The 288,358-nt window shown below is 40.2% G+C and overlaps 1 protein-coding gene and 1 pseudogene across 1 annotated transcript; one reads left to right on the top strand and one right to left on the bottom strand.

Moving 5' to 3' along the window:
* Window positions 1-80,824: 80,824 nt before the first annotated feature.
* On the bottom strand, window positions 80,825-273,403 carry LOC149208639 (B3 domain-containing protein Os07g0679700-like). The gene is made up of 12 exons (XM_089396140.1): window positions 273,027-273,403; window positions 265,945-266,026; window positions 265,553-265,654; window positions 177,023-177,906; window positions 176,812-176,908; window positions 137,338-137,512; window positions 134,940-135,016; window positions 134,280-134,708; window positions 133,448-133,497; window positions 93,407-93,520; window positions 82,539-82,606; window positions 80,825-82,325 (listed from the first exon to the last, which is right to left on the bottom strand). Exons 1-12 carry the CDS (start codon window positions 273,155-273,157, stop codon window positions 81,457-81,459), a joined length of 3,078 nt encoding a protein of 1,025 aa, XP_089252266.1. The 5' UTR covers window positions 273,158-273,403; the 3' UTR covers window positions 80,825-81,456.
* LOC149208640 (C-type lectin receptor-like tyrosine-protein kinase At1g52310 pseudogene) lies at window positions 209,180-210,148 on the top strand (annotated as a pseudogene).
* Window positions 273,404-288,358: the final 14,955 nt, after the last annotated feature.

Here is a 288,358-nt window from a genome sequence, read left to right as displayed (position 1 = left end):
TTTGAGACATGAATCATCTTTCTTCCATTGATGGTCTTCCATAAATCAACCCTCCTAGTGGTGTTTAAGAGCATTGTGTGATGGGAAATTATCATAAGGAGTTATTTATTAAGAATAGATCAAGGTATGCTTCCAAGCACCTTGAATTGATCCAGAGTGGCATTTGTGGCCTTTTTATTGCTCAAAATAGCAGGGGGCCTAAAAGGGACTCCTATGTTGAAATTTCTAAGTTTACTTAGTTTAGAAACCCTTCATGCACTTTTTCTGATTTATTCATACCTACTTGTTATTTTTCCTTTAACAAGTTATTTACAACGTAAATACTAAAAATAAACACCAATGCATGTTCAACATATTACAGATCAGCAACTAAAAGAAACAAGAACAAACACACCACATGACACCATTATTTTTGGACCAATGTCCCCAGAAAAACCCAATGCAGGAAAACCGATGCAGCTATCTGAGGGTTTTCTTATTAAGCAATATCAGAGTACAATCTGGGTGCCAAAACTAGCCTACCTAATAGAGAATTTCCTTAGCATCTATACCTCACAGTTTGAGAGAAATCTCCTAGCTGAAACCCTGGAAAATTCTTTAGGCAGATCCTCAGCACAAAACTGCTCTGCAACCCCAGCATCTGCCCAATCTGGACTGCATCAACCTCTCCTAGCCCAATGCTGGCCCTACATCAGCCTTCCTTGGCCTGCGTCAGCCCCAGGAGGCCCTGCGTCAGCTCTGGAGGCCTTTGCGTCAGCTGCGCTAGCCCCTATGGTGCTCTGCGCAGTAATTGGCTACCTTTGCGTGGCCTTGCGTGAGCCCTTGCTGGCTCTGCGTCACCCTCCTTGGTTGTTGTGCTGCTCTACCAGCACAATATTTACCTTCTTTTTTTCTCTGTACTTAATGCCCCTCAGCTGCTCTCCCGATCATTGATTCTATCTCTCTTAGCAAACCCCGCTCTAGAGAATAGAATGACTGATCTCTTTGGTGTACTTCGCCAAGTGACCCTCAAGCCTCCTCTTATACTGTTCCTGTTGATATCTCAATGGCCGAGATTAAGTCCCTAATCAACGGCTAATATTATATCTGGCTTGATCCATGTCTTTTGGACCATTCTAACACAATTTTATATTAATCCACATTAATATTTTAATTTCCCTAAGTTTAGACTTAGGGACTCCATTAAAAATATTAATTATTTTAATATCTCTTGAACTGTTTAGAATCTGCCCAAACCCTTTCTGGGTATTGGAGATCTCATGCACCCCAACCTCTCCACCAAATTTCGTGGCTAGAGCACATCTGATGCTACCGCAAATCAAAACTCCCTCTTAGCGAGGAGTGTGCTCTAGTAATACTCCTCACTGAGTATCACCCTGATTATCCGGCATCGGTCCCTGTGATGATGCTAGGCCTTCCTTCCCAACATCCTCTGCACTACTGCCTCCTATACTATTGCCCATGGTTCTTCCACTGCCACTGCTGCATCTGTACGACAGCTCCTTCTACATCCGTGTTGCTGTTGGTCCTTTCTCCCAGCACTGCATCCGCACTGCACCTCCTATCATCATGTTACATCATGCCACCCACTGCTACACTACAACTCAGTTACTGAGAAGTAAGTATCTGATCTCCCAACTGACCTCCCTATTGAGCTAGAGACACCCACTTATGCTGAAGCTCCCTCTGCCACTGACAAGTGCTCCCTCTCTGACCTCTGCGTTGTTGCAACAACTCTCCTACATCTTGCACCATTGCACACCTCTCTGTGCCATCCCGCACTGGTGCAACACTCCTGTGCCTCTCACACTGTTGCAGCCTGCTAGCTTCACGCCTCGGGACTCCTGCACTATAGCTCTCTCTGTCGCTCCATCCTCATCTGTCTCTACCCACCCAGCCAGTCTTGTTACTCCTCGTCGGGGCTCCCGTAGCAAGGTCTAATCCAAGACATTGGGTACCTCAATGATCTTGCCCCTCATTGCCTGTAGTCCACCTGACTACAGCTCAATTTCTCCCCACTTCCGCTCAAGTGGTGTGTGTGCACTCATGGCACAGTCATCGTCTGTCAAAACTTCCTTCTCTACCCGTGTTGGTGCTCCCTTAGTCTCGGATGACTCTCCCTTAATTTTCTTCCTTGGAAACTGGATCGCATAATGACCCAGCTCCCCACAGTGGAAGCACTTGATCTTGGAGAGATCTTTCTTCTTCTGCTTCTCCTGCTTTCCCTCATATGCTAGGGCCACATCCTCCTCCCCCTCCTTGACCTTGATCCATTTGTTGTTGCTACATGTCTTCAACTTTCGTCTGATCTCTTCCTGGCGAAGAGCTTCCCACATCTCGTCCCAAGGTAGGAGAGTCCCTCTGCCCAGGATACTCTGGACAAACACTTCCCAATCTTCTGAGACAGCATTCAGGGTTGTCCTCACCATAAGCTCCTGATTCGGTGTCGCTCATATAGCAGTCAACTAGTCTCATATCTCATTCAGTCCTCCGAGGAAGGTGTCAATCGATTGACCCTTCTTCATCTGATATGACCTCATCTAGTTCTCGAGCATCATTCTTCTTTGCACATAATTATGTTGGTACAGGTTCTTGAGAGACTCTCACATCTCAACTGTCATTTCCTTCTCGGCTATATGTGGTACCACATGATCCTTGACCCCGTCAAAGATAATGCACTTCGCCCTCGCCATCGCGTCTTCGTACCTATCATTATCATTGGGGTTGAATAGGACAACTACTACCTTTAAGGTGAAGTTCTTGACATGGTTCTTGTCAAGCACTGATAAGATTTTGGCCTTCCAGACTGTGAAGTTCGATGCTCTGTCCAATCTATCCTGGTGTCTTACCCCATGTAGTGCCATGACGCTCCTCTACTTCCTTCCTGGATGTTCTCTATTCGACTCTTTTGAGTCTCTACTTCCCGTCTGGAAGTTCTCTTCTGGACTCCCTCTGAGTCTTGATTTCCCTCTTGGAAATCCTCTGCCGCTTGTCGAGATGCCCCCTACTCTAATCATCTTGTGCAACTGCACTGCTGATCTGGATTCCTCAGCTAGAAACCCTCGGTAACAACTCCTCTGACCCTACTCTGTCAGGTACTGTTCTAACTACAGTACCTCACCAGCTCCACTCTGCAATATTCCTACAGCCTTCTAGACCCCAACATCAGCCTCTATGTGAACTGCGTCAGCCCCTCTCTGCCTCATGCTAGCTCTGTGTCACCCCGGATGGGTCTGCGTCAGCCCTGGGATGCCCTGTGTCAGCCCTCTATCCCTCTGCGTCAACAAAACTGGCCTCTTTGAGGCTTTGTGCAGTTCCCGGCTTCTTCTTTGTGTCTCTGGCTGGCTCTGCGTCACACTTCCTTGGCTTCTGTGCTGCTAGAAACAACTTCAGTCACCTTAGGACAATTGTTTTCTGCTGCTATTGCTCCGCTCGGCTGATGTCTTTTAGTCCTCCTATGATATAAAACCTCACTCTCATACCATGTTGAAGTTTCTAAGTTTACTTAGTTTAGAAACCCTTCATGCACTTTTTCTGATTTATTCCTACCTACTTGTTATTTTTCCTTTAACAAGTTATTTACAAAGTAAATACTGAAAATAAACACCATTGCATGATCAACATATTACAGATCAGCAACTAAAAGAAACAAGAACAAACACACCACATGACACCATTATTTTTGGACCAACGTCCCCAGAAAAACCTAATGCGGGAAAAATGGTGCAGCTATCTGAGGGTTTTCTTATTAAGCAATATCAAAGTACAATATGGGTGCCAAAACTGGCCTACCCAACAGATAATTTCCTTAGCATCTATACCTCATAGTTTGATAGAAATCTCCTAGCTGAAACCCCGGAAAATTCTTTCGGCAATTCCTCAACATAAAACTGCTTTGCAACCCCAGCGTCTGCACAATCAGGACCACGTCAGCCTCTCCTAGCCTAGCACTGGTCCTACATTAGCCTTCCTTGGCCTGCGTCAGCCCCAGGAGGCCCTGCGTCATCTTTAGGAACCTCTGCGTCAGCTACGTTGGCCCCTCTGGAGCTCTGCGCAACAATTGGCTGCCTCTGCGTGGCCCTACATGAGCCCTTGCTAGCTCTGCGTCACCCTCCTTGACTGTTGCACAGCTCTCCCGGCACAATATTTGCCTTCTCTGTTTCTCTATACTCAATGCCCCTCAACTGCTCTCCCGATCACTGATTCTATCTCTCTTAGCAAACCCCGCTCTAGAGAATAGAATGACTAATCACTCTGTTGTACTTCTCCAAGTGACCCTCAAGCCTCCTCTTATACTTTTCCTATTGACATCTCAACGGCCGAGATTAAGTCCCTAATCAACGGTAAGATTAGATCTGGCTTGATCCATGTCTTTTGGACCATTCTAACACAGCTTTATATTAATCCACATTAATATTTTAATTTCCCTAAGTTTAGACTTAGGGACTCCATTAAAAATATTAATTATTTTAATATCTCCTGAACTATTTAGAATCTGCCCAACCCCTTTCTGGGTATTGGAAATCTCATGTGCCCCAGCCTCTCCACCAAATTTCGTGGCTAGAGCACATCCGATGCTACCACAAATCAACATGAGATTATATTATGGAATTATCATCTATGTCATATCAATTATATGTCTTTGAGACATGAATCATCTTTATTCCATTTATGGTCTTCCATAAATCAACCCTCCTAGTGGTGTTTAAGAGCATTGTGTGATGGGAAATTATCATAAGGAGTTATTTATTAAGAATAAATCAAGGTATGCTTCCAAGCACCTTGAATTGATCCAGAATGACATTTGTGGCCTTGTTATTGCTCAAAATAGCAGGGGGCCTAAAAGGGACTCCTAAAGGGACAATTTCTAGATCAAGGGCAAGAATGGAGACTTAGCACACTGTCACCTCAGCTAAGTCACCCTACTCTTTACGAACTTTCACCGATGGGAGGAGACCCGATGCATGGAAAGTCACTTGTGAAGGATGAATCAACAAATGGATGTGAAGTGACCTTAATGATCCTTTTCCTAGGAGGAGGTTAAGAATGGAGCTTTCTTACTCTTCAAGCAAGGTACTAGGCTTTCTAGGAGAAGAAAGTGAGGATTCAAGGGTTAGGTTTAAGGAATATGCCTTGTAAAGGAGTTTCCCAATCCCTAAAATCCTTTTTGAACTTGGTTTCCCAAGTGTTTCTTGAAGAATTAAGTTTTCAAAGGTATGGAACCACATGGGACCAAGTGGACCCAGCCTCGGTTAAGGGGATGGATTTTAGCAACCAATGATAATCTTAACCCAAACAAGGAAGGGGAAAGGATCTAAACAAAAGTGTTCACTTAGAGGTGTCAAATTGATCCTATGAGGTACTAGCCTAGGGAACACCAAGGCAAAGTTTGATCTCAGAGCTAGGGCTTGGGGTATCTCACAATCCCACCATCGAAATTTCTTCAACTTTGGAGGAGACCTTGAGGATACACCAGTGTAGTAGAGGCTAGGAGATTGAACTTTTTCTATGGATACTTTATCAGGAAAGTGATGCCCTATGTGGCCCAGTGTGGCTAGACCTAGAAAAGAGGGGAAAAGGTGAAGAAAAATGTTTTAAGGTGATCAACTTATGGTGGATCATTGTTGAATTCCTCTTGGGGATATGGAGTCAGGAATAATTATGAAGAGGGATCTTGTCTCTAGCTCAAGGAGACTCTAAGGGAAACTTCGTCCAATGTATGGGCCATGTAATTTTGAATGAAATTTCCTAGGCATAATTCTATCAACAAATTCTTCTTGATAAGCCATCACCTTTTGCAAGTCGAAGTATAAAAGTTGTAAGGTTGCTTCCCTTTGCCCTAGAAGGCTAGCAAGGTAGTCTTAAGGCCTCCTTGACTAAGAAACAACATCCTCATTCATATTTATCATAGACTCCATTCTCTCAAGACTAAGGCACTAATCTACCAAGAGGTGGTCACCCAAAAATGAACTCCTTTCACCTTTTTCTAGGTCTAGCCAAGTTGGGTCACCTAGGGCATCATTTTCTCGACAAAGTAGCCCTCAAAAAAGTTTGATCTCTTGTTTTTCCACAACCTTGGTGTCTAGGATAGAATCTTAAATCTCTTACGCTACCAAACCAAGAATCACAATGAAAATACTTTGCACAACGAAATATAAACAACAGTAAATGAAACATGCACAGAATATAGAAAACTTTTTACAATTTTATACAATAACCCATCTTCGTTATATTAATCAAACTGAATAATACAATAGTCTAGGGCTCCCGTACCGGGGATAATTTCCCTCATACATCCACTAGTACAGGAATACAAAATTGGGGCTTGGTGTCAATCCATCGACAACTAATCTACCCCCAACAAGATACTCTAACCATTGGACTGATGTAATCGACTCTCTCAGCTCCTCTCAGTCGTACATTGTACCTGCCCGGTCCTTTGGCTCCCAATCTACATCACTACCTCTATAATAGATCCAAGTACATCTGACCACTAAACCTCGTCTATCCAATCTTCTTACTAGTTGTGCCTTAGTCCATCAGGGCACAGCACATCGAGACTCCTGTTGAGTTTTTCACAACTCCACTTGTGAACAACTCTCAATCTTCCCACTACTTCTCCTCAGCTACTCAGGGAGTTGTTGACAGTGTTGGAAATTCGTCAACCAAGGGGATCTCCCCTATATGAAGTCCCAAATATACCTCACATCGTTTGGTGTAGGAGTCCCATCTAGTATAAATGTCTGGTTTCCAAATCCTTAAAGATTTTCTTTAGATCTAGCTGTCAGCACAGGAGAGTGATGCAATGGTATCTTCAAAAAACAAGGTGAGTGTGCCTGGTGAGTGTGCAGCGCAACTATGTCTAGGTTCTCTTACTATAAAAGGGGGGAGAAAAGTGAGAGGTAATTGTACCACCCAGGAAGAGACACACATGACCAGAAGGACCTGTCTAGCATCCAAAGGAATAGTCCACAACGGACGCAACAATCATTACAACTAACGAACAAGGGAAGGTTTGTCTAACATTCAGTGGAATAGTCCACGTCGGATGTGACTTTCGTTATAAACAATAATTAAAAAAGATATTTCTAGTATCTTGCGAAATAGTCCACAAGTATGGGACAACAATAACAACCATTACAACACATTCTGAACAAGATAAGCACTAAAATAACTATAATAGTTCAACTATCTTAGTACATGTGAAAGAAAACATAAAATACAAACGTCCACAGAATAGTTTTACAAACATTCATAATTCATGCATGAAGAATGTGTTGGCCTTAAAAGGTTTTTTTATTAAGAAAAAGTTCCAAGACACATATTTTGCATTGTACATCACTAGTCCCAGTAGTGGGACATTAGAGCCACTCCTTACTCCTCAAAGAACTAGTTGGTCTCTCTAATGCCTTATGGGAGGAGCCAAGGTCCTTTTCTCATACAATGAGGGGGTATATATAACCAAGGGTGATTCCTTCCCCTTGTGACTCTTTGACTAACCTGATGACTGTTCAACTTCCTATGACTTTTCAACTTACATGACTCTTCATATTCTTGTGTGTCCATTAGACTTTCACTTTACAATACATTTGATTTACAATATACATGGCCCACAATAGTTATGTGGCACATGAAAACTCAAGACATGACTTGACATGAAACTACTGACATAGACTCTCTTGAAGATATGGAAATGCCAAGTCGCTATTGTTGTTGAGTGCTAGATCTATTCTTGGATATGCTTTCTCTTCTCCTCCACATAGCTTGATAATGTGGGGTCTTTAATGATCTCCAGTCTTGGAAGGTGGTTGCAAACTTGTGTCCCTTTGCTTGCTCTTGGTAGGTCCACTCATCTGTTCAGCTACAATGGAGTCTTTCGGCATGCTTCCCTCCTTCTTATCCTTCTTCATCATCTCACCATGACTGGATAGTATACATGTTCCTGCAATTCACTCATGATGAGACAAATCCGAAAACTCCCTACGCTAAGACGATGCATTATTATCCATGAATTGAGCTTGGGACAAGTCACATGATGGGAGGCAGGGCTCAGTGACTATGCATTTCACAGTTCCAGTTTTAGGGAGAGAGCTTGGTCACTGAGACTGCACAGAGCGTATCTTAGGCTTGATTGAGGACCTTTTGAGCATAGTCTTCACTAGGGAGAAAATTGCACAATGGCCACTAGGAGTTAGGATTGCATAGTTCAGGTAGAAAATGGTTGATGCGGGATGAGACCTTGGTAGACATATCTACGCAGTTCAGAGGCAAGGAGGGTTGGTCAACAGAGAGGCCTGTAGGACCAATTTGCACAGTTCTTGAGGGAAGTGAACTCCCATTGAGGGAGGGTCAATAGAAGACACATATGCATAGTTTTGGAGGAAAAGGGAGGTTGGGCTCTCTGTGAATTATGGGGTTCTAGAAGGAAAGGGAAAATATTGAGGGCTGAAAGTGTGAAGTGCGTAGTTCAAGGCAAACTGGGAGGCACAACTGCGCAATTCTGGGGGTCAAGGAAGGCTGCTGGACTCAGGAATTACACAGAGAAACAACCCTGGATAACATTGATTGATCACTGCGCAGTTCCAAGCAGCAAGGTCGCATCAATGAGGGCTAAGACTATGCAGTTCCCAGCTCAGACAAGGCCCGGTGAAGTCGAGTTACCCGGTTGGGAATATTTTATTAAAATGGTTGTGCGAGAGGGAGATTAACTCATGATGAACTTGAAATGTGATCACACACTTATCATACTTCGACGGCATGACGACATAGACCATCAGAATGAAAAACAAGGTGTTACCCTCTGAGTGACTATCTCAAGACAAGAAGCGGCAAGTGTGACACTTATGATAGACTGTAGGACGATCGTGACGACACTTGTGCAACGGTGTTCAAGACCTTGTGTATAAGTGCGACATATGTTTACATGGTTAGGAAAACTCATATAAATAGATGTCAACCTTCAAAACCACCATAGAAGGCTCGCAAACATGTCATAACAATTAAAGATTCCAAAAGATGACAGTTGATCCAACAATCGAAAGGGAGAAAAATACTTAGAGAAAACACATGGAATGACTTTCAATGTTTTTTACCATACATGTCATTGAAGATATAATGATACGACAATGATAAGGTGTCATTCATACTACACTAAGAGGTGTATTTCAACTTCATGAGATGTGTTTTTTTTTCCATACCTACCCTCCAAAGGGTTGTGAATCAAATGTAGTCTTCATGCAGTCCTTACATCTGATCTTCTATCCTACCCCAAGGTATCTTGGAATTTTTATTTGATTATTATCTTTTCTCCTCATCTCCTTAAGTATCATATAGCATGTCCTCCTTCCTCATCTCCTTATTAATCATCTTTCAATAGCCTAGTAGAATTCATGTATCTGTAATCCACTCATAACAAGACGACATCAGTCTGATAAACCCCTAGTCTAAGATGTTGCATGATAATCCACTGACTGAGATGGAACTGGTATTAGGTTAGGGGGGAGAAGGCTCAGTGATTGGGTTGGACTGAGGGATAAGACTACACAGTGCCCACTAAGGGAAAAATTTGCGCAGTGCCCACTGAGGGAAAAAATTTCACAGTTCAAGCAGGTAGTGGTTGTTTCGGGATGAGGCCCTGGAGGACAAATCTGCGCAGTTTTCAGAGGCAAGGGGGATTGGGCAGAAAAGAGGCCTAGAGGACAAATATACGTAGTTCTTGAGGGCAATGAGCTCTGGCTGAGGGAAGGTCATTGGAGGCAGCCTCTGCACAGTTTTGGATACCAAGGGATGTTGGTCTTTCTGCGCATTGCGTAGTTCCACTAGGCAGGGAAAAAGCTTGAAGGTTGCCGATGCGAAGTGCGCAATTTAGGAAGCCTGGATGAGGCTAGGTAGCTAGGAATCCTCCGAAATTTGTCTAAGTGTGGGATCAGTGGAATTGATCTGAACAGTGATAGAACTTGACTATGACCACTCACTTGGACACTTAGTGATTCAACATAGATCATCCAGAACATATGTAAACATACTTCGCTTATTGCAACAACCTTTGTAGTAGCTTACGATAAGTGCGACTTCAACGATAGAATTTGTGAGGATAATGAAGAAACTTGTGTAATAGTGTGTGAAAATTTGGAAATGAGTGTGAAACATGTATATATGATGGGAACAATTCATTTTCACAAATATTTCCCCTTGAAGCAAACCAAAACTTCCCTTTGCATGACAAGTGATAACTCCCATGCTCAAAGATGACCCTTGCTATATAAAGATAAAAGCGTGGACGACTCTTGAGATCGAAGAAGGGAGATTGAAATCATCAGCTTAACAATAAGTGCCTAAGGAAATACCGATCACAAGATCTGCAGTAGGCTCCAAAATTTGAGTGTAGGCCAAAATTTTGGAGACTGTTGCAGCCACTACAACACTTGACGACATACTAGTAGTATCCAACTTCTCTTTTTTGGTTAACTCCTTCCATGCAGGGACTTGGTTATTTAGGAAGTATTGATTCATCGTGCATTATACGTTGGCCTTCTCACTTACCCCATGAACAGACATCATACCCTCTATACCTTCTTAGTCGAACACAACATAATATTCAACATAATCACAATGTTTAGAGTTAGGAAAGGTAGTGTAGCTTGCGAGCTTAATGTTTTCAGAGTATGATTTTTCATCTCTGGTGTTGCTCCACTGCCAGCAAGCCTGGACAATACCCCGGCAGAGTCATGCAAGAACACAAAAATTGCTCCGCTGCCAGCAAGCCTGGAGAGTACCCAGTGGAGTTGCTTGCTTCGCCTCTCGATGCAGGAAGTATTTCTCTTCTTTCACCTTATTTATTTTTTTAAAGAGAATTGTGCATTGGCACTTATTTGGGGTGGAAGAGGGATCCTGACTTATTGATAACATAAGAGGTTGTTCATTTAGAGAAGCATATATAGAACTCTGATTTAGGCTTGCTCATTTAGATTTTTCCCCTTCTCCATTTCTACTAGTTGGATATGCTTGAGAACACCAAAGTAGAAAAGCCAAGTATAGGCATGATGTTTATGGACTAGAGATGGGTTCAAGGTTGGACCAAAACTCTCCTTACATATGGATTTTATTTTCCATCAGAACTACATCGGCCAAAAGATGTAACCAACACAAGGAAGACATATACATGGCTAACCAAATGTTGAAGTGTCACAATGTTAGGATATTCCGACACATAGGAAATAGTTAAAGTATAACTTGGTCTAGTGTAGATTTAGGTAAAGTGTGTTTCTTTACTATGTACTTTTATAACTTACAATCTGACGGTCATGATATGTTCTAGACATGAAGTGATCTGACAGTTCATTCTATCCTTTGTATTACCGACACTTGATCCGTGGCTTAACACCCGATTGGTCCATGATCTCTATTTAAAGAAAATGGAGGGTAATTTGTAGGGTGACCGTTCATGAGAGAAGCTTATGTAAATTTTATTTCTTTTATTAATAAATTGCCTGAAGTGGCCACGTTGGCTCAGGTCGTGGAATGTTTCCCTCTTTGAGGGTTTTAACTACGTCAAGAATACTGGTGTACTGATCTGTGATCTGTTTGTGAGTAGTGTCCTTTGGTGTTCTGTCTGAGGAACTTACCCTGCAAATTCCTACATGGTATCAGATCTATTTGAGGGCCGCATGCGGATGGTGATCCAAATCAGAAGCTGGTACAACTGCATCTGACTGTCGTTTCCTAGATCTATTGTTTCTGACTGCTTTCGAACCGAGAGGATTGCTCTATTGTGTTAGTAGCATCTGTTCCAATGAGGAACCCCTTTCGTTTCACGCGAAAAGGTTTCTGGTAGCGCTAGCTATGTCATTTTTAAGATCTGGAGGTATACAGTCTTTATTTGCAGTTTTAGTTATTTATATATCTGTTTATTTCGGTTGATTTGTCTCTCTGTTTTTTATTACCGGATCTATACCTTACATTTATGCGTATGCTCTTTGCCCCATGACTCTGTGCGATCTGGGAAAATCAGAAACATTGAGGAAAATATTTAGTTTCTGGCAAAAGTTGACTTCAAGCCATAAGGTTTGGTTTTTTTTGTATGTCCGTGTTGGGTTGTGTGGTTTTTTGTTTTGTAGGAAAAAAGAGATTTTTCAAGTAAGCACGCACCCCAAAGCTTCAGTGACTAAGAAAAAAAAAGCCCCTTCCTCTTTTCCAAAAATTACTAACCTTTTAAACTATCTCACTATTAGGACTCCGAATTGACCACTTTTGACCTTGTATTTTTGCTATAATATTACCCTCTTCAGTCCATAAGTTGAAGCTTTTGATTATATAATGACCTAATCATTCCAAGGTATGAAGAAACTCTCCTCATTACTGTATGTTTAATCATTCATTACATATTCATGTTATCTTTATAATTAATCTTTTGAAAAGTTAACTAAGTTGCTAAGTAACCGTCGAACTGTCTAAAGTCTGCAAAAATTATAGTTCGTAGTTGCTGTAACACCAGAAACAGCAACTACGCAGTTGCTGCAACACTGGCAACAGCAACTATCTAAAGCAGGGAAAACGTTATTTTGCAACAACTGGAATACCGGAAATGACAAACAACAACTATCAGAAGATCGGCAGAGTTCCATGCTGATACAGCACGATCAGCAACTGTCCAGAAAGGGTAAAACACAGTCACAGTTGCCGAAACACCAGGAACAGCATGAGTTTACTAAATTAGCAACAATGGTGAAGCGGCAAAGGTGGCTGGCAGATAGTACGAGGATTCCAAGAAGACGGTTGAGGATTGTTTACCAGCTGTGTAACAGTAAGAGACCCATGAAAGAATACACCGTCACATTGTTGTAATGGCATCCTGTAACAAGGATGGATTTCTTATTTTTGACAAAAAGGTTAAACTGAATGAACCATGACGGTCTATTGTAATAGATGTCTCCTCTATAAAGAGGAGACATCTACATTAGAAGGGGTGGGGAGAAAAACCAGTTGTAAGGGAAATTTTGAAAAACAAAAGCAAGTCTGAATCTTCATTGTAACTGGACATTTTGGCAGATGAATAAAAAGTTGTTCTGAACATCTAATCCAGCGTCTGTTTTCTGGGGAATCTTGTGAGAGGGACAGGGCCCACCTTCTTCACAAGATTCACCCATTTATTTTCTGTTAGTGTGTGAATGTGTTTGAATTCTGTAGTATTATCTCTTTTGATGATACTCTGTTTGGATTCTGTAGCACTACCTCTGATAATTTCCTTTTGCTGATACTCTGTTTTGTTAACACTTCACTGGTGATTAGAAATTGTAGTATGTGTTGGCAATTTGGTTACAAGGGAAGGTGCTGAACATCCTTACCCTGAGGATAGGGTCCTGATCCTCTGCTAACAGAGCAGCCATTACTTTTCTTTGCAGATTTGTATTCTTAGTTAACTGCTTTCATTTCATCTCTGCAATATATTTTAATTACTATAACATAGAGTAAGGAGTTGACAGAAGATATAATTGTGTATACTACAGCTTTTAATGCTTTTAGAATTAAGTACATACAATACGAGGTCACCTTTGAAATAAAAGGACTTTCCCGGGTTGACAAATTAATGTGGTACTCTGACTGTTTAATCAATAAACAATTCAAGTAGCCAACATTTTGGCGTCGTTGCCGGGGAAGGCGACTAGAGATTTTAAAAGCATTAATGATTTCTTTTTAAGAATAACAGGTGCATGAGAGGATGCAGGAAACCTAATCTCACAGGCGGCAAAGGCGGGGGAGGAAGAAAGACCTTCATTGACGAAATTATTTCAAAGGCTGAGACATCACAGAGGACGAGTTCCCGGAGACCTCAGATCCAGTATTCCTCACAAACAGATCGACAGACGGAGGAAGTACTAGGACCTGAAAGGAAGTTGGAAGTACCAGAGCACACTAAGGAACCGGTAGAAGAACCTGAAGAGACAGAAGATACTGAAGATAGAGCAAGTGATTCAGGAAAAAGACCAATGGAGGATAACAGAGCAGAAGGAAGGGGGGAAAACTCACTCTCTACCCTGGAGTTCCCTATTGGGGAGCTCCCGAGAGGGGCAACCCCTATGAAGAACATTCCACTTTCAGCATTACCCAACTTTCATGGGTTATCCTCTGAAGACCTGGATGAATTCCTCTTTGAATTTGATATACTATGTAGGAGTTAAGATTATGTGAGCCCTAATCAGAAACTAAAACTGTTTCCAGCAACACTGAAAGGGAATGCGTTAAGGTGGTTTATGAGCTTAGGAGCTCAGGAAATCACTACCTGGGATCAGATGAAAGAAAGTTTTCTGGCCAAATATCAGGATTACTGCCGAACAAGAGAAAGGAAGGAAGAGTTGTTTAAAATGGTTCAGAAGGAGGACGAGAATCCGGAGGACTTTGTGGAAAGACTGCAGTATAATCTGCAGCGGTCTGACCACCCTACCATGAGTAAAGATATTCTGAAAACAATACTGTTGAAAGGGGTACGAGATGACTGCTTGGACATGTTGAATATGCTTGGAAAAGGGGACATTTCCCAGGAACCATTTGATGAAATTATCAACCTTTGTATGAGATGTTCAAGAGGAGCAGTAAGCAGACCAAAAACCAGGGACAACGTATATTCAAGAGTCCAGAAGTCAGCAAGTGGAGGAGCAACAAGGGCTGAAATAGGTAATTTGTTGGAAGAATTTAAAACTGAAATGTTAAGCTCTTTTGCTTCACAAATTGATGCTCTGCAGGTAAAAAAGAAACAGGCAGAAGCAGAAGCTGCCCTAGCTATTTTTTGTTCTAAATGCAGAGAAAAACACCCACTCAGGGAATGCCCACTAGATAAGGTACCAGTCTGCACGATCTGTGAAAAGGACCGTGAGACCCAGCAATGCCCCTCTCTGCCAGGAATAAAAGCAGCACTGCAGTCAACTGAAGAAGAAGCTGAAGCAATGTATCTGATGACACAGAGGAGGCAATGGCCACAAAGACAAGGTATGAATTCTAACACAGCATTTAGTCGTTGGAATAATCATTCTCCTTTTCAAACGAATTACCCACCCATGAACCAAATGCAGTACCCACCCTCTAATACGATGAATTTTTTACCCATGCAACAACCAAGTATTCCTTTTCCTGATCCTACCATGTGGAATCCTTGGGCTCCCCAACAATTGTATTTTAATCAATAGAATCCGAACTGGGCAGCCCAGCAGATACCATTTCCTCAGCATCAACAATCTCTTTCCTTACCATCCAACACTCCTCCGAATAACCAAGCAATTAGACCATAGCTGCCTGTGCAGCCTAACCCCAACCCAAATAATAATAAAGCTCTGCAAGTAATTGATGTTCAAAATCAGCCTGTCTCCCCTATGCAATGTAACGATATCCATCTCCATTCAGGGAGAATTGTTGAACCCATCATTGATGACATTACTGACTCTGATAAAGAAGAAGTTGGAAAAGAAAAACCAGCTAACAATAATGCTGAAACAGTTGAATCAGCATCTAACAACAATGCTCAAACAGCAGATCTGCGATTCCCTGAACATCTAGCTCTCACCAAAACGCTTGAGCAACCTGCTTTTAACCTTTTAGGCGAACTGCAGAATTTATATGTTAAAATTTCATTGTTGCAAGCGCTAAGAGATGTTCCCATTTATGCTAGGATTGTTAGAGATATCTGTATAAAAAAACCTGGAAGAAAAGCTAAGGACCCCCTCACAGTTCATGTGATGGGAGAACTGACTACTTTAATGACAGAAAAAGATCCTCCTGTGAAATATGGTGACCCTGGTCACCCTACAGTAACAGTTCAGGTTGGAAAAACCTTTGTCTCTAAAGTTCTAGTAGATTTGGGTGCTGCAATAAACATTATGACGCTTGAAACAGCACAATTACTGCAGTTAAAAAACTTCATTAGGGAAACTCCAACCATTTTAGAGCTAGCTGATCGCTCTACAATTAAACCTGAGGGAGTCATTGAAGACCTAATAATTTCTGTAGAATCCTGGAATTACCCAGCTGACTTTGTGGTGTTACAAACTAAAACAAAGTTGGGGGGTCATCCACTGATTCTAGGAAGACCTTGGTTAGCTACAGCAGATGCTTTTATCAGCTGTAGATCAGGATCAATGACCATCTCTAATGGGCAGGAAACCAAACAGCTTACCCTTTATCCTCATGCTACACCCATGATTAATAATGACAATTCTGTATGGGTAGATTATGAGGATGAAGAAACCCAACCTATCTTGACTATCGGACAAGCTTTAACTTTCAAAAATTCTACCGAAGATGAATTAATCAGTAGCTTCATTTCTGAACCTTCTTCGGTCAGCCCAGAAATGTATAATCACTTCACTACAATCTTGGAATCTGAATCTCAGCAGAACCTGAAAACTAAAAATTTATCTCAGAAAATAGTAGACAGCTCCTCCAAAAGTACAACAATAGAAATTGAGCCTGGCAAAACATTAAATATAAATCCTAACTTAACTGATAATGAAAAACAGCAGTTAATAAAGTTACTCTGGGAGAATAAAGAAGCATTTGCATGGGATTATACAGACATGAAGGAGATTTCTCCTGAGCTATGTACCCACCGCATTTATATTAAAGAAGGATCCCGCCCTGTCTGTCAACCCCAGCGTTGGATGAATCCCAATTTAAGGGAAATTGTGAAGGAAAAACTTCAAAAACTGTTGAATGCAAGATTTATATATCCTATATCTGACAGTGAGTGGGTTTCCCCACTTGTAATTGTACCCAAGAAAAGTGGCAAATGGAGAGTATGTGTGGATCACAGAGCCTTAAATAAAGCCACCCAGAAAGACCATTTCCCTTTACCATTTATTGATCAGGTATTAGATAATTTGGCAAGTAAGAAATTCTTTTCATTTTTGGACGGATTTAGTGGATACAATCAGATTAAGATTGCACCCCAAGACCAGGACAAGACCACGTTTACTAGCCCATGGGGGACCTTTGCTTACAGGGTTCTTCCATTCGAGCTATGTAATGCTCCAGCAACATTTCAAAGAGCAGTGATAGGGATTTTTTCTGATATGCTAAATGACTCCTTAGAAATATTTATGGATGACTTTACTCCTTATGGAGTGACTTTTGAGGATGCACTGCAGAACCTTGAAAAAGTACTTAAGCGATGTATAGAAGCACACCTTGCCTTAAGCACTGAAAAATGTCATATGATGATGAATCAAGGCATTGTATTGGGTCACTTCATCTCATTCCTAGGAATTCAAGTCGATCCAGCCAAAATACAGGTAATTCAGACCCTCCCTATCCCCAAAACACAAACTGATGTAAGAAGATTTTTAGGACATGCTGGATACTATAGAAGATTTATCAAGAATTTTTCCAAAATAGCTTCTCCTCTATTTGTGTTATTAACAAAAAATACTGAATTTAAGTGGACTGATGATTGTGAAAAAGCATTTAATGAACTTAAACATCAGTTGTCTACAACTCCCATTTTGAGAGGACCTGATTGGACACTACCCTTTCATATATCCTCTGATGCCTCAAATACTGCAATTGGAGTTGTCTTGGGCCTAAAAGAAAATAGTCTTCCCTATGCTATTTATTTTATCAGTAAGAATATGACACTAGCTGAACTGAATTATACAGTCACTGAGAAGGAATTCTTAGCAGTCATTTATGCTATCAATAAGTTTCGACATTATATTACTGGCTATATTACTTTTGTGCATACTGATCACTCGGCCATTAAATATCTAATGAATAAATCAGTTACAAATGCTCGAGTTACCAGATGGTTATTATTATTACAAGAATTTGACATCACAATTGTAGACAGGCCAGGAAAAGAAAATGTAGTTGCTGATTTCCTTTCTCGATTAAAAACTGATGAAAACATTCCAGTAGATGATTCTTTTCCTGATGAATATTTATTTGCAGTATCTGCTCACTCACCTTGGTATGCAGACATTGCCAACTATTTAGTTGCAGGAAAATTACCATCGCACCTATCACACAGGGAAAAAAGAAAGATCATTCAGCAAAGTGCTAGGTACAGCTGGATAAGCGGGTGTCTCTTCCACACAGGACTCGATCAAGAAATCTGGAGATGCATTGGTGAAGATGAAATTTATGATGTGTTAAAAGCTTGTCACAATGGCCCTTGTGGAGGGCATTTTGCAGATAAAAGAACAGCACACAAGGTACTCAGAATGGGTTATTATTGGCCCTCACTCTTCAAAGATGCAAAGAAATATGTGAAGGCCTATGATAGCTGTCAAGGAATGGGCCAGCCTAATCACAGGGATGAAATGCCACTCAAACCCCAGGTAATTCTCGAACCTTTTGAGAGATGGGCATTAGATTTTATAGGTCCCATTAATCCCCCATCCAATCAAAAAGTGTACATACTAGTGTGCACAGATTATATGACTAAATGGGTAGAAGCTAAGGCACTCCTTAAAGCTAATGAAGAATCAGTACTAACATTTTTATTTGAAGAGATCTTTGTTAGGTTTGGATTGCCTAGAGAACTAGTCACGGATGGAGGACCTCCTTTCAACTCTCATGGCTTCAAGGATACACTTTAGAAATATCATATTAAGCACAAAATGACTACACCTTATCACCCCCAGGAAAATGGGCAAGTAGAAAGCACCAATAAAGTCATAGAAGCCATCTTGACAAAAACAATAAAGGAGAATAGAAGGGACTGGTTTCAAAGGTTGCCTGAGGCATTATGGGCCTATAGAACTACTTGGAGGAATACTACGGGCTTTTCACCCTATGAATTAGTCTTTGGAAAAAATGTTGTTTTCCCTGTAGAGTTTGAAATCAAAACTTTAAGAACTGCTTTAGTTGTTAACCTTGACTTGACTGATGCACAGACAGCCAGGTTGCAGCAGCTTCAAGAATTGGACGAGAAGAGACTGGATGCCATCCATAAAGCAACCATGATCCAACAACAAAGAAGTAGGTGGCATGACAGAACCATCAAGCAAAAGCAGTTCCAGAAGGTAACTGGGCTCTACTCTATGACTCCCGTTTTGAGAATTTCCAAGGTAAGTTAAGAACAAGGTGGTTAGGGCCGTATGAAGTAGATGTTGTTTTTCCAAATGGGGCAGTCAGACTTTTAACGATTGATGATAGCAGAACTCCACTACTAGTGAATGGGTATCGACTTTGTTTGTATCAGCGGCCTGTTTCTAAAGAAGATTTTAAAACTACTTGCATGGAAGATATACACTATGCTTTCTTGGGGGAACTTGCTGTCCCTCAAAGCACTTAAATTTCTGTAAATGGTCCATGAAAGCCGCTACCTGCTCTTTGAAGTAAGGGTCACTGAACGCCCCCCACCATTTGAACGAATGAAACGAGAGAGATAGATTTTCAAAGCCTCACCTGCTCGCTCTTGGAAGGGTAACTTAAATACCCAATTTGAACGAATGAAACACTGCACGAATAGATATATTAAAAGCCTCACGTGCTCGCTGTTGGTGGAAGGGTTACTTTTCGCCCCACCAATAGAAGAACGCACTTCACCCTGAATCTGTACCTTACCGAGGGAACCACCTATAGGTCCTTCATGTATGGACCGAGGCCACTCTTATGCCCTCATAAAGCACATGGAAAAGGATAAACTCCCATGAATCTCCGCTCGTAGCAATGCTAGCTGCTTAAACTCGATCTGGTGGATCTGCATCTGACACTGCTTAAACTACTGCTGAAACGACAGAATCTACTGAGTCAACTGGTTCAAGGTCAAATGGATTTGTATATAGGACTGTAAATGGATCCCCCGTTCGTTGCCAAGAACGGATCAACAAGATCAATAGCTTAATTTGCCTCTGTTGCTCGTGGTGGATCGACTACTACTATGATAGAGACTGGAAAAACAACTGAGCCGACGGATTTGGGACTGAGCCAGATGATGCTAGCGCTGGGGGCAATTTTAGATTAGATATTCTTTTCAACTAATAATCCCTGCCAAAGGGTTGCCATATTACAATTCATTATTTAGCATATCTTAGTTTTGAAAAATGGCTGAGAACAAAAACTTCACTTTGTGGACTTGGGAACGTTTTTTTGGACCATAAATCAGTCTTTCATCATTCCCCGTTGCTGCAACACCAACTCTTGTTGCTACAACACCACTTCCTATGGTTGCAACCCATTCCCCGTTGCTGAAACACCAACTCCCGTTGCTGCAACACCAACTCCCATTGCTGCAACACCACTTTCTGATGTCGTAATACATTTTTCAAGTATTTCTCTCATTTATACTAAAAAAGCACCAGTTTCTCCACTTCAGTCCCCAAGAAATGAATTATTATTTGCATAAAATATACCATTTCCTACCAAAAGAACCAGCCATACACTATGATGATTACAATCCTCCACTATTACTTCCCGTCAGTAATAAAAACCACCGGTATTCTCACACTTTTAGACCCGCTTTAATCATTATTAATCCAACAAAAGACCAGACAAGACTTTTCGACGCAGCAACTAAAAAGGTAAAATATAAAGGTATGAATGATTATGTATGGATATTAAATAATAGTTAATGTGGAGACGTTGATAGGACTACCGAATAATCATACTTCCAGTCATATCACTTAGTCGTAGCTTTTGGGGGGGGATTACCAAAGCGCTGTCATAATTCTATAGCATGCCAACTGCCGCCGCCCTTAACTCTCCCGGTAATATGTAAAAGTCACCTCATCGTGTCATGTTACCATTTGCAATGGTTTACTCTGGACTGAACTCGGAAACTCGGCTCTGTATTGAGAATTCTCACTGAAACAACAGCTATGGGAGGAAATCTCATCACATACGAACCTGGCACAACAGCACTTCTTGAGCTCTATCTCGAAGCCTACCATATCTGCCCTGCAGGAAGAAATTGAATTTCTAAAATCCAAAATTCAGGATTATCAGGAGGAAATAATAAGGGTCAAAGAAGCTTATCAAAATGAGAGCAACCTGCACATTTTAGCACAGGTAGCATCTGCAGTGGAGAGAAGTAAAGAGAGTGAGTATATGTGCGCCGAGTGTGGTGAGCTCTACACTCAAGCAGGATACAAGATAGTTGCAGTACTAGTGACTAGAGTCATTCCAGAACCTTCTGCTGTTGTAGTTGAAATGAAAGAACCTACTGTTACACAAATGGCAGAAGCAAAAACAGAACCACCACAACCCTTTGCTGATATAGAACAACCTGCTGCAACACAAGAACTAGCAGGCTCTCCAAAAACTGTGCAGGGGGAAACAGAGCAACCTGCTGCAACACAAGAACCAGCAGGCTCTCCAAAAACAGTGCAGGTGGAAACAGAGCAGCCTGTTGTAACACAAGAACCAGCAGGATCTCCAAAAAGTGTAAAGAAAGAAGAAGAAGAACTTGCTATAACACAAGAACCATCAGGCTCCCCAAAAATTACAGAAAAAGAAAAAGAAGAAGCATTGGTTGTTACAAAGGAATCAGCAGGAAATGGAGAAGAAGACATAAAATCACCCCGACATACCCTAACTGTTATGGATCAAGAAGAAGAAGCATTGGCTGTTACACAGGAATCAGCAGAAAATGGAGAAGAAGACATCGAACCACCCCAGCCTACTCCAATTATCACAGAACAGAAAATTCTTGTTGATGCCTTTACACAAACTAAATCTCCCTCTGTCAGTGATGCATGCATAGAGACCGCTAGTTTTTAGGAATTAAAGGGAATATGGTGGAAAGAATATGAGCTGTCACAAGGGAAAGCATTCCAACAGCAAAAGGGAATCTGGTTCAATTATGCATATAAGAATTGGGAAGCACTTGAGCAGTCTAGAGCTCAGTACAAAGAAATTAAGGAACTAAAAGCCAGACTGTCCCAGATCTTTGATTTGGTTCAAAGAATACTTGCTACAAGAAAACCTTCCTTCAACTATGTAGCATTTTTGAGGGAACGAATAACATTCTTACAGATAAAGGCAGTTAGAGATGGCAGACCTCATCAAGTGATTACATCAAAACAATTTATTGAAACCATTGCAGAAGCACCCAAGAATGATCAGAATTTGTTGTGTGAGCTTTATCTCCACAACGAAGCTATGTCTAAAGACAGAAAAATGAATATACTCCCTCTTGTTGGCGACATACAACTCAGAGCTTTCATTTCCTTTCTAGCCAACCAACTCACTTGGAAAAACGCTTTCATCTCAGCACAACACAATGAACAGAACTGCCTCCTTTGGATTAGGGCTGAACCCCAAAATGCAGCTACTTTCATTGCACAGCACCAAAGAATGTTAAGTGAACCTGGAATGACTGATCACATTAGGCAACTACAAGTAGTGGTCTTGCGAGATTGCCAACACTATGTGAAAACAAAGGCACCTTTGGCTATTAAAGCCAACAACCTATTCTGGGAAAACTGTCCCAAGAAAAGACAGGAGTATCATCCCTACAATCCTCCTAATCTACAGGCAGCAATTTCAAGGATACCTTACTATGTTAGATGTATGGAACAATGTGCTGAGAAATGGATTGGCTACAGATTTAAATTTCCCCTCTTATGGTTATTTGGTCAGCAATACAAGGGTCAGTTTGGATCATCCAAAAAGGAAGAGGTGGCAGCATGGAGGCAACTAGAGAGTGTCTATGGGTTCAGAGACAGGTTTGATAACACTTTCCATAGCTACTGTATTAGTAATTTACACTGTTCATCCCAGTACTCCGACTCAGATTCAGAGTAAGCATTGCATGAGGACATGCAACCCTTTCAGTTGGGGGGGATGTTAGGACTCTGAATTGACCACTTTTGACCTTGTATTTTTGATATAATATTACCCTCTTCAGTCCATAAGTTGAAGCTTTTGATTATATAATGACCTAATCATTCCAAGGTATGAAGCAACTCTCCTCATTACTATATGTTTAATCATTCATTACATATTCATGTTATCTTTATAATTAATCTTTGGAAAAGTTAAATAAGTTGCTAAGTAATCGTCGAACTGTCTAAAGTCTGCAGAAATTATAGTTCGTAGTTGATGTAACACCAGAAACAACAACTACGCAGTTGCTGCAACACCGGCAACAGCAACTATCTAAAGCAGGGAAAACGTTATTTTGCAACAACTGGAATACCGGAAATGACAAACAACAACTATCAGAAGATCGGCAGAGTTCCATGCTGATACAGCATGATCAGCAACTGTCCAGAAAGGGTAAAACACAGTCACAGTTGCCGAAACACCAGGAACAGCATGAGTTTACTAAATCAGCAACAATGGTGAAGCGGCAAAGGTGGCTGGCAAATAGTACGAGGATTCCAAAAAGACAGTTGAGGATTATTTACCAGCTGTGTAACAGTAAGAGACCCAGGAAAGAATACACCATCACATTGTTGTAACGGCATCCTGTAACAAGGATGGATTTCTTATTTTTGACAAAAAGGTTAAACTGAATGAACCATGACGGTCTATTGTAATAGATGTCTCCTCTATAAAGAGGAGACATCTACATTAGAAGGGGGGGGAGAAAAACCAGTTGTAAGGGAAATTTTGAAAAACAAAAGCAAGTCTGAATCTTCATTGTAACTGGACATTTTGGCAGATGAATAAAAAGTTGTTCTGAACATCTAATCCAGTGTCTGTGTTCTGAGGAATCTTGTGAGAGGGACAGGGCCCACCTTCTTCACAAGATTCACCCATTTATTTTCTGTTAGTGTGTGAGTGTGTTTGAATTCTGTAGCATTATCTCTTTTGCTGATACTCTGTTTGGATTCTGTAGCACTACCTCTGATAATTTCCTTTTGTTGATACTCTGTTTTGTTAACACTTCACCGATGATTAGAAATTGCAGTATGTGTTGGCAATTTGGTTACAGGGGCAGGTGCTGAACATCCTTACCCTGAGGATAGGGTCCTGATCCTCTACTAACAGAGCAGCCATTACTTTTCTTTGCAGATTTGTATTCTTAGTTAACTGCTTTCATTTCATCTTTGCAATATATTTTAATTACTATAACATAGAGTAAGGAGTTGACAGAAGATAGAATTGTGTATACTACAGCTTTTAATGCTTTTAGAATTAAGTACATACAGTACGAGGTCACCTTTGAAATAAAAGGACTTTCCCGGGTTGACAAATTAATGTGGTACTCTGACTGTTTAATCAATAAACAATTCAAGTAGCCAACACTCACTTGGTCCAAAGCTACTTTATGAGAATAGAGGTCTTGAGTTCAAGTCTTTCTTTTTGTTGAGTTACTTTTTCAAAAAGCACATGTAGCTTATGTTTTAAAGTTACTTTATGTAAAATTGTTCTCACCCATTATAAAAAGTGAGTCACTTATAATTCTAAAGTCTCTTTATCTTTTATTTAAGTTACAATTTAGTGGGTAGCTCATAAAGTACCATTGTAAAAGTGACTTTCACTTATTTCTAAAAGTGTGTCACACAATTTGTTTTTAAAGTGAGCTAATTAGATTAAGTTTCAAAGGGGGGGGGGTGGCATTTAAATATAACATTGTCATTCACTTCGGCATATTCACCCACTTCGTCGGCATCTTCAACAACTTTTCTTGAAAAAGCCATAACTTCTTCATCCAGAAGCCATTTTCAGAGCCATTTCTTTTTCAATCTGCCTAATTTTTCGATATGTTTCCATTAGAACACTTAGTTTCAACATCTATAGCCTCAGTTTGTGTTAAAATGGAAAGTCCATGCCAAGTTATTCTTGACATCACCAACTACTTCCAATGGTGGTCCTACATTGTGGATTTACTTAGAAGTAAATGTCTTTACAGAATAGCCTCAGGCTAAGAAACTAAGCCTAAAGATGAAGATAAGGCAGCCAAATGGGAAATAGGCAAGATCAAGCATGTGGGTTAATAGGGATGTCTATTTCTCTAGACCTTAGATTCCATATCGCAGAACTTGATACCCCTAATTAAGAAATGAAATAGCTCACTAAAGTTTTTGGAATTAAAAATGAAATTAGAACCCATCAACTTGAAAATGAGTTGTTTATGTTGGACCCCAATAATTTTTTTTCCATTGACGATTTTTTGTCCAAGTTCAAGACCCTTAGACTTCTCTTGGAAGGTGTTAAGGTTAAGAAAGAAGATGGTAGCCTTATCTATTCCATTCTTACTAAGTTGGGACCAGCCTACTCTGTGTTTGTTTCCACTTTCCATTCTACTAGAGAAGCCTTTATTTCTCAAGGACAAGACTACAAGTCCCCCTCTTTTGATGTCTTTTGTGATTCTTTAATAAGAGAAAAAGAAAAACTCTTACATCTTGGTCTTCTTAATCTTGGAAACTCTTCTAAGAAAGCCGTAGCCACCCAGCATCAACCAAATTCAAGGAATCCTAAGAAGCATTATCCTAAAAAGGATGGTCCTAAACCAAACAAGGGTCCTAAGCAATTATAGTCTCAAAATGAAAAATCATTTCAACAAAATGATAAGGCAAATAAAAGCAAACGAAAGAAGACTGATAGACATTGCAAATTTTTCAATCAAGATGGCCACTTCGAATCCAAATGCTTTAAGAAGATGGAAGCCTTGGAAGCAGCAATGAAGAAGCATAAAATCCATTTGGAGAACTCTTCAACTTCAACTTCAACTTCATCTTCAGGAATAGCACTTTTTGCCTGTGGTTGTCAAGCATCTCGGTCTGGTTATGCACTAAATGTATCTTCTTCTTCTCATTCTCATGAGTGGATCATTGATTATGGAGCTTCTTATCACATGGCCAAAAACAAAGCCATGTTTTCTTCTTTAAATGATTGTAACACCAAAAATATATATGTTGGTGATGATAGATCTCTTAGTGTTGTAGGGACTGGAACTATTCATCTAGACAATGGTCAATTTAATGATGTATTATGTGTTCCAACATTATCTTGCAACCTTCTATCTGTATATCAAATAACTCATTCAGGTGAAGGTAAAATCGTTGAATTTTCACCTCATGATTTCGTAATTAAGGACTTGAGAGATCCTAGACAGATTTTAGCTATTGGCATTGCTGATGATTCCACAAGGTTGTATAAGTATAACAACTTTGGGTCATCAACTCTTCCCTCAGTATTTGTTGCTCATACTGATGAAGTGAGCAAACTTTGGCATGAGCAATTTGGTCACTTAAACTATCTCTCCCTTCAAAATCTATGTAAAGAAAATATGGTGACAGGTCTTCCTATGGTATCTTGCAGAGATGGTGTTTGTTTTGAATGTGTACTCGGAAAACATCATTGGGATAGTTTTGAAAAACATGCCTCTTGGCACGCCTCAACCCTCTTACAGCTTGTGCATAGTGATTTATGTGGTTCACTTCCAGTTCTTCCATTCTCTCGCTACAAGTATTTCTTAATTTTCATTGATGATTTCTCCAGACGCACTTGGGTATACTTCTTAAAACTCAAGAGTGAAGTATTTAACATGTTCTTTGCCTTTAAGGCCTTTGTTGAGAAAAAATCTAGACATCAAATTCTTAAGCTAAGATCTGATAATGGCGAAGAATATGTTAACAACAAATTCATCATCTTCTACACTTAGCATGGAATTCAAATGCAACATACTGTTCCATATACTCCACAACAAAATGGTGTAGCTGAAAGGAAGAATCACACCTTAAGGGAAATGGCTAATTGTATGATTCAATCTAAAGGACTTAGTCTTAATTTTTGGGCAGAAGCAATTAACTCTGCAAATTACATAGTAAATCGCACTCCTACTAAGGTTTTAATGAATATCTCTCCAAAAGAAGTATGGAGCTCAATTAAAAAAGATGTAAGTCACTTTCATGTTTTTGGAAGTGAAGCATGGGCCCATATTCCAGATGAGAAACATAAAGCTTTAGAACCTAAGAGTGAAAAATGTATTTTTCTTGGATATTCTGAAGATGTCAAAGGATATATACTTATTCCACTTAAGTCCAAAAATGTTATCATTAGAAGAGATGTAAAGTTTTCTGAAAATATATCAGCCTACGAGCCTAGTTTGGCGAATGTGCCACCTTTCTCTCTCCCTTCTACTTCTGAAAATATTTCTTCTTCAAATGATGACAGCGAGGATGACAATCCTCCCCCACCTTCTCAGGATCCTCCTTCAGCTACTCATCTTCCAAAATGGGTCCATGCTACTCAGGATGCAGCAGGTGCTCTTGCAGGTGATCCTACAAATCAATGACGTACACATTCTCAGTTCGATAGAGCCTCTTCTTTACTGGCTCAAGCTTCAACAAATTATGATCTTGACACCTTTGCAGAAGCTTCAGGCCATCTAGATTGGGACGTAGTTATGAATGAAGAATATCGTTCATTATTGGAAAATGACACATGGGATATTGTTCCTCTTCCAAAGGGAGGATGTTGACCTAGATTGTCATTGATGTCAATAAGGCAATATTCTGGATGAGTAAACAATGATGTGAGGCCAAGGAGAAGTAGAGCAGATCCGTGAAGAAACAAGAGAAAGAAGACATGAGGAGAAACTAGAGGAAATCCAAGACAGTCAAGCCATTGGAGAGCATATTAGAAGTCATAGGAGCTATTAGAGCAGAGCTATCAAAGCAAAGAAGAGGTATTGGAGTGGTATCGGAAGCCGCAGGAAAGCCAAGTAAGTGTAAGAGCGGGAGAATGAGGAGGAGCCATATCAGGAGTATCGCATGTAATATATGCCAAAGAATTTAATAGAGTAGCCAAAAGAGTAGAGGAGGAGCCAAAAGAGTGGAGGAGTATATAATATCGGCAGAAATCAAGAAGACATATGAAGAGTGAATGCACATGGTTATATTCCAAAAGGTGGGTATGTAATAGTGGCAGTGGTTTTCGAGCAGACGCTAGGAAGTAAGTGGTATTTAGAGGAGAGCGCCTGATTCCATTAACCGAGCGACACGTAGCATGAGGGTGGAGAGAGAAAACCGCTTTATCGAACGGGTATTCTGCGTGCTATTTGTCCACCCAAAATCTCTGATAGCCAATGGATCTAGCGCAAGTTAATCTACAGTGGAGAATGAGCCTGATAAAGTTAAGCATTGATAAACGCACCAAGGCTATGGAAAAGCGGAAAATGCAAGTTCATGTGTGTTTGTGTATATTCCCATTATACGAGGGTTATAATAGAATTAAAGGGGATAAAGGGTTATGGGTTAATTCCGCATTAACCAAAGTTAAGAACGGAGGAGGAGATATATATATATATATATATATATATATATATATATATATATATATATATATATATATATATATATATATATATATATATGTGATACAATACACATGCCTGAGGATTCCATTGTAATACACTTTAAAGTTACATCACATCCGCCATATCGCAAGCCTCTTTAAATCCTTGCCACATTAAAATGTCGATTGCGATACGTATGCAGACCCGCTGCAACGTTATAACATGCCCTATTGTAATATCGCGTCCGTCACAATATCACAAGCCTTGTTAAAGTTTTGCCACATTGAAATCCACCGATTGCGATATAATTGCGGACCCGACTACACCATTATAGCATGGCTTAATCAAATGTCACATCCGCGGTAATCGCAATGTACAAAGGAATGTCAATCTGAGGATTGCGATAAGGGTATGGACCCGACGGACATATTAATAACTATTTAATACCATATCGCATTCGCTCCATCGGCAGTTTGGAATCGGCTATGTTATGTGCGAACCTCCGGAAGCGGCGATTGCGATAAAAGGATGACGTGGCATGTGGGACCTCTATATGGCTATAGTCTCTCTTAAATGGTTTCCATGAACAATTAATGTATATTGTATGAATATTAAAAACGGCCTCTTTGATATTTTTTAATATGCAACACTATTGTAATTCGACTTCCTTTATTTTCTTACAGTTTTCCAGTAACCCTAAACTTTCCTTGTTCTCTATTTTATATTCCTGGTACCCCTAACCTTTCGCTTCCTTTCTTTGCTAGCTCTTCAGGTTCCTCAACGCTCGCTTGATCTTTCAGCTTCCTCTGCGCTCACTCTTTGGCTTCCTCTATCTCTTCAAATCCATCAATACACACAGGACGCGTTAATGTGGAAGAGAGGCCGAGGCCCTTTTTAATATTCATAAGGAGTCTTTTCATTATTTGGTCTTAATTTATTTCGATTCAGGGTATAAACAGTTGTCCCGACTGCTTCTCTCCAGAATTTTGGTTGTAAGTCAGCTGTTATTAACATTGTTCTAGCCATTTCTTGAACTGTTCAGTTTCTTCTTTCAACTACCCCATTTTTCTTGGGTGTTTTGGAAGTGGAGAGTTCTCTTTTAATTCCATGTATTTTACAGAATTCATTAAATTCTTTTGATGTGAATTCTCCCCCTCTATCTGTTCTGAGGCACTTAATCTTTCAATCCTTTTCATTTTCTACAAAAGCTTTAAGATTCTTAAAACACTCAAATTCTTTGGATTTATATTTTATAAATATATCCACATCATTCTAGTATAGTCATCAACAAATAAAGCAAAGTACCTTTCTCCTTGGAGTGTCTGAGTTCTAGTTGGTCCACATAAATCAGCATGGATGATCTCCAAAGGCTTTGATGTAGAAAACTCCTCGGTCTTGTGGCTGGTTCTAGTTTGCTTTCCATGTTGACATGGACCACATATTCCTTGATTCAGTTTGAATAACTTTGGAATGTCTCGTACTGCTTTAATCTTGCTGATATTGATCAAGTTATCGAAGCTTGTATGTCCAAGTCACTTGTGCCACAACCAACTTTCATCTGTTTGACTTAAGTATCATTTGTCTTTTTGAATCTTGTTCAGAATGTAGATGTTTTCTAGTGTTCTAACCCCTTTCGCCACAAGTTCCCCTGAGGAAGAGTTCCTTATTTCACAGTCTTTGGTGCTAAAGAAAACATTATGTCCTTCATCACAGATTTGGCTAACACTCAGGAGGTTGTGTTTGAGCCTGTTTACTAGCAAAGCATTTTGAGCTTTTCCTTTTCCATTAATAAGAGTAACAGTTCCTTTTCCAGCAATTTTGGCAGATCCACTTCCAAAGGATACATTTCCTTCCTTTTCGTTCAATGAGACAAACTTCCTTTTGTCCCCTATCATGTGTCATTCTTATGAGCCATGCAATGTCTAGCTCGATGACCAAAATTTTGGAGAGAAGCAATCGGGACAGTTGTCTATACCCTGAATCGAACTCAATTAAGACCAAATAATGAAAAGACTCCTTATGAATTATGGAAAGGAAGACCTACTTCAGTAAAATATTTCAAGATTTTTGGAAGCAAGTATTTCATAAAAATCAATGAAGGCTCGCCAGGAAAGTTTGATTCTTGAGTTGACGAAGGGATCTTGCTTGGATATTCTACATGGAGCAAAGCCTACAAGTGCTACAATAACCGACTACAGAAAATAGTGGAAAGCATTGATGTGAATATTTATGAAGACCTTCCAGAGAAAGAAATTGAAGAACATGAAGTTGATCCTCTCATTGAAGAAGAAGAACCTAAAGAAGAAGGAAAAAATCAAGAAATACCCAAGGAAAAAGAACCATCTCAAACTCCTTCAAAGATGAAACTTCTCCAAAATTATCACCCGGAAGAGCAGATTATTGGCAATATAGATGAAGGGATGCAAACATGAAGAAGGATGACAAATACACCAAAGAAAAATGGTATTTCTCTTCTATCCATGATAGAACTAGAAACATTTACTCGAACAAGTAAGGATCCTCATTGGGTAAAAGCCATGGAAGAAGAAATGTCTCAAATTGAGAAGAATGAGACATGGGAGCTGGTACCTTGTCCAAATGACAAAAACATAATAGGAACCAAGTGGGTGTTTAAGAACAAAATGAATGAAGATGGACAAATCATCAGAAACAAGGCAAGGCTTGTTTGTAAAGGCTATTCACAAATTGAAGGAATTGACTTTGAAGAAAAATTGCACTAGTAGCTCGTGTGGAAGCTATCAAGATGTTCTTGGCATTTGCTTGCTCAAAAGGATTCAAAATCTATCAAATGGACGTAAAATCAGCATTTCTGAATGGGGAACTCAAGGAAGAAGTCTACATGGAGCATGTAGGTTTTAACCCCATACAGAAATTACCTACATATGAATTCTATAACACAGAAAAATAAACAATACGAGAGCATAACACATAAAACACATAGACACAGAGATTTTCCCACTGGATCCCAAAACCGGGACTACCAGCTTGATTTTTCATTATATTCCTTTCAATGTTACAATACATATTTATACATGCCGAAGCATCCAAAACCATGGACCGAAAACCATCGCGTTCAATACCATGGACCAAAAAACCATTGCGTCCAAAAAAACATGTGCGAAAATCGTGCACAAAACCATAGGTGGGTCCGCCCAACCTAACATAGGGTCCAAAACCAAAATTTTCCGGGGCGCTGCCCCAGACCCCATAAAGTGGGGTTACGAGTGCCCTTCAAACCCCATGTTAACTACGTGCGAAGAATATAACACAACCCAACAGAGCAACCAGAAGGGTTTAATCTAACAGAAGGAAAAGACTTTGTTTGTAAGTTGAAAAAGGCATTATATGGATTGAAACAAGCTCCTAAAGCTTGGTACGCAATATTGGATCACTATCTACAACAACAAGGCTTCAAGAAGGGGGTGGCAGGAAGTAATCTATACATAAAGACAGATGAGGATAAGTTACTAGTCACACTTGTTTATGTTGATGATCTGATTTTTGCTAGTAATAATGATGAGATGAGCCATGAGTTTTCTCAAAATATGTCAAAAGAGTTCAAGATGTCAATGATAGGAGAGTTATCTCACCTCCTTGGACTACTAGTATCTCAAACCATGGTAGGCATGTTTATATCTCAAGCCAAATATCTTAAAGACATGCTTAAAAGATATGGAATGGAAGACTGTGCACCCATGAGCACACCTATGACCACAAGTTGCAAATTGAGCAAAAATGATGACTCCCCTCTGGTAGATGCAACTCATTACAGGTCAATAATTGGAGCCCTTTTGTACTTAACTGCTATGAGACCCAACATTATGCAAGCAGTAGGAATGGTGGGAAGATTTCAATCAACTCCTAAAAAATTCCATTTGTTGGCTGTGAAAAGAATTCTCAGATACCTGAAAGGAACTCCTGATTTCGGTCTCTAGTACCCGAAGAGATCAACTCTTACTTTGACTGCATACACCGATGTTGATTGGGCCGGAAGTGTTGATGATCGAAAAAGTACTAGTGGAAATGCATTCTTCATGGGAGACTGTTTAGTATCTTGGCTCAGCAAAAAACAGACATCCATATCACTATCTACAGCTGAAGTTGAGTATATAGCTATTGCAGATTGTTGTACTCAAATACTATGGATGAAGGAAGCTCTAAAAGATGTCAACATAGGTACAAATCAACCAACTACCAGTGATGCACTCAAAGACCAAACATATACCAATCAAGTATCATTTCCTTCATGAACAAGTCGTTGAACAAAACATCATCTTGGAATATATCAATACTAAGGAGCAGATAGCTAATATTTTCACAAAACCTCTTCCTCGAGAAGCATTTGAACATCTTCATCAAAATATGGGAGTTATCACTTTAGCATCATTTAAGTTGATTCATAAAGATGTTGCGAGACAGGGGAAGCAGTTCGATAGGGGGAGTCCCTGAGCACTCTGTTTCCATTGATGTCAAAGGGGGAGAGAAGAAGAATATTGCCATCAATAACAAAGGGGGAGATTGTTGACCTAGATTGTCATTGATGTCAATATGGCAATATTCTGGATGAGTAAACAATGATGTGAGACCAAGCAGAAGTAGAGCAGACCCATGAAGTAACAGGAGCAAGAAGCCATGAGGAGAAACCAGAGGAAAGCCAAGACAGTCAAGCCATTGGAGAGCATATCGGAAGTCATAGGAGCTATCAGAGCAGAGCTATCAAAGTAGAGAAGAGGTATTGGAGTGGTATCGGAAGCCACGGGAAATCCAAGTAAGTGTAAGAGCGAGAGAATGAGGAGGAGCCATATCAGGAGTATCGCATGTAATATATGCCAAAGAAGTTAACAGAGGAGCCAAAAGAGCGGAGGAGGAGCCAAAAGAGTGGAGGAGTATATAATATCGGCAGAAATCAAGAAGACGGATGAAGAGTGAATGCACGTGGTTATATTCCAAAAGGTGGGTTTGTAATAGTGGCAGTGGTTTTCAGGCGGACGCTAGGCGATAAGTGGTATTTAGAGGAGAGCGCCCGATTCCATTAACCGAGCGACACGTAGCACGAGGGTGGAGAGAGAAAACCGCTTTATCGGGCAGGTATTCTCCATGCTATTTGTCCACCCGAAATCTCTGATAACCATTGGATCTAGCGCGAGTTAATCTACAGTGGAGAATGAGCCTGATAAAGGTAAGCATCGATAAATGCGCCAAGGCTATGGAAAAGCAGAAAATGCAAGTTCCCGTGTGTTTGTGTATATTCCCATTATACGAGGGTTATAATAGAATTAAAGGGGATAAAGGGTTATGGGTTAAGTCTGCATTAACCAAAGTTAAGAACGGAGGAGTATATATATTATATAGATGCGATACAATACATGGGCCCGAGGATTCCATTGTAATGCACTTTAAAGTTACATCGCATCTGCCATATCGCAAGCCTCTTTAAAGCCTTGCCACATTAAAATGTCTATTGCGATACGTATGCAGACCCGCTGCAACGTTATAACATGCCCTATTGTAATATCGCGTCCATCGTAATATCGCAAGCCTTTTTAAAGTTTTGCCACATTGAAATCCGTCGATTGCGATATAGTTGCGGACCCGACTACACCATTATAGCATGGCTTAATCAAATGTCACATCCGCAGCAATCGTAATGTACAAAGGAATGTCAATCTGGGGATTGCAATAAGGGTATGGACCCAACGGACTTATTAATAACTGTTTAATACCATATCGCATCCACTCCATCGACAGTTGGGAATAGGTTATGTTATGTGTGAACCTTCGAAAGTGACGATTGCGATAAAAGGATGGCGTGGCATGTGGGACCTCTATATGGCTATAGTCTCTCTTATATGGTTTCCGTGAACAATTAATGTATATTGTATGAATATTAAAAAGGACCTCTCTGATATTTTTTAATATGCAACACTATTGTAATTCAGCCTCTCTTCCACATTAACATGTCATGTGTGTATTTATGGATTTGAAGAGACAGAGGAAGCCGAAGAGTGAGCGGAGAGGAAGCTGAAAGATCAAGTGAGCATTGAGGAAGCCGAAGAGCCAGCGGAAAAAGGAATCCAAAGGTCAGGGTATCAAGAATATAAAACAGAGAACAAGGAAAGTTTAGGGTTATTGGAAAACTGTAAGAAACTAAAGGAAGTTGAAGCTCTGGCAGAAATGGAAGGAACAAGAGGACAGAAGTAAGTCATAGGCCCAGCAAGGTTGGGAGCAGAGAATTACAACCAAACAGATCCAGACAGTTTATAGTAGAGGGTTGGAGCCCTTGAGGTTGGTGCCTCAAAACTGAAAGGATTGGTGTCCTCAGAGTTGGTGCTCCTAAATTCAAGGTTGGTGCCTTGACAAGACAGAGTTGGTGCTCTGGAGGTTGGAGCCTCACAAAGAGTCCAAGTTGGTGCTTGGAAACTGGTGTAGGGTAAACCCGCACATACCCACAGTATGCATTTATCAATAATGCATCCACAACTGTCCCAGGTATTTAACTCTACAATGGAGTTAAATATTTAGACCATAAATGGTCAAGGCCCCTTTATCAGTCGTTCCTTTGTATCGAAACCAATCACCCCACCGAAACTTTCCTCTTGGGATTATATGAACCCTCAAACCTTGTATAAGACTTCGACTAAAGTCTTTCCTCCTTTTCCTTCTATCAAGAATTAGAACCCTTCACAACCTTCAATTGGTGCTTTTTATTCCTTTCGTAATCCTTACACAAAGGATTAACACACAATACGCCTTTTCCTCCTTTTTAGGGGTTCTACATAGAACCCAAGGCTAAAACCTCATCGCAATCTCTATCACCAATCTTCCTCAGTCTTACCACATATGTGGTACATCACCCCTCCAAACCGATATATGACTATCGGAATCATAAAACACTTCTTAAGTCTTAAACCACCCAGCACAACACTTTACACAATACAAAGGAATTGCATTAACCTTCTGCCCGAATCATATAATAAGCGGACTTCAAATTTTATACATCGGCACTTATAATTGTCGTCGGTTCCATAACTTATCGCTCCACCACGCTTCCGTTGCGACCTCTGCCTTCTCCGAACGCCGATTCCCGATTTCTGAACCTCTGATCGCCGATTAGCGCTTAATCACTATCGGCGTATCGGTGTCCCTTTATACTGGCCCTTGAATACTCCAAACCGCCAATATGCGATTTAAATCGTGACCGTTGATCTGGCCACGATCCAATGGTTCATGATTAATTGTTGCTCGCCCCTCGCAAATCTCCAAGGCTTGTTCTGATCACTTAAGAAGGGATTCGGCCGCTGCGATTTGATCTCAGCCATTGATCTATGAGATCTAACGGCTGCTGTGTATCCCTTTACACTTCTCTACACTTACTTAGAAATTCTCCGCCATTTCCAATGGTTACTGTGGTTTCTGGGTTTTCACAAGGTTCTGGCTTTCCATTCTTCTACTGCTCAAGTCATTCTCGTTTGAGCTTAACTCTTAAGCGCATCCTTGCTACACCATTCCTCCAGATCTTCCTTTGTCTCTTTACTTGGATTCGAAATCCATTGTGATTCCTCTGAATCACTCCTCTTTCTATGTGTTCTGCAGAACTCTGTCTATAACCTCCTGTCACAGAGCCTACGAATTCACATACAAGCAACACTTAAAACACGCATTCAATTCTTTGACACAATTAGGAATAACTCTGAATATATATTAATGTAAAAGCAAAGATTACATCCAAGACTCCTCGTCTCGCATAGGCATGATTTCTACTATTCATGGTCTCCTCCTATTGAACGCGTAGGTTCACTATTTATAAGAACACATTGGATTGGAACACTAAAGGATCAGATCACTCCTATAACAAAAGCCCTAAAGTTCTCTGCATGCATACATATGTGGCAGATAAGTCTCCTTGAGACTTTATCCATTCCATCTTTTCCTCTGTTTTAAAACAAAAAAGCCTTCTTATCAGCTTCCCATTTAATGCCTAAAAGCTCTCTCTTGTTCCTAGAATCATGGAACTGTTTAAGAGTTGGATTTGAATTCTACCACTCATGTTCTCATTTATTTATTTTGAGAGCATTTACATATTCTCCCACTATCTAATTAAATCACTTAAAAGCCTAAATATTACATTAACTTGAGACTTAGGAAAACTATTTCCTAAAATGCATGACCCCCTATGTCTACTATTTACAACGATTTTCCTTAGGTTGAATGCTCCTGCATCAGCGACTGATTGAAATTATATATATATATATATATATATATATATATATATATATATATATATATATATATATATATATATATATATAGATATAGATATATATTGTACTTGATTTATCGCAAAGATCACATTAATAAAAGCATCTATTCCTGTTATCTATTTCTGTGTTCCAAATATAAATGTTTTTAACTAATAAAATTAATAATTGAAAAAGAAATATTGATTCACCCCCCCTCTCAGTATTTCCAACCGAGGAAAACTTGTTAAATGTAAATGGGTTTACAGAACCAAGTTTGGACCAGAGGGAAAAGTTGATAAACATAAAATTCATCTTGTTGCTAAGGGCTTTTCACAAGTTGAAGGTATTGACTATAATGAAAACTTCTCCCTTGTTGCCAAAATTAACTCTATACGCCTCGTTCTTTCCCTTACTGCCTCTTTCAAATGGGAAGTCCATCAGATGGATGTTAAATATGTCTTCTTGCATGGGGACTTGCATGAAGAAATCTATATGGAACAACCTCCTGGCTTTATAAAAACAGACTCTAGCCTTGTATGTTGGCTTAAGAAATCCCTTTATAGTCTCAAGCAAGCCCCTCGGGCTTGGTATACCAAAATGGATAGCTTTCTTTTAGATATTGGCTTTTCTAGGTGTCATTCTAATATTATAGTATACACCAAGAAAGTGGGCAAGTCCCTTATCATTCTTGTTCTTTATGTTGATGATCTTATCCTTACTGGTAGTGATCCCAACCTTATAAACCATGTGAAGTCCAGCCTTAAAAAGAACTTTGAAATGATAGACTTAGGACACTTGCATTATTTTCTTGGTCTTCAAGTCTTGCAATCTAAGGAAGGTATTTCCCTTTCCCAATCCAAGTATGCCTGTGATATTCTACTCCAATTTCACATGGAAGACTGTAAGCCAGCCCCTTCTCCCTTTCAGCCTAGAGTCAAAATTTCAGTCACTTGTACTTCCCCTAAAGTTGATGCTATCTTATACCGTCAACTTGTAGGAAAACTTTTGTATCTGACCCATACTCGTCCTGACCTTTCCTTTGTTGTTGGCCTTATTGCTCGGTTTATGCAAAACCCACATGAAAGTCATTAGAAAGCAGCTAAAAGAATACTTCGTTATGTTCAAGGTACATTTCAGTTTGGGATTCATTACAATGCAGAAGCATCTCCTCTATTGGTTGGTTTCACTGATTCTGATTGGGCTAGTGACCCTGATGATCAGAATTCTACTGCATGTTATGTGATCACTCTTGGATTTGGACCTATTACACGGGCTTGCAAGAAACAAAGTGCCATTTCTCTTTCTTTAGTAGAAGCAGAGTATCATGGCGTCGTAGGAGTTTGTAAGAAATCCTTGTGGCTTCATCAGATCATGTCAGGGTTTGGCTTTCAACAGCAGCATCCGACTACACTTTGGTGTGATAATCAAAGTTCCATTCAACTATGCAAAGATCTAGTCCAACATCAGCACAAAAAACACATTAAACTACACATGCACTTCATTAGAAAGCTCATTCATGACCATGTTCTTGAAGTGCAATATTGTTCAACCGATCTTCAAGTTACAGACATCTGTACAAAAGCTCTCACAGAGGCGAAATTTACTAAACTTCGATTTATGGTTGGAGTTCAGGAAGTTGTCACTAAGGGGGGATAGGCTCTAATGCCTCCTTCCTTCTCCTATTGTTTCATATTTGTACATCCTTCAATCCTATCCTAAGTTGTTCTTAAGGGGGGATGTTAGGATATTCCGACACATAGGAAATAGTTAAGCATAACTTGGTCTAGTGCAGAGTTCGGTAAAGTGTGTTTCTTTACTATGTACTTTTGTAACTTACAATCCGACGGTCACAATATGTTCTAGACATGAAGTGATTTGACGGTTCATTCTCTCCTCTGTATTGCCGACACTTGATATGTGGCTTAACACCCAATTGGTCCATGATCTCTATTTAAAGAACATGGCGGGTCATTTTTAGGGTGACCGTTCATGAGAGAAGCTTATGTAAATTTTATTTCTTTTATTAATAAATTTCCTAAAGTGGTCGCATTGGATTAAGCTGTGGACTTTTTCCCTCTTTGATGGTTTTAATCACATCAAGAATACTGGTGTATTGATCTGTGATCTGTTTTTGAGCAATGTCCTTTGGTGTTCTGTCTAAGGAACTTACCCTGCAAATTCCTACACACAAGACTCTTTATAGTTCGACCACACACATACAATGAAGCCAAATAGGTCCAGGCACAACACTTATTCGCATAATGAAAACAAAAGGAAAAACTCAACAAGAAAGAAAGCAAGACAAAAGAAAGAAAACACAAAACCAGGAAACAAAACCATAAGACAAGAGAACAAAATCGTTAACGCAAAACATGGTGTAGAACCAAAATAAGAAAATGAGGACATACTACAAGGAACGAGTGCAGAATGGGTGCAAGAGAGGGAAAGCTAGGATGTAGCTAATCCTACTCCTAACCTAACAGCTAAAAGGTTGGGTCACATGTAATGAAATTTCCATTGAAGCCAGCATAACTGTTCCCGACCTACATCCCTAGAGGTACATGTTGAAGGAAATGTAACTAGGTTCGGTCTTCATAAATGTACTTTTTATATTTGTATTTATTCAAGAAAAGAAATTTTATTTTATAATATATGTCAATAAGTTTTTTGCTCATTGAAATAGGTCTAGCACTATTTAAAGTGTTATAGGTGAGTCAAATAGTCAAAAGAATAGGTTGAAGACCTTAAGGACATGTTGTCAAAAATAATACCTCCAAGCAAAGTCAAGTCTCCTCCTATGATAAGGCACTATCAAGAAGCTCCTTCAAGCATGCAATACCACCAAAAGAACCATCCGAAGTGCACTCTTTAAGTCGACCTGCAAACAATTTACTAGTCGGTCTAAATACTCCAATACAACGCATTCATTCAGATCTGAAATTTGAAAAGGAAAGGAAGAAAAGTGGAACAATGGAAGCCGGAGAAAAGGGTCTACAAGGGAAATGAAGTAAGAAGGAAGAAAAATGAAGGTAGGGAACTATTTCTAGGGCTATAAATAGTGACATGTGAGAGGAGAAGAAGGAGAAATCTGCAGATATGACAACATGGACGAACAATCATACAAGCTCCATTGTTTGGGTTAAGATCATAGGCGTAAAGAGCCTCCCACTCTAGCTAGAAAGCAAGGAAGGATAGAGAAGTAAATAGGGCTGATCTGAAGCTTATTATAGTCACATGTGCGAGTTAAGTAGGGCTAACTATGCTCACCACAACAGCACTATCACAGCCACATATATCTCATTGTTTAGGGTTCAAACTAGGCCTACATGGCCTATCTCTCAAGTGTGGAAGAAGGGTATACAAGCAAAGAAAGGAAGACAAGTCTAACATAGTTTTGTGAGGAGAACCACTCACATGTGCAAAGAATAAGGGTTGCATTGTTGCTGCCCTAAGTCCACAACAGTTTCCAGAAGAAGTGTTGAAGGGAGGAAGACAAAGTGCTGCAAGAGGAAGTGATCTTGAAAAGACTTGACTTGTGCTTGGAGGATCTTCTAGTTAAGGGTCTAGAGTTTGGCATTGATCAATAGAAGCTTCAATAAGAGAAAATTCACTAAAGGGTTTTCTAGAGAAGAGAGGTTTTGGCCTTGGAAGAGAGCCAACATCTTGTGTTCTTGTTTTCATGTTTTGGTAGTAGTTTGATGAAGTACACACATATGCACTAATAAGAAGAAGAAGAAGAAGAAGCTAATAAGGAAAAAAAAACTACATTGTTATCAAGTAACGAAGAATCACACTACACTACTTTTCCCTAGATTCTTCAACATGGTTTCAGAGCTAAGGTGACACATCAAGGAAAGGGCAACTCAAGAACACTCATCAAGGAGAAGCATCTACGAAGTCGAAGCATCATCCTAGAAGTCTCAATCACTTCAAGGACAAGAAGGGTATACAATCCATCATTCATCAAGGAGGTCTACAAAGCTATAAGAAGAGCCCTACATAAATGCACCTACAAATAAGAGAAGATTGAAGCAGGACCTACATCAAGCTACAAGTCATCAATGTTGTTGGGAAAAGTATCCAATACGGAATGACCCTATCCCACTCTAAGGGTGATAGTACCTCAGCAACAATCAAAGCAAAGCTATTTGAGATTACTTCTTTATGAGATGTAAGAGAGAGGAGAAAGAGATCCACTAACCGTTATCTTCCGCTAATGATTGATCCAATCTTCCCTCTTTGTTGCTTGCTCCCTGCTCCTTGCTCTTTCACTGGCCCAGCTACACCAAGATCCTGCAAAATAACAAGAGAGGGAAACTACAAGAAGCATACATTCATAATTGATTCAAGGATTAGAATAAATAAAATATACAAGTATCAAAAAGCCATTGAGACACATGCATATAGAAGAACCTCAAATGCTTTATTAATGGAAGAAGTAAAGTTCTGAGAGTGTTACAACCATAAGAGGCCCAATCCAGCAACACCTCCCAGCAGAAAGAAATCTCCTCTTCACCTCCTTCAAGCAAATCACCCAATAGTTCTATACTCAAACCAACAGCACTTCCTTACATTCACAAGATTCCAGCCTCATTAGACCTCATGAGAGAGCTCAATATATAGGAGTTTTGGAGAAAGGATGAGTCAGCTTGAGCTTGGCATGAAGCTGACTAGTCTCCTCTCCCACTTCAGTTATTCTTCAGTTCTTGAGTCCACTTGGAGTTTCTTGCTTCCACTTGGAGATCTAGATCCTCTTACTCATCACAAGGCGAATTCCTTGATCCAAGTGTCATTTTGGAAGCTTCCTGGGCATTTGACACCTTGCAGAATGACTGTGCCACTTGGCCAATCTCGCCCAGCGCAGGTAGCCTTCATTAGAGTTGACATTTAGCGCAGGTACAGAGTGGAGCAGTTGACATTCAGCGCAGATGCTCAGTGGAGCAGTTGACATGATCCAGAATTAGCTTGTTTTTGAGTGTTTTCAGGTGGAGAACTGATATTTAGTGCTGTGTTTTGCTGACCTTGTTCCTCTAGGGGTAGGAACAACATGTTTAGGGACTTTGGATCCCTTAGATTATGGACATTTCATGCTTCATGCTGTAAGGCACAAAAATGTCTATAACAGTTGCCCCCTAAAGTATGAGGTCGTTTATCGGGTGAAATGCTTTATCAGGAGGATCCGAAGTTCATTCAATCGTTGAGAGGTGACCTGTAATAAAATACAATACAACACATTATTTTTCATTCTGCTTTCATGATCTAGCTGAGGCGGGCATTCCCATGCTCAGCTTTATAAATTCATTTTGGTACATAGAACAGACGATCGTCTGATGGTAGACTGATAATTCTCTGCTGAAATTATCATCCTTTGAGTAGGATGATCATCTGCTGCAATGATGTACATGTCAAATGTCTTTATATTTCCTGAATATATATCGCAGCCCGGATGGATGAAACTAGATCCGGGGTCTTCAAACTCATTCGATCTTCACTCTAAGTACAAGTCGATCCATGTGAGAATTGCGCTGAAGTCGAACATGGAAAGACATCGCTTGATTACCGGTCAATAATGTAAACCGTTAACAAGCGCGAGAGGAATCACCGATAATGATAATGACCCTCAAGGTACTGCAGTACAATTCACGTGGTGTGAATAAAGGACTTGGCGTCGAACACCACGCAAAATCTTTCGGTCGAAGGTCATTGATGTATACCTGTCGCCGGAAGTGAGAAACTTGCCATTGAGGCATGCAAGCTTCAAAATACTGAGGGGGGTGTTCCTAGATCAACTTCTTGGATAATGAGCTGAAGTCGACAAGAAGCGATCCGTCAAAGGAGGGCCTTAATGAATCCCACATCAGTGACACGGAACAGAGCTAATGATTTTAGTGGAGGTGAAAACAATCTGTGAAATATGATTCAGGGTGGCGATCACGGGCGGATGAAGGATAATGTATGGCAGTGGATGGGACACGGTTGACTCTTTCTGAACAACATCTCTTGAACATATAACGACACTGATGCGATGGATCGGTAGCATTACCCCAAATGTGGATGGTTTGGCGAAGACCATGGTGATGAGACCGGTGAATGAAACAACCCAACCCGATGTGATACGGAGGAAAAGTGTCATGTTCAAGAGCGACTTGCTACCATTAAAGCTTTGAGGTTCTCCCAATTTTTCCCCAGTCATTTCTGACCAGTACCTCTTTATTTTTGTCAAGCTTGAGGAGGATAACATATGCTTGTTCTATAACCCGCCCTTCGGGCAAGCCCATCGCTATGTTTTAACGAGCCTAGCGATAGGGAAACTCGTTCTCGTCTAAAGACAAGTTTGTCGCTATTTAATCATTTTAACGAGTCTAACGACAAGGAAAACTCGGTCCTTTTCATTTTTAGAGAGTCTGAAAAGGTACAGAAAGTTAACTCCAAAATTCCTTTTTCGTCATCTAATCCCTTAAGTCCGAAAAAGTATAAAACAATACAGAAGGGATGAGTTTTCGATAACTTTAACGAGCCGAATAAAACAAGCGCTCGACCTTTTTGTGCAATAATCCCTCAGGTCCAAAAAGATTAAAATCTAGAGGAGGGATAGCTATTTCGGTCGTTTAACGAGCTGGAAGGCCAAAACTCGGCAATCTTTTCATATTTTACGAGTCAGTTGAAAAGAGCTTAAAGAAGACTCGTCTTTTGAGGAACGAGTGATGAACAGGGATAGCAGCTGATTCCAGGTACAGGTTGGAATTTTCCAATCACGGCAGTGTCACAAGGATGGCTAGGTGAAATCACTCTTCGCAGTTGTTCCTCAAAATGGGTAAATAATCATATGGAGATGAACGATCGGCCAAATGAAAGTGGAGGTGGCAGGTGCAAAACACGACCAAGGCTTTTATGGTTGATCAGGTTACATACTTAATGGTTATTTACCGGGATGGGTTCATTTTTTAACGAGCTTGAATGCGCCAAAACACTGCTCAATCTCATGTTTATTTTTTAACGAGCATGAACTATGTGCTAAAACTGCTCGGTGATAATTTTGCATGCCCCCAGCATAACAACGCAAATCGAGGTGCATGCCCCCCAAGCTTCATTGCATTCAACTTGGTGGTTGGAATGAAGGTTTACCTTTGAGACTTGGAGTTGGGGCTTGTTTCATTTTTTAATGAGGTTGACACAAGATAGGAACTATCCTTGGCTCTTCATTTTTTAACGAGGTTGACATGAGATAGGAACTATCCTCGAAGTCCAAATCCATCAGACATAGAAGGTTTCATATTCCATTGTGGCCACTTCCGCCAGATTACTTGGAGGCGGTAGGGAAAAAGTACCCATTAAGGCAAGGTCTTTTAGGAGACCTACTCCGATATTTTGGAGCGAATGATTCCTTCCATGGATCATTGGAATGCTTCCTGTAACTTGTGAACTGTTGGGGAGAAAAGTTTGTTGGTCGACGATTGTAATTCCTCCTTGGAAGGGAAATGCAATCTTCCTGAAGTAGGTCGACACAACCGCGGCCATGGCATAGATCCAGGGCCTTCCCAGTAGGATGTTGTAATCGAGGTTTCCATCAATTACTTCAATATCAATTCCTACTATTTTGCCCCCCAGTTCAACTTGCAAGTTACTTAAAATACCGTATGGAGTGTATGATCGTCCATCAAATGCTTTTAACGTCGTTGAAGATTTCGACAAGGGTGGTGAGCCTAAATCTTTCCAGCAACTCATCGACATAAGACATGTAGATGCCCCCTCATCAATAATTGTTCGATGAACAGTTTTGTTGAGGGCTTTCACTTGAATAAGGAAAGCTAGTTGAGCTGGTAACTGAGGGTCATATCCTTTATGATCAAAGGTGACAAGATTGGAATCCATTGGGCCAATCCCACCTATTGCTGATAATAAAGCTTGCTCTTGGGAGGGGCAATTTTGTGGTACCTCAAGTGTCGACATAGTGGACGGCGATTGGGCCAGGTCCTCTACTATATTATAATTCTGTGCTCCTTTGGCACGAGGATTAAATGTCAATTTGTGTACTACTCCCTTTGGCGACTTTATCATTGGCTCAGGAACGATGGGTGGCACAACTTCGGTCAAAGTTGTTGTTGAACTACTAGGTCGTTCATTAACCTTGTTGTTCGACAGCTTTGGATTCCCGTAATCTTTATTCCTTGTCAAAGCATCATTCTGTTGCTTTGAGGTAGACAACATAAGCACTTGGGATCGGGAAGCATTTTGATTAGCAACCAGATTTTGACCTGGATTAGGAAACGGATCAGTCAATACTGCTGGGGTTTTTGAACTCTTAAAGAGTTTCTTAACTTCAGCTATATGTGGACAATCTTTCGTCCAATGATCCTCATCGCATATATGACACCCTGCTGGGGGTTTCCTTTTTCTCCCTTTCTTTTTCTTCTTGCCCCCTGGTTGCTTCAGTTGTTTGCCCTTGTCGGTCGACATGGCATTTACTTCTGAGGCAAGAAGTTCTTCATTTGCATTTTGACTATAAATTTTGTGCTTGCCAATCACGCCATCGCCAGCGTGAGAGTCATTGTTTGATTTAGGAGGAGGAGGAATTGAGAATTCCGGTCTAGGGGCGTCAGGTATTTTGTCGTAGAGCGTGCCGGACTGAGTATAGACCAAGTCCAGATATTGCGCACGAGCGATAACCTGCTCTTCCGTTACGACCCCCCCCCCCCTTTGCCACATCTTCCGTGATGGCAGGAAGTAATGACTTGATAAAACATTCAGCTAATAGCTGATCGGGAACGTACGTTTTTACCATCCTACGATGACGTCGCCACTCATGTATATGATCAGATATGTGGGTGGCAGTCATCTGTTTGAAGTTGGTAAGGAGTTCTGTTCCCGTTTCATACCTTATCGGTAATTGAAAATGGGTTAAAAAGGTTGTGGCTAAGGTACTGAAGTTGTCGAACGAAGCTCTAGGCAATTCAATGTACCATTTTGCCGCTGGACCCGTTAACGTCCTCTGAAAGAGGCGAAGTCTTATCGAATCATCATTCAGGGTGTTCGATGAACACCATAGATGGAATTTCATCACATGATTCGACGGATCTTCACCCGGATTTCCATTAAATTTAGGAATATCTGACGGAAGTTTATGCGGAATCGCTGGCCACCAAGGGGCATAAGCAATTGGATCATTCATCAGCCGGTTTAGATCTGGTAATTCTAGAGTTGCTACAAAGGGCAACTGTTGGTTCAGGTTAGGCAAAGCATATCCAGGATAAGATGGTATCGCCTGAGCAATGGGTCTTTGCAGACCAGCATAATGCTGGCAACTTTGACAAGGTTGATGGGCATAACCATTATAGTATGGTTGCCCATTACTTACAAAGACTTGTTGCTCAGGTCCTTGATATGATTGCTGGAATGGCAGTTGTTGAGATTGATCCAGCTCTGGTTGTTGGACCATTTGCTGTTGACCAATACTAGATGATTGACCAGGATGAGGAGTCACAGTACTTGTTTGAGCCTGAGTCGCTCCAGATAAGGAGGCACTAACCTGAGATTGTGATTGGGTCGTCGGGACAAGAGGCTGTTGTATTGCAACCTGAGAAACTTGGGGTTGACATACAACAGGTGGAGCTTGTACTTGCGACGCATTCACTATAGCAGGTATGGTGGGAATATTCGACACAGGGTGTACTGGTTGTATTGAATATACAACCCCTGGTTGTTGAGGCAATATTGGTACCCAACCGCTGGATGTAATTCCAGTTTGACCTTAACTTTGTTGTAAACTCCCATATGGTTGTTCTCTGGGAGGGAACAATGAAAGAGCATACTGCCCTCCATATGGTGGAAATCCAGTACTTAAAGGGTAAATTGGCCTTTGAAGACACATTGGATCAATTTGTTGAGTTTCAACATAAGAAATACCAGATGATAATCCGGATGAAGAAATAGGAACTAACCATGTCGTTGTCCCTGATTGGACTCCGGCTTGTTGTTGACAATTTGCCGGGACAGATGGTATACCAGCGAACATCGTTGGAGTAGCAGTAGGAGGCTCTGCTGCTGCTGTGTCGGACGACACAGTCCTAGATGTCGACGGTTGTTCAGACATATCTAGTCTATCCAAAAGATTTCTTAGCGATTCTACAAGAACTTACGATGCCAAAAGACTAACTTCGAAGATCAACGAGGGAATGATGATGATTATCCCGTTTAAAATAAATTGTTAACGATGCTTTAGACACAACTTGCTTTTTCACTTTTTAAGAGTCAAGAAAAAGCTAAAGATGACTCTAGTCTCCTTCGATGTTTTAACGAGCCCGAAGTGACAAATGCTCGGATGGACTTTTTTAGTTATAGAGTTTGAAAAAGGCCAAAAGAAACTGCTCTGGAGATCTAGGCAGAGGGTGTGCCAAACCTTTCGCAAAACCACAGAATACATTTTACGGTACGGGTGGTCGATCTTCGTGAATGCTGTGTTCACTGCATTGCGATCAGTAGGGCGGCCGACACGGCTTCCTATGGATAAAAGATATATGCCTATAGGGGTCTCCCAATATATACGCGACGGTACGTGGGAGCACAAGTCCGTATTAGTGCCACCGACTCTCAGGAGGAATCACCCACCTTCGTCGAGATCGACAGTCACTACGTTTAACGACGCCGGAACACGTCTCTAGCTTAGACCTCTATGTGTTTGCGTTATGTTTCAAAGCGTTGTTATGTAAATTCAATTTATTTTAAGGTTGATCTTGTTTAGCAGTTTGCCTTTATGGATCACCAAGAGATGTATAGTAACACTCCTAAATGCAGTCTAAGATGATAAGCAAGCTTTTCAATCTTTCAACTTTGAAAATCTTAACTACTGAGGGAAAAGAAAGAAATCATCTTTTCACACAGATCATAGAGCACACACTAATGCACTTTTTCCCTAAATCAACAAGCAAACTTGTATGCAAAATGAAAAATGCAGGTACTTCTTTTCTCTTTCTTAATGTTTGTGCGACACAAAAAGAAAGCTATTGTATAATTTCGAATTCAATTTCAAGTGAAAGCAAACAAGCTTGTCCAAAATCGAAAGACACCTTAAGATTTACTTGTTTCGACACTAGAAATATATAAATTCAAACCAAATGACGAAAGCAAAAGCTCAATCAGCTATGAACAGCAAACAAACTAACTCTTAAGATCAAAACGACACTTTATCACAGGTCTAGATCTAAGAGGCCACAGCAAGACTAGTTCACTTTCGTTATGGGAAACTGCAAATGATATAAGAAATACACAAAGAACAAATACAGTTTCTTTATACAACCAAGGCGGAATAGTGGCAAGGAAAGTTGGTTTCAGATAGGCACATTGACTGGTAACAGGCAGCAAAAACAAGAGTGAAAACAGGGCAAGAAACAGCAGGAAACCCCAGTAGCACAAGGCAAGACTGGTTCAGCGCAGGTGGTACACAGGCAGTTTGACCTTCAGCGCAGGTAGCCCCTTCGGGAACTGCGCTGAAATGCAGACAGCCTTCACACAGCCTGCACTGAAGAACGAAACTTTCGTTTCTCTTGGTTTCTGGGTCACAGATTGCTCAAAAATTCACAGTTTTTGGTCAAATCAGAAGCTATCAGTCAAGCACACACTAAGGGATGACAAGGAGGATGAAAAGCTATCACTAAGAGCTTATTAGAGTCCTTGTGGATCAGCTCTTCAAATCATAAACTTGCCCAGAAACTGAGCTAGAGTAGCTGCCCTCTACTTTGCATTTGAAAGATTCAAATGCAGTTCGATTCGGTACTCCCTGTGTTTATGAAATGAATAGCAAAAACACAAACAACCAACAAGATACGATCCCCAGTGGAGTCGCCAATTTGTTGTTGGGAAAAGTATCCAATACGGAATGACCCTATCCCACTCTAAGGGTGATAGTACCTCAGCAACAATCAAAGCAAAGCTATTCGAGATTACTTCTTTATGAGACGTAAGAGAGAGGAGAAAGAGATCCACTAACCGTTATCTTCCGCTAATGATTGATCCAATCTTCCCTCTTTGCTGCTTGCTCCCTGCTCCTTGCTCTTTCACTGGCCCAGCTACACCAAGATCCTGCAAAATAACAAGAGAGGGAAACTACAAGAAGCATACATTCATAATTGATTCAAGGATTAGAATAAATCAAATATGCAAGTATCAAAAAGCCATTGAGACACATGCATATAGAAGAACCTCAAATGCTTTATTAATGGAAGAAGTAAAGTTCTGAGAGTGTTACAACCATAAGAGGCCCAATCCAGCAACACCTCCCAGCAGAAAGAAATCTCCTCTTCACCTCCTTCAAGCAAATCAACCAATAGTTCTATACTCAAACCAACAGCACTTCCTTACATTCACAAGATTCCAGCCTCATTAGACCTCATGAGAGAGCTCTATATATAGGAGTTTTGGAGAAAGGATGAGTCAGCTTGAGCTTGGCATGAAGCTGACTAGTGTCCTCTCCCACTTCAGTTATTCTTCAGTTCTTGAGTCCACTTGGAGTTTCTTGCTTCCACTTGGAGATCTAGATCCTCTTACTCATCACAAGGCGAATTCCTTTATCCAAGTGTCATTTTGGAAGCTTCCTGGGCATTTGACACCTTGCAGAATGACTGTGCCACTTGGCCAATCTCGCCCAGCGCAGGTAGCCTTCATTAGAGTTGACATTCAGCGTAGGTACAGAGTGGAGCAGTTGACATTCAGCGCAGATGCTCAGTGGAGCAGTTGACATGATCCAGAATTAGCTTGTTTTTGAGTGTTTTCAGGTGGAGAACTGATATTTAGTGCTGTGGTTTGCTGACCTTGTTCCTCTAGGGGTAGGAACAACATGTTTAGGGACTTTGGATCCCTTAGATTATGGACATTTCATGCTTCATGCTGTAAGGCACAAAAATGTCTATAACAATCAAGCAAATCTCATCATCTAGAAAGTCCACTTGAAGAAGGCAACTTGAATAATACCAAGATCCTAGGAAGGCAAGCCATCAAGTCTTCAAGGAGGAAGAAAATCCATCACATCTCAAAATTTATCAAGTAAGTACATGTCCCCTTCTGAATATACATCAATGTCATTTTGCAAAGAAAGCAATAAATTGGTAGGGACCAATAACTTTCCTGCATGGAACAAGAGGATTGATCTACTTCTCAAAGAGAATGAACTTCTAGAACATGTCAAAGGGAATATCATTGTTCCTGCTAAGGAAAACACTCAATCCTTATCCAATTACAATAAGGATGAGACAAGAGCTCAAAGGATTCTGATAGAATCAATCAAATCTCTCTCATTCCCTATGTCTCAAAATTTGAGACATCGAAAGAAATTTATGATAAGCTAGTAGAGATATTCTCGGTATCCATAATCGGAGAACTAATATCTCTAAGGAATGAATTACACAAGATTAAGATAACAAAGGAAGGAATAGCTCCCTACTTCATGAAAATATTCGAAATGAGAGTCAACTTCAAGAGCTTGGGGAAGTCATGTTTGATAGAGAAATGACAATTGTAGTACTCAATGTTATACTTGAGGAGTGGGGAAACTTCACCTCAAGCATATATGCCAAGAAGGAAGCAACCACTCTCAGTGAAATGTGGTCTCTATGTAGAACAAAGGAAACTATACTTAAGGCAAAGGAAGATGTGGGATCAAAGGAGCAAGCTTTTGCTACCATGGCCAAGAGAAAGGGTAAATTTGGCAAGTTTGGTCCACGGAGAACTAACAACAAAAACATGTCCAAAATCCAATGTTTTGGATGTCAAGAATATGGACCCTACAAAAGGAATTTTCCTAAGCTTAAGAAGGACATCAACAACAAAATAAAGAGGGAAGAAGCTCAAATAACTCAAGAGGTGAAATAAGAAGGAAAGAAGCAAAAGAAGGAAGATCCTCCAGATCTCTACTATGACTAGGTCAAACTCTTTACTTCTAGACTTATTTCAAAGTTTTGAGTATGATAGGAGCATGTAGGAATAGATTGAAATTTCATGGCTAGAAATATCCTCTAGAACCTAGAATCATGATGTACATAGAGTTCTAGATACTCATGAATATGTAGCATTTATGATAAGAACAATAATGCATGACTAGAAATGTCTTCTAGAATATAGGAGCATGGCAGATATAGCTCAAGATATTCATGTAGGAGAAGCATACCTAGTGTAGGACCTCATCCATGATGAAAGGAAAATTGATCATGATTAAGAATCTTAGTAGACCTCAATCATCAAAAAGAAAAGAAACATTTGCAAGGCAAGGATCTTTAAGATCCTATGATGGAATCTTCAAAAGAAGGTTCATGGACCAAATCAGATGTCTCATTTGGAATCCCATTCATGGGATTCAAGAAAAGGATGATATGCAGGCAAGCTAAGATGAAACAATAAGAGCTACACCAAGGACAACCAAATGAAGCTAAGATGATCAAAGGAGAATCAAGATGAGGTATGTATACATCAAAGGTTTAGTCATGTTATCATTTGTATATTATTAAGTCATGGGAATAGTTCTACAACATGATCAAGTATGAAAGAATCTCTTTCACCATAGACATGCTCGAAGGCATGCACTACATTCAATGAAGGTCAACAAAAGAACATGGTCACATAAGGAACATAAGATTGCTAACTAAGAAGAAAGAAGAAATGCTGACAAGTCCAGAAAGCAAGCAATGAAGGAATTCTCTCACAAAAAAAAAACATTAAATGGTTGACCTATCTATCTGAGAAGAAGCAAATGAAGAAAGAGATCAAGAATTTGAAGAACACCATGGTCACTGAGAATCACTATCTGACAAAATGTTTTGAAGATGTCTCCCGAAAGAAGGCAGGACAACTCTGACAAACAAAGAAAAGACCCTTGACACCTATAAAGGCCTTGGAGATATGAAAGATGAAGATAATTGATTCTACTCTACAAATATGTCGTGATGAATAAGCCATCCATCAAAAGAAAAAGAAATGTTGAAGCAATATCAGGATGAAGTCATAATGGGCTACTAGGTCAAAGCATGTAAACAAGCAAGTACAACGAAGCATCTATGAGAAGAATATTCTGAAGCATAGAACAAAGGACAAAGGAGTAGCCAAGATGACAAGAAAACCTGATGTATGACAAGAAAGCCACTTTCCACGAAGGAAGCAATGACATGACAAACTAGGAAGGAAAGTGATTGATTGATAGTGCCCTACCTAGAAGAAGTTTGAACAAAGATTTCATGACATCAAGAAAGGAAGGATATCAAGCAGCTGAAGGACCCACGAAGAAAAAGATGATGATGAAAGAAAGATTCCCCAGTTAAGAGGGAGCTCTGACAGGTCCTTGATCAAGAGGGTGTTTTGAATCACCCCTAATTACAAAGGAGTGACAATTATGTTTTTCTATTTCATGGGTCATGCACTAGACTAGGACAAACAGCCGTAAGTCTAGATAAAGGCCATGAAAGGAAATGTAGACACAAGATAGACACTACATTCTTGTCTTCAATTGGGAAGAAAGAATGGGAGGATTGGGTAATCATCTGGCATATGATACTCTTCGAGGATGTGTAGGGCATCCAAGACAAGAGTAGGCAAGAGGACCGATATTCTTTGAGGGTTGGGAACCAAGATAAGAATATTCCTAGAAGGTCACACTCAATGAACACCCGGGTGGGTATGTACCTTGAGAGATAATGATGAAGGTGTCTACAAATCATTGGTCTTGCCAACATTGCAGGTCATGATCTCATGATGAGATGGAGATTTTAGTCAAGGCCTTGCACTATGACAATGTTCATGGATATGATTCTATAACAAATGGATTGCAAATTCGGTTTCTCTTATGTGAATTCTTCAAGATTGATAATAACCAAACACCTTGGAATATTGTATGAATAACTCCCTAGTTAAGAGGGAGTGTTGAATGAAATGTAACTAGGTTCGGTCTTCATAAATGTACTTTTGATATTTGTATTTATTCAAGAAAAGAAATATTATTTTATAATATATGTCAATGAGTTTCTTGCTCATTGAAATAGGTCTAGCACTATTTAAAGTGTTATAGGTGAGTCAAATAGTCAAAAGAATAGGTTGAATACCTTAAGGACATGTTACAAAGTCAAAAAGAATACCTCCAAGCAAAGTCAAGTCTCCTCCTATGATAAGGCACCATTAAGAAGCTCCTTTAAGCATGCAATACCACCAAAAGAACCATCTGAAGTCCACTCTTCAAGTCGGTCTGCAAATAGTTAACTAGTCGGCCTTCTAGTCTGCCTAAATGGAGGGACAATCCTCTATTTATAGAGGTTGTCCACTCTCATACAACGCATTCATTCAACTCTAAAATCTGCAAAGGAAAGGAGGAGAAGTGGAACAAGGGAAGACGAAGAAAAGTGTCTACAAAAGCAGTGAAGTAAGAAGGAAAAATAACGAATGTAGGGTACGGTTTCTAGGGATATAAACAGTCACACGTGCGAGGAGAACAAGGAGAAATATGCAGATATGACAGCAGGGACAAACAGTCATACAAACTCCATTGTTTGGGTTAAGATCATATGCCTAAATATCCTCCCACTCTAACGAGAAAGCAAAGAACGATAGCGAAGTAAATAGGGTTGATCTAAAAATTATTATAGTCACACATGCGAGTGAATGAGGGCTAACTGCGGTCACCACAGCAACACTATCACAACCACATATATCTCATTGTTTAGGGTTCAAACTAGGCCTACAAGGCCTATCTCACAAGCGTGGAAGAAGGGTATGCAAGCGAAGAAAGGAAGACAATTCTAACACAGTTTTGTGAGGAGAACCACTCACACGTGCGAAGAATTAGGGTTTCATTACCACTGCCCTAAGTCTGCAATAGTTGCTGGAAGAAGTGCTGAAGGGAGGAAGACAAAGTGTTGCAAGAAGAAGTGATCTTGAAAAGACTTGACTTGTGCTTGGAGGATCATCTAGCTAAGGGTCTATGGTTTGGCATTGATAAATAGAAGCTTCAATAAGAGAAAATTCACTAAAGGGTTTTCCTCTCAAGAGAAGAGAGGTTTTGGCCCTGGCAGAGAGTCAACATATTGTGTTCTTGTTTTCAAGTTTTGGTAGCAATTTGATGAATTACACACATATGCACTAATAATAAGAAGAAGAAGAATAAGCTAATAAGGAAAAATAAAAATACTCCACAAATTGTTATCAAGTAACAAAGAATCACACTACACTACTTTGCCCTAGATTCTTCAACAATACGAACAATGAAAACGGATATAAATCACTAACGGAAAAGATAAAAACTTGAATAACTTGCACAAGAAGAGGAAGGTCTTGCATGTGGACAGAAAGGTGTGTCACAACCAATACTTTCATCCAATCCACATGCTTACCTTTTCGATGAATACCATTTTCAACAAACCTGGGAAGCTTCTTGCGGATGTGTCTTCATCTACACCGAGCTCCTTAGAAAGCGTGAGAAAATATTGAACCTTGTTGTTTGCTACAAAGCTTTCCAAGTAATATTTTTCCATCCCTTCAAAGAATGGATCGTAAAATTCATGATGGCCCTCTTGAAACCGAAATCTTGAAAAAGGTGATTTTTCAGTTAGAGAAACGGATCACAATGGAAATCTTGTGATGGAAAATATATCTGATCATACATAGTAGTCATGCCAAGATAGTGAGGACCTGCCATAACCATCAGCGAAGGTTGAAATGCCTCGCCTTCTTAACAAAACTATGAAGAGAGAGATGTTGAAAAATGAACAAGGGGTGTGAAACAACTGTCATTGGATGTGCTTATGGGAAAATGATAAGTTGAATGATAGTCACCCAAGACAGAGAAATGATCAAATGAGCTAATTGAAGCATCTGACTCCCGTTTTGCAATAAACGAAGAAAAATCAATTTGAACAATCTCGTGAATTCTTTGAACAATCGAACCAAGTTTCTTGTGAACCAAACATGACAGACCACCTTCCTGCAACTGGTGACAAATTGTACAAGCATTGTATTCATCAAAAGAGTTTAAAAAGGATGCTGGCACCACAAATGCATGAGACTAGTTGTGACATGGTGAATGAAGAAGGACTTGATTTGTGTGAAAACTTGTCGATTCATTATAACTCAGGAGGATTTTTGGTGTGATAATGACATATTTGCAACATCAAATTCAAAAGAAGACTAAGGCGCTGACCAGTAAGGGATAAATTCGATAAGCCTCATTCTTTCAGGCAAAGATAGTCCTCGACATGATCAACTTCGAAATTCCATGACTTTAAGAGAGATGCACATTCCCAACCCGAGTTTGATGCGGGAGACTTGCATGAAGATGAACAAACTGTAATAGATTTTGGAATTCGGTCAAAAGTAAAATCTTGAAAAATTGATAGGTCACACACGAAATACCAAACATTTTTCACAAGGAAATTTACATCGAGTGAAACCATGCAGAGAGACGGATTGTGTGAGAGAAACCAGATCTGACTTAGTTTGGGGGGCTTACTATAGTCCCAATATCTTGACATAAAAATCAATGGAAGTTGAAGTGCCTTGACTCCCTGGAAGGTCTCGGAACTTCCCATGATTGTAGAATCACATTTTGAAGCTTGAACCAGATCATGCATGGCTTTAGGATAACTGCTATTGTTGATTTTAGTAATACCACTTCTCATTTGATAGCAGCCATCTATGTCACATATTTTACCAGAATTCTCAATTGGAGAGGCTCTTCTGATCGCAAATGAATCGATGACATCGCATGAGAAAGTTGATTTGAAGAGTTGTCTTCATGCAGGACAGGAGATGACGAGGGATGGGAAGGGTACTTTATGATTTGACTATTTTCAATTTCATCATGGACAACCTCACTTCCTTGTGTCAATTGAGGAGATAACTCATCGGATGAACAAACTGAAGAGCATGGAGTATCTTCGTCACAAGTAGATGCATTGTAAACAGTAGGACACAAGGGATAGTGGGGTGAAGAGGAAGTTTCAATATGACAAACTTAATGCGATATGAATCCGGAAAATGATTTACACAAATATGAAGATCGCAGAAAATTGAAATCCGAGATTTGACTATTTTCAATTTCATCATGGACAACCTCACTTCCTTGTGTCAATTGAGGAGATAACTCATTGGATGAAAAAACTGAAGAGCATGGAGTATCTTCGTCACAAGTAGATGCATTTTGAACAATAGGACACAAGGGATAGTGAGGTGAAGAGGAAGTTTCGATATGAACATCTTCTTTGACCAAACCAGATTCTAGATCTAAATTAAAATATTCATGAGAAACTGAAAGATCATATGATGTGCTTGGGCATTCATCACAACATATGGAAATAGAGTCATCATCATTGGAATGATTACTGCCCAAGGCTGGGGGTTGATTGAAATAATTGATTGCATTGGATTCTCTACTGGGATTAGAAGATTGAGAATCATTCAAGAATGGAAACACAATATCTTGACATGGAACATTTTGAAAAAGAGAGGAAAGATCGAAAGCGTCCTCACCTTTCTTCTCCTCTACCTGTGTAACGTGACTACTTTGAACCTACTTGCAATTTGGGCCAGCGGCTTAAGAATCAAGATAATGTGAAGAACTAGCTGGTGGAGTAGATTGATCAAGTGGGTCATGCTAAAAAGAGTCAGAATATGTAGATGATAGAGGATAACATAAATATGGATTAACTTTGAGACTAGATTTGTGAATGGTGACAACATATTGCAGAATGGAGGAGTGAGTCTTCATTGTAGGCTTCATGAGCCATTTTGAAATTTCATCCATTGAAGTTAAAGAAGAATGAGAAGATGGACTAGAGATTTGATTCACAGATTTACCGATTTTACAATCACCGCAAGGAGGCACCCTCATCGAGACCGGAAAAGGAGGAGGACAAAGAACAAAAGGGGTAGTAAGCTCTGCCTCTAAAATTTAAGGTGCCTCATGATTTGCAAGAGTTGGAGACGAAGACAAATCAAGTGGTTCAGCCTCATAGTATGAAGAGACATGAACCAAGCGCTCAAACTCTTGTTTCAAGAAATCCAAGTTCAAATGTTTTCAATAATTTCGTAACAGAGGTGAAGGAACCGATCATAAAAATCCTCAATTGATTCACCGGGCTTCATCCTTAAATGGTTTATTCTTCCACAAACATCTCGGTAGTTATACTTAACAAAGGCTTTACGGAGCATCTTGGCAAGTTGATCGAATGAGTGGATAGAAGAAATGGGTAATGTATGACACCATTGATTACATGACCTTCAAATGTGAGGGTCAATAATATAGCCATGACATCTTTGGAGCATATTCTGTGAGAAAAAGAAAGAAAGACAACTTGAAACAGATGTTCTTGAAAAGTTGATTCATCCTCCCCATCGAACTTGAATTTGGACAGGTTATGAATAACTTCTATAGGGATGCTACAATTAAGCTCTTTAGAAAAGCATCTCGGGATTATGATTTGGGAAAGAGCCATTTTAACTAAGAGATTCATACCAGACTCAACGGACACAACCTATTGTCTAGCCCTCCGTTTAACACCATTTTGTGGACGGTGCTGGAAATCCGTCAACCAAGGGGATCTCCCTGATATTAAGTCCCAATTAGACCTCACACCGTTTGGTGTGGGAGTCCCATCCAGTATAAAGGCTCGGTTTCCAAATCCTTGAAGATTTTCCTTGGCTTTAGTTGTTAGCACAAGAGATTGATGCAATTATATCTTTGAAAAGCAAGGTGATTGTGCCTGGTGAGTGTGCAGTGCAACGTGTCTAGGTTCTCTTACTGCAAAAGGGGGGATAAAAGTGAGTCTCTAAGTGAGAGGTAATAGTACCATCCAGGAAGATACACACATGAACTAAAAGGACTTGTCTAGCATGCAATAGAATAGTCCACAGCGGACGCGACAGTTGTTACAATTAACAAATAAGGGAAGGTTCGTGTAACATGCAGCAGAATAGTCCACGATGGATGTGACGGTTGTTTTAACCAATAAGTAAAGAAATATTTTTCTAGTATCCTTTGAAATAGTCCACAAGGATGGGACAACAATAACAACCATTACAGCGCATTCTCAACAAGATAAACACTAAAACAAAATAAATAGTTCAACTATATTAGTACATGTGAAAGAAAACATGAAATACAAATGTCCACATAATAGTCTTACAAACATTTATAAGTCATGCATGAAGAACATGATGGCCTTAAAAGGCTTCTGTTATTAAGAAAAATTTCCAAGACACATATTTACATTGTACGACACTAGCCCCAGTAGTGGGACATTGGAGCCACTCCTTGCTCCTCAAAGAACTAGTTGATCTCTCTAATGCCTTGCGGAAGCAACCAAGGTGAAAAAGTCCTTTTCTCATACAATGAGGGGGTATATATAACCAAGGGTGATGCCTTCCTCTTGTGACTCTTTGACTACCCTCATGACTCTTTGACTACCCTCTACACTAATATCTCTATCAACGAGGCCATTGAAGTCGTCGAGCGCATTACGGATCCTGATATGGCTAATTTAGTTGGTACATGTCTCACCTCCACTTTATTTTCTTTCAATGGGGAATTCTATGAGAAAACTTACAGTGTTGCCATGGGTTCTCCCCTCTCCCCTATGGTAGTTAATCTATTCATGGAGGATTTTGAATCTAAGACCTTAGCTTCTTCTCGTCTTTTACCTAAGATGTGGAAGAGGTTTGTGTATGACACTTGTGCCATCTGGTGTCATGGTAAAGAAGAGTTGGAACTTTTTTTCCTTCATCTTAACAATCAATCTAGTTCCATAATGTTTACCATGGAATTTGAAAGTAATGGTAGTCTGCTCTTCCTTGACGTTCTCCTCTCAAGGAATGATGATGCCTCTTTTCTCATCGATTTTTTTGTAAGAAAACTCACATGGATCAATATCTTCATGCGTATTCTCATCATTTCCCTCCTCAAAAGCTTGGTGTTCTCAACACCTTAGCAATTAGAGCTTTAAGAGTGTCTGATGGCATCCATCTCAATGAAGAGAAAGCACATCTCCTAAGTGTTTTCATTAATAATGGGTATAATATACGCCAATGTACTAAAGCTTTCCTCAAAGCTAAAAAAATTCCTAGGGCTAAGAAAGAAACCAAGGATCAATTTTCAGGTGTTCATATCACTTTTATCCAAGAGACCACTGAAAATATTGCAAGGATCTTGTTGAAAAGTAACTATATGTGGTCTTCAATAATGTACTTGAGTCATTATGTAATGTACTTGTCAAAGGAATAAATAAAATAATTTTTATTATTATTGTGACTTATTAAAGCATGGGTTTCATGCTTGGGTCACTATGTTTTAGGTCAAAGTCCCCATTGAGGACTTCTAAGATTTATTTTGAGTCTATAGAATTATTGTACATTTAAAGAGGCCCTTCTTAAGATTTTGAATCATGTAAATCAGTTAAGTATTGAGTCAAATATGAATTATGGAACCTACACACCCTGTTGGCCTAAGAGAAGATCAAGTCAAACTAAGGACACATTCAACCCCACAAGAAGCCTATAAGAGGAAGGACAATGAATTTATTTGGTGTATCACTTCTCATTCTCTCTCTTCTGGGTAGAAGTGCGAAAATATGTTTGTCAGGCAGAAGTGTGAAGTAGGAAGCTGGTAAAGTCTCTTACCGGGAAGATGAAGTGAATGTGAGTTTGGGGGAGTCTAAGGAGTCAAGGAAAATCGAAATTTTTGTGGTGGTATCTCTCTGTTTCGTGCTCTGGATTGGGAGAAGCAAGTCTCCCAAATTGGACTATTGTCGAAAGCTGTGAGTTGCCGCAAGTTGATGCATAGCCAAAGTTGCTAAAAATATATCAATCTTCTGGAGGTTGACTTGGTGTGGAGGGAAGGTCTGGTCAAGGTCTAGGGTGAAGAGTCTGAAAGAATACTATTGACTGGAAGAATTATTTTGACTGGGTTTTCCCCTCGAGGGGGGCTTTTCCTTGCCATGTGCCTACATCTTGTGTTCATTGTTTTATGTGTTGTTGCTTTGTGTAATTTCTTGATAAAATAAAGAAAGAAGATATAAATAATATTACTAACAAGTAATATCACAAGTAATTATCAAGATAGAGAAAATCTTTATTGCCTTTCTGATTTTCCAACATGGTATCATAGATTTGGTGAAGAAAGAAGAAAACTGCAGATCCATTTAGAGGCACTATCTCAGGGAAGGAATCTATTATATTCAAGGAAGATGTCTTAACTCTATCAAGGGCGAGAACAAGTTTGAAGGAGCATCTAACTTCAAATCTTGGAAGAATAGGATTGACCTAATCCTCAAGAATAAGAAGGTATTAGATATGGTTAAAGGAAATGTAAAGAAGCCTACGAAAGAAGTGAGTGATGTTGACAAAGTGAAATTTATGGATCTAGAATTGGTGGCTATGACTTTGATGGTAGAAGGGATAAAAGACCATCTTGTCCCTTTCATCGCTGACATCAATCATGTTGAGGAGATGTATGAAGCCTTGTTGAAGCTCTTCACTATTAAGGGCATTGGTCAAGTAGAATTTTTAAGAATGAGTTGAGGAATACAAAGATGACAAAAGAAGATATTGTGGAAACCTTTTTTGTGAAGATAGCTAGACTGAGGGATCATCTCTTGGCCATTAATGAGATTATTCCAGAAAAAGATAAGTATATCATGTCTTTTTAGTTTTGGGTTCATGTACTCATTTAGTTTTGATTATATTAAATACTAATCAACTTTCTCCCTCTGTTGTCTTGATTAGGGAAAACATCCACAAGAAGGAGGATCTCTCAAGACAAGGTTAGTCAAGAAACAAAGGTATGCTTTGAATTCAGTGATTGAAAATATTATTCTTTTGATGATCTATTACTAACATTGTTATGACTAGAAGTATTGAATCATAGTGATTCTTGTTTTGGTGATTCATCTCTTGATAAATCTACCCACAGCACACTTATCTGTAAAAACCCTAAATAGGTTATGGAAAACCATAACTGAAGGCTATGTTGTTGTGAATGTCTGAAACCCTAAACTAATTAGGGATATTATGAAATGCTAATTGGAGTCTTTATTTATGATTTCATGTTTGGGATTTTGGTATGATCGGGAAATCCAAACTTGTTAGGATGGAATGATAAGATCTAAAATACTAGAACCTTTGAAGTTTTGGTAATGTAGGGTTCGTTATGTTTCCACATTGGAACCCTAGCTCATTGGGGTTTGGTGGAATGTGTGTTCTACATTGGAACCCTATCTCATTGGGGTTTGGTGGAATGTGTGTTCTACATTGGAACCCTAGCTCATTAGGGTTTGGTGGAATGTGTGAGAAAGGCCCTTATATTGTCTTAGAATTGATTTATTTGGTATGTGTGTGTTGTCTGATCAAACCCTAGTGTAATCAAAATGATTATGTGTCTAACTCTTATTTGATATTGTTGTGAAGTTGGGTTTAACTAACACATGATATGAAATCTAAGCATATAGAGATATGTCCTTTTGGTTGAATCCCTAGCTTGGTCTAGGTCAAATGTATTAATGTTATTGCACATATGATATGCTTATGTATGGTTATGAATTCCTAGATATGTGTGGTGACCTAGTCAATGATGGTCATGAGTCTTAGGATTTAATGAAGTCCTTGTCTGAAATTCTAGGATGTTGATGCTTGGAAATCTAGGGTGTTATAGTTAAACCCTAGTGAAGTTAAAATTTGTTTAGTATGTAACAATCTGAAATATTTAGATGATAGTAGAAAAAATCAAAATCTAGGGTTTGGCAGTTAAACCTAGTAATGACATTGTCTAGTGTGAAATATAACAATCTGAGATGTATGCATGTAATGATTGTTGAGATTGGAAATCTAAGGTTTTGGAATTAAACCTTAGTCAAAGTAGAAATCTCTGATGAATGTTGACTATATGATAATTTGAGATTTGTGAAGAAATTGTTGAAATTTGAATTTTTGGTTGAGTATGATGATTGCTCAGAAATCTAGGGTTTGCAAATAACCTTAGTAGTAGTTGGTCATGTTAGTGATTGATTGATGGTTGATTAAAAAACTAGGGGCTTGGAACTAACCCTAGTGGAAGATGGTCAGGTTGATGACTAAGTTGTGATCGATTGTGATTGATTTGCTTGCATGAAATCTAGGATTTATATGAATCCCTAGTGAGAAATCTAACATAAGTATTTTGAAAGGTTGTTAGATGCTTTGAAGATCTATATTTGTTTTGAATTTTCTCTAGGGTTTGTTATATGTTGTACTAAGGTATGTTATACCTTTGGAAGACACGGTTGAAACCCTAGATGGAATTAATGATCTTATTAAGAAGTCTAAGGTGTATAAAGTCCCTAGAAAGATGTTGAAGAGTATATGTATCTTGTTTATAATTAAGTTTGGGTATCTTATATGAATAAAATTTAAATGCTTCCATGTTTTCGACATGGATAACATCATGCTTCTATAGTTTTGGTTGTACTTGTTATTTAAGTTGTGCAGGTACACAATCTTAAACTTGGTGAAGATGCTCGATGTGACAAGCAAGCTATGTAGGTACAAAATCTTCAACTTGGTGAAGATGCTCAATGTGACAATCAAGTTATGCACGTACACAATCTTCAACTTGGTGAAGATGCTTGATGTGACAGTCAAGTTGTGCAAGTACACAATCTTCAACTTGGTGAAGATGCGATGACCATGATGGGGATGATGATAACTCTGATGACATGGTTGGAAGCCACGAAAGATTCTCCGATGTCTAAAATAAGAATTTGATCTCCCGGAGGAAGCATGAATATAAGAAGATCTCCCTAAGATTAAGAGGGAGTTCGGATAAAGAGGTTCTTCTTGGTTGAGAAGGAGTGATAGATATGGTTCTCTGCTTCATATGTCATGCACTAGACTAGGACTAATAGTCGTAAGTCTAAGTGAAGGCCATGAGCAGGAAAAGGAAATTGGAGAATGCATTTTTTAGTGCTATTGAAAGAAGGAAAGAAGGATCTGATTGAAGAATATGTTGTTGCATTTGAAGTAGGAAGGAAAACATATGATCAAGGAATCTTCTATCAAAGATTCGGTTGATAGTCCTACTATGAAAATATGAGAAGCAACATTTGTTGTCTGTAAGTCCCTGGAAATTTGTATTTGATTCTGTACATGTGAAAGAATGGGGTTGTGTTTGTACAGATGAATCTCTCGAAGGAAAGCATGCTAGTTACTAATCAGTTTGATTGGGAGAAATTGGTTATTCTTGATCTGCTGGATCAAGGGGTATTGAGGCTTTGTGAGTGAAGCATTGCCTGAAGAGGCATATCGCTAAAACTTTGTGTTGATGTCTGAGTCCCTGAAGTTGGAAAGGTGTTGTTGATTATTGAGCTCTGTTTTGGTTACACACCTGGATTTTGGGTTGGTGGTTAGCAAGTAAGCCTGATGGTACCTAGAGGGATTGAAAGCTTGAGTCCACCTTAGTCTCACCTAGATAGATTTCCCCAATCAGAAATCTAGTCCATGGCATTGTCGTGCCTAAATTTTTGAGTGACTGGTTGGATACATTTCCTTGGTCAAGAGTCTAGTCCATGGCATTACGGTGCCTAAATTGTTGAGTGACTGGTTGGATAGATTACCTTGGTCAGGAATCTATTCCATGGCATTGTGGTGCCTAAAGTTATTCATGGTTCATATAGTTTGAGATCTTCCATTGTATATATGTACATTATTAATACCTCCCTAGTTAAGAGGGGATGTTGGAAAAATAACTATGTTCGATCTTCAATAATGTACTTGAGTCATTATGTAATGTACTTGTCAAAAGAATAAAGAAAAGAATTTTTATTATTATTGTGACTTATTAAAGCATGGGTTTCATGCTTGGGTCACTATGTTTTAGGTCAAATTCCCCATTGAGGACTTCTAGGATTTATTCTAAGTCTATAGAATTATTGTACATTTAAAGAAACCCTTCTTGGGCTTTTGAATCATGTAAATCAGTTAAGTATTGAGTCAAATATGAATTATGGAACCTCCACACCATGTCGGCCTAAGAACCCTTTCGACCCCACAAGAAGCCTATAAAAGGAAGGGCAATGAATTCATTTGGTGTATCACTTCTCATTCTCTCTCTTCTAGGTAGAAGTGCGAAAATCTGTTTGTCAGGCAGAAGTGCGAATAGGAAGTTGGTAAAGTTTGTTGTCGAGAAGCCGGAGTGAATGTGAGTTTTGGGGAGTCTAAGGAGTCAAAGGAAAATCGAAATTTTGGTGGTGGTCTCTCTTTGTTTTGTGCTCTGGATTGGGAGAATGAACTCTCCCAAGTTGGACTGCTGCCGGAAGCCATGAACTGCGGCAAGTTACTGCATAGTCGAAGTTACTGGAAAGAGATAAATCTTTTGGAGGCTAACTTGGTGTGGAGGGAAGCTCTGGTCAAGGTCTAGGGTGAAGTGTCTCACAGAATGCTATTGAGAAGAATTACTTTGACTGGGTTTTCCCCTCGAGGGGGGGTTTTCCCTAGCATGCGCCTACATCTTGTGTTCATTGTTTTATGTGTTGGTGCTTTGTGTAATTTCTTGATGAACTAAAGAAAGAAGATATAAAGACTCTTAATAACAAGTAACATCACAAGTAATTATCAAGTTCGAGAAAATATTTACTGCCTTTCTGATTTTCCAACAGATCCTAAGCAAGCATAAGGTGCCTTTCACCTTTAGACCTTTAAATACCATCCGGAGCTCCCTTAGATGTGTCAAAGACACAGTGGACCCCAAGAATACAAAGGGTGTGTATGTTATCTCATTCTCATGTGGGACTCCCTACATTGGTGAGACTGGTCGCTCATTAACCAAAGGATTCATGAGCATACTGCTGACATCAAGCACGGTAGGACCCGCTCCTCTTATTTGGAAAAGCATGCAGATAAATCTAAGCATCACATCTGCATTGAGGAGGCCCAAGTCATTCCTAGGGTTAGTCATTTCCATCATTGTAATGAGGGAGGCGCTATAAATCGAAAAGAGGCCCAATAATTTGAATCGAAACGATCGCTGCAATATTACTAGAAGTTGGGTCCCTGTCCTGTCCTCCTAGTTTCATTAGTTTCTTTCTGAATTATTTTGTTTGCAAGTATTGGTGTCCTTTCTCATTAGATGTTATATTCTTGATATTTCTTGTCTTCTTAAGTGTTTTATCATCTTGTTCGTTCCTTTCTCCTTTTAGTACTTTGTGTATTCCCTGTTTAATGGGCCTCAACCCCATATTTTATGGTTGACCATGATTCATTTATCCCTCTTATTTTGATTTCTTTCCGTGAATTTAATTATATTTATTCGACTTATGAATATTTTTATTTTATTTTCATTAATTATTATTTTTATTTTTATTTATTTATTTTCCATTAATTATTTTTATTTTTATTTATTAAATGATCTTGACTTAATTATTTACTAATTAGGTTCTTGACTCCTTTTTACATTTTTTGACTTCGCTCCTTGTTTAGAGTTTGACTCTGATTGTTTTTAGTTATATATTTTTTGATTATTAACTATTAATAGAATTTATTTAATAATATTTTATTTTAATAAATTAATATCATAAATTAAATATTATTTTTCCATAACTAGTCGTTTAATATAGTCGTTACATGATATTAGAGTCTCTACATTGCTCTCCATTTAAGCCTTGGCCACGATCTGCCTCTTCATATGGTCCTGATGATGAACCACACTGGTGGGTTCGAAACGCGCCGGCAAAAATTCCACTATGTGATTTCTACCGAAAGACTTCTCAATTTCTATGACTTTTCAACTTACATGACTCTTCATATTCTTTTGTGTCCATTGGAATTTCACTTTGCAATACATTTGATTTACAATATACATGGCCCAAAATAGTGATGTGGCAAATGAAAAATCATGACATGACTTGACACGACATTGCCGACATAAACTGTCTTGATTATATGGTAATGTCAAGTCGCTATTTTTGCTGAGTGTTAGATGTCTTCTTGGATATGCTTTCTCTTCTCCTCTGCATAGTTTGATGATGATGCTCTTCGGTCTTGCAAGGTGGTTGCAAACTTGTGTCCCTTTGCTTACTCTAGGTAGGTCCACTTGTTCGTTCAACTACAAATGAGTCTTTAGGCATGCTTTCCTCCTTCATCTCCTTCTTCATCATCTCGCCATGACTTGATACTGTACATGTTCTTGCAATTCACTCATGACGAGACAACATCAATCTGAAAACTCCCTACTCTTTTATACAGTGCATTATTATCCATGAATTGAGCCTCGGACAAGTCCCAGGCTGGGAAGCAAGGCTCAGTGACTGCACATTGCACAGTACCAGTTGGCATGGAGAGAGTTTGGTCACTGAGACTGTGTAGAGCGCAGCTCAGGCTTGACTGAGGAACTTTTGAGCACAGTCCTCACTGGGGAGAAAAATTGTGTAGTGGCCAATGGGAGTTAGGATTGCACAGTTTAAGCAGACAGTGACTGATGTGAGATGAGACCCTGGAAGACATATCTGTGCATTTTCCAGAGGCAAGGAGGATTGGGCAGTAGAGAGGCATGAAGAACCAATTTGCTAGTTCTTGATGACAATGAGCTCTGACTAAGGGAGGGTCACTAGAGGACACATTTGCGCAATTCTGGAGGCCAAGGGATGTTGGGCTCTCTACACATTGTGGGGTTCCAGCAGGCAAAGGAAAATCTTGAGGGTTGAAAGTCTGAAGTGTGCAGTTCAAGGCAGACCGAGAGGCACAATTGTGTAGTTCTGGGGGTTAATGAAGGTTGTTGGACTCAACAATTGCGCAGAGAAACAATCTTGGAGGACAGTGATTGTGCACTATGCAATTCCAAGAAGAAGGTCACATCAATGACGGTTGATACTGCACATTGCATAGCTCAAACAAGGCTCAGTGAAGCTAAGTTACCCAGTCGGGAAGATTTTTCGAAAATGGCTAAGTGCAGGAGGGAGATTGACTCGTGATAAACTTGAAATGTGATCACCCACTTAGCATACTTCAACGACACGACAACATAGACCATTAGAACAACAAACAAAGTGTTACCATCTGAGTGACTGTCTCAGGAAAAGAAGCGGCAAGTGCGACACTTATGATAGACTTTAGGATGACCGTGACGAAACTTGTGCAATGGTGTTCAAGACCTTGTGTATGAGTGCAACGGATGTTTACATGGTTAGGACAACTCATATACACAGAGATCGACCTTTGAAACCACCATATAAGGCTCACAAACATGTCATAACAGTCAAACATGCCAAGAGACGACAGTTGATCCAACAAGCGAAAGGGAGAAAAACACTTAGAGAAAACACATGGAATGACTTTCAGTGTTTGTGACCATACATGTCATTGAAGACATAATGATATGACAATGATAAGTTGTCATTCATGCTACACTAAGAGGTGTATTTCAACTTCATGAGATGTGCTTTGTTTTCTATACCTACCCTCCAAAGGGTTGTGAATCAGATGGAGTCTTCATGCGATCCTAACCTCTGATCTTCTATCATACCCCAGGGTTCCTTGTACTTCTTATTTGATGATTATCTTTTCTCCTTGGCTCCTTAAGTATCATCTAGCATGTCCTCCTTCTTCATCTCCTTCTTAATCATCTTTCCATAGCCTAGTAGAATTCATGTATCTATAATCCACTCATGACAAGACAACATCAATCTGATAAACCCCTAGTCTAAGATGTTGCATGATAATCCATTGACTGAGATGGAACTGGTATTAGTTTAGGGGGGAGAAGGCTCAGTGACTAGGCTGGACTGAGGGATAAGATTGCACAGTGCCCACTGAGGGAAAAATTTGTGCATTTCCCACTAAAGGACAGAATTGTGCAGTTCAAGCAGGGAGGAAAAATATGCGCAATTTTTAGAGGCAAGGGGGACTGGGCAGCAAAGAGGCCTGGAGGACAAATCTGCGCAATTCTTGAGGGCGGTGAGCTTCAGCTGAGGGAAGGGCACTGGAGGTAGCCTTTGCGCAATTTTGGATGCCAAGGGTTGTTGGGATTTTTACGCATTGCGCAGTTCCCGCAGACAAAGAAAAATCTTGAGGGTTGCATATGTGAAGTGCGTAGTTTAGGACGCCTGGATGAGGCAAGGTTGCTAGGAATCCTCCATAATATTGCTAAGTGTGGGATTAGTGGAACCAATGTGAACGGTGATAGAACTTGACTATGACCACACACTTGGACACTTAGTGATTCAACATAGATCATCTAGAACATATGAAAACATACTTCGCTTATTGCAACAACCTTTGTAGTAGCTTACGACAAGTGCGACTTTGACGATAGAATTTGTGAGGATAATGAAGAAACTTGTGTAATAGTGCGTGAAACTTTGGAAATGAGTGTGAAACATGTATATGATGGGAACAATTAATTTTCACAAATATTTCCCCTTGAAGCAAACCAAAACTTCCCTTTGCATGACAAGTGATAACTCCCATGCCCGAAGATGACCCTTGCTATATAAAGATAAAAGCGTGGACAACTCTTGAGATCGAAGAAGGGATATTGAAATCATCAGCGTAACAATAAGTGACTAAGGAATGATCAATCACAGAATCCACAGTAGGCTCCAAAATTTGAGTGTAGGCAAAAATTTTGGAGCGTGTTGTAGCCGCTACAACAGGAGTTCAGCCCACTATGGTCTTCCTACGTTGCTCCGATGAAGACCAACATAGGGCACAGAGGGTTGCCACCTATAACTGCAAGATGTCCATCTCCCACAATGAACACGGACTAGGAGGACTTCCCATCATCTTCTTTAGAAGTCCTTCTCCACACACAAATCTAGGGCTACACAAATTTCTCCTGGTTGATTAGACCCATGAGCTTAACAACTGCCACTCTAGCAACCACCTGAGTCCATGAAGATGGTGCACATCAGGCTCCAACTTGGACACTCTCACATTGTCCTCTAATAAACCATAAATGGCCAATCCATGTCCACACTTGGTCCACTCTCACACTACCCCCCAACAGAGCACGAATGACCATTGTTGTTGTAGCATCTGCGCCTGGTTAAGGCATCCAACCACCTAGGAAACCCTTCCTCCTGGCTGCTAACATACTTCCAAACGATCCTCTCCTAGGACACCATCCACTAGCATCAATTCAACCTTAACACATCAATACAATACATAACGATCCTTGGTCAACTTCTGTGTCACCCTGGTGCAGTCTGCTGCATACTCAACCCTCACTCGTGTTGCCTGCATCGATGTTCCTGCACTCATGTGTTCCTTCACTTGTGTGTTCCTGCACTCGTGCGTTTATGCACCCGCATTATTACACCTGCGCCTCCCTGCCCTTGCGCATTCCTGCACTCACGCGTTCTACACTCGTGTGTTCCCGCACTTGTGCGCTCCTACACTTGTGTGTTCTTGCACTTGCATTCTTGCACTCGAGCATTCCTACACTCGTGCTGCCCGCACTTGAGTTGTCTGCACTCGAGTTGCCTTTCTTGATGTGTAGACTACGAAAGATGCTTCTTAGATGTGTTAAATGACTCTCCTCCACCTTATATTTATACACAATACAAGGGCTCCATCAAATCACATGTATGGGATTGACAACTTGTCACAAGGTCTCTAAACACCTAGTCGACCTTGAACAAACCCACGCATTAACTTCAAAAATTAATGTCTCAAGTTTTAGACCTCGGATTTGAGTGATTTTTTATGCTCTTGGTTGCTGTCAAGATCCTCTCTCACCTCAAATCATCACGTCCAAAACCCCTCATGGATTCACACCCACAAGCTTGGGTGCAAAGCCCACATGCTTGGGTTCAACACCCACAAGCCACACTTATGTGCCAATTCCTCCACAACCCACAAGCCTTGGGTTTGGAGTACCTCCCAAGCTACAAATCTCAAAACTCCCACTTAGCGAGGGAGGTACTTCCAACACTAGGAAGTCTACATCAATACCGGTGACACTAGCCCATCTGGCGTCCACCACTGCAACATAGTATGTAGAATGAACCCTGCAATCTCGGTAGTGCCTCTGCCTCATCACATCTGAACCTAAAGAGCTCGAACCTCCATAAATATGCTCCCTCTTAGGCTAGACTCCCTCTGAGCCTACACGATCTCCATTGGCTCAGTCCTGCAAGCACTCATCCTCCTGGATCAAATACCACTCGTGCAAATCCCTCCAATCTCAGATATGCAACATCATGATCCAATGAATACTCTAGCATGCCAATATGTAGTCCATCACATGAAGCCATCTCGATCATGTTGATCTCGTCCATGCTAAAGAAACCCTCGAGTTGTCCCAACCATCCATGATAAGTCAGGGAAGTCCACAATCAGCAACTTGTACTACAAGAAACTGTTGTTCACCAGGCTTATCACCAATCCACCAGAACTCCCATCCAATCTCGTTGCCAAACCAGTCAAGACCATATCTCCATGTCTTCAGTTGAACACTCTGCTCCATGATCTAAACACCCACAACTCCCTCAGAATTTCTTCGTTGTGCACACTCTGATTCACTATCCCTCAAAGTAGCTTAGACATGCTCTGATACCATGTTGTTTTCCCACGACCTTGGTGTATGGGATAGAATCTTAAATCTCTGACGCTACCAAACCAAGAATCACAATGATACTAATTTGCAAAACAGAATATAAAAAACAATAAATCACATAGGCAGAGAATATAGACAACTTTTTACAATTTTGTACAATAACTCATGTTCGTTATATTAATCAAACTGAATAATACAACAGTCTAGAGCTCTTGTACCAGGGATAATGGCCCTCATACATCCATTAGTACAAGAATACAAAACTAGGGCTTGGTTTCAATCCATCGACAACCAATCTACCCTCAAAAATATACTATGACGATCTGGCTGATGTAGTTAACTCTCTTAGCTCCTCTCGGTCGTACCCTGTACCTGCCCGGTCCTTCAGCTCCTGATCTGTAGCATTGCCTCTATCAATGATCCAAGTCCATCTCACCACTAAACCTCAGCTATCCAATCTGCTTACTAGTTGTGCCTTAGTCCATCAAGGGCACAACACATCGATACTCATGTCAAGCTGTGCACAGCTCCATTTGTAAACAACTCTCAATCTTCCCATTCTTGCTCCTCATCTACTTAGGGAGTTCAGCTCACTATGGTCTTCATGCACTACTCCAATGAAGACCAACATAGGGAACGGAGGGCTGCCACCTATCACTGCAAGATTTCCATGTCCCACAATGAACATGAGCTAGGACTTCCCATCATCTGTTGTAGAAGTCATTCTCCACACACAAGTCTAGGGCTACAAAAAGTACTCTTGGTTGATCAAACCCATGAGCTCAACAACTGCCACTCTAGAAACCACCTAAGTCCATGAAGATGGTGCACACCGAGCTCCAACCTGGACATTATCACATTGTCCTCCAACAAAGCATAAATTCCCAATCCATGTCCACACTTGGTCCACTCTCACGCTTCCCTCCAATAGACCATGAGTGACCAATGTTGTTGTAGCATCTGCTCTTGGTTAGGGCATCCAACCACCTAGGAAACCCTTCCTCTTGACTGCTAACAAACTTCCAAACTATCCTCTCCTAGGACACCATCCACTAGCATCAATTCAACCTTAACACATCAATACAATACATAACGATCCTTGGTCAGCTTCTGTGTCACCCTGGTGCAGTCTGATGCATGCTCAACCCTCACTCGTGTTGCTTGCACTGGTGTTCCTGAACTCGCACGTTCATGCACTCGCGTGTTCATGCAATCACGTGTTCCCGCACTTGTGTGTTCATGCGCTCACGTGTTCTTGCACTCACATTCTTACACTCGTGCATTTCTGCGCCCGTGTGTTCCTGCATGTTGATTTGGGGTAGCATCGGATGTGCTCTAGACATGAAAATTGGTGGAGAGACTAAAGCACATGGGATCTCCAAGACCCAGAAATGGTTTGGGCAGATTCTACCCGGTTTAGGAGATATTAAAATAATTAATATTTTTAATGGAGTTCCTAAGTCTAAACTTGGGAAAAATAAAATATTAATGGGTATTAATATAAAATTGGGTTAGAAGGTTCAAAAAAACATGGATCAAGCCAAACCTAATCTTAGTCGTTGATTAAAGATGTAATCTCAGTCGTTGAAGGACCAACAGGGAAAATATAAGAGGAGGCTTGAGGGTTAGTTGGAGAGGACACCAGAGTGATCAGTCATTCAATTTTCTAGAGCGAGGTTTGCTAAGAAAAGTTGAACCAGTGATCATTTGTAGCGAGGGGAAATGAGTACGAGAGGGAGAGGAAAAGATAATGTCGAGAGACCAACGCAGGAGAAGAGAGAGGTAGACATTGAGCCAGAGGGAACATGCAGAGCCCAACAGAGACAGCGCAGAGGCCAGAAGGGCCTAGGTCATCCACACAGAGGCTGCAGGAGTGATGAAGAGGGCCGTAGAGGCTGCGCAGTGCCTTAGAGGGCTGATGCAGAAGGTTTCGAGCTGACACTAAGGCCAAGTGCGATGATGCTAAGGCCAAGTGGGATGACGCTGAGCTTCATTTGTGCTGGAGAGGGTTTCGTGGGGCAGATTTTCTGAGTATCTGCTTCCAAATACAGAGGTATTACTGCCAGATTATTTTCTCTGTCGGGTGAGCCATTTTGGCACCCGGTTGTACTTAACGATAGACTACATAATAAAATAACCCTCAGAATTGATGCACCAGTTTTCCCAAGTTGGGTTTTTCCAAGGACGAGTTGGCCAAAAATAATGGTGTCACTTGTGTGTTTGCTATTTCTTTCAGCTGTTGATCTGTAGATGGTTGAGAATGTATTGTGTTTATTTCAATATTTATATGTTTAAATAACTTGTTCGTAATTAACAAGTAGGAGAAATAAACCAGAGAATACAGATAAAATTTCTAATGGGTAATACTTAGAAATTTCAACATGGTATCAGAGCGTGGTTGCAAATCACAAGAGAGCTGAAGGCACCAGTTGAAGCAGAGCATTTGCAGCAGAAACAGTTGTCTCGAGTGACAGAAGTTGTTCCTAGCATAAAGCAGTGGAGAAGGGTTGAAGAAGAGGGATTGCGTCATCAGTTTCGTCCAAAGAGAGGTCAACGGAGAGACTGAGGAGGGAAGAAAAAGGCTTACCAAAAGCCACGGAGAGACCAGGAGGGTTGACCCAGTTGGCTTGGGGAGCATTTAAGCCAGTGTCGGGATTGCGCAGAGTCTAGAGGCTCAGTCCTTCGGTTGCTGGGGCTTAGGAAGCTGTGTGCAGTTTGCGAGCAGTGAAGTTGGTGGTGTGTTGTTGTTGTCGATACAAAACAGTACCTAACGGGGCAAAATCAAGGTAGAGGGAGTCGCTATCGAGGCGGATTTCTAGCCAAGGAATCTGGATCAGTGTTGCAGGTGCATAGGATATTAGAGAGGTGTGATTCAACAATTAGCAAGAGGATTTCTAGGAGGGAAATTGAGACTCAGAGGGAATCTAGCAGAGAGAACTTCCAAAGGGAAGTAGAGACTCAGAGGAGTCGAAAGGAAGAGCAGAGAGATGGCCATGAATGGAATGAGGGATCAGGACAGGCTAGAGGGGCCGTCCAACATTGTGGTCTAGAAGGCCAAGATCCTGTCCATTCTAGATAGACATTGCATCAACGCCTTCGCCTTGAGAAGAGTGGTTATCCCAGTTGACCCGGCTGATAATGAGAAGTACGAGGAGGCAATGGCCAAGGCGAAATGCATCATCCTTGATGGGGTCAAGGATCATGTGGTCCAACATATTGCCGAGAAGGATACGGAAAAGGAAATGTGGGACACCTTGAAGACGTACCATCATACTTCCGTGCAGAGGAACATGTTACTTGAGAATCAGATGCGATCATACCAGATGCAGAAGGGGGAGGAGATAGATCACTTCCTCGGTAGATTGAAGGAGATCCGGGATCAACTGACTTCCATAAGAGCCACGCCAGATCAGGAGTTGATGGTAAGGACCGCTCTAAACGCAGTCTCTGAGGAGTGGAAGACATTCATCCAGAGCATTTTAGGCAGGGTGAATCTTCCAGATTGGGAAGAATTGTGGGCGGCTCTTCGCCAAGAAGAGATCAGACGGTTGAGCAAGACGAGTAGCAGCAAATGAGTCTGGATCAAGAAGGAAGAGGAAGAGGATGCAGCTTTGGCATCTGCGGGGAAGCAAGAAAAGAGGAAGAAAAATGACCTCTCCAAGGTTAAGTGCTTCGACTATGGGGAACTCGGTCATTATGCGAACCAGTGTCCGAGGAAGAAGACTAAGGGAGAGGCGTCTGACTCCAAGGCAGCGCCAACGAAGGCGGAAAAGGAGGTAGAAGAGGATGGAGATTGTACCATGAGTGCTCATGTACCTCTAGAGAAGAGGTGGGGAGACATCGAGTTGTAGTCAGGAGGACTATAGGCGATGAGGGATAGGATCCTTGAGGTACCCAATCTCTTGGATTATACCTTTCTACGGGAGCCCCGAGGAGAGAGTAGCAGGACTGGCGGATGTCGGTAGAAATGGATGCGGATGAAACGGCAAAGAGTGCTACAGTGCAGTAGTCTCAGACAACACAGAGCTACTAGTCCGCAACAGTGCGATATGCACAGAGGAGGGTGCAACAGTGCAGGATGGCACATAGAGGTTTGCAGCAATGTGAGAGGCAGGGAGTTGTTGCAGCAGCGCAAAGGCAGTGGAGGGAGCACTTAATAGCGAAAGAGAAAGCTTCAGCATCGGGAGTGTTTCTAGCCTGACAAGGATGTCAATAGTTGGGTGGATCAGTTACTTACTTCTCAGTAACTGAGTTGCAGTGCAATAGCAGTTAGCAGTAGCACGATGCAGCATGATGAGAGGGGGTTGCAGTGCAGATGCAGTGTTGGGAGAAAGGACCAGCAACAGCACGAATGTAGAGGGAGTTGTCATACGGATGTAGCAGTGGCAGAGCCATGGGCAATGGTACAGGATGCAGCGGTGCAAAGGATGTTGTGCAGGGAGGCCTAGCATCAGCACAGGTGTCGGTGTCGTATAATAATAGTGATGCTCAATGTGGAGTATTACTAGAGCACAATCCTCGCTAAAAGGGAGTGTTGATTTTGGGTAGCATCGGATGTGCTCTAGCCATGAAAATTGGTGGAGAGGCTAAAGCACATGAGATCTCTAAGACCCAGAAATGGTTTTGGTAGATTCTACCCAGTTTAGGAGATATTAAAATAATTAATATTTTTAATGGAGTTCCTAAGTCTAAACTTAGGAATAATAAAATATTAATGGGTACTAATATAAAACTGGGTTAGAAGGTTCCAAACGACATGGATCAAGACAAATCTAATCTTAGTCGTTGATTAGAGATGTAATCTCAGCCATTGAAGGACCAATAGGAAAAGTATAAGAGGAGGCTTCAGGGTCAGTTAGAGAGGACACTAGAGTGATCAGTGATTCAATTTTCTAGAGCGGGGTTTGCTAAGAAAAGTCGAATCAGTGATCAATTGCAGCGAGGGGCAGTGAGTACGAGATAGAGAGGCAGAGATGGTTCCGAAAGACCAGCGCAAAAGCAGAGAGAGGTAGGCATTGAACCAGAGGGAACACGTAGAGCCCAACAGAGACAGCGCAGAGGCCAAAAGGACCTACGTCATCCACGCAGAGGCTACAGGAGTGACACAGAGGGCCGTAGAGGCTTTGTAGTGCCTCAGAGGGCTGACACAGAAGGTTATGGGCTAACGCTGAGGCCAAGTGGGCTGACACTGAGCTTCAGTTGTGCTGGAGAGGGTTTCGTGGGAAGATTTTCTGAATATCTGCTTCCAAATACGGAGGTATTACTGCGAGATTATTTTCTCTGTCGAGTGAGCCATTTTGGCACCCGGTTGTACTCAAAGATAGACTGCATAATAAAATAACCCTCAGAATTGATGCACCAGTTTTCCCAAGTTGGGTTTTTCCGGGGATGAGTTGTCCAAAAATAACGATGTCACTTATGTGTTTGCTATTTCTTTCAGTTGTTGATATGTAGATAGTTGAGATTGTATTGTGTTTATTTCAATATTTATATGTTTAAATAACTTGTTCATAATTAACAAGTAGGAGTAATAAACCAGAGAATATAGATAAAATTTCTAACGGGTAATACTTAGAAATTTCAACACTGCACTCGCGTGTTCCTACACTTGTGATGCCCATACTCGAGTTGCCTTTCTTGATGTGTAGACTATGAAAGATGCTTCTTGGATGTGTGAAATGACTCCTCCACCTTGTATTTGTACACAATACAAGGGCTCCATCAAATCACCTATGTGGGATTGGAAACTTGTCAAAAGGTCTCTAAACGCCCAGCTGACCTTAAACAAAACCACACATTAACTTCAAAAATTCATATATCAAGTTCTATACCTCGGATTGAGTGATTTTTGATGCTCTCGGTTGCTCTCGAAATCCTCTATCACCTCAAATCATCACATGTCCAAAACCCCTCATAGATTCACACCCACAAGCTCGGGTGCAAAGCCCACATGTTAGGGTTCCACACCCAAAAGCCACACTTGTGTGCCAACTCCTCCACAACCCACAAGCCTAGGGTTTGGAGTACCTCCCAAGGTACAAATCTCAACACGATCTCCTAGCCTCTCCTACGTTGGTGTGTCCTCAAGGCCTCCTCCAATTTTGAAGCCATTCTAACGATGGAGTTGTGAGAAAAGCCAAGGCCTAGCTCAGAGATCAAACTTTGCCCTAGTATCCTCAAGGCTAGTGCCTCATAGGATCAATTCAACACCTTTAAGTGAAAATTATCTCTATGATCCTTTCTCCCTCCTTGTCTGGATTAAGAACATCATTGGTTGCTAAATCCTTGCTTCTTGACCTAGGTTAGTTCCACCTGGTCCCGTGTGGTCCCACTCCTTTGAAAAGACAATTCTTCTAGAACCATCTAGGATACCAATTTCAATAAGGATTTTAGGGATTGGGAAACTCTTTCATAGGTCATATTCCATAAACCTTGCCCTCAAATCTTCACATCCTTCTCCTACAAGATATTGTACCTTGCTTAGAAAGCAAGCAAGCTCCATTCTTGACCCTCTTCTGGAAAGGGATTATTTGGGTCACATTGTATCCACTTGTCGATTTATCCTTCATTTGTGACTACATATATATATTGGGTCTCCTCCCATCGGTGAAAGTCTGTAAATATTAGGGAGCCTTAGCTGAGGTGACAGTGGGCTAAGTCTCCATTTGTTGCCCTTGGTCTAGCATTCGACCCTTTAGGAATCCCCTTTAGGTCCCCTACTAATTTGAGCGGTAACAGGCCCTATGGCCACCACTTCTCTTAGGGACGCTAAGTACTTCTCACCTTTAATAATGACTTACTGATTTCTTTGGATCTACACAATTGAATCCAAGGATGAGATGTTTGGTGAATTCCAAGAATTCAAGTCTCTTCTAGAATATCAATGCAATAAGAAGAGTGTCTTTGAACTAATGTGGGAGTTGAATATGTTAGTAATGCTTTCAAGGGTTTCTTCTTTCTCTTTTTTTTGACAACTCTCTTTCCTATGCTCAATGAAATGGAGTGGTTTGGGCTAAGGGAATTATGGAAATGTCTTCTTGTATGCTTCATTCTCATAATATGAAATTGTTGTTTTTGCGCTAAGGTCAATGTTTGAATACAGATCATCAATCACACACCCACCCCTGCAACCACCAATGTGACTCCTTATGAATGGTTGCATAGGTAGAAGCTCTCTATCAGACACTATTAGAGCTATTCCATGAACACATGGTTCCACCTCTTACCAAGTGACTAGACATCATGATGCAAACTTCAATGAACCTCTTTGTCATGGTCCACCAAGACCTCTTCTATCACTTCTTCCCATTGTTGGTTCTCCAGGTGTATCCATGGATAATGCCTCTTCTTCTCTTGATGAGTTACTTGATAATAATTCTCAGTTAGTTGTAGCAGGCCATTTCCATCTTATTTGATCCATCCATATGCACTTCCAAGTTTTTTATCTACCGTTACTAGGCAATGTACTAAAACTAACATAACGACTTCATCCTCTAGTTCTCCTCCCTAGGATGCTTCTTCCAACCTTCGATCATTATATGTGGTCATCATTACCAACAACGCTTTACCAGATGTGCAACCCATTGTCTCTTCTTTGCATGGTGATGAAACCTTTATGCGGATGCACAAATGTTTGATGATGATGATGATAATGATCCTTCTACTACAGTGTTTACATCCCAACCTAAATGGGTTGTTACCACTTTTATAGATGTTGCCAATGTACTCATCATTCAAAGTCACCTCCATCTCAAGCTCTTAGTTTACCTAATACCCTTACTTCTAGCAAATGTCAATTTGTTCCACTAAAGACACCTTGAAATATAAGCAATGCTAATAAAGATCTTTAAGGCTCTCTCTAATTGTGGTATGGCTTTTGATGACCACTAGACCAGCATTAATGGGGGGCTATTGTGATGATCTATGGGATGCATATTGTGCTGATTTGTGGATGTAATGCCTTCGATATGGCCCCTTGTTCAACATAAGTTGGGGTGTTGACATTGTGGTTAATCTTTACTTGAGACAGCATGCCAACTTATTGGTTTAATGTACTGATGGAGGATAGTTGGTCCCTTTGACCAATATAATCTAAGATGAAAATGGAAGGAAGGCAAACCCATCTAAAAGTCTGATTTGTGTGCAATTGAGGTTATCAAAAGACCCCTCTTCTATGGAATGCACAAATAAGGCATAGAATCAAGTAGAGAGAAAAAGGAAAAGAAGGAAATCAAGCTTATATTAGAGTATATACCTCTGACAAAAAAAAAAAAATCACAATTATTAAAGAATTATCATCTCCTTCATAAAAATCTGATCACAATGAATATTATAAATCAACAAACTCAAATTGTGGAAAGAAGGATCATAAGAGGGGATTTTTTAATAGGCAATATAACTAGTTAGCTTGCTGTCTGGCAGCTCTACTTTAGTGTGATCAATGCTAGTAATCAAGTACCAATAACAAATGTTCTTGAAATTGTGCTCTGCCATTTAGATTATGTGGAATATATGTACATGGCAAGTGCTTGGCTTTACGAAGATGTACTAGAAAAGTGTTCACCGTTAGAGTTACAAAGTTGTCTCTATAATAATGGTACCAACTTTAGAAATGATACGGAATTTTAAATACACTGTTCTTTTTTGGTTGACACAAGATGTGCTTCATAAACATTTTTAGGAGAGCTTTTGATCAATAAAAGAACTCATTTTAACTTTAAAAATAAAAAAGTTTAGTGAAAATCATTTTTTTCACATAAACATTGAAAATAGCTTGGAGTTCAAAATGTGTTTCAAATAAATAAATTATGATTTTCTCGCTCTCATGAGTTTTTTTGTGCGCGGTACAGCTTGAAGGACCTTACTTGAAACTTGTATTTCTTGGACATGCTCTTTCTTTTAAGAGTATTTTTGTTGTTCAAATTATTGGCATAATAACGCATATTGTGTTATTCTATTGCACTCTGCATATTATATTGCATGTCTCAATCTACATCCATCCATTTATGCATTTGCATATCTCAGTATTGTCACTAGTATTAGAAATAAAGGAACATTCAATAAATATTATAAAAATTCTGTGAAGTGTTCTCAATCAGCAAAGTTGTTTTAGAGCCCATCATTTTGAAGGTCCATTTCTCAACGATAAAAGGATATTTTGATCTAATTATATTCAAACTAAATTTTGTTTGTGTAGAAAAGGATTTCATTTATAAAATGCTTCTAAGTCAACACTCTTTTGAATAGTCCTAAAACTAATTTGGAAGCAATATTGTCAGTCTTGCACATGGGAGTTGTTTTTTAAAGAGCAATTAACATTTATCAAAATCCAAAGCCTTCCAATTGGGGTTCCTTCTCTCCGTGTCCTTGTTAATTAGACCACTAGAAGCCATGTCCTTGCTAATATATTACTGACCTCCTTCCACTGCAGAGAATCATGTTCCAATCAACATGTCCTTGCTGATACTATTACTGACCTCCTCCCACATCACGCAGTCATGTTCAAATCGACTGGGGCTGTCAGGTTACATGTTTTATCATAGATGCCCAACACATCACTGCAATGAGTAGCATTTATCGCTTGTCTTGGATACATTTCTATCTTATATTATTTAAAACTAAACAAGCAATCAGAAGAGCTTTACCACAATCATATAGGACAGGCCCTGCACCTGCACCAGAGGTAGTTTGTGTACAGGGATGTGCCAATTCGTACCAACAAACCTTTGTTTGTGTATTTTATTGACCAGAGGCACTTTTGGTGACTGGAAATGCCTCCAATCATAGTCATCCTAGCTACGGGTGTTTCCTGACAATGTATGGAGTTCTTGCGAATCAGGAGGCCTTTCCAATATTAGGAAACACAACCACCTCTCGGCAAATTGTGTTTAAATGAAGAAAATGCATGCACTAACTAGTAATCGAGGTGGAACCAAAATGAGAAACCTTTCTCTGATTGTCCATTAAAACCTCTGCTTCACTGGACACGAACCATGATAAGGCTATAGTTCAAATACCCTGTAGATATGATCTTATATTTCTATGATGAACCATATATGGGAAATTTGGGTTGAGAGGAATTTCTTGATAAAGTTGTTTCTTGCAAATTCGTAATTGCATCACATATTGTTATACTCAAATATTTTGTTATGCAGGGATTTTCATAAAACACACCATAACACATTTAAATTAATATGATGAGAACAATTTTAATCATGTTCAACAAATGGCCACAACAGTAGGTCAATGAGACTCTTTATAACCAGTGTAAGTGCATCGGGAGGGTGCAAAAACAACTCCTAACCCTAATCTACAAAAAGCGAAACTACCAGAATTTTGGAGTTCAAAATTTTGGTAACTTGTTTTATGATAGAAGTCACATAACAAGCTTCAATATTTTTTTAGTTATGTCGACTCTTTACATCTGCAACCAAAAGACTTTTAGTACGCTGGGTCCACACATGCAATCTGAATTCTTAGGCTTGCTGCCAAAGAGATTCATAGGTCTCCTTACAAAACCAAGAATCAAGAATACTAACAAAGTATTGCTATAGATTTGTCATGTCTTGCCAAAAAGAAAAGTGGAAAACACGGGTCTAAAACAAAAAAATGTTTAAATATGAGAACAATTCTTCAAATAGACAATTCAAGCCTATGTTTCTCTCTTCTGGAATGCACCAGTGACCATCAATATCACTTGCAAAAGGCACGAACCAGAAATCAAATCTTTGTATTATAAATTTTTAAACAAAACTAATACTTCCTCAAGTCTATACAAACATTTTGTCCTCTGAAATCATAGCCTGCTTTGGTAGTCAACGTCCATCTTGGTGAAGGATGACGAAACCAATATCACCAATCAATCTCACAATATTCTATTGATTCATTTTACAGCTAGAAGCTAGCAGACCAATATGTGACAAAATGCAGCAAATCCCACAAATCCAATCAAATGCTTTTTTAATGACATCAGCAGGGCATGTAAAGCAAACTTGGTATATTGCCCCAAAATATCTCACAATACATATCTTTTAAAATACATGGCAGCAAAAGAATATTTACTATACACTAGATCACTGGAACAAATGGATGCTTGCCACCAATTTATTGGCAACAAACACCGAAGATTCTTACAAGCATCAATACCTTAGAGCCCATTCAATGTTGAGAAACAAATGAAAACTTTAATCTCAGCATGCTGAGAAACCTCTGAACAGACAATACCTCAGGTGCATTTCCTTTTCCAGCTTTCTCATGAACCTTAACACAGGTTCTGTATATAGTGACTTTGCAACAATTCTCTCTGTTGTTAAGCCTGGACAATATAACTACCAGTTGAATTGAAATTCATTATAAAGAAGCTCCTTTGTTGAACTCTGGAGGGGACATAAAATAGAAACTTTGATGCCTAAACACAATGAAATTGCCTGTGTGTGGATAAGAAGGTTGAGGGGATGAAACAGTGCACCATCTGTTAAGCTCACCTAAATGGAGACTGATGTACCATCACTTTTAACCCTCTTTGGTGTCAACAACTGTTCTTCCTGGATTTCTTCCTGATTTTGAGCATTGGGTGGAGTGCAACTTTGCTCATCCATTCTTTGTTCACTTGCATTTATTTCAAAACCTACAGCAGGCATGCTTGCACGCTGAGGGTTTACTAAGCTTGCAAGTCCCTTCTGTTTAAGATACATCTCAAGAGGTAAACTAGCATCTTGCAAAAGTCTCATCATGCTCATGCGACCAACCCCATGTGGTGGTTCATCTTCACGCTCTGGATGACTATTCAAATCAATCTGGCCTTTGCCAGGTGTGCTCTTTTCTATGCTTACAACAGATCCTTTATGAGAAGCTGCTAGAATCAGATCTGATGAAGAGTTAACTCCATCTCCAGGAAAATTATTGACCCTTGTCAATGCTTCCCTGAAAACTGTAGCTGATTTTTCTTGCCTTGAACCAGTCTCAGGGTGTGAGAGCATGTCAGATGGCCAGTTTGATCCACTGTTGACCTCTACCTCTTCTTTCACCCATGTCCGTTTTTTCTTTGCATTTTCAGCTTCTCGTTCAGATTGACGCTTCTTACGACGCATCATAAGTGTTTTAAATCTCCGCTTAACTGTCATACAAACATTGCAAGTACAAGTGGGCTTATGTTTTGGCCCCTTTCCACTAGGAGGTTGAATACAAACAATACATGTACAACCAGGTCTGTGTCGAGGATGTTTTGTGGTTGCAGCAGCTAAAGGTGGTGCAGTATCATTTTCTCCAAGTGCTGCAACATTGGCTAAAGTATCCAGTCCTGATGAAGCCTCCAAGACCTTCTGCCCCTCGGCAGTTTCTGGTTTTCTAGACCCTGCATAATAGTTAACAAAACCCCAGTAAAACTCAAAGGATTTACAGTTCCTTTCAAATATAAGTTGAAATATATATTTTTTCAGAATATCAAGAAACTCGTGATAGTATAAATTCCTCAACATACAGATTCACTCTAGGCAAACTATTCTTGAACTGTTTTACAACACATTAAAGAGAACAATCTCACATATAATGTTAGTAAAATAATTACCGGTGGTAAATTGGAAAAGCTTTTCAAGTTCTTCCGAGCTCACTTCTTGTGGTGCAGAACAAAAAGCCCTGCAAAAAGGAGGACCATGCCAAAGAGATTACTCACAGCATTATTATAATAATTCACTTCATGGGCATTTCAACTGTGCTGCAAAATTTCATAGGTAGAAAAATTTGGTGCAGGTAAAGATAATTTTGGAAAGGTCATATATAATCACATTTCACACATCTTTGGAATATAGCCGCATTCCTGGAGTTCAGAATTGATGACAATCCTTGAAACATGAATCGAAATATGTGATGACTTCTTCATGATTGTAATTGCTAATGAAATCAAACAGAACTCTCGAAGCCATATGCTTTGTCCATTGTCCTCTCCTATAGGTAGCAGTAACAAATATAACCAACAGACAACAGAAAATATACTTAGATGATGCAGTAAGATGGGGAGGAAGAGCACCCACTTCCTGATGTTTGGCTGTTGTGACCACTCAATTGAGTAATGATTGTTTCCAGCTCCAAATATCAGTGTTGTTAAAATCGTGATATTATCGCTTTATCGCGATTTTTTCCCGAAGCCGATGTTATCGCGAGTAATACTCACGTTAAATCATGATTTTTCCCCAATTTATCGCCGAGGGTCGGGGCAGCGCGGTTTTATAAGGGATGCTAAATGTTCGAAATGCAATTTTTTTTGAAAGAAAAATATAACTTTTGAGTGGGGCAGCTTAATGATCAAGTCTAGGCCCTAGTATTGATATGCTATTCATGGTAATGTTGAATTCTTCATTTTCATCCTTAAATTTTTAACATTACCATGAAATGACTCAGGATGTTTGAGAGTGGTTCCAGCCTCATTGGATTTCATATGGAGAAAGTAGAATTTTAGATTTCATTCAAAATCCAGCAGACTTATCAGTTTTTCAGGATTTCAGGATTGGGAGATTGTAATGTTTCCAGGTGACACCACCTGCCTGGGCTACCCCTGCCACCAGTAGAGGACGTGGTCTACCTCCTATAGCTCCTACTTCTAGTTCTTCAGCTTCTAGAGCACAGCAGACTCCACTACCAACTCCACTAGCACCAGCATCTACATCTAGAGGGAAAGGGAACGTTGTGGCATTTTCTCGCAAGAGGGGCAGAGGAAATCAATAGGATTAGACTTTAGTTATTTTCTTCATTTTATTGTATATGACATTATGACATGATGAGATACATTATTATATTTTTTGTTGATATTTTGAGGCTGAGTTGGGACTCAGGAGTCAGGACTTACTATTCAGGACATGATTCAATGTTATGTGTGATTTTAGCACTAGAAATGATATTAAACATCTTATATATTAGTTCTTTTATCATATTTATGTGTCAATGTATTTATTTTATGTTGTAGATGGTTTAGATATTGAAAAAAATGAATATTTTTGTACCAAACGATTTTTTCCCGATAATTACGATTTTTCCTGATTTTTCCCTCGCACCGATATTATCCCAATAACGATTAATGCAACATTGCCAAATATTATGTGAAAAGAAAACGTAGACCCTAAAATAGATACGTTTTATTTAGTGGGTAATAGCATGAAAGTTTGTATTTCATTTATACTATACACAAATTTCAATATTTCATATTTTGAGCAGCTTGAAAATAACTAAAATCCTCTCATAAGTAGTTAGCCCCACCCATTTGAAAATGTATCAGGAATCTATCAGAGGTAGTGGTATGGCGGAGCTTTTCAATGCAGGTCTTACAAGCATATCTCTAAAGGTGTTAAAAAGGGGCTTGGTATGAGGTTATCACCCTATTACTCTCCTTAATGTCTCCTACAAATTCCCAGCCAAGAGGATTAGATTGTCAGTTGCCAAAATAATCCCAAAGGGACTGGATTTATGGAAGACAGATTTATCCTTGATAAGGTGATAACTTACTGATAGGGTCTCAAGTCGACACGGAGGTCTGGCCAAAGGCTCTTTTCTTGAAATTTGTTTTCGATAAGGCTTATGACAAGATTGAATGAGGTTCCATCCTTACCAGGTTGGATCAGTTGGGGTTTGGCTCCTATCACAGATCAATAGAGAGTCCGAAGTGATAGGGAGAGGCCAATTTGCCAGAGAGAGGCTGAATTGTTGGAGGAAGAGCGAATTTGCCAGGTGATCAATCTGCAAGAGAAAAGTCAAGTTTGCCAAAGAGATAGATTTTCCAGTGGAGGGTAAATTATTCTACTAGTGAGTGTGAGTTGCCAATGGAGGCCGAGTTATTCCCCAGACCGCATATGTAGGTTGATTTTGGGTCGAACTGGAGGACAGAATCGATTCAGAGGAGCCAAATAGCTTCCAAGAGCTCGAAGTTGCTTGCAGAAGTGAAGGAAATAATTTTCCGGTGCTTTGCTAATTTATGGCAAGCAGTTTATCTATTATTTCAATTGTATATTTGTTGAAGATTAATAAAATCCTCTTCTGCAGAACTGGTTTTCCTCACATTGGGGTTCTTCCAAAGACAATTTGTTCAAAAATATTGGCGTCCATTTTATTTGGTGAAATTTGTAGTTGCATTTTTATTCAATATTTGTAATAAATTATTTATTATAACAAATAATCTAAAAGATAGGTACGTAGTTACTTATTTAACTGCAATAGAATTTTCACACGGTTGTCCTTTCAACAGATATAGATCGTTCTCCTTACTCTCAATTACTCGCCTCTTGTTGGGATCAGCTCCTTTCGACCAATTACTATTTGGTGAAATTTGCAGTTGCATTTTTATTCAGTATTTGTAATAAATTATTCATTTTAACAAATAATCTAAAAGATAGGTACGTAGTTACTTATTTAACTGCAATAGAATTTTCACACGGTTGTCCTTTCAACAAATATAGATTGTTCTCCTTACTCTCAATTACTCGCCTCTTGTTGGGATCAGCTCCTTTCGACCAATTACTAACCTGTAGTCCTCTGCTCTCCATGGCCGAAACCGATATGAGATTCTTTTCCAAACCCGATACAAACATCACTTGATTCACCTCCATGATACGCCTTGAATCCATCTGAAACTCAATGCTACCGATTCCCTCTATTGCATACTTGTTGTTGTCTCTAATCTCCACATGTAGGTCTCTAGGCTCTTTGGCCATGTTTGTGAAAATGTCTCGAGATCCTGTCATGTGACATGATGTTCCACTGTCCACAAACCACACCCTGCTCGTAATGGTGCTAGAAAGGCATGACACCAAGGCAAAGATCTTATCGAACTTCTCAGCCAACTCATCCATCTATGTTGTGGTTGTCACATATGTCTTTCCCTTGCCCTCCCTCCTATTTGCACATTGTTTGACAAGGTAACCAAACTTACAACATGAAAAGCATTTTACTTTGCTCATGTCCTCCCTTTTACCTTGTGAAGATCCTCCTCCACTCGTGTTCTACTTGGACTTTCCCTTTCCCATTTTCGCTTGTTCAGCAAGAGCAAGTTCTTCTTCCCCAACACTGCTCCTTCGTTGTCCACCAGTCAATGAATTCTCCCAGGTCTCCTTCTAAATGAAGTCATCCCACAACAGGCCCCAATCAGTAACTTGTTTCCTAGTAAGGATCCCCTCCACACAGTTGTTTTAATGCTTAGCACATCCTTTCAAAGTTATTTTCACAAGCTTTGAATCATTCACTACCTCCCCAACAATTGATAACTCATCACAAGCCTGTTGAATCCTGGTAAAGTAAGATGTTACAGTCTTTGATCTATTCATCCTAATGTTTCTGAATTCAGGCTTTTGTGATCCATAATGAATTAAAAAAAGTCTTTCGGTAGAAATCACATAAGATAAATTTTTGGTCGACGTGTTTCGGGAGAAATCCAAATCTCAGCCTCCTAGAAATACTCCCGATATCACCCTGCACTCTTCCTCTTTCTCCTCAAACTAGATGAGCCTCTCGCTCTAGAGAAAATCACTCTCTCCCACTTTGAAAAAGTTGCTTTCTCAAAATGCAGTAGCTGCCTGTTGCCTCTTGTGTCTTTAACTCTTCCTTATACTTCTCTTTATAATCTTAATTAAGCCAAATCACTGAAACACGTAGGCCAAAAAATTATCATATGTGATTTCCACCGGAAGACTTTTCTTAATTCATCCTAATGTTGTTTAATTTTTCTCGCAGCACCATCTTCCTATTTTCATCCATGCTATGATAAAGACTGATTAGGGCTACCTACATCTGTCGTGTTGTGTCCTTCCGTGTTATGTGAGGAATTATACGATCCCTCACACCATCCAAGATTATACCCCTTTCTTTCACATCCTTAAGGTTGTGCTCAACTGCTTGGACAGGATCAAAAGTAACCTAGGTAGTCTGTGTTTGCAAAATCCCACAAACCATTCATTTTCAGAACAATAGTGATCTGCTTCCCCTATGGACTAAAATTAATGGCCCCATCCAACTTGTCTTTATATCTCAAACTACTCAGTGATGCCATTTCACAAATCAACCTTGGCCACAAAAGCCCAACTGCAAAATAAAAAAAATTGTTGTTGTAAAAAGGAAAATAACTTGCTGCTATATGTGAAAATTCCAACTACTGAAGGAAGCAACAAATCTGAATCTAATTCACCTACTTGATTTTAATTACATTCATCAAGTTATTCTTCTGAATACTGAAGCAAATTACTTTTGCAACCTACACTTACAAATATTTGATCTCATGAAACAAAAAACAGAGCAAACAACAAAATACATAGGACACACTTATTTTTGGACACAATAGTCCGTGGAAAAACCCAATGCAGGAAAACCGGTGCAACAGTTCTGAGTGTTTATTATTATGCAGGAGAAATATCTGAATACAAATCTAGGATTCTCATCTAGCAATCCTTTACAGAGAAAATACTGGCGGAAAATCTAAATGAGTTTTACCTCACTTCACCCGACATAATTTCGGCTAATCCGACACAAGACTGGCTAACCCCGGCTATTTCTGCGTCAACTTTCTTGGTTATTCTAGCAATTCCCGACAGTTCCATCTTCTTCCCTCTACGTCGGCTTTCCCGGCAGTTCTAGCTTTTGCCCTCTGCGTCGGCTTTCTCGGCTGTTCTGGCAGTTCCGACTATTCCCGGCTTCTACCCTCTGCGTCAGCTTTTCCAGCTATTCCAGCGATTCCCAGCAGTTCCGGATTCTGCGTGACAGACAATTTTTCTACTTTGTTGGCTCTCTCCGCCTCTTTGTCTGTATTCTCCGGAAAGTCCTTCTCCCAGATTCTCACTGCCCCTCTGCTGCAGAATGATCACTTAATTCGAAATCCTTAGCAAACCCTACCCTAGGAATCGAATTCTTGATCAATTCGTTCTCTCCGTGTGTATTTCCAAATGAACCCCTAGCCTCCATGTTATACTTTTCCTGTTGAGTGTTCAACGGTCGAGATTAAGTCTCTAATCAACAGCTAAGATTAAAACATGACTTGATCCACCTTCTAGATCATTCTCACCCATATTTTGATTAATACCCATTAATATTTTAATTTCCCTAAGTTTAGACTTAGGAACCCCATTAAAAATATTAATTATTTTAATAAAATACAATCCGGGTGGAATTTCACCAAACAGTTTCTAGGTTCTTTAGAACTCATGTGCCTTAGCCTCTCCACCAATTTTCAAGGCTAGAGCACTTCCGATGCTACCAAAAACTAACACTCCCTCTTAGCGAGGAAAGTGCTCTAGCAACAATGTCCACCTGCATGCTGCTCTATTTCTGAAGCATCTCCTTTCTGCACTGTTGCCTCCACCAACACAGTGTTGTTGCTGCTACTGTACTGCTGTCCATGACACTGCCACTGCCACTACTATATCTGTACTACAGCTCCCTCTCAAACGTTGCATCTTCTATGCTACTAGCACTGCCACTGCTAACACTACATCCGTACTGCAACTCAGTTGCTGAGAGAAGCAACTAAAAAACATCCAAAATTAGCTGAACTTAACTGTGTTCAGCATAATACAATGAATGTTGGAATCTGATTGTTGCTGACTCTCTAAATCCTCTGCGTTGCTGCTAACTCCTGCACTGCTGCCATTGCTTTGCGCTGATCAGTCTCTAGTCCCAAGCTACTGCATCTGTCCTCGAAACACTCCACTGCATCATCTGACACTAAGTCCATCTCGCTGCTGCTGAATCTTGGGCTCCCGGAGCAAGGAATTGATCCAAGAGGTGGACTCCTCAGTGATCCTGCCCACATGTAGTCCTCCCGACTACAGCTCAATATCGCCCCATCTACCTCCTGGAGATGCGTGGGCACATTTGGCAAACTCATCCTCGTCGATCTTTGCTGACGCAGCCTTAGGATCATGTTTCTCATCCTTGTCCTTTTTCTTCAAGGGACATTGGGATGCATAGTGGCCCATCTCGCCACAACTGGAACATTTCAACTTCGAGATGTCCTTTCACTTCAGCTTTTGTTGTCCCTTCGATGCTAGAGTTGCGTTCTCCTCCTCCTCCTTCGTCTTTGAGCCACTCCCACTACTGCCACTGAGGCTGACCTTCACTAGGTCCCTCCTTAACTCCTCCTGTTGAAGCGACGTCCACATCTCCTCCCATGAAGGTAGTTTTTCTCTGCCCAATATGTTTTGGAGGAAACCTTGCCATTCATCCGAGACTCCATTTGAGGAATAGACCACACTACAGCAAGTTGGTCTCTAGTTTCCTAAAGACGTTGAAGATAGAGGTTCACCCCTTCTCTTTTCTGCATCAAGGTCTGCTGCAACTTCTTCTCTAAGTACATCTTTCATTGTTCGGAAGAGCCTTCATACAGAGACGACAAGGCTTCCCACATCTCCCAGGCTATATTCTTGCCCTACAAGTGTGAGACCACACGATCTCGAACTCCATCGAGAATGAGCCTCTTTGCCTTCCCCTGCTCGGCCTCGTAATTCTTCCTTTGATCGTTGTCAGCAGGAACAGCGATAGTACTCTTGACGTAGGCCTTGAGATCATATTCTTCCAGAACAGCTAAGATTCTGGTGTTCCATATGACATTATCGGAAGCACCTTCCAACCTGTCCTGGTCTCTGAGCCCATGCAATGCCATCTCACCCAACTATTGAACTGAATCCTCTAGTCACTGCTTAGCACTGCTCAATTCTCAGCGAGAAATTCGAACTTTCTAGCGGAAAGTTCTCTAAGGAGAAAAATTCCCTTTCTACATGTCTTCGTTCTTTTCCACTAGATTTTTGCCCTGGTAGAAACTTCGCCCTTCAAGCACTGCGTTGAGACTCGGCGTCACTCCCCTCTACCTCTGCAAACTCAAGCATTGGAAATCGTACCTCTCTGTCGACTCTCTCAGAGAGAGATTTCCTCATAATCTCTACTTTCCCCGACAAGGACTGCGCAATCCCTTCAAGGGGATTCGAATTGTTGCCAAGTGCAGCTTTTGGCCTCTCTGCTCAGCACTGGATCTTCTCTTCCTGTTTCAAAATCAATGCTCTGATACCATGTGAAAATTTCAACTACTGAAGGAACCCCTACTGCAGCAAATCTGAATCTACTTCACCTACTTGATTTTAATTACATTCATCAAGTTATTCTTCTGAATACTGAAGAAAATTACTTATGCAGCCTACACTTATTAAATATTTGATCTCATGAAACAGAAAACAGAGCAAAGAACAAGATACATAGGACACACTTATTTTTGGACAAAATAGTCCCCGGAAAAACCCAATGCAAGAAAACCGATGCAGCAGTTCTGAGGGTTTATTATTATGCAGGAGAAATATTTGAATACAAATCTAGGATGCTCATTTAGCAATCATTAACAAAGAAAATACTAGCGGAAAGTCTGAGTGAGTTTTACCTCACTTCACCCGGCAAAATTCCGGTTGATCTGGCACAAGATTGGCTAACCCCAGCTATTTCTGCATCACCTCTTCTACACTCTGCATCACCTTTCCCGATTGTTCCCGACAGTTTCAGCTTCTGCCCTCTACGTCATCTTTCCAGACTATTCCAGTAGTTCCGGTTGTTCTGGGTTGTTCCGGCAATTCCCAACAATTCCGGTTGTTCCCGACAGTTCCCGCTTCTGCCCTCCGCATCAACTTTCCCGGCAATTCCAGATTCTGCGTGACAGGCAACTTTTCTGCTCTGCTGGCTCTCTCTGCCTCTCTGTCTGTATTCTCCGGAAAGTCCTTCTCCCGGATTCTCACTGCCCCTCTGCTACAGAATGATCACTTAATTCGAAATCCTTAGCAAACCCTACCCTAGGAATCGAATTCTTGATCAATTCATTCTCTCCGTGTGTATTTCCAAATGAACCCCAAGCCTCCATTTTATACTTTTCCTGTTGAGTCTTCAACAGCCGAGATTAAGTCTCTAATCAACGGCTAAGAATGACTTGATCTGTCTTCTAGATCATTCTCACCCATATTTTGATTAATACCCATTAATATTTTAATTTCCCTAAGTTTAGACTTAGGAACCCCATTAAAAATATTAATTATTTTAATAAAATACAATTCGGGTGGAATTTCACCAAACGGTTTCTGGGTTCTTTAGAACTCATGTGCCTTAGCTTGATCAATTTGTTTTCTCTGTGTGTATTTCCAAATGAACTCCAAGCCTCCATTTTATACTTTTCCTGTTAAGTCTTCAACAGCCAAGTTTACGTCTCTAATAAACGGCTAGGATTAAAACATGACTTGATCTGCCTTCTAGATCATTCTCACCCATATTTTGATTAATACACATTGATATTTTAAATTCCATAAGTTTAGACTTAGGAACCCCATTAAAAATATTAATTATTTTAATAAAATACAATTCGGGTGGAATTTCACCAAACAGTTTCTAGGTTCTTTAGAACTCATGTGCCTTAGCGTCTCCACCAATTTTCAAAGCTAGAGCACTTTCGATGCTACCAAAAACTAACACTATAAAACCCTTGCGATATCAGATCTCTCTCTCAAAGTTTTTTAGAGCTTTAACACCATGTTAAATTTCTAATACCAGGCCATATTTATTTTCGCTCAACAATTATTTATTCCCAAAAATTTAATTTATTAAACAAATAATTTCCAAATTATTAAAAAAATAAAATCACTGGTATTTGAACTTCCATAAATTAATATGCAGCATAATAATAAAAACAGAGATACCAATCACATCACAACAACAAATTTACACCCATAACAATTCTTCTTCATTCAATAATTTCAAGAAAATCTGAGTTTTGACCCATAGAGAAAAATACACAAAAAATGCAATGATTGGAACCTGTAACTCAACCCCATTGGAAATAATTCAGCCCAAGGAATTTTTCCCCTCTAGAAATCAGCCCCTGACGAAATTCAGCCTAGACAATTCAACGCACCTCTCACCAGCAATTCGGCCCTAGATAAATCGGCCTCTCCAACAGCCTCCTTCATGCTTCAGCAATTCAGCCTCCCTCAATCTCCAAATCTCAGCCTCCTAGAAATACTCCCGATATCACCCTGCACTCTTCCTCTCTCTCCTCAATCTAGATGAGCCTCTCGCTCTAGAGAAAATCACTCTCTCCCACACTGAAAAAATTGCTCTCTCAAAATGCAGTAGCTGCCTCTTGCCTCTTGTGTCTTTAACTCTCCCTTATACTTCTCTTTATAATCTTAATTAAGCCAAATCACTGACCCTAATCTCCTAACTGATTGACAGTTGAAATTAGATCTCCTCTCACTTGAGATCAACGGCTGAGATCATATCTAAGTCACTTAAATAATTTTATTATTTATCCTTAGTACTTTGGCTTAATAGTGCACAATAATTAATTGACTTTGATTATTGTACATTTCCTAAGCTAGATTTAGGAAAGAAATCATAAATCACTTACTACGCCAAGCAAGCACCTAAAGAGGCAATTTATTAACCATCTCCTATACGCTAAGACACCAAACTCATGTAGAAGACCTTCTAAAGCTACCACAAGCTTCAACATCGATTACCCTTGCTGTTGGGAATCACGATTGTCGTTAAACCAAAACTCACAGGTGTTAGTCAACGATGGCATCACCAGAGATAAGGATCCACGAGAGGCGGTTAGTCCATGTCGCGAAACACACGGGAAGCGTTGGTTTATCCAATGTCCAACAATCTCCCCCCCAATGCGTGTCGGGTGTGTATCGAACTCATGACCTATGCTCTGATACCACTTGTTGGGAATCACGATTGAAGTTAGACCAAAACCTGCAGGTGGTTAGTCAACGATCGCATTGCCAAAGATAAGGATCCACGAGAGGTGGTTAGTCTATGTAGTGAAACACACAGGGAGCGTTGGTTTATTCAATGTCCAACACCTGCCAATGCTGAACTTTGCAACATTGGTCAATACCAAGAGTTCATAAAGTTCATGTTTCAAACACTGCTGCACACTTAGTGGCAGTGATAAAATGGTTTGGCATGTCTTTTAGAGATGCCCATCTGCGAAGACTTTTTGGGCATGGTTTTGAGCTGAACTTAACTGGTTTTTACTTGCACACTTTCTTGGAAAGGTCCTATCCTTAGGGACACTCAGATAATCAGCGATAGCTGCAAAGTTTTATGGCATACAATTTATCTGTCCACTATTAGCTTTCTGTGGAAGTAACAGTGTAAAGCTATTTTTCATGAGGAATCGTGATTTAGCTTTTTGTCAAAGTCAAATTCAGTTTTTTCCCTATAGACAATGAATCCTTTTTTATCAGGGCAGAAGCTCATATGCTAGAATTTCTGGCTTTTTTAGGATGTACTTTCTTCTAATTTTTTTGTTAAATAGCTGTAATTACCTTTCCTCCATGATGCAACTCTTTGATTCATGAAGTGACATAAATTGTACCTTATCAGAGAAAAGAATAAAAAGGAATGGACAAAGAAATCAATAGAACTCACCTCCTGGGGTCCCACATATTATCAGCACAGTTCCACCTTGGGGGCAGAAATGCCTCCATGGGCAATCTACGCCAACTGCTGCACTCATCACACTGTGCCCACTGATGTTTTTCTCTGATAGATGAAATAAGCACATATCAGTTAGAGACAAAAACTTTCAATGCACCAGTAACGGAAATCATTAGGCATAATACTCTGTTAGGTTTATACAAAAACCACTTAATAGAAATATCTTATAGGGTAACATGAAGAAATAAGATGGTACAATCTTGAATAATAACTGGCTCTATCTATATAGATATGCTATCCATCCTTCCTGTAATTTCCAATGCATGAGCATAGTTATTGCCAGATTCGTGAATAACAGAAGTTGTCCTAGTATATACACACCCAAATTAGATCGGGTAATACACAAAAAAAAGGATGTAACCCAGATATGAAATTTTTTCTCAAAATCCCATAGTTAACAGATTTTGAAGATGTGGACACACATGCAGCTGCAGTACCTTTGCAATTGAGTTTCCTGGGTGCAGGAGTGGCAGTGTATTAACCAAAGAATGAAATCATAGATAATATAATTAAAAGGGGTTCAAGTTGAGTTACCCAGTTGCTGGTGTTGCACAGTATTAAACAAAGAAAAAAATCATAGATAATAAAATTATTGGGGAATGTAAACGTTGGGAGACAGTCTGAATGGATGAACTGACTGGGACTATAAACAGACATAAGATGATACAATTTCACATCCAACCTGATAAATCTCCTATGACTGCTAACAGGATTAATCAAACAATAAAATCATAGATATTAGAAATATGAGGATAGATTAACCTATTAAACTTGAACAATATCTGAACATTCTAGTCCTTAAAATTTTATATTCAATGACATAAATCTACCATGATTATTCATAGGATTGGTATGTGCCTACTGCCACTGTGGGATGGATACCGTGTCTGTCTTGGGTATCTTGTGTTCAAGCACCCCATAAGTCTGGGTGAAACAATTTTGTAACACTAAAATCCAAACGAAAGAGAGATCATCTGATCATTCAAACAAGTCTGAATTTAGAGATGAAACTCTCGAGTGAAACCACCCTATGCAACTTTTCATGGCTTCGCAGCAAGTTAATTCAAGAGAAGTTGTTCAGTTCGAGTGTAACAATCCTTAAAATATTATAACCCTTTTCATGTAAAAAGACTCAAACATACAAGTCAAAGAAAAAAGGTTCCCTATTTCTAGACTCTTCAAAGTGGTGAGAACTGCATACTGACTTTATGATAAAATTACAAGGTGGTCTCAGAAGTTAGTTGCATATTTATGCTGAAATAATCTACACCTGCCAGGAAAAAGAATAGTAATAGTATCCTTCTCAATGACTCCCCAATGTGTATTAAAAAATTGAACTGTTTTTCTGTATTGATGGTAATTCCGTTAATCTTCATACAGCCACACGTGCAAAGGAAGGAAGCCTCTCTATGGTCATAACAGCAGCAGTACATCAGTCCAATACTTATCACTGTTTGGGCTAGAAATTAAGGTCTATAAGGCCTCCCTCTAAGAGCGAAGAAGAGACCCTCACAAACGAAGGAAGAAGGAATAAGGCCGAGGAGAAGAGGACTGTTTCTAGGGCTAGAAACAGTCACACGTGCAGAAAAGAAGAGGACAAGTCTGCAGTTGGTAAACAGTCCATGACATATCATTGTTTGGGTGAGAAATCAAGTCTACAAGGACTCCCAAGCCTAGTGAAGGAGCCTATCTCTCTAGCGAAGGTGGAAGGACCCTAATTCACTAAGGGTACCTTCCACACATAAGAAAACTAAGGCAGCAAAACTGCAGTATAATGATTACACCCATACATCAAGAAGGATCTCACTTAAGAAGTCTACTTGAGCAAGGGATAGAAGAGGAACACCTCATCTAGAAGGCTCACTCAAGGAAGGTCTATCTCTAGACAAGAATCAAAGGAGGACGAAGTGCCGGAAGGAGGAAGCCTATGTGCCGGGGAACAAAGTGCAGAAAGGAGGAGAGGACTTGACTTGTGCTTGGAGGATATTCTAGTCAAGGGTCTAGGGTTTGGCATTGATCAATAGAAGCTTCAATAAGAGAAATTCACTCAAGGGTTTTCCTCTCAAGAGAAGAGAGGTTTTGGCCCTGGTAGAGAGCCAACATCTTGTGTTCTTGTTTTTATGTTTTGGTAGCAGTTTGATGAAGTACACACACATGCACTAATAAGAATAAGACGAAGAATAAGCTCACAAGTAAAAGTAAAAATACTTCACAAATTGTTATCAAGTAACGAAGAATCACACTACACTACTTTGCCCTAGATTCTTCAACACCTTCGATGCGAGGGCCACATTCTCCTCCTTCACCTGCTTCGATCCATTGTTGCCAATGATGGAGCTATTTAGAAGAGCTCGTCTCAATTCCTCCTGCTGCAAGTCAGCGCACATCCTGTCCTACTTTAGTAGCTTGTCTTTGCCCAATATGCTTCAGACAAAGACTTGCCAGTCTAAGGAGACACAGTTGAGTGCCAATCTCACTAGCTCTGTAGGTTGAGATGTTGCCCCAACAGCTGATAATTGATCCCGGACCTCTTGAATCCTAGTGAGGAAGGGGTCTATGATTTCCCCCTTCTACATCTGAATGAGCCTCATCTTCTCGTCAAGCTACATCTTTCGCTGCTTAGAAGTGCCCTGGTACAACGTGGTGAGAGTCTCCTGTGAAAATTTGGAAGGCCCATACTGCAACAACTGATTAAGTTTCTCCTATTTGTTAATTACTTGAACAAATTATTTATTGTTTCCTATAGTAAACACCGAAACTAATACACTGCAACCTTCACCATTTAAATAAAATGCGGAAACAAGAAAGAAATACACAACACATCTACACAGTTATTTTTGGACAAATGTCCCCAGAAAAACCTAGTGTGGGAAAACCGGTGCAGCAGCTGAGGATTTTATTATTATGCAGTAGTAATTTATGAATACAATCTCTAGATGCCCTGCTGGCTATCTGATACTGAGAATATCACTGACAGAGAGATAAGTGAGATTACCTCACACTATCACAGGAGACCCTAGTTGATCCAGCGATTGAATGACTAGCCCCTGGCTGCCTCTGCGATGTCTCCGTGCAGTCACTGCATCAACCCAGCGTCACACTGTCTAGGTTTGCGTCACTCCTCCCCGCTGATCGATTTGCCTCTGAGATTTTGACTTCTGCTCTCTCGGTCTCACACACTGACTTCCGGCTACAGAAATTGATCCCTCCAGCAAATTTTAGATCTCCTCAAGGCTCTGCGCTGCCTCTGCATGGCCCTGCATCAACCTCTTCTAGCTCTGCGTTGCCTCTCCCGGATCTCTCTTTCCCTCCTCTGCTGAGTAATCTCGAATGAGGAGAAATCTCCATCTGAAACTATCCCTGCCCCTCACTTCAAAAGCTCACTTCGAATTTCTCACCGACAGCTGCTCTGCTTCAGAAATTCGATCTTCTGAACTCTATTCAACATGTTCTCCAAGTGCCCATCGATGTCTTTCTTATAATCCTCCAATTGAGAACCAACGGCCCAGATTAGATCCTAATCAATGGCTCAGATCATTTGGACTCTACCTCCATCTTCTTTTAGAGTTTCACCCACAATTTAGATTAATACCCTTTAATTATTTTAATTCCCCAAGTTTAGACTTAGGCCTCCATTAAAAATAATTACTTATTTTAATAAAACTGTCTCCGAGTGGAATTTCCCAAAACGATTTATGGGTATTGGAGAATGCATGTGTCCAAGTCACCCTACAAATTTTGAGGCTTAGAGAACATTTGATTCTACCAAAAATCAACACTCCCTCTTAGCAAGGAATGTGCTCTAGTAATGCAACCAGCCGAAGCATCATCCTTCTCTGTAACATCTCCCTCTGCACTATTGATGTCTAACATCACTGCCCACCAACTGCTGCGCAAATGTTGCATCTGTACTAGTGCTGACACTGCCACTGCCAAAACTACATCCGTACTGCAACTCCCCTCAAATTTTGCATCCGTGTTACTAATGGCCCTGCCACTGCCAACACTGCATCTGCACTGCATCCTTCTCCAATTGTTTTTGCTACTGCATCAGCAACAGAAAAGCATCCAAAATTACTGAACTGGTGTTCAGCGTGATGCATTTGTTCCTGGAGTTCTAACTATTACTAGTCTCTACGGTGACCCTCTGAAGCCTCTGTGCTATTGTTGACTTTGCTCTGTGCCAACTACACTGCTGCCAACTCTAGCTCTACTATTCTCAGTCTCTGGCGCTCCTAGCCACTGCAACTATCACTCTGACACTCCTCTGCACCAACTAACACTGGTCCATCCTGCTACTTCTAATCGGGGCTCCCATAGCAAGGTATTGATCCGAGAGATGGACTCCTCAAGGATCCTACCCAATTGCAGTCCTTTCGAACTACAGCTCTAGATCTCCCCACCTCCCTCGAGGAGATGACTGGGTTGTCATGGCGAACTCCTCCTCCTCGATCTTCGCGGCAGCAACCTTCGAGTCATACTTCTCATCCTTGTCCTTCTTTCTGAGAGGACACTATGTAGCGTTTTGATTTTGGGTAGCATCGGATGTGATCTAGCTCCGAAATTTTGTGGGGGGGCTAGAATACATGAAATCTCCAAAACCCAGAAATCGTTTGGAGAAATTCCACTCGGATGATGAGTTATTAAAATGATTAATATTTTTAATGAGGTTCCTAAGTCTAAACTTAGGAAAATAAAAATATTAATGGGTATTAATAAAGATATGGGTGAGAAGCTTCTAAGAGACTAGGATCAAGTCTGTTTTAATCTTAGCCGTTGATTAGGGACTTAATCTCGGCCATTGATTCATCAATAGGAAAAGTATAAGAGAAGACTTGAGAGTCATTTGGAGACACACCGGGAAAATACTCAGTAACCCGAGGGAAATCGATTCTCAAGGAGAAGAAGTTCGATTTTAGAGGGAGAGTAGCAAGGTGAAGGAAGAGGAGGGTATCAGCATCAGTCAGAGACTGAGAAAGAGGTGACGCAAAGCATATGAGAGACAGCGCAGCTGGAGACGCAGTCCTCACACATGCTGACACAGAAGTGACGCAGAGGAGGGTAGAGGGTCTCCAGGGTGTCAAAACTTCTCCAGGAGGAGGAGAAAAATTGTCTCAGGTGTTTCTCTCATAATTGTCTCAGTATTCCGTAGAATCTTTCTTTGTAAAAAGATTGTTGCTGAAGATTAATACATAAACCCTCATCTGCTACACCAGTTTTCCCACATTGGGTTTTTCCGGGGACAATTGTCCAAAAATAACTGTGTTGATGTGATTGATTCTTGTGCTTGTATATCATTGTTATCTTCTTTATGCTATTATGTGATAACTGCAGTAGAATTTATTTTAATGTTTACTGAAGGGTTTTGTAAATAACTTATTGTGGAAAATAAGTGGAAGAAATAAATCAATTACTGCAGTAGAATTTCGTGTTAGAAATTTTCACATGGTATCAGAGTGGAGATCAAGTAATAGGATTAAAGAATCTTCTATGAGTCAAGAACATGATGTTGGGGCATCAACTTAGAAGGACTCACGTAGATCTCCAGAGAAAGAAGAGAGCACGAAGAACATGGATCATGATTATTCTATGTTAGCTTCCAGACTAGAAGAAGAAGTCGCTTGCTTAGCGAGTTCTGCCTCCTCTAAGGTTTGGTATATAGATAGTGGAGCTTCCTGGCACATGACAGGAATACAACAATGTTTTTCGAATTATCAAGAAGAAAGGATGAACTTCCAGATCACCATGGGAAATAAGTAAAAATGTACCCCTGTAGGAAGAGGTATTGTAGTCTTTCAAACAGAAGCAAGGGATAGGCTTCGAGCAACCAATGTGCTGCATGTGCCAAGATTGGGGATGAACTTACTCTCTGTATCTCAGCTTCAAAACAAGGGCTATGATGTTTTCTTCATTAAGGAGAAAGTATATGTCAAACACCCGAGTTGGAAAAGGAAGACCCAGATTGGAGTCAGAAGTAACAGGCTGTATAAATTACAGCTAGAATCTCCAATGGCACTGATAGGCAGCAGTGGGGAAAAAGATTTGAATGAACTATGGCACGGGAGGATGGAACAATTACAACATGGGGGGCTCTAAGAATTTTCGGAAGAACAGTTACAAGAGTTCCAGAGTTGAGTACCAAATGAGATGATATATGCAGAGGGTGCGCACTAGGCAAGTACGCCAAAGCGGCATTTTCCATAAGCAACAATAGGGCTAAGAGTGTTTTAGGATTGATACACTCATATATCTGTGGACCCATGTCCACAAAAGCTCTTAGTGGTGGCGAATGCTTCGTCACCTTTATTGATGACCATTCTAGAAAGACTTGGATCTACTTTCTAAAAACCAAGGATGAGGTTTTTGGTCGATTCAAAGAGTTCAAGGCTCTAGTTGAGAATCTGATAGGAAAGAGGATAAAGATATTGCGCTTAGACAATGGTGGAGAATACATCGACAAGGACTTCACTGATTTTTGCGCAAGGGAAGGCATCAGAAGAGAGTGGATAGCTCCCTATAATTCGGAGCAGAATGGAGTAGCAGAAAGGAAGAACAGGACTATTGTTGAAGCAGCCAGGGCGATGTTGTATGATCAAGATATGCCCAAATTCCTATGGGCAGAAGCATGCAGCACGACAGTTTATGTTCAGAACAGGACTCCTCATAGGGCATTAGGTAAGATTACTCCGGAGAGTGTCTTCACCGGTAAGAAGCCTGAGGTGAGTCATTTCAGGATATTTGGGAGTTTGGCATACTGCCATGTACCCGAAGAAAAGAGGAAGAAATTGGATCAAACTGCAAAAAAAGGATATCTTGTGGGATATAGCGAGAATGCTAAGGCATATAGGGTCTATCTTTTGGGGAATAGGAAGATCTTAATTCAACGGGATGTAAAGTTCATGGAGGACAGAGCTTTCAGGAAATCCCAAGAAATGTCTTCCGAAGAGCAGTCAAAGGATGAACCATTGGTCCAGCCACTTCGACTAGCAGAAACCAGCACCAGTGTTTCTCCTAAAGATAAAACTCTAGAGGTATCGCAACTGCTGAAGCCTCAGGAAGAGGAGGAGCAGTTAGATATACACACTACCAGTGGAAGAACGAGCCGGGAACTTCGACAGATACTACGGGATGCAGAGGATTTCGTTGGTGCACCCAGGAACGAGAAAAGGGAGCGTAGACCACCTGATAGAGACCAAGTCTTGGTGGCTCAGGTTGGAGAACCCTTTAGCTTTCAGGAGGCCGTTCAGCATCAAGTATGGGTAGATGCTATGGTGGAGGAATACAGTTCCATAATGGTCAATGATGTCTGGGAAGTGGTACCTAGGCCTCAAGATAGGTCAGTTGTAGGTTCGAGATGGATCTACAAAGTCAAATACACTGCAGATGGCAGTGTGGAAAAATAAAAAGCCAGGTTTGTGGCTAACGGGTATGCTCAGAAGGACGGGATAGTCTATGAAGAAACCTTCACCCCAGTAGCCAAGTATACTTCTATTAGATCCGTGATATCCCTTGCAGCACAGATGGGGTGGGAGATTCACCAGATGGATGTCAAGACTGTGTTCTTGAACGGGGTGATAGAAGAAGAAGTATACATTGAACAACCAAAGGGTTTTGAGACACATGAGAAGAAATCTCATGTATGCAGGTTAAAGAAAGCCTTGTATGGGCTTAAACATGCACCTAGAGCATGGTACGGTCGAATTGATGGTTACTTGCAGAAGATGGGATTCGTCAAGAGTGACACAGATCCTAACCTCTACTATTTGGTTGTAGGGAATGAGCCTCTAATCCTGGTGTCATATGTGGATGATCTTTTTCTAACAGGCTCATCCAACCTCATCAAAGATTGCAAGGAAAACCTAGCTACAAGATTCGATATGAAGGATTTGGGACAGATGCACTATTTCCTGGGGTTGGAAGTTTGGCGACTGAAGAGTGGGAATTTCCTTGGACAAGGGAGATACGCTACAGAGGTTTTGAAAAGGTTCAAAATGCAGGATTGTAGACCTATGGCTACTCCAATGATTAACCTACTAGAAGAAGATTGATGCATCCGAAGATAAAGCAATCGATCCCACCTTGTACAAGCAGCTCATAGGGTCCCTGATGTATCTAGTCAATAGCAAGCCAGACATTTGTTACGCTGTCAACACCCTCAGTCAATTCATGGTGGAACCAAAGAGGCTGCACTGGGCAATAGCAAAGCATGTTCTCAGATATATACGAGGAACAGTCGAGCATGGACTAATGTACACCCAAGGCAATGACATCAAGCTGAGTGGGTTCACTGACGCAGATTGGGCTGGAAGTTTAGTAAATCGGAAAAGTACCTCTGGGTACTGTTTCAACATTGGATCAGGAATGACCTCCTGGTGTAGTAGGAAACAGAAATCCGTAGCTCTGAGCTCAGTTGAAGCTGAATATATGGCAGCTAGCACAGCTTCATGTGAAGCCATATGGCTTAGGAAATTGCTTGTGAATCTATTCAGGAGAAGGATGGAAGCGACCAATATTTTGTGTGATAATCAGAGTTGCATCAAGCTCTCTGAGAATCCATTTTTTCATGATCAGTCGAAGCACATTGACATCAGGTGTCACTTTATCAGAGACTGTGTCCAAGGAGGGGCAGTACAGTTGAGGTATACTCCGACAGGAGAACAGGTGGCAGACATTCTCACCAAAGCTCTAGGAAGAACAAAGTTTGTTTATTTCAGGTAGAAGATGGGGATGGTTAAGAATCAGTTTCAATAACAGAAGCGGATAGTATAGGGATTTGCAGTGCAGCAGTTAGCAGTCGCAATGCTATGGCCAGCATGATGCAGCATATTCAGAGGGAGCAACAGTACAGATGTAGTAGTGACATTTGCAGTGTCATGGGCAACAGTACAGTTTGCAACAGCACAGTAGATGAGGGGCAGCAAGTCGAGCATCAGCAACGCAGAGGACCGATACCATGGATCAGTGTGATGCTTCTATTAGGAAGCATTGCTAGAGCACCTTCCTCGCTAAGAGGGAGTGTTGATTTTGGGTAGCATCGGATGTGATCTAGCTCCGAAATTTTGTGGAGGGGCTAGAATACATGAGATCTCCAAGACCCAGAAATCGTATGGAGAAATTCCACCCGGATGATGAGTTATTCAAATAATTAATATTTTTAATGGAGTTCGTAAGTCTAAACTTAGGAAAATAAAAATATTAATGGGTATTAATAAAGATATGGGTGAGAAGCTTCTAAGAGACAAGGATCAAGTCTGTTTTAATCTTAGCCATTGATTAGGGACTTAATCTCGGCCATTGATCCATCAACAGGAAAAGTATAAGAGAAGACTTGAGAGTCATTTGGAGACACACAAGGCAAATACTCAGTAACCCGAGGGAAATCGATTCTCAAGGAGAAGTTCGATTTCAGAGCGAGAGTAGCAAGGTGAAGGAAGAGGAGGGTATCATCATCAGTCAAAGACTGACGAAGAGTTGACGCAGAGCATGTGAGAGACATAGCAGAGGGAAGATCAGTGAGACAACGCAACTAGAGACGCAGTCCTCATGCAGAGGAGGGTAGAGGGTCTTTAGGGTGTCAAAACTTTTCCAGGAGGAGAAAAAATGTCTCAAGTGTTTCTCTCAGAAGTGTCTCAGTATTATGTCCTCATGACTCATGAATCATTACCTTGCTACGAGGGCCCACAGTATTCAGTAGCAAGATGGATCAGTGTCAGTGATGCAGTCAGATTACCCAAGTGACAGTTGCAGACAAGTAATAGTCAGGTGTTGAGGAACGCAGTGCAGTTTTACCAGCAGAGCAGGAGGCTTAGTAGCAAAGTCAACAGCAGCACAAATTCTTCAGTGAACAGTGCAGGTGCTAGTAGCAGTTAGATGCTTAAGGGATAGATGCAGCATGAGATACAATTGATTCAGTATTTAGGATGCTTCTCAGTTGTTGTTTTTGCAGTTGCAGCAGCAACTGATGAGAGGGAGTTGCAGTGCAGATGCAGAGTTGGCAGCAGTATAGCATTGTCAGCAGCAACACGATGCAGCATCAAAGTTGCGCGATAGTTGGTGGGCAGTGGCAATTAGTCACAGTGGTCAAACATCAGCAGCGTGACAAAGGGTGATATAGAGACAGGGTGTTGTAGCAGCAGTGCAACACTAGAACACCTTCCTCACTAAGGGAGTGTTAGTTTTATGTAGCATCAAAGGTGTTCTAGTCTCGAAACTTCGTGGAGAGGCTAAAATGCAGGAGTTCTCCATAACCCAGAAATCGTTTCTGCAAATGCCAAATTCCACTTAGAAGTATCTCAATTAGATTATTAGCCTATTTTTAAATATTTCCCAAGTCTAAACTCAGGAAAAGTGGCTAATTAATGAGTATTAATTGAGAAGGGTGTGAATCATCTAGAAACTCACATGAATCGACTGGGAAATAATCTTAGCCATCAATTAAGATTTAATCTTTGTCGTTGGGAGTCCCAACATAAGATTATAAGAATTAGATGGGTAGATGGAAAACATACACACTAGATATCAATTTCCTTCGGTAGTTCGATTTTCCAGAGAGTAACAGCAATTGTCGAAAGAGTTCGAGCCGGAGAGGGAAAGCAGAGACAAAGAGGGGCAGAGACAGTGAATCCGGAGGAATTTTCCCAGTTCTGGAGAGTCAGAAAGGGGAGACCGATTTTTTTTCCAGGAGGCTGCGCAAAGGCAACATAGAGCCTCAAGAAGGCAATTCGATCGAGCTGAAGAGGAACTTGTTTTCAGTTCCAAAGGCCGGGAAAGTTTTCTAGAGTGCCGGAGAGACAGTTTCTCAGTCAGCCGCAGGCAGGACAGCTAGATTGGCAGTTGATTCAAGCAGAGTGTTTAGGGGATTGCTCTAGAGTGATGCAGGGCCCACGCAAAGTTGGTTGGACGGCTAGCTTTTCAGAGGCAGTCAAGTGTCGAGATTGCTCGGAGTGAGGGTAAGTTCCCTCAGATAATTTTTGTCAGTATTCCTCTTGGATAGATTCGCCAGTTTGATGATATATATTGTACTCAAAATTTGTCACTGCTACTTAATAATAAAAACCCTCAGTTGTTGCACCAGTTTTCCCAAGTTGGTTTTTTCAGGGAACATTTGTCGAAAAATAATTGTGTCAAATTTTGTGTGTGTGCCAGTGTTTTCTCAGTTTCTAGTTTATCTTCCGCAAAATTTAATTTGGCGAAAATTGTAGTTGTGAATTATTCATTGTTTGTGTGGGCAAACAAAAAGTTAATTAATTTACAGTTAGAAGAATAATTTCCAGTTGCTGCAATAGTTGAAATTTTCACATTATCAAGCATCAAAGGATAAAATACATTTATAGTGGCATCACTTCATCTCTGTGGTATCTTTATAATGCTAGCATTATGATTCAATAACCCTCGCATGGCTCGCACACTTGGCATTATAGTCTAATATATGGATTGCATATAGCCCTATGAAGCTCGCTATTCTCTGTTACGATGATAGTAACTCATATATATATATATATATATATATTTTGAATGTGTCGCACTCTCGCTTCTCATTAAAGGCTCGTGAATTATCCTCAAACTTTGTTACATGCTATGGATTCACATTGGTGGCTCACTTTGACTCTCACATTGACAATGGATCACTAGCATCTATGGTGGCATCGGCAGTACTCTATACAGTAGTGTCATCGCATTAATAAGTCTTACTTTTCTGTAATAATGACTTTTGTGGCTCGTCGAATTTTTTGTAGAACACTAAGACTGTATTGTGGCTTGCTATATAATAATAGATCACATAAATCGCATATGCCTATGAGGCATCCCTATTACAGTTGCCCTTATATTGCTCGTTATTGAAAGAAGCATCACTCATCGTTGTGGTTCGTACTTGGATTAACGATACATATGATTGTGTTTCACTCTCTCCTATAGCTCATATGCAGTTATGTGACTCGTAGAAATATAATTTGTGGCTCAAACAAATATTATATCGATTTGTTATTGAAGTTAGCGTTCTCACACGGTGGTGATATTATGATTCCCATAGCACACAATTTTGCAGTGGCTCAATGATCCCTCAATAACAAAACAAATCGAATTTATGGCTTGTACTAGTTACAAATGTTGTTCCAATGCCACGATGATAATGATTTGACTTTTTTACCTTAACTCTTTATGAATATTTGACAATGTGGCTAAGTCGATAAGTATGAGGCTTTGATAAATTTCAACATGAAAATCCAACCTAAAGTTTGAAATATCCTGCCACGTCTTTTAACTTATGAAAAAGGAAGAATAATTGTGTAGAAAACCAAGATTGTGCCCTACGACAGGCAGTGTTGAATGAGAGGGACTATGTGGAAAAAAGGTACGATGACATTGGTTCAAAGAATAACATTTGTAATGTAGACTTGAAGTTCGAAAGAGTGATGTCGTCTCTCTTGAAGAAAGTTGTTCAGAACAAGATCTCTCCTAAGAAGAGGTAAAATAAAATCACATAGGTATGTACATTTTATATGCATTTCATGTTATGGGTCAAGAATTTTGTAGGGTTTTGCAATTGCTCTTTTGCATGAGAATCTAGGGTTTGTAGGATTTGAAGTCAAGAAGGCTCTTGGTATTTAGGGTTTCTAAACCCTAGTTTAGATTGAATTAACCCTAGGAGCGAAAACCCTAACTGGTTGTTCCCTCTAAGGAAACCCTTGCTCTTGGGAAATAACATCTAGGGTTTGTAGATCTAAATTTTCGAACAGATAATCTAGGGTATGCAGTAAAACCCTGGCAAGGGTTGAATTGAATAAACCCTTGGGCTTGAAAATCAAAAACTTAGGTCTGATGTTTCCGCTAAAAAGAGTTAGATCAAGAAATATAAGGTTTTGTAAAGTACACCTTCTGAGAAACCATGAAAACCCTAGATTGAATTGACATCATGCTCTTGCTTTTGTATATTTTGCTTGGTGTACTTGGTGGTAAAAATTGCAGGTACATAATAAAGGAAGCAAGATGAAAAGGATGGAAAATCAAAGCAGCACTCATGCTTGTTAATGACTCCTTGAAAATGATGAGCATGATGGAAAGAGGGAACTGTAAGGACCCTGATGGAAATAATGTTGAAGCTTACAGTGCATGAGTTCAATTCAAGAATACATTGATGATTGAACGATGAAGTAGAACCTTGTTGCAATGAGAGGATAAAACATGTAAAGAGGATGGAAGGAGAGTTCGTTTGATGATACTTGACAAAGACAACTCCAAAGAAGAAGGATTGCAACCTATTCATGTAGCAACACTTTGACATCATGTCATGGCAAGAAAGGATCACAAAGATCCTCTTCAAGAATAGAGTTACAAGGATATTCTTCAATATGTAGGAGGAGAATCATGATGACATGGCAAGTGTATACCATACTCACAGATTATGGAAGCAAGCTTCCTAGAAGTTCGCAGGTACATTTGCAACATGGAGGAAGTCTCATCTTCGAGATGAGAAGTAGTTCGCTCCAAAGTAAACCAGATCACTGGTTGAAGAAAAAGGTATGCATGTTTTTTAATTCTTCATTGGTAAAGTTGATTCATGCTTCGAAATATTATAGGAAGAGAGGGTTGCATAAATATGCTTGAGCATGATATGTTTTGGACAAAAGTTTGAGACTCTTCTGGTTGAAGACATGATAAGTTGAGCATGAAAGTGATGAACATCCGATATGGTCTCTTGAAGTATGGAAGACTGCTTACTTCAGAGGGAGTTAAAGAAACTCTAATAGACATAACATTGAAGCTTGTTTGGATCATTATGAAGATTTCTCGTTGATGATTGAAAAGGCTGGAAGCATGACAAGGATTCTAACATGAAGAAAGAAATTTTCTCTTTGACTGATGATTAAATGGCTAGAGTATGGAAAAGTACTCTGGCATGAAGACGGGCCATATAAAAAGATGTTGATATTTGATAAGAGCAAGAAGCAAGACATGAAATCTTGTAAAGAAGCTATAATAACTCAGTAACTCTGATATTAATTTGGTATTGATGATTTGGTTAGAATTGGACTTTGCTACCTGGAAAGATATGTTGTAGAATATACATATGGTAGTTGGGAACTGTTTGGTTGCAAAACAATTCAATGAATGTATGAATTGAGTGGATGGCTTTGCCTACGGCTCAAAGGAATGTATGACAAAAATGTGGTATAAATGCGTACGCTACATTTGGTAGAAAAAGGTAGCAGGACATGAGATAGATAAATGGTCATTTTTTGATAAAACAAAGATCACTTTCTCGATGTTCAGAGAAAAGCTATGACTAAGCTCTACATTGAGAAGATACTATTAATGATGATTGATGATTTAAGGAAAGTGATGACATGTACCCTATCTTGTTGATAAGTTGACAAAGAGGTTGGCTCCATGATTTCCAAGGTCGATGTTCACTATGATGATGAAATAGGAGGAACCCTTGTTGTTATTACTTTGATCTCCACAGAAGAACAAGTAGTTGATGATGGACATGTCTCCCTAATTGAGAGGGAGCTTGGATTTACTCCCTGCTCAAAAGGGAATGAGGATCTTGTTGGGCATGGAATCCTCCCACAGCATGGTTTGGGCTCAAAGCCCAAGTTTTGAGTAATATTGTTGTAAAGACTCCGTGAATTGCAAGCGCGGAACGCGAATTGTATGTTAGAGTCATAGGGTTGTCCACCCTAAGTTCTGAATGTAGTGTCGGCCTACCCATGGTCTGTGGACCATGGGATTGTATAAATAGAGCAAGGCTCTAAGTTGTAAAGTAATTAAGGAACGAAAGGATGGAATCTCATAAATAGAATAAGAGAGTGAGCATAGAGCAAGAGTCTAAGTATCTTGGGTCGTAATAGTAGGAAGAGGCTCTATAGCTGAGTGCGCAGAGCCTAGTAGAGTCCGCAGCTGAGTGCGTGAACCCCTGCAGCTAAGTGCGCAGGGCGGAGTTGAGTCTGTAACCAAGGAAGAAGAATAATAAAGAGAAGTTTTATCTGAATTCCGTGTATCCGTTCTTATGTTATTACCTGTTTGATATCATTTACAATTATGTTGTTTATTTACTGCGCGCATTTGTATGAATGGTGAATAGTGTCAAGTATAACTGAAAGCATACATATAAGGTAAGTTAATCAACTAATATCGGGTTACTAGTAAAGGATTTGGGTAATAACACTGTTCGGCCCCCGAGTAGGGCCGCGCGAAGGCAGCATCCCAGGCTGTGAGGTATGGGTAAGTGCGCGTAGCGACGTGCGTGCAAGGTCGAACCACGAACCACTTGGAACCCATCAGACATCCCCAGGGTGCAAAAACTTGGTTCTAGCACCCTCCCATACTACTTCAAGTGAGACCTCAGTCTGCGCTCCGCAGACTGTTGCCGAAAGGGCCAGTAGTACCGGGATTTGTTTGGCTAAATCATCTCTGAACCTGGGTCAGGCCCCAACAAGCCAACAAATGGTTTCATTGCCGAGATCGGGATCTGCATAAGGGATGTCTGATGTCGTGTCACTGGAATCCAACGAAGAAAGAAATTGAAGGGTGGTTAGACAGAAAGATTCACGAGTTCGCAGCGCAGGAAAACAGGAATCCGCGAGTATCAAAGGAACAGTGGTTGGAGCGTTACTTATATACGGAAATCCACGAAATTTTCTTTGCATCCTTTCCCTCTGAGTTGTATGAGTAGATCGTGAAGCTAGCAGACAATCAGGGAAGGTGTAAGCTCGACAAACCAATTGTGTGGACTCCAAAATTAGTGTGCAAACTAGAAGCATTGGAAGATAAGATCGCGCGCGCTATGGACCATTGGCTCGATCAAATTATAGGGGGTTTATCACCGAGTTTGCGGTAGACACGACAGTTAGCTACAGCGAGGCGGAACGATGCTTCCTCAAAGGACCGCGAGGTAAGTACATTAAATCTTTGAACACTTGGATTAAGATGTTATTGTGTGAAAAGCGGGTTATGTGAATAAATTGATGTTTGGGGCTACGCGAAGTGGGAGGATCTATAGAAACGAAGATAGTAGAGAGATAGAAAATAGCCCCTTGATTTCGCTTCGACGGGAAAGCAAGGAGGAGCTCGTGAAAGTTTCTCCGAGGAGCGCGATTAGTTTGATAAGGCAGCAAATTTCGCACCTACCACCCCCACCTACACCACCACCTTCACCTCCATCTCCGCCCACACCACCTCCGCCACCACCACAGTTCAATATGGCGAGCGCGATAAAATTGTTGGTATTCAGAGTAGGGAACGAAGTTCCGGACCAATTTTGGTTTGTGGTAAGGGTTGTATGGGAAGCACAAGGAGTCGTCGATGACAATATAAAGAAGGCAACATTGGTGAGCATGTTGCAGGATCGTGCACTAACATGGTACATTAAGCATTCTAATGACCATCCGAATGCGGGGATCGCAGATATTCAGGGCGCGCTAAACAGGGAATTTAGCAGGCCAAAGTCGGAGATAATCAATTATCGGGCTTAAGGAGATCACAATGCTCCTAGGCGAGACCCCATGGGATCTGGATCAGAGACTGAAGAGTATGATTCGCGAAGCCAACATGACCTTGACAGTTGGGCAGCACCGCGCATTGTTTGTAGCGTCACTAACACCGCATCTAAGGACGACGTTGTCACAGCAAAAGTTATCCACCCAGGCCGAAGCTTTGGAGATTGCAATGGGATTGCACGAGACCCCAATACAATATCTTGGCCTGGGAGTCCAACAAATCCACGTGCAACTGCAAAATTTGTGTCTGGAAATGCAGAGTTTGAAATAGGGGAGGACAACTCAGCCAAAGGTGCGCGCGGAGGTATGGTGCATAAAATGCAAAGGCCAGGGACATGACAAGGACCATTGTCCAGTCTTCGCGAATTACTTGGCGAGAGGAGGGTCGATGCCATTAAGACCAGAGGCACAAGCAGGACCGAGCGCGGTGCCTGCATTATGGTGCGCGATTTGTCAGATAGGAGGAAAACACGCTACGGATAATTGTCATCTATTGCAGAAGTATACACAGACGTCCCAGCAATTGTTCTATAATTTCTGCAGGTCGGTAGGCCATGATGAGCACACCTGCAGAAGTTACGAGCTGATGATGGATCAGACTCCTGCCTACAGAGTACAGACTGAAACGCGAGCCCTCGACCCAAATGCAGGAATGGCGCGCGCTGGATTTCAGGGGCGCGGACGAGGTCGAGGTGGAATGGGACCAGGAAGGGGTCGCAGACAACTAATTTGTTACAATTGCGGAGGGCCAGGGCATTATGCCCGCGATTGTACAAATCTGACGAGAGCATCATGTTTATACTATACTCAGTTTGATCATGAGACAGAGGACTGCCCTACACTGATAGCAAGGCTGCGTGATAAAGGGATACTCCAGCCTCCCCCGACTCAGAATTTGCAAATGATGAGGTCTGAGCCGCGCGAAGAGGACCCAAATGTAAACATAGTGCTCAGAAGCGGTATCACAACAAGAGATGACAAAGGTAAGCAGCTTGAAGAAAGTGTGTGGGTTCGCAAGGCTCCTACAAAGGAACCTGAATTTGATTTAGAGTGCGCAAAGGAGACATTCATGGAAGCTAAGAAGAGCTTCATGGAGGCCTCCACTTCAGATAGTAAGGATCAACTAAAGCCAAAGATGGATCCTTCAATGATCACTACCTTTCTGGAGACATCTATGAAGTTGTTGCGCGACAGCAAGGTTGTGAAAGGACTGCAGGAACTTATCACTAGGTGCACTGGGTCAGGAGAACCTTGCATAGTCTGGAAGCTCGAGAAACATACATCGCGAACAGGAAGGGAAATGCGATTGACTGCGCAAATCGGGGAGTATGAAATGGATCAAGTAATTCTGGATCTAGGATCAGACGCGAATGTGTTGCCAAAGCAAACATGGGAGCGCATGGGTAGGCCCGCGTTGCAATGGTCCCCTATTCAATTACGGATGGTGAACCAGCAGAAGATCCTACCGATGGGAAGATTGCAGGGGATAACAGTAGACATTGAAGGTGCGAGCGCGCTTGCAGATTTCTAGGTGATAGAGATTGTCGATGACAGCAATCCCTATCCCGTGCTACTAGGAATAGATTGGGCCACTGATATGAACAGAGTGATAAATCTAAAGAAGCGCAAAATGATTTTTGAGAAAAAGTCACTACGCATAGTAGTGCCTTTAGACCCTGCAGAAGGAGCGCGCTACACTGAGCCGGTGCGCGACGACGAACTATACTGTATCTACAAGATAACCGCTCGGGAACAGGACTGGGTAAATCCTACAACGGATGGCAAAATTTCGTGGGAGCGCAAAAGCTCCTGCACATCAGATTCGGATGAGGAAACAGAACGATGGCAAAATCGGTTACACGAGGTAACCACGCTCAATTGCAACATGATGGTAAGATCACTACGCTACATGACAACAGAGTTAAGAGATCTTCCTATGTATGATGGGTTGACAGTGGTGGATGAATTCTTGAACAAATTTGAAAGCGCAGTGCCAGAACAGCAACGGTTCAACGCTATAAAATGGGCACTACGCGCAACAGCCGCAATATGGTGGGGTATGCATCAGAGAAGTATTGAGAGTTGGCGTGAATGCAGAAGGGGGATGCTTATACGATTTGGAAAACCTCAGCTACAGATGAGAGCTGGTTATGAGGGGCGAACAACTTGCGCGCCCACCTTTCCAAATGGGTACAGGCGTATGGTACGCAGCCCGCACGAACGCACACTGCTATCACAATAGGAAACAGGAACAACAAGCAGAAGCAGGCAAGACAAGTGCGTGAACGACAAAGCATGATAAAACCTAGCACGCCAAAAATCATACATGGGGAAGCCTTTGACAAGGTGTGCGAAGTGCTGAACAGGGTCCACCATGTGAGACGCACCGACTGGGACCTGCGCGTACCAGCAGTTGTATGGGCTTATAGGACCATGTGCAAAACTCTGACCACGCAAGCGCTTCCGAAGCTGAAGTATGAAGCAAGGGTTGTAGTCCCTGTGGAGCATGCGAAGACAAGTCCACGCATAATAGCACCGTAGATACGATGGTCCGCGTAGACTGGAATGAAGAAGTCACAAAGTTGTGTGAAACAAAACATATAAGACTTGAGGAAGAAATCTGACGGGGAAACTTTAAACTTCACAAACTTGAAAAAGACTGGGTACAACTAAGGGAGAAAAGCGCTTTAATGGACGCAAAGGTCAAGAAGCTGGAAAATGAAATAAAGGAAGCATTTCTCGTCGAAAAACCGAGGATGGCAAGGCAAGGTATGTAGAATCATACTGACAAATTGGAAAGCTATCGTCGTGAATTGGTTAGTCTGCTGTCGTGGCTGAGACCGCATCTCGCTAAACGTAGTAACCAGGGCAACGCAGTGCAAATAGTAGAGTGCGCGATGCCGATCACTACAATGGAAGATGGGGATTCTCCGCGAACCATGGTGGAGGACGAGATGAAGCCCCGCACAGGTGGTGCGCCCACCTGACTAGCCATAGGAAGGATAGTCTTAGCGCTCCAAGTAATTGAAAGGGAGCGCGGGACTATAAAGTATTCTGCCTGGGAGCTGTGCGATATGAGAGATGCGCGCAGGAGCAAGACGTCATAGGGTTCGCAACCGCGCATGGAGGGTTGCGCTACCACACGGGTTGGCTGGGAAGCGACCGTTGGTGTCACTATTCATGATGGGATGTCTGATTTGAGGCCAAATGGAGCAGGCGACGGGCATTTAAGACGAGAGTTATGGGCAAGATTTGGGAAAATTTGCCGCCAAGGAAGCATTGATGGCTCGAAATTGGGGGGAACGATTGAATTTGAATTCAAAAGGCGCTATAAAACTCAAAGGGTTGGCCAGCGAACAACACTTAGTCATTTGAGAATTGAGCCCTTGAGCAGAGCACAGAGTGTTGAGAGCCGAGCGATAATAGAGCCCCTGAGTTCGCGACAGACAGCATACAGTGTAGAGATGATGACGACCACTAAGGATGGGTTGGGAATTGAAGAAGAAACCACCAGCAAGGCCACGCAGACTCCCATGGTACAGGATGTTCCCGAAGGCACTGGGGTTGTGATAGAAATCCCCAAATCACCACGGACACCGAGGCCGAAGAAGGATAAGCAGGCAATGGGACTAGTACGCATGTCCCCGAGGAATCCGCGGCACAGCAAGTTATCAATGGAAGAAAAAGGGAAGGCAGTCACGATTGAAACAAATGAGGAGGAAGAAGATTTGTAGGCCTTGATTGCCGCCGCAGAAGAAGAAGAAGACGTGGAGGAGGACATCCAACCGTTGTGCTCTGCAGCGAAACTACCCGCATATGTCCCTCCGCAAAAAGGGAAAGCCAAAGTACCAAAGGATCTAGATGCAACAAAGAGTTCACCGCAGACCCCGCTCCTCCTCGATGGCATTGTATTTGAGGGCTCGCACCTAGGCTGCGTGCCCACCATGAAATCTAAAGACTGGGACCTCGCGGACAGCGAGAAGTTCTCGCACCTAGAAACGGCGAATCTAATGAAGTAGAATACTGAGGGGTCGATGATAGTGTTAGAACCGCGAAAATGGCTGTGCAATGTGGAAAAGGTCGAGTTGTTGCACTTGTTATGGATTCCATATTTCCACCGCGCGCCCATCACCATTTTTGTCATCAGGCAGCTGCTTTGCCTGGTTCATGATGGGTATCTATGGCTGGAGGAGCCTATTCCCATCACGGCAGACCTCATCCACCGTATTTCTCAGCTTCCCTGTAAGGGAAAGGACCCCGTGGCGATAGCCGGAAAAAGTAGCGATTTGGCTCTTGCAGAAGCCATGAAGGCGAAATATAAGCTGGAGAAAAAGAAGAGAGGCTACACCATCTCCAACATCAAGTACAAGGGGGTGCGCGTAGCAAATCAACTCCTGGCCGGTAAAGTGATGAGAAAATGTCGCGCTGCTGTGGTGCTAGCGTCGGTGGTCGTGTTGGCCGAACAGTGCGCGGAGGGGTCCAGTTCAACTAGGTCGAGTTCCTCTACGAGGACTTTTTGTTAAACTGTCGTGAGACCTAGGAGCAGGGTAAGACCTTCCACTACGCGTGGTTGCTCTTATCCATCTTGCTGGTAGTGGGAGAACTATCGAAGGATAGTCAGTTCCCGAACATTGACCGAGACTTACCAGAGGCCGCGAAGTACGCTTCGCTCTGGGCCACCAAGGACGCAAAACGGATTCGCGATACAAAAATTTTCTGGGTGCTCATGGAGGCGAGCATCTGAATGTGGATCAACAGGAGGCCGCGCCTGTCACCTACGGTGCACAATAGTCTGCAGAGTTTTGCAGACTTCAAGGCAGATATGCACAACATATACATCAGGGCGTGAAAGGACCCGACAAAGCAGTGGACAAAGCTACCATTTGTAGCAACTGGCAACGCAATCTTCACTCTATTAGAGACGTGGCCTCCCGAGTGGGGCGCCACAGATTTGGCGGAACTGGAGAAAGCGGCAGCACAGAAAAAGAAGGATGATGCCAAGCTGCACGTCACCCAACTAGCCGCGAGAAGGCGGAACAAAAAAGTGGCAACTGAGGTAAGAGTAGTCCGCGAAGCGACACAGGAAGCTGCGGAGCAGAAGAAGGCCGCAGAAGCAGTAGCAGCAGCGCAGACAGCAGAGGCCGCAACGGTACAAGCAAAGGAGGGCCAAGCAACGTCCTCAGGGCAAGAGGCAGAGGACACAGAAATAGTAGAAGGGAGCGCGAACCTAGGGACCGCGTCCACACAGCTCAAACAGTCGCGCATCGCAGAGAGATCGGGCCCAAGGAAGAAATTGAAGGCCTCGAAGCTGGCCATTAACCCAATCACCTTAACCGAAGGTGATCTCCATGACATCGGCGAGACGGTTCGTGATGTCACCAGTGAAGCGCTCCAAGAGTTTATGACGAAGCACCAGTGTGTTGGGGGCCCTCAGGGCGCAGCTACAGGAGTTACAAGTGCGGCCCCCTTAGGAAGGTACCCTGTCTACCCACGTCGCAGCAGGCACTTCAGCAGCAGAGCAGATGCTGCGCACGAGGATGGCCAACACAATAGTGTTGCCAGAGGGAGCGTTAGTATCATCAGATGTGATGGACCGAATGACGGTTAGCATGATGAAAGGCCTTGGCCTTAATCTAGCTGCCCTTCCCCGGGAAACGCTCTATCAGCTACAAGATGGAATAACAGCAGAGCTGCGCGCTAGGGAGAACCACGCGATCCAAGTTCTTAGTGAACAGAAGATCAATATGGAGCAGCTCAGCTTGCAGCGCGACGAGTTGGTGTCGCAGAACCAAAGGTTGGTGCAGACGGTAGATGATGCTTGCCGACGCATCCCAGAGCTGGCTATTGCAGCAGATCTACCGGTGGAAGTGCAGATTCACAGTTTGGCCAGTGGAGTCCGCGACACAAGAGAAGAGACAACAAGGGTGCAGCTGGAGCTGAATCTCCAGATCGTCGAGCTGTGATTGAAGGCGCAGCCTTCCACTCCCCCGAAAATCAAAGAACAGCGCGCCAGCGCTATTACAGCAAGGTTGGAAGAGATTGGAGGTGCAGTGCGCGACTGTACCAACATGTTGGAACAGGCGCTTGAGGTCCTCACGACGTTGCAGGAGGACCCCAACATCCAGCAGTTGGAGACAAAGGCACATGAACTCCAGCAACAGTATGACAGCATCAAAGGGACTGCGCAGACAGTAGTCCTTACTCAGCGGCTTGCAAGGATGCAGCAAGCCAAGGCACTAAAGGAGCAGGTGGACACATCACCATAAGGAAGCAATTCTCAAAGCACGCGTCCAGCCATGGATTGACGAAGCCTTCACAATCACGGCAGATATTGAAGGAAAGCTCGCGCAGATTCAGGGGATGCATGCATAGATGCAGCGCAGCACGCCAGAAACAGAGGTCTCAGAAGGAAGAATGCAGCAGGTTCAGCAAGCAGTAGCTCAGTGCGCTGCAGACATCAGCACTGTACAATAACAGTTGGACGGACTCCGCGCCAATATCGCCGCGCTGACAGAGTGACTCGAGGGCGAGTCACGATGTTTGTGTTGGGGGCCTGTTGGGCATGGAATCCCCCCACAGCATGGTTTGGGGCTCAAAGCCCAAGTTTTGAGTAATATTGTTGTAAAGACTCCGCGAATTGCAGGCGTGGAGCGCGAATTGTATGTTAGAGTCATAGGGTTGTCCGCCCTAAGTTTTGAATGTAGTGTCGGCCTACCCATGGTCCTAAATAGAGCGAGGCTCTAAGTTGTAAAGTAACTAAGGAATGAAGGGATGGAATCTGATAGATAGAATAAGATAGCAAGCATAGAGCAAGAGTCTATGTATCTTGGGTCATAGTAGTAGGAAGAGGCTCTTTAGCTGAGTGCACAAAGGCCTAGTAGAGTCCGCAGCTGAGTGCGCGGACCCCTGCAGGTGAGTGCACAGGGCGGAGTCGGGTCTGTAACCAAGGAAGAAGAATAATAAAGAGAAATTTTATCTGAATTCCGTGTATCTATTCTTATGTTATTACCTGTTTGATATCATTTACAATTATACTGTTTATTTACTGTGTGCATTTGTATGGATGGTGAATAGTGTTAAGTATAACTGAAAGCATACAGATAAGGTAAGTTAATCAACTAATATCGGGCTACTAGTAAAGGATTTGGGTAATAACACTGTTCGACCCCCGAGTAGGGCTGCGCGAAGGCAGCATCCCAGGCTACGAGGTACGAGTAAGCGCGCTTAGCGACGTGCACGCAGGGTCGAACCGCAGACCACTTAGAACCCATCAGACATCCCCAAGGTGCGGAAACCTGGTTCTAGCACCCTCCCATACTACTTCGGGTGAGATCTCAGTCCGCGCTCCACGAACTGTTGTCGAAAGGGCCAGTAGTACCAGGATTTGTTTGGCTAAATCATCTACGAACCTGGGTCAGGCCCCAACAAGCCAACAGATCTCCTCCCTAGTTAAGAGAAAGATGGACATTATATTCTCTTCTTCATGTGCCATGCACTAGGCTAAGACTAACAGTTATATGTCTAGTGAAAGCCATGGAGGGGGAACGGGGGTCCAAAGGATTGGATAAGCATCTGAGATTTATAATCCTTGAGGCTAAAGAATCCAAGATAGGAAGTGGATTGACACTCTTTGAGGATTGGACAGGTATCCAAGCTAAGAGTGGTCGAAGAGGACTGGAATTCTTTGAGGATGAGTAATACAAGATAAGAATAGTCCTAAAAGGACATACCTAGTGAACATCCAGATGGGGTATGTGCCTTAAGAGGTAGTGCGGTGTCACACATAAAGCCAACCAGCATTATGCTTTGATATAAATAGAGCTTTTCAATTAAAGGGCTTACTATGTTGACAATGTTAGTTAGGATGTTGATGCTTAAAGATGGCTTATCAATCCTATTACCCGCCATTTTGTGGGTGATATCCCGAGGAGAATTTTTTTTCTCGAGGATGGTCCTCAGCCAGCAGCCCATTGCAGGCACCAACTAGCTGCTTGTGTCACTTCTCCGCCACTTGAGCCATCCATGTGGTCCCTCACCCATCTGTCATGATCGTATGTTTGAAGGTGGGTCTCCCGAACCTAAAGATATGCCTTGTCATTTGGTAATTGAGTATTGGAATTTGCTTATCATGGACACTCATGGGCATGGATTAATGGGGGAATTCAGCGGAAAGAATGGGCTAGGTCTGTGCTCTTGTCCCCTATACCCCCCTTTTGGTTATTAAACTTGGATTCTAGTCCCGTGGGATCCCTTTTACTGACCATTTGGCTTTAGGGATGTTATTTCACAAGAAACCCTGATTTTGGTTGCGTGGTCCCACTTCCTCATTGCATATATTACCCCTTTTCCACTCATTATTACCCCATTCATCATTTCTCCCACCTGGGTTCACATTCCTCCACTAGGTCCACATAGGGCTAGCTCTCCCCTTCCCCTTGCCCACACCTTGGGTCTGGCCTGGAATGATACCCCAAAGGTTGATGCAGCTAAAAAAGGAAAGTAAAAGCACAATTGGACACATTCAACGGGAAAACGCACCACAAAATGCAAAAGATGGTCGGGACAAACACATTTAACACGTGGGCAAAAGCCAATACATGAGCTCTACCCCATCATCATGGCCCTCACCCTGGTTCCTACAGTCTCTATGAGCCCGCTTTATCATATAGGAACCCATAATTGTCCCAACCCTGGGTGGCAATGAATCACCCTATCTTAAAAGGGGGTATCCACTATTATATCTCACACATCATGCTCTTACCCCTTAAGCCTCGAGAAGTTAATTAAAAAAAAATCATAAAAAGGCAAAGGGCATATAAAGAAGGGTGGAAAAATCAAGGTCGGGGCACCTCATGTACCATGATTGCTCCCTCCCATACATCATATACCCAAGTATGGGCTTCCCTTTTATTAGCTACCCTTCTACCCCAACGTGTGGCCCAGGGCTACCCCTTCTCATTCCCTATTCCATTCACCTCTTTATCACATGCCACCACCTTTTAAAGGATGTACCTTGGACATATTATCCCCTTTAAAGGTAGAAACCACCTAATGGGGTACTTGGTTAACCCCATTTGAAGTTTGGAGACATTAGCACATGCCAAAGCCCATTATGGAAGGGCAGGCCATTATGAAGTCCTCACCTGTGGTCCATGGTTTGTAAGCTCTTTAACTCAATTTCTTTGATGACTTGTTGTACTGGAAGGCTAGGGGACACATTGGATCTTATGCAGGATTGTAGGTGGTCTCCATCTTGGGTTTGGTCTCCCTATACAGGGCCTAACCCTCTAGAGGAATACATTGGCACATGTAGGGTGTGTGTTGAGAGCCATTGGCCTCCACAACAGTAGACAACACTCCATGGATCCCTAGAGATGTTCAAAGATTGGCTCGAGATCCACCTATTGGACAAGGAAGATGCACCTGGTTCACCTTTGTTCAGCCAGCCCCACAAATGTACCATGCACTTGGCAGCTGACCTAGGACTTGTAGGATGATGTAGCATCACCTACACCATCATCTGAGCCCTTACAGATGGTCTACAGTCATCTTCGACTTATTTGGAGACCCACGAGGTCACTTGTGTGCCATCACAGCCATTAGGAGCACCGTAGGTTTATTATGTGGAGAACAAGGGGCCAACCCTTTGCCCATTACTTTTGGAAGTCCAAGTCATCATTTTGGCACTTATGGACTTCATCGGGCCTCTGAGAGAGCTCAACGACATGCATTATTGATCATTCGACCTCTTAGGAGGCTTATTATTTTATTTGTGAGCTAGTTTGGTGGGCTTCTCAACATTAGATAATTATTTGCACATTATTTTAGTTGATGGGCTAATGTAGGTTCAAATTAGGTAATTCGAACTCCTAATGAGTGTTTAAATGGGATTTCTTAGGGAGGAAGGGTAATTCCTTCTAATAATTTTGCCCAGATTTTCTTGTTGTTTGGATTGTCAGTTGGGCATCCATAAATTGTACTCAGATTTCACTGTTGCATAATAAAATAAAACCCTCATCTACTGCACCGGTTTTCCAACATTGGGTTTTTCTGGGGACATTTGTCCAAAAATAACAGTGTTATTTTTATCGTGTGTGTGCGCTAGTATTTTCTCAACTTCCAGCGCTATTACTTCTATAGTATTTTATTTGTGAAGGTTGCAGTGTGATTTATTTGATATTTCTGGTAGCAAATAAATTGTTAAAAATAATTAACAATTAGAAAAAATAAATTACAGTTGTTGCAATAGGATTTCAGTTTTGGAATTTTCACATGGTATGAGAGCGTGAATGTGCAGTATACCTAGGGGGGATATTGTGGGGAACAGAGGGAGATACCCACAAGAATAATGTAATAATGTGATGGGCCATAGTTAATAAATAAAGTGGTTAACCCGCATCATGTAAGGGACCACAAGTAGTTAGCAATAATGTGATAAGTCCATTGTATTAGATATATGGTATTGAGAGACCCATGGTAATAACCCAGGGTATTGCATGTATGAAGCCTATATAGAGGCTAGAGACTCCCCATTGAGGATGTGAAGGATATTGTATTGGCAAGCATATGGCTTGTGGAGTGTTCTCCTTCCTTAAGGAGTAGTTGTATGGTGTTGCCCTACCTCAAGGGTTTGATCAATAAAGAAGCATTTTCATGTTATATTATTGGATCGATCTTGTTATTTTTGGGCATATTTTCTATTTTCATATATTTGCAGGTCAGATCTATTACAAAGTGATCAACGCGGAAGCTTAGAAGCAGAGAAAGAATTTCGCTGCTCAATGGGAGCAGCAGGTTGAAATTCTTGAGGCGGGGCAGTGCTCAAACAAGCAGGCCGAATTGTTGGGCCAGTTGTTCGATTTTCAGTTGCAAAAGCGCAGAAAATTTGATTTTCCTAGGAGAATGATTCCAAGAGTGATAGGGAGGAGCTACAGATCGGATTTTCGCTGAGCAGATTTCTTGGTTGGACACAGAGGGTTTTGCAGCAGTTTTGCAAAAGCAGAGCCAACGTCGGGTGGAAAAGAAAATCCCACACAGCAGAGAGAAAATTTCTCTCAGGGAACTTCGAGTCTCAGAAGTTCAATTTTTCCTTGCAGATTGACAGTAGTTATCAGCAGATCTTCTCACTCTAGAAGGGAGTGCGAGTAGCAGAGCAGGAGCTAAGCAGAGGGAACAGATTCAGAGATGGCCACAACAAGACCTAGAGATCAGGATAGGTTGGATGGATCATCCAACTATGTCATCTGGAAGGCTAGGATGTCCTCCCTTCTAAATGAATATGGCCTGAAAGCCTACATACATAATGTAGTGGCAGTTCTTCAGGATGCAAACCAGCCAAGGGAATATAGTATTAGATTTTGTAGCATCGAAGGTGTTCTAGCCTTGAAATTTTGTGCAGAGGCTCGAATACAGCAGATCTCCAAAACCCAGAAATCGTTTCTGGAAATTCTGCCTAGATATGACTTAATTAGATTTTTAGCCAGTTTTTAAATATTTCCTAAGTCTAAACTTAGGGAATGTGGTTAATTAATCAAAATTAATTAAGCCAAGACGTGAATGATCTAGAAGCTCACACGGATCATCTTCAAGTTCATCCTAGCCACCGATTAAGATTTAATTTTGTTCATTGGAGTCCCAAGTTCCAACAGAGGATTATAAGAGTCGATGGGCACTTGGCGAAAACACTTAAGCAGTTCGATTTCATGAGCAGATCGATTTCCTGAGTAGCAGTGAGTTGCCGGAGAGATCGAAGCAGTGTGAGAGGGGCAGAGACAATGAAGCCAGAGGAAGGATTTCAAATCTGGTGAGTGCATTTGCAGAGAGGTAGAAGAGCCACAAAGAGGCTGACACTAGGGCAGCGCAGTAGCCTCTAGAGGTAGTTTCGGTTCGGCTGGGGAAAGAGGAGTTTCAGTGCCAGAAGTTGGATAGAGGTTCCAGAGGCCAAGAGAGACATTTTCCCAGACAGCAGCAGACCAAACGGCTTGAGGAGAAGCTGGTTCGAGCTAAGTGCATAAGGGATTGCACTAGGGTGATGCAGTAGCTGCGGAGAGCCAGTTTGGACTGCTCACTTTGAGCTGAGGTCAAAGCCTAAATTTGCTTGTGGCGTAAGGAAATTTCCTCCCTAAATCTTTGTAGTATACCTAGGGGGGATAGTATGGGGTATGGGATACAAAGGGAGGTACCCAAGGGAATAAGGTAATAATGCGATGGGCCATAGTTAATAAATAAAGTGGTTAACCCGCATCATGTAAGGGACCACTAGTAGTTAGGAATAATGTGATAAGCCCATTGTATTAGATATATGGTATTGAAAGACCCATCGTAGTGACCCAGGGTATTGTATGTGAGAAGCCTATAGAGGCTAGAGACTCCCCATTGAGAGATGTCAAGGATTATTGTATTGGCAAGCATATGACTTGTGGAGTGTTCTCTTTCCTTAAAGAGTAGTTCTATGGTGTTGCCCTACCTCAAGGGTCTGATATTAATAAAGCTCTGAAGTTTAACTATTTCTAACTTGTTATTTCTGGGCATATTTCAATTTTCATATATTTGCAGGTCAGACCCCATAATATCCCCCCTAAGTATACTACAATTTTTCTTGCCAGTATTTCTCTGTAGGATTGCCAAATTCAGCATCTTGTTGTACTCAGATTATTTAATTGTTGCTTAATATTAAAACCCTCGGTTGTTGCACCAGTTTTCCCAAGTTGGGTTTTTCCGTGGACTTTTGTCCAAAAATAATTGTGTAAATTTTATGCGTGTGCGCTAGCATTTCTTCTCGCGTTTATTCTTCCGCAATTTTATTTGTGTAGATTGCAGTGTGATTTATTTAGTATTTGTTGTAGCAAACAGTAAAAATTGTTAAATTAAATTAACAATTAGGAGAATAATTTCCAGTTGCTGCAATAGGATTCCGGTTGTGGAATTTTTACATGGTATCAGAGCGCTATTGATCAGTGGGAGACCTCAGAGGCAAAGAGAGGAGGAGTTTCGTTGTTCAGTGTGGGTAGCAAATCGAAACTCCTAGCGGCAGCTCAGTCACTTTACCAAGAGGTCGCGTTACTTGAGGAGATTCGATTTTTTTCTAAGTGAGGGATAGAAAAATTTGATCTCTCCAGATCAGGTGATTCCAGAGGCATAGGGAGCAGCCAAGTATTTTTGCAAAGCAGATCTCTAGTTGGATGCAGTAGTTTTGCAGCAGTTTGCTAGAGTAGAGCTAGCGTCGAGTGGAAGGAAGAAGAGCACACACTAAGGGAAAATATTCATCAAGGAACTTCTAGTCTCAAGAAGTTCGATTTTCCTTGCAAATCAACAGTGATTGTGAGTAGATTTTCTCACTCCAGAATGGAGTGCGAATAGCTTAGCAGCAGCAAAACGAAGGGAAGAGGAGGTTTTCGACATTTGTTGAGATGGCCACTGTTGGGCTTCGTGATCAGGACAGGTTGGATGGAGCTTCCAACTATGTCATTTGGAAGGCAAGGATGTCCTTCCTTCTGGATGAGTTTGGCTTGAATATGTATATTGATGCAGTGGTAGTAGTACCCCAAGATGCAGATCAGTTGAAGGAGTACAAAAAGGAAATGGCGCGGGAGAAGAGATTGATCCTAGATGGTGTCCGGGATCATGTTGTTTCTCACATAGTTGGCAAAGGTACTGCCAAAGAGATGTGGGATACGCTCTCCACGCTATACCAGGGAACTTCCAAGCAGCGGAAGATGTACTTAGAGGAGAAGTTGAGGCTCGTCCGGATGCAGAAAGGGGAAGGCATAGACTCCTTCCTCACTAGGATTCGGGAGGTTCGAGACCAGTAGTTAGTTCTTGGGGCAGCACCTCAACCCACAGAGCTACTGCGATTGGCACTCAACAGTATCTCCGAGGTGGGATAGGATGTGGGCCGATTTGCAGCAGGAGGAGTTGAGACGAGCTCTATTGAAGAGCTCCATCAATGGCAGTTGTGGATCAAAGCAGGTGAAGTAGGAGAATGTGGCTCTCGCATCGAAGGGTCCCAGGTAGGGGCAGGGGGAGCAAAGAAGAAAGAAGGATCTGTCGAAGGTCAAGTGCTTCAGATGTGGTGAGCTTGGTCACTACAATACCCAGTGTCCTCTCAAAAAGAAGGTCAAGGAGGCAAAGCAGGACCAACAGGCAAAATCAGCAGAGATCGATAGGCTTTCCTCAAGGTTGGAGGAAGACTTCGCCATGTTTGTTGATATACCTCCAGAAGTAAGGTGGGGACATTTGGTTTTGTAGCCCCAGAGTGCTACAATTGGGTAGGATCCTTGAGGAGTCCAGCTCATGGAGCAATACCTTGCTACGAGGGCCCACAGTATTCAGTAGTGGTTTGGATCAATGACAATAGATGTAGTCAGATGCTAGAGTGACAGTTGTAGATGCTAGTAACAGTCAGATGCTGGGAAGCGCAGTGCAGAGTTGGCAACAATGCAGAGTCAGCAGCAGCGCAGATTCTTCAGTGACAATGCAGAGATACTAGCAGCAATCAGAGTCTCGGGTGATAGATGCATTATACTGATCATAGTTGATTCAATATTTAGGATGCTTCTCAATGCTTTGTTGCAGTTGCAGCAGCAACAAACGAGAGGGAGTTGCAGTGCAGATGCAGTGTTGCCAGCAGTTCAGTAGGGTCAGTAACAACACAGATGCAACGTATATCAGAGTTGCGCAGTGGTTGGTAGGCAGCATGGCCAGACATCAATAGCATGACAGGAGATGATGCAGAGACATGGTGAGCAGTAGTACTATAACACATTCCTCTCTAAGAGGGAGTGTTAGTTTTTGTAGCATCGAATGTGTTCTAGCCTTGAAATTTTGTGGAGAGACTAGAATACAGGAGATCTCCAAAACCCAAAAATCATTTCTGGAAATTCCACCTGGAAATGACTTAATTAGATTATTAGCTAGTTTTTAAATATTTCCTAAGTCTAAACTTAGGGAATATGGTTAATTAATCATAATTAATTAAGTCAAAGCGTGAATGATCTAGAAACTCACACGGATCGACTTCAAGTTAATCCTAGCGTTCGATTAAGATTTAATCTTGGTCATTAGAGTCCCAACAGAGGCTTATAAGAAGTCAATGGGCAATTGGAGAAAACACTTGAGCAGTTCGATTTAATGAGCAAATCGATTTCCTGAGTAGCAGCAATCAGTTGCCAGAGAGAGAGCCAGTGAGATTGAAGCAGTGAGAGAGCGGCAGAGACAATGAAGCCGAAGGAAGGATTCCAAATCCAGTGACTGCATTTGCAAAGAGGCAGAAGAGCCATAGAGAGGCTGACACTGGGGCGGCGCAGTAGCCTCTAGAGGTAGTTTTGATTCTATTAGGGAAAGACGATTTTCAGTGCCAGAAGTTGGATAGAGATTCCAAAGGCCAAGAGAGACATTTTCCCAAACAGCAGTAGACCAGCCGGCTTGAGGAGAAGTTGGTTCGAGCTAAGTGCAGAAGGGACTACACTAGGGTGACACAGTAACTGCGTAGATCTAGTTTGGACAGCTCACTTTGAGCCGAGGTTAGAGCCCGTATTTGCCTATGGAGTGAGGACATGTCCTCACTAGATTTTTCTTGCCAGTATTTCTCTGTAGGACTGCTAGTTTCGGCATCCGGTTGTACTCAGATTATTGCATTACTGCTTAATATTAAAACCCTCAGCTATTGCACCGGTTTTCCAAGTTGCGTTTTTCGGGGGACTTTTGTCCAAAAATAATTGTGTTAATTTTATGTGCGTGCTAGCATTTCTTCCAACGTCTATTCTTCCGCAGTTTTATTTGTGTAGATTGCAATGTGATTTATTCAACATTTGTTGTAGCAAACAGTAAATAAATTGTTAAATTAAATTAACAATTAGGATAATCATTTCCAGTTGCTGCAATAGGATTTCAGCTGTGGAATTTTCCCATATAGGAAGGAGATGGCGCAGGCGAAGCGTTTGATCCTGGATGGAGTCCGGGACCTTATAGTCTCAATTGTGTTAATTTTATGTGCGTGCTAGCATTTCTTCCAACGTCTATTCTTCCGCAGTTTTATTTGTGTAGATTGCAATGTGATTTATTCAACATTTGTTGTAGCAAACAGTAAATAAATTGTTAAATTAAATTAACAATTAGGATAATCATTTCCAGTTGCTGCAATAGGATTTCAGTTGTGGAATTTTTCCATATAGGAAGGAGATGGCGCAGGCGAAGCGTTTGATCCTGGATGGAGTCCGGGACCATATAGTCTCACATATAGCGGCCAAGGGAACGGCCAAAGAAATGTGGGATGCTCTCTCCACACTATACCAGGGTACTTCCGAGCAGCGGAAGATGTTCCTAGAGAAGAAGTTAAGATGCATCACAATGTTGAAGGGGGGAGGCATAGATCCCTTCCTCACCAGGATTCAAGAAGTCTGAGACTAGCTTTCAGTTGTTGGGGCAACGCCTCAACCTTTAGAGCTAGTACGATTGGCACTCAACAGTGTCTCAAAGGATTGGCAAGTCTTCGTCCAAAGTATATTGGGCAGAGACACGCTACCAGGATGGGACAAAATGTGGGTCGATTTGCAGTAGGAGGAATTGAGACAAGCTTTGTTGAAGAGCTCCATCAATGGTAACAGTAACAGCGGACAAAAAGCGGTGAAGGAGGAGTAGAATGTGGCTCTTGCATCGAAGGTTTCCTGTTAAGGGCAGGGGGGCAGAGAAAGAAGAAAAAGGACCTTTCAAAAATCAAGTGCTTTAGATGTGGTGAGCTCGGTCACTAAAGCACGCAGTGTCCTCTCAGGAAGAAGGACAAGCAGGAGAAGCAAGACCAGCAGTCAGCATCAACCAAGATCAACAAGTTGTCCTCCAGGTTGGAGGAAGACTTCGCGATGATGGCAACCATACCTCTAGGAGTGAGGTGGGGTGACTTGGAGTTGTAGTCCTAGAGAGTTACAGAGATTGGGCAGGGTCCTTGAGTCCACCTCATGGATCATTACCTTGCTATGGGGGCCCACAATATTCAGTAGCATGATGGATCAGTGGCAGTTGATGCAGTTAGTACCAGAGTGACAGTCGCAGACTAATGGCAGTCAGGTCCTGAGGAGCGGAGTGCAGTGTTGACAACAGAGTAGGTGGCTCAGTGCAAAGTTAGCAGCAGCGCAAATTCTTCAATGACAGTGCAAAGGCTAGTAGCAGTCAGGACTCGGGAGACAGATGCTTCATATTGAACACAGTTGATTCAGTGTTTTGGATGCTTTTCAGTTGCAGTGGTTGCAACTGCAGTAGCAATAGAAGAGAGGGACTTTGCAGTGCAAATGCAGTGTTGGCAGCAATATGCCAGTGCCAGTAGCAGCATCAAAGTTGCACAGTGGTTAGTGGGTAGTAGTAGCCAGACATCAATAGCGTGATAGAGTTGATACAGAAACATGGTGTTGTAGCAGCAAATTGAAGCATGAGTTGTTGAGCACTAGTTGGAGAAAACAGAGTCCTTGCTAAGAGGGAGTGTTAGCTTATGTAGCATCGGATGTGTTCTAGCAACGAAATTTGGTGGAGAGACTAGAATACATGAGATCTCCAAAACCCATAAATCGTTTTTGGAAATTCCACCTAGAAGTGTCTCAATTAGATTACTAGTCGTTTTTTAAATATTTCCCAAGTCTAAACTTAGGGAATATGGATAATTAATCAGTGGTAATTGAGATAAGGTGAGAATCATCTAGAAACTCACGTAGATCGACTCTAAGTTGATCCTAGCCATTGACTAATATTTAATCTTGGTCGTTGGAGTCCCAACAGAGGATTATAAGAAGAAGTTGATGGGCACTTGGAGAGATCACTTTTGTAGTTCGATTTTCTTGGTAGATTGATTTCCAGAGAGCCAAAGCAATTGTCGGAGAGGCAAAGATCGAAGTAGTGAGTGAGTGGGAGGGACAATGATTTGGAGGAAGTTTTTCCAGATCCGGAGAGGCAGCAGCAAGAGGGTCAAGTTTTCCCAATGAGGCAGCGCAAAGGACTGTGCAGTTGCTTCAAAGATGGCAGTTCGATTTGCTGGGGAGAAAATTCGTTCTCAGTTCCAGTGATCGGGCAAAGGTTCCAAAGGGCCGAAGAGACGATTTCCTTAGCAGAAGGCAGAACGACTTCGTCAAATACCAATCAGATGCTTGGCATCATAGAGACTGCACAGTGCAGCACAAAGACTGACGTCGAGGCTTCAAAAGGTCGAGTTCTCTGTAGGCAGGTTGTGCTGGGATTGCTTGTGGAGGAAGGGTAATCCCTTCTGATAATTTTGCTCATATTTTCTTGTTGTTTGGATTGCCAGTTGGGCATCCATAGATTGTACTCAAATTTCACTATTGCATAGTAAAATAAAACCCTCATCTGTTGCACCAGTTTTCCTGCATTGGGGCTTTTTGGGGACATTTGTCCAAAAATAAGTGTTTTTTAATTGTGCGCTAGTATTTTCTCATCTTCGAGCGCTATTGTTTCCACAGTGTTTTATTTGTGAAGGTTGCAGTGTGATTTATTTGATATTTGTCGTAGCAGATAAATTGTTAAAATAATTAACAATTAGAAAAAATAAATTCCAGTTGTTGCAATAGGATTTCAGTTTTGGAATTTTCACATGGTATCAGAGCGTGAGTGATCAGTCGGGATGCTCAGAAACGTAGAAAGAATTTCGCTGCTCAGAGGGAGCAGCAAGCCGAAATTCTTGGGGCAGCACAGTGCTCAAACAGGCAAGCTGAATTGTTGGGCCAGTAGTTCGATTTTTAGTTGCGAGGGTAAAGAAAAAATTGATTTTCCAGATTGAGTGATTCCAGCAGGTAGAGGGAGCAGCGAGCAACTCTGCGCATTCTAGAAGGGAGTGTGAGTAGCAAAGCAGCAGTCGAGCAAGGAGGAGAGGGAGCTTCCGGGTTTATTTTCTCCCATTTTGAGTTTCTAGAATTTTTCAGCTCTGCAGGGATGACTATACAAGATTGCCAGAGGAGGCCGTGCGAGTTAGCCAGAATGCAAATCTGGGCAACAGATGGATTTCCAGTTGTCGGAGAGAGCCAAAGATCGAAGCAGTGAGTGAGGGGCAGGGGCAGTGATCCGGAGGAGATCTTTCCAAATCCGGAGAGGTAGCAGCAAGAGGGTCGAGTTTTTCCAGTAAGGACTGCACAGTTGCTTCAAAGAGGGCAGTTCAATTTTGCTGGAGAGGAATTCGTTTTCAGTTCCAGAGGCTAGGCAGAGGTTCCATAGTGTCGGAGAAGCCATTTCCTCAACAGAGACAAACAGAGTGACTTCATCAAAGGCAGTTCAGAAGCTAGATGTCATAGGGTTTGTGCAGAGGCTAACGAGAGGGTCCAGGAGGACAAATTTCTAAAGAGAAGTTATGTCGGGATTACTTGTGGAGGAAGGATAATTCCTTCTGATAGTTTTGCCCAGATTTTCTTGATGTTTGGATTGTGAGTTGAGCATCCATAGATTGTACTCAAATTTCACTGTGCATAATAAAATAAAACCCTCATTTGTTGCACCGGTTTTCCTGCATTGGGTTTTTTGCGACATTTGTGCAAAAATAACAGTGTTATTTTTATCGAGTGTGTGTGTGTGCGCGCTAATATTTTCTCAGCTTCCAACGCTATTATTTCTGCAGTATTTTATTTGTGAAGGTTGCAATGTGATTTATTTGATATTTGTCGTAGCAGATAAATTGTTAAAGATTATTAACAATTAGAAAATAAATTCCAGTAGCTGCAATAGGATTTCAGTTTTGAATTTTTCACATTGAAAGTCATCTAATTTCACTTAGCTCTTGTTTCTTCCATCCTCTAGATCTTGGATAAGTGTTTAGTTGAGCAATTGGGTGATTTTCTTATTGTTGCAATCATATGTCTCTTGGTTATGAATCATATTGCATTTTTGCATCATTGGCATCTATTTGCACTTTTGCATTAACACACATAAGTGCTCTAATTGATTTGATAATTGTCTAATGAGATTGGCTAATTTCTCTAAGTGACATTGTGATTAATACTCTTTTTTCTCAATTCTATTGTCATTGTTGGATAATTGGATTAAATAGCTCTTGTGGATTTGTGAATTTAAGTCACTCTTAAAGCATCAAAATTGAATTTAATCTAAATTGTGATAAAAGATCTAATTGTGTCCATAAGGAGCTAATTGGCATATTGGTAATTCATTGTTATAATCTTGAAGATTGTTAATTGTGTTAAGGAGCATTGATCTTGTCCATTTTGATCTTGTTTCTCTCTTAAGCAATTGTCTCTTGGTATTACCAGCACATTTTCTGGCACCGTTTAAATTGAGCACTTTCTCTTGTGGTGAGGATTATCATTGTCCATTGACTAAGTACTTCATTATTTCAAGATTGTTTGTCTCTAAGTACTTGAGAAATTTAATAATCTCACCTTAAGAAAATTCATTCATATCTTGCATTTTAGGACTAGCCTCTTGGGTTAATAAATTAACTTCCAAGCATAAGATTGGTCGATAGAGAGATTGGCCCACCTTTCTCATCTAGCTTGAGGAGTCTAGCGCCTCTTTACTGGTTAACACGGTGACCTTGCAGTCATCAAAGGCACAGTTACTGTAGCGTCGGAGGCATCGGGTGGTTAGAACAAAAGGGGAGAGATCGTTAATGAAGCCTTAGCTTGCTTTCCCTTGGCTTCTCTCTCACAACCTAGTCTAGAGACTAGCTTCAAAACAGTTAAGAGGAAGGATACACTTAGAGTAGGCATATAACTTAAAATAAACCAAGATTTTGCATCTCATTTAGGATTGTGAAGCATCCTTAAGCAACAACTGTTCATCCGGTAACTTGGTAAATAAGCTATTTTAAGCAAGCAATTGACTCCATTTAAGGCACTGGTCTTCCACGATAATCTAATCAAAATCATTTAACTTGTTAATTCAACCAAGTTGCTAGGCCATTCAGGTGTGTCTCCCGGACGTCTCAGTTGCCAATGAGTCTCCCATCTTCACATTTGATAGGGACTACCCCCCATAGCTTGTTGTATGGAGACAGCTAGAACGGAGAGGGCAAGGATAAGAGTGACAGCCCCCATCCTGAGCATTGTCGCGTCTTGCCTGCATAGTTTGGGCGACAATAGTTTCCAAGGCAAATATGTAAAGACAAATCACTACAGTGTTTGAAAAGAGATGACAAAAATGTAGGAATTACAAACTCACCAAACAGAATTACTAGTGGATACAATTCAGAACCCAAAACTTTCAAAAGTCCACCCAGAAGTTTAAACTCATCGATCATAGTTTATGAAATAGGTAGGAATATACTGATTCAACCCAATAGATTTAAAATTTAAATAGCAATGACTGAAAATACAGCTCTGCCAAAAATATCAGCAGCTTCAATATCATTTTCCCAACAAAATAAAAATGAAGAAACCGTGCTTCAAATAGAAACAATTACTCCAAGAGGCCAAATGCAACAACTGATTGCAAAATACATTCCGCCAGATCTCAAAAAAGTTCAGATGCAAGTTCCAAGAGAAAAAGAAAGCAACCCAACAATTCCATTGGCAACCATGACTGCGAGATTGCAACGTAAGACCCTCAAGCTTCAAGGAGTCACAGAAGATAAAAATGTAATAGTACTCATAGATTCCAATAGTACTCATAATTCTGTAGACATTGTTGTTGCTAAACAGCTAAACGTTTTAGTGTACCCCACCATGAACCTCACTGTTACAATCATTGATGGACAAAATGTCAAAGAAGTAGGAAGATGTCATAAAGTCTCAGTTCAAATACAAAAACCAGAACTATGAACAAGACTCTGTGCTCTACTGCTCAAAGAAATGGATATGGTGCTAGGTGAAGAATGGTTGATGTAATTGAGCACTTAGACAACAAACCTTGAAGAACAGTTAATGGAGTTTAATTGGCAAGGTCGACACCATAACTAATAGGGTATTAAAGGTTCCGTTGTCAAGAATAATATGTTATCAAGAAACTATGAAGGTTCCATTTTCAAGAAGGATATTGTTATCAAGAAACTATGTTACCAAGAACCATCAAGGTTTTACATTAAGCAACCGGACCAAAAGATTTCAAAATATGATGCAAACAATACAAGGGAACCTCACTAACACTCAAAGCAAGAACAAAGTCGAGCCTTACAACCAGACAAAGACAAAGACAAAGATGTTGCTGCCAAGGAAACATGCTCAACTAGAGAATACAATTTATTATGCTTTGAGGACAAAACATTACTTTGAGGGGTGGCAATGTAAAAAAACATAATCATACTAAACATAATAAATAATAATAATGATAATAAATAGTAAATGACAGTAAGTAGATAATGAAAGCTTAAAGGACACAATTATTACCTCATGACTAGTCCATGCATATAAATACAACATCATGAGCCGCATTGTAAATATCATTCATCGCTTTATACATTTAATATTTAAATTTCTTCTTATAATCAATTGAAATTTTAAATCAATTTTAGCTTCGTACATTCTTCATTAACTAAAAGACTGAAATTACAACAATACTCTACAGCTTATACCTCAAATACTACAATTGAAAAGAAGCTAACCAAAATCAATTTTAAGGCCCTGGCCCCCCTTAACAATCAAGATGCTGAGATACACATAAACACTTGGGATTTTCTGGATTCTTCAAAACAGATCCAAGGAAATTCCAAAATTCTCTTCAACTTCTTTTTGGAAAATGCCTCTTTATGGTTACAAAAAGTGTTCTGTAGTTGCTTATTAACCAATTCTTGAACTCCATTATCCTTCTTTCGTCACTGCTCCTACAAATCAGGCTCCCTTGACGATTTGTTGAGTGTTGTAATGCTGTGTTATGATGTTTAAAATATTTTACTATTTCTTTTGGCTGCAGAGTTCAAGAGAACTTTGCACCATATTCTAGTAAGAGTTGGGTTTAAAGAGTGGAGGCTCGTGTTGAGGTGACAGTGGGCACTTTTCCTGTGTGTACCATCTTAACAGGTTGCAAGGACCTTGTCATCCCTGCTAGTTTGGGTGGTAACAGTTCCATTACTAACACATAAAATAACAAGCCCTCTTAGATACCCCATTGATTCCATTACCCTTGTTGGATCGACACTCATCTCTACTTTTGTTCCATCACTCTTTTGAAACCCTTTTAAAAGCCAAAAATCTCAAAATACACTAATATCTGCTCAAGTATGAGATGGACTGGTGAAGTTCCTATATGCCTGGGACACCATAATCTCAAACCATAGACCGTGAAGGGTATAAGAAAATTCATATTGGTTATTTCATTCTTTGAAAATATTCCACATAAGATAGAAATGTTCAAAAGATATAAGGCAATTTCCCACATCAAGCAACAGTAGAAAATTTTATATGTGCTGCATGGTGGTAGAAACTCACGAAGTAAATGTAAATTCCATTTATCTAAATTCAAAAAGAAAAATGCAAATCTAGTAACATAGTTTCATCATTCATCGGAGTAAAAGCAAATTTGAATTGAAGCTACAACTTACCCAGATTGGTTAGTTGTAAAAATGGTGTGTTTTCCAAACACTGGGGCCTCCTGCACAAAATCAAGAGCATCATTTTCAGACTGAATATATAAATGGAATATCCCCCATGCTATCGAAAGAGAACATCATCTTATATCTAGGCTGAAGATTCACAGGGGCACCAGTAAGACAGTGACTGTATACAAATAGGACACAAGAAAAATTCCTGACAGAATAACTCCATTATTAACTAGAAAGAAACCTGGATTTCATGTTTTTGAATGCTGATATAAAGGCTATTCTGATAGCTAAAGGAAATGTACATCTGATACTGCTAAAAGACATTTTGTGCGGAACATTTCAGGGACTTGATGGAAAGAAGGATAAGTAAACTATGAAGAGACAAAAGAGAAATAAATTGTTTTGTCATTTATAGTCTGCATGGAAAAAGCCTAAAGGTGCTGCATTTTAAAAAGAGAAAATTGGGAGGACTGACTAAAGATGAGACATCTTATAAATAAAAGATATTTCTGCATGGATCAACATCATCCACAGATAATCTGATTTAGAAAATTTCATAAATTTGGAATATATTTCAAGGTTGTCTTGGAAACATCTCTGTTTGAAAATTTTCAGAGGCCAAATTATTGAAGATGTTGCCCGAAAAAAACCTAAAACCCAGTAGAAACACTTGAAATGATTTTATTTTATGGAATACCACTCTACAATAGACAACTATTTTATATTATGCAAATACTATTATCCAAAATTAGTAAAAATTGATGGTTGAACATATTTTCCTCCTATAATTTTAGACAGAAGGGGAAACCCTGCATAATAAATCGATCTGCACCTCATATTCTTCAAATTCATGGCCTTCAATCATCACAATAGTGGGAACAGCCCTTGGAGGAGGACGGAGCAAGTCTTGAGCTTCTTCCCATGTTAACTTTAACTCCAAGGAATCTTCATTGTCTATCCGTAACCTTTTGCTTTTTGAACCAAGTGTACTGCTTCTCCTTTTATCTGGTACCGACAGAGGTTGAAAAGCTGAACTTTCTTTCATTTTGTTTACTGTTGTATCAGGTTTGTACCAGCTAAATCCTACATCTGGAGCATTAAGTTGGCCTGCAAAAGAATTCATGTTTGGTTCTGCATTTCCATTTATCGAGCGGAGAGGAAGCACTGAAAAGCATTCAAGTGAAGATAGATTTTCAATATTTCCATTGGTTAGTCCACCACCAGGTGAGGTCCCATTGCCTGTTGTAGATGGCTGACCTTCCTGAGAAACAGAGTATAAAACACAACATATCTTAGTTATTATCATCATTGTTCTTAGTTATTATCTTAGTTATAGATATATTCCAATAGAAACAAGGCATTGCTCATATATGCCAGAGACTATATTACAGACATATTTATAATGAATTCTACATGATGGTCAAAAATTTATGTGCAACACAGAACTCTAACAGAATAGATGCAAAGCAACATACAAAATATAAAGTCACACCTGGGGAGATGCAGAATTTGAAGCTTTTCTGAAGCCCATTACAAGCTTTCCTTCTGGATCAAGCCGACTGAAGGTCACTGAATAATGATAAAAAAAATGTTATATTTAGCACCAAAATCAGTATTAAGTATACCAGTCCTAGTTAAAGAGCACCTGAAATAAAATTCATATCTAGAAAACAACATTAACACAAATATGATCACAGAAGACAGTGTCAGTGAAAAGATTACCCATACTTTTCTAACTAAAGATCTGATTAGAAACACCACAAGTTGACTTAATACAATGGGCATTAAAAATGCCATAACCATGACATTTGGTCTATGTTACCGGATCTGTCAGCCTTGGGGGCTGGATTCGCGTATCCCCGGATCAGATCCGGATTCACTTGGATCTACCTAGGAACCGGTTTAAAAATGTTTCCTCCACCATAACACGCATTCCGATATTTAAACTGCCATTCATGTGATTTTTGGTTTTTTACAATACAAATAAAAGTCTTTCACTGTTTGTATTCATTGAATTCCGGTCCATTTGTTCACAGGAGAAATTCTTCCCCAATTAATACCTAGCTTAAAACCTGGCTTGTAAATGGATCCGGTGTGTTGCTTGTACCCACCACTGCGGGGCACCCTCGTTAGGTCCTACCAACACCAATAGAACATATCAGTGTTGGACAAAAAGAGTGTTAAAACTCTCGTTCAGGCTTCAGCGCTATAACCCATCTTTGTTGATTTCATGTTCACTGTATTAAACACATTCAATGCTATAACCCAACATTGATGTTTTCTTTCCAACGCACAACATAAGCTAGAAATACTATTGGTATAAAAAATCAGGGCGGACCATTAGTTGAAACGTGGGGGCATTTGTCAGAAAAAAATTAATGTTTTGGAGATTATTCACCCAGACAAATGTTGCAACTCAACTTCTAGGAATAGCAAAGAACTCAACTTCTAGGAATAGCAAAGAAGGCTAGTATTAATAACTATATAATTTATAAACATATTAAAATGATAGTATAGATATCCTATAAAAAAATTAAATTTATAATACTATAGGATTATATAAAGCAAAATAGAAGCTGCCTCTTTCATGAGTTTGACCAAGAGTTAAATGACCAACCTAATATTCAACCCAGCTAAGACACAGCCATTAGCGCACCCAACAGCTAATCACGTTTTTATTAATGGTTAAGATGGCGGGTGGAGAATGACTCCACATTAAGTCCACTGTGTTGTTTCGCAGCTCGTGAACTCTCCCATTTGTTTTAGGCATCTTGCATGACCCCGCATTATATATATTAATTAAACTTTACTATATTTTAAAGTTACTTTTTATATTTATATTTATACCGTTCAAAATTTATAATTTAAAATTATTATAAACTTGTCTTTTAAAAATTATAATTTAAAATTAAGTTCTACTACTTATGTTATAATTAATATGTTGCAGGATAAATAGAAATATTAAAATTTATATATTTATAAAATTAAATATATTAATTTATTGTATCATATATTTAAAATATATATTAGATATTATATAAGTTATACATTTTAAATTTTGTATTTTTACAAATTATAAAAATTTTGACTAGCTACTGTTTATCTTCTCCTAAAGTAAGTAAACATATTAATGGCTCAAGGTCTAGAGGCATCTTGCAAGTTTGGAAGTCACCCTTATTACAAACCACACACAACTTACAAGTTATTTTTAGGTGGTCAATTTTGTTTACACATAATGATGTAGCGACATGTTGAGGTCTTCAGATTGTAGCAACAGAGGTTAGACTAGTGACCATAAATATTGTAGCCTTTCCCTTTCATGGAAAATATTAATATACTATATATACCAGCCATTTCCCCGCTGTATCCAGATCCTGGCTTTTAAAAATCTGACGGATCCGTATCCGGATCTGCATCTGGATCCGTATCCGTATCTGTATCCGAATCCTGGTAACTTAGCATTTGGTCAATCAAAGCATCATTCTCAAAATTGACAGGTTTAAGAAGTGAACTATCGATCATAATGGGTATAGACCTCTTGACAACACTGAAAACTCTGCAGGCATCTGCATTGTACATAAGTGCTTAACTCTGGAATCAGAACATAATGAAAACAATACAGACCAACCAGGAAGAATGTTATTCCAGGCTATCTCAATTTGATCAGCACCAAGTATGTGGTGATCAACAAAGTTTTAAATTAAATGAAAACAACTAACAGCATCTATCAACAAAGCTTATTCTTCAGGGACGGAATGCCATTGAGGAAAATAACAAAATATAAAATGGGATAAAGATCTCCTCCCAAGAGTATTAATTACTTTGGAAAAACATTTGCAAACCTCTTAGAACTGTCTTCGAACAAAGCTTAACAAGTAACTGGCATATACCTGTGTCACCAGCTTGCAATTGCATTGATTGAATACATGGTGTCACCCCTTCCAGAACATACATCCTGCTATTATTATTAGGCCAAAATCGAAACTGAAAGATCCACTCCTTGCCTTTGGCATCTTGAATTTTTAGAGGTAGCCCTTCTGGTTGTGATATTGGAGGGAAATAAGCCTGTCCATGAACATTCTAATTAGAATAACAGAAAACCCTCATAAATAGGAAAATCAAAGACCTACTCTGTTAACAGTGCTGCCATGCAAACACACCAAGATTTCACTAGAACCTATATAATTACACACACACATATTCACAAAGTTGCAGATAGAAGGGAGAAAGACAACATGATTCATTAAGCATAGGGCATGAGAAACATTACATAGCCTTCATCTGAATGAAGGAGACACAAGATACATAAACCCTTCAACACCCAAAAACCAACATGTGACTTAATTAATTTTAACCATTGTAGCTTAACTTTATTACATCATAACATAACTCTATAAGATAAGAACTCCTAACTTAAATTTCCTAAGCTAAGCTATGGTACAAAGTATGACCATTATAAAGCCTCTATCCCAACAAATACAGACAACAATATCACCTTTAAGTTTTTAATAAGAACAGACAGCAAAATATTTAAAGTCTTTTGTGAAGCCCAAGTTATTTTAATAACTCCAAAAAAGAGGCCTAGAAGGTCCCTGAAGATATCCATGCTGTAGTGAGGCAGAAGAGGAAATGAACCACCTGCTGCTAATCTGTCTATGAACCAAGAATATATGGGAACCAGTGGCAGGGCTTTGCATAAGGAAGGTTCCGATGTTTGGGAAGATAGATCAATTGGTCCAAACTTGTCCTATCATCTAATGGGCGCTATAGATGGATCCTTTTGGACCTTATATGGGATCTACTACCAGGCCATGTATTCTTGAATGGCTTGTCAGAAATGGAAAAAATAAATCAAAAGTAATTAAACACTCAAGTATCTAAACAGGCATAGAGAAATATTTCTTGACTAAAAGAAACAATTACAACAGTGACAAAGGGAAAGGGCAATGACCAGGAGATATCTCAGCTGAAAAATAAGGTTTAAAGGAATCTTCATCAAGGAGATATCTGATAAAAGTAGTCTTCAGGCTCACGTGAGGGATGCAGAATTGCTTGGCAGCCCCCAAATAAGGCTTTGTGAATTCCAAAAATTAAATTTTGACAGATCTTATAAAAGCTAAGTTACTAGACACGTCCTCTTGTTCCCCCCCCCGCTATGACATGTATTTAACGTGTCAAGCATGTTAACCACCATTTTGTGGGTGATATCCCGAGGAAAAAAAATTTCTCCAAGATGGTCCTCAGCTGGCAGCCCCTTGCAGCGACCAACTAGCTCGTTGTGCCATTTCTCCGCCACATGAGCCAGCCATGTGGTCCCTAACCCATCTACCATGATCGTATGTTTGAATGTGGGCCTCCCAAACCTAAAGGTATGCCTTGTCATTTGGTAATTGAGTATTGTAGTTTGCTTATCATGGACACTTCTGGGCATGGATTAATGGGGACATTCGCCGGAAAGAATGGGCTAAGTCTGTGCTCTTGTCCCCTAGACCCTTTTTTCGATGTTAACCTTGGATTCTAGTCCCGTGGGATCTCTTTTACTGACTATTTGGCTTTAGGGATGGTACTTCATGGGAAACCCTGATTTTGGTTGCGTGGTCCCGCTCCCTCATTCACATATATTGCCCCCTTTCCACTCATTCTAAGCCCTTTCATCATTTCTCCCACCTCTGTCCGCATTCCTCCACTAGGTCCACTGCTGCATCTCACGCATCATGCTCTTACCCCCTTGAGCCCCGAGCAGTTAATTAAAGAAAAATCATAAAACACGAAAGGCATATAAAGAAAGGTGGAAAAACCAAGGTCGGGACACCTCATGTAGCATGATTGCTCCCTCCTATATATTATATATCCAAGTGTGGGCTTCCCTTTTATTAGCTACCCTTGCACCCCAGCATGTGACCCAGTGTTGCCCCTTTCATCCCCTACTCCATTCATCTCTTTGTCACATGCCACCACCCTTTAAAGGATGTACCTTGGACATATTATCCCCTTTAGAAGTAGAAACCACCTAATAGGATGCTTGGTTAACCCCATTTGGAGCTTGGAGACATTAGCACATGCCAAAGCCCATTATGGAAGGGCATGCCATTATGAAGTCCCCACTTGTTTTCCATGGTTTGTAAGCTCTTTTACTTGATTTCCTTGATGACTTGTTGTACTAGAAGGCTAGGGACGCATTGGATCTTATGCAGGATTGCAGGTGGTCTCCATCTTGGGTTTGGTCTCCCTATACGGGGTCCTAACCCTCCAGAGGGCTACATTGGCAAATGTAGGGTGTGTGTTGAGAGCCATGGGCCTCCACAGTAGTAGACAACACTCCATGGATCCCTAGAGATGTTCAGATATCACTCGAGATTCACCTATTGGATGAGGAAGATGCACACGGTTCACCTTTGCCTAGCCAACCCAACAGTTGTACCATGCACTTGGCAGATGACCGAAGACTTGTATGCTGATGTGGCATCACTTACACCATCATCTGAGCCCTTACAGATGGACTACAGGCATCTTTGACTCACTTGGAGACCAATGAGGACACTTGCGTGCATTCACAGTAATTGGAAGCACCACAAGTTTATTATGTGGAGAACAAGGGGCCACCCCCTTATCCATTACTTTTGGAAGTCCAATTCATCATTTTGGGCACTTATGGACTTCACCAGGCCTCTTAGAGAACCCAACAACATGCATCATTGATTATTCGACCTCTTGGGAGGTTTATTATTTTGTTTATGAGCTAGTTTGGTGGGCTTGTCACCAAAAGATAGTTATTTGTACATTATTTTAGTTGATGGGCTAATGTAGGCTCAAATTAGGTAATTTGAACTCCAAATAAGTGTATAAATAGGAGAGACATGAATTCATTTTGTATCATCACTTGGATTGGATCATTCTCTCTCTTGAGAATTTTGCATTTCTTTCTTGGAGGATGAATTGGAGCATGGATGATTTTTTATGTTTCGATTGGACTTTTGTATCTTGGAGCTTCTTTATTGGCAAATGTGTTGATGGTTGGATATGTTCTCTTACATGTAAGTACACTTTTTTAATGCTATTCTTGTTTTACTTTGTCATATGCATTGGAATGGGATAATTGTTGCATTGCGAAATTGTGGAATTATTGTTTCTATATAGCATCTCTCAATGTATGGGCCATGTATGTTGAATGAAATCTCTGAGGGATAATTCTATCAATGAATTTATCTTGATAAGCCATCTCTTTTTGCAAAGTGAAGTATAAAGCTTTAAGGTCACTCCTCCTTGCCCTAAAGCCCAAGCAAAGTAGTCCTTGAGGCCTCCTTGACCGAGAAATGAAGTCCTTTCTCATCATTCTCCTGGACTCCATTCTCCCCAAAGGATTAGGCATTGGTCTACCAATGGGTGGTCACTCTAAGAAACATTTTTCTTCACCTTTCCCTCTTCATTCTAAGTCTAGACATGTTGGGCCACCTAGGGCATCACTTTCCTGACAAAGTAGCCATAGAAAAAGTTCGATCTCCTAGCCTCTACTGCGCTGGTGTGTCCTCAAGGTCTCCTCCAAATTTGAAGAAATTCCGATGGTGGGATTGTGAGATATCCCAAGCCCTAGCTCTAAGATCAAACTTTGCCTTGGTGTTCCCTAGGCTAGTACCTCATAGGATCAATTTGACACCTTTAAGTGAAAAATCGTTCTTTGATCCTTTCCCCTTCCTTGTCTGGGTTAAGATCATCATTGGTTGCTAAACTCCCTCCCCTTAACCTAGGTTGGGTCCACTTGGTCCCGTGTGGTCCCATACCTTTGAAAAGTTAATTCTTCAAGAACCACTTGGGAAACCAAGTTCAATAAGGATTTTAGGGATTGGGAAACTCCTTTGCAAGACACATTCCTTAAACCTAGCCCTTAAATCCTCACCTCCTTCTCCTAGAAAGCTTTGTACCTTGCTTGAAGAGCAAGCAAGCTCCATTCTTAACCTCCTTCTAGGAAAAGGATCATTAAGGTCACTTCACATCCATTTGTTGATTCATCCTTCACAAGTGACTTTCCATATACCGGGTCTCCTCCCATCGGTGAAAGTCCGTAAAGAATAGGGAGTCTTAACTGAGGTGACAGTGGGCTAAATCTCCATTGTTTCCCTTGATCTAACACTTGTCCCTTTAGGAGTCCCTTTGAGGCCCCTTGCTAGTTTGAGCGGTAACATTTTGGCGCCATTGTCGGGGACACAAAACGTGTGTTTCGTTCCCTATACGACATATTGATATATCTTTATTGGCGACTCCATTGGAAGAACGAAGCCCTAGTTCTTCATTAAGTCTTAAAGCAAATGCTTGTGGGGTGAAACAAGCATTTGTCAATGTGAAAATTCGGAAAACCCTGAATCCTACTGCAGCAACTGATTAGGTTTCTTCTATTTGTTAAATGAACTGAACAAATTATTTACTGTATTCTATGGTAAATATCGAAACTAATACACTACAACCTTCACAAATGAAATACTACGGAAGAAAAGTAATACTGGAAGAATATTTGCACACACACACACACAAATACACAATTATTTTTGGAACAATGTCCCCGGAAAAACCTAACTTGGGAAAGCCGGTGCAGCAGCTGAGGGTTTTATTATTATGTAGTAGTAAATCTGAGTGCAAAACTATGGATGCTCAAATCTAGCAGTCCATACAGAGAAATGACTAACAATAAGTCTAATGAGAAAAATCCCACTCCCACTGGCGATCTGACACTGACCTTGGCTCAAGTTGAGTTGCTCTCTACTTCCTCTGCACAGTCACTGTGTCAGCCTATGCAGTACTGCGTCCCACGACTCGGAACTGCTTCCCTCTCGTTAACTGATCAGTTGTTGTCTAGAAGATGGATCCTCCTGGTCTCCAGACTCTCTCTCCGGCTTCTGGCACTGAATCACTGCTTCTCTCCGACGAAATACGGAATCCCCTCTGAAGCACTGCACTGCCTCTGCATGGCTTTGCGTTGCCTCTCTATGGCACTTCACTACCTCTCTGCAATGCACTCACCAAAGCTGGAAAATCTTCCCCCGGCCTTACTATCCCTGCCCCTCTCTCACTACTTCGAGCTCACTAGCTCTCTCTCCGGCAACTCAGCGCTGCTACTCTGGAAATCAATCTGCCAATGAAATTGAGTTGTTGGTGTTTCTTCTCCAAGCCCCATCTAGTTTCTTCTTATAATCTCTCGTTGAGACATCAACAGCCATGATTACAACTTAATCGATGGCTAAGATTAACTAGAACTCGATCCATGTCTTTTTCTCGAAGATTCTCACCATGACTTAATTAATACGCTTTAATTAATCATATTTCCTAAGTTTAGACTTAAGAGACATTAAAAAACCGATTAATTATTTTAATTAAGTTGTCTCTAGGTGGAATTTCTAGAAACAATTTTTGGGTTTTGGAGAACACATGTATTCTAGCCTCTCCACCAAATTTCATGGCTAGAACATATCCGATGCTACAAAAGCTAACAGTCAAGGCACTTTAATTCACCCTGGCGACTCTATTTCAATCCTAATATGCAAAATCATAGAAAATGGACTATCATAAAAAAGAAATTGACCTTGGCCCTGCATTTTCAAAACTCACAGACCAAGACATTGAAGAACTGCAAAAGAATGGAGATAAATATGCAGAATCTTATCAAAATGTATTGGAAGGTATGGATATGGAATTCATTCTCAAGTTGTATACATCACAACAAGTACAACTCGACATGATGAAGAATGTCTATAAGAAGGATCTTAATCGCCTCCTTGACCTAGCTCGCCTAACCTATGCTTTGAATATTCTAACTGACCTAATCAATGATAAATGTTATAGTCAACCAACGGGTAATCAATTAGATGACATTGAAAGAGAGCTCGAGTGTAGGTGGGGATGATGAGTAAACATCGGTTATAGATTTGGAAGACAATGAGAATATCTCCTTTGAGGATGACGAAGAGTTGGATCTTGTGAGCCTCCAAATCACGCAAGAAAGAATAGATGAATATAGTAGGTTGTGTAGGGGGTTAGTAAGGGAATGTAATTCTAATGGAGTATTCTCCCATTTATATGAAGAGGAGGTGAAGCTTCATAAGATGAAATGTGAATATAAAGAGAACCCTACTAATGCTCTCCTCCTAGAAGCATATTAACAAAATCATGTAACAGATACATTAGCCATTGTTCTTCAAGAAAAGAGAGAAGAAGAGAAGTCTCACATAGAGGAAAATAACCTTGAGAATCTCGGTGATGAGTAGGAAGATGAGTCCTTGTTGGGTCCGCTACATGGACAGAGTGATTTTAAGAGCACATCCGACAAAGAAGATGAGCCTGAGATTGGTTTTCCCTTTATCCCAGGCATTACTTGCGATGACATATCCATTGATACCCTTGGGAAGGAGAATTATTATTTTCCCTTGCATGAAGAGGGACAGTTGGAAGTAATTGGTTCTCCTTTTAATGAAAACCCAATCTTTGATACTTATAATGAGGAAAGCAATGAGGCTTTTACCTACCAACCTTACGATTATATATTCAAATCACCTAAGCCTTTAGATTATGATTTTGGGGAACGAAAACCCATTGACTATGACACTTCACCCTTCTTTTTGTCTTTCTCTCTTGTTCATCACCTTGAGTCTCCCTTAAGTGAGTCCCTCGTCCTTTTTTGTATGACCTCGAGTGACCATGACCTTTTCCCCCCTTCTGAATATGGTGTCAAGGAAGAACCCTTCGTTGAATGTACTTTATCCCCTTTGACTCATCCTCAGGATTATGATCACTCCGCAGCATCCCCTCCCCAATGTGACCATCACCATGGGCGGCCTATTTGTTGCGCTCCTCCTGTCCTTCACCCTTCGTTCCCCTCTCATCAAGACCTTATGGCATCTATACAGCGTAATATTATAAGCAATGATTGTGATAGGGAGTTCTTGAGAGTGATCTTTCATACCATAAGTGTATACTTACAGGGAAAGCCCTCCACTTCTAGATTGACCTATTTCCCTTCTCTTAGGGATTCCTTTTACATCAAATGGAGATCATGTTTTCCCACCTCCCACCCACTTCACCTTCCATGTGATTGTGTCCACATTCATTTTGGGTTTTGTTTCATGAATAATCATACTTGCAAGCATATGTATAGTGACATGATGATATGTTGGTTTGTTAAAATTGGCAACTAGGGCCAACTTCCACCTTAGGACAGCTCATATGATGGAGATGAGTATTCCATTGGATTCCCCTTTCTGAGAGGTGAAATTTTGATATAAAGATCATCTCATTCTGACAAGAAGAAATGGAATTTTGAATTTATTCTTTCTCAAGGACAAATTGTCAAGGTCGGCCTCAGTCAAATGTAGGCTCATGAAGCCCAATGGATGTGTCTCCTCACCCTCAACAAAGTGTATAAATAGAAGTGACCCTTCTCTCATTTGGACGTCATCAACTCATCACATCATCTTCTCTCTCCTCTCTTGATTGGTTCGTACAACTTGATTGGGGACAGCTTGACCACGTTGACTGCAACGTTGACTTTTTGTTTGAATGCAGAAATTACAGCAAGGATTGCTTAGGTTGACCGAACTATTTTGGGTTGACTTTGACCCTCGCTAGAGGCTGTACTATTTTGCTGTTGACCGAGCTGATTTGAGGTTGATTTGGGGCAGCTTTGACCACCATTGACTCTCTGGTTAGGGCTACATTGACCGCTGATTTGGCAGATCTGTTTTGGGCTTGTATTTATGATATTTGTACTCTCTCTCTGCTGAACTATTGAAAAATAATAAGAAGATTTTATCAAAGGGTTTGTCCCTAGCATCCGCCACATATCGTGTCCTATTGTCTTGGCTTGTCTTCCGCATATGATTTTATGTTCTATCTGTATTTACTATCAATGTGTATAATTTAATGTGATTGCTACTAGATATAATTGGAAATTGTCATTGGGCTGCTAAAGGAACATTGAAGTAAATTGTCTTAAGCATAGAACATACCATTGTTATCTTAATTTAACATGGTATCAGAGCTCAGGTGAAGACAAAGCCCAAGCAAGAGTGAAGCAAAAAAATCGCTAAAGGAAGTTGTTGGACAAGGACTTGGAACTAGTCCCAACGACGACTACATCTTTCTTCAAATCTAACAAGCTTAAGGACAAATCCGACTATCATGCATGGAAGATGACTTTGGATTTGACATTACAAGAGAATGATGCCATGGACTATGTCAATGGAAGAATAGCATAGCCTTCTTCAAATGCATCCGCTGCTACACAAACCAAGTACAAGAAAGGTGAGGTTAAAGTTAAGAAGATTATTGTTGATTCCATTCAAAAGCCTTTGGTTGCCTATATTTCTGATTTGGAAACATCTAAGGAGATGTATGAAACGCTGGTTGGGATATTCAAAGTAAACAACGCAAATCAAATTCTCTTTCTCAAGAACAAGCTGAAAGATATCAAGATGGATAGAGGAGAATCTATTCAATCCTACTTCATGAGGATTACTGATATCAAGAATGATCTCCTATCTATTGGTGAAGTCACTAGTGACCGGGAACTCTCTCTTATTGCACTTGGGGGCCTTACAGAATATTGGGATGTGTTCAACACTACCATTCTCAATAATGACATGATTCTGGGATTTGTTGATCTATTGGCCAGATGCACTCAAGAAGAAATAAGGATGATGGAAAGAGACAAGCCCTTAAAATGGAAACAATCCTACTGCCTTCTCTACTCATTCTAAAAGAAGGAACATTGTTGGTCCAAGGAATCAAGGACAAGGGTTCAAGTTGGGATTCAAAGAAGGGAGAAAAGGAAGGCACTTCAATTGTAATAGGTTTGGCCACTTCGCTAGAGAATGTCCTCACAAGAAGCATACTCCAAGAGATGATGACAATAATAACAACAACTTCAAAGGCAATGGCAATCAAAGGAACAAAAGTTCAATAACAAAGGAAAGAGAAATGCTCCTACTGCTCGAAATGGAGGTGGTCGTCCTCCCAAGAAGTCGAGAAACTCCAGGGATGATGAAGTTAATATTGCAAAGCAAAAATAATTTATTATTATTTCTGGCCTCTCCTCCGGATACATTAGACCATTGGTTGATTGATAGTGGTGCCTCAAGGCACTTCACTGGGTACAAAGAAACCCTCTCTAACTTGGTTGAAAAGAAGACAAATATGGAGATTATACTAGGGGATAATGCCACTTATCCCATGAAAGGAATTTGGATTGTTACTCTTCACTTAAATCAAAGTCAAACTCTTCATTTGCAAGAAGTGCTATATGTACCTAATCTGAAAAAGGACTTGGTTTCTATCTCTGCGATGGAAAATAAGGGTTTCAAGGTGACATTCATTGATGGGAAGGTTCGTCTTTGGCAAAGGAACCCAAGAGATGCATTCACTCTTGGATTCAGGGTTGAAGGTCTCTATCTAGTATCAAGTTGGAGGAAGTCTGTTGGGAGTAATGATTTGTGACACCTCTCTTCAATCTGAATTATGGCACCGGAGATTTTCTCACCTTCATTTCAAAGCCTTGCCTGATGTAAGGAAGATGGTCGTAGGGATGCCCGAATTCAACTTAAATCATGAAGGTGTTTGTCAGGGATGTGAAACTAGAAAACATACAAAGGGACCATTCCCCTCAAGTGAGACTCAAACCACTGATATTCTTCAATTGGTCCATTCTGATCTATCAGGTATGTTACCTGTGACATCTTGGGGTGGATATTTATATTATGCTATTTTTATGGATGACTTCTCTCACAGAGTCACAAGACATGGATCTATTTCTTAAAGAAGAAGGATGACTTTTCTTCAATCCAAATTATGGCATCGGAGATTTGCTCACCTTCATTTCAAAGCCTTACCCAATGTAAGGAAGATGGTAGCAGGGATGCTCGAATTCAACTTAAATCATGAAGGTGTTTGTCAGGGATGTGAAACTAGAAAACATACAAGGGGACCATTCCCCTCAAGTGAGACTCAAACCACTGATATTCTTCAATTGGTCCATTCTAATCTATCAGGGATGTTGCCCGTGACATCTTTGGGTGGATATTTATATTATGCTATTTTTGTGGATGACTTCTCTCGCAAGACATGGATCTATTTCTTAAAGAAGAAGGATGAAGTATTCAAATGGTTTTGTTCCTTCAAAGCCTTGGTCGAGAATCAAACAGGGAAGAAGATCAAAATACTGAGGACCGATAATGGGACCGAATATGAGTCAAATGAATTCAAAGACTATTGTAGAGAAGCTGGCATTAAGAGGGAGACTACAACCACATATACTCCTGAACAAAATGGTGTTGCCAAAAGGAAGAATCGTACTATCATAGAAGCCACCTAGGCTATGCTTCATGATCAAGGTCTTCCAAAGTTCTTATGGGGAGAAGCTGCCAACACCATTGTGTATGTCCAAAACCGATGCCCACATCAAGCTTTGGACTTCAAGACACCCAAAGAAGTATTCACCGGTAAGAAACCCAATGTCTCTCATTTTAGGATTTTTGGATGTCCCGTATATTTTCATGTACCAAAAGAGAAAAGAAACAAACTAGATGCATCTGGGAAGAAAGGAACGTTTATGGGCTACAGTGAAACTTCGAAGGCATATAGAATCTATGTGTCTGGTCAAAGGGAAGTAGAATTAAGTCATGATGTCACTTTCGATGAAGATTCTGCTCTTAGAAAGATCTGAGATCTTCCTATTCCAAGGAAGGACAATGATGATGTTGGTGCAAAAAAGCACGATGAAACTCCATCCAATGAACCGATGCCCTATGTTGAAGGTTCGATGGATCCCATATTTCCTCCTCCTAGTGAGCCCACTACTTCAAGAAAAAGGCCTTTATGGCTCAAAGATACTCTTGAAGATGTTGAGAAACATATTGCACCAAGGGGGACATTTCGTGAAAGCAAGAAGCCGAATAGGTACCAAGGGTACTTAACTGCCATGAGTACCATTGTATAATCTGAGCCTTGTACATTCAAAGAAGTCGTAAAGCAACAGGTTTGGAAGGATGCGATGAACGAAGAATATGAGTCGATCATGAAGAATGATGTCTGGGATGTGGTTCCTAGACCCAAGGACAAGTCAGTGGTCACTTCGAAATGGCTCTACAAGATCAAACATGGAGCTGATGGGAGTGTTGAGAAATTCAAGGCCAGATTTGTAGCTCGAGGCTTCTCTCAAAAGGAAGGAGTAGACTATGATGAGATATTTGCACCAATTCTCTGATATACCACCATCCGTTCGATCATAGCCATTGCTTCCTCACAAGGATGGAACCTTCATTAGATGGATGTCAAAACTAACTTCTTGCATCGTTTTCTTAAGGAGGAAGTGTATGTGGAACAACCCGAGGGGTTCGGGGTTCAAGATCGTGAGACACGTATGCAGATTGAAGAAAGCCCTTTGTGGCTTGAAACAAACCTCTAGGGTTTGGTATGAGAGGATTGATAGCTATCTTATGAAGCTGGGATTTACGAGAAGCGATGTTGACCCGAACCTATACTTCAAGGTTGAAAAGGACAGACCTCTCATTCTGGTCCTTTATGTGGATGATCTCTTTCTAACAGGTGATGACCCTCTCATTCATCAATGCAAGAGGGAGTTGGCTTCTGAGTTCGAGATGAAGGACCTAGGACTGATGCATTATTTCCTAGGGTTGGAGGTCTGGCAAAAGCTAGGTGAGATTTTCCTTTCTCAAGGAAAATATATTGTGAAGCTACTTGAGAGATGTGGGATGGTGGACTGCAAGTCCGTGACTACTTCGATGGAACTCAACTTTAAGAAGCTATGTGGAAGTGTTGTTGGGCCCGAATTGGCGAATCCTACCGAGTATCGTCAACTTGTGGGGGCACTGATGTTCTTGGTCAACTCCTGTCCGTCACATGCTTCGCTGTGAACACGTTGAGTCAATATATGGTCGAGCCTCATCACAATCATTGGATTGCTGCCAAGAATCTCTTGAGATATCTCCGGGGCACAATCCACTATGGACTGAGATACACTGCCAAGGATTTAAGGCTACATGGATATACAAATGTTGACTGGGCTGGCAGTGTGATGGATTGTAAGAGCACGTCTGGGTGTTGCTTCTCTTCAGGGTCTGCTTCTATATCTTGGATGAGCAGGAAGCAGAAATCGGTTGAACTAAGCACTGCTGAGGCCGAATACATTGCTGCAAGTATGGCCTGTTGTGAAGCAGTTTGGTTGAGGAAGCTCTTCAGTGAGCTATTTTAGCACGTGCTACATACCACCATGATCTTCTGCGAAGACCAGAGTGGGATCTGTCTATCAAAGAATCCTGTGTTCCATGACCGGTCCAAGCACATTGATATTAGGTACCACTTTATCCGGGATATGGTACAACAGGGAGCAATTAGGCTCGAACACATCAGGAAAGATGAGCAGGTTGCAGACATTCTCACAAAGCCTAACCTTCTCAATGAGACTTGGAGTCGTGGAACGACCCTCCTATGAGGGTCCCGTATTAGTTGAACACAGAGCTCTAGGAGCTCCTGGGGCATGGGGTACTTCTTGGAGCTAGCTATGAGCGACCATAGGGTGAATGGTTCACCTTCCCCTAGTGATGTGTTGGATACAGGGTGAGTGGTTCACCTTCCCCTGTGATACCCCATTATGGTTGACATGTGTGTAGGATGAGTGGTTCACCTTCCCCTACCCGAACACATGTATATAGGGTGAGTGGTTCACCTTCCCCTCCGATTGACATATGCATAGGATGAGTGGTTCACCTTCTCCTATGGCATATGAGAACGATAAGTGGTTCACCTTCTCCTGCTAATGCCCTGACACACATCCTACCCATAGAGTCCGGGACTCATGGGAAGTAACTCTCATCTGACCAATGAGTTGGGAAAAGCTAGTTAGGGACCATAGCACTACCAATGGGCGCATCGTGTATTGTCGTACTCCCTATGACTAAGATACATGGTGTTCAACAACTTGATCTGGGATCAAGGACTGACTTTAGTCAATGGAGAGTGGTATGATCTTATGACTCACTCGAGATCACTTCTTCATTATTTATTCATGGTTTAGCAGATCAGAGCAGGGCAGTGATGGCATAGATGGTACAGGATGACAGGTTGGCATGATGATGTCAGATGGTTTGGCAGGTGGAATTCTCCCTAATTGAGAGGGAGTATTAAAATTGGCAACTAGGGCCAACTTCCACCTTAGGACAGCTCATATGATGGAGATGATTATTGCATTGGATTCCTCTTTCCGAAAGGTCCAATTTTGATATAAAGAACATCTCATTCTGACAAGCAGAAATGGAATTTTGAATTTATTCTTTCTCATGGACAAATTGTCAAGGTCAGCCTCAATCAAATGTAGGCTCATGAAGCCCAATGGATGTGTCTTCTCACCCTCAACGAAGTGTATAAATAGAAGTGACCCTTCTCTCATTTGGACATCATCAACTCATCACATCATCTTCTCTCTCCTCTCTTGATTGGTTCGTACCAGTGTTGTTAAAATCGCGATTTTATCGGAAAATCGCGATTTTTTCCTCTGCCCGATCAAATCGCGATTTTTATACCAAAAAATCGCGGACTTTTTTTTATAGCGATTTTTTCGGAAAAAATCGCGATTTTTACAGAAAAAATCGCAGAGGCACGGGGCAGCGGGCTTTTAATAGGCGAAAATCGATTTTTTTCATGTCATTTTGCTGTTTGCGCGCGGAGGAGGAGGAGAAGAGGTGAGGGAGAGGAGCTGGAGGAAATCAATAGGATTAGACTTTCATTTTATTGTATATGACATTATGACATAATGAGATACATTATCATATTTTTTGTTGATATTTTGAGGCTGAGTTGGGACTCAGGACTTACTATTCAGGACATGATTCAATGTTATGTGTGATTTTAGCGCTAGAAATGATATTAAACATCTTATATATTAGTTTTTTTATCATATTTATGTGTCAATGTATTTATTTTATGTTGTAGATGGTTTAGATATTAAAAAAATTGAAAAAAAAATGAAAAAAAAATGAATATTTTTGTGCCAAACGCTTTTTTTCCCGCTTTTTTCCGCTTTTTTCCCGCTTTTAACGATTTTTTCCGCTTTTTTCCCGGCGCCGATTAAATCCCGATCGCGCTTTGTGCAACATTGATTCGTACAACTTGGAGGCTCTCTCTTCTTCACATGTGTGGAAGGGACGCTGATTTCAGGAGGCCGAAACTTCTGTGATTAGGGCAATGTTGACTTGGGAACTTTGACCAAGAGTTGACTTATGTTTTTGCGCAAGAACTTCGATCTTTTTAGGCAGCATTCTTTGGCACGCAAATCGATAAGACTCGGCACAGTTTGACCACGTTGACTGCAGCGTTGACTTTATGTTTCACCGTGGAAATTACAAGAAGGATTGTTTGGGTTGATCGAGTTGTTTTGGGTTGACTTTGACCCTCTCTAGAGGTCGTACTATTCTGTTGTTGACCGAGCTGATTTGAGGTTGATTTGGGGCAGCTTTGACCACCGTTGACTTTCTAGTTAGGGCTGCATTGATTGCTGATTTGGTAAATCTGTTTTGGGCTTGTATTTATGATATTTGTACTCTCTCTCTCTGTTGAACTATTGAAGAATAATAAGAAGATTTGATCAAAGGGTTTCCCCACATTGGGGTTTGTCCCTGGCATCCACCACATCTTGTGTCCTCTTGTCTTGGGTTTTCTTCTGCATATGATTTTATGTTCTATCTGTATTTACTGTTAATGTGTATAATTTAATGTGATTGCTACGGGATATAATTGGAAATTGTCATTGGGCTGCTAAGGGAACATTGAAGTAAACTGTCTTAAGCATAGAACATACCATTGTTATCTTAATTTAACATGGTTGCACTGGCTTTATGATTACACTTAGTATTGTTCTTACCATATGTATGTTAGGGTAGGATGCATTACATACTAATTTTCGCATTAGAACTAATGTCATTTGATATTTCTCATGGTAGACTAGCTACATTTAGATTTAAAAATTGCATTTTACTTCTATTGATTTTACAGCCTAACACTAAGCATGGGTGATCATAAGACACTGTGAAAAACATGTTGCCCCGTGGGCCGTGGTTTTCATCTATTATATGTGTAAGTAACAGGACTACAGTAACCAAGAGATTATTGGAGTTCTCGTGACCTCCCATTTGAGTAGCTTCATCCACTTCTTTGAGTGAAATCTAAAATTCTACTTTCTCCATATGAAATCTAATGAGGGCGAAACCACTCTCAAACATCTTGAGTCATTTCATGGTAATGTTAAAAATTTAAGTAAAAGGATGAAAATGAAAAATAAAGGAGAATGGCACTTTTACTTTAAGAATTTAACATTACCATGAACTACATATCAACACTAGGGCCATAGGCTTGAACATTGGGCTGCCCCACTCAAAAAATCCTCTTTTTTATAACTTGAGAGGCATCTAGAGGCATCTAGAAGCATCCAGAAGATATTTTAGTTGCCCAATAAAAAATAAAATACAAGAAAAAGTCAAGTTAGAAGAGGAAACTCCACCATACAGCCTAGAAACGCGTTTCCGGTCGTGCTAGCCACGTTTCCTCCTCGAGAAACGGGCCAGTAGGGCCGGAAACGAGTTTCCAAGACGTACGGTACAAGTTTCCTCATTTCCGTTTCGTTTCTGGCCGAAAACGGACCCTTCTCCAACGTTTCCTGCAACTTAGACTAGGAGCGTTGGTTTATCCAATGTCCAACAACCCCCCCCCCAACGAGAGTCGGGTGTATATCGAACTCATGACCTATGCTTTGATACCACTTGTTGGGAATCATGATTGTCGTTAGACCAAAACCCGCGGGTTTTAGTCAACGATCAGATCACTAGAGATAAGGATCCACGAGAAGCGATTAGTCCATGTCGCAAAACAGACGGGGAGCGTTGGTTTATCCAATGTCTAACATCCTTATGTACCACGATTGCTTGCTCCTACACATTATAAACCCAAAGTGTGGGCTTCCCTCTTATTAGCTACCCTTATACCCCAGCATGTGACCCAGGACTGCCCCTTCTCATACCCTACTCCATTCACCTATCTTTCACATTCCACCACCTTTGGATGGATGTACCTTGACTATATTTTCCCCTTTAGAGGTAGAAACCACCTAATAGGGTATTTGGTTAACCCATTTGGAGTTTAGGAGACATTGGCACATCCCGAAGCCCATTATGGAAGGGCAGACCATTATGAAGTCCCCACATGTGGTCCATGATTAGGTAAGCTCATTTACTCGATTTCTCTAATGACTTGTTGTACTGGAAGGCTAGGGGATGCATTGGATCTTATGCAGGATTGCAAATGGTTTCCATTTGGGGTTTGGTCTCCCTATACAGGGTCCTAATCCTCCAGAGGGCTACATTGGCACATATAGGGTGAGAGTTTGTTGATCAGTGGTTGTCATTGATGTCAACCCAAGCAGCACCAGGGGCTACCCCGATCTTGCAAGGGAATTTTGACTTGACAACTTACTCTATTTTGAGTCAAGGATCTTCTAGATGGATTCTACTCGTCGAGATGTTTCCATTGATATATGGCACGCCAAGTAATTCTTCACGGTTTGAGAGATATTCATGTTTGAAGTTAGTAACACCAGTTAGTGGGCTAAAACCCTATGGGGTTGTGGCATGGCACTCATAATTGGTTGTGGTCATTGAATAGTCAATAATTAATAAATCTTTTTTGCCCCTAAAATCCCTCCAACGTTCACTTGTTGAGGACCCTCTCAACTCAAGACATTCATATAAATAATGACCCTCATATTCTCCTCTAGTAGGGATTTTGTGGCTTCAAACAGGTCATCGTGTCATTTTCGCTATAACGTTTTTTTTTGCGAAGCTTCAGAAGCTGAAATTAAAACCCATTTGAGCTGAAACCTTGATGAACCTCATGACCAAATTTCAGATCTTGGTTCGCTATATTTTCAGAGATATGATCTGAGGAAGTTAGGGCCTTTGCAGGCTCCTGAATTCCATGTCAAACAGGTGACGTTCAGAAAATCGTCATAACTTTCTCTCTGAGCATTGGATTCAAATTTCGTAAGTAGTCATAGAAAGAGGACGGACTGAAGTTTGTTGAGTAGCGTTTTCAGGGCCGAAGGTCGCAACAGTGACACGTGGCACATCGTACAAGTTCGCTCTACTGAATCAGTCAATAATCAAGTCATCGTGGAAGATTGGGCATAACTCTTTTTTGAAGAATCCAATCTTGATCAGACCTGTGGGGTTGGAAAAAGGACTTAGAGGGCTGCCACAGGAAGAAATTTCAAACCTTGGAGATCTGAAATTACATAGATACAACAGATTCAATATCAAGCTCCTAGAAGGCAAGAAAAAGCATGCATTCAAGGATCACTGCAATAAGGACCACACATCAACAGTCAAGGGTAAGTCTCCTACAACAAGGTATGTATGATTAGTGTTTACATTTGAATTTTAAGTATCATCTCTGACATATGTTTTTGCAGGACAACGTAAGTATATACAGTGTCTCGGTTATATCTCTATGTCTCTATATGTCACAATTAGTTTTTCAGATGTCCTATTCTTGATACTACACATTTTATGCTACATATTCTTGATGCTACACCAAGTTTGCTAAATCTATATGATGTTGTAAGTTCATGTTACTTGTCTTATCATAGTTGATAAAATGGTCTCTTTTGTTGTACTTAGAACTTGGTTCATCATAAGTCTAGGATTTGTCATTGGTTTCTATTGTATATATCTGTAGGTCAGTTTTGGATATAGTCTTGCATAGAGTCTAGGCCTATATCAAGAGTGGGAGTCTTTGTCTACTGCTGCAACAAGTCAACAACAAAAGTGACAAGCACACTTCAGGTACGCATTGTAATTTTAATTTGTATTTATTCATTATTATGCACTTACATGTGTTTAGCAAGCAGAGGTAAGTTGAAGGGTATTTTGTTTTGTTTTGGGATTGTTTTTGCCGGGCAAATTTTGCATGCAAGTAGAAGAAGATTCAAGTACAACTTGAAGCAAGCATTCAAGAGCTTAAGTATCAAATCAAAGGAAGCATTGCAGTGGGACATCCTTTGAAGACATAACAGTCAACCGTATATTGTGAAGAAGTGTCAAGGCCAAGAGTCATCATTGTAAAGTTGTAAAAGAGTCATTTGTAAAAGTGTCATCATTGGAAGAGTCATTATTGTAAAAGAGACAATCTGCCTAGAGTCGAAAAGGCATTATTGGGAGGTATAGGATTCTCTGTTGGGATGATGTCATGGTTGGTTTGCAGGTCATAGAGTGATTGGGTATTTGGTCAAGTACACGAAAATCATTGTACATCTTATTGTATCGTGGATTGTTGTCCCTGGTTTGAGAATCCACAGTCTTGTCTTATTTCAATCATTATAGGGTGGCAGGGAGATGCTAGGTAGGTGTATGAAGTCGCCTACAAGTTGGGGCCTGTGAACACTTTAGGGTGGTGGGGCGAGTTGTGGCTCACTAGTGTGTTGGAGCATCCATTCAGTTGATTACTGAAGAAACCAGGGCATTGGGGTGTCCTTCCAATGGGAGCTGGAGAAGAATGATTTTCTAGAATTCTAGGAAGTTGTTGCTTTCATTTCAGTTGGGGCTGAAGATTAAAGAGTTTATTAGAAAAGCGTTTGGTGGTTTTTGACCCGAGGGGGTTTTCCACCTAAAATTCTTGTGTCTACTGTGTTCTTTTATTTACTGTTATTACTGCATAAACATTAATAATAATTGAAGATTAACTAATGCTCTGAAAAGATTTAAAACTGCGAATTGCTAAGGAATATTGATTCACCCCCCCTCTTAGTATTTCCAACAGTGTTGAGAGCCATGGGCCTCAACAGCAACAGATTACACTCCATGGATCCCCACAGCTATTCAAAGATTGCTCGTGGTTCACCTATTGGATGAGGAGGATGCACTTGATCCATCATACCCAGTCGGCCCCAGATCTACACCATACACTTGGCAAATGATTCAGGACTTCCATGATGGTGTGGCATCACCTACACCATCATCCTAGCCATTGAGGGCGACCTATAGGCATCTTCGATTTGTTTGGAGACCCATGAGGACACTTGTGTGCCCCCAAATGTCATTTGGAGCACCACAGGTTATCACAAGGGGCCACCCCCTTGTCCACTGCTTTTGAGGGTCCTTCTCTTCATTATGGCACCCATGGACCTCATTTGGCCTCTTAGAGGGCCCTACGACATGCATAGATTATTATTTGACCTCTTGAGAGGCTTACCTTTTCATTCATTAGCTAGTTTGGTTGGTTTGTCACCAAAAGTTGTATTATTAGCACATTATTTTATTTTTGGGGCTTATGTAGGCAAGGGAGGCTAATTCGAACTCCTTATATGTGCATAAATACAAGTGAGGTGAGATGATTTCTCATCATCACTTTGGATTGGATCTCTCTCTCTCTGTAGAGAATTTCGCATTTTTTTCTAGAGGATGAATTGGAACATTTATGGATGAATTTTGATGCATGGTTATTGGTCTGTCTCCACTTGGAGCTTCTCTATTGTCATTTGTGAATGGTTGGATATACTCTACTGCATGTAAGTACGAATTTGTGATGTTATTCTTGTTACTTTTGTCACATATGTTGGATGGGATTTTCGTTGTTTTAAGGCTAATTGTTGCATGCAAATTATTGCTTAATATTGTAGGATTGTCTCTATTATAACGTGCTCTCCATGTATTGGCCCATGTAGTATGAGCGAAATCTCCTAGGAGTAAATCTGACCTTGATAAGCCATTCCTCTTGTACATTTGAAGTATAAAAGCTACAAGATTGCTTTCACTTGACCTAGAGGAGTTTGTGAAGTAATTTTGAGGCCTCTTTCACTGGGAACAAAGAAATCTTACACATTATCAACATAGACTCCATTCTCCCAAGGATTAAGGCATTGATCTACCAAGGGTGGTCACCAAAACATTCATTCTTTCACCTTCTCCTAAGTCTATCCACATTGGGGTGCCTAGGGCATCAATTTCCCGATAAGTTAGCCACTAAAAAAGTTTGATCTCCTAGGGTCTGCTATGCTGGCCTTTTTGCTAGCCGTCCTCCAAATCATCGAGTGAAAATACTTTTTTTATCCTTCCCACCTTGTCTAGGGTAAGAATATCATTGATTATTTCATACCTTCCTCACACCCTAGATCAGGTCCACTTGGCCCCGTGTGGTCCCACTCCCTCAAAGGACGATTCTTTAAGAACCATCCGGGATACCAATGCTAACAAGGATTTTAGGGTGTGGGGAACTCCTTTCAAAGCCTATTCCCATATACCTAACCCCCAAAATCCTCTTCCTTTCCATAGAAGCACATAACACCTTGCTTAGAAAGCAAGCAAGCTCCATCTTTCAAAACCTTCTGGGAAAGGGTCTGGGTCACTCATATCCATTGACTTATCATTCGTTAGTGACTCCATACATATCGGGTCTCCTCCCATCGGTGAAACTTTGTAAATAGAAGGCAGCCTTAGCTGAGGTGACAGTGGGCTAAGACTCCATTTGTTTCCCTTGGTCTAGCATTTTCCCTGTAGGGATTCCCCTTAGGTCCTCTCCTAGTTTGAGCAGTAACAATGCATATTGTTGTAGGGCCTATGACCTAGTTAGGGCTTCAAACAATCTTGTTATCCCTTCCATTGTGCCACCAAAAACTTTCTTCTAACTATGGCCTTCCTCACTTATCAAGTTGCTCCCATCCACTGCCTTCTAAGACTGTTAAGTCTCTTGTTTTAGGCCTTTCAACCCTTCCAATCTTGGGACTACAAGACCCTCAGCCCTTCTGCAACACACAGAGGGAATGTGGCTTGTTTTACATAGAAATGTACCATCAAAAATTCGTACACAAGACTCAGAAAACTCTCCTAAATGCTCAGCTAGTTCCTCTCCTTGAATCTGCCGAAACAGTCACAAGAAGTAGCCCTAAATTCGTCCCCTCCTATTCGCTGAGCTTCAAGGTATACAACCTAATCAAATGATGTATTCCTTATGAAATGTTGCACTTGGATGTATCATATTATAGCCTCCTTAGCAACCCATTTTGACCTTCAAACTTAGTTTACACATGGACTATATCTCAACCTTAGAAAGAATTTGTATATCACTGAAGGTGACCCACATGGTCTTGCTCAAAGACAGCAATTCGGATCTCATTGTAATTAGAGTAGCATTGTATCATATGCATTGTTTTTGTAATAGATAACACATATTATTGTGGTAACTTTGCATCAGACCTCAGGAAAATGATTGCATTAACCTCAACGAACCACAAGTATGAATATATAGCAAACCATAAGAGTATATTGCGGATAAGCGAACTATTGTAGTCTTATATGCAAGCCATAGGTACAAAGATGATCTTTGAATGCCACAGAGTGTGAACCATATATCTGTGAGAATTCCAAGACTAGAATCCTATTGCAGCAACTAAAAATTATTCTCCTAATTGTTAATTTTATTTAACAATTTATTTGTTGCTTGTTATGACAAATATTGACTAAATCACATTATAACCTTCACAAATAAAATACTGCGGAAAAATAATGCGTTGGAAATTGAGAAATACTAGCACACACACAGAAAATATAACACAATTATTTTTGGACAAAAGTCCCCAAGAAATCCCAATTTGGGAAAATCGGTGCAGTAGTTGAGGGTTTTATTATTATGCAGCAATGAGAAATTCTGAGTACAACTGGATGCCGAAATCTAGAAATCCTACAAGAAAAAATATTAGCAAAAATCTAGTGAGGTATTTTCCTCACCCCACAAGCAAACCCCAACACAACCTGCCTTCAAAAAACTCAGCACTCGGACCCTCTATGTCATCCTATGTGTTGCTCTGCAGAATCTGCTTGACGTCAAGCCTCTGACTGGTCTCTGATGAAATCATTCTGCCTTTTGTTGGTTGGGAAAAAGCTTCATCGGCACTCTGGGACTCCTTCCCTACCTCTGGAACTGAATACGTCTTTCCCACTCAATAAATCAAACTTGCCTCTAGAAGTTATTGTGCAGTCCCTGCATCAGCTTCTCGGTGGCTCTTCTGCCTCTCTGCAGATGCACTCACTCGATCTGGAATACTTCCTCCAGCCTCACTGTCTCTACCCCTCACACACTGCTTCGATCTCTAGCTCTCTCTGGCAACTGACTGTTGCTACTCTGGAAATCGATCTGCCAAGAAATCAAACTTCTAGTGCTCTTAGATATATTCTCCATCACCACATCGATCTCCTCTTATAATCCTTTGTTGGACCACCAACGGCCAAGATTAAAACATAATCGATGGCTAGGATCATCTCTAGATCGATCTGTGTGAGTTTCTAGATCATTCACGCCTTATCTTAATTAAAACTGATTAATTAACCATATTCACTAAGCTTAGACTTAGGAAATATTTTTAAAAACAGTTAATAATCTAATTGAGACATTTCTAGGCAGAATTTCCAGAAATGGTTTCTGGGTTTTGGAGATCTCAAGTATTCTAGCCTCTCCACCAAATTTCATGGCTAAAACACATTCGATGCTACAAAACCTAACACTCCCACTTAGCGAGGAATATGTTCTTGTGTTGCACTCCCTGCCACACCACCCTATCTCTACATCATATCTTGTCACGCCACTGATGTTTAGCCATACTGCCCACTAACTGTTGATTTGGGGTAGCATCGGATGTGCTCTAGCCACGAAAATTGGTGGAGGAAGCACATGAGATCTTCAATACCCAGAAATGGTTTGGGCAGATTCTAAACAGTTTGGGAGATATTAAAATAATTAATATTTTTAATGGAGTCCTTAAGTCTAAACTTCGGGAAAATAAAATATTAATGTGATTTAATATAAAACTATGTTAGAAGGGTTCAAAAGTCATGGATCAAGCCAGAATTAATCTTAATCGTTGATTAGGGACTTAATCTCGGCCGTTGAATTGTCAACGAGAAAAGTATAAGAGGAGGCTTGAGGGTCACTTGGAGAACACACCTTTCTGGGGCAAGGCTTGCTGCGGAAATCGAAAGAGTGATCAGAGTTGCTGCTGAAGGGCAGTGAATACAAAAGCAGAGAGGCAGAGAGGGTACCGGGAGAGAGGGACGCAGAGCCATCTGAGGCCACGCAGAGCCAGGAGATGCGCAGTGCCAGAGAGTGCCAGCGTGGGTGACGCAGAGGCTCTAGAGGCTGACGTAGTGCCTCCAGAGGCTGGCGCCGGGCGAGTTGGGGTGACGCTGGGTTAACACTGGACCAGAAAGGCTGACGCAATCCCTAGAGGCAGACGCTGGAGATTTCGTGGGGCAAATTGGAGTTGAGAGCTGTGGGATTGTTCATTCGGGGTTTTAGCCAGAATATCTGTCTCCAACTGAGAGGTACTACTGTCGAGATCATTCTCTGTTCGGTGAGCCAGTTTGGCACCCAGATTGTATTCTGAAACTGCTTAATAATAAAAGCCTCAGATAGCAGCACTGGTTTTCCCGCATTGGGGTTTTCCGGGGACATTGGTCCAAAAACAACGATGTCACTTATGTGCTTGTTTTTCCTTCAATTGATGATCTGTAATGTGTTGAGCATGTACTTGTATTTATTCCAGTATTTACATGGCAAATAACATGATAATTAAACAGAACAAGTAGGCAGAAATAAATCAAAAAGTACATGAAGGGTATCTAACAGTTAGACTTAGAAATTCCAACACCAACCACTGCGCAACTTTGATATACGTTGCATATGTGTTGCTGCTGACGATGCCATACTGCTACCAACACTACATCTGCACTACAACTCCCTCTCATCTGTTGTTGCTGCAACTGTAACATGTGCAACTGAAAAGCATCCAAAATATTGAATCAACTGTGTTCAGTATGATGCATTTGTCTCCCGAGTCTCTCACTGCTACTAGTGTTTGCACTGTCGCTGAAGATTCTGCATTGTTGCCGACTCTACACTGTGCCACCTGCTCTGTTGTCAACACTACATTGCGCTCCCTAGCATCCAACTGCTACTAGTATTTGCAAATGTCACTGGGTCTTTGAATACATCAACTGTCACTGATCCACCCTGCTACTGAATACTGTGGCACCATGTAGCAAGGTATTGATCCATGACGTGGGCTCCTCAAGGATCCTTCCCATCTGTAGCGCTTTGGGGCTACTGTTAGTTTTTGTAGCATCGGATGTGTTCTAGCCACGAAATTTGGTGGAGAGGCTAGAATACATGAGATCTCCAAAACCCAGAAATCATTTCTGGAAATTCTGCCTAGAAATGACTTAATTAGATTATTAACCAATTTTTAAATATTTCCCAAGTCTAAACTTAAGGAATATGGATAATTAATAAGTATTAATTAAATCAAGGCGAGAATCATCTAGAAACTCACACATATCGATCCAGAGATGATCCTAGACATCGATTATGTTTCAATCTTGACCGTTGGTGCTCCAACAGAGGATTATAAGAGGAGATCAATGTCGTGATGGAGAGATCACTCGAGACACTTGAGAAGTTCGATTCCTTGGCAAATTGATTTCCAAAGTAGCAACAGTCAGTTGTCGGAGAGAGTCAGAGATCGACGCAGTGAGTGAGGGGCAAGGACAGTGATCCAAAGGAGGTTTTCCAGATCCAGAGAGGTAGCAGCAAGAGGGCCGAGTTATCCTAGTAAGGCAGCGCAGAGCTCTGCGCAGTAGCTTCAGAGAGGGCAGTTCAATTTGCTAGCGAGAAAATCGTTCTCAGATCTAGAGGTTCCAGAGGGCCAGAGAGACGAATTTCTTAGAAGCAAGAGGCAGAACGACTACATCAGAGACCAGTTAGAGGTTAGACTTCATAGTTTTCTGTAGGCAAGTTGTGTCGGGATTGCTTGTGGAGGAAGGGTAAATTCCCCTGAGTAATTTTGCCTAGATTTTCTTGTTGTGGATTGTCAATTCAGAGTCAGATTTTCACTGCTACATAATAATAAAAACCCTCATTGTTGCACCTGTTTTCCCAAGTTGGGTTTTTCCAAGGATATTTGTCCAAAAATAATTGTCTCATATTTTATATTTTTCCGCAATATTTTATTTGTGAAAGTTGCAGTGTTTATTTCAATATTTGTCGTAGCAAATAAATTATTAAATTAATTAACAATTAGGAGAAATAATACTAGTTGCTGCAATAGGATTCCATTTTGGAATTTTCACATGGGATCAGAGCGCAGTTGATCAATCGTAGAGCTCACAGAAGCGAAAAGAAGGAATTTCGCTGCTCAGTATGGGTAGCAGGCTGAAATTCCTAAGGGCAGCGTAGTTTTTTTCCAGAGAGGTTGAGTTGCTCGAGAAAGACTGATTTTTCTGAGAGGGGCAAGAAAAATTCAATCCTTCCAGATCGAGTGATTCTAGAGGCAGAGGGAGTAGCTCAGAGTTTTCGTTGAGCAGATCTCTAGATGGACACAGTGGTTTTTGCAGTAGTTCGCTAGAGCAAAGCCAGAGTCGAGGTGGAAGAGAAGAGCACACATAGAGGGAAAATTTTCCTCAGGAAACTTCTAGTCTCAAGAAGTTTGATTTTTCCTTGCAGATCGGCAGTAGTTGTGAGCAGATCTTCTCACTCCAAAAGGGAGTGTGAATAGCATAGCAGCAGTCGAGCAGAAGGAAAGAGGAAGTTTTCAACAGTTCGTTGAGATGGCCACTGCTAGGCTTCGTGATCAGGACAGGTTGGATGGAGCTTCCAACTATGTCATTTGGAAGGCAAGGATGTCCTTCCTTCTAGATGAATATGGCCTAAAAGCCTATATTGATGCAGTAGTGTCAGTTCCCCAAGATGCAGATGAGCAGAAAGAAAACAAGAAGGAGATGACACGAGCGAAACGGTTAATCCTAGGTGGAGTTCGGGATCATGTTGTTTCACATATAGTTGGCAAAGATACTGCCAAGCAGATGTGGGATGCTCTCTCCACGTTGTATCAAGGTACTTCCGAGCAACGGAAGATGTACCTAAAGGAGAAGTTGAGACTCATCCAGATGCAAAAAGGGGAAGGCATAGACCCCTTTCTTACCAAGATTCAGGAGGTCCGAGACCAGTTTTCAGTTGTTGGGGCAGTGTCTTGTGAAAAATTGGAATACCCAAATTTCTACTGCAGCAATTGATTAAGTATCTTCTATTTGCTAAATTACTGAACAAATTATTTACTTCATCCTACAGCAAATACCGAAACTAAAACACTGCAACCTTCACCAATTAAATTAAACGTGGAAGCAAAAAACTGAGCAAGAAAGAAATACACAACACATGACACCATTATTTTTGTACAAATGTCCCCGGAAAAACCCAATGCAGGAAAACCAGTGTAACAACTAAGGGTTTGTATTATTAAGCAATAGTTTTCTGAATAAAATCTTTGGATGCCTTACTAGCTATCCAATACAGAAAATCTAACTAGCAGAAGACTAGTGAGAAATGCCTCACACTATCACTAGCGATCCAAAACTGATCAAGGCCATGGATGGTTGGCCCCACGCTAGCTCTGCGTAGATACTGCGTCAGCCTACGCAGTTCTGTATCAACCTCTCTGGGATCTGTGTCACCTCTTTCCAGATCTCCTGTTGTCTGGAGCTTGGTTCCTTTGTCTCTGCGGTCTCACACCCCAGCGTATGGCTCAGGAACTCAACTTCCCAGCTGAATTTCAAACTCTCTCTGGAGCTCTGCGTGAGCTTACGCTGCCTAGTGTGGCCTCTACATTGCCTCTTTTGGATCTCTCTCTACCTCCTCTACGATGTATTCCCAGATCAGGAAACTCTCCAACCGGAACTATCCCTGCCCCTCACTGCAAGAAATCACTTCGATCTTCTCTCTAGCAACTGTTGCGCTGCCCTCTCTGAGAAATTCGATCTCTTGATCTCTCTCCGATGTGTTTTCCAAATGCCCATCGAAGTCCTCCTTATAATCCTCTAGTTGAGTAATCAACGGCCCAGATTAGATTCTAATCAATGGCTCAAATCATTTGGACTCGATCTTCGTCTTCTTCTAGAAGTTTCACCCTCAGTTTGATAATTTCCTAAGTTTATACTTAGGCATCCATTAAAAATAATTAATTATTTTAATAAAACTGTCTCCGGGTGGAATTTCCCAAAACGATTTATGGGTATTCTGGAATACATGTGTCCTAGCCTCCCTGCAAATTTTGAGGCTTAGAGCACATCCGATGCTACCAGAAATCAACACTCCCTCTTAGCGAGGAATGTGCTCTAGTAATGCAACCTGCTGAAGCATCACCCTTCTCTATAACATCTCCCTCTGCGTTGTTGATGTCTGACATCGCTGCCCACCAACTACTGCGCAAATGTTGCATCTGTACTGTTGCTGACCCTGCCACTGCCAACACTGCATTTGTACTGCAACCCTCATAAGTTTTGCATCTGTGCTGCTGCTGGCACTACCACTGCCAACACTGCATTTGCACTGCAACCTTCTCCAACTGCTGCTACTACTGCATCAGCAATGGAAAAGCATCCAAAATTACTGAACAGGTGTTCAACATGATGCATCTGTTGTTGGAGTTTTGACTGCTGCTAGTCTTTGTGCTGACCCTCTGAAGCCTCTGCGTTATTGTTGACTCTGCACTATGCCAACTGCACTGCAGCTAACTCTGCTCTGCGTTGCTCAGTCTTTGGCGCTCCTAGCCACTGCAACTGTCACTCTGACACTCCTATGCATCAACTGATCCTGGTCCATCCTACTACTTCTGATATGGGCTCCCGTAGCAAGGTATTGATCCAAGAGGTGGACTCCTCAAGGATCTTGCCCATCTGTAGTTCTTTCGAACTACAATACTAGATCACCCCACCTTTCCCTTGGAGGTATCTGGGCAATCATGGAAAACTCCTCGATCTTTGCGGGTGCAGCCTTCGGATCATCCTTCTCGTCTTTGTCCTTCTTCTTGAGAGGACATTGTGTAGCGTAGTGACCAAATTCACCACACCATAAACACTTGATCTTTGAGACGTCCTCCTTCCGCCCCCGCTGCTCCCGTTGCCCCTTAGATTGAAGGGTTGCATTCTCTTCCTCCTCCTTGGGCTTCGTCCCACTGTTGTTGCTGCTATCAAGTTTGCACTTGACTAAGTCTCTCCTCATCTCTTCCTACTGAAGAGCAACCCACATCCCTTCCCAATCTAGCAATCTCTCTTTGCCCAAGATACTCTAGACAAATACTTGCCATTCTTTTGAAACAGAATTCAGGGTCAACCTCACAATCTCGGTAGGCTGAGGTGTTGACTCCACAACTACCAATGAGTCTCAGATTTCCTGAAGCCTTGTCAGGAACGGATCAATGTGTTCCCCCTTCTGCATGCATGGATCTCATCTTCAACTCCAAGTACATCTTCCGCTGCTCGGAAGATCCTTCGTATAGAGTAGCCAATGCTTCCCACATCTGTTGGGCAGTATCCTTGCGGGCAATGTGACACACTAGGTGATCTCTTACTCCGTCGAGGATCAATCGCTTGGCCTTTGCCATCTCACCCTTGTACTTCTTGAGCGGTTCCGGATCCGCGAGTATAACTACCACACTGTCGACATAGGTTTTGAAATCGTGCTCATCCAGAAGGCATGAGATCCTTGCTTTCCAAATCACATAGGTGGATGCACCATCCAATCGATCCTGATCTCTTAACCCACTAGTTGCCATCTTTGCCAACGAAATGTCGAACTGCCTCCTCTCTCCTCAACACAGAACTAGGCTAGCCTATGCACTCCCTGCTGGAGTTAGTAGATCTGCTCCTCTCTGTTGTTGCTCAGCAATAGAGAAATTGAATTCCCTAGCTAGGAATTCTCTAAGGAAGAAATTCCCTCAACGGTGTCTCCTTCTTCCTTCTGACGCTTTTCTGCCCCAGCAACTGCTACAGAAAACTGTGTCTCACCACTCTACACTGATGCTTCTGCGATGCTCCCTCTGACACTGGCAAACTTCGATCTGGAAATCTTTCTCTTTGACAACTCACTCAGAGAGAGATTTTCCCACGAAAACTTTTCCCTCCTGACCTAGACTACAGAATCCCTCTAGGGATTCGATTTGCTACCTACTTAGCACTTCGACTTCCTTCCTTCTCTTCAGCACTGGGCTCTTCCGGCTCTGCTCTCTTGCTTCACCTGCGCTTTGATACCATATGAGAATTTGGAAGACCCAAATTTCTACTACAGAAACTGATTAAGTATCTTCTATTTGTTAAATCATTGAACAAATTATTTACTGCATCCTACAGCAAATACCGAAACTAATACACTCAGCCTTCACCAATTAAATTAAATGTGGAAACAAGAAATTGAGCAAGAAAGAAATACACAACACATGACACAATTATTTTTGGACAATGTCCCCGGAAAAACCCAATGAGGGAAAATCGGTGCAGCAGCTGAGGGTTTGTAATATTAAGCAATAGTTTTCTGAATACAATCTTTGGATGCCTCACTGGCTATCCAATACAGAGAATCTGACTGGCATTAGATTAGTGAGAAATACCTCACACTATCACTGGCGATCCGACACTGATCCAGGCCCTAGATGGTTGGCCCCACGCTGGCTCTGCGCACCCACTGCCTCAGCCTACGTAGTTCTGCATCAGCTCTTCCCGGATCTCCTGTTGTTTAGAGTTTCGTTCCTCTATCTCTTCGGTCTCACACCCCGGCTTCTGGCTCAAGAACTCAACTTCCCAGCTGAATTTCAAACTCTCTCTGAAGCTCTGCGTGAGCTTATGCTGCCCAGCATGGCCTCTACGTTGCCTCTTCTGGATCTCTCTCTGCCTCCTCTACAATGTATTCCCGGATCAGGAAACTCTCCAACTGGAACTATCCCTGTCCCTCACTGCAAGAAATCACTTCGATCTTCCCTCTAGCAACTGGTGCGCTTCCCTCTCTAAGAAATTTGATCTTTGATCTCTCACTCAATATGTCTTCCAAATGCCCATCAAGCCTCTTCTTATAATCCTCTCGTTGATCAACCAACGACCCAAATTAGATTCTAATCAATGGCTCAGATCATTATGACTTGATCCTCGTCTTCTTCTAGAAGTTTCACCTCCAGTTTAATTAATACCCTTTAATTATATTAATTTCCTAAGCTAAGACCTAGGCATCCATTAAAAATAATTAATTATTTTAATAAAACTGTCTCCGAGTGGAATTTCCCAAAACGATTTTTGAGTATTCTGAAATACATGTATCCTAGCCTCCCTGCAAATTTTGAGGCTTAGAGCACATTCGATGCTACCAGAAATCAACATGCCTCAACCCACAAAGCTAGTGCGATTAGCGCTCAACAGTGTCTCAGAGGAGTGGTAGGTCTTTATCCAAAGCATATTGGGCAGAAATAGGCTACCAGAATAGGATAGAATGTGGGCTGATTTGCAGCAAGAGTTGAGACGAGCTCTATTGAAGAGCTCTATCGGTGGCAGGAACAGTGAAGCGAAGCAGGTAAAGGACGAGGAGAATGTGGCCCTCGCATCTAAGGGTCCCAGTCAGGGGCAGGGGGAGCAGAGAAAGAAAAAGAAGGACCTGTCAAAGGTCAAGTGCTTTAGGTGTGGTGAGCTTGGTCACTACAGTACCTAGTGTCCTCTTAGGAAGAAGGACAAGGAGGAGAAGCAGGACCAGCAGGCAGCTTCTGCAGAGATCAATAGGCTTTCCTCCAAGCTAGAGGAAGACTTCGCGATGTTTGTCGATATACCTCCAGGAGTGAGGTGGGGTTACTTGGTGTTGTAGTCCCAAAGCACTACAGATGGGCAGGATCCTTGAGGATTCCACCTCATGGATCAATACTTTGCTACAATGGCCCACGGTATTCAGTAGCAAGATGGATCAGTGGCAATTGATGCAATTAGTACCAAAGTGATAGTTGCAGACTAGTAGTAGTCAGATGTTGGGGAGCGCAGTGCAGAGTTGGCAGCAGTGCAGTTGGCACAGTGCAAAGTCAACAGCGCAGTTGGCATAGTGCAAAGTCAGCAACGGTGCAGATTTTTCAGTGCCAGTGCAAACGCTAGTAGCAGTCAGAGACTCGAGAGAGAGATGCATCATACTGAACACAGTTGATTCAGTATTTTGGATTCTTTTTAGTTGCAAATGTTGCAGTAGCGACAGATGAGAGGGAGTTGCAGTACAGATGACGTGTTCGCAGCAGTATTGCAGCATCAATAGCAGCATAGATGCAGCGTAAATCAAAGCTACGCAGTGGTTGGTGGGCAGTGTTGTCGCCCGGATTGTACAGGCAGGACATCCTTGCCCTTTCAAATGACATAGTTGGAAGCTCCATCCAACTTGCCTGATCATGAAGCCCAGCAGTGGCCATCTCAACAAATTGTCGAAAACTTCCTCGTTCCTTTTGCTCAGCTATTGCTCTGTTACTCGCACTCCCTTCTGGAGTGAGAAAATCTGCTCAAAACTATTGTCGATCTACAAGGAAAATCGAACTTCTCGAGACTAGAAGTTCCCTGAGGAAAATCTTCCCTCTATGTGTGCTCTTCTCTCTTCCACCCTGACGTTGGTTCTGCTTCAGTGTACTGCAGCAAAACCCTCTGCGTCCAGCTAGAGATCTGCCCAACGAAATGACTGAGCTACTCCCTCTGCCTCTAGAATCACTTGATTTGGAAGGATCAAATTTTTGTGCCCTCTCTCAGAAAAATCGAACTTCCTCAAGCAACTCAACCTTCTGGCAAAAAGATTGTGCTACCCGAGGGAATTTCGATCTACTGCCCACACTGAGCAATGAAATTCCTTCTTGTCGCCTCTGAGCTCTCTAGCTGATCAACTGCACTTTGATACAATGTGAGAATTCCAATACTAGAATCCTATTGCAGCAACTAGAAATTATTCTCCTAACTATTAATTTTATTTAACAATTTATTTGTTGTTTGCTATGGCAAATGTTGAATAAATCACACTGCAACCTTCACAAATAAAATACTATGGAAAAATAATGCGCTGGAAATTGAGAAATACTAGCACACACACAAAATATAACACAATTATTTTTGGACAAAATTCCCCGGAAAAACCCAATTTGGGAAAATCGGTGCAGCAACTAAGGGTTTTATTATTATGCAACAGTGAGAAATTATGAGTACAACTAGATGTCGAAATCTAGCAATTCTACAGAGAAAAATACTGGCAAAAATCTAGTGAGGAATTTCCTCACCCCACAGGCAAACCCCGACACAACTTGCCTTCAGAAAACTCGGCCCTCTGACCCTCTACGTTAGCCTCTGCACTGTGCAGTTTGCTTGACGTCAAGCCTCTCACTGGTCTCTGATGAAGTTGTTTTGCCTTCTGCTGGCTGGGAAAAAGCTTCTCCGACACTCCTTCCCGGCCTATGGAACTGAAGAAGTTTTTTCACACTCAAGCAAATCGAACTTGCCTCTAGAAGCTACTACGCAATCCCTATGTCAGCTTCTCTGTGGCTCTTTGGCCTCTCTGCAAATGCACTCACTGGATCTGGAATACTTCCTCCAGCCTCACTGTGTTTGCCCCTCACACACTGCTTCGAACTCTGGCTCTCTCCAGCAACTAGCTGTTGCTACTTTGGAAATCGATCTGCCAAGAAATCGAACTTTTGGTGCTCTCGGATATATTCTCCATCACCACATTGATCTCCTCTTATACCCCTCTGTTGGAGCACCAACGGCCAAGATTAAAACATAATCGATGGCTAGGATCATCTCTGGATTGATATGTGTGAGTTTCTAGATCATTCTCGTCTTATCTTAATTAATATTGATTAATTAACCATATCCCCTAAGTTTAGAGTTAGGAAATATTTTTTAAAAACGGTTAATAATGTAATTGAGACACTTCTAGGCAAAATTTCCAGAAACGATTTCTAGGTTTTAGAGATCTCATGTATTCTAGCCTCTCCACCAAATTTCGTGGCTAGAACACATCCAATGCTACAAAAACTAACAATATCATTTTTCGTTTTGTAATTTGTCACTACTCCACGCTTTGTCATCACAGGATTTCGGAATATGCATCACAAAACCTTTGTATTTGACCTTAGACTAAACTATTTATCATAGGAAACTTTGGATGATACAAGTGTCTTGTATTACAGTCACAGAACCTTGCATAAAAGAGACTAATGCATCATTTTGTGGAGAATATACTCCACTGTTTTAGGCTTGAATTAGAATTTCACACCAGAAAATAATTTGCATAGTAGTCATCAAATCAACTCTTCCATCAGACTTGGATTCTTGGATAAAGATCTCAAATTGTATTTTAGATAAACTTGACTTCATTTCAAAGGAAACCCGGATTACTTGATATGCCTTGAACAAGAACTTTTATAGAGTCTACTAGGTTCATCACTTGTTGCTTCTTCTAGTCCTTCTTGTAGTAGAACAGTAGTCTTTCTTATAACGCCAACAACATGTGATCTTCGCCCTCCTTCACCAACCTTAGCTTTGATACCATGTTGGAAAATCAAGGCATTTGTAGATTAATATTGATTTTCCTTCCTTAATAATTTCTTGTGATATTTGTTGGCATTTTACTATTATGTTTTACTTCTCCATCGATCAATTATCAAAACATGAAGATTAGGCTCCACACCAGGGGAAAACCCCACAACTTGGGGAAAACCCGAACAATCCTCTTCTTAGAGAATCTGATCAAAATGAGACCTCAAAGACCCAAAGACCAAGTCCAAGACCTCCTCAAGCCCCAAGTCAGCCCTCCACATGATCTCCTTCAAACAAGACAAAGTCAACGAAAGTCAACCTCTTCACAAACTACTCCAGTCAAAGTCTCGGTCTTGCAACTTGAAGAATCTGGAGCAGTTAGAGTTAGAGTGATTCTTCTTTACATGATAACTATTTTGTGAGGTGTTTCAACTTATTCTTCTTATTCAATCTTCACTTGTTATTATTAGTGTGTCTTCTTTAGTTCATCAAATAGCTACCAAAAACAAAGAGACAAGAACACAAGATGTTGGCACTCTGCCAGGGCCAAAACCTCTCCCTCTTAGAGAGGAAAACCAGCACTAAATTCTTCTTATAGAGGTTCCAATTGACGAATACCAAGACCTTAACCTTTGACTTATTAAGCCACTCCAAGACCAAGACACCAATCCTCTTCTACATCAATGTTGAGATCATCATCATTGTTGCTCCATCACCGAGGTCTTCATCTATGAGATATTCATATAGGGGAGCTGCATATAAATTCCCTAATATCATGACAATCTCATCATGACTAAAATCATGACCTCTATATCTTCATCAAGAACGAGGTTGTGACTGCACATGTATGCCGAAATAGTGTGTTACTATGAGTTCCTTCCATCATGTCGAGACAGTGTGTTCTGTGAAATCCTTTCATCATGCCGAGACAATGTATTACTATGAGATCCTTCCATCATGCCTAGATAGTGTGTAGCATAGTAGGATTCTGAGATCATCCTTACTTCGGTTATGACAACACAGAATTGTACCGAGAAGGAGACTATGTTCATCTTGACATCTAGTCATTCTTATGACGAGAGTATCTCACTTCTCCATCCGAGATCCTGAACTGCTGCCCTAATCCGAAATTCCTGCACCTCCTGTACCCATCCGAGATTGCAGAGAAGTCTGAAATTTCTGAGATCCCTGTGGTGACTTTAGCCACCTATTTATAGTAGTTAGTCTCCCATATTTAATCGACAAGTCAATGTGAACCGATGTGTTTCTTTATTTAGCCAACATGATATTTATGTATACTTTTAGGTCGACATGATTGTCTTCTACCTCGCTTTGCTTGCAGAGTTCTTTGTGCTTGTCTTGGAGGATTGTGCTTGGTCTTGGAGGATTGTTCTAGACTTGTATACATTTTACATAAGCTCATGAAGAGCTCCTTATTCATGACTTTGACTCTTTGACCTTAAATATAAATCCTAAGGCTCTTAATGGGAGCCGTCTATAAAATAAACCTCTTGCTCATGATACCCATGTAGCAAGGCATAATTAATAAATTCATTTTTCTTGTTTACAATCATCAATGTCATGAAGACCGAACCTAGTTACACTTTCTTCAACACAACTTCAGGTCTGCAATTTGGCCTGCAACTTCGGCCCCTGCAACCCACACAGAAAACCCTAATCTGCTCGCATGTGTGGACAGAAAAGATATATTTTCAAGCCTTTTTCCTCGCTTTGACTTTTGCTTCTTCTTCTAGAATTTTCTGCTCTTATTTTCTTCTTGTCTTATTGCAGATCAAACTTGTGTAATGTGTGTTCCAATAAGTCGAAGTCTATGGCTATATATACACCTTTCAAGAGGTCGAATAGGCCTCTTCTAGGGCGACTTTCATTGGAAGGGACGACTTGGTCTTGGGAGTCCAAATTGACTTTATAGACTCAAAAATAATGATTCTTTTTTGATACAAATTGCCCAAAAGGGTCTTTTACATATGACAATAATTCTTTTGACTCATGACAAACCCTAGGAGCATGAAATGCATGCTTGACCTAGATGACCATTAAATGGAGCATGAAACCCATGCTTGAAAAATAATATTTTCTTTCTTCTTTTGCTTGATACATAAAATATACATAATGACATAAGTACAAAGGCAATGATGAAGACCAAACCTAGTTATTTTTCCAACAAGAAGGGGTGAGAAATAGCCTAATGGAGGAGCCTCCACATATTTGGAGGCATGTTTCCCTTTTGAGGAGAACTTTTGGGGATAAGGACACATAATTTAATATGTTTTAACATAACTCCACACATTTAAGGTATCTAGGGTTAAATATACATTGTTCAAGACCACCTCTACATATTTGGAAGTGTGTTTTGCCTTTAAGGGTATAGGGATGACAAAAAATTGTTTGAGGCATTGTGGATGAGAGCACTTTGTTCAAGGAAATTTCTACATATTTAGAAAAAATATATTTGCATGAGATGCCACATGGCATTGTTGGCATGGTCAGACCCTCAAATGAATAATAAATGCATGTCTTAAAAGGATATCTTGAAATAGAAAGATGGGATATGGAAATATAGACCAATTTTATTCATTCAGAAAACAACTCAAGATGATTCTAGGACCTTCTCAAAAGAAATTTTATGAATTAGGGGTGATTTGAAGGATATAAATAGAAGAGAGAAAATCCAGTTGCTAAAGGCATGGTTGAAAGATTGGGAGTTCCCCTCAAAGCTTAATTAAATATTTTTGGGAGGAAAAAGTTAGGAGATGTGTTCAATATGATATTTTCCATCTCTTTAATTCTTTTCAATGATGAGTAGGGTTTTTGCAATACTTGTCAAGTGTTTGTTGCTGAATAATCTTTGAGAAGGGTGAGTTTTCCGCAAAAAAAGATATTAGGATTGAGGTTGTTAAACCCTCCCTAATCCATGAAGAAACTGTGAATTATTGAAGGATTTTACTATTGTAATATTTTGGTTAGGGTTGCTTTACTTCATTTTGTGGGTTGTCCTAGCTAGGGAGGAAGGTTAGGTTTGACACGTTAGGTCCTCTTGATCTTGCGGTGAAATCATATTTGAAGAAATGATGTATTACAAAGGACATAAAAATGTTTCTCTAACTACCTGAGAGTCATCTTCTGATCTATGCGGCTAAGGAAGACGTTCCCACAAGTGGGTGTCAGCTATCCAAGGATCAACCAGCAGCAGCATTAAACTCCAGCCTATCAAAGGGATCTCCTCATATGGTTGAGAATGCTAGCATAGACCCTAGTTCAGTCCATCTATCTCAATGAAGGCTAAATATGTTCCACCAATTTTGGAGAAAAAGAATTCATCTCACAAGGGCTCACCTGATCCAAAAGAGGTGCACCCTTGGGACCTGTAAGAACTCACTGCCTTGTAGGATCTGCAGACGGAGAATTCAGGGAAACCTTCAGAAAGTGCAGATCCAGAGGAAAGTGAGAGCAAACTAATAGAAGACACATTGGCAGAGAAAAAGGATTATATGACCCTTGCCCCAAGCCAGGCATCATGACTCAAGATAACGTTGATGAAACAGATTCATGGATCCAACAATAAATCCAGAAAGCACTCCAATCTCCTATTTGAGTACATGACTAGATCCTGGAAAGGGAGAGGTTGTTCTAATTAAGAGTCTTCATATGTAATGTCTTTGTCTGTTTTTGTGTAATCAGTTTGTCTGAATAGACTCTACCTATCCTACGAAAGAAAGCAACAATGTAAGTGTGATCTCTAGACTCTACCCTTCCCATCTGGGGAGGGGGGGCAATCTCCACTGAAAAAGGTCCTTCTGAATATGTCTTGATTGTATTCCTGTTGTGCTTGTTAGGTAGCAAGAAGCTAGATTCTACCACCGCAATGTGAAAATTTGGATGCCCAAATTTCTACTACAGCCACTGATTAAGTTTCCCCTACTTGTTAATTTCTTAATCAAGTTACTTACTGTTTCCTACAGTAAATATCGAAACTAATACACTGCAATCTACACCATTTATATTATAAGCGGAAACAAGAAATTGAACAGGAAAGAGATACAACACATCTACACAGTTATTTTTGGACAAATGTCCCCGAAAAACCCAATGCGGGAAAACCGGTGCAGCAGCTTTGAGGGTTTTATTATTAAGCAGTAGTAATTTCTGAATACAATCTTTGGATGCCTTCTCAGCAATCAAGTTACAGAGAATATCACTGACAGAAATATTAGTGAGGTTATCTCACACTATCACTGGAAATCCTGGTTGATCCAACCATTGAATGAGCTGCCCCTGGTTGTCTCTGCGTTGCCTCTACGCAGTCACTGCGTCAACACAGCGTCATATCCTCTAGGGGCAGCGGCACCCCTTCAGCTGATCAATCCGCTACTTAGGAAATTCGATTTTCACCTCCCGGACTCACACCCCAGCTTTCGGCTTTTGCAATCGATTCCTTCAACTGATTTTTGGATTCCCTCTTGGCTTTTGTGTGGCCCTGTGTTAGCCTCTCTAGCTCTGCACTGCCACTGTTGGATCTCTCTCTGCCTTCTCTGTTGAGTATTCTCCGACCGGGAAAGATTTCCCTTCGGATACTATCCCTGCCCCTCACTGCAAAAGATCACTATCGAAAATCTCTCCGGCCGCTGCGCTGCTTCAGAAAATCTAACTTCTGATCTCCCCTCTGTGTGTGTTCTCCAAGTGCCCCTCAAGTCTCTTCTTATATCTTTCTGTTGGACAACCAATGGCCCAGATTAACTTATAATCAATGGCTTAGATCATTTTGGCTTGATCCTCGTCTTCTTCTGGAAGTTACACCCACAGTTTAGATTAATAGCCATTAATTATTTTAATTTCCTAAGTTTAGACTTAGGGTCCCATTAAAAATAATTAATTATTTTAATAAAATTGTCTCCAGGTGGAATTTCCCAAAACGGTTTCTGGGTATTGGAGAATGCATGTGTCTAAGCCTCCCTACAAATTTTGAGACTTAGAACAAATCTGATGCTACCAAAAATCAACACGGAATACATTGTGTAACCTTATGCAGTTCAGATAATGCCACTGCTTTTTATCTAATACAATACCCATTACGTTTTTGTTATAGGAGGGGAAAGCATTAAGGGTTACATGGATATTTTATTCTAGAGGATTCTATTGAAGACTGCCCATCCTGTCTTTTGAGATGACATAAAACTATGGATGTCGTTCCTTATCTTCCCACAGGCATAGCTGGTCCCTTGTTATTTTGCCGCAATAGCTAAGTCTGTTCTTCTTATAAAAACTATTAGTTCTTTGAAGATATTGTGTTACTTCCACAATTTATTGTTTCTACACAATTTTTATGACTGCTGTGTGATATATTAAAGCTTAGCTGCGTTCTTTTTCTAAATGAAACCTAAGTTTCCTGTAGAGTTAATTGCAAATTTCCCCATATTTATTTTATGAACACTTTGAGCATGATTTGAAATATTTTACCAGGCTTTTATTATCTGCCATTTTCTCTGACAAGTAAAAACTATATCAAATCTTGTACTTGCTATTGTACTAGGAAATTTTTTTAAGTTTTAAATGCATATTTCCCCATGGTTAGTTTATGGGCCGTTTGGGCATGTTTCGAAATATTTTACCAGGACCTTTATCTTGCATTTACTCTGCCTAGTAAGTACAATAACAAGTACAAGATTGATGTAATTTTTAAAGGGACCAAATTAGAAGACACTAAGATTCAGTTATTGCAGGTGAAAAATATTTGATATATCCATCTCATGCAAGGATATTTCATCCAATGATTTCCATCTTAGCAAAGATCAAGAAGAAATGAAAATGATCAAATTTAAGCAAAATAACTACAGACAAAAGAATGATACTTGAGAAAATCCAATCCTTAAAAGGGGAACAACATTAACAACTCACTTCGGCACATGCTTTTGGAAGCACTAAGCGTCCTATACGTCCTGCATCACTTGCACTCAGCATCTTCTCAAACAAAGGAGTGATAACAGAGTTTGCACTGATGGTAGTTAAGAAAATAGGGGGAATCAGAAGAAAAACAACCAAAAACAGATTCTGACATAAAGAAAATTGCAAATACAAGAAACTTATTATTAAATTATATAATGGATACTCTCCAGATATCTGCTGTAGTTCTTGGTCAGTAATCCGTGGCCAATACCGAGGCAGTAACTGATTTCGACCTCGTCCCTCTCCTGGTGGCCGTGCAACACGTATTTGAGGATGCATGTCCTTTGATGATTCAGAGCCCGTGCTAGGGCTTGCCTGAAGTGCCTTGGGTAGGAGCTGACGTTGTCGCTGGCGCTGTGGATGACTGGCAGAAACTTTAGCTGATTCTTTTGCTTCATCTGGAGACCCAGACGAAATTGCCAACCCCAGGACAGCAGCAGATGGATCATCCTTTGAAACTAAAGATCCTAACGAAATATTCAAGCAAGCACTTGCTGGTGCCTCTAATTGATTATCTTTTGTTGAAACTCTAAGAATATCAGGTGCATTGTTTAGTCCAGGTTTTACATTGTCAGCTGAGGCAGGTTCTGGATCTTGCATGTCATCTGCATTCCCTTCTTCTTTGGCAAAATCCCCAGACAGGAATTCTATTCTACTAGAGCTGCGGGCATTGACATCTTTTGTCACCTCAAGAATAGCACTGTTCCGACAAGAGTTTTCAAGAATGCCTAGCTTCAAATCCTTATTCTTGATTCTCTCAGGTAGACCTTCATCCATCCTGTTCAAACCAGAAGCTAAGGATTGTTCACGTGTGTTGTTTTCCATTGATTTATCATTGTTTGATCTGTCTATTTCAGGAATTCGTCTCCAAGAAGATGCTGCAGATTGACCAGTCAAAGACTGCCATAAATTAGGCACTTGTAACCACTGTCTAGGGTCTGAAACTTGTGAAGGCCTACTGCCCCGAGTCTCCGTCAAATTATTTACAGGCAGATCCAACAGCTTCTGAGATGGAAACAAAATTGGATGCTGCATGCGGTTTTCTACCTACAAACCACCAAAACAGATGGATTAGCCCTAATATATGCAAACAAGCATCTGTGTCATGAAAACTTTACTAAAACTCTACTGTATTTCCACACAAAAAATTGGCACAAAGTATAAGTTTAAATTTTACATCTGTTGCAGTATCTGAAATTGATTAAAATCACACAAATCCTGCAGAAATCATAAATTCAAGAAGAAAAAGTGGGGCACAGACTAAAAATGAACAAGATCTATTGCCATATAAATTCTGAATTAAAACCACCAAAATGACTCATAAGACCCAGTATAATTATCCAGATTTTCAAGCCAAGGGGTCACGTGATAAAACAATGGATTCCAAACCGATCATCTTATGACACAAGAATATCCTGCAACAGCATAATTTGCAGTGTGACACACCATGAATACAATCAGTGCAAATTGCCCCGACTTCTACAGGTCCTTGATTCAACCTCCAAATGAAAATTGAGCCTTTCCCATATTGTCCAACTTGCTATGTATTAACTTTTAAGTGTTCCTTAATCTGTGAATTTGTTTAGTGAGAATAGCAAAGGGATGGAAATCCTGCATAGAAAACGGTATCAGATTGCACACAAACTATTATGCAGAAAATTTGAAGGAGATTCTTGATATTATTAAATTCCTGTAGAAAATGTGATATGTCTCGTGAGAGAGGTGTATCTTGGTGGCAACCAATATTATGTAACCAAAAGCGTATGTGACTTAATTAATATCTTAAGTCACTTATTTGACCACTAACTCAAAAGTACTATATTGTATACAATACATTAGAATATGACCATTATACTACACATACTCTATCACCCTCCTTTAATGGTCACATTTGAAACTACACCAAGTTTATCTCTAAACTTTACGAATTTATACGAACTGAAAGGCTTAGTGAAGCTGTCTCCACAAGTTACACAATATTGCAGCTCTATTTCTCCATTCCTTGTAATCATTATATATAGCTACTATGAACCTCCATGATTCATCTGCCCATGAAACACCAAATTTCTTGCCAACTTTAAAGCATTTTGGTTGTCACAAAAAGTACAATTGTGATAGTTTGTTTTACTTGCAAATCGATAAGTATTCTCCGCAACCACATTGCCTCACAAGATGTAATTATCGATGCCCTGTATTGAAGTATTCTGCTTCAGAAAATGAAAAAGCCATTGCATCTCGCCTTTTACTCAACCAACCAACAGATCACACAAGCATGGAAACATAACCTGTAGTAGCTTTCCCATTATCAACCAAACTTGCCCAATCTGAATTTGTGAAACCTGTCAACCAAAAATCCTCCCCTTTATCATACAAGATACAAATCTCCAAAATTCTGTGTAAATATCTTGCAACTCTCTTTAGTTGTAATGTTCAGCCTTTGGAGCTGTCATAACCCCAAACACGTAGCTGATGACAAAACTCAAATCTGGCCTCATTGTAAGATATATCACGTTGCAAGTACTATACATTGGCTCACTAGTTGATTTTGAGTCAATCTTGGCGAATAATTTCAACCCAACCTCCATAGGTATAAAAGCTTCTTTAAAAAAGCTATGCAAGCAGCAAAACCTCTCCAACAAACTTTTAGCATGCTTACTATGTTACATAAAGACACAAATGTCAGTTTGACGCAATCCTGCACCTCAGCAATGTGTTCCGAGGCCGAAACCAGTCATGTCAAATGTTGAACACAAATTAGATTTTAACTTTTGAATTGTAACAACCTTACTACCTATGATGATTAAGCTGTTCACCTATGTCATATGACAACAGAGCAAAGGACATGGAGGATGTGGAAATACAAGCATCCGACATGGAACATGTTAAACACACACACACACACACATATATATACAAAAACGAAATATAGACATAAAAATCCAAATTTTTTAGTAACGAGAACATTTACAAAACACTTGGAATCCCTTCAAACCATGATTTTACCCTTCAACCGCACAATGAGAGACCGTGACAGCTCTTTCCCTATAGCTGAAAGTGAGAAAATAGCAATGGAAAAACGTTTTTAAAGGCTAACAGATACAACTCAACACAACAGCACTTCCAGTTTTACGAATTAATGCCCATATATTACTGTATACTATCTCCCTCCTGGACAGATTTCAGACAATCAAGAGCCAAGGAGATAGAATGGACGCCAAAGCCAGTATAGCAGAATTATCAAGCAGATAATTGACACATTAAATTATCTTAAAGTCTAGAGGAAATTCCCATCCTATATCTATCTTACAGTAAGTTGAAAATGGTGTACCTTAATTTTTAATGAGACAAACTGCATGGGGGAAGTATACCAGTTACTAGTTTACAATTTTAAAGCGGGATGGTAATTGCCTGGCGGATGCAGAAGTTATGAATACAAGGTACATAAAGAATCCATTGGCAGTTCTCCAAAGGGATTATTCAATGTACATGCAATGACACAGAATTCCAAGCATCCTAGATAAACACTTTAGATATAAATTCAAAACCCATTCACGAACCAAATTTGATCAAACACTGTAGGCCTGCCAAAGAACACATGTTTAACGTGTGCCCAGTTTTAGGCTAAGTGGCATTGAAATGGATATGGGAATGGATAAGGATACGGGATTTGAAATGGATACAGCAAATTTTAAAAAAATCCAGATACATACAGCAAGGAAACAGTATATATATATATATTACCATTACTCTTTTAAAATCTAGATTCTATATTTAAAAATACATAATCATCATCATGAATTCAACATAAACAAATCATCATCATCAATTTAGCATAAACATTGTCATCATCATTAGTGATTATTATAACATTCAACATATCATCAAGTTTCTGTTTCCAATTTCAATCATCAACATCATCACCAAAATTAATAATGCTAAATGCACACTACATAGTACAAATTACAAAATGAACTATGACTGGCAGTCTACTATCATATGACATATTATGGTATTCGATGTTCATTGTTCAAAAATTTAAAACATCATCATAAATTACATTCACATAGTCAAATATGTCTTCATCCATGTAATTAAGATCCACATCAACATTTGGATCCTCTCCAGGAGTGGGAGCATTGCTGCCATGTCCACATGAAGATGCGATTATTAGTGTCTCCTCATCAAACAAAGTCATATGAGACATGGCATTCAACGTCATATCCAAGTCAGGTAACTCTAGTTCCACATCACATAGTTTGGTGGGCCCAAATTTGTATTTGTCACTTTTGTATGACTGAAGGTGAAGGTTCGAATGAACATACACTAGTTCCTCAACCTTCTTGGAGCCCAATATGTTTCGCTTCATCAAATGGATGAAGCCATATGTACTCCAGTTCCACTCTACTGAAGAGAAACTAGAAAGTTGTGACAAGATCCTGATGCCCAATTTTTGAATATGTCGAAGTTCCCCATCATAGTAGTTCCACGGTCCACCAATCAATTGGACTTAATATGGTCCTCTCCTGCATAGAATCAATATTTGCACCCAAAGCCTCTGATCCCACAAAATGAGCAAACTCTGAACGGATTTGAATCCCAATATCTGGATCTACAAACAACTTTCTTAAATCCCTGTGAGACTTTTGGGTCTTTGTTTGGTGCGGATCTTTTGAGATTGCTTAGCCACTATGCAGAATAATATTTTAGATCCATTATATAGGCCAAAAGGTGCAATGGGGTGATCATCTTGTTCCACCTTTTGGTCAATATATCTTTTACTTCTTTGTAAAAGACTTCATTTGGGTCCTTCTCCTCGACATTTATAACTAACCTTATCTTCTCTATCATGGAGTCAAAGCCCTCATACACCTCTCCCAAATTAGGCATGTTTGTGTCAAACATGCATAGCGAATCTACAATTGGCTTAGTAAATGCCAAGACGTACTCCACCTGATCCCACCATTCATTATCAACAACCAACCTTTTCACCACTTGTGCTCTTTCAGTTTGGGATTGCCTCCATTGGTTCCAAAGAGAACTGCATACCATTGATTGCAATGCTTCTTTAACCTGCATAAGCCTTGTTAAGACTATGATGTGAGAAGCAAAACGAGTCTTGACAACCTACGAGTACTAATGTTTCAATAAATTAAAAATCATAATTGATTGAATACCTATTATAATTCACGAATCATGACTTATTTGAGAATCCAATTTACATATTTGAATTTAGAGTCATAGACATTAGAATTTATGAAATAAACTTTAAGTTTAAGTACCTTAAGGAGCTCCAACTTCGCAAATTCCCTGTAAATGCCTTGGGACATGTGGTGGTTTGTGATGAAGGCTTGAATTTCTTTTGCCTCTTCAAAAATAAGTTGAATCTACTCAATTTGCTTCCCCATCTTGCTCAACATGAGGTTCAATAAATGTACGGCACAAGGGGTCGAAAAGATGTGTTGATATTTGTCTTCAATAATTAGGGTTAATGCTCTACACATCGTTGCATTGTCAGTTATTACCTAGACAGCATTTTTCGGCACCACCATTTCAATTTCTTCAATCAAGATGTCAACAATGAATGGGAATCTTTCAGCTGCCCCTCGCAATCCATTGCCTTCAAAAAAACATTGCCCCATTTGGGCTCTGGGCAATCAAATTGATCAAATGTTTATTCTTTTGATCTTTCCTGATGGACACCCCTGAAATGCGCCATGAATTATGAATGAGGTTTAATTTTGTCATGTCCCCATGTTCATTTTCCTCTATAGTACAAGAAACGATGGGTTTCCAAAGTATATGATGGACAGGCTATAAGAGCAGGATTACATCATCAAGGGTTCCAACGGGGTTTTGAGGAGTTTTTACGGGATCTGACAGCATTCGCTTGGCATATTCCATCATTTGCATAACTTGTCTTTTGTTCCATTGCATTCCAACAACTTTCATAAACAAGATTATCACTGAGCCTGACTTGATTAATCAAGCTTGAGGTAGCATCTCGAGAGGAATATTTGATGGAATACCTCAGTGTAATAGCTCATTGGAACCAGAACGAGAAGATGTACAGGATGGGATGATGAGAAGAGACTTTCAGTGGCCAAATGAAGCATGGTGAGTGATTTACCATTTTCCCATACTAAAAGTGACTTCAATTAGTCACTTAATTATCTAAAAGGAGGGGAAAATAATTATTTGTAGGAAAAAGGCCAAAAGTGACTTAGTGAAATAGAATAAAATTAAGTCACTCAAATGAGTCAAAAAGGGAGCATCTAGAATAATATTAAAATAATCAGAATAAGATGCTTCTAGAGGCTGGGAGATCTATCTATTGAGTCTTTAAAAGGAGGAGGAGGAGATCATTTGGGATATCCTAGATTTGTGCATTGTCTTGTGTGAGAGGTTTGAGAACCTAGTTCTCAACTCAAATAGCCCCAGGATGGAAACCCTCAGGTGATTTAGTGGGAGTGGGCAAGAACCCATCTTTCCCCTTGGTGAATTCATCCAAAATTCACAGGTGTAGTTATTGATCCTCAATTTAATTTTTGGAAGTTGGTTTTTTCCAATGTTGTGAAAAGCGCGAGCCGGATTAAATCGGCGCGGGGAACGAATCGGAAAAAACGGAAAAATTGGGAAAAAATCGGAAAAAAGCGGGAAAAAATCGTTTGGTACAAAAATATTCATTTTTTTTTCATTTTTTTCAATTTTTTTAATATCTAAACCATCTACAACATAAAATAAATACATTGACACATAAATATGATAAAAAAAACTAATATATAAGATGTTTAATATCATTTCTAGCGCTAAAATCGCACATAACACTGAATCATGTCCTGAATAGTAAGTCCTGACTCCTGAGTCCCAACTCAGCCTCAAAATATCAACAAAAATATGATAATGTATCTCATCATGTCATAATGTCATATACAATAAAATGAGGTCTAATCCTATTGATTTCCTCTGCCCCTCTTGCGAGAAAATGCCACAGCTTTCCCTTTCCCTCTAGATGTAGATGCTGGTGCCTGCGCTGGTGGAGATGGCAGTGGAGTCTGATGTGCTCTAGAAGCTGAAGAACTAGAAGTAGGAGCTATAGGAGGTAGACCACGTCCTCTACTGGTGGCAGGGGTAGCCCGAGCAAGTGGTGTCACCTGGAAACATTACAATCTCCCAATCCTGAAATCCTGAAAAACTGATAAGTCTGTTGGATTTTAAATGAAATCTAAAATTCTACTTTCTCCATATGAAATCCAATGAGGCTGGAACCACTCTCAAACATCCTGAATCATTTCATGGTAATGTTAAAAAATTAAGTAAAAGGATGAAAATGAAGATTAAGGAGAATGTCACTTTTACTTTAAGAATTTAACATTACCATGAATAGCATATCCATACTAGGGCCTAGACTTGATCATTAAGCTGCCCCACTCAAAAATTATTTGTTTCTTTCAAAAAAAAATTGCATGAAAAAAACCAAATGACCAAATTAAAAACCAAAAAAAAAAATTATAAAATCGTGTTGTCCCGGCAACCCCGCGCTTTTTTCGGAAAAAATCGGCAAAAAAATAGCCGATTTTTTCATGTAAAAAGCGCGATTTTTTCAAAAAAGCGCGATTTAATCGCGCTTTTCACAACACTGGTTTTTTCAGCATTGGAGCCGATGATTTTGGAGGCTAGTTAATTTATCTCAGCAATTTCATTATGTATTTGCATGTAAACCCTTTTCAATTAATATAAAGCTTTGTTTGTTCCCATTTATCACAGTATTGAGCTGCCATATTTTGTTGCTGCATTTTTCTAGCAAATTTTCTTTTAAATGTGTGAAACTTTTATATGAAGTATTGTGGTTCCAGAAATTTGCCAAATATTTTGTTTGGAACATTATAGTGGTATCAGAGTTGATTATCCTGCCTGCATGAGGGTTTTAGTTGCAGATTGTTCAAGGGTTTATATGGGAGGTGCCAAAAGAAAATTATTTCTGGAGGAAGCAAGATCAAATTCTTCCATTTATCGGAGTCGTGATTCAGTTGTGGTAAAATATGTCTTGCTAGAGAAGTCAAAAGGTCAAATCCCTTGAGGATTAATTTATTTTGCAAATCGTCTGAATCATCTCAAGCTAATTCGTTAATTTGTCTTCTGCATAATAACTGTTAGACAAGGTGATGGGAAAATTGTCATTTGAATATTAATTCTTTGACAAAAGAATTATTAAAAGGGCACACATATCCAAATTTTCAAATCCCCGATTATTACAGAAAGGTCGTATCAAAGTTATTTTTAAAAGGGGCCAAATAATATTATCAACCCGAGATTAGGGTGGAAGCGGTCGAGTTTTGCCAGGACCAAATAATTGCAAAATTGTGAAAGTCTTCCAAATCATTCTCATCAGCGCTGAGGGTCAAGGTTTTGGGCAAGTCATAAGGTAATTCGAGCTGCAAATTATTTGAAGATTTGTGACAACAAGTGGAATCTGCTACGCTCAGTTTTCTTCTGAGCAGGTGAGCATAATTTTTCAACTATGGAGGTTGGAATCAATTGCTCATGGGTACAGTTGCACTAAAATTGTCAAAGTTCCAAGGAAGCGGAAGTACCAACTTTTTCAACAAGGATCGGATCACATATCAGCTATCCATGTGTCATCGTCATCCCATTCTAAAAGTTATATATTGTAAATGATCTTAGTAAAACCATGAGCCTATTTAACAACTTAGGTAAGCTTATAATTTGATGATGAATTCCATCCTAGGAGGTTTTTAAACCTCACTGATTACCTGTGTTTTTCGACACGACTGATCAGAAGAGTTTTTTTCCCTTTAGCTTAAACCCCCAAAGCTAGGGTGAAATTTATTGTAGAATTATTGGGTGAGTACTAGTGCTTTAGTCAAGTCTAATGTAAAAGTGCTTTGGGAATAATATAAGCTAATTGGCTAAATTATTTTATTACAAATCACTTGGTTTACTAGGTCATATTGAGTCACAGATGGGTTATATGTCTTGAGGGTCTAAGATGAATGTGTATTCCCTCTTTGAGTCTTGTAAATAAAAAATTATATGTATTAGAGAGTTGGAAAAATAATTAATCCCCTCGTGTGTAAATTAATTAATTTTTCTGGTAAAATAAAATTAAATCCTAAGTCATAAAATTAATTAATTAGAGTCAATTAAATTGTCTAAGAAAATAAATTCTCCAAATGGAAAAATTCGTGGGTCTTGAAAGAATCAATTTTTAAAGGTCCTCCACCAAGGGACTAATCTCTATTTAATGAAAATTTGGACCCTTGGACCTTGGTGGTTAAGTCAAAGTCAAATTTTTGAGGAAATTAGCTCTAAATAATTAATTTTGAACTAATTAAAATGGAATTAAAAGATAAATTCGAAAATTCCTCAAAAATAAGAAATCAAGTGCCAAGATTAAAAGATCTTGAAGTATTTATCAACAGCCAAGATTATTTTGACAAGGATCAAAGAAACTAGCTATTATTTTTCCATTTATTAGAGAGTCAGTTGAGTCTCTAGGCATCTTGATCTCTGGCTAGAATTGTTGTTGAAGGATTGTGTAAACTATTGTCCCGCTAGGAACTATTTTTTCTACCATAATAAAAGACTTTGGGGTGCAACTCGAGGTGTTATTGTTTCGTTGATCTATGGTGTGTATTGACAACGGCCTTCCTATGTGTTGCTTTATGATTATTATTTTGGGATAATACATAGTGTTTGCACGTACTCGATCCTTGGTCTCCAAGTTCACAGACTGTGGGCAAGGGTTACTTTGCTTGCATCTCTAGTATTTATATCGTGGACTTAATCTTCGCTTGGCTATAGTGATCATTAATTTTTCTGAAGTGTTTTAGCCATTCTTTCAAGTAAAGAATATTATAAAAATTATTTTCTCATAATCCATTTGAAAACCCATGTATATTTTGTAAATAAATTTGTAAATTTAAATTGTCAATTATTTTTCTAACTTGGGTTGGGGTTTTAGATTTATTTTGTATATATTTGGGATTTGGGTCTCTCTATTTTCATTTTTACAGGTTATATCAAGGAGTTAAGTGGAAGAAGAGCTAGATCTAGGCCATTGAGAGTAAGATCTAGTCTCTTGGAATTTTTTGCAGGGTTTCCACGAAAGAATTTTTAGAAAATCAAAGAGTTGAAGCATAAAAAAAAATTGGAGCAAGGGTTTCAAACTTTTCAAGGCTTCTAGCCTAGTTCTGCCCTCCTTAGCCTCAGCGTCTCCCCTTCTGCCCTCTGCGTCTTGGTTTAGGGCCTCTCTAGGCCTTGCCGTGGGGTTTTGAGGCTTCGACCTCCCTCTTCCTCTTCTCCTCGGCCCTCCTAGGCTTGTCGTTAGCCCCTCCTCCTCTCTGCTCCCTTCCTCTCGGCCTCCTTCCCATGCGTCTTCCTCTCCAAGCCTTCTCGGCCTCCCCTCTTCCACTCGGCCCTCATCTCCTCCTCTTCCTTGGCTACAACCCTCTAAGGGCTTGCGGCTCCCTTGTGGAGCCTTTAGGCCCTAGGCCTTGGCCTTAGCCCCTAAACCCTTATTTCCCAAACGCTAGCCTCATTGGGCAAAGTGTTGGCCCTTCTTGGCCTTTTTCTCCATCCTTGTGCCCCGATCTATCATCCTAGCCCATTTATCCCCACAAATTCACTTCCCTTGACCTTGTTCTCCAATTTTGGCCTCTTTTACCCCAAAATTGACCTAAAACCTAATCTGAAGTTTTAAGGCTAAATACTTGACGGTTTTGCAGGATTAAAGTCCCAAAATTCATATCTCGCAAGCGGCAAGGTAATCCAAAAGTTTCAACGATTTTCAACAGTGGGATCTTCAAGGCCTTGGGCCTAGGGTTTGACCTCCAAACCCTTATTTTGCTTCAGTTTCATTACAACAATTAAATCATTGATTTATAAGCCCTAAAATCGTATTCTAATTGGTAAAAATCAATTAAAATTGCAAAATCTAAGTTTTCACAAGTTTTGGCCACTTGGGCATTTCTAATTTGACCTAAATATAACATTTTAGCTTGTTGGAATTTACTACACAACTGTGAAATTCAAGTCTGATATATTTCTGAAGCATATACTAGAGAAGGACTAAAAATTTTGAATTTTCAGTTCCCGAAAAAAACTTACTATTTTTCAATGTTACTTGGGAGCGGGAGCGGAAGCGGGGAGCGGGAGCGGAAGCGGGAGCGGGAGCGACCATTTTCAGAAGCTCCCGGTTTGGGAGCGAATCCCGGAGCGAATTTTTAAAAATATATATATATTTTATATTTTTTAATTTTTGATACATATATGTCAACAAAAACATGTAGAATGATGAATTAGATATAAAAAACATAAAAAAGCATAGATTGAACCATATAAAAACAATCATCTAGAAGTTATAATCTTCATCAACCACGTCCGCAAGTTAGTAACATAGTAACATACAACATATTGAGTCTCATGATTCATCAATCTTAAAGTTTCAAGCTTTCAAAATTCAATATATAACATTTATCATCATTGATCACCAAAGTTGTACTTGTAAGCTAAGTGTAACCATTACAACAAATAATATCTAACATGAAATGAAATGTTATAAAATGAAATGAAATGAAACAACTTTCAACTTTCATGAAGCATCATATTCATAATTCATTACTAATGAGTTATAATTGCCAACTTCAAACTTAAATTGTCATATATTGTTTAAAAAAATATCATAATAAATATGAAAGAGTCAATAGTCATAAAAGCTACTAGAAACTAGAAAAGAGAAGTAAATCTATTATCTATTTCTTATGCTTGGGCCTCTTGCCACCACGAGAAATGTCTAATTTTTTAGTCTTGTTGCAAAATCAGGATCTTTGTCATTAATATCACCCTCCAAGCATTAATATCCAGAGGTATCTTTGTCATTACCTTTGTATCTGTATAGGGATCTTTGTCATTAATATCACTCTCTAAGCATTAACATAAGATAGAAAAAGCATAGCATGTCAAGTCAAGATTTTGTTTGAGTGATGCGTACATTTTTAGAAGGGTCATGATAGAGGAGTTCGACAACCAATGTCACTAACATCAAGGTACATAGAGGGATTGGTACTCTTGATTAAATATGAATTCCATACCCTAATACATGACAAAATTCAATGGAAACATTGCAATCCCCTAATCCTGAAATCCTGAAAAACTGATAAGTCTGCTGGATTTTGAATGAAATCTAAAATTCTACTTTCTCCATATGAAATCCAATGAGGACGAAACCACTCTCAAACATCCTGAGTCATTTCATGGTAATGTTAAAAATTTAAGTAAAAGTGACATTTTCTTTAATTTTCATTTTCATCCTTTTACTTTAAGAATTTAACATTACCATGAATAGCATATCAATACTAGGGCCTAGACTTGATCATTAAGTTGCCCCACTCAAAAACTATTTGTTTCTTTCAAAAAAAATTGCATTTCGAACATTACTACAAAAAAAAAATGCAAAAAAGGCAAAACGCTCCCGAAAAGGCAGGGAGCGAAATTTTTTTTAGGGAGCGCGCTCCCGACCCGCTCCCGAGTCGCTCCCGCCCGGAGCGCGGATCGGGAGCAGGAGCGAGGGGGGGGGGGGGCGCTCCCCCGCAACACTGCTATTTTTAGACATTTGGGACAGCATATTCAATATCTTTAGCTCGCTGCCCTGTAACTAACTCACTGTTGTAATTAGTTTATCAATTCTGAAATTTCTGAATCACATTCTCTAAAAACTCAAAAAATTAATTTTTTCAAGTTTGGTGAAAATTTTCTATTTTTAGAAGTATTGGGCATCTATTTTTGGCTGGGTTAATTTGTTGATCTGTGGTTAACTCACTGCTGTAATAATCATATCAGATCTGAAAATTGCTAAGTCAAACTCACCAAAAGCCCTAAAATTGAAATTTTCAAGTTCTGGTGCATTTTGCTATTTTTGGGCATATTGGCCATCTATCTTGGGCAGTTTTTTACCTTGTTAATCTGTCTTTACTTATAACTATAATTTCTAAATCATTTCTGAAACATCGCTGAATACAGCATCATAAACTGTGCTAAAGAAGCTAATTTACATTGTTGGTCAAATTGGAAATTTTATGTTTCAATGTGTTGAGCAAGTTTTGTCATTTGAAGTAGTTTATGCACTACTGCTACAACATTGATAAATCTGAATTTTCTGAAGTAGCATTGCTGATATAAACTATCATAAATCTGTGATCAGCATCTTGATTGACTATTGTTAGCATTTGGCATCTTGGGTTACTTGGTATCTTGTGAAATATTGTTGAAATTTGCACTTGTATCTGTAAGCAATTTATCTTGTTTAAGATTGCAATTCACTACTGATAAGTACTCTTAAAAGGTTTCTAATCAAAGTACTTAAACAACTTAAGAAAATCTTAACTCAAGATAAATCTCACTCATAATCTCTTGCATAAGCATTCTAGATCTAGATTTGCATTAATAATTTACCTCCTAGCATAAGCTAGGTTGATAGAAACATAGGTCAACCCTTTTTATCTAGCTTGAGAGGCCACAGCAGCTATTCGATGGTTAACACGGTGACCTTGTAGTCGTCAGAGCCACAGTCTCTGCAGTGTTGGAGGCATTGGGTGATAGAAGCCTAACAAAAGGTATCGTTAATCAGGCCCTAGCCTTTATAGCCTCCTTCCCACAACCTACCTTGGAGCCCAACTTCAAAATAGTTACAGAAAAGTTACACTTAGACTAGGGATTCAACTAAAATTTACCAAGATCACTAAATCTCACATAGGTCCTAGGATTTGCATATCATATCGGTTATTCAATCATTCAAGCAACGGGTGTCCATCCGATCATTTGGTTTCAATTCATAAGCAAGAAATTGTGACTCCATTAAGGCACTAGTCTCATAATAGAAAAATCTAATTTAATCAATAATCTTGCTTAAATTCAACCAAGTGGTTATGCCACTCATCCGTGTCTCCCAAGCAAGTTGATTCTCAACTTGTTTAACTTCACTTCATTCCATAGGGACTACCCCCCATAGCATGTTGTTGGGAGACGGCTAGAATGGAGTAGGTGGGAATCAAAGTGACAGCCCCCGTCCTGAGCGTTGTCGCGGTGCCTATACAATCCGAGCGACAACAGGTACCAAATTTCCAATATCGAAGTCGTTTTTGGGGCCAAGCAAATAAGTCAAATATTGATGATGGGGCCGAATCAATGTAAATAGTCAAAGGGATCGACTAGGTTCATGGAGCCAAATTGCGTGGGTGGACATACACGTAAGGAGATGGGTTGAGTCGAGACTTGTTGAAGAGGCAAATTCTTACATTATCGAGCCGCTATGAGTCAAGGGTGAGATGGCAGAGAGCTTGTTCATTTGAGTGTGGGATGCATTGAGAATCTGGCAAGAAGCGATAGCTTGTGTCCAAGAGAACTGGCGGCGTAAAGCGTTTGACCGAATCGCAATTGCCAGGATCAAGCTGAGTTTCTGCTTGAATTTTGATTGCCATGGAATCTTAAATCGAGTCGAGTCAAATTGAGCTGCAAACAATTCGACATGGGTGCACTGATACATAAACTTGAAAGTGACTGAGTGAAAGGAAATTGTTGGCACTGCAACAAAAATCGTGATCAAAGCCACGGATAGCAAAATCAAATGGGACAAACTAAAATGAAAGCACACACCATAAAAGTGTTTGCTAGCTTGTGTACGTTGGTGCAAGAGATCGTATGCTAAGGAGCAAGGATTGTTTACAGAGACAGTGCACATTCACCAACCCGGATGTTCCCTGTAGAGTGCGATGTACTGAGTATGGAAGGTTGTGACAACTTCAATGTACTAGCATGCGATTGGCAAATGCACTCACTGGATCTAAAATACTTCCTCCAGCCTCACTGTCTCTGCCCCTCACGCACTGCTTCGATCTCTAGCTCTCTCCGGCAACTGACACCCAGTGCACTATCCAATACAAAATTCATACTTAACCACCAATGCAAGGATTCTTTTCTGCCTCAGCCCAAGGACAATCACTAGACTACAACAACAATAATACCAATTCTCTACAACCAATCATAGCTTCCCAGATGATAAGCCAATGAACTGATCAACAAATGTCTTCAAATTTGTGCCTTTGCTACAGGACAACGTGTCTCATGTTTCTCTACCTAGACTGTTGGAGATGATTTCCAAAAATCTGCCCCTAATGAAGTCTCAAAACCCTTGATTTAATTCTGGTCAAGCTCCAGAACAATCAGAGGTAAATATGTATCTATTTGTCCATTTCCAAAATGTTTTCCTTTTTAAAAACATTGTATGGCTCAATGCATTGTTTCAGTTTTCTAATTCATGCCACTAGGATAACCATACTTCGGCCTTGTAATTTTCAAAACTTTCTCATAGCGATAGATTACTTTAGGGCTATAAATATGCAATAAACAACAACCCCTCCGTTGATATGTAGGAGGCGAAAGAACTTTTGACAAATGTGCTTTTGGAATTTTTTTCAAAGAGTCGAGTCGGCCGGGTTGTTACCAAGCTGACCAAGTTGTTACCGAGCCAGCCGAGTTGTTACCGAGACGGCCAAGTCAATGACTGGCTCAGAAGGCTCGGTAACAACCCGGCCAGCTGTTCTGTTTTGGCCACTGAGCCGACCTGGCCAGGCATTGGCTCGGTCTGGCTCGACCAAGTCGGAGTCGGCTCGGTTGTTTTTTAAAACATTGGCTGGAACTGCCCCTGCACATTGCAACTGGGCAATTCACACTGCAACTAGTTCTGCAACTGTCTCCCGGTTACCGACTGCAACTAGCTATGCAGTTCTCATTTGAATGACTAGTTGCATCTACTGACACTGAATCTGCTACTGTGGTATTGTGGGCCCCTGTAGCAAAGGTGATGGTCCCGCTGCAACAATCTGGAACTAATCTGACTGATCTCCTTGTTGCAACTGCATTGGACCCTTCCCATCTGGCACACTGGAGTCTCATACGCTTCCTCCACCTCGATTTGGTGCCCCACTATCTCATTTCAAGTCTAGTCCCTAACAGGGACCCTTCCTTTCTTTGCAACTTGCACTAGACAACTCGCACTTCCTCCAGCGAGTGGAAGTCGGTCTGTTGTCCAGATCTGCATTCTGGCCAACTCGCACGACTTCATCTGTAAATATCGTATTGTCATCCCTGCAAAGCTGCAAAATCTAGAAACTCAAAACTAGAGAAAATAAACCTCGAAAATATCCTTCTTTCCCTCTGCTCGGTTGTTGAATCTGCTACTCGCACTCCCTTCTAAAGTGAGAAAATATGCTCACAGTAACTGCCAATCTGTAATGGAAAATCAAAATTTTGAAACTCGAAGTTCCCTGAGGAAAATTTTCCCTTTGTGTGTGCTCTTCTCTCTTCCACCCTGACTTTGGCTCTGCTCTAGCGTACCACTACAAAACCTCTCCGTCTAGATAGAGATCTGCCCAACGAAAAAATCTGAGTTGCTCCCTCTGCCTCTGGAATCACTCGATCTGGACGGATCAAATTTTTCTGCCTCTCTTAGAAAAATCGGTCTTCCTCAAGCAACTCGGCCTCTTGGCAAAAGACTACGTTGCCCTTGGGAATTTCAACCTACTGCCCACACTGAGTAGTGAAATTCCTTCTTTTCGCCTTTGACCTCTCCGGCTGATCAACTGCGCTCTGATACCATGTGAAAATTCCAAATTGGAATCCTATTACAACAACTGGTATTATTTCTCCTAATTGTTAATTAATTTAACAATTTATCTGCTACGGCAAATATCGAAATAAACACACTACAACCTTCACAAATAAAACTGCGCAAAAATAATGTGCTAGAAACTGAGAAATGATAGCACACACACATAAAATATGAGACAAATATTTTTATACAATGTCCCTAGAAAAACCCAACTTGGGAAAACCGTTGTAGTAGCAAGGGTTTTTATTATTATGCAGCAGTGAGAAATTTCGAGTACAACTAGATGTCGGAATCTGGCAATCCTATAGAGAAAAAATACTGGAAAAATCTAGGGAGGAATTTCCTCACCCCACAGGCAATCCCTAGCACAAGTTGCCTTCAAAAACTCGGCCCTCTGATCAGCCTCTGCGCAAACTACTTGACGTCAAGCCTCTGACTGGTCTCTGATGAAGTCGTTCTGCCCTCTCTTGGCTGGAAAGATGCTTCTCCCGCACTCTAGGACTCCTTCCTGGCCTCTGGAACTAAAGACGTCTTTCCCTCTCAGCAAATTAAACTTGCCTCTAGAAGCTACTGCGTAGCCCTGCATCATCTTCTCTGTGGCTCTTCTGCCTCTATACAAATGCATTCACTAGATCTGGAATACTTCCTCCAGCCTCACTATCTCTGCCCCTCACACACTGTTTCGATCTCTAGCTCTCTCCGACAACTGACTACTACTACTTTGGAAATCAATCTGTCGAGAAATTGAACTACTCAAGTATCTCAAGTGCTTTCTCCATCACCACATAGATTTCCTCTTAAAATCCTCTGTTGGAGCACCAACGGCCATTATTAAAACTTAATCAATGGCTAAGATCATCTCTGGATCAATCTGTGTGAGTTTCTAGATGATTCTCGCCTTGACTTAATTAATACCGATTAATTAACCATATTCCCCAAGTCTAGACTTAGGAAATATTTAAAAACTGGTTAATAATCTAATTAAGTCATTTCTAGGTGGAATTTCCAGAAACGATTTCTGGGTTTTGGAGATCTCATGTATTTTAGCCTCTCCACCGAATTTCAAGGCTAGAACAACATCCGATGCTAAAAAAACTAACATCTCCCCAACACCAAAACCATTCAAATTTAAATATATGCGGAGACCTAAGTTGCTTATGAACCAACGTGATGGTCCACCAGTAGAGCACGGAGTTTCTATGCTATAGGTCAAGGGGTCGAACCCCAAATTAAAAAATTTTGACCAATCATAGTCTGGCACATGGCCCTCTATGATTGGTCAAAAAAAATTATATAGGGCCCAAAGGCCTCAACGAGGTTCGACCCCTCGACCTACTGCAAGGAAACTCCTCACTCTACTAGTGGACCACCACGTTGGTTCCTAACCAACATAGGCCTCCGCATATATTTAAATTTGAATGGTTTTGGTGATGGGGAGAGAGGTCGGGGATTAGGCCCCAGCCCTAGCCTCATTGCACCCAAGCGAACACCGACGGAGGTAAAGCAAAGGGGGTGGGGAGTTAAGCACGACCCCCATTTTGCGTTATACCATATGTCCACAAGCCAGCGGCGGAGGAGCGAACAAGGTGGCACCTGGCCCACACCAACCCTCAGTCCCGTGACTATTATATGACCATTGACGACAGAGCAGAGGGCGTAGCCGGTGGGGGCGAGCAGTTGGCCCCAGGCCCCCAGCCCCCAGCCACATTGCCACGACGTGACCACGCCCCGATGGAAAAGGAGCTAAGAAGGCAGGGGCGAGCAATTGGCGTCGACCACATTGCCACGACGTGACCACGCCTCAACGAAAAAGGAGCTAAGTCGGCGAGGGCGGGTAGTTAGCCCCAACCCCCAGCCACATGGCGACCATGTGGCCTTGATCCAGTGCATAGGATTATTGGAAAAATTAACAAGGCAGCAAATTGCACTTTTTGCGGCGGGAATCTTGTCAGTGCCGGGCGAAATTGTCGCTCGACGAACTGAGAAAAGGGCGAAATTGTCACGCAGTTAGCAGGTTTTGCCAATTTGCAAGACAGATAGTAGAGCTTGGCTTGGAGAAGCATATCTTGCTCAATTTTTAACCTTTTTGAGCTCAAGAAGAGCCTAGATGGGGGTTTTTGAGTGTCCTGGACTCAATGGCAACCTCAGTTTTCTGATTTGAACACTTTATGATGGACTTTTTGCAGAATCAAGTCTTTTAGTGCTAGAGGCAGAAACAGTTTTGAAGCAGTATGGAGGCATTTTTTAGCATGGAGAGAGCCTAGTTAGATGTTTTCCAGCCTTCCAGTTCCATCTGCAACAACTGTTACTTTAGTAGAGCAACTCTTTTCAGTCTTTTCTCAATGTATTAAGGAGAGAAGCCTAGTTAGAGGTATTCTAGCCTTTCAATTTCATCTGCAGCAACTGTTACTTTAGTAGAGAAGCTCTTTTCAGTCTTTTCTCAATGTATTAAGGAGAGAAGCCCTTTTTAACTCTTCATTGTGGAGGAGTTGCATGTTTATGCTTTTGATTTCTGATGGAGTACAAGGACATATTGTGTGAGTCCTTTTTATGTTGACATTTTCATGACTTGTTGTAGGGAGTCATCTTTTTGAGTGAGAATTCTTTGTAGGAGAATGTTTCTTTGTAGGAGAAACAAGCCACTCTATTGTCAACAAGTTGTATGTACTCATTTACTGCTGAAATCAATATAGTGGTCTAGCTATTGGAGCAAGCCCGAAGATGTAGCCCAGGAGGGGTGAACTCCGTCATCAAATGTTGGTTTCTTCTCTTCATGTTTATCATCTTGAGATGCATGTGAATTTGTTTCTCTTTTAAATTCATGTGAAAACTTAACTCACATTCTATAAGATGTTGTGAAACGTATTTACCTTTAAAGACCCATTTTGTTAACTTGCAAAGTGTCAGAGGACAGTCGGTTTTTGAACTTTCCTCCATTCTCAGATCAGGTGGTGTCAAAGTTGGTTCTAATCAAGTTGCAAGTATGGGCAAGAAACTGAGCGTGAAAGACTCCAAGAGTTGGAGGAGATTAATCTATCTCTTCGAATGGAGAATGTCACACAATTGCTTGAAGTTGCAGAGGAGGAGAAAAGGCAAATGCGCCTACAGTTGCAACATGTAGTGGAGGAAGAAACTGGTGAGAGTTCCATTTCGGAAGCAGCAAAGAATCCCTCCAAGATGAAGCCAATTTGTGGACATGGTCTGTACACAAGATATGGACCCTATGTTGAGAATGATGCTTGTGAGTTTTGTCAGCATCTGAAAGATTATCCTTATGTGCTAGTTGGTAAAAGTGGTTGGCTTGAGTCATCATCCACTTCTTCATCGGCATTTGAAACAAAAAAGATGGGTGATAGGTCAAAGAAGGTAATTAGGATTTCTAGCTCTACTCCTTCAGCTATTGTTGATAACACGTCCTTTACAGCTTTTGAAAAGCATACCAAAGGTCTTGGTATGAATCTTTTAACTAGGATGGGTTATGATGGAAGAGGTCTTGGAGTCAATGGCCAAGGTATCACTAATCCTATTGAGGTGAAGGAACGACCATGATATGAAGGATTGGGTTATGGTCATGGAGAAATTAGAGAGTGCTCTAAAGTTGTTGAGGCAAAGAAATCATCAAGTGATGATATGTCACACCATGATGGTAGTGATGATGGAAAATTGTCTCCAAAGAGAGATGAATGTTCCAAAGGACATGCAAAGTCCAATCCTCATCGTCAAAGTCATAGCCCAAAGGACAAGTATAAGTGTCATGGGAATTTTAGAAATGTTGGTGATTTTGATTATTTATGGGAAAAGTTTCCTTGCACATTTTGTGATGCAACTGACCATTGTGTGGTTGATTGTGAGCAATGTAAGGCAATGGTCAAAAGAATGGATCAAATCCTTGGGACAAAGCATGAGGAATCTCTCCTTGTTATGAAGACTTCCTTGTCGATGGGCAAGCGAAAGCATTTTTGTACCCATTGTAGTATGAATGCGCAGCAGATTGAAAAGTGTTGGAAACTCCATCCGGAACTAAAATAATTAATTATTTTTAATGGATGCCTAGGTATAAACTTAGGAAATTAATATGACTAAAGGGTATTAATTAAACTGGACGTGAAACTTCTAGAAGAAGATGAGGATCAAGTCAAAATATCTGAGCCATTGATTAGAATCTAATATGGGTCATTGGTTGATCAAAGAGAGGATTATAAGAAGAGGCTTGATGGGCATTTGGAAGACATATCCAGTGAGAGATCAGAGATCTATTTTCTCAAGAAAGCAGCGCAGCAGTTGCCCGAGAGGTCATCAAGGAGATTTCTTGCAATGAGGGGCAGAGATAGTTTTTCGATTAGAGAGTTTCCTGATCCAGGGATACATTGCAGAGGATGTAGAGAGAGATCCAGAAGAGGCAGCGCAAAACCATGTTGGGCAACATAGAGCCACGCTAAGGCAGCGCAGAGCCTGAGAGGAGATTAGAAATTCGCTGGAGAGTCGAGTTCTAGAGCCAGAAGCCGAGGTATGAGACCGGAAGGGCAAAGAATCGAAGTTCCAGAGGCAAACCAACTAGCAAGAAGGGTGACGCAGAGCATAGTAGCTATGACGCTAGACTGCGTAGGCTGGCGCAGAGGCAACACAGAAGCAGTGTGGGGCTTGCCATTCAATGGTTGGATCAATGTCAAATCTCCAGTGATAGTGTGAGGTATTTCTCACTAATTTCTCTGCCAATCAGATTCTCTATATCGGATAGCCAGTAAGGCATCCAAAGATTGTATTCAGAAACTATTGCATAATAATACAAACCCTCAATTGTTGCATCGGTTTTCCCGCATTGGGATTTTCCGTGGACATTTGTCCAAAAACAACGGTGTCACTTGTGTGTGTGCTATTTCTTTCTTGCTCAGTACTTGTTTCCGCATATAATTTAATTAGTGAAGGTTGCAGTTGAATTTACTTCGACATTTATAGTGTAGCAAAGTAAATAACTTGTAAGAGAATTAGCAAGTAGGAGAAGTAATCTCAGTTTTCTGTAGTAGGGATTTGGGTCACCAAATTTTCACAAGTTAATGAGATTTTTCCTCACTTATTTACTGATTCCAGATAAACTTTTGGAGGTCCAAAAGTTCCTAGTGGTGAGGTATGATCCGAAGACCAAAAATAGGCTCAAAAATGAAAGTGTTCTAAATCTCCCAAAACCGGCATCAAGTCATAGTGTTTGTCGTCCTAATTCCAACGATGCTTCAATCGCCTCAATTCGACGTCGTATGAAGAAGTTGTGACGTTTTGAATTTTTTGACCAATAGCTAAAAATTCAACAACAGGGTGACTAGGTTGCTGACTGGGTAGTTTGTACAGCAAATTGTGCGAGGTATGATCTGGAGATCAAAAATAGGCTCAAAAATGAAAGTGCTCGAAATCTCCCAAAACCGGCGTCAAGTCGTAGTGTTCGACGTCCAGATTCCAACGATGCTTGAATCGCCTCAATCCAAAGCCATATGAAGAAGTTATGACGTTCTGAAGTTTTTGACCAACAACTAAAAATTCAATAGCAAGGTTGATTGGGTTGTTGACTAGGCAGTCCGTACAGCTAATGTTAGACGGGCCAACCCCATGCTGACACGTCACATCGGCGTACATGGTAGAAGTGGCATGTTTTGGTTGGTTCATGCAGTTGTGAGGTGGCCCAATCAAAGGCCGCCACGTGGCCCAATTGTTTTGGAACCTTGGGTTGGTTACTAGACATTTTAGGCATTGGAGGGGCTTTGTCTTTTAATTTTTAACTCATAACTCATGTATAAATAGATGATACAGTGTCATTCTATCCATCATCACTTGGATCTTCGATCTCTCCCTTGAGAATTTTGGACGTGCAATTGGAGGAAGAATTTGGATGCTTTTGATGAACTTTGATGTTTGGATAATTTTGCTATCATTCTTGGAGCTTCTCTTTGGCACTTTTGTGGGTGGATATATTCTTCATTGTCTTGTAAGTGTTATTTAATGCTATATTTCTGATTTGATAAATGTCTAATGCATGGAATCTTTGTCTCAATGGTTATTAATGTGCCCTAATTAATGAAAAATTGTTGAAGCATTGTGACTATTGGAAAAAAATTTGCATCGTTACTCATAGATGATGAATAAATGAATGTTCCGAGAGGATTGATTGCATTTACATCCTTGAAACTCCATAACAAGCGTCACCGAAGTATCAAAGTCTAGATTAGTCGTGTAACTACCTCCACAAGGGATAGCAAAGTTGCTTGTTTAGGCCTCCTTGAAGAGCGATTTGCCATATCTTGGTTTATCTTTGACTACATTCTCCCAATAGTCAGGCACTGGGTCTTGGATCCTTGGTGATCACACCTTACTCGAAAATCATACTTCTTTTCATCTTTTTCTTCGTCCCTTTAAGGATAAGGAGGTCTCTCTAGGGCTTGGTGTGAATTCCAATAGAGGAGTAGATTTTAAATTTCGTTTGGATAAGGTTCTTCCTTAGTATCTCCTCTAGGCATCTTAAAATTTTGAAGGAATTTTGATGGTGGAATCTCCATAAACTTGATGCCCTAGCTATCACACCAAGTGGGAACCCTAGAAGCTAATCCTTCAACTTGGGGATTTCTTCAAGGCGTGTGCTTTGGCACTTGTTGAAGTATATCATTCGTAGCCTTTTCTCGTCTACATTTACCTTGGATGTGCCCATATATTGTCATACATCTCAACGCTAGGTCTCGTGTAGGATATTTTTCAAGGGGTTTTTTGTGGAAAGTCTTACAAGCTGCTCCCAAAAATCATAAATTTATTTAATCTTTCCATTGAATGAGCCACCTTCCCTCACTTCAAGCCTATTATAGGCACAGATTTATCACAAGTGAGCCATACTGGGACTCACAAGTAGAGTTTAGTGACCCAGTCACCAGCACAATCTCTACTGTTTTCAGTAGCAAGTTTTACTTTGATCTGTATCAAAATTTGCCCCCGGTTTGTTTTCCCAATTGTATGTGACTTTGCTTTCTGTCTTGTAAATTATACATTCCTTGCACACTTGAGAGAACATGACACTATTTCTTTGGAAACATCTTAAAGATGTAATTTCAGGAATGAAAGAAATGCTGATGGAGTGCTCATCTAAACCTATGTAGATAATTCAATCTACACAAATTCAAGTTAACTTAAAACAAAAGTGGTAACACCTATGGTATGAAGTGCTTGGCTTTTAGCATAACTATAAATGATGTGAATGAAAATAAGATCGAACCTTAAACTTCGAGCAAAAGGTAAAGCTACAAATTGTGACTGTGAGCAAAATGATCGTATCTTTTCAAATATTTGTCAAGTATTACACATCAGGTATACAGATGTGATGATAGTTGCCCTCGTGAGGTTCTCTAAATGAATTATCCTGACATCGTGAGGAAGCAATACAGGTCAGATAAGTCACCTCATGAGTTCCAGTGAAGAATTGAGTTGTCTGTCAGTAGAGAACATGCAACACCAATTGGGGAGTTGAAGAGCATTGATTGAGGGGGTTGTTTGAGCTGTAGTGGGGACTAATTGTTACTTGTGATGGAGTGAATTCTGCTACAGGGCAAAAGTAGGAAGCATGCAAGTACAAAAAAAGAGGGAAAAACAACTTCATACCCAAATGCTCAAATTCCAATAAATAACATTTTATGCAGACCAAACTATGAGCATATATGCCAAGTGCGAGAATTTTCCTTCTGCGGGCCAATTGTTGACAAGACACTAGAACAAAACATATTGCCATGGAATACAATGATCAGAGCGAGTACCATGAGTGGGTTGTATGATGAGTTGCTATCACTCCATAACCAGATGCAATTGGCATGTATGCAGCTTGACAATTGTACATTTCCTTGCACCTTGAGGGCATGCAGTCACCCACCACCTCTACAGGATGGAAAGAGAATCCATTGTCACATAATAAGGTTATGCTCAGAATGGATTTATTAGTAAGGCATTGGAACCGTTTCCTCCAATGGAACTGTCTGTTACAAAATTAGATGTGGTAACAGTTACAACTTACAAGTGTTCTTCCAGCATGTGCTCACCTAGAAGCAATGCAGCAGGGAAAAGATATCCATGCCACATAAAAAGAAAAGGGGTTAGACTCAGATGTATTTGTGAACAATGTTTTTATAGGGATGTATTCAAAGTGTTCTTAAATACCAAATGCACATCTAATTTTGGAACAACTGCTGAAGGAGACATATTTCATGGACTGCTAGCATTTCAGGATTTGCACCGAATGGAGATGGTAAGGAATCCCCGATGTTGTTTTTACAAATGCAATTTGCAATTATGAGCCTAGATACATTCATCTTTTATAAAGTTCTTAAGGCATGTCCCAACCTAGCAATTGAAATGTAGGTCCATTCCTTTGTTATCCAAAGTGGGCTTGATTCATATAACCTCGTTGGAAATGCAACTGTTGACGTGTATGTAAAGTCTGGAAGTTTGGGGACTGCACAAAAAGTATTTGATGGAAAATATGAATGTGATGCTTCCTTATAGAATGCCATAGTTGGTGGGTATGCTCAAAGTGAAGCATCTTTGAACTCTTGAACATGAACACTACGTCTAGACAAGCAGAGATGCTATAAAGGGAACTACTTATCCTGTTCATAGCTGCAAACTTCTAGAAGCAACAGTAGTCAGATTCAAGCATAAACTACAAAAGTAAATTTCACATATGGACATCATACACCTACATGCAAGGTGATGTTGAGCACATCTGCTAATGGCTTTCAACACTTGGTTGTAATAGTGGCTCAGTATGAGTTACATAGATTCAGGTAAGAAAAGTTGTGTGATGAAATTTGAATATATAAGTCACCCAGTACAGGAGGGATGCCAAAAGAACTTGAAGAGTAAAGAGTTCCTTTCAATCCATATTATTTCCATCATTTCTTGTAAGGCCTTCTCAAGAAAGATGGTGCAAGCAATGGTCTATATTTGTTGACAGCCGTAACTTGATTTCAAATTCTACGTGTTTGAAATAAGTGATCTTACTAGAGTTTTTGTATTAAAGAACTCTAGAGTGAAAACATTGTTGATTTTCTACTGCAATTAGGGTTAGCACAGTAACAGTATTTATGAAATTCTGATAATTACTTTTGATGTAGATCTTCTTTTTAATGTATTCCATATATATCATTCAGCAATTATACTTCAGAAATTCAACAATAAAGAACAATAGAACAGTAGAGATCACGATGCACAAAAGAGAGACGAGATTTACCCTAGGAAAACCCACTACAGGGAAAACCCAACAACCTTTTTCAATAGAGAAATTCTTCTTGTTCAATGAGAGACACACCTAGACCTATGGTCAAACCTGGTTTTCTCCTCCAAGTCAAGTTACCCAAACTGATCCTGCACTACCAAAATTTCGGCCCTCCTAAAATAACCAGTTGCCAGAATATTGGCTCTGCAACAGTTGCCCCAATAACCCTGAAAATTTCGGCCCCCTGCAACAGTTGCCCCATAAACTGCGAATCACAAAGAAAGAGATTCCTTCACACGTGCGAGTTGCTAGAGAGAGAGAGGAGAGAGAAAATTTGACATTCTTGTTCATCCTTTTTTGTCCTTGTCCTTCACTCACTTGCCCAGAAATTGTCTTGAGAGAGGAATGCAAATTGCCCAAATGAGGAGCTCGAGTTGCCTTATATAGTGGTCTATCTAGGGTGGCTAGGGCCGACTTGACTTGGAGGGAAGCCGACTTGTCATTTTTGGAGCCAAAAATTCATATTTACATCTTTTAGAAGTCGCAATGGGGCTTTGACTCGAAAAAAAATTCCTTTGACTCAAACATTTATAAATATGCTTTGCAATGATAAATATCATTACATCAAGTGACCAAAACTGCATTATGAAACAAATTCAACAAATATTATATATGTATCCACAAAACCTGCTAAATCAACCTTGGACAAATAGATCTTACCAATAGAAAATAAATTGCAACATCATGTGACAAATGGACCTATAAGAAAAAAACAATTACCCCATTCTTGTAACCATGCAACAAGAGTTGGGTAACCTAGTAACCACCTCTGGTTAGGCAAGGGGGTGTGTTACACTTCATCTCTCCAAAGAGTGATCAAAAACATGTCCATTTAGATAGTTATGATGCAGCGAAGACTGTAATTGCTAAAAATATTGAAAGTGTTGATTTGTGGTAGTATCAGATGTACTCTAGCCACGCAAATTTGGTGGAGAGGTTGGGGCACATGAGATCTCCAATACCCAGAAAGGGTTTGGGCAAATTCTAAACAGTTCAGGAGATATTAAAATAATTAATATTTTTAATGGAGTCCCTAACTCTAAACTTAGGGAGATTAAAATATTAATGTGGATTAATATAAAATTGTGTTAGAATGGTCCAAAAGACAGATCAAGCCAAACCTAATCTTAGTCGTTGATTAGGGACTTAATCTCGATCGTTGATATGTCAACGAGAAAAGTATAAGAGGAGGCTTGAGGGTCACTTGGAAAACACACCAAATGATCAGTCATTCTATTCTCTAGAGCGGGGTTTGCTAAGAGAGATAGAATCAGTGATCAGAGTTGCAGCTGAGGGGCAATGAGTACAGAGAGACAGAGAGGCAGAGATAGTGTCGGGAGATCAGCGCAGGAGCCAGAGAGAGTGACACAGTAGCAGCCAGGGCTCACGCAGGGCCATGCAAAGGCATCCAGGAGCTGCGCAGTGCTTTATAGAGGCCAGTGTAGCTGACGCAGAGAGCCAGAAGGTTGACGCGGGGCCTCCTGAGGCTGACGCAGGCCCACTCAAGGTGATGCAGGGCCAGCGTTGGGCAGAGAGAGGCTGACGCAATCCAGAAAGGCAGACGCTGGGGTTTCTGGGGCAGATTAGAGCTGAGGAGCTGTCGGAGGGTTTATCCGGGGTTTCAGTCGGGACATTTGTCTCAGACTGAGAGGTACTACTGCCAAGGACATTCTCTGTTGGGTAAGCCGGATTTGGCACCCAAATTGTACTCTGAAATTGCTTAATAAGAAAACCCTCAGATAGCTGCACCGGTTTTCCCGCATTGGGTTTTTCCGGGGACATTGGTCCAAAAATAACGGTGTCATTTTGTGTGTTTGTTTCTGTTTCCTTCAGTTGATGATCTGTAATATGTTGAGCATGCACTAGTGTTTATTTTCAGTATTTACATTGTAAATAACTTGTTAAGTAACGGAACAAGTAGGTAGGAATAAATCAGTAAAATGCATGGAGGGTTTCTAACTGGTAGACTTGGAAACTTCAACATGGTATCAGAGCGTGCTTGCAGATCACAAGAGAACTGAGGACATCAACCGAGCAGAGCAATAGCAGCAGAATCAACAGTCCCAAGTGACAAAAGTTGTTTCTAGCAGAGCAGCAACAAGGGAAGGGTGACGTAGTGTCTACGTCATCAAGGGTGAGCCAGGAAAAGGCAGCACAGAGGCTAAGGGAGGCAAAGGGAGACTCACGCAGAGCCACACAAAAGCTAGGAGGGTTGATGCAGTTGGCTGAGGAGGTCGGGTTGCTGGTGCCGAGATTGCGCAGAGCCTAGGAGCTCTCACCTTCAGGTTGCTGGGGTTTAGGAGGTTGTGGGAAAGTTGCAAAGTGGAGCTGGTGAGGTACTGTAGTCAGAACAATACCTGACAGGGCAAGGCCAAGAGGAGGGAGTTGCTACCGAGGGTTTCTAGCCGAGAAATCCAGATCAGTGGTGCAGTTGCACAGACGATCAGAGTAGGGGGCATCTCGACATCGGCAGAAGGATTTCCAGGAGGGAAATCGAGACTCAGAGGGAGTCACATCGAGAACTTCCAGGAGGGAAGTAGAAGAGCATCATGGCACTACACAGAGTAAGAGACCAAGACAGACTGGATGGAGCGTCAAACTTCGCAATCTGGAAGGCCAGAATCTTATCCGAACTTGACAGAAATCGTATCAAGCACTTCGCCTTGTAGACGATAGCTATCCCAGTCGACCCAGGTGAGAACGACAAGTACGAGGAGGCAATGGAGAGGGCAAAGAGCATCATCCTTGACGGGGTCAAGGACCATGTAATACCACACACTTTTTGAGAAGGAAATGACAAATGAGATGTGGGAGGCCCTAAAGAATTTGTACCAACATACTTTTGTGCAGAGAAGGATGTTACTAGAAAATCAACTGAGGTCATATCAGATGAAGAAGGGAGAACTAATTGACACCTTCCTCGGAGGACTGAATGAGATCCGAGATCAGTTGACTTCCATAGAAGCCACGCAGGATCAGGAATTGATGGTGAGGACAACCCTGAATGCAGTCTCAAAAGACTGGGAGGTATTTGTCCAAAGTATACTGCGCAAAGGGACACTTCCACCTTGGGATGAGATGTGGGTGGCACTTCGCCAAGAAGAGATCAGCCGGCAGACAAAGGTGGGAAGCAGCAGTAAGGGGATCAGAGTCAAAAAGGAAGAGGAGGAAGATGTTGCCCTAGCATCTGAGGGAAAGCAAGAGAAGCGGAAGAAAAAAGATCTCTCCAAGATCAAGTGCTTCCACTGTTGGGAGCTGGGTCATTATACGACCCAATGTCCAAGGAAGAAGAGTAAGGAGAGTCTTCTGAGACTAAGGCAGCGCCAGCAAGGCAGAGAAGGAAGTGGAGACAGACAATGACTGTGCCATGAGTGCACACGCACCACTTGAGCGGAAATGGGGAGACATCGAGCTATAGCCAGGCGGACTACAAGCGATGAGGGACAGGATCCTCGAGGTACCTAGCCTCTTGGATTAGACCTTGCTACGGGAGCCCCGAAGAGGAGTAGCAGGAGTAGCAGGATTGGTTGATGTGGGTGGAGACGAATGCGGATGAAGCAACAGAGAGAGCTACAGTGCAGGATTCCCAGGACAGCGCGAGGCTAGCAGGCTGCAGCAGTGCGAGAGGCACGGGAGTGTTGCACCAACACAAGATGGCACAAAGAGGTGTGCAACAGTGCGAGATGCAAGGAGTTGTTGCAGCAGCGCAGGGGTTAGAGAGGGAGCACTTGTCAGCAACAGAGGGAGCTTCAACATCAGAAGGGTCTCTAGCCCAACAGAGAGGTCAGAGTTGGGAGATCAGTTACTTGCTTCTCAGTAACTAAGTTGTAGTGCAACAGTGGGCAGCACGATGCAGCATGATGAGAGGAGTTGCAGTGCGGATGCAGTGTTGGGAGAAAGGACCAGCAGCAGCACGGATGCAGAGGGAGTTACAGTACGGATGCAACAGTGGCAGTGGCAGGGCCATGGGTAGAAGTATAGGATGCAGCAGTGCAGAGGATGATGGGCAGCAAGCCTAACATCAGCATAGGGACCGATGCCGGATGATCAGAGTAATACTCAGTGAGGAGTATTGCTAGAGCACAATCCTCGCTAAGAGGGAGTGTTGATTTGTGGTAGCATTGGATGTGCTATAGCCACGAAATTTGGTGGAGAGGTTGGGGCATATGAGATCTCCAATACCCAGAAAGGGTTTGGGCAAATTTTAAACAGTTCAGGATATATTAAAATAATTAATATTTTTAATGGAGTCCCTAAGTCTAAACTTAGGGAAATTAAAATATTAATGTGGATTAATATAAAACTGTGTTGGAATCGTCCAAAAGACATGGATCAAGCCATATCTAATCTTAGCCGTTGATTAGGGACTTAATCTCGGTCGTTGATATGTCAACGAAAAAAGTATAAGAGGAGGCTTCAGGGTGTTGATTTGGGGTAGCATCGGATGTGCTTTAGCCACGAAATTTGGTGGAGAGGTTGGGGCACATGAGATCTCCAATACCCAAAAAGGGTTTGAGCAGATTCTAAACAGATCAGGAGATATAAAATAATTAATATTTTTAATGAAGTCCCTAAGTCTAAACTTAGGGAAAATAAAACATTAATGTGTATTAATATGAATCTGTGTTAGAGTGGTCCAAAAAACATGGATCAAGCCAGATCTAATCTTAGCCGTTGATTAGGGACTTAATCTTGGCCGTTGAGATGTCAACAGGAAAAGTATAAGAGGAGGCTTGAGGGTCACTTGGAGAACACACCAGATGATCAGTCATTCTATTCTCTAGAGCGGGGTTTGCTAAGAGAGATAGAATCGGTGATCGGGAGAGCAGCTGAGGGCATTGAGTACAGAGAAACAGAGAAGGCAGAGATTGTGCCGGGAGAGTAGCGCAGCAACCAAGGAGAGTGACGCAGAGCCAGCAAGGGCTCACGCAAGGCCACGCAGAAGCAGCCAAGTGTTGCGCAGAGCACCAAAGAGGCCAACGTGTCTGACGCAAAGGCCCAAGAAGTTGACGCAGGGCCTCCTGGGGCTGATGCAGGCCAAGAAAGGCTGATGCAGGGCCAGCGTGAGACAGAGAGGGGCTGACGCAATCCAGATTGGACAGACGCTGAGGTTGCAGAGCAGTTTTGCGCTGAGGAGCTGCCGAAAGGATTTTCTGGGGTTTCAGCCAGGAGATTTCTCTCAAACTGTGAGGTATAGCTGCTAAGGAAATTCTCTGTTGGGTAGGCCAGTTTTGGCACCCAAATTGTACTCTGATATTGCTTAATAAGAAAACCCTCAGATAGTTGCATCGGTTTTCACGCATTGGGTTTTTCCGGGGACATTGGTCCAAAATAATGGTGTCATGTGGTGTGTTTGTTCTTGTTTCTTTTAGTTGTTGATCTGTAATATGTTGAGCATGCACTGGTGTTTATTTTCAGTGTTTGCTTTGTAAATAACTTGTTAAAGAAAAATAACAAGTAGGTAGGAATAAATCAAAAAAAAGTGCATAAAGGGTTTCTAAACTAAGTAAACATAGAAACTTCAACAGAGGGTCACTTGGGGAACACACCAGATGATCAGTCATTCTATTCTCTAGAGCGGGGTTTGCTAAGAGAGATAGAATTAGTGATCGGAGTTGCAACTGAGGGGCAGTGAGTACAGAGAGACAGAGAGGCAGAGATAGTGTCGAGAGATCAGCGCAGGAGCCAAAGAGAGTGACGCAGTAGCAGCCAGGGCTCACGCAGGGCCACGCAGAGGCAGCCAAGAGTTGCGCAGTGCTTCAGAGAGGCCAGTGTAGCTGACGCAGAGGGCCAGAAGGCTGACGCAGGGCCTCCTGAGGCTAACGCAACCCCACTCAGGGTGACGCAGGGCAAGTGCTGGGCAGAGAGAGGCTGATGTAGTCCAAAAAGGCAAACGTTGGGATTTCTAGGGCAGATTGGAGCTGAGGAGCTGCCGGAGGGTTTATCCGGGGTTTCAGTCGGGACATTTGTCTCAGACTGAGAGGTACTACTACAAAGGACATTCTCTGTTGGGTAAGCCGAGTTTGGCACCTAGATTGTACTCTGAAATTGCTTAATAAGAAAACCCTCAGATAGCTACACCGGTTTTCCCGCATTGGGTTTCTCCAGGGACATTGGTCCAAAAATAACGGTGTCATTTTGTGTGCTTGTTTCTGTTTCCTTCAGTTGATGATCTGTAATATGTTGAGCATGCACTAGTGTTTATTTTCAGTATTTACATTGTAAATAACTTGTTAAGTAACAGAACAAGTAGGTACGAATAAATCAGTAAAGTGCATAGAGGGTTTTTAACTAGTAGACTTAGAAACTTCAACAGAAAGGAAAACTAATTTACAGTCTAATTTCTGTCGGGACTTTGCCCAACGGGATGGATCAGCACACCAAACAGGAAAAACTATTTCCTTCTCATCTCAAATACAAGTTCATGGGACACTTCAAAAGCAGCCTATCAGAACCACAGTGGTCATCTCGCTGCATTGACATCTGTGCAAGAGTTAAAATAAGTACAAGCTTTTCACAAAAACATCAATAACGGGTGTTAGGTTGGAGGGTGTGGGTTTAACTCTCATAAAGGTTTTAGTTGGGAATGGAGTGATCTTTGAACCCTTTAGAACAACTATCTTTATCCTAGGTCACGACCTCCTCTCAATTGTCCAAATTCTTCATGCTTCAACACCAATCTGACTGACTTTTGCAGTTTAGTAACCGAAGGGCAAGTTGCTCCAGTGGGGAATAGATGCAATACGTCGCATGACTTTGAATGCATGCTAGGCAAAGAGAATAAATGTGAACACAGACCTTGTCATAAGAGTACATTGCAATCCTTGCATTTGTGAGTGGCATGATCCTTTCCACTACACTTGTTGTGGTCTTTTGGCTTCTAGCATACACGCAGAGCAAAAAGGCCAAGAGATATAGGAAAATATCTAGCCCTTCTCCTACTACTCTTGTTCATCCTTCATGGAGGGTGTACAATAATGATGAATTGAGAATGACCACTAAAAAATTCAGTGAAGGAAATTGACCCCTTGAAGATGCAAAGACAAGAGGAACATACAAGAGTGTGTCGCCAGATGGTTCACTAATAGTAGTTAAGAAGATACAAAAATTTAGTTTCCAAAGTAAGAAATAATTCCTTTTATGAGATTAGAAGGATAGCATGGCTTAGTCATCCTAATCTTGTGGCTATTAAAGGATGTTGCTATGAACATGGTGAGTGATATATTGTTTATGAATTTGTAGCCAGTGGTTCTTTGGACAGATGGCTACATTTCTTGCCAAAAGGGGGTAGAAGTTTGGATTGGAGATGAAATGGATTGCCCAATTTACAGCAAGACTCTTTGAAGCAGTTGAGCTCCATGAAAGCTAAATCTCAGGTTGATTGCAATTTTGCAGAGTGGAAGTATCGGTGTGATAGCAGAAAAATCAGAGGTTGGTAATGTCAGGAGAATGAAGCTCGCCCCGTTGGAGAAATGGAAAACCATGGCAAGAATGCTCACAGATTGTAGGCTCGACAGATCATAACAGGTGTCGAAGATGGAAATCTTGTCAACTCTGGGTAGATGTTGGGTGTTCACAATGAAGGCATCTCTTAGGGCATCGTAAGTGGTCGTCTACATGTGAGTTATGGCGGTGGCAAAGTCAATGAGAATCCCATGTGTCAAAATGTCTCGTCGATGTAGAGGGCCTCAAACGAGACTAAGTCGAGGAGAGCAACATAGTAGAAAGCAGGAGAGAGCTGACTTTTTTTAACCACCCCACACCCAGCCACACTAAAATTCAATAATGGTAAGCAAGCATTTGAGGAATTCGTGAGCATGGTCAAAACTAGTCATTGGACACACTAACCAATTCCCGACCGAGATGGATCCCATGGCATTTTATAGAGCAAAAAAATTACAATTGTTCTTAGTCCATTACGAGGCAAAAGAAACACAAGTGACCAACTCACAAGAGGTTCAAACTCATCCAACCACGCCGTTAGGTCATAACGACTTTGACCTCACGGAATTATTTTAATCGAGATTGGGACCCATTCAACCAAGTTGTTGAGCCATCAAGACAATATTTTAATTGTTTAGGGACTTCTTAAAGGGAAGTTGGACCGTTCGGGCCATAAACGGGTGTGGGGAGATTAAATTATTTTATGGGGAATTTTATTAATCAATGTATATGTGGCCTTGTCCACTTAACCTTTGTTTTTATTATTTTTTTTAAATGGGTTAGTTCTAGAAGTGGTCGAATTTCCCTAGATCTAAAGTGTTAGTTTCAAAATAATAATATTTTATTGTAAAGGAGTTATAGCCTCCTCCTATCAAGAGAGGTGCCTTCTTCATTTGTAATCATGGTTGTATCATGAGAGCACTCTTCTCTTTGGAGATTAATGAAGACATCTTTTGACAGTTATTGTGTTAAAGGGGTTTTCCTAATGTGGTTTAAATGTTTCCCTTTTTCTTGACATACGTCTCAATGCATATTCTTCTAATTCTTCCTGGTAATCAATAATCCTATGCTAAGGCTAACAATTTCTGCCATTGAAGAGCTAAAATGGAATGTGGAAGGGAAGTACCCTGCTTAAGTTTCTTTGCTTGCAAATGGGTCGATCCAAGCAACTGAATCGTCTCTAGAATGGAGCTCTGAGTTGTGTAGGATATTGTATTTCGTTGAACACAAAGATTAAAGGTTAGAGACATCACTCAAAAGAAAGGTCACTCCTAAGCAAATCTGAAATTTGCTAGGAAGGTTAAGCAACAATGGGGGCAATTTTTGTCCCAGACCAAACCCACTCCCTGGAAATTAACCAGCAATATCGACCTACGAGGATCTCAGTTTTCCACTCAGTTCACTTTGACTCCATCACCCTTGAAGGATATTGGCACTAGGTTTCAAGTCCCTCTATCTCTTCCTCTTTCCTATATAAAAACTCAAAACTTTGTTTCACTAAGGCTATTTTTGAAATCACTTGGCACTCTTCTGTCCAAGCCCTAGTGATCCTAATTGGGGAGCCCCCCTCAGAGCTAAAGGAGAGCCGACCAAAAGAGAGGCAAAGTAAGTTGTTGAGGTGACAATGGGTGACTCACTGAGATTCCACTCTAATTGCGCAGTGTGGTTTGGAGCTTTTATCACTTGAACGCACGACTTAAGCTATAACAAACCCAACACCTAGTATTAATTCCTAGCAAAAGCTTACTGAATAAACACATTGATAGGTTCCTAACAAATTCAGTGAGAGCACAGTTACACAACCAATCTCAATCACATAAACAACAAACAAATTTTTGCCCAACAAATCAATTCATTATTAATAATGACTTAAAACCTACTTGGGTTCACGTCCTGCGATGATGACCATATTGTCACCCAAAGTGTACACCTAAGGCACAATGCTCAAAGTAGGGGTTGTCACCTATTCCCTACTCACTTTGTTTAAGCTCTCTCCTAGACAAGCTATTGGAGGTAGTACCTAAAGATGGATGAAAGAGGAAAACATGTTGGAACAAGTTTTAGGACACTAAGAGCAAGGCAATCACTCCTATAGGTAACTTGATTTAAAGTTAAATGGCAAGTGAATTATTATTATTGTGCAATGTGAATTACTAGAGATAGATTCGATTAAATTGATATGACACTTAACAAGATAAACAATGATGAGACCAGTTCCTTAATGACAATGCCCAAATACAAATTATAGTACTTACACAAAATAACTATATCTCAAGCTACAAGAGAAGCAATGCTGCAAGACAAGGTTAGTACAAGAGATCAAAAGATTACAACAATTAGATGTATGACCAATAAAACCTGCAACGATAGAAAATACTTGTACTTCAAGTAAAATGATATTCACGAAAGAATAACTTGAAAATGACAAGTATAGCAATGCAAGAATCGCAAGTAAATAAAATGAGCTCACAATTCCAATTACAGATAACCAATTGAAATGCAAAATGATGATGCAAGATCTACCTATGTGAGATGCAAGATCTTGGTTAATTTTAATTATATGCCTATTCTAAGGTGAAGGCCTTCTCCTCAATTATTTTGAAACAAGTCTTAGAACAAAGTTTTTGGGAGAACTGTTGAGGAAGGAGGCTAAGGCCTCATTAACAATACCTACCCAGGGGGCAAGAGTTCTAGCAACCCAAGTGTCGACGTTATTACAAGAGACTCGACCACAAGAGAACTACAAGGTCACTCATTTTAACTATTGCCTAAGGGTCAAGTTTCTGAAATTGGAAATGAAGAAGGTTGTCCTATCTCTCTATCAACCAAGCTTAGGCTTGGAGGTAAATTTTAGGATGCAAATGCAAGAGTATAAATGCAAATGAAAATGTTCCAATGAGATTCAATGATAACAAGATGCTTCAATAGAAAAGAGCGCCAATTCACTTACAATCAAAATTCACTTATGAGCACAAAATGATTGGCTTACAATAATGATTAATGAAGCAAATTAAATGTTACTCAATGAAACAATAGGGATGCAACTAGATTAGAGGTTAGATCACTATCCTAAATGCCTTTGAATTCACTTATATTAGACAATAGAAACAAGTAAAGTTTTATAATGAAAGCATATGTGAATGATGGCAAATGAGATTGTTAACAAGATTAGAATGAGACTACTTTAAATCTTCAATTTGCAAATGAAACCATGGACAAGAACAATTCCAAATGCAATAGATCAAGTAGCTAATGAATGCAACTATAAGAGATCATATCTAAACTATGAAACAATGAAACTACCAAAACAAGGGAAACAGGTTAGTAATCTAGATCTGAGAAGAGGAAAAGAGAAAGAGGATGCCTCCCTCTTAAATAAGGAGGCGGGATACCATGGGATAGAGATCCCAAGCTCCCTCAAGAACAAGATTTTATTATATTATTACAAGAGAAGAAGTCTCTTTCATAGAAGGAAAGGAATCTTCAACCTCAAGGAAGATTACAATGATGATAGAGCAATCCCAACGAATCTCCTCAAGATGCAAAAATGAATCAGATCAACTATCAAATATGACTCTAAACACTTCACACAAGGTTGATCTAACCCTCAAGGGCACTCTGCCTTCCACAAATGGTTACACCAGTCACAAGAGAGCCCACGACTAGAGGAGGATGGCCTCCAAAACCTCACAGCTAAGCAAGAAAATCAATAAAAAAATTATTTAAATTTTTGTTAATTTTTTATGGTGACTCATGTTTCAAGCTTCAAATATGCTCCAAAAGAACCTGACTCCTCTTCAAACAATAACCCACAGCTTCAGTCAAGGAGAAAAGCACTCGACCTTAAGAAATAGGCCTCAAAGGACATGCGACTCCCTTAGAAAATTTGAAAATGATGTCAAGCCTTTGAGAAATAAATTTAATGAAACCCTCCAAAAATTCACTAAAACACCTACAACGCAATGAGGGTTAGCAAATAAAATTGAGAGGCAAATAAATAAAGCCCTAGAGGCTTGCAGCCAAGGGAAAAGAGGCCTACAATGCTTGCGGCCTACAAGGAAGACCCTTAAAAAAAATTATAATCCACAAAAGTGATACCCAAATCCTTCTTGGTGCAAAATAAAACCCTTCCAGGCTAGCAGCTATCTCAAAGAGTGAGATATGAAGCAAATAGACAACCAAAACCTCAAGCCAAAGCCCTTAAAAAATTTGCAAAAAAATTACAAAGGCAAAATCCCTTGAGAAATTCGGTCTTGAAGAGAAGAAACACTCAAAACCCTTGCAGCCCTCCAAAAAAGGCTAGATGTCCCTCAAAAATAATTCGTTGACCTCCAAAGCCCTAGCCATCTAGGCTAGGAGGCTAATCTCAGTGTCTAAATGTTGAAAATTGTAACTAGGTTCGATCTTCATAATGACCTAAATGTAATCATGACATTGTATATTCTTTATAAAGAAAGAAAAAGAAAGAAAGAGATTATATTTTATTTTTGGAGTATGGGTTTCATACTCAAGTTTGAGTCAAAAGCATGTTCTTTGTGCTTTTAGGTTTTCTAGGTTTTTCTAGGTCTTTCTAGGATAAAGAATATTATTAGGCATGTGCCATAGTCCCATTTGGACTCATTGTAATAAAGAAGATATTTATTTTATCAAGAAAAAGCCATTTTGTATCCCAAGACCAAGTCGGCCCAAGAGCAAGATCAAGTCGGCCTAAAGGAGGGTTATTTGACCCCTCAAGGAGGCTATAAATACAAGGAGCTCGACTTCATTTGAGACACTCATCCAAGTCAAGTTTGATCTGCAATAGCGAAGGAGAAGAAGAGCAAGGAGGAAGGAAGGAAGGAAAAAGCGAAGTTTCTTGGGCTAAATCTCTCTCTCTCCACATGTGTGAAGCTAGGGTTTTTGTGAAGTTGTAGTTGCAGGAGGTCGAAATTGCAGGGCTAAAATTCTGAGAAGCAGTTGCAGGGCCGAAATTTTGGGACGAAGTTGCAGTAGGTCGAAGTTTGGAAGTTTCCTTGGAGAAGATCTTGCTGGGGGCTAACTTGGTGCTTGGTAGGGTTGTTGGCTTTGGTAATTGGGTCTTGGAAGTCTCTTTGTAAGTAGATTCTAAAGAAGAAGAGAAGTATTTTTCTAGGTTTTCCCCTTGGAGGGATTTTTCCCTGGCTTGGAGCCTATATCTTGTGTACTTTGTCTTGTTGTGATCTTCATTGTTTTGGTAATTGCTTGATGAACAAAGATCTAATAAAGTAATAAAAGACCAACACATATCACAAGTAATTGTCAAGTTAAGGAAAATAATCTATAATACATAAGTCTCATGATTTTCCAACACTTAAATTGATATTCTTCAAAAAACTTGATGGGATCACACCTGCAAACAATATATACAAATAGAACCAAGCCCAAATTGATCCCTTCCTTTGGATTTGCAATAGAAACTCAAGAAAAACCCAAAAAGTATATACAAATAGATGGAAATATATACACAAGATCTATTCACAAATTTAATAATACGAGCTCTTCAAGTAGCAGATCTATTCATCAAAGCTCTAAAATATTTTTGAAAAGATTTTGAAAAACATTTTAAAATTAGATCTAGAGCAAATGGTAAGGAAAACCCCTTTTCTTATTCGAATGATAAGTTTTCAAGTGACCCACTATGGGTTCTTCAACTTCTATGCTTGAATAGTTCATTAATTCAACTAAGAATGTCCCCAAGTATCCAAGATTTGATCACAAAATATTTCTACACACTTGAAAAATAATTGTTAGATCCACAGAGATTTGGATAACACAGTGATAGAGGAGTCTAAGGGTTTAACTGAAAACCAATAGATCTACTCCACCTAGTGTGTTTCTCCAAATCTAAACAATGATGCAAGGTAATTATACACCAATGAATCTTCAAGAGCTAATGGAAATAACAATATGAAGCACTAGTAGAACATTAAACACTAGAGATTAGAGAGATTATACCATATCACTTTATGATAACACCATAATTTTGCCCCAAAAACATTTTACTATATGCTTAGAAAAATATTACAATGATAGCAAAGCTTCACTTGACCAAGAGCTCAAGATTACATGATGATCAATGAGGAGCTTAGAGCTTCCTTATATAGAAAAATGAGAGCATGAGAGCCTCCAAGTGGAAAAACGGCTAGTTGGACTTGATCCATGGCTTGATCCTTGTCAAAAAAAATTAAACCCTTGATTATTGTTGCACAAATCTCTAGAAAAATTCGACTTCCTTGATGGATGTGTTGGATGGACCAATCTTTGACTTTTGGGTGGTTTTGGACCACTGGAAAATCTTCAAAAATAATTTTCTTGGAATTCCCTCATTCAAAATAACCACCTAGACCAAAAAAATTGATTTCCCTTGAGAAAATATTTTCCTTCTAGCCCAACAAATTTTTGTGGGTATTTTCTGCCTTGGAAATGAGACTTTCAATTTGATCCCATTTTTGGAAAATGCACATTCCTTTTTTAATTATTTTTCCACTTGGAGAAAATTTTATTTTCTCTCATTTTAATTTTTTTGACTAATTTCTGACTTAATTAATTTGCCATTATTTTTGCTAGAAAATAATAGTAACGACTCTAGAGGGGATTAAACATATTTTTCCACCCTTAAAGTCTGTCTAAATAGATAGTTTACGAGTTGAGGTGTAAAATTAAGTACTCCTACCCCCTAGAACCTCTATCGAAATATTACATAGACATTCCATACAAAAAGGGAATTTTGACAATAAAACATGACCTCTAGACTCAACCAAATTTTGCGACATTCTATAGATGATCTAGTATGATAATTTACATAGACTCGATACACTATGACTCACCTAAGACCTTACCATCGAGCCCCAATCTAGCTTTAAGGCATAGCTTGGGAGAAAAACTCTACCAATTATAAATGCTTAAAAACACAAATAATTGGTGAAGGAAAAAAAACTCCCTAGAATGAAACACTCCCATAAAAATCATAGGCTTAGCTAGATGTTTTAGATGGCTTTATAAACATACTAGAAACATTTTTACATCAAGGCCCATAGGGCGGCAGAATTTGGATTACAATACAAGACCAGAAGCTCTAAGATGATGATGAGATCTGAAAATATTTGACTACTCTAAACTGCACTCTGTTCACGGAGTGGTTGACACATCAGTGGTCAACAAGCCCGACTAAGGAATTACATATACAACAATAAACCTAGAGTTATCAACCTAACCAAGCCCTAGATATGTCCTTCGATCTTCCTCGACTAATCTGGATCTATCTCCTTTGCTACTCCTTCCACCTTCCTCGGACCCAACACACTAGAGTATCACACTCCTACTACTCCTAAGGTTAGTGCCATTGTATGGTGTGTCTCCCCCCTCCCTAGATTTGATTTTATAACTTTATATTGAGCTAAAACCCCAACCCTAACGTTAACCTCGGTTGACGGCCGAAATTAGATCTTGCCTTGTTGAATTTTGTAGCTATGGTTGATCTTCATAATTAATATTTTAGCCCTTGAATTATATAAGACATGTTCTTCATGTCATTTAATTTTAGTCCTTGAAATTATTAATATAAGACAAGTTCTTCATGTCAGTGTCCAAAGAGAATTTTGAATTTTGAATTTCGAATTTTTGGCTCCAAAGGTTGTCACATCGGCCCTCCCTCAAGTCAAGTCGGCCCAAGTTGAAGAGACACCCATTCAGATCAGGCAGAACACTATATATAAGGCACTCGGCCTCCTCCTTCAAGCATAATTCGATCTCACACACAAGAAGATATTTTTTGGGCACCCAAGTGAAGGAGAAGAAGGATAAGGACAAAGAAGGATGAAATAATCTCAAGCATCTCTCTCTGTATCTCTTTGACTTCGCACGTGTGATTCTCTCCCTCTCTCCAACTTCACATGTGTGATTTATGGGTAGTAGTTTCTGGGCAGCAGCAAGGCCAAGTTTCTGGGTAATTTCTAGGAGGTCGAATTTTAGCCTAGGCCGATCAAACTAGGCCAAGTTGATTGGTCATCTTTATGACTTGACATAAGGGCAGTTTGACCAGGCTTGACCATAGTGATATTGTTGGTCAGTTTGACCTTGTACTTGGCTAGAAGAATTAGATGTATCTCTTTTGAACTGAATAATTTCTCTAAGGTTGGGTTTTTCCCCCATGTTCCCAGGGTAAATTCTTGTGTGTCTTGTTTGGTTGTCTCTTTATGATCCTAATGGCATTTTGTTTCTAATGTTGAGAACTTTTGTGTAATTGCTTTATGATGAATATGAATGCAAGAAAAGATTAACGTAAGAAATCATAAGAAGTAATTATCAATTAGAAGATCCTACAAAAAATCAACATGCCCCACTGAGATCAATGGCTAAAATTAAAACTTATTCACTAAAGTAAATTAGTTTATTTTTCTTAAGTTTTTATTAGCTCAATACACCAACATATTAATATGTTTTTTCCTAAGTTAGACTTAGGCTAAGTTACATCAACCACTTGCTCAACCTAGAGCAAGTGTTCTAAGGAGATGTGGGTGACTTCTGCAAGCCTAAACCCAAGGCTTGTGCAAAAGTACCTACCCGAGCTACAAAGTTCAACACTCCCTCTTAGCGAGGGAGGTACTTCTACCCCCTGGAATTGTCTTCAATCCTGGACCTATTTTTGTTGCCTTGCCTGCCCCCTCTGAATTGGAAGCCTTCTCTGCCACCTGGCCTGGAAAGATCCTTGAAGTCCAACTCCCCTTGGCATTGTTCCTAGAAGCCTCCAGCTCCTCAACAACCTTCTTGATAAACTTGGAGGAATTTGTCAGTTGCTCCTCCCTCTGAGTTGCTCAACCTTCAAAGCCTCTTGCTCCTTGTTCTTTGTCACTGCAATGCTTCTTGCCATGGCTCCTGTGCCAAGTCCTTCTAGCACGATGATGGTGTTGAAGAAAGTGTAACTAGGTTCGGTCTTCATAATGACATGATCTTTGTAAATGATGTAAAAAAAGAGAATAAATTATTTTTGTATGCCTTGCTACATGGGTTTCATGAGCAAGAAGTGTCATAGGTCAAAAGACTTCTTCTTGATGTCTTTACGATTTATTAATGTGTCAAAGAGTCATGTCGTGTAAAGAAGCTCTTCATGAGCCTAGGTAAATGTATAAAAGTCTACAAAAGTGTGTAGCAGCCCTCCAAAGACCAAGATCAATCCTCCACTAGCAAGCACAAGAAGTCTGCAAGCAAATCGATAAGGAATTCATTATGTCGGCTTCAATATTAAATTAAATGTATAAATGGCAGTCATGTCGAACTAGAATAATAGACATGTTTGTTCATGTATCCAAGTCGGCTTATTTTGGGAGCACAAACCACTATAAATACCCCGTCAAGGTATCCGCAAATTGGAGGTACAGAACTCGCAATTTCCTCTATGAAATTTCGTATGGGTATAGGAGCAAATCCGCACTACAAGAAGGCAAGTGTTCTGGGTCTCGGGATGAAGAAGTATCATCATACCATTCGGATGGGTATGTGAGCAGAGATCCGCACTACAGGAGGACGTACCTCTGCACCTCAGATGGCACAATAAGACAAGCAAACACTTCGGATGGGTACAGGGATTTGATCCACAGTATATAACTATAAATACAGTGATGTGAAATCTCGGTGAGAACAGTGGATTGACATCTCTCGAATTGGTATCATGATTCTAGAGAAGATCTTAGTACAAGGAGGAACGTTATCACAGTCTCGGTGGATCCATTTCCTAATAATCTATATATACATATGATGAAGGGGGGCTCAGAACCCTCACTGTCTTTATGTAGTCTCACTGCATCGGAATAAGATCCCACTGTTGTAATCACAGTCTAGAAATACACTCTCGGCATGCTCACAGTTAATGTGATGATGATCTCAACTAGAATACAGTGATGGAGGTATGATGAGACATTCATCATGGTGATTGTCATAATGAAGCTCTCGGTGCATCGACGAAAGCATAGAATAAAGATCATAGTGAAGATCTCAATAGACCTCATTGACATAATGAAGATCTCGGTGATGCAATAGTAATGGACTCAATGGTGCAGCAATGAGGATGATCTCAGCGGTGACAGAGAAGAGGTTTGGTGTCTTGGTCTTGGAGTGGCAACATAGGTCAATGGTCATGGTCTTGGTATTCGTCAATTGGAATCTCTATAAGAAGAATTTTTGTGCGGGTTTTCCTCTCCAAGAGGGAGAGGTTTTGGCCCTGGCAGAAAGCCAAATACTTTGTGTTCTTGTCTCTTTGTTTTTGATAGCAGTTTGATGAAGTAATCACACACACTAATAGTGCAAAAAGGATTAAGCTAAGATAAATTGTAAAAACACTTCACAAATTGTTATCATGCTAAGAAGAATCACCTTAATTATGTTTGCCCTAGATTCTTCAACATGGTATCAGAGGGAGGTTGCAGTCTAAGGAAGGGCAGAAAAGAGACATTCAGGGGTCAAGTTTCTACAAGGCATCAAAGCTAGCTGAAAGAATCAAGATCTACATTCAAAGATCAAGACCTAGATCAAAGAAGCAGCCTACAACAACAGTCTACAACAGCAAGGGTTTTGAAAGACAACAGTCAAAAGATGAAGCATTCAGATCTCAAGATACATGGCAACAGCTTTGGTGACTCCCACAGTTTTGGTCTATGTCATACCACAATGATCTCAATCATCTCACAATGGCATGATCTCAACATACCAGTGATTGAATCTTTTCTATAAAGAGAACAGTCTTGACAACTCGGATTCCCAAAAGCTTGATGATACATACTCAAAGGCATATAGAAGCAGATCATCTACAGCATAGTGTTCAATAATGGGTCTCACTACACTTCAGTCATAATTTGTATGGACAGTACTCGATGTAGAATGAAGGTGCTCGTTGACACAGCCATAATAACACTAACTGATGGGTCTCTATACATCATGGCAAGCAAAAGTCGATGCTGCATACTACAAGGTTCCTTATGTAGCCCAATTATATCAGCAGTTTGTTGATATATAAATCAAGATAGCTCGAAGGCAAAGAAGGCAATCTGCCTATCAAAGATCTCAGTCGAAGGAAGCATCAATACATCTGCTCCAACTACTGCCAACATGATCAAGGTGAAGATTTCATCTTCACATCTCAAGTAAGTATTTTCATTAATCATTTTTCTTTGAAATGACTTCATGAATGCAAGGAGATCTATAGATAAGATAAGTCATCAAAGGTCCTTGCATAGAATAAGAAGGATTGATAGAATCCTTATGGAGAAGAGAAGTCAGTGAACAGGTCTCCTTTGAATTCATGAGAAGGAACTCTTAAAAGTCCTCTCATCTCTATGTAGCAAGAAAGGAGACAGATAAGAAATATATGAAATGCTAGAAGAGGTACTCTCTGAAATGCAGTAAAGAAGGAATATCTTCATGAGATCTCAATTGCGAGATCTGGGAAAAATGATGAGAAGATAATCATCATTGATATTGATATTGATAAGCAAGGTAACAAATGTCCATGAACAAATAGGTTACCTCAATCAACAATTTGTGGTCTCTATGCCAGATAGAGAAAGACAAGTTGAAAGGACTCAAATATGTGCAGAAAGGAAAGGGAAGGTTGACAAGACAGAATAGTACTATGGAAAGATTATGGAGAGGAGCTCATATCGCCGGAAGGGTGGAGGAAGCTGAAGAAAAGGACCAAGGAAAGAGGGAGTAGCAGACCTCTACTATGAGTGAGATGGTGTCCCTCACAAAAGGGTCCTATCAGAAGCCCCAAATCTTCTGCAGATATGACAATGATAATAAAATACATGTGGCATCATGGAAACAAGAGCTCATATGGGAATCATGAAGGACATAGCTCTTGGGAATCTCATTGGACATTAAAGGAAAGGACAAGAAGTCAAAAGCGAAAACATTTGCCAAATGGAGACATGCAAGATTCTCTTATAGAAACCTCAACGGAGGATCCACTAATCTGGGAAGGCAGCAAGTGTTTCATCAGGAAATCCAACTTTTGGAATTCATGAGATGATGGTCCGATGACATGAGAAATGAAGCAGATCAAGGGATTGAAGATCTTTTCAATCAAGGAAGTTGCTGGAAGAAGCCTAGATAACCTAGAGGTATGTATGCTTGTATTTGTATTTAATATTGTAATGTCATGACATATGGTTGCAGGTAACATGGATCAAGCATGATCAAGAGAAAAAGGATCTCCTCCTCTGAAAGGATGCAGAAAGACATAAGTCACACTAGATGAAATCAACATAATATGTCCTCATATGAAGTATGAGGTGGTTGACTACAATTGAAGAACTCTGATTGAAAGCTCCTGGGAATGGAAGATGTGAGGATGGAAGAGATCGTGAAATATGCAACCATGATGAAGGCAATCAACATCCATAGGATCAGGAAGATTTGACTAGGAAATCTCCTGGAAAGATATGGAGACTCTGATGGAAGTCTGAAAAGATGAAGACCCTTGACAACAAATATCTTTGGGAGATATGTCAACATGTATGCAGGGTGTTGATACCTACAAGAAGATGTCACTGGAAAAGGCCATCACCAAAAAGGTAATATGTGATTTGTTTTTGGTTTCTGACCTCTTGGAGAAAGTTTGGGTATGTGTGCAGGGCCAAGGTAAGGAGAGTTGTGAAGGATGTCACAACTATGTACCTTGTGATCTAGAGCAATCATCGTTGAAGGAAAAATGAAGATAGATGACCCTATGAAGGAAGCCCCAGATATAAAGCCAAGGAGGATACTTTCTGGGAAAGAAGGAATGACATGATGAAGGAAAGTGATGGATGGCTGAACCCTACATATGAAGAAATTGATGACATCGAAGTCTTGGATCGTCAGTCAACTAGAAGACCCTATAAAGTACTGATGATAGAGTCCCTAGGTAAGAGGGAGCTCTGGGAGGTTCCTGTGAGTAAAGGAACTCGAGTAAGTTTCTAAGTGAAGAGAAACTTGGAACTCATCCCTAGTTAAGAGGGAGAGCTAGACACGACATTCTTGTCTTCAGGTTGGAAGAAAGAATGGAGGATTGTGTAATCATCTGGCATCCGACACTCTTTGACTATGTGGTAGGGCATCCAAGACAAGAGTGAGCAAGAGGACCGATATTCTTGAGAGCTAGGAACCCAAGATGAGAATAGTCCTAGTAGGGCATACTCGAAGAACACCCGGGTGGGCATGACCCTAAGAGGGCCAATGATGATGCATGTCTATCAATCATTGGTCTCGCAAAAATCGTGTGCTTTGATCTAAGTGAGAGATAGAGTTGTTAGTCAAGGCCTTGCTATATGAAAACAATGTTGGTTGAAATGATTCTATAACAGATGGATTGCAAATCTGATTCTTCTTATGAGAAATTCTTTAGATTGAGAATGAACAAGTACCATTATGAATACCTCTCTAGTTAAGAGGGAGTGTTGAAGAAAGTGTAACTAGGTTCGGTCTTCATAATGACATGATCTTTGTAAATGATGTAATAAAAGAGAATAAATTATTTTTGTATGCCTTGCTACATGGGTTTCATGAGCAAGAAGTGTCATAGGTCAAAAGACTTCTTCTTGATGTCTTTAGGATTTATTAATATGTCAAAGAGTCATGTCATGTGTAAAGAAGCTCTTCATGAGCCTATGTAAATGTATACAAGTCTACAAAAGTGTGTAGCAGCCCTCCAAAGACCAAGATCAATCCTCCACTAGCAAGCACAAGAAGTTTGCAAGCAAATCGATAAGGAATTCATTATGTCGGCTTCAATATTAAATTAAATGTATAAATGGCAGTCATGTCGGCCTAGAATAATAGACATGTTGGTTCATGTATTCAAGTCGGCTTATTTTGGGAGCACAAACCACTATAAATACACCATCAAGGTATCCGCAAATTGGAGGTACAGAACTCGCAATTTCCTCTCTGAAATTTCGTATGGGTATAGGAGCAAATCCGCACTACAGGAAGGCAAGTGTTCTGGGTCTCAGATGAAGAAGTATCACCATACCATTCGGATGGGTATGGGAGCAGAGATCCGCACTACAGGAGGACGTACCTCTGCACCTCGAATGGCACAATAAGACAAGCAAACACTTCGGATGGGTACAGGGATCTGATCCGCAGTCTCAGTGATAAGTATAAATACAGTGATGTGAAATCTCGGTGAGAACAGTGGCTTGACATCTCTCGGATGGGTATCATGATTCCAGAGAAGATCTCAGTACAAGGAGGAACGTTATCACAGTCTCGGTGGATCTATTTCCTAATAGTCTATATATACATATGATGAAGAAGGGCTCAGAACCCTCACTGTCTTTATGTAGTCTCATTGTATCGGAATAAGATCCCACTGTTGTAATCACAGTCTAGAAATACACTCTCGGCATGCTCACAGTTAATGTGATGATGATCTCAGCTAGAATATAATGATGGAGGTATGATGAGACAGTCATCATGGTGATTGTCATAGTGAATCTCTCGGTGCATTGATGAAAGCATAGAATAAAGATCACAGTGAAGATCTCAATAGACCTCGTTGACATAATGAAGAAGCAGTAACGAAGATCTCAGTGATGCAGTAGTAATGGACTCAATGGTGCAGCAATGAGGATGATATCAGTAGTGACAGAGAAAAGGTTTGGTGTCTTGGTCTTGGAGTGGCAAAATAGGTCAAGGGTCATGGTCTTGGTATTCGTCAATTGGAATCTCTATAAGAAGAATTTTTGTGGGGGTTTTCCTCTCCAAGAGGGAGAGGTTTTGACTCGGGCAGAAATCCAAATACTTTGTGTTCTTGTCTGTTTGTTTTTTATAGCAATTTGATGAAGTAATCACACACACTAATAATGCAAAAAGGATTAAGCTAAGATAAATTGTAAAAACACTTCACAAATTGTTATCATGCAAAGAAGAATCACCTTAATTATGTTTGCCCTAGATTCTTCAACAGATGGGTCTATCTCGATTCTTTGAGACACCCACGAACTTTGTTGCCAATCCCCCAACTGGTACAAGCTCCCTCTTTCTCTGAGGGTTGACACTTGCCAATCCTATTGGTTGTTGGTATTGTCCTTCATACTACTTTGTCGGCTGAACCCTGCTAACACTTATACTCACAGCATGTCGTGGAAAAAAATCTCGTTCCCAGCGACTCCTTGCTGCCCATTGGATCTCGTAGTTACTTGATCATGCCTAGCATGGCATTGTGCGTGCAGCATGATCCTTTGCAGACTAGTTGTTGCACCCATGAGTTTGGGTGTGAAATCCTCGCTCAACCTAGCATGTGCACATCTACTACTTATGTTGTCATATGACCTCGCATCTGCATTCATGTTGTCCCGCTATCCTTGGCTACCCATGCTTGTCCTTAGCTACTACACATAGATCCTCAAACCTATCCACTCTCCGCAACTGATCTGACATCCCATGCGACCTATTTATAGCTCTGCCCGAGCACAGTTCCCTCTCTACGACCACTCTGTATCGTTGCTTGACCCGTGATGGCCCTTGTCCGGATTTGCATCGCGACCTCCTAGTGCAACCCTGAGTTACCCATGCCATGTTCTATCGACACCTTTGCTACTCGACCCGCGCGGCCTCGAACTATGCCCTCTGTTGTTAACTCTGCACACTAGTTACTGGGACAAAGTTCTTTGCGAGATCCTCTCACACGACACTTACTCGAGTGACAATTGTCACTTGCTCCACAAACTGCACACTTCTAGTTGGCTCGTCCTTTGGTTTGTTGCAAATCAATTGCCTTTGGCCTTTTCTTGCCCACGCAATTTCCCCTGCCTACTTGATCTCTGGGTTGTGCCCTACCTTCAGCCGCCACATCTCCTTGACAACTGACCTTTGGCGGTTGTGTCGCATCTAGGTTCTCAGTTCGTCCTGCGCCGTGCAGTCTACCCAGACATCTGTTGATTTGGGGTAGCATCGGATGTGCTCTAGCCACGAAATTTGGTGGAGAGGCTAAAGCACATGAGATCTCCAATACCCAGAAATGGTTTGGGCAGAATCTAAACAGTTTGGGAGATATTAAAATAATTAATATTTTTAATGGAGTCCCTAAGTCTAAACTTAGGGAAAATAAAATATTAATGTGAATTAATATAAAACTGTGTTAGAAGGGTCCAAAAGTCACGGATCAAGCCAGAGTTAATCTTAGCCGTTGATTAGGGACTTAATCTCGGCCGTTGAATTGTCAACGAGAAAAGCATAAGAGGAGGCTTGAGGGTCACTTGGAGAACACACCAAGTTGATCAAGCTTTCAATTTTCTGGGGCATGGTTTGCTGAGGAAGTCGAAAGAGTGATCAGAGTTGCAACTGAGGGGCAGTGAATACAGAAGCAAAGAGGCAGAGATAGTACCAGGAGGATCAGCGCAGAAGCTGGGAGAGGGGCGCAGAGCCAACCAGAGGTTCACGTAGAGCCAGCCAGGGCTCACGCAGAGGCAGGCAGGGGCTGCGCAGTGCCTCAAAGAGCCAGCGTGGGTGGCACAGAGGCTCTAAGGGTTGACGCAGTGCCTCCAGAGGCTGACGCAGGGCAAGCCAGGGTGACACTGGGCAGACGTTGGGCCAGAAAGGGCTAACGCAGTCCCTAGAGGCTGACGCTGGGGTTTTTCGTGGGGCAGATTGGAGTTGGGAGCTGTCGGAGTGTTTATCCGGGGTTTCAGTCGGAACATCTGTCTCCGACTGAGAGGTGCTACTGTCGAGATTAATCTCTGTTGGGTGAGTCGGTTTTGGCACCCAGATTGTATTATGGAACTACTTAATACTTAAAACCCTCAAATAGCTACACCGGTTTTCCCGCATTGGGTTTTTCCGAGGACATTGGTCCAAAAACAACGGTGTCACTTGTGTGCTTGTTTTGTTTCCTTCAGTTGATGATCTATAATGTGTTGAGCATGTACTTCTATTTATTTTCAGTATTTAGTATTTACATGGTAAATAACTTGTTAATTAATCAGAAAAGTACATGAAGGGTTTCTAACAAATAGACTTAGAAATTCCAACAACATCAACCATCTCGGCAGTTGGTGGTGTCGTCCTGTAGCTTTGTACTCTCGGGTTGTCCAATGACGCCCAATACTCCCTTTATGCTCGGTAGTTCTCAACTACGCATAGCCTGCTGCATCCAGCTTTCCCGCGCCTGGTTCTAATCGAAGACCCCACTTCGCCGCTGTCGTTTGCTCTTGTTCAAACTCGCAGTTGGTCGAAGTTGTCGCCCTTGCTCGTGCCAACCCAGCATTCTCCGCATCTTTGTCATCAACCCATAGCTTAGCCAACTTTCTTTGGGTTGTTCAACCCTAGTGACTAGCAAGCTAGTAGCCTATCCCTCACGAGTCACGATGATGTTGCCTATGTCTAGCAACCTTGTCTCTCGCCATGTGCACCAAATTGTTGTACTAATGTTGGCTCTGACCACGCGATCTGCTCAGCATGTGTTGGCCACCTTTGCGCTTGACTACCTCAATGCTCCTATCGATCTGCCAATATGACCGCTCCTTGTCGGCCAACCACGCGACCCAGACCCTGACACCACTTTACGCATCTGACCTTCTACAGTGCTCCCTATCAGCCACTTCGATGATCGCGACTGTTATTGGCCACAACTGTTGTGGCGACTATCGTCCCCCCTATGTCTTTTTTTGTTTTTTTAAATGAATTGTGCCTTAAAAAGGAATTTTCACTCGTACGATTGTGACCAAACCTAGGTTTGACGATTTAGTACAAACCTGGCACCTCTAATTCCAAGATTGGCTCAGAGTTTATGCTCTGATACCATATTAGACGTCCTTGAACCCAACACCTGGTATTTAATTCCTAGCAAAAGCTTATTTAATAAACACACAGTTGGGCTCCTAACAAATTCAGTGGAAGCACGATTACACAACCAATCTCAATCACATATGACAAACAAATTTATACCCACCAAATTAGTTCATCATTGTCATGTCCCCTTTTTTATTTTCTTCTATAGTACAACCAGGATGGGTTTCCAAGTTATGTGATGGTCAGGTCGCAGGAGCAAGAATACATCATCAAGGGTCTCAAGGGAGCTTTGAGGAGTTTTTATGGGATCTGACGACATTCGCTTGGCATATTCCATCATCCACACAACTTGCCTTTCGTTCCATTGCATTCTTACAACTTTCAAAAAATAGCATTATTATGGGAACTGACTTAATTAATTATGCTTGAGGTGACGTTTCGCAAAGATTATTTGATGGAACACCTCAGTGTAATAGCTCGTTGGAACCGGAACGAGAAGATCTACAGGATGGGATGCTGAGAAGTGACTTCCAGTGGCTGGAGAGAGTATGGTGGGTGATTTACCATTTTCCTTAATTAAAAATAACTTTAATTAGTCATTTAATTAAGGAAAAATAATTAATTGGAGGAAAAGGGCCAAAAGTGACTTAAGTGAAATAAAATAAAATTAAAAGGTCACTTAAGATAAAGTCAACGGAGGGGCTTCTAGAATAATAATAAAATAAGATGCTTCTAGAAGCTTGGATATCTATCCATTAGATCTATAACAGAGGAGGAGGAGATCAAGTGGAGATATATTGGTTTGATGCAGTGTCTTTGTGTGAGAGGTTTGAGAACCTAGTTCTCTACTCAGTAGCTCCAGGACGGAAACCCTCGGGTGATTCAATGAGAGTGGGCGACAAACCATTTCTCCCCTTGGTTGATTCATCCAGAATTCATAGGAGCAGTGATCAGTTTAGCTTTATTTTGGAGGTCAGTGCAGTATTGTTGTAGATTTCTTGAGCAGCCATTATTTCAGCGATTTCAATATTATTGTACTAGCATATGATATCTGTTGCATATAATGAAATAAGGCTGAATTTTTCTGCACATTTATCTTGTTCATTTTTCATTGCAGTTTATATTTTCATCTATTCAAATTGTGCACATTGTTTATTTAAATTAACAGCTGAATTTATGGAACAATATCCAGCAAATTTATCAATTGTGACATTACAGTGGTATCAGAGCATTCCTTGTTTTGCCGTGAAATTTGTGGTTCGATTTGTGCAAATTGTTTATGGAGCTAATGGCTAAAATTTTTGAGGCAGTTTGTTGCTAAATTGATATTTGGAACATTACAGTGGTATCAGAGTTGGTTTTCCTGTCAGCCTAAGAGTTTTAATTGCAGATTGTTCGAGGGTTTATATTGGAGGTGCCAAAAGAAAATTATTTCCGAAGGAAGCAAGATTAAATTCTTCTATTTGTCGGAATTGTGATTTTGTTGCAGTAAAATAAATTTTGTTCGAGAAATAAGCTATTATTGTTCATGTATTAAATTTCTTAATCTATTTGCCGGAGAATAATAAATGCAGGTGAATTTCTAGTGATTCGCAAGTGCCAAAGTGACACATATTGCCAAAGCCAGATTTGTCTATTTTATTGAGCCAAATTTATTTTGGGAAGCCGAATTCATTTCGCTGGGCTGAAATTATTTTGTTGGGCCGAATTTATCTTTTTGGACTGAGATTATGCCAAAATTATTTTGTTGTGCCCAATTTCTCTTAATGGCCTAAAGTTATTTTACTAGGCCAAGTTTATCTTGCAGTGCCAAATTTCTCTTATCGCGCTGAATTTCTCTTGTTGGGTCGAATTTGTTTGCAGCAGTTGAATTTATTAGAGCCCAATTTAATTGTCGAAGCTAGATTTGTCTATTTGAGCCAAGTTTATTTTCCAGAGCCTCGTTTATCTACATGAGCTGATTTATTTATTGTTGGGGTCAGAATTTTATGTGATGAGGAGCCACTAGTTGTTGGGTAATCCTAAGGAGAATATCAAGGTTCTTGATTTGATATATTGCTTGTATTATTTTTTATCAAATTAATATTTCCCTTGAAGTTTATAATCTTTCTCTCAAAGTGTTCGAAGAAATGTCTGCTCATAAACTGTTTGACAAAATGCATCAAAGAAAATTTTAAATTTTATTGGGACTGAGAAACTCGCACTAAATTGGGGCTTTCCAAAGCAACTGAAATCTACCCAAGATTTTTCCAAGTTTTTCTGGGTTTTATGAGAGGAATTCATTGTTAAAATTTCAGAATTTTTCGAGTAGTATTCGAGCTGTAAATCAGCATTCCTTCAGCAATTTGTTTTATTAGTAAACTGGGTAATTCACACCACTTGGTGGGTTTGATCTCGATTTGGAGTTAAGCCAAACCATTTCTAGTTTTTTATTGTTTTGGTGAGAGGAGCTCAAGGTTAAATTTTCAGAATTTTCTGAGCAGTTTTGAGGGCAGAAACTTCAATTCTTCTTCAGTAGCAGCAATAGTATTTTTTGGGCATTGCATGCTACCTATTTGGGTCATTTCCAGCACTTGGGTTTGCTTCATTTCACCTAGGTTTTGCATGCATGCAGTGTGGTATCGAATTCATTTGAGCATTATAATTCTCTCAAGCATTTGCCTCTCATACTTATTTATGTTGCAAGTGTTTCCACTTTATCTGCAAAGTGTTTGAAAAAGGTACTACTTACTAACTATTTATTAAAATTTCTCAAAGAAAGTTTTTAATATTTGCTGAGTTAGTGAGAGAGTATGGTGAGTCTACATGAGGTGTTCATATTATATTTAGACCTCTATGTCATTGTTGAGTGTGACTTATGAGGGATGAGTATGTCTTGATGTGATAGGTCTATGTATTGAGTCAACTAGTCATTATTGTGTACTCCTTGATGTACTTGTCATCATTAAGCTATGGAGAAGTTCACAGAACTCTTGAATAAATTGAAAAGATTGAATAATACAGAAGATGCAACATTGGACCAAAAACCCAAGCAGAACAACAAACCATTCTCAAGAGGGGTTCATCCCCTTCTTCAGCAAGAGCAGCTCAAGGATGTGTAGAAGGGACCAGAAATAGGACACAAAATCTTTGCACTTCGGACAGATTTAAAACACATGAGGGTCACAGGGAAATTCCTTTTCAAACTAGATGAACTGGATGCACTCCTTTCCGAAGTGAACTAGTTAGAAGGGAAGAAATTGATTTGGGCTCTAAAACCAGCTATGTTTGCTCTCATACAGCACAAGTCCTTGGAGGAGCCTTGTGAAGGGGTCAGACTTCCAGTTGCATCTTTTCTCAATAACATCATGAGACTAACCACACCTATACCTCCTTACAACGATAATGTTATGAGAGTTTTCAGATTGTGTTGACAGTGCTGGACCCGCAAACATGTTAGGGCATCTCCCCGGTAAGAAGTCCCAACTAGACCTCAGACTGTTTGGAGTAGGAGTCCCAACAGTGGGTAGTAAAGCAATGCCTTGACTGCGATAGCGCGTAGAGATAAGTGTGATATCTTTTTTGGAAGCAAGTGTGTGACGTTGCAGCGAGTCAAGTGATATGCATGGGGGTTCTAACACACGGAAGGGGAAAAAGAAGTGTGTCCCTTAGAAGCCTGTAATAGTACGCAGCCTGAAAGGAACACACAAGTTAGATGACATCACAAGCTGGAAAGCAGAATATTCCACAATCCAGAGTGACGGGTTAAACCAACAACATATTGACATACAATCATATACAAAATAGTTCATACACGAATGTGTAAGTTAAATAACATACATAGCTAAAGCAACCAAAATAGTCCAACTACAATAACAACATAGGCATGAAAACGTGTTGGCTCTATTATATATATTAAGTGAAAGTTCCATCCATACATACACCATTGACAGCCATTAGCCCCAATAGTGGAACATTACAGTCAACACCGTCTGCTCCTCCAAAGAGATGTACTCACTCTGCACTATGGAGAAGCCAAGGCTCGTCACAATACTCTCCAAGCCTTCTCTAAGCAATGCCTAGCCAAAAGCTTGGCTCCCAAAAGCCCGTTCTATGAGTTATGAGGTTCTATATATAGCAAAGGGTGGGGTGACCCTTGACATTCCCCTTTGACTCTTGGACTACCCTCATGACTCTTCAACTTCATTACATATAACTCTTTACATTACATATGATTGTTTGCATTCCACTAATGACACTTGGAATTTCACTTTACAACATATTTACAAATGATACAATTTCCACCTATACCCATGTAGGACAAAAAATAGACTTGAGTCAGCCAAACAAGACAACACTAAGACTCGGACGGCTGTGGAAAGACCAACTCGGCAACATCCTCCTGGTGATCTTTGGTGACGAACTGATGCCAAGCTTGGTAGTGCGCAATGGTGTTCGTGTATTGTTTGGTGACGTCTTTCTAGAAACGAACTCTTGCCTCCATCGCTTCCGGGTATACTGATCTGGAACCTCTGTCCAACTCGTCCTGTAACATGCACAGCATAGTCCTGAGTGTGGTTGAACCGGCGACATACCTCTGCATGTTCTCTGCATTGATCCGCAAGTTTGCGCTGGCTGTCGTGCGCATCAACTGCTCGAAGTACATGTCAATCTCCAGTCGGACTTGGTTCTTCTCTCTAGCCTCGGTGAGTGTTCTGATGGATGGGATCATGTGCGTCCGCACGATGACATCCAAACTCCTAAACAACCATGCATATGAAGCCTCAACACTGGTGATGAGCAGCGGGAGTTCCTCATAGTTCCAGATCTGACTCCGGATGCGTGCTTTGTCCAACTCTGCCTGCGGCTTCATCATCTTGTGCAAGTAAAGTGGGGCTCCCTTGTACCTCATTGTCCATGTATGTACATGATCAACAACGGCATGTATGTTTGTGAGCATGCACGCAATCTTGATGCAACATTGTTGAAAGCCATGTAAATGGACAACTACCTTGTGCACGGTGACAAGCCTGTCATACAGTCTCTGCATGACTGTCTCAAGAGCCGATACTTCAGCGAGTATCGCTTTCTTCATTTCTGCTCTGGCGGATCTTATTGATTGTTCTTCCCTCTGCTTGGCCGCTTGCAAGTCCTTAGCCATGCACTCATTTTCTGCTATCAAGAACTTCACACTTGAGCTTGTGGCTTCGGCATAAGCCTTCGTAGCATCGGCCAAGGCAGTTGGATGTCTTCACACATCAGACACAATCACTCGTTCTTCAAAGTGCACAGGAGATGTATGATCATTCGGGGTGTGCGCTCTACGCGCCTGTACAACCCTGTGTCATGACTCGTCAAAGGCTATGTTGTACACATCTGTTCCCGGATCATCCTCAAGGAGAACAGTCTCTCCTTGTTCACTTGGGACTTGCTCTGCTGCCGGAGCTGGTGAAGCCTGTGGAGTGACCTCGGTTGCTTTTGGCATGAGGTCTGTGTCCTAATCCTGTTCTAGTTGTACCATCTCCGTGTCCATCTGTTCAACCATTTGTTCATCCTATTGAGCAAGTTCTTGCTCCTGCGGCCACTCACCCTATTCATCATCTGCTGCTGGTGGATCTAAGTCTTCAACCTGTATCGGCGCAATTTGCTCTGTCTGTGCACCTTGCACTTCCTCCTGTTCATGTTCCTATTCCTGTTGCGCTTCCTTCTCTCTTCTACGCAACTCTTGTTCTTCTTTGAGCCTTTGCTCTGCTTCCTGCAACTTTCTCTCTGCTTCTTCCAGTCTTTGCTTCTCCCTCTTTCTTTGCGCTACTCTCCTTTCGCGCTGTCACCTCTTCGCCTCAATCTCCAAAGCTACTTTCTCCACAAGTGGATCTTCCTTAAACTTGTAGCTTTGCTCTGCCTCTACGCTCTTGGCAATCTTCCTCTTGCCTTTGTCTTGCACAGGTCTGTTGCTCACTGTTGTTGTTGTTGTTGTTCCCTGTGGTGCTTGGAGACAGAGAGACACTCATGGAAAGCAAATGTCAGTTGAAAAACATAAAGCAACTCAAGGATTGGTCATGCAACAAACCGGGTGACTATTGGGCAAGATTGCGCAGTTATGACTCTAAGAGGTGGGAAGACTGTCAGTTGGAACTGAGCATTGCGCAGTCCTGGCTACCAATGAGCAGGTTGCTGGTTGAAACTGTGCATAGCATAGTCCATCTTGGCTTGCTGAGGACTGGAACTGTGCAATGCGCAGTTCAGTCCGACTTGATTGTTGGCTGGGACTGCGCATTGCGCAATCCCGAGGGCAAGACTAGGCACTGTCTCTCAAAACTACGCAGAGCACAGCCGGGAAGCCAGTGACAAACAACGTCTGAGAAATTCTTGGAGCCAAGGCAGAGCCTTGAGTCCTAGGAATGCGCAGTGCATGTCGAGCAAGGCAAGATCTAGGCCAAGGCAGCCCAGATCTGCCCAAGGGCGACTTGAAAACAAGTAGGACTGAATGCATGTGCAAAGATGGTGCAGATCTGAGTGAATGGACATGCATGCAATCAGAGCAATTGCAAGAATCAGTCAAACAGAAGAACAACAAAGCTCATGAAGCGAGTCGCCACAACGGCGACCGTTAGTGTAGAAACAGGGTCATGCATGCGACACTAAGGAAATGCAATGCAAAACTTGAAACAACACTTCTACAAGTTAAAATACATTAAAACGCCAGCAGTCGTTCGATAAAACAAGGAAAACAACACTCACACAAGCCAAGGAAAGAAAAGCGACAGAAAAAGCAGCAAAAGACATGAAAAGCAAAACTTACTCGGAAAAGTCGTGAAGATCGTGCCGAAGATTCCTAGATGCCTCGGGAATGCCAAAGCTCCAAGATCGAATGTGAATAATGAGCTCTAGGGCGTCCATTAATTTAGTAGATTTAGGGTTTATGACACGCATGCCACAAATCTAGGAAAAAGCGACACTTGGTGGGAAGTTTCTAAAATCAACTCGAGTGTAACTCCCACTTGCTAAAAATAGATCCCTATTTTCTAGGGATGCTTTTTTTCTTTTTCCTTTTTGTTTTCCGAGAAAGGTTACCATGCATGCAAGGAAGAATTGCGCAGTTCTGGAGGGAACCGGGCAACCTACCGACACATGCAGCGGGTAGCAACTAAAGGAATGCTTCTGCGTAATTCCTGGGCTGAGTGGCTCTAGCTGCCTCTCATGCTCTGCGCAATTTCCCAGCTGAAGACAAGCTGCCAACTGGGTCTGCACAATTCCTGAGCCGAAGCCCAATGTCGAGATGTTTTGTGCAATTTCTCTGAGCAAGGTTGTCTGCCAGACTGCTCTGCGCATTTCTGGAGAGCAAGGTTGTCTGCCAGACTGCTCTGCGCATTCCTAGAGAGCAGGGTTGACTGCCAGGCTGCTCTGCGCAATTCCTGAGAGCAAGGTTGGTTGCCCTCCAGGATTGGGCATTTTACCAAGACAGGGCAAGAACCGGATGAACCAAGTCATGGGGTCAGCTTGTGGTTGGTCAGCAGAACAAGTTAGCAAACACAAGTTGCAAAGTGAAAGATAACTTCAAATAAAACACAAGTACCTGAGCAATGCAAGACATGCTACTAAGATTTTGAGGAGGGAGACTCCAAAACGAAGCGAAGGCAAAATTTTGGAGGGTGGTTGTAGCCACTACAACAGACTGATAATGGAGACCTTTCAAGATTTGGATAACAGTGAGGGCCCTACCTTTGGGAAGAGGCTAGAGATTCTAGAAGTCATGGCCCTGGTTAGATCTTATGACCTCATGTTTGAGCTGGAGTATGACGACTTGATCTTGCAAATGTTTCAATGCTTCTTAAGCATTAGGAAACATCATCCTGACACAGTCATAACACACATGCAGTCCATTTTGTCTTCATGCGTGGGACGACGTGATGCCATTTGCAAGGAGTTACAGTCTAGATTGTTGACCATTTGGTGGGAGGAACAGTTGGTTTCACCAGTTGCTTATGAACTAGTTGAAATGTTGGTTGAGCAGAACATTGAGTTGTTCAAGAGACAGTTGACCCGAGAGGAGTTGCAGTGGACTTGTGGTGACCAACCATGCAGCAAGAATGAGATGAGGAGGAAGGGTCTTTGCTTCATCTATAAGGAACCTTGGGACCTGACCACTCATGCTTGAGTGATGCGGAGGAGATGGCAAAGGTAGAGAAGGAGGAGATTCCTTCTGATTTTCAAGATGAGGATTCTTCTTTAAATGAGTCCATGGGGTCATATGAGGATGCCCCTGGGGAGCATGGGCAGTCATGTGGGTTTGTTGGCAGCAACCCAGATATGCATTCATGTGAGATGTAGGAGTACGATAAGTAGTAGATTTTCCACAGAGCAGACTTTCTAGATGAGCGACTGACGATTCAGCATGAGCAGCATATGGTGGAGCATGAGCCAGCTGAGGAGAATGTTATACACAATATGCATGATGAGCCTTTTGTGGAGAGCCAATTGGAAGTTCATGTTGAGCCCATGATAGAGGAGGATAAGCAGCCATCTTTTGGACTAGCCATTTATGAGGAGCAGACAAATGCACAGGCAACCAGCAGAATTGTTGCACTTAGCCGTAGGGAAAAGATTGAGCATTTCAGGACAGATCTTATGGCGTTGAAGCAGAAGATCCAGATAGTTCAAGGCACCATCTTGCAGCAGAAAAGTAAAATTGAGGAGCTTATAAGGGTGTGTGTCGAGTCAACAGACAAGTTGTCTAATGTTGAGGGGTGGTTGAGGGTCCTAGTGAGGCAGCAAGAGGAGTACACTTGGGAGTTTTAGAGAAGCCTTCTCCAGGAGTACATAGACAGGGTGTGCATCACAGTTTGGCCACCTATACCCATTGTAGGGAGAGAGGCAGGGTTCTGCCATTGGCCATTGTCAATTGACCAAAAAAAGCAGCATGAGTTAACCATGGACCAACATTAGCATAGCAAACTTGTTCCTTACACCGGTGTCCATGCCTTAGATTGGTGAGAGATCATGAGTTGGTATTCTATTGATGGAGTATCATTCTTAGTCAGGGGAATCGTACAACAAGAGCCCTTAGATGAGAGAGTTACTGCATGTTTCATTGGGCAATGGGATGTGGACCGACAATTCATCAATATTCTAGTAGCACTAGCCCAGCGTCAGCAAAGTGGGGTTGATCTCGTCCTATGCCAGAGGTTGGATTGGAGAGAGGTGATGAGTTGGTATTCTACTGGTGGAGCAGCATCTATAGTCAGAGACGGAGCACATCTCGAGCCATGGGGAATGGATGAGGATGATTGGTTATGGTTGTTTTGGGATCCAGGTGGATCCATGGATGACGGATTGAGTCAGTGATCTATTTCGGATCCAGATATTGAGGGACTCATTCATGTTTGGTTAGCTTGGAGGCATGGCGTGGTTCATTTGGGATCCTAGTATCAATGTACAGATGCCTCTGCAGTGGATAGATACGAATTGCTTGAGGGCAAGCAATCTTGGGGCGAGAGGATTTGTCATGTCTGCATTTTTATTTTCCTCTATAGTACAGCCAGGATAGGTTTCCAGGTTATGTGATGGTCAGGCCGCACGAGAAAAATTACATCATCAGGGGTCCCGAGGGAGTTTTGAGGAGTTTTTATGGGATCCGATGGCATTTGCTTGGCATATCCCATCATCCGCACAGCTTGCCTTTCATTCTATTGCATTCCAATGACTTTCAAAAAATAGCAATATTATGGGGCCTAACTTAATTAATTATGCTGGAGGTGGCGATCCGGAAAGATTATTTGATGGAACACCTCAGAGTAATAGCTCGTTGGGATCGGAACGAGAAGATCTACAGGATGGTATGTTGAGAAGTGACTTCCATTGGCCAGAGAGAGTATGGTGGGTGATTTACCATTTTCCTTAATTAAACTAACTTTAATTAGTCATTTAATTAAGGAAAAATAATTAATTGGAGGAAAAGGGTCAAAAGTGACTTAAGTGAAATAGAATAAAATTAAAAGGTCACTTAAGATAATGTCAATGGAGGGGCTTCTAGAATAATAATAAAATAATAAAATAAGATGCTTCTAAAGGCTTGGAGATCCATCCATCAGATCTATAAAAGAGGAGGAGGAGATCATTTGGAGACATCTTGGTTTGGTGCATTTCCTTTGTGTGAGAGGTTTGAGAACCTAGTTCTCTACTCCAGTAGTCCCGGGACGGAAACCCTCGGATGATTCAGTGAGAGTGGGCGAGAACCCATTTCTCCCCTTGATGGATTCGTCCAACATTCACAGGAGCAGTGATAAGTTTAGCGCTATTTTCGAGGTCAGTGCAGTATTGTTGCAGATTTCTTGAGTGGCCATTATTTCAGCCATTTCGATATTATTTTACTAGCATATGATATTTGTTGCATATAATGAAATAAGGTTGAATTTTTCTGCACATTTATCTTGTTCATTCTTATTTATCTTGTTCATTCTTCAATTGCGATTTATATTTTCAGTTTTGGCTGTTGATTTGTGGTTCAAATTGTGCACATTGTTTATTTAAATTAACGGCGAAATTTCTAAAGCGATATATAGCAAATTTATCATTTGGAACATTACAGTGGTATCAGAGCATTCCTTGTTTTGCCATGGAATTCGTGGTTTGATTTGTGCAAATTGTTTATGGAGTTGATGGCTAAAATTTTTGAAGTAATTTGCTGCTAAATTTATTTGGAACATTACAATCATTAATAATGACTCAGAACCTACTTGGGCTCCCATCTTGTGATAATGGCCCTACTGAGGAATTACATGTACAACAACAAACTTAGAGTTATCCACTTGACCAAGCCCTAGATTTGTCCTTCGATCTTCCTTGGCTAATTTGGATTTGTCTCCCTTTCTGCTACTTGCACCTTCCTCGGACCTAACACACTGGAGTATCACACTCCTCCTCCTCCTAATGCTAGTGTCGTTGTATGGTGTGTCTTCTCCCTCTCCCTAGCCTTGCTTTTATAACTTTAAATTGAGCTAAAACCCTAACCCTAACCCTAGCCGACTCATTAGTGTCCTTCGATCTTGTACTTCAAACCCTTGAGGTTGTTCCAAGTAGACTTCCTCCTTAAGTGAGCCATGCAAGAAAGCAGTCTTAACGTCCATTTGATGTAGGCTCCATCCTTGAGATGCAGTGAGAGCAATAATCGATCAGATAGTGGTATATCGAACAACTGGTGCAAATATCTCATCATAGTCCACTCCTTCCTTTTGAGAGAAGCCTCGAGCAACGAACCTAGCCTTTTATTTTTCAGCACTCCCTAAGCTCCATGTTTAATTTTGTATAGCTATTTTGAGGTGACTACGGGCTTGTCCTTCGGTCTAGGCACCACATCCTAGACATCATTTTTCATGATAGATTCATATTCCTCATTCATCGGATCCTTCCAGACTTAGTGCTTTACAGCGTCTTCGAACGTACAAGGCTCAGATTGAACAATAGTACTAATAACAACTAAGTACCCATGATACTTGTTCAGCATCTTGCTTTCAGATAATGTCCCTCTTGGAGCAATATGTCTTTCAGCATCTTCGAGAGTATATTTGAGCCACAAAGGTATTTTTCTTGAGGTAAAGAGATCACCAGGAGGTGGATCAAGGGGATCCATCGAGCCTTCAACATTGGGCATAGGCTTATCTATTGGAGGTTCATCTTGCTTTTCTGCAGCATCATCATTATCTTTCCTTGGAATGGGGAGATGTTAGGATATTCCGACACATAGGAAATAGTTAAGTATAACTTCGTCTAGTGTAGAGTTAGGTAAAGTGTGTTTCTTTACTATGTACTTTTGTAACTTACAATCCGACGGTCACAATATGTTCTAAACATGAAGTGATCTGATGGTTCATTCTCCCTTCGGTATTACCGACACTTGATCCCTGGCTTAACACCCGATTGGTCCATGATCTCTATTTAAAGAGCATGGAGGGTCATTTGTAGGGTAACCATTCATGAAAGAAGTTTATGTAACTTTTCATTCTTTTATTAATAAATTGTCTGAAGTGGTTGCGTTGGCTCAGGCTGTGGATTGTTTCCCTCTCTGAGGGTTTTAACCACGTCAAGAATACTGGTGTATTGATCTGTGATCTGTTTGTGAGCGGTGTCCTTTGGTGTTCTGTCTGAGGAACTTACCCTGAAAATTCCTACATGGTATCAGAGCTATTTGAGAGCCGCATCCGTTGGTGATCCAAATCTGAAGCCAGTACAACTGCATTCGATTGTCGTTTCCTAGATCTATACTGTTTCTGACTGCTTTCGAGCCGAGAGGACTGCTCTATTGTGTTAGGAGCATATGTTCCAGTGAGGAACCCCTTTCGTTTCACGCGAAAAGGTTTCTGGTAGCCCTAGCTACGTCATTTTTAAGATCTGGAGGTATACAGTTTTTATTTGAAGTTCTAGCTATTCATCTCTTTGTTTATTTCGGTTTATTTAGCTCTCTATTTTTTATTATCGGATCTATAGCTTTCATTTCTGTATATGCTCTTTACCCCACGATTCTGTGCGATCTGGGCAAATCAAAAACAAAAAGTAAAGATTTTTCTCATGCGTATGCTCTTTTCCACCGGGCCTTAGTGTGATCTCGGAAAATCATAAACATTGAGGAAAATATTTAGTTTTCGACTAAAGCTAACTTCAAGTCGTAAGGTTTTTTTTCATGTCCGTGTTGAGTTTTGTGGTTTTTGTTTTGCAGGCAAAAAAGAGCTTTTTCAAGTAAGCACGCACCCCAGAGCTTCAGTGGCTATAAAATAAATATATAAAAAAATAAAAAAAAAACCCTTCCTCTTTTCCAAAAATTACTAACCTTTTAAACTAGCTCACTTGGTCCAAAGTTACTTTATGAGAATAGAGGTCTTGAGTTCAAGTCTTTCTTTTTGTTGAATTACTTTTTCAAAAAGCACATATAACTTATGTTTTAAAATTACTTTATGTAAAAGTGTTCTCACCCATTATAAAAAGTGAGTCACTTATAATTCTAAAGTCTCTTTATCTTTTATTTAAGTTACAATTTAGTGGGTAGCTCATAAAGTACCATTGTAAAAGTGACTTTCACTTATTTATAAAAATGAGTCACATGAAATCTTTTTTAAAGTGAGCTAATTAGATTAAGTTTGGAAAAGGGGCGATTTTTTTTAAATATAACATTATCATTCATTTCCACACATTCACACACTTCGTCGGCATCTTCAACAACTTTTCTTCAAAAAGCCATAACTTCTTCATCCGGAAGCCGTTTTCAGAGCCGTTTTTTTTAATCAACCTAATTTTTCGAGATCTTTCCACTAGAGCATTTAGTTTCAACATCTATAGATTCAGTTTCTTTTAAAATGGAAAGTCCATGTCAAGTTATTCTTGATAGCACCAACTACTTCCAATGGTGGTCCTACATTGTGGATTTACTTAGAAGTAAAGGTCTTTACAGAATAGCCTCAGGCCAAGAAACGAAACTTCAAGATGAAGATAAGGCAACCAAATGGGAAAATAGGCAAGATCAAACACGTGGGTTGATAGGGATGTCTATTTCTCTAGACTTTAGATTCCATATCGCAGAACTTGATACTCCTAATGAAGCAATGAAACAACTCACTAAAGTTTTTGGAATTAAAAATGAAATTAGAGCCCATCAACTCGAAAATGAGTTGCTTACATTGGACCCCAATAATTTTTCTTCCATTAAAGATTTTTTGTCCAAGTTCAAGACCCTTAGACTTCTCTTGGAAGGTGTTAAGGTTAAGAAAGAAGATGGTAGCCTTATCTATTCCATTCTTACTAAGTTGGGACCAGCCTACTCTGTGTTTGTTTCCACCTTCCATTCTACTAGAGAAGCCTTTATTTCTCAAGGACAAGACTACAAATCCCCCTCTTTTGATGCCTTTTGTGATTCTTTAATAAGAGAACAAGAAAAGCTCTTATATCTTGGTCTTCTTAATCTTGGAAACTCTTTTAAGAAAGCCTTAGCCGCCCAGCAGCAACCAAATTCAAAGAATCCTAAGAAGCAGTGTCCTAAAAAGAATGGTCCTAAACCAAACAAGGGTCCTAAGCAATTTCAGTCTCAAAATGAAAAATCATTTCAACAAAATGGTGAGGCAAATAAAAACAAAGGGAAGAAGATTGATAGACATTGCCACTTTTGTAATCGAGATGGCCACTTAGAATCCAAATGCTTTAAGAAGATGGAAGCCTTGGAAGCAGCGATGAAGAAGCATAACATCCATTTGGAGCAGTCTTCAACTTCAACTTCATCTTCAGGAATAGCACTTTCTGCATGTGGTTATCAAGCATCTCGGTCTGGTTATGCACTAAATGTATCTTCTTCTTCTCATTCTCATGAGTGGCTCATTGATTCTGGAGCTCCTTATCACATGGCCAAAAACAAAGCCATGTTTTCTTCTTTAAATGATTGTAACACCAAAAATATATGTGTTGGTGATGATAGATCTCTTAGTGTTGTAGGGACTGGAACTGTTCATCTAGACAATGGTCAATTTAATGATGTATTGTGTTCCAACCTTATCCTGCAACCTTCTATCTGTATATCAGATAACTCATTCAGGTGAAGGTAAAATAGTTGAATTTTCACCTCACGATGTTGTAATTAAGGACCTAAGAGATCCTAGACAGATTTTAGCTACTGGCATCGCTGATGATTCTACAAGGTTGTATAAGTTTAACAACTTTGGGTCATCAAATCTTCCCTCGGTATTTGTTGCTCATAATGATGAAGTGAGCAAACTTTGGCATGAGCGATTTGGTCACTTAAACTATCGCTCCCTTCAGAATCTATGTAAAGAAAATATGGTGACATGTCTTCCAATGGTATCTTGTAGAGATGGTGTTTGTTCCGGATGTGTACTCGGAAAACATCATCGGGATAGTTTTGAAAAGCGTGCCTCTTGGCATGCCTCAGCCCCTTTACAACTTGTGCATAGTGATTTATGTGGTCCACTTCCAGTTGTTTCATTCTCTAGCTACAAGTATTTCTTAACTTTCATTGATGGTTTCTCCAGACGCACTTGGGTATACTTCTTAAAACTCAAGAGTGAAGTATTTAACATGTTCTTGGCCTTTAAGCCCTTTGTTGAAAAACAATCTGGACATCAAATTCTTAAGCTAAGATCTGATAATGGCGGAGAATATGTTAACAAATTCATCAAATTTTGCACTGAGAATGGAATTCAAATGCAACATATTGTTCCATATACTCCACAACAAAATGGTGTAGCTGAAAGGAAGAATCGCACCTTAAAGGAAATGGCTAATTGTATGCTTCAATCTAAAGGACTTAGTCTTAATTTTTGGGCAAAAGCAATTAACTATGCAAATTACATAGTAAATCGCACTCCTACTAAGGTTTTAAAAAATATCACTCCAGAAGAAACATGGAGCTCAATTAAACCAGATGTAAGTCACTTTCATGTTTTTGGAAGTGAAGCATGGGCCCATATTCCAAATGAGAAACATAAGGCTTTAGAACCTAAGAGTGAAAAATGTATTTTGGTTGTATATTCTGAAGATGTCAAAGGATATAGACTTATTCCACTTAAGTCCAAAAATGTTATCATTAGAAGAGATGTAAAGTTTGCTGAAAATATATCGGCCTACGAATCTAATTCGGCGGATGTGCCACCTCTCTCTATCCCTTCTACTTCTGAAAAATATTTCTTCTTCAAATGATGACAGCGAGGATGGAAATCCTCCCCCACCTTCTTAGGATCCTCATTCAGCTCCTCAACTTCCAAAATGGGTCCGTGCTACTCGACATGCAGCAGGTGCTCTTGCCGGTGATCCTACAGATCAGCAGCATACACGTTCTCAGTTCGATAAAGCCTCTTCTTTACTGGCTCAAGCTTCAGCAAATTATGATCCTGACACCTTTGCAGAAGCTTCAGGCCATCCAGATTGGGACGCAGCTATGAATGAAGAATATCGTTCATTATTGGCAAATGATACATGGGATGTTGTTCCTCTTCCAAAGGGACGAAAACTTGTTAGATGCAAATGGGTTTACAGAACCAAGTATGGACCAGATGGAAAATTTGATAAACATAAAGCTCGTCTTGTTGCTAAGGGTTTTTCACAAGTTGAAGGCATTGACTATAATGAAACCTTCTCCCCTGTTTCCAAAATGAACTCTATCTGCCTTGTTCTTTCCCTTGCTACCTCTTTCAAATGGGAAGTCCATCAGATGGATGTTAAATCTACCTTCTTGCATGGGGACTTGCATGAAGAAATCTATATGGAACAACCTACTAGCTTTATACAAACAGACTCCAGCCTTGTATGTCGGCTTAAGAAATCCCTTTATGGTCTCAAGCAAGCCCCTCGGGCTTGGTATGCCAAAATGGATAGCTTTCTTTTAGAAACTGGCTTTTCTAGGTGTCATTCTGACAATACTATCTACACCAAGAAAGTGGGCAAGTCTCTTATCATTCTTGTTCTTTATGTTGATGATCTTATCCTTACTAGTAGTGATCCCAACCTTATAAACCATGTGAAGTCCAGCCTTAAAAAGAAGTTTGAAATGACAGACTTAGGACACTTGCATTATGTTCTTAGTCTTTAAGACTTGCAATCCAAGGAAGGTATTTCCCTTTCCCAGTCCAAGTATGCCTGTGATCTTCTACGCCATTTTCACATGGAAGACTATAAGCCAGCCCCTTCTCCCTTTCAATCTGGAGCCAAACTTTCAGTCACTTGTACTTCCCCTGAAGTTGATGCTACCTTATACCGTCAACTTGTAGGAAAAATTTTGTATCTGACCCATACTCGTCCTGACCTTTCCTTTGTTGTTGGCCTTATTGCTCAGTTTATGCAAAACCCACATGAAATTCATTGGAAAGCAGCTAAAAGAATACTTTGTTATGTTCGAGGTACAGTTCAGTTTGGGATTCATTACAGTGCAGAAGCATCTCCTCTATTGGTTGGTTTCACTGATTCCAATTGGGTTGGTGACCCTGATGATCGGAAGTCTACTGCAGGTTATGTGTTCACTCTTGGTTCAGGACCTATTACATGGGCTTGTAAGAAACAAAGTGCCATTTCTCTTTCTTCAGCAGAAGCAGAGTATCGTGGTGCCATAGAAGCTAGTAAGGAGGCGTTGTGGCTTCGTCAGATCTTGTCAGAGTTTGGCTTTCAGCAGCAACATCCGACTACACTTTGGTGTGATAATCAAAGTGCCATTCAACTATGCAAAGATCCAATCCAACATCAGCGCAGCAAACATCAGCGCAGCAAACACATGCACTTCATCAGAAAGCTCATTCATGACCATGTTCTTGAAGTGCAATATTGTTCAACGGATGATCAAGTTGCGGACATCTTTACAAAGGCTCTCACAGAGGCGAAGTTTACTAAACTTCGATTTATGGTTGGAGTTCAGGAAGTTGTCACTAAGGGGGGATAGGCTCTAATGCCTCCTTCCTTCGCCTATTCTGTCATATTTGTACATCCTTCAATCCTATCCCAAGTTGTTCTTAAGGGGGGATGTTAGGATATTCCGACACATAGGAAATAGTTAAGTATAACTTGGTCTAGTGTAGAGTTAGGTAAAGTGTGTTTCTTTACTATGTACTTTTGTAACTTACAATCCAACGGTCACGATATTTTCTAGACATGAAGTGATCCGACAGTTCATTCTCTCCTCGGTATTACTGACACTTGATCCGTGGCTTAACACCCAATTGGTCCATGATCTCTATTTAAAGAGCATGGAGGGTCATTTGTAGGGTAACCGTTCATGAGAGAAGCTTATGTAAATTTTCATTCTTTTATTAATAAATTGCCTGAAGTGACCGCGTTGGCTTAGGCCGTGGACTGTTTCCCTCTCTGAGGGTTTTAACCACGTCAAGAATACTGGTGTACTGATCTGTGATCTGTTTGTGAGCGGTGTCCTTTGGTGTTCTGTCTGAGGAACTTACATTGTAAATTCCTACAGGAGATCTCTGACTTTCCCAAGGGCAGTGGCTTCATCGAAGGTGACATCATGGTTTATTTCCACGTCTCTTTGACCAGGCACATATCTTCTATATGCATTTGAATTTTCACTGTAGCCCACAAATATACCTTTCTTTCCAAATGCTTCCAACTTATTTCTTTTCTCTTTAGGCACATGAAAATACGTGGGACAACCAAATATTCTAAAATGAGAAACATCAGGTTTCTTACTAGTGAAAACTTCTTCAGGTGTCTTGAAATCCAGTGCTTGATGCGGGCTCCTATTTTGAACATACACAGCAGTGTTTGCAGCTTCTCCCCATAAGAACTTCGATAGACCTTGATCATGGAGCATGGCACAGGTGGCTTCCATGATGGTTCGATTCTTCCTTTCAGCAACTCCATTTTGCTCAAAGTGTATGGAGTCTGGACCGGTTGTCTCCCTCTTAATGCCAGCGTCTTTGCAAAACTCGTTGAATTCATTTGATTCATATTCGGTTCCATTGTCGGTCCTTAATATTTTGATCTTCTTCCCTACTTGATTTTCCACCAAGGCTTTGAAAAAACGGAACCATTTGAACACTTTTTCCTTCTTCTTCAAGAAATAGATCCATGTTTTGCGAGAGAAGTCATCCACGAAAATTGCATAGTATAAGTATCCTCCCAATGATATTGCGAGCAACATACCAGATAGGTCAGAATGGACCAATTGAAGAATATTAGTAGTTTGGCTTTCACTTGAAGGGAATGATCCCCTTGTAAGTTTCCCAACTGCACAACCCTGACAAACTCCTTCATGATTCATGTTGAACTTGGACATAGTTGTAACCATCTTCCTTACCTGGGGTAAGGCTTTGTAATGAAGGTGAGCAAATCGTCGATGACATAATTCAGATTGAAGATCAATATCGCAAGTTAAGGCTCCCAAAGGACTTACTCCAACTTGATAGAGACCTTCAACCCTAAATCCAAGTGTAAATGCATCTTTAGGGTTTTTTTGCCAAATATATAACTTTTTATCAATGAATGCTACCTTGAAGCCTTTATCTTCCATCGCAGAAATAGACACCACGTTCTTCTTCAAATCGGGCACATACAATACTTCTTGTAGATGAATGGTTTCACCTTGATTTAAGTGAAGAGTGACAGTACCTATCCCTTTCACGAGGTAGGTGGTATTGTCTCCAAGTATGATCTCCAAATTAGTCTTCTTTTCAACCAAATTTGAGAGGGCCTCCTTATCTCAGTGAAGTGCCTTGAGACTCCACTATCAATCAACCAATGAGCCAAAGTATCCGAAGGAGAGGCAGTAAATAGAGCATAAATAAGATAAAATTCCTTTTGTTTTTCTACAATATTACTTTTTTCATACCTGGAATTTCTAGTCCTTTTGGGAGGTTGACCATTTCCATATCGAGCAACAGGAGCATTCCTCTTTCCTTTATTGTTAGCCCTATTGTTTCTTTGATTGCCATTGCCTTTGTAGTTTTTGTTGTTGTCGTCATCCCTTGGGGTATCCTTCTTGTGAGGACATTCTCTAGCATAATGGCCAAACCTGTTGCAATTGTAGCACCCTCCTTCTTTGAATCACTGCTTGAATCCTTGACCTTGTCTTCTTGGACCAACATTATTCTTCTTCTTAGCATGAGCAGAGAAGGAAGTGGGTTTATGTCCATTTGAGGGCTTATCTCTCTCCATCATCCTTGTCTCTTCTTGAGTGCATCTAGCCAATAATTCATCAAAACTAGGAATCCTGTCATTGTTGAGATTCGAGAATGGTTGTGTTAGACACATCCCATGATCTTGGAAGACCTTCAAGTGCAATGAGAGTGAACTCCCTGTCAGCAATAACTTCTCCAATAGATTGAAGGCCATTTTTAATTTGTGTAATCCTCATGACGTGGGATTGGATAGACTCCCCTTTATCCATCTTGATGTCCTTCAACTTGTTCTTGAGAAAAAGGATTTGATTTGCATTGTTTACTTTAAACATCCCAACCAGCTTATCATACATCTCCTTAGATGTTTCCAAATCAAAATATGGGCAACCAAATGCTTTTGAATGGAGTCTATGATAATTTTCTTTGCTTTGACTTCACCTTTCTTGTATTTAGTCTTTGCAGTAGCAAGTGCATTTGAAGGAGGCTCCACCACTCTTCCCTTCACATAGTCCATGGTTGATCCGGATTTAAGCAGGAATGCAACAAATTACAGATATAACCATACATATAGAGATGCAGCAGAAATAAACTTCATTTCATTACTGTAAAATACTGAAATATGCTTACAAACAGAAATGGAAATAAACTAGCTAAGGCGATGGTAGCTTATCTCTAAGAAGAGATGTGGCGGCTACATGCCTCTGAACTGTGTTACAATGAGGCTCGAAGGCCTATTTATTGTTGAGAAACAATGGAAAACCCTAGACATCCAAAAAACCTAACCCTAGAAGATGAAACGTCAAACTGTGGGCCCCGTTTGGGTAAATTGGTACGTCAACTTCCCTGGGTCGTAACTTTGGCATACGATCTCTGTTTGACGCAAACAATATCTCATTAGAAAGATCTATCCGAGAACTACAACTTGGGAAGAACAACATTCATCCATGGACCCATGTTGCTCCTAGTTTTCCCAAAAAACATCGTTTAGGGCCTCAAAACGGCCCCGGAAGTTCAGGGCCCGAAAAACTACTAAAAATAGTAAATTGTGCTACAATTAAGGAAACTGAAAAGTTGAAAGAGACAATGGTGGGGGTCCAAGTGCACTTGGCGGGTGGCCACCAAAAAAAAACGTCGTTTAGGGCCTCAAAACGGCTCCGGAAGTTCAGGACCCGAAAAACTACTAAAACTAGTAACCTGTGCTACAATTACGGAAACTGAAAAGCTGAAACAAACAATGGTGGGAGTCCAAGTGGACTCGGCGGGTGGCCACCAATATCCACCTAGATCATTCCTCCCCCCTTAGGAAGCAATGGTCCCCATTGCGTTGAGTTCCTCCATGAGATGAGAAAACTTTTGTTGAACTTGGTCCCTGGTAAGCCACTTGCCCTGGTTAAGGAGTTGGCCTGCTTTGACAACTCGATATAGTTGGATATTCTGCCGACGAGTGTGCTTGATCTGTGTGTCCATGATCCGATCAGTTGCAGCTTGTTCCACGCAATTTGGATTTAACTCTGTGGGTGTGAGTTGTTCTGCGATGTCAGATGTGCCTAGTAATGGTGGAAAGTACGGCCGAAGGCTGTCCACATTGAACACTGGGTGCAGGCCAAGGAATGGGGGAATGCTGAGCTCAAATGCATTGTCTCCCATAGCCTTGGTAATGGTGTAAGGACCATATCGGAGTGGTTTGAGTTTCCGATAGGCTCCGGTAAGGCGTTCCTTTTGCAAATGCAACCAGACTTTGTCGCCCACCTGAAACTTGTGTGGTACCCGATGTTGATCATGTCGCTGCTTGTACTTGGCATTTGATTTCTCCAGAATGTCGTGGACCTGCTAGCAAATATGTTGGATGTGCTCAATGAAGCTGTTTTCCTTATCTGTTTCGGACTGGACATGAGCCGAATCTGCGTGAGTAGCTACAAATGGCATGGCCACATCAATGGGACATAGTGGCTGGAATCCCAAGCCCACCTAAAAAGGGTTGTGGCCAGTCGAGCTGTGGAGAGCCCGGTTGTAGTTGTGTTGAACATAGGGGATGCTCTCATCCCATGTGCGTGGATGCTTTAAGTTGTACATGCGCAGAATGTGTACGATCATCCTATTGACAACCTCTGTCTGGCCATCAGTTTGAGGATGGAAGGCTGTTGACTTAGTGAGTTTGGTGTCCAGCATCGACCAGAGACTGGACCAAAATGTACTGAGGAACCTACTATCCTGATCTGAGATGATAGACTGTGGGATCCCAAAGTGTACCCACACTCGTTCAAAGAAGAGTTTAGCAGTGGCTTCTGCTGTGATATTCTTCTTGCAGGCCACCATAATGGCCATCTTCGAGAACCTGTCGACGACCACAAAAACACAGTCGTTTCCATGCTTAGTAGAAGGAAGGCCCGACATGTAATCCATGGAGATGGATTCCCAAGGTCGACTAGGGGTAGGCAATGAGGTATAGAGGCCTTGCTTCTTGATGGTCGGTTTGGCAATGGCGCAGGCAGTGCATGATCTGATGTACTTCCCGACATCTTGTCGAAGATTCGGCCAATAGAATTACTTCTGCAGTACTGCCCACGTTTTCTCGACCCCGAAATGCCCAGCAACCCGACTGTAGTGTGTTTCCCAAATCATCTTGGCACGCTCACTTGAAAGAACACAAAGGTGACCCAGGTGGCATAATAGGGCATCCTGGAGGTGAAAATCTGCAACATGCTGACGCTCTAAGAGGGTCTGGTATGTGTGGCCGAATTTTGGGTCACTTTTGTAGAGAAGTGGCCAATCAGAAGTCTCGTGCCCACAAGATTTGAGCACGTGGTTAACGCCATGATCGGTGGTCGACTGAGGCAATCTGCAACATTATTGGTGCTGCCCTTCTTATACTTGATATTCAAATGGAACTGTTGCAGGTATGTGGACCACTTCTGATGGCGATCATTCTGCAATTTCCCTTGGGTCTGTATGAACTGCAGGGGTCGGTGGTCTGTGTGGATGACCGTTTCCTTCCCCAAAATGTAATGCTTCCATTATCGGCAAGCCTACACAATGGAATCCATTTCTTTGTCATAAGTGGGATACTTTCGGACTGTGTCTGAAAGTGTCTCACTATGATATGCCACTGGATGCCCGTGTTGAGTAAGGACTGCCCCAATAGCATAGTCACAAGCATCTATCTCGACCTCAAATGGTTGTTGCAAGTCTGGTAATGCGAGCACTGGTGCCGAGCAGAGGCGATCTTTCAACTCTATGAATGCCTTCTGTTGAGATTCAAACCAAAAGAATTTTGCTTTCGCTCCTCCCTTGGTGACTTGACTCAAGAGCCAAGTGATATGAGAAAATCCCAACATGAACCTGCGGTAGAAGTTGGCAAGACCTAGAAAGCTGCGGAGCTCTGTCAAAGTGGTTGGAGATGGCCAATCCGTTCATCAATAATGTATCCCAGATACTAAACCTAGGTCATGTCAAAAGTGCATTTCTCCAAATTGGCATATACTGGGTCATGCCAATAATGTATCCGAGATACTGAACCTGTCGGATGTGGTGGAGGTCCTCTTCCCAACTCTGGCTGAAGATCAGGATGTCATCCAAGTATACCACTACAAATGAGTTGGTGAATGGCCGCAAGATGTCATCCATTAGCCTCATGAAGGTTATAGGAGCATTCGTCAATCCGAAAGGCATAACCAACTATTCGAAAAGGCCCTCCTTGGCTTTCAAGGCAGTCTTCCACACATCGGAGGGTTCGATTGGTACCTAGTGATATCCTGACTTCAAATCGATCTTGTTGAAATATTTTGCCCCCTTCAGTTGGTCTAGGAGATCATCAATCCGTGGGATCGGGTACCTATTACAGACAGTGATCTTGTTCAGCGCCCGATAGTCAATACAGAGTCTCCAAGTCCCATCCTGCTTCTGTACCAACACGATCGGGCTCCCACAAGGCGATGAACTCGGACGGGTGTGACCTTTCTGCAGCAACTCCTGAATCTGCCTCTTGATTTCATCGTTCTCCAGAACAGAGCGCTGATAGATTGGTCCATTGGGCAGCGGCGCACCTGGGGTCAGATCGATGGAGTGCTTGACCTGACAGTGCAGAGGAACCCCTGCAGGGGAGGTGAAGATGTCCTCGTACTCCTCCACGACCTTGTCCATGTGTAGTTGTCGTGTGGAGGGGCCCTGTCTGGAGGTCGTGGCCATTGTCTTCTTCTTTCCTTGAGGGCGTATCATCAGGAAAACAAATTTCCCGATTTTGGAAATGAACTTACTGCATTGTTTTGCAATAACCAAAGAGATGGCGGTAAGCGATGCTACCTCAGGTACCCTGTACAACTTATTTCCCAAAGTAACAATAACAGCACGGGGCCTTTGTAGGAATTTACAGGGTAAGTTCCTCAGACAGAACACCAAAGGACACCACTCACAACCAGATCGCAGATCAATACACCAGTATTTTTGACGTGGTTAAAACCCTCAAAGAGGGAAACAGTCCACGGCCTGAGCCAACGCGGCCACTTCAGGCAATTTATTAATAAAAGAATGAAAATTTACATATGTTTCTCTCATGCACGGATTACCCTACAAATGACCCTCCATGCGCTTTAAATAGAAATCATGGACCAATCGGGTGTCAAGCCACGGATCAAGTGTTGGTAATACCGAGGAGAGAATGAACCGTCGGATCACTACATATCGTGACCGTCGAATTGTAAGTTACAAAATGTACAACGGTAAAGAAACACACTTTACCTAACTCTATACCAGACCAAGTTGTACTTAACTATTTCCTATGTGTCGAAATATCCTAACATCCCCCCTTAAGAACAACTTGGGATAGGATTGAAGGATTTACAAATATGACACAATAGGAGAAGGAAGGAGGCACTAGAGCCTATCCCCCCTTAGTGACAACTTCCTGAACTCCAACCATAAATCGAAGTTTAGTGAACTTCGCCTCTGTGAGAGCCTTTGTGAAGACGTCTGCAACTTGATCATCTGTTGAACAATATTGCACTTCAAGAACATGGTCGTGAATGAGCTTTCTGATGAAGTGCATGTGCAGTTCAATGTGTTTGCTGCGCTGATGTTGGACTGGATCTTTGCAGAGCTGAATGGCACTTTGATTATCACACCAAAGTGTAGTCGGATGTTGCTGCTCAAAGCCAAACTCTGACAGGATCAGACGAAGCCACAAGGCTTCCTTACTAGCTTCTACGGCACCACGATACTCTGCTTCTGCTGATGAAAGAGAAATGGCACCTTGTTTCTTGCAAGCCCATGTAATAGGTCCTGAACCAAGAGTGAACACATAACCGGCAGTAGACTTCCGATCATCAGGTCATCGGCCCAATCGGAATCAGTGAAACCAACCAATAGAGGAGATGCTTCGGCACTGTAATGAATCCCAAACTGAACTGTACCTCGAACATAACGAAGTATTCTTTTAGCTGCTTTCCAATGACATTCACGGGGGTTTTGCATGAACCGAGCAACAAGGCCAACAGCAAAGGAAAGGTCAGGACGAGTATGAGTTAGATACAAGAGTTTTCCTACAAGTTGACGGTACAAGGTAGCATCAACTTCAGGAGAAGTACAAGTGACTGAAAGTTTGACTCTAGACTGAAAGGGAGAAGGGGTTGGCTTACAGTGTTCCATGTGAAAATGGCGTAGAATATCACAAGCATACTTGGACTGAGAAAGGGAAATACCTTCCTTGGATTGCAAGACTTGAAGACCGAGAAAATAATGTAAGTGTCCTAAGTCTGTCATTTCAAACTTCCTTTAAGGCTAGACTTCACATGGTTGATAAGGTTGGGATCACTACCGGTAAGGATAAGATCATCAACATAAAGAACAAGAATGATAAGAGACTTGCCCACTTTCTTGGTGTAGACAGTATTGTCAGAATGACACCTAGAAAAGCCAGATTCTAAAAGAAAGTTGTCCATTTTGGCATACCAAGCTCGAGGAGCTTGCTTGAGACCATAAAGGGATTTCTTAAGCCGACATACAAGGCTGGAGTCTGTTTTTATGAAGCCAATGGGTTGTTCCATGTAGATTTCTTCATGCAAGTCCCCATGCAAGAAGGCAGATTTAACATCCATCTGATGGATTTCCCATTTGAACGAGGCAGCAAGGGAAAGAACAAGGCGGATAGAGTTCATTTTGGCAACAGGGGAGAAGGTTTCAGTGTAGTCAATGCCTTCAACCTGTGAAAAACCTTTAGCAACAAGATGAGCTTTATGTTTATCAACTTTCCCATCTGGTCCATACTTGGTTCTGTAAACCCATTTGCATCTAACAAGTTTTCGTCCCTTTGGTAGAGGAACAAGATCCCATGTATCATTTGCCAATAATGAATGATATTCTTCATTCATAGCTGCTTCCCAATCTGGATGGCCTGAAGCTTCTGCAAAGGTGTCAGGATCATAATTTACTGGAGCTTGAGCCAGTAAAGAAGAGGCTCTCTCGAACTGAGAACGTGTGCGTCGCTGATCTGTAGGATCACCGACAAGATTACCTGCTGCATCTCGAGTAGCACGAACCCATTTTGGAAGCTCAGGAGCTGAAGGAGGATCCTGAGATGGTGGGGGAGGATTGTCATCCTCACTTTCATCATCTGAAGAAGAAATGTTTTCAAAGGTAGAAGAGATAGGGAGAGGTGGCACATCCGCCGGACTAGGCTCGCAGGCCGATATATTTTCATCAAATTTTACATCTCTTCTAATGATAACATTTTTGGACTTAAATGGAATAAGTCTATAGCCTTTGACATCTTCAGAATATCCAACAAAAGTACATTTTTCACTCTTAGGTTCTAAAGCTTTATGCTTTTCATCTGGAATATGGGCCCACGCTTCACTTCCAAAAACACGAAAGTGACTTACATCTGGTTTGATTGAGCTCCATGCTTCTTCTGGAGTGATATTCTTTAAAGCCTTAGTAGGAGTGCGATTTATTATGTAATTTGCACAGTTAATTGCTTCTGCCCAAAAACTAAGACCAAGTCCTTTAGATTGTAGCATACAATTAGCCATTTCCTTTAAGGTGCAATTCTTACTTTCAGCTACACCATTTTGTTGTGGAGTATATGGAACAGTATGTTGCATTTGTATTCCATTCTCAGTGCAAAAGTTGATGAATGTGTTTTTAACATATTCTCCGCCATTATCAGATCTTAGCTTAAGAATTTGATGTCCAAATTGTTTTTCAACAAAGGCTTTGAAGGCCAAAAATGTGTTAAATACTTCACTCTTGAGTTTTAAGAAGTATACCCAAGTGCATCTGGAGAAATCATCAATGAAAGTTAAGAAATACTTGCAGCCAGAGAATGAAACAACAGGAAGTGGACCACATAAATCACTATGCACAAGCTGTAAAGGGGCTGAGGCGTGCCAAGAGGCACGTTTTTCAAAACTGTGCCGATGATGTTTTCGGAGTATACATCCGAAACAAACACCATCTCTGCAAGATACCATAGGAAGACCTGTCACCATATTTTCTTTACATAGATGCTGAAGGGAGCGATAGTTTAAGTGACCAAATCGCTCATGCCAAAGTTTGCTCACTTCATCGTTATGAGCGACAAATACTGAGGGAAGATTTGATGACCCAAAGTTGTGAAACTTCTACAACCTTGTAGAATCATCAGCAATGCCAGTAGCCAAAATCTGTTTAGGATCTCTTAAGTCCTTGATTACAACATCATGAGGTGAAAATTCAACGATTTTACCTTCACCTGAATGAGTTATCTGATATACAGATAGAAGGTTGCAGGATAAGGTTGGAACACATAATACATCATTAAACTGACCATTGTCTAGATGAACAGTTCCAGTCCCTACAACATTAAGAGATCTATCATCACCAACATATATATTTTTGGTGTTACAATCATTTAAAGAAGAAAACATGGCTTTGTTTTTGGCCATGTGATAAGAAGCTCCAGAATCAATGAGCCACTCATGAGAATGAGAAGAAGAAGATACATTTAATGCATAGCCAGACCGAGATGCTTGACAACCACATGCAGAAAGTGCCATTCCTGAAGATGAAGTTGAAGTTGAAGATTGCCCCAAATGGATGTTATGCTTCTTCCTTGCTGCTTCCAAGGCTTCCATCTTCTTAAAGCATTTTGATTCTAAGTGGCCATCTCGACTACAAAAATTGCAATGTCTATCAGTCTTCTTCCCTTTGTTTTTATTTGTCTTATCATTTTGTTGAGATGATTTTTCATTTTGGGGCTGAAATTGCTTAGGACCCTTGTTTGGTTTAGGACCATTCTTTTTAGGATATGACTTATTAGGATTCTTTGAATTTGGTTGTTGTTGGGCGGCTAACGCTTTCTTGGAAGAGTTTCCAAGATTAAGAAGACCAAGGTGTAAGAGTTTTCTTGTTCTCTTATTAAAAAATCACAAAAAGAGTCAAAGGAAGGGGACTTGTAGTCTGTTCCTTGAGAAATGAAGGCTTCTCTTCTAGAATGGAAGGTGGAAACAAACACAGAGTAGGCTGGTCCCAACTTAGTAAGAATGGAATAGATAAGGTTACTATCTTCTTTCTTAACTTTAACACCTTCCAAGAGATATCTAAGGGTCTTGAACTTGGACAAGAAATCTTCAATGCAAGAAAAATTATTAGGGTCCAATGTAAGCAACTCATTTTCAAGTTGATGGGCTCTAAGTTCATTTTTAATCCCAAAAACTTTATTGATTTGTTTCATTGCTTCATCAGGAGTATCAAGTTCTGCAATATGGAATCTAAGATCTGGAGAAATAGACATTCCTATCAATCCACGTGCTTGATCTTGCCTATTTTCCCATTTAGCAGCCTTATCTTCATCCTTCGGTTTCTTTTCTTGGCCTGAGGCTATTCTGTAGAGACCTTTACTTCTAAGTAAATCCTCAATGTAGGCCAACCATTGGAAGTAGTTGGTGCTGTCAAGGGTAACTTGGTATTGACTTTCCATTTCAACGGAAACTGAAGCTAAAGATGTTGAAACTAAGTGTTCCAATGGATAGATCTCGAAAAATTAGGATGGTTTAAAAAAAACGGCTCTGAAAACGGCTTCCGGATGAAGAAGTTATGGCTTTTTGAAAAAAAGTTGATGAAGTTGCCAACGAAGTGCGGGAATGTGCGGAAATGAAAAAGTCCGCCCCCACAAAATGGAGACTTGAACCCAAGACCTCTACTCCCTTAAAATAGCTTTGAACCAATTGAGCTATACAAAAAATTTGAGAGAGAGAGAGAGAGGGGGGGGGGGGGCGGGGGTGCTTTGGGTTCCATGCTTGCTTTGAGAAAGCTCTTTTTCCCTACAAAACAAAAAACACAAAACCCAACACGGACATGCAAAGAAAACGAACCTTACGGCTCGAAGTTAGCTTTAGCCGAAAAACTAAATATTTTCAAAAATGAACCTTGCGGCTCAAAGTTAGCTTTAGCCGGAAACTAAATATTTTCCTCAATGTTTCTGATTTTCCGAGATCACCCTAAGGCGCAGGGAAAAGAGCATACGCATGAGAAAAATCCTTCCTTTCTATTTCTAATTTGCCCAGATCGCACAGAGTTGCAGGGCAAAGAGCATACGCAAAAATGAAAGATATAGATCCGGTAATAAAAAAATCTAAATAAACCGAAACCGAAATAAACAGAGAGAAAATAACAGTAAACTGCAAATAAACATTGTATACCTCCAGATCTTAAAAATGACGCAGCTAGGGCTACCGGAAACCTTTTCGCGTGAAACGAAAGGGGTTCATCACTGGAACAGATGCTCCCAACACAACAGAGCAGTCCTCTCAGCCCGAAAGCAGTCAGAAACAGCAGTCGGATGCAGTTCTACCGGCTTCAGATTTGGATCACCAACGGACGCGGCCCTCAAATAGCTCTGATACCATGTAGGAATTTACAGGGTAAGTTCCTCAAACAGAACACCAAAGGACACCGCTCACAACCAGATCGCAGATCAATACACCAGTATTTTTGACGTGGTTAAAACCCTCAAAGAGGGAAACAGTCCACGGCCTGAGCCAACGCGGCCACTTTAGGCAATTTATTAATAAAAGAATGAAAATTTACATATGTTTCTCTCATGCACGGATTACCCTACAAATGACCCTCCATGCACTTTAAATAGAAATCATGGACCAATCGGGTGTCAAGCCACGGATCAAGTGTCGGTAATACCGAGGAGAGAATGAACCGTCGGATCACTACATATCGTGACCGTCGGATTGTAAGTTACAAAATGTACAACGGTAAAGAAACACACTTTACCTAACTCTATACTAGACCAAGTTGTACTTAACTATTTCCTATGTGTCGAAATATCCTAACAGCCTTGATTCATACACAACATGTCGCTTCCACAAGTATGGTTGTCCTAAAATACATCACAAACATCAAGGGGAGCAACGTCACACAATACCTCATCCGTGAAGGACTTGATGTTGTATGGAAGGCGACACTGTTGGCTCACGCGAAGATCCCATCCTTGGTAAAGCCACCCGACGGTGTAAGGTTGTGGATGTGCTGTGGTCGGTAAGCCCAACCGCTTCACGACCTCTGCCGATATGAGGTTCTTTTAGCTCCCGCTGTCGACAATGAACTGTAGCAGGGAGCCCTTTACCCACATCTAGGAGTGGAAGAGACGCTCCTCCTCCTCTGGATCTTCGAGTTCCTCCTTCTGGATCTTCATGGTGGCAACGATGGCGTTGGGCTCCGCATCGATAATCTGCTTCCCTTTTTCATTCCCCTTGTCTGGTTTTGACTCGGAGTCGGAACACGCATCTGATTCTGAAACCTTTAGCTCGGCCACCAGTGACTGCTTGGCCCGACACTCACTTGTGTTGTGAGTGGAGCTCTTATGGAACTCACACCACTTTCCCGTGTCCTTTTTTGGCTTCACGGCGTTGTTCTTTGCTTGCAACTTTGGCGAGTTGTCTTGGGTCACCCTGCCTTGGCTTTGTCCTTTGTTCTGTGGTTTGGGGGCACCTTTCCCTTGCTTTGGATTCACAGATCCAAAGTCTCGCTTCTTCTGTTTAAACTTTTGCTCGATCTTGACGGCATATCGGTATGCCGTGCCGAGCGAGGAGATGTTCAGGAATTCTATTTCTTCCTGGATGTACCTGTGCAAGCAGCCGCGGTATTTGAGTACCAAATGCTGCTCTGAATCCTTGATACCCAACTTTGTGCGAAGGGTATGGAAAATATTGGTAAACTTCGGCACGTCTTGGTCCCTTCCTTGCCGCAGCGTGGTCCACTTTATGTATTGATCCTCATAGCTTCCGACAGGGTAGTACTGCTCCTTGATGGCAGTCCGGAATGAATTCCAAGTGGGTGCGGCTGAAAACAGTGAGGCCATACTTTCATCCTTCTGCTCGCAATAGGTTTCCCACCAGTCCTTGACGTGGGGGGCGGCTTTGAGAAGAGCGAAAGTAATCTTTTCCCAGCCGGAAAAATCATGAACAGAAAAATACCCTTCTAGCAGATTTAACCATTTATCTACGGCATCTGCATCTATCTGACCCTCAAATATGGGAATGTCAAAGTTAACTTGTACCTTAAATGGTGTGGTGCTTCTAGAGTAGCTGTTGGAAGTAGATGTGTCGCCCCTGGGTAGCCGCTGAAGGATCTGGGCAAAGTTGTCCATCATCGCGTTCCTTTGTCGCTCGAGGGCCTCTTCGAGCAAGATTTTGATAGGATCTCTTGCCCCCTCATCTTTCTTTTCATCCGCCATGGGAGGCCATCGGGATTTGCGAGGCTGGTCTTGAAAAGGTTCAACCAGTTCAAGCCCTAACTCCTTGTATCCCAACCTCGTTGGGGACATGCAAAGAAAGACGGAGAAAGAGCAGACCGCTCTGATACCACTGATCCGGATTTAAGCAAGAACGCAACAAATTACAGATATAACCATACATATAGAGATGCAGCAAAAATAATACTTCATTTCATTACTGTAAAATACTGAAATATGCTTACAAACAAAAATGGAAATAAACTCGCTAGGGCGATGGTAACTTATCTCTGAGAAGAGATGTGGTAGCTACATGCCTCTAAACTGTGTTACAATGAGGCTCGAAGGCCTAGTTATTGTTGAGAAACAATGGAAAACCCTAAACATCCAAAAACCTAATGCTAGAAGATGAAACGCCAAACTGTGGGCCCCGTTTGGGTAAATTGGTACATCAACTTCCCGGGGTCGTAACTTTGGCATACGATCTCCGTTTGACATGCACAATATCTCGTTAGCAATATCTATCCGAGAACTACAACTTTGGGAAAAGCAACATCGGTCCATGGACCCATGTTGCTCCTAGCTTTCCCAAAAAACGTCGTTTAGGGCCTCAAAACGGCTCCGAAAGTTCAGGACCCGAAAAACTGCTAAAAATAGTAAACTGTGCTACAATTAAGGAAACTGAAAAGCTGAAAGAAACAGTGATGGGAGTCCAAGTGGACTTGGCGGGTGGCCACCAATATCCACCTGGATCAATGGCATCATGCTCTTCCAAAGTCAAGTCCAAAGTCATCTTCCATGCATGATAATCAGATTTGTCCTTGAGCTTATCCTCAAATTTGAAGTAAGATGTAGTAGCCATTAGTCAATAGTCTTGTCCAACAAATCTCTCTTAGTGATTGTTTTTTCTCTCTCTTGCTTGGGCTTTGTTTTCACCTGTGCTCTGATATCATGTTAATTTTAGTTAACAATGGTATGTTCTATGCTTAGCACAATTACTTCAACGTTCCTATAGCAACCCAATGACAATTTCAATTTAGTTTTCCAATAACAATCACATTGACAGTAACTCTAGATAGAACATAAAATAAACTGCAGAAGACAAGCCAAGACAAGAGAACCCCAGATTTGGCAGATGCCAGGGAAAAACCCCAATGTGGGGAAATCCCTTTGATCAAATCTTCTTATTATTATATCAAATGTTCAGCAAAGGAGAGAGTAGAAAAAGTCAAAGTTGGCTTGCCAAATCTCAATCAAAACAGCCCTATCAAATCTGCAGTCAAATTTAGCCCTAACCAGAAAATCAATAGTGGTCAAATCAACAGCAAATGTCTCCTTTGAAGCTCAGTCCAACTTAGCCTAAATAGGAGGTCAAAATCAACCCAAAACAATCGCAAAGTCAATGGTCAAAATTGGTCAAACTTTTGTCCTAAAATCTGCAGTCAACCTGCAATTTTTTGTTGCAATCAAAGTGCCCAGAATACCTCGTTTTTGTGCCAAAGTGTACGGCCTACTGAAACCTAAATCTGCCTAGAAAATCGAAGTCAAAATCTACCTGGAAAGTCAAAAGTCAACGTCGGTCAACTCTGGTCAAACTGAAGAAAAGTCAGAAATTTTCGGCCATGTAATTCTGTCAAGAAATTCGTCCTCCTTGTGCCACACGCGAGAGAGAGAGAGAGAATGCCAATGTTGTACAAATCAATGAGAGAAGGAGAGGGAAGAATGTGAGTGATGATGATGCCAAATGAGGTGAGAAGTCACTTGTATTTATACAAGTCGTTGAGGGTGAAGAGTCATGTCCATTGGGCTTTATGAGCCTACATGATGATGTGGCCAACCTGAACAATTTGCCCATGTGCGGGGCATAAATTCAAAATCACACTTCTACTTGTCCAAATTAGATGATCTTTATATCAATTTTGGTCCTCTCGAAAAGAGGAATTTAATGCAATCATCATCTCCATCAAATGAGTTGTCCCAAGGTGGAATCTGGCCCTAGTTGCCAATTTTAACAAGCGTCCAACTCCTCCTCTTGACTTGAAGACTAAGTCCTAGTTGTGACCCGAGTGACAATGAACTGTACTCAATCTTTGGAGCTTGCTACTCCTTATCCTCTATCTTTACTAGAAGGAGCTCATGTGACTTCCTAAATGCCTATCCCTCCTCAAACCTAACATCTCAGCACATTAAGGCCTTTGCCCTAGAATGAAAACCTTGTATGCATTTGAAGTCTCGCTATATCCCACAAAAATGCCCTTTACTATCGAGGCCTTCAACTTTGTCCTCTTCTCCACTAGTACATGGACATAAATTGGACAATCGAAAATGTGAAAGTGGCCAATCTCCGGCTTCACTCCAAAGAATGCTTCTTCTAGAGTCTTGTCCCCCAAGACCTTATGAGGACTCTTGTTTTGTACATACATTTTTGCATTTCATGACTCCGCCCAAAAGAACATAAGCAAATCCTAGTCATGAATCATCGCCTTGGCGGCTCCAACTATGGCTCGATTCTTACTTTCAACAACCTCATTCTATCGTGGGTTTTATGGCCGCATCAAGTTCCTAGTGAGCCCTCGCTCCTTGCAGAAATCTTTGAAGTCATTGGAGGTATAATCACTTCCATTATCCAACCTCAAGACTCTGATCTTCCTTCTTGGAGCCTTAAACTCCCATAATCAACTGAAGAGCTAATCCTTGGTCCTCATGAAGAAAATCCATGTCCTCCTAAATGAAGGTCACATAGTAACTAGAACCCTTCAATGATACTATTGACATCAAACCACACACATTTTTATGTACTAAATCCAAGATCCCCTTGGAATTGCTTTCATTTCTTGGAAAAAGCAACCTTTGCATACTTGTCATGAACACATCCCTTGCACACTCCTTGTTGCTCCATGTTGAACTCCAAAATACCAATGACAATCTCCCTTAGTATGGGCAATGCACTCTTATGTGAGTGACCCATCCTTCTTTGCCAAAGCTCACACAAGTTGTCACTGTCATGAACTGGAGCTTGTACCGATTGAGCCTTCAGCATATACTATTTACCGTCCTTGCCTCCAATCCCTCATCTTAAGTCAAGGCTAGAATTTCTCGATCGAATGAAAACCTATCCATCATGGAAATAAACGACATAACCTCTGTCCTCCATGGCTAAGACTAAGAGTAAATTCTTTGTTAGCCCCAAAACGGACAACACATCCTTCAACTCTAGAGAACCTCCTAACGTAGCTGAAGCAAAATGGTCCCAACTCCCTCTACACCATACTTGGCATTGTTGCCAAGCTCCACATGTAGATCTAAGTCCTTCTCTGACAAACTGGCGAATACCTCTTGTGATCTCATCATGTGACAAGAAGCACCACTATCCACAAACCAAGAACCCTTGGAAACTGTACCAAAAAGGAAGACACCAATGTGAACTCCTTCTCGAACCTCACAGCAAACTCACTAACATGGGTATTTGCAAATGCTACTACCTGTTGCGACTTACCCTTACCTTTCTTCTTGTTCGGTCATTGTGAATCATAATGCCCACTCTTATGGCACACAAAGCATTTCGCATTGCTCAAATCCTTATTCTTTCCAACATATGAAGTAGCCTCTTCACATGTTCTCATCGTCACCCTTTTGTTGGCCTCCTAGAGATTCCTCTCAAATCTCCTTAGGGACAAAATCATCCCATAGCCTATCCCAATCAAGAATATGCTTCCATGCAACGATGCCCTTAATGAAAGGATTCCATTGCTTGATGAACCCATTCAGGGCCATCCTCACCATATCTTCATCTATCACATTCCCCCCAACTGCTGCCAACTCATCATGTACCTGAGTGATCTTGGTGAGATAACTGGTCATAGTATCTGATTTGGTCATCTCAGTGTTCCTGAGTTTCTCTCTCAACGCCATCTTTCTGTTTGTGTTATCGCTCTAATAAAGCTTCATTGGAACCTCCCAAATCTCTCTTGCTGTCTTTTTCTTGAATAGATGAGGAATCACATGATCCTTCACTGCATCCAAGATTATCCTCCTGGTTTTCACATCCTTTTGATTGTGGATGAACAGTTTTAATGCATCTATAGGTGGGCTGAGTCTGGTGTTAGCAGACTCCCATAAGCCATTCTCCATAACCCTCATCTTCCAGGGAATGAGGTTTGATGCACCCTCCAACATGTCCTCAAATCTTAACCCGATTGCAGCCATCTCCCAAATTAGAAATGTTACTAAAAAATATGCTACTAGAATTTAGATCTGCTATAAACCTGTATGAATTATGAGTTCCCTTTTTCAAATTTGAGGCTCCAATACCATGTTAAATTATAAATTCCATATCTGATTTTAATTCCTAGTAATTTTTATAACCCTGAAATACTTCTACAGTTACTGAATATAAAATACACTGGAATTTTTAACTTAGAAAATTAGATAGCAGAGGCAAAACATAGGAATCAATCACACAGAAAATTGTCCTCCAACTGGTCTTCACTTTTAATTATCTGACTACCAAGGCTCTCTTACTATGAAATTGGCCCACATAAATTATTACAGCAAATAAACCTAGCAAATCTGCCCTTGAGAAATTTGATCTACAACACAGAAGCGTTGTACAGCCAATGCATAGCTCAACCTGTCACGTGTGCAGCCCATGCAATAGCTCCTGAGACTCCCTCGCTCTCACACACGTGGCCCCTGCAAAACTTATGGTCATAAATTAGTACAGCCTCCTTGTTGAAGAGCCTCCACTCAATCTCCTCAGGAATTTTCTTCTTGGTTTCACACACTTCTTTTTCTCCTCATCCCTTGAGAAAAATCACTCTCTCAACTGTTGTGTCTTTCTCCTCTCCTTAAGCTCGCTTTTATAATTTATCATTGAGCTAAATCCCTAACCCTAATCTCCAAAGTGATGGATGGCTAAGATTAAATCTTAAAACAATTGAGATCAATGGTTGAGATTAAAACAAATTCACAAACGTAATTAAAATTACATTTTCTTAGTTTTCCTAGCTGAATAGCCAATATTAATTAATGAATTTAATTAATGCACTTTTCCTTAGAGACTTAGGCTAAATCAAAAAGACAACTTACTCAATAAATTGAGCAAGCTTCCTAAGGAGCTTTGGACAATTCTTGTATGCTTGATACCTGGCCAATGCAGAAACACTGCTACAACCATCAACATGTGAGACCCCAGGAGGCCATCCATGCTCAACCAGCTAGACCCTTATAGACATGTCGCTTCAAATCTCAGGACAGCTCACAGGATAGTAGCACCCCACACTTCCTCCAAGGCTCGACCGCAGGTTATAAAATCCAAATAGAAAGATGTCTCTCATACCATATCTTCTTGGTCTTCCAGATCATCCGACAAATCATCTATCGAGAGTTTTTTTTCTTTGGCCTTGGATGTTAGGAAAGGGATGTTGATCACCCCCCAAGCAAGACAAAACCCTTCCCCCCCACCCAAGAGATCCAATGGTTCTTGGTCTTCAATTCTCCACAAAAATGTGCATATCTCGACATAGGTTAGATTTGCTTATATCATGATTTTCTAGTAGCTGCTTTTGTGCTCCCATTTGTATCCTCACTAATGTACTTAGAAGTCCCCTTGACCTATTGATGGTCATTTGTCATACAAATAAAATCATCTTATCGTATTTCAACTCAATATATTATAATAAGACCACTATATCTACTCCATAAAACATTAAGATAACCCCTTTCGTTCAAGCTCAAGGAAGGACCTTTTTCCATAGCTCTAACACCATCCGTTTCCATAGCTTGAAGGCTATCCAGTTAATACAAGTCCTAAGAAGTATGGACAAAGCTGAACAACAGTCCTTGTAGCGATGCCAGTAAAGCTGGAAAAAGGAATCATATAAATGGCAAAATTTTCAAACAAAGTATCCAATCCTTCCTAAACAAACAAAGTATTATCTTTTTCTCACTTTAACGAGAGAATCAGACAATGGGGTCAATTGGTTCCACTTCATGTAACAAACTTCCAGACAAGTGTATCAAATGGAAGAGTATCGTAGAACAGCATGCATCTAATTTGGGAAAGAGAATACTTTTCTTGCCAGCTCTAACAAATCATATACTGTAGCATTTTCTAATAATCAAGTAAATGGAAACCTGAATTCTTAGTACCAAACCCAGATCAAATAAAGTGAGCTTACCAAATTAGCGTCGCCCTTACTGGCACAATTGATGCATTCAATTCCTCCAGTATCAACTAGTGTAAATGAATATGCAGAAGCAATACATCCACAATGGATGCGCTGCATGAAAGATATATATTCATGAGACATATTCCATTGAAGAAATGAGATCAGGTTTAAAAATTACTATAAAAACCTGGGATCTTTTGTTGCACAATTTATATATGATGCCTCCCATACAAATTGATAAATAACATAATTGATGAATGTGATATTGACATGATACTAATGTTTAAACAAAAATCAACAATAAAACTACAGAGTTGGAGTTTAAATAAAAACTGAAAAATTAGTTGCCCGGCTTTGTGTATCTTCTCACTACTGTAGGTTAGAAATCCATGCCTTCTTACCTTATTACAGACATTACAAGTTCTCCAACCCTCATCTTCAGAGTGAAATGTCTCGCAGAATTTCATTTGATCATACTTCAACCTGAAGCCAACAATAGAATCCAAACAAGTGAAAAAGAAATAAATTTGAACTGCATGAAAGTATTAGACGAAACTTTCTTGTTAGCACTTGAAGAGATACACAAGTTCTGAAAAAAGCAGATTAGTTTTTCACTACTTGGTTCCCATAAACTTGAAAATATGCAAAAGAAAACAATAATGCCACATCAAAGGTCTATCCATGTCACCGTGATTCTTCAAGTATCTAAAAAATCAAACAAAAGAATTAGAGATTCATGGCATTTTCCTTTTCATCACTAAAATAGCTACAATGCACTGCTGCATAGTATGTATTCAGAATTTCAAATCAACAAACGCAATATGGCAGTGAGCTGAGCGTCCTGGGGTTACAGAGAACCAGGTTACACGTATCACAAAGCTACAACCACTACCTTGCACTCCCTTGAAGTTAGCCTTGCAGTGTTTTAAAACTTAGGTTGGGCCTTGTAATTGGCCATGACTCAGAATGGTTTGAATTTCATGATTCAGTTTACTACAAAAATATTCAATATTTAATTTTAATGAAAAATATATATTTTAAATATTTCAAACCATCAGAGGCACAGTATGCCAAGTCTGCTCATACAAATACCATGTAAGGGTGAAATATCAAAATGGCACCAAGTGCAATACATATGAGAAACAAAATACATAATCAATGAGGCTCTAAATGGCCTCTAGAGTCCAAAAAACGTGCTACAAGCTACCACCCTACTACAAATCACTAATCAACATCAATCAAAGTCATCACCACTGCTAGAAATGGGAGCCTCAGCATGAGCTACAAGATCATCCTATTGCTCGGGCTCTTCACAATCATCAGACTCCTCAAGTACAGCTGCAACTGTGGTACTAGTACTAGTATAGTAACACTACTAGAACCACAAACTGCACACCGCACAATGATAGTGCCATGCCTTAGGATGATAGGATTTAGGGTCTAGATATAATTTTTTAAATTTAACTTTTCCTAAAAACCTTTGGAAGATCACCAACTCAGCCGAGTAGCTGTGGACTTGGCCAAGTAGGACCAGTTGAATGTCAAACCAGCCAAGTCATGCACTGGCTCGGCCAGATTGGTACCAAACCAGTCCCTAGACTGAGCAAAGGGTAGAGATCACTCAGTTCATGGTCAACTCGGCCAAGTCCGAGTCCAGGTTGACCAAGTTTAAAAACTATGCTCAAATATCTTACTAATGGCGGCTTAGCAAGATCTACATTGAAGCAAGAAGAACATAATGCATTTAGGCTAGTGCACTCACAAGATTCATTCCCATGCATTCTTGAGACAAATCATATGCTTTGTAATCTGTAGTTTTTTACAACGAAATATTAATGGAACCATCCACATGGCCACTCTACAACTCCAAAAGATGTGTTGGCCTTTCCTACTTCTCTCTCATATTACACAACTCTCATTCACTACTCACAAGTTGGACCAGTTTAGTATCAAACCAGCCAAGTCATGCACTGCCTCGGCCTGTCGGTACCAAACCGGTCCCTGACCAAGCAAAGGGTCAAGTTCACTCATTTTATGGTCAACTCAGCCAAGTCCAAGTCCTAGTTGACCAAGTTTAAAAACTAAACACAACGATCCTACTAATGGCGGCTTAGCAAGCTCTACAATGAAGCAAGAAGAACATAATGCATTTAGGCTAGTGCACTCACAAGATTCATTCCCGTGTATTCTTGAGACAAATCATCTACTTTGTAAGCTGTAGTTTTTTAGAATGAAACATCAAATGAAATCATCCACATAGCCACTCTACAACTCCAAATATGTGTTTGAACTTTGGCTTTCCTACTTCCCTCTCATATTACACAACTCTCACTCGCTACTCACAATTTCTGAAGTCAATCGTTGATGGCCAAAATTTTGTTGATTATCATCTAGCCTAATACTCGGGATTTAAACAAAATTCTTGTTTCACACAGCCTGAAACCTTTTGATGCATCTATGATCTGCACTTTATATCCCCCACCATTTTTACGCCTTCCTGCTATAAAAAGTTAGCCTTTATCCTTAAAAAAACACTACCTTATTATAGCTTTATCTCCAATCCATTCAAATAGGCCCTATGATTCCAAATCACTTTAAAAAATCAGATTCTCAAGAAAGAGAGTTTTGCCAACAAATGTAAAACGTTCGGAAGGGCTTACCATTTTCTAGTTTAACCACAGACACAACTTTGTCACACAAATCCCCCAAATATAAAATTGTCTTCCAGTGAGTTTGCTTTCATAGAATTAGGGATGCCTCCTGATTGTAACTGAGGAGAGAGAAAGATCCAAATAGATCTTGTAGCTATATCCCAAACATCTGTCCTTCTAGTGACTAAGCTTCTCATTTATTGTTATTTTCTTTAACATCTACTGTTTATTTGGCCTATTTCCATTACTAAAGGGCTTCAATTTTGTATTTTAGACCATCTCGATTATGGATAATTTTTCAACACATACTCCCAAGCTAGCTCAAAGAGAATTGTGCTGTCCACTTGAGATAAGGATCTTACCAAACCTATTGGAAAACAGATCAGCAAGATCTCTTCCTGAAGATTGACTTTGATCAAACCTACTACTGAATATAAAAAATCCTTCGACCAAATTAACCAGTCTTTCATTATTGACATGTTGACTTGTCTAGGTTTTGGTGAGAGGTGTGTTGGAACGGTGAACACTCTTTTACCCAGTGCCTCAGCTTTTCTTTCTATGAATATTTCTCTAACCCCATGTATTTTGCCTCATCGGTCCATTGGGCAAGGTTGACAATTGATTCCTTGGGGTATTTGCTCGAGGATGCTCGGTTACAAGGTCACATTCAAGGGATTTCTCTCCCTAATGATTCAAAGATGGTTAACAACCATTTTGCCAACCATTCTCTTCTTTCACTGCATGCAAACCAGCATTTAGTGGATAGAGCTAAAGATTATTTAGCTATCCACTATGAGACCTCTAGCGTGGTTGTTAGTGATGCCAAAAATAATTATTGGTTAGTTGGTCTTGATGACCCCCCTGCCTATATTCCTCCAGCATGGACCTCTATCCACCCAGGTGTAATTGGTCATTACCTTGGCATACACTTTGGTGTGGAACTCTCTTCAACTACCATGTGGGATTGGTGTCTTCAACCACTGCAATGTAAGATTCTTTTGTAGCAAAATAAGGACCCCCCATTTCCTGGGAATTGATTGTTGTTGACAAGATTCTTCGTACCTCTCATGTCTAATATGTGCCTTGCTAGTTACCATGGAGTAGATCTTGCATTCATATTTATGAGCCAAGTATGGGGGGAGCACGGTGTCTCCTAATGGTGCCTTGGAATGTTTGTATTATGCCCAAGGATGGGGGAGGTCTTGGATTGATTAATGCGGCAACTCTAGGGAGCATTCTTGCAACTACATGGAGGGTTTGATGTTTGGATGGGTCTTTGTCTTCACGAGTTTTGGTGCAGCATAGACTTCATACAACTCAACATATTAGTAGGATTCAGGTGTCTTTCAGCTCATGTGATATTATTCCAATTGCCTGGCATTTTCAGATTGCAGGCACCTTTATTTTTCCATAGTCTATGGTCAGCTTGGAGGAAGGTGGCAGGTTTAGTTTGATGGCAGATGGTTGCCAACCATACTGGTGGGACTTGGCCAAGAGGTCATTATGGAGTTGGAAGATCCAGGATACTTTTATTGTGAAACTTCAGTGCTTTCAAGCAAAGTGGTTTGAAAGAAAGAGATTTTTCTTTCGAGGGATTTGTGGGATGCAGTTGCACACACTTAGAAGAATTAGTGATCTATAGCATGTGAGTATGCTATTTCTTTTGCTAATTGACCCACCATCACGGAGTTAGATTATTGCCTCATCCCATAGGAGGATATACTCAAGATGAATATTGATATGTCATATCCCATTTGGCATGATTGGGAATTTTGAAAGTCCATTGTCTCAGCACAACTCACATAAGTTGTATTCCATTTTATATCAATGACATGACCTTGGCCCTATCCCTAATGCACAATCAATTTTTCTGATGCTGAAGCACAAAGGGGTTAAGAGGTTACACAGTGTGTGGTCGGTGCAGGTGTCTTATAAGCTCCAAGTTTTTGCATGGTTAGTGATTTATCAAGGCCCTCCTAGAGCTCAAGCCTAAGAGCAGCCTCTTAGATGACCTCTTCCCTAACTACAACCATTTGGAAACAATGAAATACTTGTTTTGGGATTGTCAATTCGTGGGGGCATACTCGAAGCAAATTCAATCAAAGCAGAAGGTGATTTTACAGGGGACATTGCACCAGCTACAACCTTGTTTGGTCACTAGTGATTCCAGGACATTAATTCGTTCCTCTCGCCGTGGTATTTGGCATTGTTTGAGAATTTCTGTTTTGTTCATCCTTTGGAGACTTCAGTGCAAGTACGTATTTGAGGATAAGGTTAGCTCTTTGTTTGCCTGATGTCATATATGGGGAGAGAAAGTATGTATGCAGCATTTGGCAAGAGGATTTTTGCTAATCAAGGATTCCAAATTGTTAAAACCTACTGCCTATTCAAACTTTATCCCAATTCTCGTCCCTCTAAAGAAGAGGATGTGAATACACTTGTATATACCCTTCTGCCTTATGTTTTTTTTGCAATGTAAATATTTTTCTGTAAATATAAGAAGTATCTTAACTAAAAAAAAATCATGCATATTTTTCACTCATCTCAATTTTAGAAGGGTTTTAATATTTCTCAACTTGTTAACCATTCATGTGCCATATCTTTAAATTTAGGACTATTATAAGTAATTTATCTTCTGTATAAATCACATTGTTGAAATTTGAAAATAAAGCTCTTCAGAGCTAGCCTTGGAAAGTAGATCCGTTCCTCTTCCACAAAACTTGAGAGAAGTTATGTTTTTGGATGTTTTACCTTTGCAATTTCTCTCTTCCAAGTATAGAAGGTGGACTTTTCACTTTTCCTTTGATTGTATTTTGAATCTTGATTGGTGCTAAAAGATATACTATTTAGGCCATTGTTTGGATTGAAACTTAATAGCTTTTGCAAGATTTTACTAGTTATATTGCTTGTTCTCTAAGAGCTCCTTTTTTCTTTCTTACAAAGAGTGTAACTTTTTTCTTTAGCAAGTGTGTTTAATTAGGATGCACAATGATAGTTATCTTGTCTCTGACGCCACTATTAAAGACTGCTTTGCTTTCCCCCATAGAGACAACGTCTTATATGTATAAACAATTTTTATTAAGATGGAGAAGTTTGGGTAGCCATCTAAACTCCAACTAAGGAATGATGAGTTTTGCCAATAATCCTATAATGAGACCTGTACTTCCAAAAAACTTACTATTCACTTGAAGTAGACAGTCGGCTGAATATTTGGATTACGGTTTGGCAGTAAGTGGGTTTAACTTTTAAGTTAGCCTCAATTACTACTACAGATTAGGCAGGATTCCACCAGGATACAAACTAATGATCTCACTGAGGTAACCTCTTAAGTAGGAACTTATTATTTTTTATTAAGGTTGCAAAAATCGTATAGATTTATAACTTGGCAATGGTCCAAAAATAAATGGAGAAAAATCAAGAAAATGAATAGAGCAGTAAAAAATGCAAAAATATTTTTGTAAACAAAAGTGATGTCGCATCAGCAATTTTTCTTCCAAAAAAGTGCTAAGTTTTAGATAACACACGATTTCTTTAAACAGCCAATTTTAGGGGATTTACTAGCAATTGCAAGTCATTCGGGAATGACTTGCCAGTCAATCAGTAAATCAACAATTTTCAGAACACCGAATTTATTGACGGTTAGATTCAGTTTTATTTGTGGAGTTTGCCTTTCATGCTAATTGTTCCAAACTAAGGAAATACCCATCAAGGTTTCACCTGCTGACTGGAGGGTAAAATATTTTTCAAAGGCTGCTTTCTGCCTCAATCCCATACAGACGAAAAAAGAAATATTGAGGGATGCACCATCCATGGACGTATAGCAGATTGAAAGATAGGACAAGGGAAACCTTAATATTGTCTAATGACAAATTTACCATCTAATGATGTTCCGGTCATCGAAACTTTCCAAGCACACTCCCCCTGTGACAACTGACAAGTCCAAAAAGCATTTATAACCTGGGAGTGCTGAAGAACTACCATGGAATTGCACATGCGCTCTTCTAATTTACCATATCAGTGATTTTTGCAACAAGAGAAAACAGAAATGGCTGTTAAATCCCAAGCCAGAGTGGAACTTTTAATGGCCCCTATAGGTTGCACGGATGTGATGGACTTCCCAAGCCGTAGTAAGAACATGGGTGCCTAACAAGCATGGAATTACATTTGAACCCAGAGACATCCCAACCCAGAGTGAGAATCTGGGTGCCTAGAAAGAATGGAATAGCATTTGAATCCAGAAACCTCCCCAGACACAGTGAAAACATGGGTGCCTAAGGATCATGGAATTACGCTCAAGCCCTGAGCTTTGGCAGCTCAAAATCAAGATACCGGTGTCTGGGAACTGCTTATCAAAGAGGATGAAATGTTTGCCTCCAGTTCATGCATTAGAGAAACAAAACAAAAAATAGCAAGGGTTGAAGGCACATATTCAGGATCAGATCAGTAACAGAAATTAACGGTTAATGTTCTATCATGCCCCTGCGGGCAACCTCCAACAGGTTTGTTATGTTAACTAGATTTCACTAACGGCCAATAGACAACACCCCTCTAGGATTGGGAAGGTGGGTTTCGGTACAGTGTCTAAATTTGTATTCTTATTAAAACAAATTAATTCAAAAGGAGAAGTACACAGCCCTAAGGTTTCCACTGGAAAATGCTAGAATTCACAGACCGAATAAATCCACGGTCATTTTTACTAATTTTTAAGCAATTCCCCTTATCTACTAATTTTTAAGAAATTCCACTTGAGCTCTTCAATGAGCAGAGAAAAAAAGGGGTAAAAAAACCCAAAATAAAAACACGTAAAAATTCACAGGTCCGAGGTTCGATACCCGCAATCATCACAGAGGACCACCGGGCGACCTGAGGAGCGAAGGAGCCATCCATTTCTCCACCTGGTCGACGTGGTGGCGCCACATTTGATATTGAAGCAGGCCTTCTCAGATCCTCCCCCCATTCTCATTCTCCTCGGATCTCCTCTCCCCTGTAGCTGCTGTACAACACAATCTCATCAATACCAACAACAACATGGGCATAAAAACCCCACGTCTGGTTCTGATACTCCTGGCTTTTCTCAGGGTTCCATTCCCTTCCCTTCCCCTACCCTCTCGTCCTCTGCATCAGAGAATTCTGAATGACAAGACGTGAGATTTAATTTGTTAATTGCATGGCCGCGCACGTCATGCAGGCACGTAGGTAACTCTTTTCCTTTCTTTAACTCAATCTATGGATATCTCTATCTAATCTATCTGCCTCCTGTTTTTAACCTAACCACTCTTTTTCTTCCATTAATTACACAGAGATAATGCGATTATTTCCCAATTACGATTCTTATTGTAATCATTCGTTTTCTTCTCTTCTGCCACCACGCAAAGCATGCGTTTTTAACTTTTGTTTTATATAATAGAGTTTTCGGCAGTTTATTCATTAATGAAGTTGACAAAGGATTAAGCGATACATTCTAGATCTATTCTTGACGTGATCTGTATCGCCTAATAATATCTTCAATTAACATGAAATCCAATACATAAGTTTGATAGAAAAACACGGGTTAGTTTAGAGTTTTGAAATTATTATTGAAAATAGTATATAATATTTTGGTGTAGTTTTTTATTTTGTTTATGGTTTTTTAATCAAATTAGTGTGGTTTATTTTCAAGACATAAAGATCATTATTTTTTTATCAAGATGATATGAGTAATTTTAGGTTCACGAGTTAATGTGGTTTATCATCAAGACATAAAGATCGTGGTTTTTTATTAAGATGATATGAGTAATTTTACGTTCACGTTTCTAAAGAGTTAACGGGTTTATCATCAAGACACAAAGATCATCGTTTTTTATCAAGATGATGAGTTATATCAGCTGGTTCAAAACATCAACTCGAAATTACTCATTGTAATTAATCTAAAAGAACTACATCAATTCAAAATTGCTCATTTTAATTAATTTGAAAGAACTACATCAACTCAAAATTGCTTGCTCATTGTGATTAATCTAAAAAACTACATTAAAACATTTTGAATCACACAAACTTAAATTCAAAAATAATATATAATATTTATATAAAAATAAAAAATATTATTAAAAATTATAATTTTATTATTTATAAATATAAAGGAAATTGTTTTTTAAAAATAGTATATATGTATGTTTTTGAGGTTTTTTTTTTTTTTTGATAAATAGGAAGAGTGAATTTGATTTTTGTGAGTATGTGAAGTATTTTGTTTAAGTTGAATATGTTCGAATCTTTAATTTTAGAAGATTTTCTTATATATATTTTGATTTTATATTTAAAATATTGTATATAATTTTTTCACTTTATTTTATTTTTCACATTTATATTTTATAATTTAAAACCGTTTAACATGAATAAACCTATGTTTAAATAAAATATTTTTTCTTAAATGTCATGTTTTCTAATAAGAAAATGAGGCTTTCCATTGTTGTTCATCATCTTAAATAGATTTTAGGGAATACTTGTGTAATGGATTTGTAATCTGTCCTATTTTCTTTAAATACCATGTAAATTATTTTTTTAATTTAAATCTTCATCTATACCCTAGAATACTACTATATATCTAAATATAAAAACAAAATACTCTTATATATAATACTTTAATGTAATATGCTCACTTTTATTAGAACTTAATAACTTATATATATATATATATATATGAATAAATAGAATGTTGATATTTCTTAATTTACTTAAAGTTTAAAAAAAATTAAGATTATATTTAATTTTGAAAAATATATTTTATACATATTTATACAACATGAAGAAAGTTTCAAAATTTTATTTTTGATTATAATTTAAAAAATAATATGAAATATATTTTTTATTATTAAAAACAAATTTACTTAAAGATATATATTAAAAATATTTTTAATTATAATTTAAAAATAATATGAAATATAATTTTTATTATTAAACACAAATTTACTTAAAGATATATAAATGGATTGCATATTAAAAATCTATAAATGTATTGCATATTCATTTTTTATGTTGATAAGGATATTTGAAATTTAAATATCACTAACACAATTATATTTTTATATAAATTAATTATAAAAAGATATCACGCTATCGTTTTGATTAAAATAATCATAATAAAAATAAAATTAATTTAATTCTTTATTTGCAACTAATTTCCATTTATTACTTCACTTTAATTATAAAAAAAATGTTTATTAATTAATGATAATTCTTTAGTCAAAACTAGTTGTTATATTCTAATGGCTAGAAAACATCTCTTCGTCTATTTAATCTAATGACATGATTTGGTTCTTCATCTTGTTTTGAAGATGAATCACACTAATGGCTCCAAAAGCATTGACTTAAAGTTTCTTTATGTGATTTTTACCCAAAGATCTCTCAACAACAAAAATATATATTTATAATTTTTTCAAATTAAGAATATAAATATTATTTTTTTTTTTTTAATGTTATAGTCTACAAATAAAAAATTTTAAAAGTGAATTTAAGTTAATAATATAGTATAAACATACTAGCACAATCATATAAATTATATGAGTAGTCTTTAAGTGCTACTTTTTTGAAAGTTTTCCCGTTCATTTTCTAATCTAATTTGTGCACAATCTCGGGGGATTTGTTGAAATCACAAGTTTTCACAATCGAAGTGCCCCAGAGGTTTTAAGGATGTTGATTTTATATATGCAATCAAAAAACCAATTTAAATAACAGGCCAGAAAGTCCAGAAAGTCGCAATGAAAATCTACTCCTTAATTAAATAGCTAATGATACATATCAAAACACTTACTCGTATACTTCAATAATTACCGAAAAAAAAACACATTATATCATAAGAAGAACAAAAATATATGTTTAATTTCTTAAAATAGAGAATATTAGTATGTATTTAATTTTTTTTAGATGTTATACTCTACCAATAAGACAATCATAAGTGAATTCAAGTTAATAATATAATACAAATGTATACTTGGTCAAAGTCAAAACACTTAACTCATAATGCATCTTACATTACCAAAAAAAAATGCAAATTTTTTATTATTATTATTAGTATTATAATATATATATATATATATATATATATATAATATATGAGTTATACATATATATTTAAAAAATAATAAGTAATAATATTCTTAACCATCCATGAATATTCAATCCCGCTTAATAGCTTTGTTACAATACCATATATTACGAATTCCACTGTTCAAAAATCAAACTCATGTTATATCGCCCATTTTTATAAGCTTGGAAGGACGACATCTTCATCATGTCCAATATATTACCTATTTTTGTAAGCTTGGCAAGACTACATCTTCATTATGTCCAATATATCACCTAGATGGGGGTCGGGAATTGAACGAGACCTCACATCAAGGAGTGCCTTTACAGAGCACCAGAGCATCGATCACCGTCTATCCAATACCCCATGGACTTCTATATGACAGTGTTCTAAATCAATCAATTTAATTAAAAAGACATAAAGATGATAACTACTTGTGAGATAATTTTAAACTTTGAGTTATAAGTATAAATAAGAATATTTTAAAATATTTCATGAAGATTAAATTTCTATTATTCACTTAATAATTATTGATAATAAAATAACCAATTAATTACTTTTATATTAGGTGGTTAGGAGAAATGATTGGGATCCTTTACTCAAATTTAATTTCCATTAATAACATGATAAATATTGAATTCATATATATTATTAGTATAAATATATTTTAACTTTCAATTTATTATATATATATATAAAATTTAAAATAAAAATTATAATTTTTTAATCTAAATTAAATACAATAATAAATATTAAAAATTTGTTTTAATATTTTCCTTTAAATATAGAATAAAATTTATTTTTAATTTTTTTATATTGATAATAATTTATTTTTTTATCCTTTTTATTAGGCATATAATATTATACTGATAATTAGAAAAAAGTTATTAACTTCTTCATATTTAATATATTAAATTTATAATTAATATATATGTTTTTCATAAACTTCAATATTGATAATTAGGAAAAATGTTGTTAAACTTTTTTCATATTTAATATATTTAATTTATAATCAGTATATTTTTGAATAAATGCCAAGTCGCTTAAAAATCGAAATAAAAATATATTCTTTTAATTTATCATTTAATATTCTATCAAAATTTGAAACATATATATTTCTCATAAAAAAAATAATAATAATTTTTAAAAGTGACGCAATGATTCATACAAAACCATAAAATGGACTTCATGGAATAACTTTGACTTCTGCTCTAAATATCCCACAGATATGTGAAGTAACGGATAGAAATTCTAAAATAAAAGCTTCACCAATAATATGAAACTGCTAAACTCCCATCATTGATTTCGTAACGTGTCGTCTGGACAATGACAGGACATAATGAATAGCAATTCGGTGGCATTCATGTGAACAGTTGGGAAAAAAACATTAAACCCATAAATTATGTGCGACTCAACGGGCGGTTGTGTGCTGCAGGAAGAAATTAAGAATAGCCATTAACGGAAATGACGTGTGAAAGAAACGGAGGCGTGTTTTTCAATATATTTTTTTTAATAGAACGAAAGGATCAAAAGGAAGAGAAAAATTATTTTAATGTTTACGAAGCTAAATTATGAGATAGATTGTTTCTTTATTTGCTTGATGTATTCAGCGTTTTTATGTGAAGCTTCAAAATAAATGCTCTCAGTTTCTCGATAAACCTCTCACTAAATAGATTATCCCAAGAGCTAGCTCCGAGCATATTTGCATAACTTTCCATGTTGTCTTTGAAGGCCTCACATTCTAAAATGAAATGTTTTTCTGTTTCCACTTTTCTGGAAGAACAAAAAATGCATACTCTTTCCTCCCCCACTTCCTTTGGCCTTTTGAGAATTAGTCCTTAACTCAGCAATAAGAATTTTGGCTCTCCAAGAGATATTGGCCTCTATGTATGCTTTTGGTTGATGACTATGAGTGCGATTAAACACTTCAATATAGTAATTTTTCTTTCTTCCTAGCTCCTTATCCCAAGTATGCTTGTGGAACTTTTCTATAACAAAAGCTTTTATCTCTTTGTTGTTTATGGACACTCGTTCAAGCAAATTAAACCATTTGTTATTTTGTTGCATCAAGTTTTTTTTGCTCTTGCATAATTTATCATTAAAGACAACCTTAGGTCATCTACCCTCTTCCATTTGCTCAATTTTTTTTTAAATACCTTATGACTTACCATAACAATTGCTTCAATAGGAGCAATCCCTCTTTCACCTAACAAGATATCATAAGGAACTGCACTTCTAATCTTAAATTTGTTTGTAATCAAACGCTTCTGAATTTTCTCAATTTGTCTCCACTACATGTTGGATGCATTGCTGACCCATAGTTCACAACCATAGAGAATCACCGAATCATTAGAAGCCCAAACAGAGTTTGAGTGGTTTTCCAGTCTCATAACTCTGCCTCTCTACACCTATTTTGAAAAGCACAAAATGCTTTCCAACCCCACAAAGTTCTTTTCTTTCTACAACCATTCCAGCTTAGATTTTTGTTGAAGTCAATTCCGAGGTATTTGTAATGCACAACTTCTTCCAAAATGTTGCCTTGAAAGTAGAACTTATGTTGGTTATGTTTTCTTTTCTTAGAGAATACCACTATTTTAGTTTTGTTGATATTGACTTATCCCCACACTTCTACAAAAATGCTCAAGGGATAATAAGTGTTCTTGCAAACCAAGAGTCAATTTAGCAATCAAAACAAGGTCATATGCATACAAAAGAAGCCTTATAACAAACTTGTCCAAATAGATACTATCACTCCCTTGCGAATTTAACCACTCCTCAAGCTTGTTGATATATAAACCAAAAATATCGGTTGAGAGATATTAATAAGGAATTTTTTACGAGTTGTTTTTAGTGTGATTTTTTGGAAGTTTTTCTGTCTCTAAAATCCGGTACTAATTTTTTGAAATCATAAATTTGATGGATAACCCTGTACAATCCAAGTGCCCTAAAAAATTTCAGGGTGTTAAATCCATATATACAATCAAATAACACAAATTAAAATTTCACCTCAAATGTTTCCGAGTGATTTAGCACCTGAAAATAAAAAAAATCACACTAAAAACAACTCATTTTTTTAATATATAAAAAAACATATTCAAAATTCAAAAATATTTATTAAAATAATAAAAAAATTATAAATCATAATTATAATAATAAAAAATAAATTAATGATAATTATTACAATTATAACTTTTATAATAACTATTTAAAAATTATATTAAATATATATCCATTGAAAAATGCATAATTAACACTCCAGTGGCTTGCATGTGAATCTATGTCCAGAGACAATGCAACCACAAATGATACAATTCATCACGTGGTTTTATAAATATGGTTAAGCAAAGAAAAGTGACCAAGGGAGTTGGATTGTGTAATAAGCATATGCTTGTTTTTCTATATTTAGCCATTACTTTAAGCTGGGTACAACCTCCACAAGGTGGGAAGCTTATTTTGGGATTTGTTTATAGTTGGGAAGCTTATCTTGGGATTTGTTTATATTTGTACTCTTTATGTCCTTCATCATGTCTTCATGTGTGTTGCCCTCAGTGAAGTCTTAGTTAAATTCTAACTGTGTGTTGGATTATGTGAAGTCTTTCTCATTTATAATTTTAAATCAATGTGGGCTTACATTGTATTTTGTGAGGTAATATTATTTAAACTTTTAAATTGTGTGCTCCCTTGCATTGGGATTGTGTAAGGTCTTTTCATACATATTTTAAATTATATGCCATCATGTCTATTCTCCTGGTCTTCTGCGTTGGCTTGTCTTGGGCTTTGTGTGAAATTTTCATTCAATCTCAGATAAAGTTGTATTGGGATTGTGAAAGGCATTCACATATTTTAACAATATTAATATTTTGTCATTGACTCACTTTACCTACTTATAGGGCTCCACACTCTGTGTCATTGACTCTCATTCCTCACTCTCTCTTGGCCTTATCTTGCTCAAAGGCCTTTATAGTGTTTAATTTATGATGTGAAAGCTTATCTATATATGCCTATGTGCCAATGACATATGAACATCTAGGTAATGAACCTGGCGATCAAAAGTTTGGCATACTTTTAGTACGAGGCTTTTGTGTATGAGGTGTAGTTTCGTTGTGCTTGCATGGAGCCATGTCTTTTTTAATATTAATAAATATGATTATGTCAACTTACCATATTAAGCCACTTGAGGACATGAACATTAAATTGCCCATGTGTTTTACAATGGTTATAATACAGTGGGCTCTAGTGCTTTGTGCATCCACGTACTTTTGTTTTACACCAAGATTTTTTTTTTCCATCTAAGTTGATAGTGGGCTCTACTACTTTGTGCACCAACGTACTTTTGTTTCACAACAAGATTTTTTTTCCATCTAAGTTGATAATCCTTACATGGCATTTGTTCTCCATTGTACCTAATTCCTTGTGCATAACTATGGTATAAACTTTAATGTGTCAATTTATATATACATATCTTTATTCTCATCATTATGAGGTTATGGGTGTAAAGGGGTGAGGAAGTGTATATATATGAGTATATTTTTAAGTTTATTTTTATAATATATTTTAATGTTTCTTTTCACTTTAATAATATGAGAGTGAGGATGAGATATTTAAAAAAACCTTGTCATTTATTTCAAATCAGTACTCCAACCACCTAATATCAATTCAAAAGAGATATTTAATAATATGAGAGTGAGGATGAGATATTTAAAAAAAAAACTTATGCTAGTGATATCAAGTCAATGCTCAATCCACTAACACCCATTCAAAAAAGAAATTAACAAATAATTTGTCATGTTAATAACAATTCTTCATTTTATATCAATCAAGTCAATGCTCAATCCACTAACACCCATTCAAAAAAGAAATTAACAAATAATTTGTCATGTTAATAACAATTCTTCATTTTATATCAATGATATATTATAGTTTAGAAATTTGATTTCTCTGATTGATAAAGTGATTAAAATTTATATAAGTCAATCCAAGTTTCAAGTTAATATTGCACAACCAAGTTAACATTTGTCACTGTCAAAAAAGTAAACATTGAATGATTTAGTGGGGGAAATTTAATTTATCTAATTGATAAGATGATTAAAATGTATATAAGTTAATCTAAGTTTCTTGTTAATAATGCATAACCAAGTTAACATGATTGTTAAATCAAAAAAGTAAATATGAAATGATTTAGTGGTTTAGAAAAAAATTTATTATTTTGGTTAAAATTTATGTGAATATATAACTATAGAATATAGCATAGATTTATCTTAAATATGATTTAACATGAGTCGAGAGGGATCCAATTTCTTCACTTGCAAATTTTTTATGAGCAGATATTATTTAAATGTTTTGTATACTTATTTATTTAAAAAATAAATAAAAAATTGGCCAACATGATTTCAACTTTGATGACCGACGAACAAGATTACACATTGCACTGGGTTGTAGAATGAGCCTCTTGGCTCAATAAATTTATATAAAGTGATTTTTATATATTTGCTTCAATTTAGTTTTATGATAGTTTTTTCATACATTTCAAATTAAAACATTTTCACAATTTATTTATTTATTTTTATCAAATTTCTTTACTATTATTTTAGGTAATTTAATTTATAATAATTACAATTTTTTATCATTTTGTTTTATTTTTTTGTAAGTTTTGTTGGGATTACATCATCATTATATCTAATATATCACCTATATCCGGGCAGGGAATAGGGAATTGAACCGGTGACTTCACATCAAGGAAGTCCCTTAATAGAGCACCCATCAAAAAATCCTTTAAGAAAGCAAGTCCCTTAATAGAACACCCATCAAAAAATCCCTTAATAGAACACCCAATCACGATCTATTCAAAACTCGTAAACATTTAACAATTTTATAGAGCAAGTCCCTTAATAGAACACCCATCAAAAAATCCCTTAATAAAACACCTAATCACAATCTATTCAAAACTCGCAAACATTTAACCATTTATATATATATATATAATTCTTAAAATTAAAAAATATCTTTATTTTAACTTCTCGTGATTATGATTGTTTTATTATTTACTAGTCTATTAATAAATGATTGTGTGTTTAATATATACTCAATCTATATATCACCGCAATGTATATATTAATAGTCAAATTTATAATCCATTAATATAACACTTTAAATATATTTTAAAACCTATTTCTAAAGATACACGACATTCATGAATCATCAAAGTCATCGTGACTTTCCTTATTCTCAAAAACATAATGCAACATCATGTTTTTAAGCATGGAAAGTGTTTTACTGTTTTACATTTTATTTTAAGAATTGTTCTTACACTTAATCATTGTTATACTTATTGTGAGGATTTTGAATTTAGAACAGATTAATGATATAAATTGGATTATTTCATAATGTCTTATTCAATAATAAAATTAAAAAGAAGTTAATATATTAATTTAATGGTTATTAAATATATAAAATATATTAATTTAGTAGGTTTATTATAATTAATTAGATATTTAAAATTATTTTTTATTTATTTTTTATAAATATTAAATTTTAATAATCATAATTATTTATTAAATTTTCAACCTAAGTCGAGGTTAGCTCATTGATTGGATGGAAGAAGAATGATTATTGGATAGAAGAAGATTGATCAACCCACAGGGGATGTTATCATCGGGGTTGTGTAAGGCTAATGGAAGAAGAACAATTATTGGATGGAAGAAGATTGATCAACCCACAGGGGATGTTATCATCCGGACTGTGTAAGGCTAGGTCAAGCCTAGATGCCCTTTGGGATAATTTAATTCCATCAAAGTGGCTTCCATCCTCAACCCCTCCCCATGATGTTTGAACTTGAAACATAACAAGGACTAAACCCCACTGAAACCAACTAATATACATCTCATGGGTGTTTTTAAAATTGTTTTATTCATCTATGTTATGTTATCAAATAGTCCATTTTATAGGTAGACAAATTAAAGTACATACTTTTATTGGGTTATGAGTTGTATCATAGTTGAGGATAGATTTATTAATGAGTGAATTTTTATTTTTTAACGAAGTATAAGGGGAGTACCTCGTTGGGGGTGGAAGAACATGAAGAACGGGCTTGCATGAGGAACAACTCTACAATAAACCAAATCCTGCACCTCTAGTCAATCCAACCATTTTAGGCGCTATTGATATTTCCACATCCTCTTGGTTTTTCAGTTAACTTATGATTATTCTACTTCACTTGGAATTTACCAGTATTGTGGCATAATGTCTTGCATAATAAAGTCTTGGTCAATGAACCTTTTTGTATGTATCTGGTTAGTATATGGACATTTGGGACAAAAGACATTAACTTCGTCGTTGGTTTGGTTTCCAATTTGGAAAACAATGACAAAAATGTTAAAATCAGAAACTAGGGCCAAATTCCTCCTTAGGACAACTGATATGATGGAGATGATTATTGCATTGGATTCCTCTTTTCGAGAGGTCCAATTTTGGTATAAAGATCATCTCATTTTGACAAGCAAAAATGGACTTTTGAATTTATTCTTTCTCATGCACAAATTGTCAAGGTTGACCTCAGTCAAATGTAGGTTCATAAAGCCCAATAAATATGTCTCCTCCCCCTTAATGAAGTGTATAAATAGGAGTGACCTATCTCCTCATTTGGACATCATCTAAACACGTCACACGATCTCTCTCCTCTCTTGATTTGTTCGTACAACTCAAGGACAACCTCTCTCTTCTTCGCACATGTGAAAGGAGGATGAATTTTTGGGTTTGTTTGCTGGCTGAATTTTAGGAAAACATAACAGCGTTGACTTGGGTGCTTTTGACCAGTGTTGACTTCGTTCTTGTTGGCATAAATCCAATTTTTGAAGGCTACATTTTTTGGCATAGTTTTCAAGGAATTTGGGATAGGTTAACCGAGTTGACTTCAGCGTTGACTTCTGATTTGACTGCAGAATTTATAGCAAGATTTTCTCTCTCCTTTGACTGGTTTGACTGGTCTGTTTTGGGCTGACTTTGACCCTCTTGGAAGGTCGAATTCTTCTGTTGTTGACCGAGATGCTTGGAGGACATTTTTGGGCTACTTTGACCACCATTGAATTTCTGGTTAGGGTTGCATTCACTGCTAATTTGGCAAGATTGTTTTGGGCATATAATTTTGATATTTGTACTCTCTCTCTGTTTAAATATTGAAGAATAATAAGAATATTTGATCAAAGGGTTTCCCCACATTATATTTTGTCCCTCGCATCCGCCATATCTTATGTCCTCTTGTCTTGGTTTGTCTTCTGCACATGTTTTTTATGTTCTATCTGGATTTACTATCAACGTGTTTAAGTTAATATGTTTGCTTCTGAATATGATTGGAAATTTTCATTGGGTTGATAAGGAACATTGAAGTAAATTGTTCTAAATCATAGAACATAACATTGTTATCTAAAATTAACATGGTATCATAGCTTAGGTGAAGACAAAGCCCAAGCAAGAGTGAAGCAAAGAAATCATGACGACTACATCTTACTTCAAATCGAGGACAAATCTAACTATCATGCATGGAAGATGTCTCTAGATTTGACATTGGAAGAAACTGATGTTATGGACTATGTCAAAGGAAGAGTAGTGGAGCCTCCTTCAAATACATCCGCAACTGCACAAACAAAATACAAAGGAAGAGTAGTGGAGCCTCCTTCAAATACATCCGCAACTGCACAAACAAAATACAAGAAAGGAGAGGTTAAAGCTTAGAAAATTATTGTTGATTCTATTCATGAGCCTTTGGTTGCCTATATTTCTAATTTTGAAACATTTAAGGAGATGTATGACAAGCTGGATGGGATGTTCAAAGTAAATAATTCAAACCAAGTTCTCTTTCTCAAGAACAAGTTGAAAGACATCAAGATGGATAGAGGAGAATCCATCCAATCCTACTTCATGAGGATTACCGAGATCAAGAATGATCTCCTATCTATTGTAGAAGTTATTGGTGACAGGGAGCTCACTCTTATTGCACTTGTAGGCCTTACAAGAGAATGGGATGTGTTCAACACTACCATCCTCAACAATGATAGGATTCCAGGATTTGATGAATTATTGGCTAGATGCACTCAAGAAGAAATAAGGATGACAGAAAGAGACAAGCCCTCAAATGGAAACAATCCTACTACCTTCTCTGCTCATTCTAAGAGGAAGAACAATGTTGGTCCTAGGAATCAAGGACAAGGATTCACAGGAAGAAAAGGAAGATGCTTCAATTGTAATAGGTTTGTCCACTTCGCTAGAGAGTGTCCTCACAAGAAGGATACTCCAAAATATGATGACAACAACAACAACAACTTCAAAGGAAATGGAATTCAAAGGAACAACAAGTTCAACAACAAAGGAAAGAGGAATGCTCCCGCTACTCGAAATGGAAATGGTTGTCCTCACAAGAAGTTGAGAAACTCCAAGTATGAAGAAGTTAATGCTGTAAAGCAAAAGGAATTTTATCTTATTTCTTCCCTCATCACTGCCTCTCCTCCAGATACAATGGATCATTGGTTGATTGACAATGATGCCCCAAGGCACTTCACTAGGTACAAAGAAGCTCTCTCTAACTTGATTGAAAAGAAAACGAATATGGAGATTATACTTGGGGATAATGCCACTTATCCCGTAAAAAGAATGGGGATTGTTACTCTTCACTTAAACCAAGTTCAAACTCTTCATTTGCAAGAAGTGTTATATGTACCTGATCTGAAGAAAAAAAGAAAAGAAAAGAAATAAATAAATTATATATATATATATAATGGTCTCTATTTGTGCAATGGAAGATAAATTTTTAAAGGTGACATTCATTGATGGGAAGGTTCGTGTTTGGAAAAGGAACCCAAGAGATGCATTCACTCTTGGATTCAGGGTTGAAGGTCTTTATCATGATAGAAGAAGTTCATTGGGAGCATGACTTGTGATACTTCTCTTCAATTTGAATTATGGCACCAGAGATTTCTCACCTTCATTTCAAAGCCTTACTTGATGTAAGGGATATGGTCACAGGTATGCTCGAATTCAACTTAGATCATGAAGGTGTTTGTCAAGGTTGTGAAGCTAGAAAACATACAAGGGGGCCATTCCCCTCAATTGAAACTCAAACCACAAATATTCTTCAATTGATCCATTCTGATCTATCAAGTATGTTTCCTGTGACATCTTTGGGTGGATATTTGTACTATGTTATTTTTGTGGATGACTTCTCTCACAAAACATGGATCTATTTCTTAAAGAAGAAGGACAAATTGTTCAAATGGTTCCGCTCTTTCAAAGCCTTGGTCGAGAATCAAACAGAGAAGAAGATCAAAATATTGAAGACCGATAATGGGACCGAATATGAGTTAAATGAATTCAAAGACTATTGTAGAGAAGTTGGCATTAAGAGGGAGACCACTATTGCATATACTCCTGAACAAAATGGTGTTGACGAAAGAAGAATCATACTATCATAGAAGCCACTCGTGTCATGCTTCATGACCAAGGTCTGTAGTATACCTAGGGGGGATAGTATGGGGTAAAAAGGGAGGTACCGAAGGGACTAATGTAATAATGGGATGGGCCATATAAATAAATAAAGTGGTTAACATGTATCATGTAAGGGACCACAAGTAGTTAGCAATAATGTAATAAGCCCATTGTATTAGATAGATGGTATTGAGGGAACCATGGTAATGACCCATGGTATTGTATGTATGAGGCCTATATAGAGGCTAGAGACTCCCCATTGAGGGACGTCAAGGATTATTGTATGAACAAGCATATGGCTCGTGGAGTGTTCTCCTTCCTTAAGGAGTGATTGTACGGTGTTGCCCTACCTTAAGGGTTTTGATCAATAAAGAAGAATTTCTATCGATTTTCAGATCTTGTTATTTTTTGTGATTATTTACAATTATTGGGTATATTGGTATCATTTCATATAACAAGTGGTATCAGAGCACTTTCTTGGGCAAAGCGGATTTTATTTTTTATTTTTGTAGGAACTTTTTGGGGCGACAAGTTTGCAGATCAGATTTGTACTTTCTGGTACAATATTTGCAGAATCTAATTGTATATCTAGATGAAAAAATACCCAATTTGAAAAAAAAAATTGGCCGAATCAGAGTCCGGATGAGGGAGATATCGTTGATTTAAAAATCAACTGTGTTGCACACATTTTTCAGGGCAACGAGTTTGCAGAACAATTCTGTACATTCTGTGGAAATATTTGTAGAATGTAATTGTAGATATGGGTTTTTTGCGAAAAAATACCCAATTTCAAAAAAAAAAATCGATCTAATTGGAGTCTGGATGAGGGAGATAGCGCTGATTTAAAATTAGCTCTTTTTTCATAATTTTTTGTGACGGCAGGACAGCGGCAACGCGAATATGAAATTCCAATGCCTAGATCGGGATTTCTATCACATGGGAAGAAGCAGAATGGTTATTCCATTTCCGAAAACAGTCATAATAGGGATTCTGAGCAATATTGACTGAATTGTGGCCATTTCGAATTTTCGCCAAGTAAGAGATTTGTTTTCAAAACCCTCTTCATGGCTTATAACAGTAAGTTTTTTATAGGAAAAAATGATTGGTCTTCTATTGAAAATTTTATAGCATTTCATAAGTTTGATTTCCCAAGGTGTTGGAAGGACAAAATAGGGAATTATTTGAAAGGTGAGGCTGCTATATGATGGAAATCACTTGACAATGAGATTTTGAAGTTATGTCGTGCTGACGAAAATGAAGAACTACTTTTGGACAAATGGTCTCATACTAGAAAGGAGGAAACCACAAAACCTAGCAAAGATTTTATTTTTATAGGAAAGAAGGAAACCAAGAAACCTAAAGGGTTATTTTCTACTGGTATCTCCTTATTACAGGTTCATGGATTGATTCAGAAGGAGAAGATCATTGTGTCTATAAAACCTAGCTGCATGCATAATTTTATCAATGTTAATTTGGCAAAAAGGTTGCAAGTTCCAGTAAAACACATTGAAAACACACAGGTTGATAATGAGGATGTTCAAGTTTATAAAGTTTTGAAGCTTTCTATGGATAAGTATGTGTTGCATTGTGATTTTTATACTTCAGATATGGATAACATGGATGTTATTTTGG

The sequence above is a fragment of the Pinus tabuliformis genome, chromosome 1_2 (genome assembly GCF_031772625.1).
Source record: "Pinus tabuliformis cultivar Carrire ecotype Pingquan chromosome 1_2, CPIR1, whole genome shotgun sequence".
Lineage (NCBI taxonomy): Eukaryota > Viridiplantae > Streptophyta > Pinopsida > Pinales > Pinaceae > Pinus > Pinus tabuliformis.
This window is presented reverse-complemented; position numbering and strand designations above follow the sequence as displayed.

What these genes read in the sequence shown, in the direction of transcription:
- LOC149208639 (XM_089396140.1), bottom strand. Translation starts at nt 273,157, where the DNA reads ATGAGAATGGGGGGAGGATCTGAGAAGGCCTGCTTCAATATCAAATGT. An exon ending in GTCCTCTGTGATGATTGCGG is followed by an intron (nt 266,027 to 273,026) that starts GTATCGAACCTC and finishes TGTTGGCTTCAG; the next exon opens with GTTGAAGTATGATCAAATGA. An exon ending in TTTACAACTAACCAATCTGG is followed by an intron (nt 93,521 to 133,447) that starts GTAAGTTGTAGC and finishes TTCATCTATCAG; the next exon opens with AGAAAAACATCAGTGGGCAC.